Source organism: Thunnus maccoyii, chromosome 19, assembly GCF_910596095.1.
Source record: "Thunnus maccoyii chromosome 19, fThuMac1.1, whole genome shotgun sequence".
Taxonomy (NCBI): Eukaryota; Metazoa; Chordata; class Actinopteri; order Scombriformes; family Scombridae; genus Thunnus; species Thunnus maccoyii.
The window spans coordinates 3,663,087-3,866,389 of NC_056551.1; the positions used below are offsets into that span (position 1 = coordinate 3,663,087).

Consider the following 203,303-nt stretch of genomic DNA (forward strand, 5'->3'; position numbering starts at 1 on the left):
TACTGTTCCGTACTTAAAGCAGAGACATGAAATTGATATGATTTTCATCTCAATCTTGGAAAAAAAAGCAATTAAACTAATTTCACATGTTGAACATATCAGCCAGTTTTAGTGCATAAACCTTGAGCTTTGGTGACCAACAATTACTCATAACACCCTTAAGAACCCACAAAGCCAGTATATTTTTGCTGAAGTCTAATGTAATTCCAGCTTCAATCAACAGCTGCAGCATGTTGCTGAAGTTCTCTCGGGCAAATAAATATAACTGTAGAATTACATTGATTTCCATGTTAATCATGTGAGATAATAAAAATGTTTTTAGACAACCATGCATCTACTCTGGGTTTAAAGGATAGGTTCACATTTTTTCTAGTCTGTCTTAAAACAATAGTCAGATGCCTATATGTTCATTGACACAGTTTTTGCTTGCTGTAATCATTCCTCTTGTTCATTCTGGCCATGAAGAGATCACTTCCTAATGAGCCTCAAATGTAAGTGATACTAGCCCAAATCTACAGTCCTTGTTCTGTGCAAAAATGTGTTTCATCTGTTCATACTAGTTCATCTGAAGCTAGTATGAGGCTTCAGCAGTCTGAATTACATAAATCAAGGTAATATATTACAAAGTTACAGTCTTTTTAGTATGAAATTCCCTTAATTTTATGCTCAGTGAAGTCAAAGTGAACCAGACCAGAAAAGCATGTAGGATTTGGTTTGTGATACAGGCTCCTGAAAGTGAACCATGCTGGAAAGAAAACAAAACACGCCATGTCAGGTTTTCCATTAACAATAAAAATTATTAACATACATTTTTAAAACATACAAAAACAAATACAAGGCAGAAGGATGATAGAAGGCCCATGTCATTCCAACATCAACAACAATAATCTGTTATCATTATAATAGCAAAATGGACTGACTGAATTGGACATAACCTCGCTGCAAACCAAGTCTTTGTAAACAACACGTTATTTCGTTAACTAATTAAAATAGTGCCTGTTGAGATGATAACAATCATACTTCTCTTTAATGAAAACAAAACAGATACACAAGTGCAGAAGACCTACAGATCTCTGGGAGTCTGTTTTTCTTTTTTTTGTGCAGTTATAGTAAGAGCTGTAATCTGCCTCGGCAACTAACTACATCACAGGAAGAACACAGACTGAAGGTTTTACATACACAACTCTGTTCTGTACATGTACTCAGCCAAGCCATCTGATTGGTTGAAGTTATATGTCCCCCATAATGAACACCTCATTAACCTTTACTGGTTTCTTTTTCTGTTTTCTGTTCTCTATCGTCTGTGAGGAAAATCACCAGTAACTGTTGCATTAGTGCAATCCATCTTTTTTTTTTAACCCCCCAAAACTTGACATATACTGACATTCACAACTGAACAGTCTCAATTACAAACGAATATCTTTGTGCAATTGAAAATATTGTCCAGTTTTCCTGATTTGTTTACAGATGCAAACAAAGTTTTATCATCAGAAAAAAATAATCTCTCAAACTGTCGTCATTTTCAACATTCTTTTGCTCTGATAAAGGCTCTTTTTACTAATCTAAAAATGCAGCTGGCTGATGAAACACTTACAGAGGCAACTTCATTTGAGATATCAGTCACTGGCTAGTAAAAAAAAGCTTAATTCTAACCTGACAGTATATTCAAATTGCAAATTTCGCTAAAATACTGTACCTATAGTTATAAGTTCAAATCAAAACAGCCTTTATGGAAAACCTTCAGTCTCCAGTAAATCCAAATAAATTGAAACATACATTTGTGGAAAAGGAAATCTAAACCTTCACTGGTTGTTAATCTCTTCATATACTTAACACAACAGACTGTGTCCTCTCTTACTGCATACATGCTGTGGAACAGGCCGGATCCTCTCATGGGCGTCTGACGGAAACTTTTCTCATTCTTTAGACGGCCAGAAGGAAATCTGACCTACACCACGAGGAGTCTGTAATTTTTTTGTTTTGTGTGTTAATACAAACTGGGATACTTTTATTCAATAATAATTTAATCAGTCAAGTAAGTGAACTAGAATCAGGCTTTCAACACTTTACCTCTTGAAAAAGTGTCTCACTGGTGCCTTTGAAACTGAAAACCTCACTGTTACTTTATTGTAGTACAACAGCAGATTTGTTTATCTTGTCAACACACTCATGAACTGTCCAGGAAATGTTCTTCTTATCTCTTCTCCCGGAATTTAAGGTGCATTAAACCACATTTTCCACTCCTTAAAGACTTTCCAATTATTTCTGCGAATTGTGACATTTAAAAATGCATCACTGTTTTTCGAATGAGTCCAAACAAAGGAGGAACCGAAGAAATTGCAGATCCAGGTGTTTGTCCAACTGTAACAAACTATTTAACATTAAAAACAAACTGCCAAGGACAGAAAGAGCTTTGGCCAAGTTTTAGTTTCATTTCTCTGTCGCTTAACTCCTTCATTGACACTTTAGAAAAGACAACACGAGAGCAAATCCAAAGGCTTTAGTGAAATCACGAGAAAAAGCTGTCCAAAAGTCTTTAACATCAAACAACTTCACAACAGGAAGCGGTTTTGGCAATGATGAAAGCAAAAAGAAAAAAAAGCCCCCATTTTTTTTTGAGCGCAGTTTTTAACTGCAGATGATTCCAGAGGAGTCCTAGAACCTCTTCATGAATATTCAGTTGAAGGTGGAGCGAAATGGAGCCTGTGGAAGTAACACACTATAATGAAGAAATCGGTCTTGTTTTGTTCTGTACAACAATTGGAGGAACAGAAATCCCACTTCAATCAACCTCCAATTGGGTTTCTGGAATTCCTAAAGACAATTTTTATACTTTCAATGGATTAGGGTTTTATTTTTTATTATTGTTTTTCCCCCGCAAGTTTTATAAAGTCTCTTGAGTCCAACTTAGTGGTTTCTTTTGTTTCCTGTTTTATGGATCTCAGTTATATGGAAGCCCATTTCCACTAGGAAAAGAAAAAAATACATGTCATATTAGGAATGGCAAACATATTATACTCATAATGAGTCAAAATCAAAGTTAAGTTAATTTCTATGGTCAAAATTATGATATAAGTAAAGATTTTGCCTTGCTAAGTCAAAATTGTAAGATTTACTAAGTCAAAACTGTGAGATAGTGTGTATAATTTTTTAAAGCCAAAATTATGACAGGAGTTAACATTTTGACATACTAATGCAAAATTACGCATAAAGTATTTTAGAAGTCACATAAATATTTCAATATAAATAAAATTACTTTATTTTATAAATAAAATTAAATATTAAAAACAAAATTTGTATCATTTACCGAGTAAAATTAAAGGATTTTTAAAGGACCAGTGTGTAAGATTTATGGGGCTCTAGTGGCAGAAATGGAATATAATATTCATAAGTATGTTTTAATTAGTGTATAATCCCATGAAAATAAAAATCACTGTGTTTTCGTTTAGAATGAGCCCTTTATATCTACATAGGGAGTGGGTCCTTTTCCACGGAGCCCACCATGTTGCACTACCATGTTTCTACAGTAGCCCAGAACGGACAAACCAAACACTGGTTCTAGTTTTTTGGAAGTTTCATGGCCACCGTAGGTTCTCCTACACACTTGGAAGGGGAGGGTGAAGGGAGGGGTATTCAATTGATTGCAATCAGCAACCTCAACACTAGATGCCACAGCTGGTCCTTTAAGTCAAAATCACAATACGAAGTTACTTACAAAGACAAAATGATGAGATTTATTGTCAAAATTATAAAATATGATGTCAAAATGACAAGATAGTGCATTAAAATTTAGTACAAACTTTGACTTGCTAAATCATAATTATGACATCTAAGTCAAAATTATGAGATAATGAGTAAAATTATTTTGGACTTGGTATCTAACCATAATGACTTAGTGCTGTGTGCCGGAACTGTGCCAGAAATAAGTATTTTTGTTTTTAATCATTCCTAACTATCCATTCTTTCTTTTAGTGGCAAAAATGGGCTTCCATCAAGGTGAGGCCAGTCCGTACTGTATGTGAAAGATAAGAAGGATTAAAGAGATCATCAAGAACACTGTGCTGTGTTGTTTGTTCCTGTCTTTAAAAGTCCTGGAAACACAAGCTCATTTTCCATTGTGATTGCAATTGTTTGTTTTTACGGTCTGAAAATTCTGTTTCTAATAATCATCTTTTTTGACTCACAGATTTCAATTGGAGCCCCTTCCACCAACTAGCTCCAAACTACACCTCTTTGCTGGGAGTCTGTCCATTTTTCTGTGGCCAGAAGGGTTGGTTGACGTAGCATTAAATTTGCTGGCAGCTATCAGTGCAGTGTGCAGATCTTTTGTCTGACTTAGTTGACATAGAAAATATGACAAGAAATCTTTTGGCAAACTTTCAGTTTTCCCATGTTTCAACACTGCCAGCTAATCCAGAAATCCATCTATGGAAATCAATTAAGTTTTCTAGGAGTACAATGACCAGATTTCCTCATATTGTTTCCTTGTTTTTTAGCATAGAGGGGTTGTTGGTAATCTCTAATTAGCATTGCTGTATCCCACAAATCACCAAGACCAAAACTTTTCTCTGCAACAAGCACTCTGGATGAAATCAGACACTGAAAACCAGCATATGTATCTGATCACCAGAGTGAATTAATTTTGAAGAGTCTTTGAAGAGTTTGGTCTAAGGAGGTTTTGAGAAATCATGAAAGGATATTTAGGGGGCATTGTTCTGAATGTGAGATTGTCTGTCTCACTTCAACATAAAGTTGTATCCTTTCGAAATCCTTTTCTAGAGTTAAACAGAATTTCAGACGAATTTGTTGACTTGTGCTGTCCCTCGGGGTGTTTTCAGAAAAGTATTCAGGAGCTTCAGAAGGTTTTGGACCTTGTAAAACCAATGCCATTTTTTTCTATTGTAAGAGTTGGGTCAAAGAAGGTCATATATGAGGTTCTTCAACTTCACCAACCAGTTTTTTCCCATCTTTAACCTTTGCGGACCAAAAAACAAGCCCATCATCCAGAAGTATCGATCCTGTGTTTCTCTGTAGTGAGAATTTCTTTTTTTTAAGTCTTGATTCTTGTCTTTGATGGTCTGAGGAACAAGTGCTTCAGATGTTTCAACATGTGTTGCATTTTGTTTCTGTCCTGGGGGAGGGGCTCAGGATGTCAGCAAAATCTTACGAAGTTTTGACCAGATCGTAGACATAAATGAGGAAGTCATCGTCGAACTTGATGAAGTAGACGGAGGGCTTGGCCTCCACCTGGTGGATGACCATGCCTGTTCGCTTGCCCCCGTCCTCTTTGGCGTACTCGACCTGTTTCCCCACCAGACTGTCCACCACTTCGCCAGGCTCCCTCTCTGCCGGGACGCTGTCATCTACAGAAAGATGAAGTGAGAGATGTTTGCTCTTATTGGTATTAACATCCTCATGCTTACCTGTTTTTTTTTTCTTTTTGTCAAACACAGAAAAAAAATGTATCTGACAAATTAAAAAAAAGATATATAATATTTTGGAAAATACCTGTTTGATCTTATTCATCTCTGTGTAAGATAGCAATCACAAACAAAATGAGTAACCTAAAAAGTAATGTATTTGTAAATTTCCAACATGCAGTATAAGCACAGTAAGAAAAACTGTTAACTGTTGTCCTAGAGTGTCTGTCCTGCCAATCCAAATCAACACAAAATAAAAATAAAAAAATAAAAAATTAAAGTGAATATAAATGTAATCCCTACCCAGATATAATCTATATACTCAAGACACATAAAGGGACAAGGTGGTTTCAGGTAGGTTGCTCTTTAAAATCTCCACCTGTTTAAATAAAGGTTGAATAAAATAATTTCACTCACTGGAGTCAGGCATAATGCGAAGGTCTCCCTCTTTGTAGTCGTCCAGCAGCTGGTACATATATAGGACAGGGTCTTTCTCGTACGTAATGTAAAACCAGGTGGTCATGATGGGAGCCCGGGCCAGCACCATCCCCCTCCACTCCTCCTTCGGACCCTCCTCTGTCTCAAACATGTGCTCCACCGCTTTACCAATCATGGTGTCCGCCAGGTTGACATCTGTCAGACGGGATTTAGCTGCCGGGATAAAAATTCAAAATAAGACAAGAGTCACTTTCCAGACAGTTATTTATACATTTTAGAAAAAAAATACCACAGCCATATTTGCAGCCCTGTGATGCTGTGATTAATGTTTGTCCTGACGGTGGCGCCACAGGAAAATCTCAGACTCAGCTTGTCAGACAACTTTACACTGCCAAACACTGCTCAGTTTTAATCATTGTAACCTGGACTTAGTCAGCCTCAGCTGTACTTTGAGCTTAATGCTCATCTCAGCATGTTGGCATACTAATGCTAGCACATTAGTATGTCAACATGCCTACAGTTATCTATTAAATGTTATCATGCTGACTTTTAGCATGTAACATAGCATTTTAATATGCTAATATACTACCTATTAGCAGGACATTAATTAAAAACTGTTAGCATGTTATGTTATGATGCCAAAATTAACATACTACTATGCTAAATTAAATGTTAGCATATTACACTAACATGCTGAACGTTAGCATGGTATCACGTTTTGCCAACATTAACATGCAAATTTATTAAATACTAGCAATACTGCACTATAAGTTAGCATGTTTTGTTTGCAAAATGCAAAATTAACATGTTAATATACTAAACATTTCCATGTTAGACATGCTTAATGTGAGTATGTATCCTTTTATGCCAATATTATTATTAGTAGAAAACATTAGCATGTTACAATGACATGCTAGCATAAGTTCTGCTAACATTAACCGGCTACTGCAGTAAACATTAGTATCTTACACTATGCTAAATGCTAGCATGTTATGTTTTGCCTACAGCAGTGTAATGTGTTAAATAAATGCAATAACATTTACATTTTTGCTGGTAGGAAATGTTCAAAAATCTTTATTGTTTTGTTTTCAAGTTGCAAAACTGTAAGAATAAATACTTGCTTCCTAAAACTAGTAAACTAATTGTGCAGCCCTCTTCTTACCCAGTCTGTCAGGGAGCACCTCCAGCCCCTGAACCCTCTCGTCTTTATGGAGCTCCAGACCGTAAACACAGTCAAAACCATCATATTTTATCAGATAGAGAGACGGGTTCACTGGCACCTGGTGGACACACATAAGTTTGAAAAAGTTTTGGTTCTCCATCGTTTTTGTGCTTCTATCCACATATTGTCAGTCCACAGTAATCAACAGTAATACACATCTTGGTTTGCTGGAGGCAAGCAGCAGTGATGGTGTATGCAGACAGAATGAGCACTTTATTTTTAATATGCATTGACAAGTGTTAGGAATAGGTGATAGACATATGAATGGACTTTATATGGAACGACTTCTGTGCCTGCCGGAGCTGCCGCACAGCTCAATTAGATCCTAATTCAGTCAGTAACTACTCAACTCTCTAGTTACCTGGTCGAGCACAGTTCCTTTCCAGATCACGTGTCCTCCTCCTTCCTTCCACACATGTTGGATCCTGCAGCCGACGATGTTGCGTCGTGGCTGTGACAGAACTTTCGTGGTTGGACCCAGACTGCTCTTATGTTTTCTTTCAGGAGACATGAAACAACAAAGTCAACATTAACTGCTATGAGATAGTGTATAGTGTTTGTACTTTGAGTTGAATGTGTTGAATGCCCTACAGTGGAACATCTTTTTTAATGTCATGTTTCCTGCTCCAGGAAATTTGAGGACAATTATTTTTTCCATGACAAATATAAATGAGCTGCAAATGGTTTTAACTCACTTATGGGGATTCTTTTTCTTCATCATATTTGCAGAAACACCTGCCTGCCCTGAGTTGAAAAATAAATCACAGCACATTCATAAAACACTGCCATCCACAAATTACAAATTACGGTTTTATGTGTTTTAGCCCATTACATATATATCTTGGTAAAAAAAAATCTTCCAGAGAACTGAAACCTGCTCCTGATTCAATAACCCATCACAATCAATGTTGAGTCAACTTTATTTTTCTGTTATTATTGTGCAGTAATACAGTTATGAGTTGGGACTGTAATGAATGTGTTCATGGACGATCTAACATCCAAATTTTTGAGAGTCAGCTCCTGAAATTCATTGCATTGACAAGCTCTGTTGTGCGAAAAATCAATCTAGGAGACAAACAATAATCCTGCTGTATGCTGTATCCTTGAACTCATCAACAGGGTTTTCCAGGATTTTTCCAAAACAAAATAAAAGTTGACCCAACACAGACTGGGTTATCTCTTTGCAGCTTGTTTCAAATCTCTGCAAGCTGCAAGCTACTATTTTTTATAGTTATTTGTTCTTAATTAGGCATCTATAGGCTTGCTCCAAAGGTCATTTCATTATACTTGTACAGTGACTATTAAGTTATTTTATCTTATCTAACTAGCACCATGAAGTGTCTGCGTGTTTAATTTTAATAGCTGTGTGTTTCCTGGCAGAGAGAGTGACCTCTGACCTGTATCAGCTGTGTCTCTGTGTCCCGGAGGGCTCTTCATTCATCTGGAGGCAGGGAGGCAGCCAGGCTGCCCAGCCACACAGCTACAACACAAACCTGTCCAGGGCTGAAACAACAGGAGGAGAAAGACAAAAACACATTATCGCCAGTGAGGAATTACAGAATGACTACCAGTGACAACTTGCAGCCAAAATGTCCAAAGATCCATACACCATCCTGCTGGGCTCGGATCAGATCATCTATGAACTTTATTGACATCTACTGGTGACAAGCAGGAATTACAACAACAACAACAGACCTCATGTAGTGTCTGACAACTGTTGCCTAGGCTGACAAAGATCAACATGGCATATGATGTTGGCTGCTCTTCCCCAGTCATGACTAACTGGGTCACAAACATTCAGTGTGATGTTAAATATCATGACGTTGGTGACTGATGTTGATTTGTCTAAGTTGCATGCTGGAAATTTTACATTATCAAATCAGTTTGGTGACCAAAAAATCTACTCAGAGGAATATTTTGGGGAATTCTCTTGTTTGGTATACATCTAGGACGTGTTTAGCCTAGCTTAGCACAAAGACTGAAAGCCAGGGGAAACTGCTAGCCTACCTCCATCAAAAGTGACACCACTCCTGTCAGATTTATAATTCTTGTGTAGAAACCCTTTGCTACACACTTTTCAGTACGATTAGATATTGAACCTCAATTCTTCTTTGGTACCAACTGAAACGTATCCATAGCACTACTGAAAGCCAGGTCAAGGAGTGAAAGCTGGCATCAAATGTCTGGTCAGACTTTTTTTTTATTGTTTACTTATTCTTCATTCAGACAGTTTCCAATTTAAGTAATAATTTTGCCAATTTAACTGTATTTTATTTAGTCAATGTTCTTGTGTACAGCTGCTTGTGTTTAGACAACATGTAACATTTGAGAACTGGCAAGCTAACATGCCTTACAGTTAGCATGTTAACATACATGTAAAATACTGCTGAATGTTCTCATGCAGACTTTTGCCATGTAATATTAAGCATGTTAGCATACTAATATACTAACCATTAGCATGTTACACTACCATGCTAAATGTTGCATGTTATTATAGTCTGCCAACATTAACATGCCAATATACAAAACATTAGCATGTTACTATCATGCTAAATGTAAAAAAGTAAAGTTTGGTATTAGTACCAACCTGGTGAACATCAACAACAAATTACAATGGCAATGGGTTAATTAGTGATAAGTTAATTTAATATTTGATGATACTAAAAAGGCACTCAGTGTTGCTCAGTCTGGCTGTGACCGAAATCACTCCTTACTATATAGTGCACGACATTTACCCTTTGCCATTTCATTTGAGAGTCTGAATGCTGATATATCCACTATTCCACAATGGAACAAAAAAAGTAGTGTCCATGCTAACAATCCCACAATGCAATACTCCACATTTTTTAGACATGAAAATAGCCATCATGCAACTCTACAGCTGATGGTGATGACGCAAAATGATGATGATTAGAAAGTGTCCAAAGTCGTGATTTGCTGCTCACTATTTTGAGTGAACTATTTAGTGTCTGTTATATAGGGAGTAGTGAATAAGTGGATAAGGGAATGATTTCGGACACAGCCTCTGTGTCTATCCATTGCTAAATTTAAACTACAACAGATGACTGCAGGTTTGGTATTATTTACCCCGTCTCCAGTATATAGCAGTGTTGAGATGTTTAGCAGTTTTCTGGGTTTTCAGGCTTCAGGCTTCAAGGCTTTAAACACATAGTTATTACTTTAACAAAACTGCCAGACGATCACACAGTCATGGTTATGTTTTTATATGACGGTGTCTTTCAGTGACTGATAACAGGAGAATAACTTTAAAATTATAGATGCAACAATGACAACTGAGAGAACTCAATTCGCTGAGGAAGACCATGAGATGCAGTTGAAAGCCCTGGAAAAGCTAGTATTTAGAGCTTGGGTTAAGACGTTTTTTGGTCAAAGTAAATCTCTTATCAAACCATTCTGGTTGGTAATCTGGTTGTGAACAGCAGGGGGCAACATGATGCGTGTCAGCTACAGTCAGCCAGTCTGCTTATATATAGTCAATGGCTCTGACAGTGAGGGTCTCTGATGCATTTTGATTGTGTAGCCTCTGGTTGACATTTCTGCCCTGAACTCTGACTGCAGGCTGCATTAGTCGTCATTAGGAAAGAGACCCTCTGTGTATTATTAATCACAGCAGCGCTTTGGAATAAAGCTTCACTCAACACCTCAGCACTGTTTAAGCCAGCACATCCAGGAGGTGGGTGTTAAATGCCTACCTCATTGGTACTTCAGATTACTTACTGATTGAGGGAAATGTGTTACTGACTGTCTATCCCTGTTGGACTATGACTGGTTAGTGGATCGACTGAAAATAAAGCTGTATTATGGGACATGTAGTATCCAGTGTTTTTGCAGCTTAGCCCATAAAATAGTCAAAAAGTCAGGATGTCTTGGCCTCTGCTGCTTCCTTGATAGCCTACTACAAATCGTTGACAATAAAGGGCAGCCCTACTACTTGCTGTCACTTGTTATGGAGGAAACGATTCATCAGTTAAAAAAAAATAAAAAATCAACAGCCTACTCACATGAAAATGAAAATAATGTGAACTTTTACTGAATATAAAATGTGAAATCTACACCAGCTAGTAACAATTTTGTTAAAAAAAAAAAAAAAAACATAAAATGTGGATTGGTGGGGGAGGAAGATAGCAGTGTCAGATGAGCCTGAAGTGGATCAGCCTCCGAAAGGTTTCATGTCCTGAACATAAGACTTTAATTATTGATCAGTGGAGCTTGTGAGGAAGGCTTGCAGTGTATATTTATCTGCAGGCAGGCTGTCATGTAACACATTTGACCCTCTAACAGTTCACTGTAACCTTCAATGTCTGCTCTGCTCAAGACCTTTACCCCACCATAAAATCTTCAACTACACTTACTGAAGGAAAACTGAAAATAAAAAAATACTTTGTGGAAAAACTCAAACAGAGCTAGTTTTATTGACGGATCCACAGATGTTTGTTTGTTTGCCCAGTATCTGGTATCAGAGCAGCTGTGGTGGGTTTGTCTGACCTCTCAGTGATGATATGAAAGGTTATATCACATGAAAACAGACATAAGTTCATACTCTCTACACCAAACAGAAATAGAGTTCTGACCAGGCCTTAAACTGAGACCCAACCCCTGCATGTACCCACATCCTTAAGACCAAACCTGACTGAGCCGAGCTGGCATTAAGCCCAAATTAAACAACACAAATTTGGCTTTCTGCCCAACCTGAGGCCATATTTTCGCTTTAAGTCTTTCACTGCTGACTGTTAGCTCACCAACCAAATGCAACACATTGGTTAGTACAGTCAAAGGGTGAAAAGGGGAAATTTCTTAATGAAATGAATTTCAAAATAACCAAACATGAACCTGACCTGAGCACAAACTCTCATGCAACAAAACTGCTACCTGAAACTCAATACTTTGTTTGGACACGTCGGATTCAGTTCAAGTAGAAAAATTCTATATTGAAAAGATATTTTTAATCATTGTCCACATGGACCAATAAAACAATGTATTTGCCAACTCAGAGTTTTGACAAAACAGAATTATGCTGAAATGATTAGTCGATTGATCAATTAGTCTATCAAAAAAAAAAGAGAAAATCAACTGGCAACTATGTCAATTGGTGATTTATCATTGTTTTATGCTAAAAATGTATTGTTTCCACCTTCTTCAAAGGGAATATTTGCTGGTTTTCAATCTATCTAATATTTTGATTTATGACTGAAAACTTGCTTTAAGTTTAGCAGTAATTTGCACCAGTTAGTCATTAAACTAAGATGGTGGACATGGTAAACATTATCATATTATTATATATTATGCCATTATACAGCCTGACAGGGCCGCTAGCGAGGCTGTAGACTCTTCATCTTGCTTTCAATTCTCAAATACTGAGATCAGTATCGGCCTCTAAAAATTCAGAATCAGTCCAACTAGTAACAATCCCTTATTTCAGTTTATACAACAAATACTTTTGAGTAAAATCTGATGTAGTCTTACCTACAGAGGAAAGTAACTACCAGAAACATAAGAGACATTTAGCAGTGTTTGGCTACAGCTGGTGGTGATTTCCCTCCCGTTGCCCTGAGCAACGCATGATTAGTCATCTGTTGTCATGAGGGGCCAAGCAGTGCTGGACAGGAACGACTCAACGTCATTCTGCCCAGCACCTAACTTCAATATACTGAAACCAGAGAGGTTGAGCCCAGACACACACACACACACTGTACTGGAACTGTAAGGATCTCCTGAGTGAAAAACCTACTAAACACTGAACATTTCACTCTGTTCTCAGCCAAAACATCTGGATCACATCAAGTCCCAGTACTGCACAAACCAAGACATTCATTTCAGCTCCGTGATTCCACAAGTAAAAAGAAGCGGTCGAACGATTACTCGGGCTGACATCTGGCATTTTTAGATGATCAGCATCAGTTGGTGACTGCGCTCATGAGGCCAATAAACAAGACCGCTAGAGGGCTTTTAATTTGAAACAGATATAGGAAGTGGCGGCATTTGGCCAAGCAATGGTGTAACTTCATCACTCAGTCAGTCCCCATCAGTCAGTCAGTCAGTCCTGGACTTTGGTGTTTATAGGACTGGCCCTGCTGTTGCAGTCCAGCCAAAAAAATGTCTGCAGACACATCTGTTGGCAGCCTTACAGAGTTGCAAAGTTTACTTTTTTGATTACTTGTGGACATTTTTTAAATTTAAAATAACAAGTAGAGTGCAGATCTACATAAGCAAACAGAGACCAGGCAAATTTTTAATTTTCAAATATTTTTTTAAGTGAATATTACATTAGTGTTAAATAAATGTTCATTGGGACCAAAAAAAGAGATGCTACTGGGTTCTACTGTGTGCACCAGCATTGTTTATTTATTTTTTATTTATTTATTTATGTAGGTATGAAAATTTTCATTCTCTCTCAGAAGCAGGGAGATGCTATCTGCTGATAAATGTTGTTGTTAGGTGCACTGAAACTGTTTATTTTTCATTCATAAGTTGTTGTTTGTTTGTTTGGGTTTTTTTGTTTTTTTTACAAAGTTTAGTCTTTTGATTACCTGTGGACATTTATTTAGTTGACAGATGTTTTTTTAATTTAAAATAAGTGCACTGCAGACAGAGCGCAGATCTACTTCAGCAAACAGAGACAATGCAGTGTGAGAGAGATTTAAAGTGGTTATTTGATTTGTTTCTTATGTATATTATATATGTTTCATATGTTGTTTTCAAACTAAGGGCTCAATGTTTATTCTCAATTTGGATCATGAGGTACCTATTATTTTTGTATTTGGACATTTGTATAATTGTTATTGATTGTGTAATGTATTGTACAACTGCTTCTACAAGTAACAATGTTTGATGCTCTTTCATGTCTTTGTGTTCTTGAGTGAGAAACATTTCCACGTCAGCAGACAATTATATTAGTGTTAAATAAATGTTCATTTAAGTTCAGAAATTTGGTGTCTCATTTGTTATTATTATTAAATGGTTGTATTTCATCACATGCAAAAAAACCCAACATGATATTGGCTCTGCCATCGACTGCCCTGCTCTCTAAATATCTGCATCGGCCATCGATAAACCCATGATGGTCCACCACTAGTAAAAAGTTTTCACACACACACACACACACACACACACACACACACACACACACACACATCTTTAAAGTTATAATACTTAGTAATACTGTATTAAAAAAAGAAAACTTCAGTGTTTACATCCCAGCTTGTTTTCTCTGAGATAACAGTCAAGTAGAAACTTGATTAAAAAACACTTGCCTGAAGCATCGTTTCAGGGTTTAAATTCAGCCTGTTGAAAACAATCTTGCAGTAATGATTAGTTCACTGTACAACAGAGCTCATGTGCATGGCAGAAATTTAAATTATTTGACATAAAACTACAAGTAAACTGAAAGCTAGCAAACTGAAACAATAAGACAATCAACAAAATCTTAACATTTTCTATTGTCTTCTGTAGAATTTGAGGTGAGCCCGAGCAATAAAGTGCTACTAAGTGGCAAGAAATGTCAATACAGAGATATCCTTATTAGAAATATTTATGTTATCTGTGACCAATATATATCATTACCAGCTTTTTTCATCCTTTACGCAACTATTTCTATCACTTTTCATGTGTACGAGTGAGTCCAACACAATAAATGCCTTCTGAGAGAGATCGTCTGAAAATGTGCACTGGTATCCCCACACTGAAACAATTATCACCTCTCATCCTTTGCTATGACGACCTGCTTTTCACCTCGCCTTCAAGCATTGTTCGTTTGGAACAGCTACAAACACGTTGTGCAAACTAGTTCTTTTCAAGCATAATCCAGCCTGTTGACTCAAGGGACCGTTACAACCTCCAACCCTAGGGTCACATGACTGACAGAGACAAACGAAGAAATACGCAACTACTTTTTGTTAGCCTTACAAGGTAATAAAAAAGTAACATATCTGCACATTGTAGCAATCCCTCGAGAGACTCCAGAGAGGAGAGGACTGGTAACATATGTGTTGACGTCATCAAGAAGGGGGGGGTTTCAAGAATGGCAAGTCAAATGATCATCCAAACACTCTCAATTCGCTCAATTTCCTAACAACAAAAGTACAACCGCTGCATCTCTTATTGTAAAAATAATCTTAATTTTGAGTTATTCCCAATGTGTTTTTAATGCTCTGAGCACTCTAAATAAAACCCCATTAATTTCCATGTATTGGAGTAGTGGCGGATATGTGTAAATCTGGTTCAATGAAAAACAAAACTATGAGATGCCACTAATGCTGTTTTTCCATTACCAAGACTTAATGCACCATAGCCTGGATCATCCAGTCCTGAACCTTTGAGGACTTGCAGGGCAAAGGTGGTTGGCTCTGCATTTCCGTTGTATCTTAAAAACCAAGAAGGACTGGGACTACGTCATTGAAAAGGCGACCTCGCTTTGCACACATGTAATTGATAAGGTCATGAAAAGGACGTTGTCAATTGTCCAGAATGTGCTCTCCATTGTTCTTCGTTACGATAAATTTTAAATCTTCGCTAATATACACAGAAGCAGAATGGTGGTTACTGCTATGTTGTTGTGTTTGTTGAAGCTGAGATGTCGTGGCACATCTGCTTGACCAATCACAAGTAACAGCCATGAAAGCCAAGCCCGTTCCCCATCAGTACCTGGACTTTGATTTAGTTGCACCTCCTGAAGGGTGCCGACATTTAGCTCCCAGAATGTGGACGAAACAACAAAACAACAGGACAACAGCTAGAGGTTCTGTTACGGGTCCCTAAGTCCTGGTACTGGAAAAACACCATATGTGTAAGTGGGATAGCATGATTTTATTTGGGTGAACTGAGTCTTTAAATATAAATAACAACTGTGGTGGCAGATTGTCCTCTTAATGTGGGAAGACAGATGTGCTGCAGATGTGTTCAAAATACCTTTTTAGGTTTCCACAAACAGTCTAAAATGTCGAAAAAAATAGACCAAAACACACTACCATAATCTACCCACATCCTAATGTTCTTTGTTGTTCAGTGGGAGATGAGCATCAGCAGGTCAGCAGCTGGTTGCTGTTCAGAGTTCAGGTTGACCTTTGCTTTGATTTGGTTACAAGTTGGAAAAAGGGGCGTAGCTATCAGCAGACTGGAGCATTCAAATCAGCTTACAACAGCTTCAACAAAAAGTGTCAAATGGGCTGTAAATGCTTTCAATACTTTATTTACTGCATTAGATTTAGAAAATGCTGCAAATGCATCAGTGAAAGGCTGTGCCAAACCAGATTCTGTGTTAAAAATAAAGGTTTTTACAGCTTTCAGCCCACAGTTTGACAGTTGTTTCAGACCGTTTCCTTTTGTGTCTTTCCTTTTTTTTCAATCAAAGGTTGGTAGTTTGACCACCACATAGCTAACTGGCTTGGGAAATTAATAAATATACAGTCATCCTCTGCACTGACAAACGACCAAGCAGGTTCTGCAGGGCCAACGTCAGCCATGTTGCTCGCTTATTTCACTCATAATTATTTACATCCCCAGATCAGGAGAAAAGGGGGGCGGGCAGGGGCCCCAGACCAGGGTACTGTCGGGCGGTATTTCTGCAGAAAAGGCAGAAATCTCCCAGACAGAAAGAAAGCAGCAGACTGGGTCTCTGTCTGTCTGCTGCTGCTTCCCCCGCCCCTCCCCCGCCAGACCAACCGTCGGCGGGAGAACGCCACCGATAAAACGAGCGCTCAGTGTGTTGTTCGCGGCTGCTTACCTGCGGGCTGACTAGCTGGCTAACAGACAGGTGCGTGTTTGTTTCTGTCTTACCGTTATTAATTTTTACAAACGGAGGTCGAAGCGGACTGCGGTGGGTATTCTCGCCTTCTGCTGTCTGTCCACAGAGCCCGTTTCGACTTCACAGGAACCAGCAGAGACTCCACAGCCATCTCACCGCGGAGAGTTAAGCAACACGCGACAAAGCAACACACGTCCGGTCGAGCCTTTCACAATAAAAGTGTTACTGACTGAAACAGCTCAGAAAGGATAAAGTGACGAGAGGTGAGAGTACATGTGACAAAATATATTTTATTACATTTAAATAAGAGACCGCTGGGGCCATATGTAAACTAATGTTAGGTTTATGGAAAGGAGCATTTAGAAGCATTAATATTATATCATATCATCTCCTGTCTGCCTTCCCAGTCAGATTCCAATCATTGACATTTTAAATAATTTCAATATTTGAGTACTCTCATTAAATTATTATAGAGTACTCAAGTACTCCCCAAAAAAAACATAACATAAGAATAGGGTCCAAAATGAACACCCAAGCAAAAATATGGGTACGCAAGTTTAACGTTACACAGCTTGCACTGCACATTCATTTGGAAGTATTTCAACAATACTTCCAAACATATATGTTATGACATCCCAATCAAGTACTCAAGTACTCGAGTACTCATGCCCATCCCTATTGTATATAAATATGGATGACATGTCTCCACTACCTACTGCTCCTTTCCAGGTGCTGCCATCTTGCTTGTGTGGCGTCATTTGGAGCCAGAATCTGCGCAGTACAGACAATAAGGGTCTGTCTGCCTACACGACACACCCACTTTACTACATGACACACCCACTTTATTATATGACACACCCACTTTACTACACGACATGCCCACTTCACTACATGACATTGTAATAGCATGTTACATGACACACATCCCTGACCCCTAGAGCTGAAATTATACTTTCTGTGTCCGCAAGGGTCCATGTGACATAAATTTTGTCACCAGAGCGTGTACACGTAAGCTCTGTGCGGACATGCGCATCCCTAATTTGTTGTGACTGGTCTGCAGAGTTACAACGCTGTCTTCCTGTAGACACCAATCTACTGTGCATGTGTGGAACGCGTCCTCCAAGCAGACTCCAGAAAGTAGTATAAACAGAACTATAACGCGTCTGTGGTTTCCGCAGCTGTCCATGTACACATCTGCTCGGGTGTATATCTGTTGCTTAACCTTTACCCTAAACATCTCACTGCTCTTTCCTAAACCTAGTTTTTTAATTTTATTTGACTTTTGTTGTTGTTGTTGTTGTTGTTGTTGTTGTTTGGCTCATGCCCCATCCGCTAAGGGGGCGGGATTTATGACATATACTGCAGCCAGCCACTAGGGGGCAATCAAGATGTTTTGGCTTCACTTTTGGCAGCCCTTATGACGTCTGTCTTTATATACAGTAAATGCTTCCAATACAGTGTTAAGTTAATGTTTGTGCTAGCCTAGTTAAGCACAAAGACTGGAAGCAGGGGAAAACGGTGAACCAAACTCCATCAAAAGCAAATATTTAAACTTTCCAACAACTCCAAAACAGTCTGATTTAAATGTTATATATTGTGAACAGGTGTGTAGATGTGAAACAAGACATACTGTGGTTTTAGCAGCACTTAGCATTGGAGATATTTGTTCATATAACAACCTAATAACACACCAAGCACATAATCTATCATTAGCTAGGAGAAGCTGACACTGGCAATCCCATTAAGAAATGTTTTTCTTCTTTTTAGAGATGAGATCGGGAGAGGTAGTGCAGAGGCAAATATGAAAGGAGTGTAAGAAATGTCATTTTGAATATACAGATGATATCCTTTGAACATTAATGTATTTTCTGCTAAATAGACAAAAATCACATAATAACAAAGAAAGAAAAAGGCCTCTTGTAATTTACATTTTATTTATCTAACAATAAGTACATTTAAACTAATGTTTTATATGGAATTTGTATTTACTTGTATTTGTATAATCGGATTCTGAACTAGTTTGACCTCAATGACATACTAATAAAATCTAACGGCAGACTATACAGTAAATCAAAACCAAATACAAAAGAGGTAAAAAAAGAATTGGATTGTAACATAGTGTAAAAATTTCAGCTTTTATTTTACTTTAACGCCACACCTCCGGTCTCATTGCCGCAAACTTGACGTTCCTCACTTTCTCTCCCCGCCCCTGCCTCGCTCTGCCAAATAGTGCGACCGAGAAGAAATACAAGAACACTGACTGCTGCATTACGCTGTTTTTCCTTGCTTAATAGTGATCCGTCCTGCTGTTGAATGCGACAGTGGAGAAGACCGACAGAAAGAGATAAATACAGACAGACAGACAGATAAATAGATACAGACAGACAGAATAAGACGAGGAGACAAACAGGCAGACAAACAGAAGGAACAGTCAGACTGACATAGTTCAGACGGTTGATTAATTAATAAAATTAATTATTATAAGGTCTGTATCTTGACAGTTATGAAAGCTGAATGTTCTTATTTGTCCTGGCAGAGCTGTGATGTGGTTGAAAGCGAGCCCCTGAGTTTACAGTTGGTCAATGTTCACTTCTGAGTGAACAGACCTCACTTTCAAGTCTCCTCACACAACATTTTTATACTCGTTTCTTTACTTTGTTTCATTACAAATATTGAAAAAAGTGCTCCATCCTCAGTATATTAGTACTACAGTGGTAACCATAGCAACAACCATCTATGCTGTTTGCCATGGTACACTGCAAAACATCTTATCTTGACATTTAGTCAATTATGGAGTCTTAAAATATGATTGTCTTATTTTTTCATCACATTACCCGCGCTCAGTGGTGAACATGGTAACCATTATACCCAATAAAGATCAGGATGTTGGCACTGTCATTGTGAGCAGTAAGTGCAACATCACACAGTCTCTAGCATGGCTGCAGACTGTTAGTCTTGCTTTTTTGTTTTTGTTTTTTTTTCCTTTTTTAGCAGCTTATTTGCACCATGACAGCATTTATTATGCAGCGTTTATTCTGAGGTTCTCCCTCGCACACTCTCTCATCAATCAGTCAGCTGTCACACACTCAACTATACAAGATACACACTTTTAACTTTCTTTTTTGCAATACATTTTTATAGAAGAAAAGTTTAATACATAAAAAGCAAATCCTTTGAGGATTTTTCCCCCTTTATCTCTCATTTTCCCCCTTCAAGTAATCTCCTTATCACTCAGATTACTTTCTGATCTAAACATCAATGTCCAAATTAAACAAACATGAAAAAGAAAAAAAGAGTGGGGGACGGGAACAAAAGGAAAAAGATTAATATCAGTGACATCTCTTTACTGGCTTATGTAATGGGGTGTATCCCAGAACTGCAATTTTTTAACACATTTCTCTAACTCTATCTATCTACAGTATCTGTTTCACATTCCTTTAAACTGTTGCATGATGGACAGAAGATGTTCGCTGCGTTTCTGGATGCTGCTGTGTTCCTCCTTCAGCCTCTCCTGCTCCTGCAACACCTCCTCCTGAGAAGAGACCCATCAGACAGACAAACGGATAGAAGGGAGAGGTCATTTAAACATAATGCTCCCATATCACAAACAGTAAGTCTCTGATGACTGGTGCTAAGTCTCACTGTGCAATTCGTTTGGTGTGTTCAGTCTCAGCACACTTCAGTTCTGAGGGTTAAAAAGCCTTAAAAATGTACGTTTGTTTCCCGAAAACAAGTTCAGGAAAGAGGCAGCGCTCCAGTGAAAAGTTGAGGAATCACCTCATGTCTTAATACTTTTGAGCATAAAAAATGCTGGATGAGTTTTTCTTAACTGCAATAAGGTGACACAAAGTTGACAGAAGATGTTGATAAATTTCACATGAGTTCATGAGAAATTTGCCTCTGGAGAATTAGGGAGTAAAGAACATGGCAGGCCCGTCGTCTTGTGTTGAGATTTACAGTTCAAGTTGTTGGCCAGGCCTGATGCTCCAGATAGCCTGCTGAGGACTCCGTGAGTCATATTACTGCTTCAGGTGGCCTTCAGTAATAACATCTTCTTACAAACTATTGTGTGTGCCTGTAGAGCAACCAGACACATCATGTTTTCAACATGAAATGGAAGCTCATGTGAAGAAGTGTGGATGTGTTAACTGACTCTGAGTCTGCAGAGCTCCCTCCTCTCTCGGTCATTCTCCTCAGCTCTGGCTCGGAGCCACGCCTCATTCTGGGAGCGATGTCTGTCCAGCATCTCCTGCAGCTCCTGACACACACACACACATACACACACACACACACACACACACAGGTCAGATTTATCTCACAATACAACAAAACAACACAAAAAATATGTCCAGATGTTTTGCTTTCCTAATATAGTATGATAAAATGGTGAATTAGCACTGGCATGTTATCATGGTAACATGTTATTTTTTTTGCTAATGTTAGTGTTAAACAAGGAGATTAAATTAAACAAGATTTGACTACATAGATAAAAGAGACTAGATTATATTAGAATATCTTAGAATATACTATACTATATCAGATTAGATTAGATTAGATTAGATTAGATTAGATTAGATTAGATTAGACATAATGGATTTGGTTTGATAGATTATATTACATTAGTTGAGATAAATTAGTTGAGATTAGAATAGGTCAAATGATTATAGATTAGATTAGGTAGTTTTACATTAGATTAGATGAGATTAGACCAATAGAATGGATTGAATTAAATATATTTGACTCACTTAGAGTAGATTACATTAGATTAGAAAAATTTGATTGTTTGATGTTAGATTAGTTTAGTTAGGGTTTGAATAGATCTAATTAGGTTAGATTACATTACATTACATCTGTTTTGATTACATTTGATTTCATCAGTTGAGATTAGATTAGATTTGTCGAGATTAGTTGTGATTAGATTAGATTAGGTTAGATTGGGCTGGATTAAGGCAGTGATGAACCTGTTGCTGTTGTTGTCTGTGGGCATCATGAGCTTCTTTCTCTCTCTGCAGGGCAGCAGCAGCTTTAGACAACTCTGACTTTTCTCTGGAAAAAATAAATTCAGCTGTGAAAAGATCAATTCAAGTCTGGTAGTTCTAAGGATTTTACATGGAGAGAGTTAATCAATGAATCGGTCAAACAGATGATCTCTGCATCCGTTTTTCCACTTAACTGTGGGTACATCCATAAGAAACATTCTTGTTATTTGTATTAACATTTATATTCTAATGTAAAGATGTGACACAAACTAAATAAAGGTAAACAAACATGTTGGCTAAACGTACCGATCTAGTTTCTGGAACTCCTGGTCCAGCAGAGTGAAGGCTGTCTGGATCATTTTCATGGCCTGATCTCTGACTGTACTGAAGTCTCTGTGGACAAACACCTGCAGGAGGTTATCTGTGTTATTAGTAGTGTGAGCAGACAGCATGCTCCAACTGCTACAACTCCTGCTAGAACTACTGCATCTGTTATGGGCCGTTCACACATACACACTTAAAAGCTGGGACAGCAATGGCTGCTATACATTGTGAATGAGACCTGGCTAGAGATTCAGAAAGCGCAGAGCGACCCTACATGGGAAAGTTGTCGGGTCAGAGAGAGGTCAAAAAACTGACCTGTCAGAGCAGAAAATGTAAATTACGTACATATTGTTACACACACTATGTTACTGCTTCAACTAGTACTGCTACAACTACTACAACTCCTACTGCTACTGCTACAACTACTGCTAAATTCTGCTGCTACTATACCTCTAATGTTACTACAGTGACTACCACTGTTACTTTGCTAATGCTACAACTACTCCTGCCACTGCTGCTACTACTACTGCTAATGCTACAAGTACTACTACTCCTTCTAGCAACAACTACTGATATTGCTGCTGCTCAAGTACAGTATCTGTAGTTCTGTTTGTGTTGCATTGAGCATGCAATTTACATGCTCAGTTGTTTTGTGACATAGCCAGCATACTAATGAACCACCCATGTTGATTTGTTTCCGCACATTGTCGTTCTTTTAACAGCCTGTCTCAGGGGGATTTACAATCTGTACAACAATACAACGTCCTCTTTAGACCCCTAGACCCTTCAAGGTCTCTGCACTTTCTTAAATTGTTTTTATTTTGTTAATTATTTTATTGCATTTGTTCCTTTAATCTCATAAATTGAATTACCATCATACCTTACCTTAAAAATATTTTTATATTTTATCTGTTGGTTTCATGTCTTTTGAGAAGCACTTTGTGACTCTTGTTATTCAAAGGTGCGTGCATCTGTTGTCATCACCTGTGCATTAGCTGCTGGGTTCCTGGACTGGTTGGATGGTGAAGACTCGCTCAGCTCATAGCGTACATTGGGAACCTTTGTGGGTGTGAAGCTGTTAATAGTCAAAACCAGAATGAAACCAAAGTGTCAAAACTGAAAGATGAGACTCCAACAGAGCGTGTCATGAGTCTGAAACTACAGACACACACTAACACAGGGAACAGAAACACAGGTCTGTACAGCAGCTGCTGACCTGTGGCTGACTCCCTGAAGACCGAACTCAGTCAGAATCTCCTTCATCACTGTGGGGAAAAAAGTTCTCTTTTTATTCACATTTCTTCACACAACTACTTCTGTCTTTTTCATGAGTACAACTGAGTGCAACACCATAAATCACTTGAAGTGAGATTGTATGAAAATGTGCATCATTATCCACATTTGTACATTAATAAATCACTGAAGCCTCTAGACATTTATGTTAGTGTTATTTAATCAAATAAATATGAATAATTTACCTGGCTGTCTTTCTGAGGGGTTGATCAGTTTCATCACCTTCAGGTCATTAAACTCCTGCTCTTCATTCTTCCCTCCAAATACATACAGCTGTCCACCCCACAAACAGAAAAAGCATATTATACAATATGTATAATACATTATAAAATAGTAAATTATAAAATATAACAGTCATTAACATAAATTATTTAATGTTACACTACTCTGTGGTACACTGACGTGGCTGTGGAGGATGAAGGCAGTGTGTCCATGGCGACGGGCTGGGGGAATCCCAACATACAGAGGAACTTTCCACTTCATTTTAGCTGGAGAGACACATAGATTATGTGGATTATTTGACGAATATAAATCATTCATCTGACTTTCTCTAGAATAGTTTATTGATTTATGTGTAAGTCAACCCGCAGCGTCTCACTCACCAATACTGAGTTTATGAATGTCATTGGATGACATCCCTGAGCCGTCCTCGTTTGTACTTTTGCCACCAAACAGGTAGATGTCCTCCATGGGATTTAACATGGAGAACACACACACACACAATAGATATTTTTATGCTTCTGTCTGGATGTTTTTATTTTTTGTTGGTTTATACTCTGGTCCTGTGAGAAACAATATTTTATTCAACTTTATTTCTCATGGTTGAAATGACAAAATAAACTACAAAGTACAGTGATATACAACTCTATGGAGGCTTAAGGATGCCAATGGAATAATTATAGACCTTTTCAGTTGCTATATAAAATGGACTAAATAATTATTCCACTTTTTAAATTATGAATGAACTGCTTTCTGTGTTTACGAACATATTCAGCATAATCTAAATAAATCAACAAATGAAATAATAATAAATTAGTAATATCAATAAATAATTGTATTGCTCATGATTATAAATGTATTTTTCTGTAGATAACTGTTTATAACTATATATATATATATATATATATATTGTGTGTGCGTGTGTACTTTATCATGGTGTGCAGTCAGTGTTTGTCCACTGCTGGCTGTGGGCGATTCTCCCTTAACCTCCCATTTCTGCCACACCAAGTTCTCTAAAAGCCAGGACAGACACAAAGGTCAAAGGTCAGAGACTAAAGAAGAATCTGAGGAGATCAAAAATTGTTAAATGTTAGAGTTTGTTAAACTTTTAAAGAGCTAGACTTCTGTATGGAAGCCCAGGACTGACTATGTTAAACAGAAATTATTCCATAAAATATATATGTATCATATTTCATTTTAATTTCTATGTTTAAAGAATGATAACTAGATTTTAAAATTTAAATGAAGCTTCTGTTGATTCCCATTCCAAAGCATTTGTACTTCAGAGTAGACTGTGGCAAACTGTGTGCTATCTAAACACACTTTGTGTCATATAAAATCACTTCTCACACTTGATTTATTTTGCCTGTATGTGGATGATTGAACAAAGTTTGTTTAGTTGTATTGTTACATAGCAACGCAAGCACTGAGGTTACGTAAATAAATATTTCAAAGATAAGCTCAATCAGTGTTTACCTATGTTGAGGACATAGAGGTCTTTACATAAGTCTCCACTTGCTCCGTAACCTCCAAACATGAAGACCTGATCACCAACCAGAGCAAAACTCTGACCACACCTACTCACACACACACACACACACACACACACACACACACACACACACACATTAATATCAGTGTAAGATGCAACCAATGTCAGATTTTATAAGCTCATATTACACACTGAGTGACCAAAAAAACAGAGAGCCTGAAGTTTATGATATTCAGTTTGTTTCAACACTGTGTCAAGTGTCTCACAGGGCAGGAGGCAGTGATCCACTTGTTTTAACCGGTGTCCAGGTGAGAGACACTGAAACACAGCAGCAAGTAAGTCAGTGAGTTTGAGAGGAAAATACAGAAACTTGTTGACATACACAAACTTTTAACTGGCCAAAGTTTTAAATAGCAGAACGTTTTCAGTCTAGTTCATTATTGTAGAAAATAAGAAAGAAAAGATAACAATCAAGATAATGATGAAAATGTAAGTGTATTTTTATTTCTGGACCTGTGTTGAAGACCATGAGGTCATCAGTTGGATTTCCCTCCAGCATGCCTCCATACACATAGATGTTGTCTCCCACGGCGACAGAGCTGTGTCCGAGGGTTTTGAGGGTCACACCCCCAGTTGTTAAGCATTCCCAGGTCAGAGACACTGTTAGAAAATGGAAGTACTGTCACAGCCCCGTTTAACTTTATTTTCTCTTCACTCTTCCTTAATGAAAGACTAAAGCAACAACAAAGTGTAAACCAGGCTGGAGGTGTTTCTGTTTTCCTCCACCTGCTGTGTAACATCCTCACCTATATCAAAACTGTAGACTCCTGGGAGACATTCAGTGGCATCATGACGGGACACTCCTCCAAACAGATACAGCTTCCCTTTAACAACACTGAGAAGGAACAGGAGCTGTTACAGTAAAATTCATTAGTGTATTTTTTTAAATTATCATTGCCAGTACTGCTGATCTCATCGAGAATCAACAGCTCTACACAGCCTTTAGCTCACTAGTTTGCTTTTCTGAGCCAAGAAAAGCAAAACAGTGATGCTTAATATGAAACCAGGGGCAGTCTATTACAGGGGCAGTCTATTACAGGACCTAAAACAAGCTGTACTTGTAACTGTAACTGTAGGCTACTATTATGGACCAAAACTGTGACATAGCCTGCACATAAATACCCAACATGCAAAATCCTTCAAGAGACATGTTTATGCTTATGTTCTAATATTTCTTTCAAGTAGTCTGTTTGATATTTCAATTTTTGTAGCCTTGGCATTTTTATTGAATCTTACTGGAATGTCTTTCATGTTCTGCTATCTTCTACTGCTTTATTGTCGTTTTTTTCAATTGTTTGTTTGCGATATTTTAATGTGTTTAAAGGAGTTAACAATATAACTGGAAGTAATGGATGAAGAATAATAATGTAAAACTTTCTCCAAACTACTGTCAAATCCTAATTCATTCAAACAACTCATAGTATATAAAATATGAATGAATAATTGAAGTTGTAAGCCAGTGATGTGGTTTACCAGAGAGTGTGTCCTTCCCTGGCTGAGGGAACTTCTCCATTCTGAGGAATCTCCTCCCACATCACATCATCAGGAGAAACTACAAACAACAACACCTCTGATTACTGTTCATTCCTCTCAGCCACAGGAGTTCAGCTTCATAACAGTGTTTACAGCAGGAGCCTCTGAGCAGAGTTTCTCGTGTCAGTAAATCTGCTGATGTGAACTAGCTGTGATGGTCTGTGGAGAATCAGATCTGACTTACAGAGGAATTTGAAAATGAGTGACTGAATTCATTAAGAGATACACAAACAAACAAATTAGGTAAAAATCAATTTAGAAATAAAACAGATGCATTAATAGACGTGAAATATTACATAACTGAGAGAATAAATCTATAAGTTTGTGATAGATTCATTTCACCTCAGGATTTATTACATTTTTTTATATGTAAATTACACTGTGGCTATTTTAACTTCAAACTAGGTTTAGCTGACAGATTAGATTAGTTTACAGATTAACCCAGTGAAATAAGATGCTGTGACCAACAAGGAATCTGGGACAGTCCGTGGCGTTTTCTTTGGCAGCTATAACTTACATAAAAGTGGCAAAAAAAAATGACTCTGCCATTACCCATGAATTTGGTCATAATATTATCAACATGTAATGATTATTCCAAACACATTTTCTTAATTTCTTGGCATGAAACATATTTTACCATTATACCTGGTTTCCTCTACAAATATTACAGAGTACCCAGAGACCAGAAAAAAAGATTTTTGTAACTTTATGTGCATAAGTTGAAGGTGCCCTGTGGAGTTTTCTTGTAAACAAAGTTCTGTTTTGATTTAGTATTTTGTAGAGTATACTTGAGGTCTACAAGGTACAAGGTGACACAGACAATGAGGAAATGGAGCACCTGGCGAGCTGGTGCAAAGAGAACCACCTGGACCTGAACATCAACAAGGTCAAAGAACTATTTGTGCACTATATAAGGAATAAAGCCTGCACACATGCCCCCATCCACATCCATGTGTCCAAGGTGGAACGTGTTTCCAGCTTCAAGTTCCTTGGCGTCCACATCTCGGCAGACCTCTCTTGGTCCATCACCTCATCTAGACTCATCAAGAAAGCACAACACTGACTGTACTTTCTGAGAACACTTAACATATTTTGGTTAACTTCTATTGGTGCTCCATTGAGAGCATACTGACACACAGCATCACAGTTTGGTATGGGAACTGCTCTGTCACTGATAGAAAAGCCCTTCAGCGGGTGGTGAAACCCGCCCAACACATCACCACTTTGAGGACATCCATCGGAAATTATGTTTGCAGAGGTCAAAGGGCATCATTACAGACATTTCACACCCAAACCATGGCCTGTTTACTCCACTTCCATCAGGGAGTCAATACAGAAGCATCCACTCAGCTTTTTTCCTACTGTTGTGTCTCTGCTGAACTGTGATAAACCCTAACAAACTGAACTATTTACTCACCACTATGTCACTTTATGTAACATACTGCATCACTGCACAAGTGTATGTCTGTATATCTATATCTTGTACATCTTGCAAGCTGCTCATAATAATTTACATCCTGCACATCAGCACTTTATGCCTAAAATGCACTCTGGTTAGATGCCAACTGCATCTCGTTGTTAAATACTTTTATTGCTTCAATGGCAATAAAGTTGAATCTAATCTAATCTAAAATATGTTGAATGTATTTCCTTCCTCATAAAGTATTTGCAAAGCCAATTAAGCAATTTTAGCCAATTAAACTCTGCATTGTTTACATCCATGTTTGTGAGCAAGCAGTCTTCCTCTTCACTGCCTTTTGCTGACAAATTGCTACGTTTCTTGGCTGCCATCAAGTGTTAATCAATGGAATAGCATGAAGCCTTCAGCAGAAATTGCATTATGTTGTCAACAAACCAAACATACAAAACAAACTGGGACATGCTTGTAAAAACAGCACTTCTAGTGGTCAAAAAACTCAACAGGGTACCTTAAATACCTTCTGACTACAAGATGACACTGTTCTCCAAAGAAAAACAACAGCATCAGTCATGCCTGCAAATGCCCAAGAATGACATTCCTTTCTGATCAAGTGACAAAGCCGGCTAGAGTAATTATGACTCTTGTCCATCAGGAGCAAATGAGAAAGTTGGGAGACATCATTATAGAACCACAAAGTCTGCAGAGGAAGAACAGGGTAGATGGGTGGGTCAACAAACCTAAATCTAACCAAACAGCATTGTCAGATCATAAAACTGATTTATTTTCCAGAACTGATTTGTAACAGTTTTGGAATTCACTGACAAATGATGTGTCGTCTCTATGTGTCTTTCTTGAGAGCAGTTACAAACAATGTATATTTAAAGGGGACATATCATGCACATTTCCAGGTCTATATTTTTAATCTGGGGCTTTACTCTACATGATTTACAGTTCAAAAATCTCCTTATGTATTTTACACTGGCCCTTTATGCAGCCCCTCAGTTCAGCCTCTGTCTGAAACAGGTCATTTTAGCTCCTGTCTCTTTAAAACATATGTTAGATTTGACCATGTTTAGTAGGGGTGCAACGGATCATAGTTGATCTGTGATCCGTACGGATTGCCCCTCACGGTTCGGCATGTATGTGAACCGCGGATTAATTGCAAAATTTAATATCTCATTTAAAATAAAGTAAACAAACTGCTGTAAGTACAAGTCATAGACAGACAGCGTATTGCTAACAGGGATTTTGAAGAGCAACGACCAAACCAGCATTTAACGGGTCCGTAGTGACATCTGCAGGTATGCTGACATGCTGTTTAATGTGCTGCAGCTGAGCAGCTAATTAGTTACGTAGCTGCTAATTGACGTTAGCAGTGCACTTTTCCCTGGTTAATGTTTGTTTGGTGGCTCGTTAAACAAACTAAGCTGCAGGACAAGACTTATGTTCATGTTTCTAAGTTATGAAGTTTTGATGATGTGGACACAGGCTGTTGTTTCATTCACTACTATGTTTAAAGGAAGGAGGTATCATGCTTCATATTGCAATTTAATTTAACAATTGAGCTTTGAATATTTTATACATTTTAAGATTTTATTTAAACATTGGACAACTTGAATGTTGTTTTCACTTAAGACCATGGGTAAAAGTTCCATGCTGTAAGTGTTTTACAGAATATATGGAATACAAAGTTTTGTTCTGATCCGTGACTCAAATCTGTGATATGATACAAACCGTGAGTTTTGTGATCTGTTGCACCCCTAATGTTTAGCAGAAATATCCGACATCATAACAGTATATAATAACAAAAAAAAAACCAACATATGTCCCCTTACGGGCTTGTTGGACTATCAGGACTCCATGGTTTTACAGGTCTGCATCTGTAGCCTTGTACCTGTTAGCATGTAGAAGTCGTTGAAGTAAACAGGGTTGTCCTCCTAAATAAATCACAGGAGACAGATCAGCAGAAAAATATACTATCCAGATTCTTCCATGTAAATGTGAAGCAGTCTGCTATTTGTCATGTCACCCAGACTGAGAAAGCTTTTCAAAAGTTAAAGTCACCTCTGGGTTGATGCTGGAGGCTCCTCCAAACAGAAAGGCAACGTTTCCTGCCACAGCTAAAGCGTGACCATGTCTGTGACAAAAGATATAATGGAAAGATGTCTGTCAGTCAAACAATGAGCAACCACCACGCACAACATGAGACAGTTTCATCTCAGCATCACTCCACTTAAAACCCTGAATGAGTTTAAATCACCACATGGCTCTAAAGTATCCTGTAGAGGAGCTGATTTAGATTGTCACACACTTTGTTATGGTAGGAAAACTATGTGACCCACCTGGGACTCGGGGCTTCTCCCCTCATCTCTTTCTCCAGCCAATGACCGCTGGCTAATGCCATCTTCACATCTGCTTTCTCACACACACACAAGGTTCAGCCACTGATCAAGTAACAAGTGATTAGTTGTCTGTACCATATTAACAGAACTTCACATGGTTTGTTTCATAATGAAATAGAATAGAATCAAAATTTTTGTGAAACTTTTTTTACCTCTCTTCCTACAAATGTCAACCAATCTTTACCAAGTTGGTGCTTATTGTAATTTGATAATTTTTAAAAAATGTGTTCTTTTCTCATTGCTATTTCACACTGTGTTCTCTAACTGGTAGCCAGACTCTTGTAGATGTGGCCTGTTTGACATAAACAACCATAACTCTTACACACATTGTGCAGGTGAAGCTAAATGTAGACGACAGGTAGACAAATACCAACTCCTGAGTGTGAGTGAACCTCCAAATTTTAATGGCATTTCACCAATAGATGGCACTACAGCAACATGATGAATTTAAATGGCCATGTCCAAATGCAGATAAATAAATTCTCTACATTTTCTGTCATTAATAGAACACATTTAGAGGATTGTGTAGCCTTGTCAGAGGTGTTTGCTCTCTGAATGTTTTCTATTTACAAAAACAATATCAGCAGGGTGAAACCTACCTGTTCAGGTCAGTGTCTGTCAGGATGCTGACTTCTCCTTGGTCTTATAATTCTATCGTCGTTTCGTTAAAGCTGAACTAAGCCACAGATGAGTCATCTCACAGGTCCAACAACTGTCCTCTGCATCTCAGCTTACAGGTAAGATACACTTTCCTCTGCAGGTACACTGTTGCCTAGCAACGCCTCCAAACACACTGTGGGAGCAGGTCATCATTTAACAAGGCAGAGTGAGAACGTTGTGAGAAAAAAGGAAGATAAATCGTGGTTGCTGTTCTTGCTGCTTTAGCTCTTGCTGCTTAGTTACAACAATTAATATACAGTATATCACGAAGGAGGTGATGATGTAAAAACAGAACATTCATTAATATACAGGTATAAAGGGTCAATAAAACTTAAACTGTGACCTTGAAGCACTGGTCATGATGAAGAACAATTTTACAATTTACAATTACAATTTTACATTCTCTGATGCTGTTTTAGTTTCTTTGTCTGCCCGGCCATTATTTCTGCTGCTTATACCAGCTGTGTGAAGACAGTTAGTTCATAAAACCCCATACAGTTTATTTTATTTTATTTCATTGTAAAACCATGGTATATGTGTATTCTGAGCTGATATTTTAAGTAATAATGAATGTCTTGTTTCATTTTAAACTATTTTTTGTGCTCCAGGCTCCTGTACACAGGCATACTACACTTTAAGACAAGAGTTGAGAAAATGTTTTTACCAACTTTCACCACAAGAGGGAGTGTACTGCTATCCAGTGCCTCTAAGGAGGGTTACAGTGGGCATTAAAAGACTTAAAGGTTCACAATTTTTCAAGTCTGCTTTAAATCAACAGTTAGGTGTCAAATGAACATTGAAACATGTTTTTCTTGCTGTAATCATTCATACTGTTCATACTAACATTAGAAGATCCTTTCATAATGTACTTACAATGTGAGTGATGGGGGCCAAAATCCACAGTCCTCCTTCTGTGCAGACATGTATTTAAAAGTTTATCTGAAGCTAATATGAAGCTTCAGTCGTCCAAATAAGTCAATTCAAGTAGATATCTTTCAATGTTACAGTCCTTTTAGGGCCAAAGTCACTCTTTTTGTTACTTTACTTCCACCACAGCTCAACAGGGAAACACTGTCTGAGGAAACACAAGGAGGGAATTTGATGCTAAAAAGACTGTAAATGTGTCAGATATCCACTTGTTTGCAGTTTATCCTGCTTTAGTGGCTACGAGCTGAGATATTGTAGGAAAACAAATTAAACACATTGCCATGTTCTGCATCAATATCTTGCAACTTGCCAGACACTTTTATTAACAGATGTTTCCTCATTATGTCGATAAGAAACATAATCTGGGTGGCATTACGTTTCTCTCAAAAATGACTAGGAGGCAAGGTTGAAAATACACTGCATCAGTAATGTGCACATGTAAAAATCTTGTGTCTCCACAGAAACCTACCAAAACCAGTCAAAACCTCTATGGGCCCCCTGACTAAATAATGTAAATTCCCCAAAAAGTTGACAGGGCCTTTATTTATGCCACATGCAGGTAAATAAAGCCTTGCGAACAAAACAATTGGTCCACAAATATGTCTTTACAGGTGTTGCATCACTTATTCTTATTTGTGGATTTGAAATAACATTCTTACATTTATGTGCTGATGGAAGTGTCCAACATTTGGCTTTTGAGCGCTTATTTGTTCTGCTCATGTGGAATCTTTTTCCAGTTCATCTGACAGGATGCAGTGTTGGGTGAACACACCAGTAAGCACAGAATCACAGAGAAGAGCTGTGGACATGAACACTGTAATGCTCTCATCTCTGGTGACAGTGTCACATCTTGTTTGTTTATTCAAATATGATTGCAGCTCATTTATGCTATCGAAGCTACAAAAAAGTATGTGACTGCTTCCCTCCTCATAGCAACTGTTTATTTATTAATATTTATTCCCCACTATCGCCTTTGATAACAAAAAAATGACCTCTTGCTTTCCAGTTCATGCTTAATATTCAGACCCCAGCCTCCTCTTTTGATCCCAAAATTATTAAGAAGATGAAGACAATGACATCATCATTTTTATTATCAATGTACTGACAAAGAATAAAAAACTAGAGTCTGAAAGCTGAGCTTTAAATCGTCTCATTCTGGGTCAGATTCTCTGCTGATTGATGATGTAAGCGGGCAGGTCACGTTTCCCACCGTTCATCATGTTTTATTCACACACACACACACACACACACACACACACACACACACACACACACACACACACACACACACACACACACACACACACTACAGCCACCACCACAGACACTGACACGTGATCTATACGACTATTTACCTCCGTCTGCCACTGTCAAATTAACCGGAAGACAGCTTCAATTTAAAAATAAAAGATAAATGTTGACAAATGTATAAACACAATTTTTTAGAGTGAGGTTAAAATCTTTGATATGAATCAATCATATGGGGATAACTATAAAAGGAGAATAAAATAAATTCTGTTTGCCAGTGTCTGTGAAGATTCTCAGTCTAGGTCCTGATTATTCAAGGACGGTTGAATCGAGGGAAACTGGACTTGATTGTAGACATTGGGAAACGTTTCGCCTCTCATCCAAGGGGCTTCTTCAGTTCTAAGTGACTGGAGGGGATTTCCAGGTATTTAACCTTCTGTTTGCCAGTGTTTTGTGACATTGTTTTCTTATCAAGCGCTCATGTTGTTAAGGCCAGATCGTCCTATTTCCTGTCTGGTGCTAGATGTTTTTGACGAGCTTGATGGTGTTGCGTTATTTTACTTGCATTATTTTCATTTTCAGGGTTTACACATCAAAGGCACCCTGTCCGAGTCTGTTTCTGTACCCTTCTGGCCCGAGTGAACCAGGCCAAGACTCGGTCCAGGTCTTTAAAACCAGTAATGGACCGAACTGGACTGCTCTGACTCAGTCAAGGTGAATTGTTAAGACAGGAAGAAAAGTAAATTGGCTTTCAAAATAAATGTCAACTATGTTGCATAAGCAGTAGAAATGGATAGGGTTATGTATATTACAATCTTTTAAGGGGTATACCTTTTGCTCGGGATAAATTAAGGGCTCTGTAATAAATAAAAAAAATATGTTGGTCATATACTGAATTTATTGTTCAGACAAGATTGGCCTCTTGCTTATAAATTTTGATTTATGAATATGGAATTTAACAATTAATCACGTAAAACAGTTTCTGACATATTCGGCGGATACAAACAGTACATGTCCAAAGAAATGCAAATTGTGGTAAACCAAAACAAACTGAGTTCTTACTGAAGTAGCATTCACAGTGATATCTTTCTAAAGTTGCTGCAAATAACGGTCGGTTGAGTGAAAACAGTGAAGTATCCGGTTCTGAAAAGACGCTTAACCCGATCCGGAAGTCACGTCCTGTTTCTGTCTAACTTGACAGTGAGCAGCACAACACCTCCCGTGCAGCGGACTGACGGACTAACCTGACGGCGCATCCACCGGGAGACACTGTGGATATTACCTCAGCGCGGTTTATATCCTGACATTATCCCCTAGCACGGTTTAGCCTCTTCGGGGCTAAATAAGGAGGAATCCTGGAAGCACCCGGAGAACCGCGGATATCTACGCGGCAGGGATGCTTCGTGACCAGCGGCAGGTGTGAGGAGATGGCGGGGGAGCAGCCGGCGGGCACCGGCCGGGTGGTGTTGGTGAAGAAGATCATCATGAAGGACGGGGCAGCGGTGGGTTAATGACCCGCCATTTTACTTATATTTTATTATTAATTTATCAAGCTGATCGATTGTTTATCCTACATTAATTCGCGAGATTTTAAATTGTGAATCAAATTGTGTTGACTGTATATTAAACCCAGTGAAACTATGCACTGTACACCTCAAAAGCCCTCATAGACAGCTACAGTTAGCCTTTAATTTCAGTCCAAAATGGTCGGTATGTTTATGACATAACAGGTTGTTAAAGTACGCAGGGGGACATTTATGTTTTTACTGCAAAATAACCAACAATAGTATCACTGAGGATAGACAACACAGCTCAAATTTTCTCTACGTTTCATAATGGATTGAAATGTTTATGTGAATGCCACCGTACAAAAATAAGAGTTGATAAAAGACATCCGATTTAAAATGAATGAATGACTAAATCGAACATGAGCCCGAACAGAGATCTGGTCCAAAATGGCTGTTATAGTGGGATGAAGAGACTGTGTGTTGTAATGGAGACATGGCAGAGCAGGTTTAATGTGGCAGCATGGATCCATTATCTGTTACATAAGAGCTCTCCACTTGAAATACACTGCAGATTCAACACTGCTGTCTCTACCAGCGTCCATTTTAACATCCTTCATGTAAATAGTCTCACATTTACATTATCCGAAGAAGGGAAATAGGAGCTCGCTGTTAAAATTGCCTTTATCTCAAAAGACAGAATTTTGTGTTGTTACAGCATCAAACAAACATGTCAAACCAGTGTTAGGATTTGCTGCTTTTCTCTGCTTTCTCTCACTGTAAACTGAATATCTTTGTGTTTTGGACTGTTGGTTGGACATAAGACACTTGAAGACATCACCATGAGCTAATGCGAATTATCATGGACTTTTTTTTATATATTTTTTTTTACAATTTTCCCACACTTTATGAATTGAGCAATTAATGAATTCATTGAAAAAATAATCAACAGTATGGAGACGCTCGAGGTTTATGAGAAATCAAATAACAACAATATAAATAGTTCAAATAATAAACAAAACTTAAGTAAATTAAAATGGGACCATACCCTTAATTGATTGATTTTAAGCAAAATTCCAAACATTATCTGGTTCCAGCATCTGAAATGTGAAGATTTGCTGCTATTTTTGGTTTCCATGAGGGTACAATGAATAGATTTGGGTTTTGGCGTGTTGTTAGTACAAAATTAGCTATCTGAATATGTCAGTTTGCACTCTGGGAAACTGTGATGGACATTTTTCCATAATTTCCTGATATTTTATTGACCATATGATCAACCGATTAAACAAGAAAACAATCTGCAGATTAATCACTATTGGAAATAAATGTTGCAGCCTCTAATAGCAGGGTTTCAGATCCTGACGTGTCTCGTCTTGTGATTGGTTTTGTTAGTAGATTATGGTGTAATTGCCAAGCTCATTAATTTTAAAGCATTTTGCGTGTGATGTAGTGCCTCTGCTCTCTTTTCCCTGAAGGTTTATATTGTATTTGTTTTATTATTTTGTAAGTACAAGTTCTAATTAGTTTTTATGATGTTAGTGGATGTGGTCTTTGTTTCAGGCTTTAAAGCACTGAAGAAACTCTGTATACAGTGACTTGGTAACATGCTGCTCATTGGTAATGTAAATCTGGTAGGAACTGCACATTGATGTGTTCAGGGAACCTCACGCTATCGGCATCTTGACTGCGTCAACTCAACTGTCCTATTTGACAGATTTGAAGTGTGTCAACTCTCCAGGAAAGTAGCAATTTTATCAGCTTCTCTCCCAGGATCAACACATTTGACACAACGCTGTGGCTTCATGGCCAATTAGCACTTCATATTGGTGGGGTAAGATGCTTCATTTGACTTGAAAAGTGTTAAGAATTACTGAGAAATTACTGAGAAACTACAATTAATCTATAAATAGACTGGTATGTAATATACAGGTAGGTATATATGTGTAGACATAAACAGTATGTAATAAAATGGCAATATGAGGTAAACATATTGTCTATTACCATATTATACTTTCAACCAATATTATTTTGGTTTTGACCAAAATGTGTCCTTAACACAGAGGACAGAAACTGTCAAGTACCAAAGGTTGGCATCAAATGTCTGGCCAGATTCATGATCTTATTTACTTATTCTTTGCTCTAACATTAAATAAATCATAATTTTGCTGAGTATTAGTTGTATGAAAGGAATGCTATGAGTGCTGCTTTTGTGACCAGTACTGAAACTAATGTATTATAATTAGAGCTTCAACAATTTTATCAATCAGCTGCCAACTATTACATTTATCGGCATCTATTTTAATTGTTAGTTGCAGTCCTAATCATAACTGCACTGGTATGGAAATGTTTAAAGATCACCAGATTTTTGCCTGAGTAGCTGTGAGGGCCAATGATGTCATGTCTGTCCAACTATAGCTAGATTTCCATGAAGCTTGCTGTAGATAGTCCTGCTCCCCTGAGGATGAACCTTTTAAATTTTAATGAACCCATGACTTTCCCTCCAGCACCACTCTCATCAGCATGGGGTTTGTTCTGTCCACCACTTTCATATTGTGGCTGTAATCTTTTGTTGGAGTCAAAAAGCCTTTGACTAACAAGTTGTATTTAACGTTAGACTAAAATAATCAGAGGCATTAGAGACATGTCAGTATACATTAAATCATTCACAAGTCAGCAGTGAACATGTTCTCCAGTGGGAACCAAAGTAAGGCTGCAACTAATGGTTATATTTATTATTGATTAAGCTGATGATTATTTTTCAGTTGACTGATTCTTTGTTTAGTCTATAAATTGTAATGAAAATAACATGCTCACAGTGACAATACTAACATGCTGAGTTATGTTTTTACATGTTTGTACAAAATCTTATGGCAGTCCATCCAAATAGCTGTTGAGATAATTCAGTCTGAACCAAACAGACCAACAGTATCATTCATAGAACCACGCTGCATGACTGAATAACGTTCATCACAGTTTCCCAGGGTCCAAGATGACGTCTTCAGATGTCTTGTTGTGTCAGACCAAAGTTCCAAAACCCAAAGATACTCAGTTTACAATGATATAAAACAAAGACAGGCAGAAAATCTTCCCATAGGAGAAGCTGGAACCAGACAATGTTTGACATTTTTGCTTGAAAAATGAGTAAAGCGATTATTTCATAATCTTTCCGTTGTAGCAGTAAACCAAACACATCACTCATTTACTGTTTCTCCTCCCTTTGGATACGCAAGAAGCTGAGACACATAATTTAGTAAAGTTCCCTCAAAATCTGCTCAGCTCTGTTTCAAGTATCAAAGGAGACCGAATAAAATCAGAAGATAACGGAAATCATCACCCTGTAATAATTATCCTTACATATAGAGGATAATCTAAAATATATATATCACACAGACTCCCACTTGCTGACATGAAGGTTAATAGTACAGAGTGCAGAGAATTACTCATCATCTAAGAGTGTCAGTAGGCCGATAATCATTTCATGTGCAGTGCTCCAGTTTAATACTTGCTCTATTTTAATTTCAGTCAAAGTACTCGACAGTGTTAGAGAATTAGTTTACTTCCCAGCCCGCTCTTTAACAGACAAGTGCCTTTACACCATAAAATCATTATTTATTAAGTTTATAATTGGTAGGTTTCTTATGTGTGTGTGTATTAGTCTATAGTTCACATCATGCCCTTTTTGTTTGTTAATGCTATTAAATCGTGTTAACAAAAATTCTCTTTATCTTTGTCAATATCCATGATTAGTATTGCACTGGACTTGCAAGAGACAAAATCAGTGCAGAAGATATCCTGACATTTAGTCCCTAGAATGGGTCAGTCTCCATAAACGCTTGATCCTACAATGCCCACAATGCAATTTGATACCGTCTTTCATTAGACTCTTGCTGCATGGAAACATCTTTTAAGCTCCTCAACCCCAGTTTGTAACGTAGGTGTTCTGCTATGAATTTGTACTTTCCAATCCCAAGCCAAGAGAACCAATGATGTCCTACCTGTGATGTCATTTTCACAGACTTAAAAATATCTCCTTGAAAAGGCCACTGAAGACATCATATATAACTGTTTTCACAGACTGAGCACCACTAATCCTGACAGGTAAACTTGAATTGTAGTCACATTAAAATTTAATAGTGATTGTAAAATATATATGTGTGTGTGTGTTGTGTGTTTCAGCTCCAGCAGGGTATCGGCAGGCCCAGTGTGTATCATGCAGTGGTGGTAATCTTCTTGGAGTTCTTCGCCTGGGGTCTGCTCACCACGCCCATGCTCACCGTGAGTAACAGTGTGTGGTGGAGGGAAGATGGTGGTCACATGTTTGCATCAACATCGGAGCATCTGATTGCGTTCGCAAAGAGCGGGACCTGCTCCCATTTGGGGAAGGCCGCACACTAGACGACTAGAAGTTTTCAAGATTCGTCACATCATGTCGGCAGTGTCAGTATAGAGACTCATCAGCACCTCACTGCGACGGCATCACTGTCCCGTGTAATTAATATCCTGTTCACCCGATCAGCGTCTGGAACGCTCTGTCTACTTTTTGCTTAAAAGTAGGTCTTAGTATGAACCTCATTAATTGACTTTGTAAATTCTGACTGACCATTTTCTGTAGCAGTAAGGATGTAAATCTGTCATGTACTGAAAGCTTAAATTCTTCTTGACCACCTCAGATGGTGAAAATTCAAGTATTATACACTGTACTTGGTGGTCAGTCAGAATTCACAGGACTGTAGTTACATTTGTAACTTTAGTTTGAAACAAAATCGGAGATCAAAAGTGTGAGATGGACGATAGTTGGGTCGCAGTTACATGCAAGTGAAATACAAGCCGTTACGCTTCAGCTGTAGACAGGCACACTGATTAAAACTGAGATGGATGTCGGAAAAAAACATGGCTGAAACGTGTCCAGTGTAGACACTGGCTAAGACAGATTCAATCTTGTGGAACAAGATACATGATGTGAATTTTCTGGAGCAAGATACACAGTTTGAATGTTGTGGAGATTCAAACCTGACACGCCAGATGGTTTGTTACACAGAACCATCTGAGAAGTCAGCCTTGGAAACTGCTTGGAAAAGGGCAGGCAAAAAATACTTGGGAGGTGATTGGATGAACCATCTGTCAATCACCATATATCACTTTTTCACAGCTGCCTCACAGCTGGATTTGCAAGATCACGCATGAATAGGACACTGATTGGTCCAAACAACTGGAGGTTCGGACACAAGCACATAACTTGAAGTCAGACAGGATTCTTGCGTGATCTTGAAATGTTGCGATCTCGCCAATCCAGCTGCCTCGCAAGGTAGTGGAGCAAGATACATGTTTTAAATCTTGTGGAACAACATACACAGTCTGAATCTTGTTTAGCAAGATATGTGATTTGAATCTTATGGAACGAGATAAATAGATTGTATCTTGTGAAGCAAGAAACAAAGTTTTTATCTTTCTCCACAAACCATGAATCTTGGCACTATGTTCCTCCATAATGGTGAAAACCAGTGGTTGTTGGCAGTGTTTTGCTGAGACTGTGACGTTGTTTAGGTCTTAGTAATGTTTTTGTTGTATCTCTCCTTTTAGGTTTTACATGAAACGTTTCCCCAGCACACTTTCCTGATGAATGGACTCATTCAGGGTGTGAAGGTAAGAACTTCAATCACTGTTGCAGACACAAAGATTAGCATAAGCAAGGGTAGTGTTTGTTGTCACTAACCGACTCCATCTCTTCCTGTCAAGGGTCTACTGTCATTCATGTCTGCTCCTCTGATTGGTGCGCTGTCAGACGTGTGGGGCAGGCGGTCCTTCCTATTAGTCACCGTGTTTTTCACCTGCGCCCCAATCCCTCTGATGAGGCTCAGCCCCTGGTAGGACTCATTGTTTTCTTTTGGCACATAATATTAATGTAATACAAGTCCATCAAGCAAGTTCTACAAAGCTTGACAGAAACAGAATCTGAAGCTTCTGAAGAATTAGATAATAATGTATCAGCCTGTGACCAAATTGTTACCAAGATTTGTACTTAGCGGGACATTTTAACAGTTGAAAAATAAACTTGTCAGTGCCGTCTGGTGGACAAACTATGTAATGGTGAAACTGTTACATATCTTTGGTATTTCTGTAGTACAGTTTCTTGTCAGTTCACCGGCTTACATACACACCGATGCAGATATATCTGCGATAATAAGAGTTTTTCCTCACACCTGCTCATCCTCCAGGTGGTACTTCGCCATGATCTCCATGTCTGGAGCTTTCTCTGTCACCTTCTCGGTCATCTTCGCCTACGTTGCCGATGTGACGGATGAAAGAGAGAGGAGTACAGCCTACGGTCTGGTAAGGGCTCATGTTTGATGTGTTGTCCCTGAATTCAAACTACATATATACATCCAAAAATATATATACATATGTACAAGAGACAATTAGAATGATAAGATATGTTGTCATATGAATAGGTATACGTTTTTCTGTTAATCGTCTACTGTCTGTAAACTTGTGACAGTGAAGTAATTTAACAAAACTGAGCAGAAACAAATGTAGTTTGTGTTTGCAGGCACTGAAAAACACTGAAAGGTTGAACGTTCTTACAGAGGGCGTCTGTAAAGTATCTCAAAGGACTCATGAAGGCAATGACATAAACATAACAATGACCTCATACCATCAGACCGACGGGAGGGTAGACGATGGTGTTGAATAACTGACACTGAATCTGCCATCTCAGAGCAGAAACTGACACGCCAGCTTTATCAGAGTACAGACATCCCCCCCTGAAAAACAACCTTCATGTTTGTCTTTCTAAAATTAGTACACACAAGTGTTACCTGCTGATGTAAATGGGGGATGACGCTAAAGAAGGATCTCCAACATTGACTGATAGGGAAAAATTCTCCACGCTCAGGGTTCTCCATCCTCTAAAACTCATCCCTCCTGTCCTCTAAACCCTCCAGGTGTCGGCTACCTTCGCGGCCAGCCTGGTGACGAGTCCGGCCATCGGGGCTTACCTGTCGGCCTGGTATGGAGACAACCTGGTGGTTCTGGTGGCCACGCTGATCGCTCTGGCCGACATCTGCTTCATCCTGCTTGCCGTGCCCGAGTCTCTGCCGGACAAGATGAGGCTCAACACCTGGGGGGCGCCTATATCCTGGGAGCAGGCAGACCCTTTCGCTGTCAGTAACAAATAATAAACAGCACAGTATCTGATTGGTTGGTTGTATGATTATGAACTCATAGCAGATTGATCTGTTTTGTTTTGTAGTTGCATGAAGTCTTTTCTCAATGATTTGATTCTCTTCTCTGTTTTTGGACACAGTATGTAGAGTGGAGACCTGGGCGAAGGCATCTCAGTGTTCCTCAACACAGTAACATTATTTTGATAATTTAATGATGCATGGGGATTACAGTGTGTATGGAAGCCTGTTATTGCTAGCCTAAGCTAATAATAAAATACTATAAGGATACAGATCAGATGCATTGTAACATGCCCCTTTGAGTCTCAGGTGTTAATCGGAGACTAACTGATCGTCTGACCGCGCCGGTGTTGTATTTCCTGCCTCTCTGTCCCTCTCTCTGTCTGTCTCTCTCTCCTCCAGTCTCTGAGGAAGGTGGGTCAGGACTCGACGGTCTTGCTGATATGTATCACTGTGTTCCTGTCTTACCTGCCGGAGGCCGGACAGTACTCCAGCTTCTTCCTCTACCTGAGACAGGTGAGATAACGCTGCTGCTCCCCGCGGAGCTTCCATACAAATACTAGCATTTCTATCAATACTAACGTTATTACTGCTAATATTACTACGACTGCTGTTTAAAGCCACTGTGTGTAGAAATGTGTGATCTCACACAGGACATTAAAAAATAGTTGACATTTTTTTCATTAGGGCTGCAACTAAGGATTAGTTTCCTCAGCGATTCATCTTCAGATGATTTTGTCGATTCACTGTTTTGTCTGTATATTGTCAAAAATTGTAAATCCACAGTTTTTTAAAGCCCAATGAGACGTCTTCAAATTACTTGTTTTGTCTGATCAACAGTCCAAAACCCAAAGATAATAAGTTTACTATCATATATGACAAAGAAAAGCAGCAAATGCCAACAAGTGAGAAGCTGGAACTACAGAAAATCTCTTATGTCTAAGAGATTTCAAACATTTGATTTTTCCGAAGCTTTTAATAATCATTTTATTGCCTCATATGATCTGTTTAAAAACAACCCAACAGCACAAGACTGTAACCAGATCTCTTTTATTGAGTTAAAGCTTGTTGTAAACTCCAAAAATACAAATGTACGCATTTCACAAGACAACAAACCTTTGATGTTTCTACTCCACTCCCTACTCTTAATGGAAATCTAATAGATACACTACGTAGGAATCAGGACACAAAGTCCTCTGAGAGACTTAAAAGTTAATGTTTTGTTTTGATGTTGGACAGAGATACTTAAGAAGATTGTACCCGTTAAACAACATCATGTTGTCTTTGATATGCTTTAAATATACTGTATATTAAAATGACAAAAGTATGTTTAACGCTATGTTCTTTTAAGTTGTGCTCATGAAATGTGTCAATTTATCATTAACACCTGCAGTAATAATCATAATAATATCTCTTTCTGTCCCTCCAGGTGATAAATTTCTCCTCCACAACCATCGCTGTGTTTATTGGAGTGGTGGGCATTCTGTCCATTGTAGCACAGGTAACACACACCTACACATATATTTACACATAAGCACCATTTACACTTGTCATGTCGATTGTTTCATATTCAGATTAAATCAAGATGTGATTTAATACAGTTTAATTTGTTATTAGTCACATATACTGTGTATGTCTCAGTTAGCCGGATCACAAATCTGATCGTATGTGTCTTGGGTTTCCTGCACCACATGCTGGTCTGGGTCGGCTGCACTCCAGCTCACCTGAAGCTGTTGTGCGCTTCAGAAGTTTACTTATAATAACAGTTTAGCTAGCCAGCATACAGCTATTTAAATTTACACAAACACATGGATGACTTGTCTCCATTAGAGAAGAATATACAGAAAGTATATTAAATCACATCTGGATTTTATCTGGATATGACTAGTGTAAATGTGGCCAGAGACACCAATAATCAAATGTGTTCACACTAGCACAACTGCTACTATTACTACTTATTATAGAGATACATTGTAATGATTTTTTGTGGGAGTACAAGGTTATAACAATTTTTAAATTCCCTTCTTCTCTTTTGTTGTCTTCTCAGACCCTCTTCCTCACTCTGCTGATGAGGACTCTGGGTAATAAAAACACTGTTCTGTTGGGTTTGGGCTTCCAGATCCTTCAGCTGGCCTGGTATGGCTTCGGATCAGAGCCATGGTGAGATCTGTGTGTGTGTATGTGTGTGTGTGTGTGTGTTTTCTGTGACAGCAGCAGGGGGCACATCCTACACTCCTGCTACCAACTGCCTACAATCCAATCAGCGGCTTGTTACTGTATACTAGAGTGTGATGCTTTGCACCTATATCTCATCATGCAGCCAAGTAAAATGTGTTGTAGCTTAAAATAGAGGGAATGGTTAGCAATACGGCTCAATTAATATAGCTAACTAATATCATAAACATTGTTGATTCGTCCAGACCAGGTAATGAAACTTTGAAGCTGATGCTGGTGAAGAGCTATAATTCAGGGAAGTTCGTTTGCAATTTTTATTTGATAAGAGACTTCAGTTATTAATTGACCCTTCACCAACCCACACGCCAGTTCACACTAATAACGAGGGCAGATTTACCACTCAAAATTCAAGGTGAAACAATGGGTCAGAAGTAGACAGAAGCAGCTTCTCAATTCAAGCCAGCGATTCTGCCGGCTGAAATTTTGATATTTTTGTGCTGACTTAAAGGGGTGTCTAAAATATGTACTTGATGGGAACATACACAGTATTATGCTAAAAGACTGTGGCAAAACCTCTGTCCCATACAAAAATTCAGCATCCTTCCCAGTTGATGATCCATGTAGAAGACATGGAAATAAAGGTGCAGCACTGTTCTCATATCAGTCTAGAGCTAGTTAGTCCTTGTATGATAAGGAAAAATGTAAAATCAGATTATTTTGTTCTAATATAAGCTTGTTTAGCTGCTTAGCATCACATACTTCTTTATATTTTCAAACAGTGTTTTCACTTTTAATGTTACAAGAGAGAAGACTTTTACAATGAGGACTAACTGATGTGTTTGGAAAATGTAATGCTATCTCTGGTAAGGTTAGCAGGAGTTGCTGGAGTGTAAACAGCCCTGCATTAGCTACATTAGGTTAGCTTAAACTCTGATAGCATGTAGGACTAGATACCACACGGTGATGTACTAGTCGTGAACAGGGATTTTTTTAACATAACCTGTAACACCATAAATTAATATAGTTAGTTAATGATATACTGTATTTACTCTTGGCATTGGAACATTTGGTTACTACTGTTAGCTGGACATGCTAACAATTGTAGCTTATGTTAGAGCAGATAATTACACTATTTCATCCATTCCTCACACATTTGCTGTTGATTTTTTGGTTTGGAAAGGTTAAAAAAAAGACACTGCAAACTGTTAATACTTACTTACTTTTAAGTATCTCTCTTACTACAGCAAGCAGAGCTTGACAGGCCTCCTGTGCCTAGTTACAGTTGCTAAGCTATGATTGGACAGTTGCTGTTTGTGGGAGGGGTTTAGCGAATGGTTAATTGATTGGTTATTATCGAGGTCATAGTGGGTGTTGGTGGTATACTGGGTTGCATTATATTGAATGGTGTTCCTAATATTTTGTCCGCTCCATTAACATATATGAGGGGGGCAAAATATTAGGAACACTTTTCAATATAATGCATCCCACTACACCATCACCCACTATGACCTCAATAATAAACATAAAGTAGAATTATCACCTTTCTGACAATGTCAAAAACAAAAACTGAAAATGTATAAGCTTTATAAATGTAGAATTTATGGCAGAGCTGTTGTATTGGATTGTATTAGATTGCACAGGTGTATCTAATGAAGTGGCCGGTGAGTGTATGTTCCATTAATAAATACTTTAAGTGAATACAACTCTAGTCTACATCACTGGCAGCTGCTCATACCTCTGCATCTCTCTGCAGTAAACACTGCTTCACAGGAAGCTATTATTAAAATGGTCAGACCGATGTCAGATACTCAGCAAACTGAAAAACAGTATGGATGTTATCACAAAGAAGTCAGATGTACACACCTTTAACTGTGTGTGTGTGTGTGTGTGTGTGTGTGTGTGTGTGTGTGTGTGTGTGTGTGTTAACAGGATGATGTGGGCAGCCGGTGCTGTAGCAGCAATGTCCTCCATCACCTTCCCAGCAGTCTCTGCTCTGGTGTCACAGTCTGCTGATCCTGATAAACAAGGTGACAAAGAAAATCTCCCCCTCTCCTCTTTTGTCCTCTCCTCTCCTCTCCTCTCTTCTCCTCTCCTCTCCTCTCTTCTCCTCTCTTCTCTTCTCCTCTCCTCTCCTTTCCTCTATTCTTCTCACCTCTCCTCTCTCCTCTTCTGTCCCTCAGATCAATAGGTCATTGTGTTATTATTGATTTTTTTTCTGATGGAAGTTTGTTTTACTAAACCAGGCAGTGAAATCAATCCACTGCCAGCTCTGCCAGCTAAATATATGAGCAGATACAGTATTCACTGTGTCAGCAACAACATACAATGAGCCAACCACACTATACTCAACATACTGATGACCCCCCCCCTCCCCCCCACTAGATGAGTTGACCTTAGTGTCTCTTCCTCTGCAGGTGTGGTCCAGGGAATGATAACAGGAATCAGAGGTCTGTGTAACGGTCTGGGTCCAGCTCTGTACGGATTCGTCTTCTTCCTCTTCAACGTCGAGCTCAACACCATGGACCCCATCCAAGGAGACTTCAACATCGACCCCCTGCCTCTGCACAGTCCCACTGAGGTATGATATATGCTCAAATACACCTCATTCCTTTTTAGGAATTTATTACCCAACAAGTGGAGTAGTTGTTGAAAACCCTCAATCTCAGATTTTTTATCTTTGACCTGATGATGGCGCTAAATGAAAAGACAGTCACCAAAGTGATAATTCTTCATCTGTAATATTCAACATGAGAAACATTTACTCAGGAATGAAACAGGATCAGGTGTGAAACTGTCTGGATTGACAGCAAGGTTGGAACAAGCCAAAAAAAAATCTGGGAGAAAATTTCAGTTTCACGTCTCTCTCACTTCCTCTTCATAAACTGAACCTGCAGTTTAGTGCTGAAATGTTGAGTTGATCAATCGGTTAGTTGGTCAGAAAATGTATCTACAACATCTTTGATAACAACAATGTTTTATATCATTGTGAGTTGAATATCTTTGGGTTTAGGACTGTTATTTGAAGATGTTGGCGTCTGGGAATTTGTGATGAGCATTTTTCACAATATTGTTTAATTTTTCTATTTCTATTCTATATATTTCAGTTTCATTTCATTTTTAAATTGTGGACATGTTTTAGTTAGTTGAGCTCCAGATGAATAAAATGATCTCTTTTCTCTCTTTTAGCGAGCTCTCATCCCAGGCCCACCTTTCCTGTTGGGGGCGTGTACCGTGGTCGTCGCCTTCCTCGTCGCTCTCTTCATCCCCGAGAAACCCTCCCCTTCCTCCTCGTCCTCCCACCTGTCCCTCAGCGACAAGCCCCACCCAGACAGCAAAGAGTCGCTGTCCTCGCTGGCTGGCGTTCACATCAACACGCCGCTCCCCGGCAGCGACGAGGAGACGCCCCCCACCGCCAGCGACGAGGACTTTGAGCCGCTGCTGCAGGACAGTATCGTTTGATGGACAGGTGAAAGGACCACAGAGGGTGGGACTAACATTATGGTTTGATTGATTGACATTTTGTTACCAGCAAAAAGAACCAGTAACACATTTTCTTTGCCACAGGGCGGGACTTTTGATTGTCGGAAGATTGTGATTGACAGCGAGAAGCTCCAATAGTATTGTTTCTTTGCCTGAGGGCGGGACTAACATTACTTCACTGATGAGGAGCAGTGGCAGTAACATCTTCTGAATGACCAATAAAAATAATTCTTAAACAAGGTGGCGGGAGCAAAGAGCTGCACATAAGATGTCATCATTTGATTGGACAGAAGAGACAAAGAAGATTATTTTAGTGAGAGGACGAGGGCGGAGCCACAGGACACCACGGTTAAAATGGAAACCATCGTTTGATTGACAGGTGTTTTTTATGGAAAGAGGCCCGTTTTGGGAGACGCCCACTTAAAATGGGAAAGAGAAGTATTTTTGTGGTTTTAATGGAAGGATTATTGATTATCTTTTAAGCTTGAAGTTGTTGATTGTTTTTGTGATAAACAAGAAAAGGTGTTTTTACCTTCAGCTGTATCATTTTGAAGCCGTATTTTAATGCCGTGTTTTATTTTTTATCGGTTATTGTACAAAGGAAACATGTCTGCAACATATTTACAGCAGCCAAAAACATCAGTGTTGTTTTGTACACTTTTTTTGTTGATGAAGAACACATTTTTTGTTACAGTTTTTCTTTTTGGCAGGGTAACGGGATTTCTATTCTTTTTAAGTGTACAGTATCTTTACCTGCCATGAGCTATCGACGCTTACAAGGTATGAATGTGACGAGCTGAGAGATGAGTCAACTACCTAAAATCCAACATGTCAAAATATCACTTTTAATACTTATTTTCATCTCAAAGTAATTTTCTGTCCAAGTTTTCTCTTTAGTTTTAATTTCTTGAAATTTAATCCAGAACATGAGAGAGAGAGAGAATTGTTTTGGTTACAGGGCCAAAAATATGTTTATTTTAGATACCTCAGAAAATTATGAGAGACAAAAAAAAATCCTGAATGATACAGGATAAATAAAATAACAGAAAACCTCACGGTATTTCACCAGTCAGCGTCCCCGTTTGTCACTCTACCTCAGATCAGTGTGTTTTTGAATCACACTCAACCCAGATTTACTCATCTTCTATCGTGTTTGTTTTATTTTTATATCAAAGTCACTTTATAAGAGTGCTGCTGGATGCTGGCAGTGGGAAAACCTCAGAGCTGTAACTCGGTTGTCCGACAGTGTTCGCACCATATTGTTTATATTTCCACTCAATTTTTTATCTTTAATTTCAGTGAGAAGTGCTTCTGCAGTCCACACTGTCTATGGTACAATTGGGAAATTTGCAAGTCAGGTACTAGAAAAACTTTTTTTTTTCTCACAATAGATTCTTCAATTAGGTGCAAATCCAACCATAACTGACACTGTAACTTATTGTTTCCTATTGTATCTCTGAATTACATTCCTTAAATGTTACCAACTTGTTGTTTATATCTATTTCATGCATTTTTGAATATTTAATGATGATATTTTAGCAGCAGGTCACCAATGGATTGTCAGAATGACATCAAATTTGGTGTCACCATTGTGTATATGCTCCAGGTTATTCATACCAAATTTGGTGGCATTATGACACAACTGTGCTCTTAGATCACCAGTACATCTTTCAAATGTCACCAAATGTGGTTTGCACACCCAGTACATGCACCAGTGTTGTAATACCAATGAAAAACACATTTGATAAAGTGAATATGTAACATTACTCTGCTTTCCATGGCGCAGAAATGCCACTAATTGGCAGCATGACACCATGGACTTGTAAATGACATGGCTCCTCTGGTCGTTGGGCCTTCGATGTGCTTGGACCCCACTGTACCTTCTTGTAAGTCAAGTTTTTACTTGACGTGAGAGATCAGTTTGAAAATTGCGTGCAGAGTGTGTCTCATAACCCACAGTCCTTCACTGTGTCGTTTCACAAACATATATTGCAGATTTGAGGGTTTTTTTTACCTGACACCAGTGATATTCCTGTGAATTAACTTATACTTGAAGCAGACAGACAGATATTTTATGAAAGCTTTAGAGATTTAGGAACAAATGCTGAAGAGTTTTAACATTATATAAGTGGCACAGAGTGTACATAGTTATTTGCTTCATGACCTTAAAATGTAAATGTAGATGTGAATGACATTATAGTTATATAATGTAAGTGAAGTGTGAGATTGACCTGGTTATTGTGGTTGATGTGTAGCTCTATGGCACTAACAGTCTGGGTTGTGGGTTCAGTTCCCCTCTTGCAGCTGAGTGCTTATATAATCCACCCACAGGCTTCATTACAGCCTCAGTATGAACAAAAATCATCCTGTTGATGAATCTATTCTTAGAGCCTTACCAGTAGTGGGGTTAGAAACGTAAAGTTCGTGCTGAGCACGGCAATAGCGAAAAGGTCATGAGGTCTTTACAATCTAAATGCTTCATCCATGAAAATTTCATTACATTCTTATGGAAAATACTCATCATTTGTAACTTTGAATTGTAATAAACTGTCCTCAATTCAACCTGAAGTACAGAGGACATGACCTCAGTGTCTTCAGTGTCAGCTGCAGCCCTGATTTCCACCACATGTGACTCTTTTTGTAAGAATAATCCAAAAGATAAATGGATGCAAAATGAAAATATCTTTTGTTTTAATTACTGTGCATTCAAATTCATTAATTGATTCATGTAATCATTCTGCTTTTGATGTTTGTTCAGATTAGACTGTGAAACAAATGATTTCCACCATCTGTTACTTTCTCCTGAGTATGTTTACATGCACACTAGTATCCTGGTAATCAGTCTAAGTTTTATCGTCTTTGGTTATATTTGAAATTTGATGTTTACATGGAATAATTGGTAAACTGTTCATTCATATCCATGCATATCTTCTACTTTTTTGTAAAAATTTGAAAGGTGCTGGATCAGAGTGTGTTTAGTTTTATGTATTTATGCAGGAATTCTCCTGCAACTGATCAGCATTTCAATTATTTATCTCATCTAATCCAAACTAATATTTCAGTTCTTTCATCAGTGAAAGAGTATGTTTCCATTCATCACTATAATGACAAACATGTCTGATCACTGCCATCCATCTTTTGAGATTTTTGGCTCACGAATATCCCAGTTTCTTTTTAAATAACCAAAATCACATAATTCAGGCTTCTGAAAACCAGGATAAGTGATAATCCAGGTTTACTGTGAGTTGTTTTAAGTAGGATATTAGTGTGCATGTATACACTCAGTGTGATTTGACTGGCGTTGACACCTGCTCAGTTAGTTCAGCAGCAGAGTAACTGACTCAACAGTGTAAATATTGTACATGGATTGGATGTCTGTATATGTGAAGAAATGAAATGTACATGGGATTCACTGTAAATAACACTTTGTCTGTCTGTTTTGTCTGGAAATGTACAAGCCAGTTGTTTGTTATTGGAAATTAAAACAGAACAACACTTGGCATCTGCATCAGGTGTCTGTTTTTCCACAGTGGTATGTCGATTTTTTTGGATGTGTATGTCTTTTGTACAGAGATTTTTTTAATGGTGTACATTTGACTTATAATTGTAATTAACTATTGACTACTATTAACTATTATTTGTTTTTTATTATTTAATCTAATTAATAAAATATTCTATTATTCTAATGAATTAATTATACTTTTTTATTTATTAGTAAATAATAAAGTTTACTTATGACCTTCCTAACAGCAGTTGACAAAACAATCTTAACACAAGGTCCATTAGAAAGTGTTCTGGAGCTGTCAGTGGTATCACATGATCTTCCTCAGGCGATGGAGTTGCCCTGTTCTCGTGGAATCGTAAACGTCGAAATTTCCATCTTTCGGAGCACTTTGAGGACTTAAATGTTGGCTTAATAGCCCACAAATGTGTTTTTCTTCTTGTTACTTCAGTTGGATATTTGAGCTTCACCGTGCAGAATGATGTATGTTCAGTTTTCACATTCATCTACCGAAGGGGGAAAGTTTCTCTGTGCTCATAAAATCCAAGTTTAAGGCACGTGACTACGAGCATGATTTGTGACATCACAACTAGTTTGGAAGCCAATTCTGGTCCAATATTCAACTTACACAAGAGTGATGTGGAGACTTAAAGCCTCCGGTGCACAAACACTGAGAATGGACTTTTCAGACATCTTGTGTCCAGCAGTTAAACTTTTAAAATGAACAATACTTGCCCATAGATTCTGATTGTTTTTATGAAGGAGAGAGAGAATGTTGTTTAATGAGATAATTAAACTTTTTTGTGCAAAAACCCATACTAGACACAAATTATAATCCAAAGTAGAGTATTCTAAATACACCTTATGTCTTTTTATTATGTCTTGAGGGGATCTTTAAATTAATGTATCATTTTAAAATATCTTGATTTTTTTCTTTAAATAATTTAAACCATCATCTTGATTTAAATCGTCAACTGCATTAAACTGATTTGAAATAAAAATTTTGAAATGTGTGTAAAAGTGGAGGGAAGAAAATGAACACGAATCAACAGCGACCTCTACTGGGCAATGCGTCCATTTATGTACGTCCAGTCAGAGCCTGAATTGAGCGTCATGTGACCTAGGAGCCGAGTAGAAGAAGGACCAAACGGCAACAACAAATATGGAGATATCTCCGTTCAGCTTTACACCGGAGAGATACTGGACGGAAGAGAAAGAGAGGGCGCTCATAGCGTTCTTCTCCAGTAAGTCAATTACTCTACTACAGCAACTTTTGACTCCATGATAAAACTGTTTTGAAAGTTTGTGTTTTCATGTACGCGTTGACGGTAGCTGCAACATTTGTGGGCAACCGTTGCTTGACGAGACCGACGGCTGTTAGCAATGAGCGACACAGAAATAACAGCAATGGCGACTAGCAACTGAAGTGAAGTTAGCTGTCATTCCCCTGAAAAATGACTGAAACGCCTTCATAATTTCTGCTGATGTTTTATAAACTAGTCACCTGCTGCTCTGAATATAAATAGATGAAATAAACAAAGTCGGTCCTGTTGTCCGTTCTCATTTATTTTCTAAGGCTTTGGAAATTGAGTGAAGGTGACAAAATCCACGTAGGTTTTATAAACATTGTAGTAATCATATCCTACTCTGTACAGAGGTCTGATTTGTGGACGGATCAGAAATTTACAGCAAACATCAAACTGATATAAGTTACAGTGTTTGGTCTGGCAAATATAGTTTTTCAGATGTCACAAATTGATGTATGTTTTGTGTTGGCTGACAGGGTCTGTAAAACGGTTCTATTTATTCTATTGTTTATTTGATAGAAACAATAAGGCTCAATATTCATTCACCAGCCACTCTATTAGGTACACCTGTGCAATCTTATGCAACCCAGAACAACAGCTCGTAGTGGGTGGTGCAGGTGTACTGGGGTGCATTATATTGAATGGTGTTTCTAATATTTTGCCCACTCCATTAACATACATGAGAGGGGCAAAATATTAAGAACACTTTTCAATATAATGCACCCAGGTACACCACCACCACACACTATGAGCTCAGTAATAAATAGAAAGTAGAATTATCACCTTTCTGACAATGTCAACAAAAACTGAAAGCTAAACAAAAACTATAAGCTCCATAAATGTAGAGTTTATGACAGAGCTGTTGTATTGGATTGCATTAGATTGCACAGGTGTACCTACAGTAATGAAGTGGCCGATGAGTGTATATAATGTATGTATCAGGTATAGCTGAAAGCAGATTTTCACCTGCTGTCCCTGGTTGAGGGCACCAGTGACAAAAAGTTTATTGTAGTTAATGTTAATTTACTTATATCAAATCTGATCTGACATCCTGGATAGTTGTGTATTCTGCCCATCCCCTCCAGGACTAGAACACAGCAGTCCTATGTGAGCCCACTATAAAGATGACTCCCATAGACCATGCTTCCACAGATCCTCCACATATGAAGGTCCTAACAAACCTCCATCAGCATGTAAACAATATAGCTAGAAGTACGGATACAGTAGGAAGGAGTTTATACAATAAACCAACATCAGCCAAAAACAATAACAAATGTTAAACAATATTGCAGTCGTGATAAGCATGAGTCGATTCTCTTATTGTATGTTCTAATTTCTCAGAGCACAGCTGTCTGTGGAACCACAAGTCAGAGAGCTATAAGAACCGACAGCTGCGATGGAAAACCCTGGAACACCTGCGGATACTCCTGTCAGCTCACCCCCCACCTGTTCCTTTCACAGGTGAGCCCGCAGTCAACTCCATCAATTTTCAAAGCTGCGTTTTGTGTAGGAGAAAAAAATCAAATATTCCGGTTTGTTTCTCTCTCCAGTGGAAGACATTAAGAACAAGTTCAAGAACCTCCGTACCACCTTCCAGCGTCAGTACAAAATGGTGAAGGCGAGCAAGGGGTGTGGGTCAAATGACGTGTTCGTGCCGCAGTGGAAGCACTACCAGCAGCTGATGTTCCTGCAGGGCTGCTGGGACATGGAAGACGGCGTTGACGTCCCACCGCTGTCCCCGCTGATCGTTCCACAGGAGGAGAGCCAGCCTGTCCTAACCTCCCCAGGACTGATCATCTCCTTCCTCCCCACCCCATCCACCTCCTCCCCTTCCTGCACGTCTCCCTGCATCCCCTCCAACATGGTGGTTAAATGTTACTGGACTGATGAGAGGGAGCGTGCACTGATAGCTTTTTACTCCGGTAAGCAAAAAACTGATTCCAGCTTCAAAATAATTACAACAGAGGGACAGAGGGATACAAATACAAAGCTTAATGATAATCTGGATTCTTATGATGACAGCACAAGTGTTTCATAGCTGATGGGAGTTCCTGTTGTGTGTTGTTGCGCACAGAGCACAGCTGTCTGTGGAACAAGAAGTCTGAAAACCACAACAACCGTCAGCTCAGACTGAAGCTGCTAGAGACTCTGAGGAGCCAGCTGTCTGACCACACAGTGTCTTTCTCAGGTAAACATCACATGGTCCTGCTTGTTTTCAAGGCTACAGCACAACACCACCAACAAGGTCAGGGGCTCAAGTTCTGGGGATCAAAAGTTTCATGTATTGTAGGCCAGAAGGGTCAACATTATTTGGCTTATAATGCCTTGCATTGTGTGTGCGGTCTACATGCATGTACACATTAATCTAAAATGGTCTCATAAGGAAGTGAAAGTGAATGAAAACTCAAATGAGGAAAAATGTTGAAAGCTTGATTTTTATATCAGCTAAAAGAGATGTCAGAATGTCTTCTCCCTCTTATCAGACAGCTGTTTTAATAGATAGATTAATTAAATATCAGTCTCTCTTGAAACATTGTCAAAGATAATGGAAGTGTGTGGGAAATACACAAAGTCACTAAAGCTGCAGTAAGTGATTTTTAATACACTGCTTGAGAGAGACAGAAAAGTTGAGCAAAAAAGAGGGAAAAAACAGAAAAGCTGCAGAGTTGGCAAGAATATTGGGTTTATAGAAAATATGGCTTAATTTAAGTTGAATTGAATTTATGGATCAACAAAGACCCACCAGCTAAATTCTGATTGTGACTCCTTTGTTTTGCAGTTGAAGATATAAAGTGCAAGTTCAAGAACCTTCGGACAGTTTTTAACCGTGAATACAAGGCGGTCCAGGCCAGCAGGGCGTCTGACAAACTCTACGTGTCCAAATGGAAACACTACCAGCAGCTGCTCTTCCTCTGCGAGTGCTGCGATGAAGAAGACGGCCAGGACGACCTGCTGATACTGATGCCACAGGAAGACAAGGATCTGGAACATGGAAACCAAACGCCTTCATCCACTCTTAGCAGCTTCTCCTCCAACTCCACCCAAACCAACAGCCTGAAGTTCAGCAACACCTCCAATCCCTCCAGCGCCTGTCAGAGCGACGCCAAAACCAGCACCAACACCGCATACCAAATCTTCCTCGCTGCTTCTCCAGATAATCTCAAACTAGTGAGCCACACAGCTCCTTCCACACTCCCCGCCTCTCCGTCCGGTTCACCACTGGACGCCAAACCTTGTACGAACCCCTCCCCTCTAACTTTCTCTGTGCTCGGCCCGGTTCTGACAGAGAGCAGACTGATCAGTGACTCCCGCTGCCACTGGAATGAGGCCAAAGTTCAGCAGCTCATTTCATTTTACTCCGGTAGGCATCGTTATCTCTCCGTGCAGTTAATTTTGGTTTTATTTGTCCAAGTTTTGCAGTATTTGAACAAATGGAATGTAGTTTGTGGTGCTGACAGTGTTTAAAACCTTCACAAAATTTAACAGCCTATGTCATAACAGAAAAGAGGTTGTTAAAACATTTAAATGTAGGACCGTGTGGATGTGTACAGACCAGACTTGATTGACATCTCCTGTACTCTCCTTACTTAGTAGCATTTTGTGTCAGTGAATGTCAAGTAAAATATCTACAGAAGCATGAGGAACACATTCAATTATGTAGAGAGATAAAAAGGTTTAAATATTTAATAAACTGTATCACAGACTTCATACTAGACCTGAAAGGATTCCATGAAAAACCTACCCAAACCTGACGTGCATAAATACATTTTCAAAAAAGAGAGACTCGACCCGAGGGGGACCTGAACATAACAGACCCAATCCAAATGCAGTCAACTAGAACAGAGAACACAAACACCAGTAGCAGCCTGATGCGCTATCAATTAATTCCATCAATTAACAAGTGTACACTCTGGTCCCTTTGGATCCACTCAGGTATTGGACACTTTCACATACAGACCTGAGACCCATGGCAATATAAGGAGACCTGACCCTATTAGACTGAGGAGAATTTGGACCCAGTCCAACTCGGGTCCCAGATCCTGGGTCGGGTCTTGGTTCTTCAGAGCTGAGCATGAAGACCTCTACTTCATAAACTAAACAAAGTAAAATATTGACGTCAGGTATCTAACACCATCATGTTGATACTGGGACATTTTTTTCCTATTTGACCGGACAAATCTTCATCCTTTGATGGCACAATTCTACATATATTACTAATTATACCAGATAATCCAGTAGTAGCCATGAAATCAGCTTTATTCTTTTTTTTTTTTTACAGTTGTTGATTATTTAATGTGCACTTAATGAACTGTAAAAGTGGGGTCTGAAGACTGCATTTTTATTATGATGAATAATAAATGAATATTGTGATAACTGATGTTTTTCTTATATTCCAGAGCACAGTTGTCTGTGGAACCACAAGTCAGAGAGCTACAGGAACAGACTGTTGAGACAGAGTCTGTTGGAGACACTGAGCAGCCTGCTGTCCAGCAATGAGCCAGTCCCATTCACAGGTAAAGATGATGATGTTTGAATTATAGTGTTGTCCCGACAGGAAAACTTGATACCAAGAGAAATATTCCTTCAGTTTATCTGTCGAGGCCAACAGGTTCTGTTATTCTTCATTCTTTAGTGGAAGACATAAAGACAAAGTTCAGAAACCTGCGAACCATCTTCCAACGTGAACACAAGGCGGTGAGCGCCAACAAAACATGCGGCTCAGAGGACTTTTACCTTCCAAAGTGGAGACACTACCGTGAGCTGATGTTCCTCTGCGACTCCTGCGACGAGGACGACCAGCCTGACAACCTCCACTTCCACCAACCTCAGGAGTCCAACCTCCTCCACCTGGAGAGCCAAGCCCCTCCCTCCTCCCTACACTACCAAGCCTCCGCCGCCGCCGCCGCCACCTACCAAACTGCTACCATCACATCACACAGCCTCCAAGCCCCGCCCTCACCTACTCCCCCAGACTCCCAGCTATCCTCCCCCTCCTCCTCACCCTCCACATCATCCTCTCACACTGACAGCAGATTGTCGGGACGCAAGCGAGCGAGCCGCCGGCCGCCGCACACCACCAGCGAGGTGCTGGACTTCATGAGGACGTTCTGTCAAAGCCAGATGGTGTCGCCGCATGCCGGGTTCCTGAAATACGTGGAGGAGTGTCTGAATGAGACGCCGCCTGACAAAGTGAAGAAACTGAAGAAGAAGATAATTGAGACAATCCACAGCGTGTCAGAGGAGGCGTAGTGTTTCACAGTTTGTGGAGTGTGAGTCTTATTCTTTTAGCTTTGGCCATCATACACTACCAGACAAAAGTTTGAACTTCCTCATACCTTTGAGTGAGAAAGTGTGTCTAAACTTTTGTCAGGTACTGTATATTAACATGAACATATTCGCTGTCATCTCATTTGAAGCTACAGTTACAGGCTTGTTTATCATTTTGCTTGAAGAGTAACTTACAGTGACACCTGGCTGAAAAGCAGTGTCTTACTGTCCTCTTTAGTTGAAGGACTTGAGTGTGAAACGTTGTGGTCAGTGTTTCACCACTGAACACAACAACCGTCACTGATGGGTAGGGTTGGACGCATGCGTCATCGCACTTTCATCCACACCCAACAGTGACGTAAACAGGCAGGGTCCTTTGCTTAGGCGTTGCGCACTATATGGATTTTATGCGTCATCACTGAACTCAGTCAACTTCAACTGAGTCCGTGACCGATAAATTTTCAACTAATGAAATCATACCACAGCTTTTGCAGGAAGACTACAGCATGACGGATTGTTAACAGTCAGACGGGTCACCAGGTTTATGGATAGACAGATCAAAAGAGCAGCACTTTTCAGCTACCTGGTCCACATATGGTGACATAAATCTACGCCTTCACATCTGGGGGTGCTCACAGCTTGTGCTGCTGCTCATGTGTGGAGAGCCTAATTACTAGAAACGATGGATAATAAAACACAGGTTTAAACAAAACTAAAAGTCTGTAAAGGGCTGCACTGGTCATTACGCATCAGAAAATGACATTTTTGGAAAAATGGGCTCGGCTGTTCATTTATAGGATAACGTAGACTCAGTTAGTTAGGCTCAGCTCTACATTAAATATGTTTCCATCCACCAGTTTTTACTCGCATTTTCAATTTAAAAGAAAAAAACCTGAGTGGAATCTCTGCATATTCAAAAACAACTTGAAATATTGTTAAAAAGTGTAATGATTGGCCGAGGTGAAGAGATGAAAAACAGTGGCAGGTGAAAACATCAGATCAGTGCGGAGCAGTGAGTGCTCTCTTCTGCAGCACTACCAACTTTTTCTGGATGAACCAGTCACTAATAATCTCATAACAGCAGCAGATTTTCTGGAAATTCAATTAAACTTTTGGAAACGGCATCTTCAGTCTGAATTTTGTACTCTGTCAGCCTCTGCTGGACTTTCAGCTTAATGTAACATTGCAAGTTAGTAAGTTTTAAGTTTCGTCATGCATTAGTGATGCTAATGTAACTGCTCACTAATGCTACATAGCATGTGTGACATTCGCATTTACCATTATTTCACAAATTTAATTTTCAGATTTCACCAAGAAATCTAACATTAGCAGGTTAGCATGCTTCACTACATTCTAACACATCAACTTGCCAAATGTAGCACCTTAATGCTAACAATAGCATGCTAACATACATAAGGTTTGCATCTGTCATAAGATTTAGAGGCATCCTGTCATGAAGTGTTTGACAAATGGACATTTTGATCATGTCATTCTGGGCCATGTTGAGCTAACTGACATGGAGGTATTTTTTGTGTTGGTATTGTTGTTGCTAACACTTCATGAGCTTTCACAAAACAACAACAACCAAAACACATGAAAAAGATTTGAGAAAAAGAAGAAAATCAAACTTCATCTCACTCCCCTGTCCTCAGCATAGAGTTTTATCTGACTGTGCTGTTTTAACACCTGAATGATGAGATTCATCTCAAAATGACACATTCACCATTTCAAATAATTCAAATAAATTCATTTTTTTAGATGCTTTAATATCAAGGGTTACAGTTGCACTTTAGAATGAAACTGCTCGTGTTAACCTGGTTGTTGGGTTGGAAATTTTCATGTTTACTAATTTAATGTTCAGATTTCACCAAGAAATCTAAATATTGAGCACTTTGTGTTCTTTATAAGAAAGGTGTCTGTTCAGAGCCATTTAACCACAACACAAGTCAGCTGTCACTGTTTAAGAAAGGCACGAGACTGTGTCTGTTTACAGCTGCTGTCCAGCTCAGGACAATATGTTGTCTACCAGCCTTCACTTTAAGTCCTCAGTGTCCAGTTTACTGGTGAATTAGAGACTTAATTTTAATGCCAATGTGACAGTATGTTGTCCAAACTTAAAGAATTCATACGTATAAAAATATTTTGCCACTTTTGTTTTCTGAAGTGCTAAATGAAAAAGAAAGGACGGTCAAACAAATGTTCTTGTTGGTAATTTACCTCTACCATGTGTTTTTGCTTTAGTACTGCACTGTCAGCAAGAAGTGATGACAGTCAGATAATGTAAAAATGTGTCTACAGTTTATGAAATATCCCTTTAAATTATTCAACAGGTAATCAAATGTTTGTTTTCATTATTTAACATGTGATGCTGTTAAAGGGCAATTACAACATTTAAATACTAAATATCAGTCTGAAAATGTTACATTTAACCTTTTGTATGATTTCATAGTTGTCATCTTTTAAAAAATCTATGCATGTAAAGAGTTCTAAATTATGTTGTAAAATGTTAAACATTTAAGTTTTAAATTGAATCTTTTGAAGCAATAACGGTTCATTTGGAGCACCAGCTATGATTGACAGGGTTTTTAAAATGTTTTCAGAATTGCACATTTATATAAGAATGATTTATATCTTTTTGTTTGCACTTGTTTGTTTAAATTTGACTGGGTGCCTTATCAGAATCACAGTAACTGCATTTCCAGTAAATGTGCAGGAAGTTGTCTTCCCAACTTCAAACTTATATATTGTTAAATTGAATGTACATTGTGAACATAAAATATATGTAAAATGTACATATAAACATATGGACCGGCGTAAAGTGTGTGTTTTTGTTGTTTTATTCCACCATTTATATCTTAAAAGCATCTTAGAACAATCATTTTTGTTTTGTCATGAGATCATCTTCACAAATCAATACTGCTTTCACCTGATTGAGAGTGTACTGATATTGAAAATATTAAAAATATTTTTTTGACATGAGTAAAACCAGCTGAAGCACAGAAAGTTGGGAGGGGGAGGGGTCTTAAAGGAGTGTTTGAACAGTGGAGTGCATTTATACTGGAAGGAATGTGAGTACCACAGCTTCACTTCATCATCATTATCTCCACTATCCTCCATCTAGCAAATACATTACAAGATGAGTCTTTGGGAAAAGTTGAGTGTAATTCTCTCATGTTCCTCTAGATGGCGATGTCTAATCACATGCAGTACTGCATGTACTGTCTCTTTAGCAAAGGGAAAACTGGTTCACACAGCAATCAGATATCTCTGCTTCCCCTTCAGACACAAAAGGTCTGTGGTTGGCAAAATCCCAACTCAATGTCCGCTTGTTCTGGAGCTTTCAACCGCATCGCCCAGTTTAAATATTAGTCTTGTTTAGTCAGTGAGGGATATTTGACTGTGAGACAAAAAGAGCAACAGACGCAGTCATGAAGAAACCAGCTGACAGACAGACTGCTCTGTCTCACCGTCTGTTTGACCTACATCCATCAGACTGAGCTCCAGGCAGAAAACATCACTGTGCCTGAAGTCACTTGATGTTCAGTGACATGCCCCACGTGTCACCCGAACCCTTTTCATCCAGGAAACAGGCTCCTCTCACCTCTTCACTGCGACCTTTGACCTTCTGTTGGCTGATACATTTGATGACACTTCAATCAAACCACATTCCCAAATGCCAACACACCCAGCTCAAGCTGAAGGACTGTTGCTTCACTGGAATTTTACTTTGATACAAGACGGAGGTGATGCTGTGACTTCATTCTGGGAAATCAAGTCTAAGTTTATCACAGTAATTGTCCTTCTCAACCACCCATTGGTTCACTGACAAAACAAAGTACGGAACTAAAGGTCATGACTCAACACGACTTGCCATTTTGAAGCAAGATCAGACACAGTGGTTCAGATGTTACTGCGTCAGAATATTGAAACAAGCTTCGGAGCTCCAGTATCAGTATCAGACACATCACCGGTGAAACTCACCTTTTTTTTTCTTCTTCTGTCCACCACTGGACATTTGGCCTCATGCGATAATTTTTTTTTGTATTCTTACCCGAAACCTCTTACTGTTTCTCAAGAAACTTGCTTGTTCCACGTCTGATTTAACAACCCCCTTAACTGCATAAACTTGTAGTGAAATGCCCGTTTTAACTTGATGAATGCCACCTGTTCATGAGCAGGTGTGTGTTTGTGAGATTTTATCATTAGCAGAATCAATGCCCTTCATTTATGACAAAAAGGCACATGTTCTGCTCCATTGGTGGGAAAGATTTACTCACAATAACGTCCCTGAAGAGTAAAAAGAAGAACTGCACACTGCAGAGCTTGAAGTCCTGCTGTCAGAAATCAGCAAACCAAAGACAGTATTTTTTTAAAAAGAAAGAGAAAATGTTATCAGCGTCTCAAAACATCTTGCTAAAGCAAAGTGGTCCGGGACTAAAATGGGGGAGGAGGTCTATGGGAAGTGACAGTCATATAGATGGACGACTGAATAGATTTCCTTACAGCTAATGTTAGACTTGTCAGAGGATGTTCACCTGGGCAGCAACATTGTTTCCCTCATTTTTTTTCAAGAGAAGAGATTCAAGAGGTTTTATTGTTACAAGCACAGCAACACAGCAGATGGCAACACTGAAAGCAGTGAAATTTTGCTTCCTTGAGCTCTAGTTCTGATTAGAGTACATAATAAAATGAGACAGAAATATAATAAAATGACACAGAAATACACAAACATACATTGTATTGCACATTGGTGCACTGGTGCAGTATTGCACATAAGTGGTGAATAGCAGACTATCTGTACAGGGATGGCTTGTTTGACAGGCCAAGACCACCAAATTATGTTTGTACCAAATAGAAAATACCAAACATAAAATTTGTGAATGTGACAGGTTCTCTTGAATCACTTGTATGTGCCACGTAGTTTGTACAAGTAATTTCTTGTATGAGGCCTACTGTTTCATCATCAGATGTGTAATCCCAGCAGTGTGGTCTCTTCTCAGTCAGACATGCCAGGAAAACCTCTAAAGAGAGGCACCAGAGTGTGTAATGATCAAGTGCTGAAACACCTCAACTGGCTCCTTTCAATACAAATGATGCAATGCAATGGTTCTTCTCCGAGCTCCTTACAGATGTCTGTGTTCTAGAGGTGCTCAGAGCATGTATGAACAAAACTTAATATTGAATCCTCAGACTGAACTGGCTGTACTGAGTCACTATTGTCACTGGTGGTTTTTAGCAGTGCTGCTCCTCACTAGCGACTGAAAGCACAGTTGTCAGCTCAGCCATGACTACTTACTGGTTAAAAGCTCAACTTAAAGACCATGAAAGCCACAGAGACACTGTAGAAGTGAGAACTCTTGCAAACTAGTGGCCGCTGAGCTATTAATTTATAACAATGCTTGTACAGGCCTGGTTTTGTACTGAACTGAATGTAACTATTTGAACCAACAGACTGAGCTTACTACTTAACTGAAGACAGTCAGAATCAGTGCAGAACGTCACTGTGTTATGAAAGATGATGCTTGTGATAACAGTGAATGAATACAAATCTTTGAACTGAACAGAACAAAATTATTAAAATCAGATTTGTAAAATTCCCCCTCCTCAACTTGACTGGGTTGCACCAGCAAATTGTAAATCCATTACTATGTTTGTGTGTGAAGTCTTCCTTAAGTTCTTAGTGACAACTAACTATTTTCAAACGAGGGATTTACTAAATCAGATCGGACCATGAAAACTTAGGAAATATCTCATCTGGTAAACTCTTGAGCAATGTGTAAATCAATAACTAGGAAACATCTGAAGCGCCGTCCAATAATAAACTAATAAATCAGTTATGTAAACAGGAGGTCACTGTGGCATCACAAGCTGTAACATAACTTCCAAAAATAACAGTTTTAGAGACCAAAAGATAAAATAAACTTAAATGGCTTGTCTTTATGAATGTAGGTGTGATTTTGTTTTATTTATATCTGCATACCTGGGGAAATATGTGTGTTTTGGAATTAGTAGCATGCAATTTAGAGTGAGAGGGAAATATCTGATTATGCTAAGCTAACCAACCTTATTTGGTCATTTAGTCTAACGTTGCTGTCATGACATTTTGTAATTTGAGGTTTAGTGTGTTTTCTCTGTGAAATGTAAAATGTTAGGTCAAATATGTCGACCATATTCCATATTACCTATTTAACTTTTCAGTCTAAATTGGTAATTTATTAGCAAGCTACCATTAGTTTTGTCAGTTCATTCAGCTAGCTTACACAACAGTTCCACCTGGCAGTCACTAGGTGTAAATATTCAGTTGCAGCTAATCTCTACGCAAGAACTAGCTTGTGTGGTGAACCCAGTTTTAATTTAGTGATGCATAAATTTCCACTTACTAAACACTTAATTTACAAACAGCTGGTGCATCTGGTTTTGTCTCTAAAGGCTTCAGTATTCTTCAAAACAAGTGCTTGATAGATAATCTAAAAGCATCTGAAACCCCCTTTGCAATGTTGGAATTGGGCAGACTGACAATTTTTGTATTTTTTGGAAAAACACAATCAGACAATCAAGTGCACTTTACGCAGTGATTGGCCAGCTGTGTGGAGGTGTGACAGTAGGCAGGGTTTGACACAAGCACTGCCATCACTTTCCATGTGTAAATGAGGAGAAATAAGACAGAGACATCCATTTGTATGTTTAATTGTGTTGGGACTACAAAAGTATGCAAAAGACAGTGATCATGGAGAGAGACTGGGGATTGCCTTCCAGTGTGGCCATTCAGAACAGGTAGAAACACTTTCGCCTTTAGACATCAGATCAGATCAGAAATCATGTTATATGAACTAGTTAAATTGAAGCATACTGAGGCTTTAAGTTAGTGCTGCTGATGAGAGGTTTTCTGATATGCATGAACCTGATCATCAAACAGTTGATGTAAACTGTGGTTGTCGTAAATCAGTTTACTGTGAACCGTGTAAACGATTTGATCCAGCGGGCAGTTTAATCTGGTTCTCCACAATAATCTGGTTCCAGTGTGAATGGAATCAGTGTCCGACCTGCTGCAGCGGAGTTCAGCTCTGCTGTGGAGGATTGGATTACAGCTCATCAGCACACACACAGGAAACACTGCTTTCAGCCCTGTGTCCCTCTTTCTATTCACAGCTCCTCTTTTTCCTTTTTCTAATTCATCCCTTTCTCTAAGCGTTTCGCCCTTCTTTGTCTTTCCTTCCTTTCTGTTTCTTTTCCTCTTTCCTCCCTCCCACCTTCAATATCATTTTCATACCTTCCTTCTAACTTTTCTTTCTATCTTTCTGTCTTTTTTCTTCAATGTTTCCTTCCTCTCTTTCTTTTTTATTTCCCATTTTCCTTCCTTTTACATCCTTCTTTTCTTTATTTGATCTTTCCTCCTTTTTCCTTATTCCTTTCTGATTCTTTCCTTGCCTACATCTCCCTCTCCTGTCCCCCTGCTCTCCCTCTCGCCCTCTCTGTCTCACTCCACCTCTCTCTCTCTCTCTCTCTCTCTCTCTCTCTCTCTCTGTCTCTCTCCTTTCTCTTCGCTCAGTGAGTCGCAGTAAATCCTATTGTGATGCTAAACTGATTTTCGGAAGAGAGAGACAGACAGAGAGAGAGTGAGGGAGGGAGAGAGAGAGAGGGAGAGAGAGAGAGAGAGAGAGACAGAGAGAGAGACAGAGAGAGAGAGGGGAGGTTTGGAGGTTTGGATTCCTCTTTGAGCAGATCTGATTTGATCTGACCTTCGTTCATCTTTAAGTTTGATCACTTTCTCCCGTCGGTAAACTTTTTAACCTTGTACCCACAATCCAACTGGTGGTTTCGGGGTGTTGTTGGAGGCTGTCTGCCGGAGAATCAGCCGCTCTCTGCGCTTCGGGAATGCACTTTGCAGGAAACGCAGCTCGGTGCTCGGACACCTCCTGCTTTCTTTTTTCTTAACGAGGAGTTACAAATGAATGAAGGACATGCGCTCGTGAAGGAGAGAAAGTTTTCTTCTGTCCGGTTCTCCCCTCCTCAGTCCGCCGGGCTGCAGCCGGGCTGAGGACAGAGGAGCCCGGAGTGAGCGCTCCCTGGACGGGCATGGAGACCGGCGGTGCCGGCGGCCGGGCGGGGCTCCAGCAGCAGGCGGCGGACGGAGGAGGAGGAGGTGGAGGCAGCGGCTGGGTGCTAGTGGAGGCCCGGCTGCAGGGAGGAGCACCGTGGGGCTTCACCCTGCAGGGCGGCCTGGAGCACGGAGAGCCGCTCATCATCTCCAAGGTACGAGTCATAATAATATGTTAGACTGTGCTAATTTTTCACCTCTGATATCTCTTTCCCCTTATTCTGGCAGCGGTACAGTCAGAATTATTGACATTTTGGTCAATCGATCTATAGCCAATGTAAAAATACTCCCTTACAAGTGAAGGTCATGCTTTTAAAATGTACTTAGCCTAAGTAAAAATACATAAGTATAGTCAAGAAAGTTTGCCTACGTATCAAAAGTCATTTTGATAACCACCTGCATTGATTTTGCAATTTAAAGTCCTACCCCAGTGATTTTAGTTCTGCACTTTCAGAGAGATTGGGGCCTTTCAAGAAAAAAATGAAATAAAGAATGACCAAAATAAAAGCATCAGAGACCAAGATATCCTGATTTTTAGATCATTTCATGGGTGAAGTTTCAAAACACTGGATCCTACAGTTCCCATAATGCAACCAACAGCAATTTTGTTTGACCCTCCCTGCTTAATATGTCCATGACTTTGTCCCCAGTTTGTAAAGATTTTTGGTTATAAATTTGTTGTCTCCAAACTCAGGCGGAAATACTTTTGAAAGCTCCCCTTTGGAGCTTCAAAACATAATAAAAATCAGTTATACATTTGCGGCCATCAGTCACTCATTTTGTTCAATGGTTATAATGACAAACTACTGACTTTAATATCTGACAATCCCTTTTAATACAGTTCAGTTGACAGCTGTAGCTGCTTAGCTAGCATTAGCTTCTCAGACTTCACAGACTGAAAGCACAAGCAGCTTCACAACCTTGAATCCTGGAGGTCCTGATGCAGAGCTGTTACAGTGATATGCCTAAAAAGATGATATGATGTGTTTAAGAGTTTAACTGGAAGATTCTGACTACTGTTCACTATTTGCAAACTGTTGCTGAAGTCACACTCAACAACTACCGAAAATAATGTGATGTGATCAGCCAACACTAGATCGTTTATCTACGCAAAGACCCTCTTTCCGAACAGCACAAAGACATAGTCTACTTTCCATCTTTTCAAACCCCAATGTGATACAGAGAGCAATGTCCTTTCTCGATAAAACCACCTTTTGCTGAGTTTAAATAGTACAAACACTGTTTTCTGTTGAAGTGCTTGTAAGCGCGGTTTTGATTTTGAAATGCCCAAGCATTAGATATGACTGCAAGGTCTGGTACAGTGAGTATGATAGTTAATATTATTTTAGTGATTGATTTGTGATTTGTCTGTAATTAAGTACAGCTACTGTGCAGATATTAGCAGCGCTGTTGTATTTTCTCCTTTTGCGACTATAATAAGGAAAATGACCATTAATTATTCCCACTCTGTCCTTACAGCTGTCGTGGCCTCATTTTATTAAAATGCAAATCAGCAGGCTGGTGTGTGTGGGGGTTATTCTGGGATGAAGGCCAAACGGCTGTAAAATAGGACAAGAATGTGAATTATGTGTTTTCCTGGGTGCTTTCAAACACACGCATGCTTTTATTTTGTACTGTACTTAACAAGTTTGACCAACTGCCTGATTGCATTTCTCTTTCAGCGTCTGTATATTTCTCAATATTGATTCTGGTCATTCTTCATTTTTTGTTAATGGCTTCATTGTTCTGTTTCATGTTTAATTCCTCTCCCTTTTAGTCTCCTTCTTTTTTCTGTCTGCCTGTGTCTACATATCCAACTAGTGTCTGTCTTTGTTGTCTGTCTCTCTCTTTCTTTCTCACTCAGATTATGTCCACACTAAAATGGCTAAATGTGACACAGATTACATGTGAAAACAACCTTGTTGTTTTTGTAAAGATCACCATCCACAATGAAACACCTGAACAACAGAAAAATGGCATTCTTCTTCTTCTTCTTCTTCTTCTTCTTCTTCTTCTTCTTCTTCTTCTTCTTCTTCTTGTCAGCTGACAAACAACAAACAGTTGGTCTTCTCTGACATTTGTTGAGTAGTGGCACAGTCCCAGTTGGTTAAACCTTGGTTCTGTTATAATGTTATCCCTGATATGATAGGCTACAGGTAAAAAGGGTCAATGACAGATCTTTCTAATGAATGATGACATTTGTTCATGGTTCCATTCTTAATCAGTTAACACAGATCCACTATTTTTAATCAGATGGTCCATTAGAAACAAAATCTTAAAATTGGGAGTAACACGACACCTAAGGTGGTTGTTACTTGTTTGTCCATTTGTGGTAATGCGGTTTCAACGCAGCCCTATTAGCTGTAGCATCAAATCACTAACAGATCACCAATAAAGAGATGTGTTGATGCAGTAAAATACTTCTGTGGATGATCTTGTGTATCCTTGCTCATGCTTCCTCCAGGAAGCCTCTTCTCTCCTTTATCCTTGCACTTCCGAGCAGAAATAAGAGTACTGGAATGTCCTTCATGATGGCGGACACTATCAATTTTCATGATACGATCAAATAAGGAGATTGGAATGTAGCCTCTGTCTCAGAAGTGGTTAAATAGGTCAGCCATTTTTTTTCAACAATAGGAGAATAAAACAGCTTTAGTTTGCTCTTAATTTTCTTTTCCCTTCTGGCATCCTCAGCTTGCTTATCATCAGTGCAGTACAGTTCTTGTGGTTCTGAGCCAGGGTCAGAGATCACGGTGAAGGTTTCCCTTAATCCAGGCAGTTCAAATCAGGTTAAACAGTCTTAATGAATCTTAATCTGAAGGTCTCATGACTGGCATCAAACTGTGTGCCTTAACACTACCAGGTTTACACCTTCAAAATGTAGGTGAACGGTAAAGCTGTTACACAAACTCTCCTCTGTGAACATGTACAGCTACTTCCTGGTTCAACTTTGATCTACTCTGCTATTCGTTCCTCTCCATGTTAAAAAGTAACCAGTAACACCATAACTTGAAAACGATCCACGTCAATTTATCCTGACAGTCTATTTAAGCAAAACCAGAGCTGAACCCACATAGACCGATGGCAACTGGACTGGAGCCTGAATGGACCAGAGTCCTGAAAAAGCCTCTGACTGTTTTTCACCTTGTCCATGTCAAACTTCCATTGGATGCTTCACCTCAGCATTATTTCTCTGTTACTGCCTGATCATTAAGATCTCATTTGGTATAGCAACAGCTCTGGAGGGTCTATACTCATAGAATCTGACAACAATTTGTAACCAACATTATCTGTAGGAAACGTGCAGTATTCCAACAGACTGGAACTGCTTGGAGAAAAGCTCAGGAGCCAACACAACCAATCTGGGACAAACTGCAGCTTTCTTAAAGGAACCAACACAACCTGTAACATGATGAACACACATTCAAGTCAGTAATTTGCTGGATTTTGATTGGCTAACCAAGGTATTTACAAGTCCAGCACCCAATCCAAGACATACCTGTGGAAAACCTTTCCAAAACCATTCTGGGTTTTTGTTTTCAAAAACAACGACCAGATCTGAAAGGGAACCATGGATAATTAGACCTATATTAGACATATTAGACCTGAGACCCATGCCAATAGACCTACTCAGACCCAGTGAGACTGAATTTAAATTGGACCCAGCCTGACAGTTACTAGGAATCGAGTAGACCTGCAAAGACCAGTAGACTAACTCTCTAGTAGTAACTAACTCTTGTAGTAGATGTAACGTGTGTTGCTCATAGTATCAGACTTTTAGGGGCTCCCACCGGTTCCCAACCTATGGGTCGGGACCCCTCATAGGGACCCAAGATAAATCTGGGAGGTCACAGAATGATTTAAAAGGGCACTCCAACAATTGCATTTGATGCATGTCATACACCACCGGTATCTGTTGCTCATAAATACTACTCAGCTTGAAAACAATTATACAATGTCTTTGGTGGCTCTGAAGGAGCTCGATCAAGGCTGAGAAAATAACCTTAATGATGTCACAGCGGTGTCATCAGGGTTATCTAAGCTTGGACTATATGTTTGTATCAGAAATTCTGCATCACAAACTGGAGGTATGCTTAGAAAGATGGAGGTGTTTACCAGGCAGGGAGAGTCTAATATAAAGATACAACCAAGTAGCATTATGGGAAATGTAGAAACCAGTGTTTTTGGGGCTTGACCCATACTATGGGACTAAAAGTCAGGATATCTTGGCCTCTGCCGCTGGGGTTAGAGAAAAGGGTATGACATGTGAGAGTAGAGACAGGATGCTCCTGCTACTCTGATTTTGACTATTCCTTTTTCAGTTTGTCTGTCAATTTTATGGAAGTGCAATTCTAAACCACTGGGTAAAAAATAAGACATCGTAAGTTCTCTCTAGTTTTTTCTTCTTTTTGTGTGAAGCACTGGATACATCCATAATCCTTCAGATGAAACAGTCTGAGAGCAAGAAATTTGGTTGAACTGCAGACTTGTCCAAACTAAAGCCACAACTTGTGATGAGGAGTTGCAGGTACATATTGCTTCATTTTAAGGAGTAACAAAGCCAACAATGTTGGGCATCACTGCACTTCTCTGAAGAAATTCAGAAACAGACTACTTTTTCACGGCGGAGCCCCCCGCTTCTGTCTGAGGATATTTTCCCAAATCACACAGTCTTTATTGATTAGAGGAGGTATGTTGTTTTAGTCACGGTATGAACAGGCTGAGCTGCTCTGTTTGGATATCTCCGTCTGCAGGATAATGAATTTCAGCTGGAATACCAAAGTCAGTGACACACACACACACACACACACACACACACACACACACACACTCAGTAAGTAATTCTGCTGGCCTTATTTGGGTATATTTATTCCTGAAAAAGGCAAACAGTGCAGGGATGTGCACTGTTGTACAGAGCTGGGAATGGTTTACATTTAACACCGGTGTTCTTTCACATCTGAGAGGATGTTTAATTTCCTTCATGTGAGCACAGCTCATTAAACACAACTCACAGTTGTGTTACTCTTTTGTGTATCACTACTACATGTCAACACTAATGTAGATAAATTTGAAAACTAAACCTTGTCTGTCAGTGGCCTTGGCCTCAAGCTAAGCTGCCAGTCATTGATGTGTTTCCTGAAATATCATCATGTTTTCTGTTATGTTTGCCTTCTCAGGGCCACCGTTCACAGTTGATAAAAGTCACCTGTGCACAATGCATATAGTACGTGATAGTGAAACCTTTGTGAGTGAGGATGCTTCAAGTGTTGGAGCTGCAGTGTGTGGGCCAAAACACATGACGCTTTTGTTGAAAAGTAACACATGTTGTAATTCAGAAGAGGGTCAGACACACCCTATGAGAAATTCTTGGCAGTTGTTTTAACATCCGAAGATTACCAGATGGGCGGGGTTTATTGTTTCAGAGCCGTGCTAGATACCATTGTCAATCACAGGGAAGTATGTGAAAACAAATAAGATCATTTTCTAGTGTTTGTTACGGTATCTCACCCCTCATGGTGAACATGACTTTTCCCAGGTTATATAAGTTGATCTTTGGAGTTATCGAAGGGACATTTCATACCTGGAGTTGGAGTTTCCTGGTCAGATTCAGTAATGCCAATTACTGGTACCAAAAAATCTTAATTGAAAAAACAGGGTGGATATTGGTGGGATAGTCCAGCGGCAACCAGTGTGTTAAGGTGAGACACCTCTCCATCAAGCCAAACATGTCCAAACACACCTCTAAACACACCTCTCCTATGGCTTGAAATATCCTTCACAGACCAATTACTCTTAAAAAATCTGTAATCAGACTGTATTGACTGTAGAGAGAAGTCTGGGGTTTTTCCATCCACTTCAATACAGTGCGAGTTTTCTTGGAGCAGCCATTAGTGGCCATTACAGGGACTGTATCTTTATAATCTTAAGCACTGGATTCAACATTTAACTTGTAGTAGGCTCAGCAGGTTCCAATTAGTAGCTTGGGGGGACTTTTTGTCCCAAATTGAGCTTTCCAGGCAGACCTTCCTCTCAAGCTCAGTGCAATTCCTGCTCTCTTCACTAAAATTTACACTCATGCATGCAGCATTAGATACCTGTTCCACCTGGTAGCATATGATCCATATTTTGATACGGTATATGAATAATGACATCTGATAATGGGCCTTTGCATTTACTTCTCATAAATTAGCTATTCAATTCAATAAATCTTTATTTATCCCTGCACGGGGTATTGTACGCAGCAGCTTGCTACCCAGGTCAACAAATATGCAAATAATAAATAGGAGAAAATAAGTCATTCTTGCTATCTCGATTCAGTCAGCATTGTAATTTGCTCTCAATATGAGGTGAGTTAGGTGAACTAGTGGACTTTTCAACAAACATGGGCCATCTCAGGTCAAGGGGAAGCAATGTGGGATACCCTTAAAGGCATCTGTAGTCTTCTCAGTATTCATGATGATCATGTCCATGTTCTGACAAACAACAGCATTGCGTCCAAAAACACAGGCTCTTCCTTTATTGGTGTGTGACTCTGGATAAGTTTTGCACTGTGCTGTGTGTTGGCCAGTTAAATCTGCACAAGAACACAAACCAGGAAGAATGTCTTGGTCACTGTGCTAATCTTTTGCATGGTAGCGTAGAGATGGAAAAGACAGAAAGAGAGATGGAAAGATAGGCTACTACTGCTAGTATGATCAACTTTCAAGAGTTGAACAAAACGGCTTCACAGTTCAAGATCCTAAAGAAAATAAAGGCTAGTAGCTTCCTCACATCCATTCCAAAAGGAAAAAAAAATCAAGGTTCAGGGTACCAGTGGAGCACCTTGTGCTTTATTGGTCTGAACGCAGTCTTATGATGACTGAAAGTCGCCTCTACATCAACTCACTTCATGGTCAGAGTATAACGAGACTCAACTACTTTTTATGCCCTGTTCACACATACAGACTCAAAGTTTTTGGCTTTCTCTTGCTTCTCACCAGCCTGAAGCTTGTTGGTGTGTTTAGCGCTTAAATTATAGCTGTGTTCACACAGCTAATTCTCCTGTTGCTGCGCAACAAAGTAGGTCCTCTCCCAAGCAGTGTTTTTATGCTTTTTCAAGTGTTTTGTTAAAGTTATGTTATGAATGGGGAAGCTGTTTAATGCAATAGTCAGCTTTTTCCACATTTGTGTGAAGTCCTTTAACATTGTTGAATTGGTGCTAACAGTTTAGCTGCTAAGAGCTTGTGTCCAGGTTTTCACTTCTCCACAACGAGTCTTGATTTTCAGGGGGAGTCGCCAGGTTGCTATTTGGATGGCACCCAGACTGAGTCTGCCCCATTAAGGCCTTTTCATACTTTCCACGTTCTGTGTCCATGGACAGCTGCGGATTTGCACACGGACACGCAGGCGGTGCCATTCATACTGTTTTTGGAGGTCTGCAGACACAGACGCGTTCAGCACGTTAGCACTAGTAAACAGGGTTGCAGCATGATAACTTTCCAGAGTTTTAAAATCCAGTCCGTGAATATTACAAATCACTGTGCATTGTTTTTTTGATCAGCCTTTAGATGCGATTATCTGTTACTCCAACCAGGATTTGCTGGATCATATTTCATTGTCTCACCGGCTACTTAAACAACATGCTCACACCAACACAGCCCCTTGTATTGTTTCACACAAGACTGTTTTCAGTCTGAGTGCAGCTGAGGAGTTCCAACAAGAAAAAGTTGAAAAAAGAAAAGTGTAGCTTAATGATAACAGGAATACAGTACATACATACAGTAGACGACACATTCCTATTCTCTTCCCTCATGCTACCCCAGAGAACCGGGCTTATGCAAGTAACCAAAAGTTTGCTTTTCTAGCATATGCGCACTTGACGCACTTGCTATGCATACAGTCCATATGGTCATAAATTTGGGCTGCACACAGACGTCCGCAGAGGAGTCACACGGAACCTTGCGGACATGGGCGGAGGACAATATTTATATCACACGGACGGATGTGGACCCTCACAGCTACACAGACGTGGAAAGTATGAATTGACCTTTAGTCCTGTTAGTCCCAACTGAACTATCTGACTTAACTGTGGACCATCAGAGCCACAACACACAACATGTTTTATTTTGCAATAAATTCATCCACCAAACACAGCATGTGTCCAGGAATCCAGTCTGATCTGATGATGTTTGTACAGAGACATTTTGCTTATCTCAAAGGCAACAACACAATGTGACCTTAAAGAGGACAGACACACACACACACACACATGCTGATAAACAGAGAGACGCAGACGTTCTGATAGAGTTGCACGCACACTGACAGGCTGCTAAGAGGCATCACTGGCAGTGCTGATAAAGCATTGGGTCATGCTGATACATGCAGTATGTGTCCGTGTGTGTGTGCGTGTGTGTGTCAGAGTGGGAGTTTCAGTTGAATCATGAACATGATTGAGTGATGAGAGCCATGGGACATTGTGTTTGTGTGTGTCATAAGGATTTTTACTGAAATGTAAAGTTTTGAATTATCACAAAGTAAAAGAAACACATTAAACTGACCCTTCGCTAAGCCCTTTTCCCCTTAGTTATTGTTGTAAGCTTTCAGTTCTTGCACAGCACACGTGCAGTTTACAATAATAACACATTGCAGATTCATCACTCGAAAGTTTTGGCAATTTTTGAGACAGTGGCTTCAGATGTAGACAGATGCAGACAAAACCCAGCCGTTGACTATGTGGGCTGATTACAACAGTCACTTATAGATTTTATTAGCTTCAGCTATCCAGCTAATTAATGTCAGCTCCATGAGTTAGTTGGAAACTCTGTCTCTCTCTGACTTGCTAAAAAACAGAAACTCTCAAATATGCATGTGACGGCTACAATTTAAGTGTGTTTACTTATGTCTAATGTTTTATCTTGTACACTGTCCACATAGTTTTTGTGGCTGCAACTTCCGTGGTAGTTCACGCTCTGTGAAGCACATTGTGCTTCCACCTGGAACGAAATGTGCTATATAAATAAAGTTTTGCTTGCTTGCTCGCTTACATACATGATGTCATGCTAAAAGACTGAGGCTAAAGCTAACGGATCCCAGGCAAAGTCAGCATCCTCACCATATATCTATATGTAGAGGACATGGAAATAGAGAAGCAGCATCTTTTATTCCAGTGTAGAGCTAGTTAGTCCTTTTCTTACAGTACAGTATAGAAAAATGTGATTTCAGATAATGAAAAATGTAGCGTAACACTGTTCAGATTAAAGAAAAACATACTTACTACAACATAAGTGTCTTTCACCTTTCCAAGAGAAAAGGCTTTTATTATGAGGACTGACTTGCTTTTTCTAACACAAAATGTGACCCCATAAAATGATTTGCTACTTCTTGGAAGTGAGAGATCACTACCATAGGAAAAAGGCTAGTTAGTCAGGCATTATGTTAAAGTGTACAATAAAGTTTTAGAGAGGTGCACACAGCATGAGGAGAAATCCAAAGGTTAACAGATCTGCTCTGCCTAATTGTATCTGCTAAGCAATGATTGGACAATCACAGTCCCCACGCGGTCAATTAAATTAGAAAAGGCAGGTGAAGATGCTGTGAACTCCTACCATGGACTGTGGACAATCCAAGTTATGAAATTAAATAGAAAGAAAACTGGGTGTTTAGCTAAAAACCCCCACAGAATAATAGAGACAGAGAAGATGTAAGAATGTCAAAGCAGGCAAACAGCCAACACCTCCTACTTTTCCAAATGTTGACCCTGAGCATAACACACACACACGCGCGCGCACACCACAAGTGTTTCCTATCTACCAAAAAATAGAAACTCTGATAAAGTTAAGGGCTACCACAACAAGTGTGACTCAACAAGGCAGCTGTAGCACCTCTTGTTAAAGAAACAGTCTTCTCCAGAGTCAGATGAGAGGATGGAAATCACTTTCATCACTGTGGATCCAGTGCAGGATGTGTTTAACCTAGCTTAACACAGAGACTGCAGGCAAGGTAGAACTATAGTATCATACACGCACACTGCAGCAGCAAAATCATTGACATCCAAAGGGCACATTTGCGCTTTGCCATTTTCTTAATAAATCTTGCTTAACTGTTTTTATTTGTGTATCTGTGCAGGTAGAGGAGGGCGGTAAGGCGGACAGTTTGGCGCGCCCTCTGCTGGTGGGGGATGAAATTGTCATCATTAATGACATTGAGCTGACTGGATACAGACAGGAGGCCATTGCTCTTGTCAAAGGATCGTACAAGACTCTGCAGCTCACCGTCCGCAGGTACAAAACACTGTGTGCAAGTGTGCATGTGTTAGACTTCTGCATGGGCCTAAAACTGAGACTGTTTGTTTGTGTGTGTGTGTGTGTGTGTGTGTGTCTGTGTGTGTGTGTGTGTGTGTGTGTGTGTGAAAGAGAGAGAGAGCAGGAAAACCTCTCTGGTTGAAGTATAATGAGCGGGAAGAAAAGTTAATCATTACATTAGATGAGACTCAAAAAGAATGACTTGATTAAATTATATATGAAAAGATAAAGGTAAGGTAAATATTAAAAGTACCAAAATACTATTTTGACTCAATAATACAAATTAATATCAAAAATAGAATAATTTACTGACTTCTAAATTAACTAGGATTACTCTAATAATAATTAATCACAGTTGGCTTTTATCAGGCTATAAACAGCTATATAGTGCCAATGTTGAATTAAGAGTGTATAAAGTTAGGTCTTCCGGGTTGTTGGGATGTTCATAATCTTTGTGTAAACAGTCTTTATGAATGACTGACTGTTGTGATATTCACAACCTTATAAATTCCCTCCCACCTTTCTTTCTTCTTGCTTACCTCCGGTCAGCCAGTGTAATCTGTGCTGTCCAGGATTCTGCTGTATATCCTGGTTCATAGTCCAAATCTGATCTAGTTGCCTGCCTACCTGCAGTTAGTTGTTAGGTAAAAGTGAACTCAAATGTGTTGAATTTCCCCTCAAAAATTCACCATTGTCTTTACATACAAGCAAGGAGATAAATAGAGAGCTAGCTTAAGTAGTAGTAATGTTCTTTCTCCAAAGAAACTGTCAGATGAGTTAGATTTATTTCCAAACTGTGAGACAGTTACTGTCTTAGCTCTGGTTCCTACTCCAAAACACTCTAGGCTGCAGCTCCGTCAGCTCTGCTAACCTGAACTAACTGCCTCATTATAAAACACTCATGTTAGCTTCTGCAACATACTGCCACTCATTCCTCATTGTTCCTTGACACAACACATCTACCACACTGTAGGCCCGCTTCACATGCAAAAAGTACAATTGTCAAGCTGCAGAGCCATATGTACCCAGTTAACGTTCCACAGAATTGCTGAGCTAATGCTAGCTATAACAAAGTGCTAGCAAATGTCAGCTAACAAACATAAGCTTGGAAGCTACAAATTTTTAACTAATTAGTAATAGTTCTGGGATTTCCTGAATGAATTCAAAAAGATTTTAATCACCACAATACACTTTGTAAATCATTTAAATGCTAGCGTAGTGTTAGCACAACCTGCCCCTGTTTGTAATAGTGCACCAACTTAATTTGATAGCAGATTGTCTCCCTGCCTTTTATTAAGCCATTAACTGTCTCTTCAGTTTGGCTTATTGCTCTTCAGTTTGAGCACTCAGTTTAAGTTATTATTCATGTGCGTTACACTCACGTTTAACAAAAAAATTCTGATGTTAGCTAGGCTTAAGTAAGATCTGTTGAGCCAAGCTTTTCATTAACTCCCCCTTTTTTTCTTTTTGTGTCTTTTTTGTGTGTATGTAAAGTGTCCTTGGGTCACGAGAAAGGTGCTTATAATTGAATATATTATTATTATTATTACTAAGCTTCTCAAGCAGACATTGAATAAATCAGTCAGATTGATCAGTAATGAAATGATGAGCTACCAGACAGAAATGGATGGAAATTAATCATGTCTGTTGCTGTCTGACGGTGGATACATTTGGTGTTTGGAAACACAATGAACAGTTTAAGAGTGAGCAGAAGAGTGGATGACCTGGGATATGACTGCCAGAGGGTGTGTTATGTTGCGTAGCATCCCTTTTAGTATTCAGGTTGATGCCTTGCCAGGTACAAAGCCAGGTGTGTATTTGGGTTTGGGGTGTGACTGCCAGCAATTGGCTGCTGTTGCTACTGCAGCTTTTATTTACTGGAAGACGCATGAGAGGCATAACACAATACAGGACTTTAGACTTCAGACACAAACACACACATACACAGTAGGTCAAGTGTTGAAGCACACATGGCATTGCGGGAAGGCGTGGCGTGGAGGGAAGGCGTGAGAATTCTTCCTCCAGATGATCAGTGTGTGTTTTGGTCTGGTTGGCTTACTGCAGGGATATGATGGAGAACCAGAAGATGTGGACTGCTCATAGGTCTGTTTTTTTATGAAAGTACATATATATATTCTATTGAATTCTACTTTGCTGATATGCATATTGAGCTTGCTCTGAGGCAGACTGGGAGATTTGTATCCTGAACTTGCTTTGCATGTTATGGCCGTGTGCAGTGCAGCAGACTGTGAAGCAGGTCAAACTCTGCAGCTGCATACCTGAGCTGCTTTTACCTTTGAACTACAGTGTCTTACTAGTTGACTCATTTGAATTGGTGGCCAGAAAAGTCAGAGGATTGTCAAAAGCTCTACTCATTATTCTTTTTGCCGATATCCTGAAAACAGAAAGACCGTATAGTGTACCTTTGTTTCTGAGAAATCATGTTTGTTCTGTCAGTTTGGTATGATGCATGTCTAAACACTACAATACTCATGAGCTTCAGCTGCTCTTACTATGGAGAAGACAGGTTTGAATAGAGTTGCGAAGTGAGGGGAGCTATTTCCAGGCACTGCAGGTTCTGGAAGTAAAAATCCCATTCATTTTTCCCATAGACGTCATGTGACAATTTGAGTGCTTCTACGGCTTGGATCGGCATGAAATTCTCCCACATAAATCATCAGTACAAAAGATGAACAACTGTGTGAGAGAATATTTGGTTCTTTAAAAAAAGGTTGAAGGAACAAGATTGTGTTCATAAGAATTTCGAGGTAGAAGTCTCCCAAGGTGCATTTCAGCAAGAAATAGCCGATTACAAAGCTTAAAATTCAGTCTCGTGCGTCTCTAAAGGAGGGCAGTAGCTAAAGATTGCAATGTTCAGAAAACTGATTTTACAATCAGTTTACAATTCATGACACTCTGATTCGAGCCAATGGCTTCTTCGCCATAGCAACGGCGGCCAAGGCTCATGGGTGTTGTTGTATTCTTAACTGTCCACCAAAACACAGACAAAACGTGATTTCTCAGAAACGAAACTGGTGCTCATAATATAATCCTATAGAGTATACTCTATATATAGAGTCTTGAGTTTCTATGTTCAGTAATATTGAGGAGATTGTTTAAAGAAATATTTGAAATGGAAATACAGAATGGAGAAAAACACTTCCCGAATCAGTGGACTCTCCCACTTTGCAACTCTATTAGAGCTGTAGAAAATTCAGAACGCTTTGTCGTTCCAGTTGGGAACACAACACGTCGCTATAGTTACTGAATTTATCCCAAACTGATCCAGAACTCCAAAATATAAAAGTGAACTAATTTAAACTGCTGAATGTTTTATCAGGTTTATACAAAGTGAAATGTTTCCCTTCAGCTCCATGATGTTAACAGAGCAAGCAACAGAATTTTAAGCTCTGTGTTTGGATGTTTGTTACTGAAATGCACCTTGGGAGTCGTAGTTGACTTCTGTCCTTCAGTTTTTATGTCCACAGGTTTGCATCTTTAATTTTTTCTTTTATTCAAAATAACATAGTTCTGGATGATTCAACCAGGACAGTTTTATGTCCATCCATATGCTCCAACTGTTGCTTTACATTGTCTATAGGAAAATAAACCAGACGTTTATTTCTGAAACCCTGGACGCTTGAAACAAGATACAATATGTAAATCAGTCAGTCTTGGAGGTGTTGGAAGTTGTATCTTTTCTATTTTGATGGAGCGAGGCAGTAGTTTCCTATCTCCGTCTTCTGTGTAATCACTTCCTACTCACACACCTGCGTCAGCTCTCTTCCTGCACCTGCAAAGTAGCAGCCTCTCAAGGACAATAAAGATTTATTGAATTGAACTAATGTTTATTGCCGCAAAAGACCAGTATCTGTGTCTCTGTGTGAGTGTGTGTGTGTGAGTGTGTGTGTGTGTGTGTGTGTGTTTGTGTGTGTGCACTCCATTCAGCAAGAGTTATAAAGGTGTGTGTGTCTGTCCTCCATCCTCTGTGTCAGTTAAGATAAAAGGTGTGTGATGTCGTCACTGAACACACCTGTGAAACACCGCCTCACTCACCACACCGGTCTGCCTGTCCATCTGTCTCTCTCTCTCTTTCTCTCTCTCTATCTCCCTCTCTTTCTACTGCACACCCTCTGATTGGTGCATTCAGGTGAGACCTGATTGGCTGAAAACAGAGAAGTAAAGAGACACAAACACACACACAAAGCCACAGATACTCAGAGAAAGACAACCATGCCGTTAGTGTCCTCAAAACAAACTGAAAACAAACCGGAGTGTTTTCTGAGGAGCTGCCCATCGGAGCTGTAAGTGTGTGTGTGTGTGTGTGTGTGTGTGTGTGTGTGTGTGTGTGTGTGTGTGTGTGTGTGAGTGTGTGTATGTGCGTTTAGAGTCTCTGGATATTTTCAGTGGTGTTTGTATGTGTTTGTAATATGGACAAAGAACAAATTAAACACATGTTTGAATCGGTCCTCAGGTGTGAAGTTAGAAACTTTACCATATCACGCTAAATATTATGACATAATTTCATCTTCTGTCTTTCCTTTTATTATTATTGTTGTTGTTGACATGTTGTCTGGCCCATCAGACTTCTTAGTTCTTACTGACCTCTAACTAGTTTCAAACTCGGGATTTACTAAATCAATTTAGGCTTCTTAAGAAATGTGTTATCTAGTAAACACTTAAGTAATATGTAAATTGGTTGTGAGGAAACATTTGTAGCACTGTTCAATCATAAGCAACCAATACCAATTGTGTAAACAGGAAATCACTGTAGCATAATCAGGAACTGTTTACTGCGAGAGGGAAATATTAGATTATGCAAAGCTAACAAACATTATTTGGTCATATAGTCTAATGTTACTAGCATAACATTTTGTAATTTGAGTTATATGAAATATAAAGTGTCATGTCAGATATGTAGACCATATTCCTTGTCCCTCAAATCTTAACAGGTAATTTATTAGCAAGCTAACATTAATTTTGTCAGTTCATTCAGCTAGCTTACACAACAGTTCCACCTGGCAGTTTGTAGGTGTAAATATTTTGTGGTGAAATTTGTTTTAACAAAGCAATGTGTAAATCTCCACTTAGTAAGCATTTACTGTATGTTATATATAAGTTTGAACTGACAAACAGCTGGTAGAACCGGCTCCTTATCTCAACTATTATCTAGGTACAGTGTTATCCATCAAGTACACTGTTGTAGAAATTATAGACAAAACTGCAAAAACAAGACATAAATTGTTATAATCTGGAATTATCCTTTAATGATTCCTGAAAATGCAACTGTCCAGTTGACCAAAACAAAAAACAAACAATATTTATAACCAATAACAATAATAGTTTTAAAGATCAATGTCCTGATACAGATTTCTGAGATCAGGACAAGTTTTGAAAGTAAACTACTGATTTTGTTCGGTTGTAAATCTTTGTTTCCTCAAGCTGATTCTGAGCTCTGGAGATTGTCAGACAACACTTAAAAACAATTTTCAGTGAGCAGGCTTCAGCATGTGACGCCCATTTCAAGCTGCTGGGAGTGGCTGAACTAAAACCCCCAATGACCCAGTGGTGTTAAATATGAAAAGACACCAACCTTAAGGAATGCATTTACTGGTAATGAGTATTTTATGGCTCTGCTCAGTGGACATGTACAAATATTTTTTCCTTAATAACCTTCATCACCTTTAAAACCTCTGTGTGCATATTACTGACATAGGGATCCAGATATTGACCTTTGACCTGCATAAAATAGCCATGTCTGAAAGTGACAAAATGTATGAAGAGTTATCAGACAAGTCAATAATATAACTGATATAACATCAATAACCCTGGACCAATCACTGGCCTGGACATGCATAGACACGCCCATCTCATTATCATATAATCATTAGCAACATTGGAAATGTAGTGAGGAAAATGGGAAATGTTGCTTGAGGAAAATACGGAATAGATGAATGTTTGAATGTGTGCCAAGACCAAAAAACATGGAGAACAAAGAAACATGCAAGAGATGAAAAATAAAATGAGCCAGTAAAAGATAAAGAGAAGAGTATTGTGTGTTGTGTAAATTGTTCATTTTGTCAACTGATTGGCAGCAAAGGAAAAAATTGAAAGCTTTTTGCTTTTTTGGTACCAATTGATTGGAGGTTGAAGGTATAAAGTATAAAGTATAAAGTATAAAGCTTTACATTTCTTTTAACACTGCATTTAAATAAATTAACTCATATTTATTGATGTATTCAATTACATGTTTTTGACTTTTGTCAGTTTTGGGGATCCACACAGTTCTGGTGTGTTGAGTGTACACACCCAGACCAAAAGTGAGGCACTCCAGCCTGTACATAGCTGCCAGATCTGGACAGTTGTGATTTTAGGGGGAGTTAAGTGCTGTAACTATTTCTTGGCAAACAAAAGATGGGAGCAGTGACTTCCAGGAAGTCTTGCCATCAACGCAAGTTTGCCAGGCAACCGCAAAGTGTCTTAAGGATTAAGCAAAGGAGATACTGTGTGTTCATTAGTGAGCTTTAGAGGTGTATGCTTGAACTTTGGACAGAGCCAGGCTAGCTGTTTCCCTCTGCTTCCAGTCTAAATGCTATGCTAAGGTAATATCCTGACTCCAGCACTGTACTTAACATACAGACATGAGATTGAAACAATCTTCTCATTTCACTCTCATTAAGAAAGAGAATATGTATTTCCCAAAATGTCATCCTGCTCTCTGATGGAGTTTATAAACTGGTAAAACTCAGAGCAGCTTTGACAATGGTGAGCAAAAAAAGTGTGACTGCCCGCTCAACGTTTTTGCATTAATGAACTTCCTTATTGTGTGTGGGGTGGGGGAAGGTTGGTGTGTGTGTGTGTGTGTGTGTGTGTGTGTGTGTGTGTGTGTGTGTGTGTGTGTGTGTGTGTGTGTGTTCCCCAGAGGAGCATGTGTGTAGCGAGTGCCTTCTTTTAATCGATACCTGACACTAGTGGCTTTCCTCATGAGTGAGGTAAGATTATCACCGTTCACCTGTGCTCTGATGTGCTCTGAGTGTGTGTGTGTGTGTGTGGGGGGGGGTGTATGTGTGTGTGTGTGTTTATTGGAGTGATTAATTTGGATTGTGTGGAAGTGTGGGTCATGATTTCAGAAGAACTTGGTTAATTGTGTATCTGCAAAAGACGCCCACAAAGAATTTAGTGTTTATTTAGTGTTTGCAATGCTCCTTTTGTTGTGTGTGTGTGTGTGTGTGTGTGTGTGTGTGTGTGTGTGTGTGTGTGTGTGTGTGTGTGTGTGTGTGTTCATTACCTGTATTAGTCCTTGCCCTGCACCTTGCAGCTGTTTTTGCAATGTTTTGTCTTCTAATCTCCAGTAAGTAGCAGTCTACTCTTCACTGGTGTTACATTACACATGAAGAGTTTTTGTTTTCCTGGAGGCAACAACAAAAACTAAAAAACTACAGACAGGAGGCACCTGCTGGTCAAAAGTCTACCAACAATTTGTTTTTCATAATGGCAGTATTGTGTGTAAGTACAGAAAGCTGTTGGGTCAAGATGTACATTACAGAACAAACAACATAGTGATGATTTTGCTTTGGGTCTTAAGGGTTTTGTGTTCTGAGGATTGTGCTGATGTACAGGAAAGGTCATGAGGTTATTAAAATGTAAAGGGTTCAACTTCTGGGGACTATGAATGTCTGTACAAAATTTCAAGGTGATCCATCCAACAGTTACTGTGATATTTCAGTCTGGACCAAAGTGGTGGAACAACCAACCGACCAATTAATTGACTGACAGACAGACATTGCCATTCTTAATGAAATTACTAATACAAAGAGTAATAATTGTCCTGGTTTGCTGTAGGAGTCGTCCTGTCAACAGTGCACAACTGTCACAGACATCTCTCTGATAATGGTGATCTATGGGTGTAATGCTTTTTGTGCTGCAGGGGGTTTTTTAGTTGCTGTGTTGCAGTTGGCCACTGGGACTATGGTTTAGCATTAGGGCCACTGTGAGGGGAAAGGAGAAAGGAAGAAAAGGAAAGGAGACTTTAAGAATAGAGAGAGAATAAATTCATAATTTCAAGAAAAAGTCAGAATATTACGAGATAAAGTCATAATTTTAAGAGAACCCTCACCCTAACCCTAACCCTAAAATCTAATTTCATAAAAGTATCTCAGTAGTAAAGTCATAACATTAGCCCACTGTTATACTATTATTACATTTAGTTTAATGCTCAGTTGTAGTAATCAGGTGATGTAAAAGTTTTATTCTTATAATAGTCCTTTTTCACAACAGACATTTAGACTCGTCATAGTAGGGAAAGTACAGGTGTTGCTGATCACATTAACGATGGCTCTGTTCTATTCAAGTGTGCCAGTAAGTCCCGAGAGTGTGACAGTGATCCAGCATGAACAATACCAGGACCCTGAAACTGAAGCAGCTAAATGGAATTCAGCCATCATTCATTTTATTATTTACACCTGAGCTTTTCCTGCTGTGACTGCCAAAAAAAAGACCTGTATTATGACTTTCTTAAAATTTTCACTTCCATCCTGTAATTCTGACTTTTAAATATTGTGATTTTATGCTCAAAACCTCCACCGATTTTGTTGATATATGACAAATAGGTTCAGTTAATGATTTGTTATGAATCTTTAGAAGTTGTAAACACAGACACCACAAGTAAAGTCATCCATATATGCTACCATAGACAGAGAAAAAGTCACAGAACTCCCTTCAAATGTCAAGCAGTTTAAATTTTACTTTCTCAGCTTGAACATTATAAGCCTTATAAATCACTGTAGACAATCAGTTAATCATTTCAGTGTCTTTTTAGCTTAAGTATTTCTTTATTCAATGATAAAAGTAATATATTAGTTTGAAGTTATTTCAAGAAACATCCATCATCAGAACTTGATTCCTGCAGTTTCCTGCTGTCCCTTTGTCTTCCCACTTCATGCTGTTTCTTGCCAGTGGTGTGATCTCCTTTTGGATCATTCACTGGACGTTTTTCAGACAAAACCATCTGTAGCATCTGCTCCACATGACAATAAACACCAGGATTCAGCAGCTGTGGTTAATGTGGTTAATGGGCAGTGGCTAAACCCATGTGTGCTTACACTGTATCGTCAGTTATGAATCAGCAGACTGACGGGCAGCATCTGGATGTTTCACAGTGAAAGTCGACTCATCCATATTAATGACAGCACCATAATGCAGTCGTGTATATTTCCCAGGCAGGTAGTGTTTGTCCTGTCAGTGTCCTCAGTGTGAAAACACTCTGCAGTAACTCAGTCACTCAGTATTTTGTGGAGCAGGTTTGGCGGCTGTGTCCTCCTGCTCCTCGCTGGTCTCAGTATTTTACATGTGCTTTGTTTTGTTTTATGTGTGTGACTCGGACCGAATGCAAAACTGACCACAAAAAACAACACCCATCTGTCCTTATTCAGTCCCTCTGTTGCGGCAAAGATTTGGCTATAACCACAAAGATGAATCACGGCACAAGATAGTAATATCCGCATCAACTCTTCACCCCTCTGCGTCCAGCACGAACTGCACAACCCTTAAATGATATTTTTTCTGTTTATCATTATTCAAGTAGATCTTTGATCTTTGTAATGGTAAGAACTATGCTATTTAAATTCAGTAAAGGCAGAGTCTCAGTCCTTTAACAAGAGAGCTGTGGTGCGTTAACTACAGGAAATGACAACTAAATGCAGGGGATTAGGAGGGAATGGATGCATTGTAATAACTGAATGCTACTGTAGCTTTATAGAAGGATTGTATTATTATAGATTAGTATAATTATTTGAGTTTATTAGAATCCATTGCACAATATTAAGGTAAAATAAATAATAAAATAATTTAAAATGTATTTACTGGTATATTTTAAAGCCACTATGTGGGTGGGATGCTGAGATAAAATCAGCACATAGACTGCACCGTCTCGCCAGGATTGTGTCATTTTTCTAACAAAACATTTACCATCATAATTTGAAAGATGCTAAAATCAGAAAAATTTAATTCATAGTAGCTTTAATATACACTACGTGGCCAAAGATATGTGGACGCCAGAGTATTCCAACTATGTGTGATTATTGAACATGTCATTCCAATACCACGGGCTTTAATCTGCTGCTACAACTCATCTAGTTTCAGGCTTCCCACAAGATGTTGGAACCCGGCCGCAGGGAGTTGCTCCCATTCAGCCACCAGAGCCCGTACATACTAGACTTGATGTCTAATTAACTGGGATTTTGCTGATTTAAGTGTATTTCTGTATCTTTGCTGTGTTTTAAGAGATGCTACGCAAATGTTTATTATTAATTCCATTTTTAAATGTGAATGAAAACAGTGAGTCAGACCGCAGGGAGGTAATAGAGTTTAAGAGCTGAAGAGAGACGAGGAGGTCATGCAGCATACCAGCACAGTTATCAGCAGTGTGTGACTGTGATGATGAGCGTGGCTTATAATAACATAACAGTGATCTTTGTGATAGCAGAAATATTTGTTCCAGCTGTTGGCAATGTGCCGTGACCTTTGACCTCCTTAGATTTGGTTGATGATGAAAGGACTGAAGCTCATTCTACTGACTGTAACTGTATTGTAGATTATAATACTTTCCATTTATGCGTTTCTCTCGGTTTAAGAGAATTTTCAAAAAAAAAAAATTGGCAAAAGAAAATGTACGTCAGTGTTTGCTTCCATCAGCAGTAACTTTAATGGTGGGATTAGCGTCAGTTCTTTGTGTTGGTATTTCATGTGTTTTTTCATATATTTAACATTTCTATTCAGCTTTGTAACAGACAAATTTGAAATGTAAATACACGTAGGTGGATTGAAATTTGGAAACGTCCTTAGTGACAAATGGGGGGCCAAGAGGAATTTGACCACTTTGTGTTCTAGCAGGTTTTAATCACAGTTGCGTAGCTGCCTGTAGGTGTTCCCTCCCTCAGTCTGTCTCTCTTTGTCTTCTCCATTCATCTCCAGTGACTCTCTGTCTTTGTGCTCTTTTGTCGTCGGTTGACGTAATCGAGCTGAATGAATGTTTGAGTTTCTCTGCTTATAAAAAGAAGAGGAAGAAGTCATTACAGGGACGAACCGCCACAAAACAGTTTCCCGGGCAACCACTGTGTGTGTGTGTGTGTGTGTGTGCGCGTCAGTTTGTGTGCATTAACGACATTGTGGAGACACAGAACTGTTCACACAGTGATGACACCATGAACCTTGATATTGGACCATTCTGCAAAACTCCAGATTACATTTAATAATGTTTTTTTAAATATATATATTTTTAAATTACTTCTTTCTAAAATATCTGCACCTAACAACAAGTAAGTAAATGTAAGTGATCCCAAAATACATCTCTTATCACATCTTTCACCCCTAACCTGTTCAGTGCGGTTCAATCAAATAGACCAATCACAGTAGATATGTGAATTTAGGATAAACTGCTGTTTGACAACTGTCAAGAAAGTAACCTTGCAATCTGTAAGTAAAGTATATTATAATGCTGATCATCAATCTGCTGATTCAGTTCATTGTGTAACCATAGTAACATATACGCGTCATGGGTGACTGTGGGGATTTTCCCTGATCAATCGGAAAGTGAAAAGCAGTTAAAACAGAGTTGTGTGTTGTGTCTTCTAAGCAGTACCTTATTCAAAAGTAGTATAACCGTAATATTATAGCACAAGACATCTTATCAGTCTTCTGTTTGACAGCAGATAAGCTAAATAAACTCAGAAGTAAAGTTTCATCAGTGTTATCTCCTCACATGAGTCTATGTAGCGCTGATAACGCAGGATAACATCATCAAAACTGAGTGAGCTCCTAGTCAGTTCATATGACTTCATGATTACTCCTATTGGTTCATTTGTAATTAGTCAGTGTGAATACAAAGTGGACCAGAACTAAAAGGAAACAATGTCTTTGGTCCAGACCAACTGAACCGAACTACAGCAGTAAAAGAGACCTTACAGTAGACGAAGAGCCAGCGGTGATAAATCCTGAAAAGGAATCTTGAGGAACTGTGCTGTTTTAAATATGTTTTATGATCATATTATGCCCCTTTCACAGTTTAATATATTCTATTTACAAGCATTTGTGCGTTTTAATGGTCAAAAAGCACCTAGTTACAGCTTTACATGCCATGGATGCAGCTCCTCTGTCTCAATCAGCCTGAAACAGGCTGTTTTGTGTCCTCTCAATGCCTCTCTCTTCCGATTGGCGGACTGTTTTCTGCATGACACATGCCCAGGCCAACCACAGGTAACGGATTGTAGCACACAGAGAGCAGAGGAGAGGAGAGGAGGGGCAGGGGTCCCATTAGAGGTGGACTGCCCCTCTTAGGCAATGGTAGAGGAAACACTGAGCGCATAGTTGTGACATCATAACCTTATGGAAGTCCAAATGGCTTGTCTAAAGGCACAGTTTCTGAATGTGCGTTTCTCTGTGGACCGAGAGTTTTGATACTTTCACGGTATTTATATAGCACCTAATCTAGACCTGCTTATAACCAAGAAAGAAATGTAAATCTCCCTTTCTACAATATGTCCCTTTTACCAAAAGATTGTTGGTGGTGTTATTTACAGCAGGGTTGGGTGATAGACAGTGAGACGATAGAGATTTGCCTACCATCTGTCCCTTCAGTATCTCTGGTTGTATGAGATCAATGCAGGAATTGTTGTAACTCAATGAGCAAGACTGGATTGCAGGATTGCATCAATGTGATCAAGTCCCTTAAGTTGTCAGGTATTTAGTTTTAAGGCTGTGCAAAGTGGATGAGTGTCCTGGGGTTTCAGGTCTCCAGGGGTCCTGAAGACTCCAGACTTACTGTGAGGTAGTTTTGTTTGGAATATTCTCCACTGAAGCACAGTATCACCTGACATGATGAGAGCCTTAAGGCTGGTCCTGCTTTACCTCATCTTGAGGACCTGTCTTGAAGAGGGTCCCTGTATCAACATCTAGTTTAAAACACTTTGTGCTTTTGTGATGCATATTCCTAAATGAATTTGTGTTTAATCAAATCCCCACACAGCAAACCTGGGACCAGGTAGTAGTCCAGCTCAGAGAGACTGCACAGAGAGAATTAGGAATGGGGGGTTAAGAGGGGCCCAGCAGGTCATTTTTGCCATGGGGCCCCCCTAGCAGGTTAATCCAGCCATGGATAATTAACTGGATTAACCAAAAACAGTAAACAATGAGCTTGAAGGTTCATTCTTGGCTGTGGAAACAGCAAGTTAACATTCAAATTCTAAAGACTTATTTGATGTTTCCTAAGCTTTCAACCAAATCTTTCGGCCTTCCTCAGCAGATGGAGTTGCACAGTTGTCATGGAGATGGTTTAGTTGCTATCACATGACTTAAGATTGGAATTTTGGTGAAATAACATGGGAATTGGTGGTAACCACTGTGAGTTGCTTCACTATATATATATATATATATATACACTAGATTTACTATGTCATAATATACAGTATATCAGCAACCACAGGTTAATTTATCTAAAGGGACCTAACTGGTACAATACATCACATGGTAAAATGAATGTTATGAACATTTATTTAATATTGTAGATCGTCCCTTACAAATACAGTAAATAAAGCAATGCAACTATGGGTTCCTGTGGTGTTTTGTAGTCTCCATGAATACTGTTTTGTGTCGTAGTGTTTCCTGGTTCTATGCATGTGGGACTCTGGACTCACTGTGGGCTTTATCTTTTTTTCCTCTGTTTTCCCTTCACAATACAAGTAACAGACCTTATTCAGGTTGTGATGTTCAGAGAACCAGACTTTTATTTTTGTATATTAACCTCCACCGTTTTATTTTCAGTGCTGTTTGTGGATAGCAGGTTTAAAATCCATTTACTTGTTACCAGATTTGGATTAAGCCTGGTGGAAGGTTCTGTCAGGGAAGAACTGATTCCTTTTTGGTGCAGATCCGGGAATGTTTGCAAGGATTTTCTAAAACTGCCAGATAGGGCATCGCTGAACATTTTCTCATGAACTATTGAACTGAATGGAATGAAAAAAAGTCTGCCACATGTGTCCCATGATTGTCTGTCACTCTGTTTAATTTGTGGGAATTTATCATTTCCCTACACCAAATTCAGCCTGGCAAATCCTCAAGAATTTAAAATGACGTTTGCACAGACAGCATGAGGCTAAACTGAAGGTTAGAAGGGAACGCTTTCAGACTTTCCTCTGGGTGAGCGCTGCTTTAAACCTCTGGATGTCAAACTACTGAACTCAGGTGAGCTCAGCAGGTAGAAGGTGCAGGGAGAGCAGTGTGTGTGGGTGTGTGTGATGAGATGGAAAGTGGAATGTGACAACATGGTCCCTCCTGTTCAGGTGATTTCAGGGTGTCGTGGCTGCCGCGCATTCCTCTGACCAGCTCAACAGGTTCCACTTAAATGGGCCTTTCTCTGTGCACCTGCAAGTGCGTGTGGTACAGATTAGTGTTTAGATGTCTGGTGTATGAAGTCCTGAATACGCAGCAGTGGAATGTCCTCAGTTAGTAATATACGGTGAGTCTGGGTGTGTTTCTGGTGTGTGTGTTTGAAAGTGTATTGTGTTCTTTATTCATCTCTGTGTTTAAAAGGATTGTAGGTTTAAATGGCTCTGCAGGGTGGAGGGAGAAAACCGCTCTGACTTTAAGGACTGAGGCTTTTGTTATCTGATGACAACAGTATTTTTTTTTTTCAGATCTGATATGAAAAGTTTCTTTTTAACAGTAACCTGAACTGTTCCTGAACCACAGTGACGTTGTGCATCTCAGAGACCCAAAACATAATAAACCAAAATAATACCTATGTACAACAGCCTACAGTCAATAAAGGTCAAAGCATTCATTAAAATACTAAAATGCATAGAACTTAAATCATCTCTCATGTAGTTTTAATAGCACAGTGTTTTATTTTATTGATTTTGCAGGTACCATTACTTACAAAGAGAAATGGGAAAAGGGTTCACTTACTGGTGTCAAGGAGGATGAATGTATATCTCCATCCATTCCTATTTGAATTATCTGTTGTCTCTATCAGTTTGTCTTTTGCTTCTTGTAATTGGAGTGGCTAGCGGGAATTATCATGCAAGATCTTCGTATGTTTACATGCCAAGTTATTATGATTTTACAAGTTAAACTATGGTATTAAGAGCATGTTTAAACGCAGAATTTTCAGCCAGGAAAACAGACTGCAACCAGATGTGTGATCTGGCCAGCAGAGGACAGCAGTGATTTTTTTGGCATCTAGGCTCTGACTTAGATTGGGGGAGAGCGGGGAGAGACGATGATAAGGGGAAGGTAGCCTCGGAGCCTACAGGTGGATGCTGAGGTGGAGGTGGCGCTTATGAAATGCTGTATGAACAGCAGCAGCAGCCATAGCAACAAGCAACAGCATAGCTTTAAGATGAGCAATGTGGCAGCAAAAAGTGAGCAGAGCACTGGCAGCTGAAGGACACCTCCATAATTCAAAGGGTGCGTTGGATATATGTTGCAGTGAGTAGGGAGTGAACTAGCTGGCAGGTTTGCTTCATTCATCACTGAAGTGCATAATGTCGAACTATAAACCAAAGTTTATCAGCTGCAGGTTCATCAACCCTCAGTGGTGAACCTGGCATGGACCATCCACAGCAAGAGCTCACATCTAAGCAAGTCATGTGACACACATGTAACTCAACGTAGCCTGACCCCTGAACAGTCAGTGGGCGTCCAGACCGAAAACAGATTGAAAGTCCAGTTTGAGCAACAGAGCAACATCAGCCAACGTAAACAGAAATACAGCATTCATGTTACAAACTACTATGTGCATTTGCATATATTTCATTGGTCAATGCAGCCTTGTCGGATGATTTTATGTTGTGGTCAGGCAATAAGTTGAGCCAGGTTTCATGTTTTTTTGCCTCTGCATTGGCACGCTGCGTCAGCAGAGTGGCCTCATCTAAAGGAATGAAGCTGGAACTAGACCTCTCCAAGGCTGCACCTAGGCAAACATGCACTGGGGTCTCTCAAAATATGTTTGCTTGGCTGTTTATTTTATAGCTGTATGTAGTATGTTTACAGTTGTTTTTTTCTCAGTTTTTATCTTGTCTTGCTTGACACACAGGTTGGTATGACACATTGAGATGAAACTGATAACAAACACTGAATGTTGGACTGTTGCTTTAAATACATGTACAAAATGTACAAATAAACAGTCAGCAAAGAGTCATCTGAATGAACCTGTTTATCCAATGTCAGTGTGTGTGTGTGTGTGTGTGTGTGTGTGTGTGTGTGTGTGTGTGTGTGTGTTTGTACCAGGTATTCCTCATGTTGTGGGGACATAAACCTGTTTACACAGTCATGTTGTGGGGATTTGCCTCCCTTATGGGGACAAAAAGCAAGTCCCCTTAATGTAAATCATTAATTTTACAGTGAAGACTTGGTTTAAAGTTAAGGTTAGTTTAGGGTTATGTTAAGGTTAGGGTAAAGGTTAGGCATGTGGTGGTTATGGTTTAAGTTAGAAAAAGAAGAGAAACAAGAAATGAATGTAAGTCAATGTAATGTCCTCTGAAGTGATGGAAACATGACTGTATGTGTGTATATGTGTGTGTGTGTGTGTGTGTGTGTGTGTGTGTGTATGTGTGTGTGTGTATTGTTGAGTGGACAGGTGATTGACTGGACCCCATACTTAAACATGAAGTCTTTTTTTCTCTCTTTTTTGAGTAAACAAAGGATTCCCAGTAGTATTTCTGCTTGCAGCATCCTTTGACAGCTGAACTCTGACCTTCTCACTATTGTCAATTCAATAGCTGACATTTGAATTGTAGTTCACTGAGCATGCTCTGTGGTGATAAATGACTGAAATATGAAGGTGATGTTATAGGAAAAGAAAACAGACAAGCAGACGGTCCAGTTTGAACTGCAGGCCTGGTTTATTTTGGCAGCCATGTGGTGAATCTGGGGGTGTGATGGTTGTAGATTAGCTAATCTGATGTAGGCCAGAAAATCTGGTTTGATCATTTGGTTTATTTGAAAGACAGTCAGGAAGAGAACAATATTCTATCGAGATAAGTTTTGAAATCCATCTTGAGGCTTTGTCTTTCTGTCTCTCGTTGTTAAACTACCATCAGTGAAACTCCATACTTAGTGCAGATATTTCACATTAAAAGCCCTATGTGTCTCAAAAGTCATAAACCCTCCTGTTCCTGGCAGGCTTTTAATGTGAAACATCTGCACAAAGTATTAAATTTAATTGACAGTAACTTAACAGATCACAAAAGCAGCAAAGTAGAAGTGATTGAAAGAATTAGTGAGCTTTATTTGTTCTTATTGGCAACAGCATTCTCATTAATTGAATGTCTTTTATTTGAGAATCTACATTGTTCACATATGGAAGTAATTCTCTACATTCATTACGATATAGATAAGTGTAAAAAATACCAAACATCATGCAGCGCAAGCAGGAAAAACATTTTTATTTTCTGTCTCCTTCTTTAGGGAGTTTGATCCAGGATACATTGAGGAGTTTGGTACCTCACCTCCCTCCCTCCCTGCTCTTCCTCCTCCGTCTCCTCCCCCTCTTTCTTCTCCATCGCCCCCACTACCACATCATCAACAACAACAACAACAAACACTGCACTCGTCCCACCGCAGCAGAACATGTTCAGCAGGAGGAGTCCAACTACGCATCAAGAACAGGTAGGAAAGCGCTGAGACCCCCCATCAATGTGCAAAAGACTAAACTCCTCAGAGTTGTGCTCACAGCCATAATGTCACTGACCTGGACTTCCTGTCTAGTTGAGGACTAGGTTCCTTCCAGTGTCGATAAATCCTCTTTATTTTTCTGAACATGTTTGTCGGTTGCACACCCTGCGGGTCAAAACAGGAAATGATGTCAAATCAGTGACAAGTTTACCGCTGTCAACTGAGGAGGTCATGACCCCTAGTGTTAGGATGTCCTGTGTGCGCTTCCTTTCTGTGTGTGTGTGTGTGTGTTTTACGGTCAGAGGATTTATTAGTGTCCCGTTGTATGTTTGTGATTCAGGGTTCAAACTTAGCTCAACAGGAAAACAAACAGCTCACATTGCCACGGTAACCACCTCACAGTGTTTCCTGTGTCTTCATCAGCTGCATCATCACAAATCAGTCCAGCTGTTTGTTTATCATTAAAATGAGGTGTCACACTGTGTGAGAAATCAAATGATATTGATAGCTCTTAAACCCACTCACATTGTGCAGCTGAAACTAATCATAAGACTTCACATTTTTACATGTTTACGTGTCCCGTGCATCAATTTGAACACATTTCCCCAAACCAACATGAGTCAGTTGCCAGTTTATTATTATCCACCTAACAAAAAAACACTAATCCTTTTTCAAGGCTGTAGTTTGTACCACTGTTGAATTGTATTGTGTTATACTGAGAGGTGTTAATATTAGTTAACTGTCTAATTTAGTGTATACCACATTTATATCTACCTCTCAGTCTACTCTCATTGATGGTGGTGGAAAAAGTCAGTGTTGACTTTTTCAGTATTTTACATTAAACCTGCATTCATTATTTTTTGCCACTTGGAGGAAGTGGAAACAAGCTGTAAACACAACACTGACATAGTAGCACCATTTAGGTTGATACAAATATATACGTAGTTGTTACAAGCAGTCGCCTATTAACAAAGCACCAACTACCACGGCTTGAGGCTGAAGTCAATGAGGAAGAACCTTAAAGTGCCAACTAGGGCCGCTAGATGCTCCAGTTGACTCCCATTCAAAAAGCCTCAACTTCTATCTAGGAATACTAGGTCAGTCCTTTTTTCAACGAGTCATTATGGTCTCAATCTCTAAATTCAGGCCCTCTAATAAGTGTACTGGTGGTCATTTTCGAAATTAGTTAATAAGATTTGAAGATTTACAGTAGCTTTAATGTCTGCCGTGTGGGAGTTGATTGACAGCTGTGATTGACAGTTGGCTCATCTGCTAATCTCCCTGGCTCCAGGACTCCAGCACTGAGTCAGACTATTGTCGCAATATTTCACTAGGTTTAATGTTACTTGATTATGATACCTGTCCTGTTAGCACAGTTTGTCTGACTCATCCGCTGCTAAAGCACTAGCTAGTTGCTAACTTTGTCTGTCTGCTGTTTGGTGCTGGGCATGTAGTGTATACTTGATTTCTCAGAGCTTTTTTGTCGAAAACGGCTGCATGACGTTAGCTAAAATTAGGCTGATGAGAGCTGTGAGAGTGAACAGTAAAGTTGTGGGCCAGAAGGATGCTACACATCAAAGTGTGTTTACAGCTATTGGGGAATACAGCTACATATGTGAATAAATAAAATAAATAAATTGCCTCAATTGATGTCACTAGAGTCAGCATTGGTTGAAAATGAAAGAAATGTATGGATGTAGCCCACTCCTCATCTCTGCTTGAAGCTAGCAGCTCGAGGCTACAATAGCCACCACAAGCATAACACAACAGAATCGCCAACTGAACTGTTGATGGTTGCATTATGGGTAATGTAGGCACCAGGTTTTGACAAGGAAGAAGAGTCTACGGAATAAAAAAAGACAATATCTATATTCTAGTCAGTATGAACAGGAGGAATGATTACAGTGAGGAAAACCTCTTTCACTGTTCATATGGACACCTGACTGTTGTTTTAAGACAGACTTGAAAAATTGTGAACCTGTCCTTTAATCATTCTTTGGTTGCACAAGAGAATATTGTAAGGAAAACAAATGAAATATGCTATCAGTAACCAGTTTGCACATAGATTTGTTATAAACGTTTTCTTGTCGTATTGATTATAAAAAACGTAATCAGGGTTCAGGGTTGTATTAGTAATGAATGTATTTGCTAATGCAAAGTAGTTGTATTTGAAGGAGAGGGTTGACATTTGCTGTGTTTTGCATTTAGCAGAGTGCACTCAGGTGTACTGGTCCCCCATCAGCTGGTCTAGGTCACTATGACAAGATATGTTCTGTGTGAATAACATGTTATGTTGATGTGTGTGAACGTATGAGGCATATACATCTAATCTACAGTAGTTTCCTGGTTCAACACTAATGTCACTTTACCACCCCTCTCTCTCCCTCTCTCTACCTCTCTCTCTAACAGTGTTGTGTGTCTAAACTCAGTCTGTACAGACAAACAGTCTATAAATACTGACACTCTGCTACAGCCAGTTTCATCCTAATATGGAGGTCAGGTTCTGAAAATACAGTGTGTGTGTGTGTGTGTGTGTGTGTGTGTGTGTGTGTGTGTGTGTGTGTGTGCATTTGTGTGTAGTGAACATCCCAGCCTCAGGGCGGTGCTAGTGTGACTACAGACATTTACCCTTGTTGATTTTGTGTGCCCTGTCGTCTAGTTCCCGGCAGTTATCATTATATCATGTTAGATTTGAAGAAAGTTGAAGCCTGTACCCAATACTTCATTCCAAATCTACGACTGTTGGTCCTTGAAACTTCTTGAAAATCCACTGTAGAGTTTGAAAACAAGGTTCTCAATTTCTGGAAAGCTTGCAGCTTCAGGATATATATATATATATATATATATATATATATATATATATATATATATATATATATATATATATATATATATATATATGTGTGTGTGTGTGTGTGTGTGTGTGTGTGTGTGTGTGTGTATGTGTGTATATATATATATATATATATGTATATATATATGTATATATGGTGTCAGTTTGGAGGGGTGACTGAGCAGTTGCAGCGCACATCCTGCAGGCTTCAAGTTAGATATCAGCTGCTGTCCTGCTGCAGTGCCTTTGAGCAACATGTTTGCAGTGATTGTAACAACAGAGTCATTAAAATGTACTCTACTGTTGGTCTCACAGAGTCAGATAAACAGCCAGAATGACTCTATTCTCCCACAATCCCCTGGGCTCAGGGTGGTTATCAGATAACACTGAGGAGAGACGAGGGGGGAGTTGGGGTATTGCAATGCTTGTATCTGATTGGTCCAAAAACAGGAAGTGGGCCAGAGCCCCATGAGGCTGGGTGTTAATCTGGAAAGGACAATGATTTATAAACAGTCGTCCTCTCTCCTTTCTCCGATTCCTTCTTTCCTTTTCTTTTATTTCTCCCTCTCCTCTCTTCCCTCTCCTCTTCTCCCTTTCATTCCCTTTTGCCTCTTCCTCTCCTTCTTTCTTTCCTTTCATTTCCTTACCTTTCCTCCCCCATCTTCACCTCTCCTTTCCTCCCCCATCTCCTCTCACCTTGTTTCTTTTCCTTTCATTTTCTTTCTTCTTTCCTCCTCAGATGCTTCTTTGGTTGAATCACCGCATTTTTCTAAGACGACATCATCACATCATTGCACAACACACACACTCCAGTGTAACACCAGCTCCCTTATATACACACACACACACACACACACGCACGCCCACACACACACAGCTACTGTCCCCAATTGGACAAGCCATCCCCAATTAATTGGTCTGTAGTCCGAAATTTGTCCCCGAAAGTAGCCTATGACAGACACACACACACACACACACACACACACACACAGTTCAAAGGCAAACAGTGCAGTCTAGTGTTAGTCAATCAATTTGGGAATCACAGCAGCATCTAATCCTGTGTTTTGGTGGTGGGTGGGAACATACTTTGGTTTACATTTAATGCAGACTGTCATGATTAGGTTTGTTAACATGGTGTGAAGCATGCTGTTGCTATGGTTACCTGCAGTTTAATATACCTTTAGAACGGTGGTTAAACTTCTGACCAGAACTATGTAGACACCAAGTGTCCTGTTATAAGGTATAAACAGAAACCTTCCAGCCAGTCAGAGAAGCAACCTTTTGTGTGGTTGCGGTTCATTTAGTCTGCATATTGTAGTCCTTGATGAGATTTGAGAGGTCCTTGAGGATGTTCCAGGACTATTTTCGGAGGTACCAGAAATCCCTGAGGATGATCTGGAAGTCTTTGAGGAGGCAGAAGTAGTACCAGTACCATCCATAACTCCATATAAAGTACACAAGCACATACACAGTTTTGACACATGCATACTTTTGATGCAATTTTGGCACACCCCAAACACACACATACAAGCTATTAACATAGTTTCACAACCATATTTGATACACTTACGCATACACACACACACACACTTTAAAAATGTGTCCTCTGGATTCACTTTTGCCCACCTCTCAATCTCTCTCTCTCTCTCTCTCTCTCTCTCTCTATCCAATTTTGGTTTCCGGGCAGATCAGAGAGATTATTATTATGGGCTGGTGGAACAGTTTCCCACGGCAACAGATAAGGTCTCTGTTCAGAGAGACACACCCTGCACACACACACACACACACACACACACACACACACACACACAGGGCAATAAAGACAGTTTGAATCAAACTGTGTCAGCACAAACATTTCTTTTCTCTTAGTGGTTCATTATAAAAGTTTGTATCAGCTCACTTTATATTTTCCTCATGGCTCTTACCTCAACCAATCACGTTCTGTTTTGAATTCTGTTTGTCAGTGTTTTCCATCCTGTAGTCAAGTCAAGTCAATTGTATATAAGCCAATATCACAAATCACAAATTTGCCCCTAGAGGCTTTACAACATACAACACTCTCTACCTTAGACTCTCGATTCAGATAAAGAGAAACTCAAACCAGGCAACCCCACTGAGGACAGGACTTATAAGATGATATATGCTGTCAATGTATCCAGCTGTGGTTGGTCAGAAAATAGTTCCAGTGATAACTTCTGCTATGTCTCATTTTTTCATTTCTGTTTCTAATCCTGCTCAACAAACAAGATAGGCAGTAAATCAGAAAGCTCTAAAATTGTTGGAATGTGGATATTTTTTCTCTTAAGATAGAGCAAGGAAAGCACTTTCCCCTCTGCTCCCAGTGTTTGTGTCAAGCTAGGCTATACACCTGTGTGTGTATGTGTGTGTGTGTGTGTGTGTGTGTGTATGTGTGTTCTGATGAAACTAGGGCACACACATATAGCTCTGCACCTTAAGGCAGAAAGTTGCAGCCTTGACACCTGATTTGAACACTACAAAGGGAGAGGATTTCCACACCGTCCCGTCATCCATTTCTTTCTGTGATCTCAGACACGTCTTACGACATTCTCATGACACATAATTCCCAGTAATCCAGCCGCTGGAGTGCTGGGAATCATCTGTTATTGTACTGGGAGGGGCTACACCTGCATAGGTACCAACACCTGTATATTTAACCTGCAGACGCTTCTTCTTCTTCTTCTGTTTCTGATGCGACAACACACAGTCGGTCACAGAGCTGCAGTCATACCTGTGTTTTCAGGAACAATACCCAAATACTTTAATGTGTATTAACTGATATGAGTTTGGATCTGTTGCACATTTACAAGTATTGACTGATTATAAACAATAGTGAGTAGAGTACAGTGGTCCTTGAGGAAGCATGGAGTCCTTGAGTTAGTTCCAGGAGGGCCCTAGAAAAGCTTTCAGTGGCCCTCGTGTGGATTCTAGAGGAGATTACAGTGACCCTTGATCACTGTAATCAAGCATGAAGTCCTTGAGAGGCTAACAGATGTCTTAATGAGGCTCAAATTGTTGTTGAGGAGAATTCAGGGGTACTGGAAGAGGTCACAGTACACTTTAAAAAGAAATCGTAAAAAAAACGCTCAAAACGGCCGAACAAAAACCATAAAATTAAAATAAAATAATTCAAATAAAGTGTAAAAACAATAAATTTACAGAAATTTTCATCAAAGGTTTTGCAGAGAAACACTGTTATTTTACAGATATTTCCTAAATTATTACACATCTGTTAACACATGCTCAAGATTGCAAAATGACAAATGACAAAATAAAAAGTATAAAAATACTGTATAAAATATTAAAATCATCTCAAACTTTAACTTGCAGTGTTTGTGTTTAGATTTAATGTTTAGATATGTAAAATAATGTTAAAAAACTCTAGAAGTGCCAATTGGTACACCAAAATCAAACCAACTATCTAATAATTTTATTAACTGCAGCTGTGTTTATCCCGTTATGACATGTCTGAGGGTCATGAGGGTCTTTCTCTCAATGTTCTCCTGAGAATTAAATAAAGGATCGATGATGATGATGACAATGATGATGATGACATGTCTTTGAAAAGGGTCTATTCCCCTTTCAGTATGGCAACTCACAAGTAGGAAGATAAAAGTAAGTTACTTAGTTTTTCTATCGCCAGTGGGGGAAATGTCTTACAAATGTACTCTGATGAGATCATTAAAGTACTTAAGAAATCATACTTCATATTACATATATTAATTACAATGTAAGGTTTAGAAATAGTGGTTAACATTGACTAATATCTCATCTTAAATACTGCAGTTGTTACTTACTAGTGATGGACTCTGTCGGGTTCCTCTTCTCCCCCGTAAACCTTGTTCCAATGTTTGATCTAAAAAATGTAAGCAACTTTCTTATCATTACCAGTTATCAGTGTTGGAAAAGGGAATGTAGAAATTACTCAGAAAGAAACAAGCAGCTACACATACAGGTTCGGGCCAAACATCTCTCTAATATCAAATAAGACAAGCACAAGCTGTGTTATATTTCTGTGTAGTTAAAGGAAAAATTTGTAAAACAGACAAAAAAAGTTCATTTTTTATAACCTAGTTCTTATTCGCATTGATGGACATGACAATGACTTGTCCGGATCATATTTTACTCGCATGACTACCAGCCTGATAGTTTTATCATCCATCAGTGCCATGTCAACTGTTTTATCAAGTGCGTTTTAACTCAGCTATGCATATTTTAAAGTTTCAAAGGGTTTTTAAAGGTTTTTACCCAGAATTCATATTACAATGGCCATCGGATTGCAGAGCTACTTCCTGGATAATTTTGTGCATTACTGAATACCCCCATTGTGATACAAATCCTACCAGCCAGCATGATGGGAAAGTCATAGAAAATAGGGGTTCATGTTCATGGTGTGTTTGAGGCACTAAGTGCATTTTTGTATTTGACAGGAGAGGTCAAACACTTGTTTTGATTTGGCACCATTGTACAGCTGTGTCAGGATGAGTGACTATGCCCTTAAACTCAAGAACAACATAGATGAGTAAAATACTGCCTGACAGGTATGAGCCAGACTGGTGCTTCTGTGCAGAGTTTGCATGTTCTGCCTCTGTGTTCACATGGGTTTCCTCCCACAAACAGGTAATTTTCAATTCTTGGGATAACAAATAAAAATTAACATGTGCCAACGAACAGGCAATAATATGGCCACTAGTGTGCATGGCATCCATTCACTGTCTTTATGTCAGGATGAAATGAATACTCACTGCCTCTGAAGATCTTGTGGCAGGAAACTTTTCATTCCCAAAACGTCTGGATCATGAGGGGAAAACACACACAGACACACACAGACCAATCTCTGCATGCCATGCCTCTGTTTGCCTGCCTGTCCCTGGGTTTAATTCTGTACCGCTAGTCACTCCTGGTTCTTTTTTCTGGTCCAATAAATACAACAGTATTCCTCAACAGTCAAATGTGTATGCCCATTGTAGTTGCAGGTGCAAGTAGTATGATTTGTATCACAATAAACAGGTGTTAATGTGAAATAGGTCATATCTGACCACATCAAGCTAACAAGGGTGGGATAGGCAGGGGACAGATAAACACAGATTTAGAGCATACCAGTGGTCTCTCTCTCTCTCTCTCTCCCACACACACACACACACACACACAGACACACACACACACATATGCGCGATGCAATCATAATGAATATTTTCAGATTTGCTTCATTACGTTATAACATTATAACACAATCAAGTAAACATTAATGTTACTTTACCTCTCAAATTCGCCTACACCAGTGCTGAATGTTATGATTATGTTATAACAATGTTATATTATAGCTAAGCCGTGAATTAGGTTAACTCAGCAACAACCATTAATGTCAAAGACAAAGGTTTGCTGTAAACAGAACAAGCAAAACTTCCAACTAAACCACATTCAATACTATGTTTTGCTGGCCAGGAGACACGAATCATGCCAACAAGCTAACGTTACCTGTAGCTAATTTACTTAATGAGCTGACCTAACTGTAAGACAACGTTACAGCCAAAGTTAAGGACATGAACACAAAACATAATGTTATGTAAGGTTGTTACAGAAAATAACGGAAAATATTTTCTTACCTGATATCACCAATATTGTTGCAGGATATAAATTCACTTAACTTTAACTTACTTAGGTGACCAAACAGACAGTCTGACCCTCTGTGTTGTTTGTTCTCCATCGACATCCCACAACTCAAATTTACTCAAAATAAGAATTCGGCAAGCAGATGTAAAATAATCCAGGTAATAATCCAGGTAACAGCCATAAATAATAATATAGTATTTTTATTAGTATTTTAATATTGTATTTTTTCTGTACAAAAATGAGAAATAAATGTAATTTGTCATTATAGGCATAATACTTAAAATAACATTTGGGTTGTTAATTTACAGATAATGTCCATAATTTTACAGAGTTTTGTATACAATTTTTAAAAAACATTATTTTCCATAAAATTGGGATTTTTTTACAGTGAAGAAGAGGTTCCAGGCATCTTTGAAGAGGTTCTAGAGGTCCATAGGAAGTTAAAACGTGACATGATATGATAAAGGGATAAGTAAGTTTAAAAGAAGTTCAACAAGCTCAGTTTGTACACACCCACACTGTACACTGTGTCTTATTTGGCAAAAGAAGTGAAAACATCTGTGTGTGTGTACCAAGGGTATGTGCATTCTCATATTAAAAATGCATTTAAATCCAGAGTGTACTCCGGTTTTGTTCAGAGTTGTAGGTTTGTGAACCTCACAGCTTCACAATTAAACAGGATTTCTGGAGTACTGTGTGCAGTCACTGGGGCTAAGCTAGCTGTTGATGGTCAAATCTTTCAAAACCGAAGGCTTGCTTGTTAAATCACAATTTCTTGTTTTCCGTTTGTATAGGAGTTAAATACAGGAGATGCAGGCTTTGGAACTGTTGGAAAGCACCTCGAGCTGTTCTAAATAATGGACATGGTTTTTGTTTTTCCTTCCAAGAACTGCTAACACGAGATACTGGTAAAGACATAACGTAGTTAAAATGCAAGATGCTTTCACCAGTCAGGAGCATAATTACTGTGATTCCACAGCTGGATGCAAGTCACTGAATAAAGGTGTGTTCAGACAGAAAGCAAGAATAATTCACACATTTGTGTTTATATACCCCAAACAGCGAATGTGCCAACTGTGCAGACATTGGCTGTAAGCTAGCTAGCAACAGACACACCCACCGTGTGTGGTAGTTTGTCAGTTTTCAGCTTCTGACTGAACTCAGAACTCACCAGAAATTCTTTGTTATTTCCCTCCAGTCTCTCTTCTTTTTCCTCTCATGTCTCAGCGCTTCTGAAGTCAAATCATAAATCACCAGAATATGAGCAAATTTTTCATTCAAGTAGAAACATTTTCAACTGGCATGCAGGGCAAATTCACATTGAATTGTAACTTGCTCTTGACTTTGTTATTGCTGCCTCTTAAATTTGCTTTGTGTAAGACTTTGCATTAAAAGAATAATTACTTAATTTGTCCAATCCCCCATCTTCGATGTTATATTTTAGTTCTTATTAGTGAATGAAGACTGACACACCACTCTAGCTGCGGTGCTAACATTCAGGACAAGCAGGACTCCAATTACACAATGGTCCAACGAAATCAACACAAATGTGATGAACTGTATAAGTGATACTCTCCTGCTTTGAGTATAAATGCATTTCAGCAGTGACAATACATTTTGAAATATTTGTGTGTCCCTGAGACATCTGTTCCAGCTGAGCAGCTGTTTCCAGCAGCTGGAGTAACGTTAGCTACAGTCAACAATGCACATCCCTCATGTAGGGTATGCGTAACAGGTTATTTAATACTGTTGGCTATAGTACTTTTGATTAAATAAAAATGGGTCATATGTTTTAATTGATGGACAACACATCTAGTCTGGTCTAATTTATGTCTTCTATTGAAGTTGAAGTTGAAGAATGGGAGCTCTGTAATTTTAAATTAAGTCATTATTTTTTTGTTATTTAATTTATAATTCAAGGAACTTGATGTTTACTTGATCTGTCTTTTGAATTCCTTATTTACTCTGATTTGCGTCAAACATAGGTCACAGTTTATAAAATGGCTTTATTATGGAAAAACGTCCACCGTAAATAATGAATTATTAATGATTAATCAATTATTGATTGTTAACACGGCTGACTATCAGTTAAGAAAATTGCTTAAAATGCACTAATGGTATGGGAATGGCATCAGTTTTGCAGGTATCTGGTCATAAACCAAAGTATTGGACAACTTGAAATTTTGGTACAAGATGAAATGTTGAAGGACCGCCAAAGTCATCAGAATTGATTCTATATGGACCTTGAATATCTGTAGCTATTTTTTCCGGCAATCCATCCAGTAATTGTCAAAATACTCTGAACCTAAAATGACAACCTCATGGTACCACTACAGGACAAGTCAGAGGATCACTGAAATCAGTATGAATTGTCCTGTAGTAAACATGATTGTCTGTACCAAATTTCATGGCCACCACTAGGTGTCGAGAAGGGTCACTGAGGTCAGTAGAATTTGTTTTCTGGGGAACATGTACAGTACCAGTCAAATGTTTGGACACACCTTCCCAATCACTTGAATGAGAAAGCTTGTTGAAACGTTTGACTCGGTACCGTAGGTCTGTACAAAATTTCATACCAATCCATCCAATAGTTGTTGAGGTATTTCAGTCTGGACCAAAGTGGTGGACTGACCAACAGACTGACTGACAGTGCCATCCATAACTGTATAACAATAACAATAACTGTAACTCATAAGTAATGAGTAATTTATTACATTTTTCATGGAACTTGTCCAATGCTGATCATCAGTGGTTTCTAACCTCTGTCAATATGTCTCACATTGCTTTTGGAGTCCAGTCCACAGTGATAATCTAACATTCAATAATAGTTCATTGTTCACTGTAGAACCACATGCTGCATCATGAGACGTTCTCCCCGCGGCTTCAAAATCCATGTCTGCTGCAATGAGCTCAATAATCCACTGTTTATCTGTCCTCCTTCTTCTTCCTCCTCCATGATCCTCTTCCTTGCTGCTCTGCTCCTCCTCCCTTTGTCACTCACCTTTGTGCTCGTTATTACTTTTTCTTCACTCCTTTCCCTCTCCTAAAGTAATTCTCAATTTTATTTTCATTCCATGACTGAAATCTAGAGAGATAATTTTGTGAAGCTCACTCTCTCCCATCCTTCTGCCTTTTTTAATCCTCCCTTCGCTTTATCTCCCGCACTATTTCCTCTCTTTCTACCAGCTCTCTATCAGTCTCTTAGTTGCTTCATTCCTCAGTATCTTCTCCCTAACGGCTCTTATCTCCCTCCATCCTCCCTCCTTTTCTTGCTACTCATTCTCTCTCATTATCTCTCACCCTGCCTCCCTCTTTTCCTCCCTCCTCTCTCTCTCTCTTAAGACTCTCAGTGTCTCTCACTTGCACACCACATCAACAACTACCATCCAGCAGCCCCAGACCGAGGATGTTTACTTCATACTTTTATCGTACGGTGGCCTAATGACGCTTAATTGCTTCATTTGCTTAACGAGCTTGGGGCCGGGGGCCAACGCAGCACCACTCGATCCAACCTGCCAGCACCAGACTGGAACTGGAGCAAAGCGTTAGATCAGAGGGCAGTAGAGACGGGATTGGTCAACGTGAGTCTTTTCGATGGAGTTTTGTTGGAACAGAGAAGCAGATGAAAAACGAAAATGCAGGGCCTGAGTCCTTTTGTGTAATTTGTGTTAGTTTTCAGTAGAAATAGAGAAGATACAGGTAGGAGAGGAAAGGAAGGTTCTTAGGTTAGAGGTTAAAAAAACAACACATACAGGAAAAGTTTTGAAAAGATATGGCAGAAGAAGATGGCTGAAGATCCAAGTGGTGACCTTGGGTAGAGCAAAATACTTTCAAACAGAAACATAGATTTCAGTAAGTAGCAAGTGCTTTTGGAAGTTTTCAGTACAGGAAAGGATGTAAGGGAGTGGTTGGGGAGGGTAGAGTTTGAAAACAGATTTTCTTGAAGCTTTCTAGAAGGAAACGCGCCAAACAGCGATAAAGACTGAAGAGTAGTCAGTGTGAAGCGCAAAGAGGGTGTTGAGACTGAACCTTCTATGACTTACTAAGAGAAGACAAAACAACTCGAGAAGTAAACTAAAGCAGAGCTGAAAGCAGTAGAAAGAAACTTTGATAAAGTGGACTTTGGATCGAGGCCATGGAGCTGTTGGAGGTGTTCTATCGCAGGAAGCTCCGTAAGAAACAGAAGAAAGCGGAGCTGGGCCGGTCAGAAGGGGCACTGTGTCGGTCGCCATCCGAGGCCAGCGTCAACAGCCTGGCAACCGGTCTCATCTCCAAAGTCCTCAGGTTCACCTCCAGGTAAAACAGGTCACATGTTCAATTTAGAGACAAGAGGCATTTAAGAAAAGAGGTCTGATTTAAGTTTGCTGGGGTCAATTATGCAAAAAGAAACTTGTGACTGTTTGCTTAAAGATTTTTCATTAAAGTTTGCATGTGGTTACCGGTGAAACAGGAATATTGAAGTCACAAACATGACTGACTCTTTTTAGCAAAGAAAGCCGTTTGACATGCTTACTTTAATCAAAAATCACTGGTTTTGATCGAACTGAATGTGATAATCGTTGGAGTAATGGAGTCGCCTTTCAGTCCCAATTTTTTCACCATGGCTTGAGACATGACGACCTTGGACTTGAACAGGGCAACTTTAAATTTGCATCTGGCAAACAGCACCACCATTTTCTTGTTCTATTTCAAAACGAAAGCAAAAAAACAAAACAATGACTGAAATAATGGCGTGATGAGTAATAAATCGAAGTCATAAACTTGCTTTTGGTGTTCATTTTAATTCCTTCCTTTCGATTTCACAAAGGTTACTGAAACTAATACTGGTGACCAAGATTTGTTTATTGCGGACTTTAGACCAAATTTGTGAAATTTTTAACTTAGACATGACCCAGGGACCTGGACATGACTTTTATGACTTACACATGGCCTCGGTAACTTGGACATAAAACATATGACTTGATCAAGACATTTATGACCTGGACATGAGACTCAGACATGACAAATGTTATTCGGACATGGCATTATGACATGCGTGTTGACGTGATGACATGATGTTTATTACTTGGATGTGAAATTTACAACTCGGACATCATATTTATAACTTGAACATGACATCTATGACTTGATAATGCTATAGTGACTCCGCTGTAACAAACTTATGACTCTGGCATGTAGTTTATAACTTGTACGTAAAATTCAAGACTTGAACTTGACATCTATGACTTGGCTATGGCTATGGCTTGGACATTACATTAATTATTTGGATATGACTTTGGTGACTTGGACATGACGTTTGTGACTTAGTATTTACATTTAAGACTGGGACATGACATCTATGTCTTGAACTCGGACATGGCATTTTTGATTCAGATGTGACATTTGCATTTTTAAAACATTGACAATGAATCCAGGGCCAAATGGTGACAAAAAGATTTTTTGATCTTTTGGTTTCAGAGTAAGACTTGGATTTGAAACACAATCCAAATCAAACAGAGAGGGGAGATATCTGTGTAAAGTGTAAAGTGATGATAAGGTGTTGAGGTATTCTAGTCACGTCCTGTCATTACCCAGGTCCCTGTGGTTCGGAGACATGCAGGCTTTCATGTCTCTGTCTTCTACTTACTCAGATAAAATCTTTTCCTGTTTATCTGTGTGGATAAATACAGAGCAGCAGAACATGTCAAATATGACGAGGATGAGGGGAGATTATTGAAACCACCATACTAGGCAACATCTCTTTCATCATAACTGGTTAGATAACACGTTCAAAATATAATGATAGTGATGTCAAAAAGATTATCACTACAAACAGAAACACATTATTTTGTCCTTGAAATAATATCACCATGAAATTAAGATTTTTTCCAACCAATTTACAGTATTTATTTATTTAGTATTTTTTGTATGTTCAACATCAGATGTACAAGACACAATGAAGAGAAAAATAAAAATCAATACAAGTCATGTCATACCACTGACTCTCAGTTTCTCTTTTTAATATATACTGTGTTCATTTACTAATTATTTCACCTTTACTTTGCCTTTTTTTATTGCTGGTAAGTTACAATCAGTGGTATTCAACACTCCCAGCAGATGTTTCACATTAAAAGCCTACCAGATGAAGGACAGATTATGCCCTTTGAGCCACTTGATTGTTCTTAATGTGACATGTCTGCATAGGAAGTGCTAACTTTCATTTAGGGCAGCTCAACATTGATCAAAAAAATGGCAAAGTTGAATTGACTGGAATTGCAGTACATAATGAATAAAGACAGTGTTTATGTTAAAAATAGAACCTGACAGCAGCAGAGTGGTGAGTATGACGTGAATCTGTTGCACTGATGGTGTTAGTGGGAATGTACATTATACTGAATTTATCAAGACAACATGAACATGGAGGTAGTGTGGCATAATAGAAAACACTATCAACAGCAAGTTGATGGTGTTTTCAGATGCAGGTCAGAAAACACAGACGTTTTCTATAAAAGTATGATTTGATATACTTATAAAACATGAAAAATCATAAATAAAGGCCCGACTTATTAATATAAAAAAGAGTCCAATAAATGACACCATACAGATTAGCTTAAGACGGCTGTAAGACATTTGTAGCTTTTTCTTTCACGATGAACGGAGGTTGTGGTCAGTTTCGGTGTTAGTTTCAAAGTAATAAAAAACACTATTAATACATCCATAGAAATGTTCTCCACTTTTCTGGTGTCCATATGTAATGAATGATTTGTTTCAAATACATATTTCTGCAAAAAATTTGCTAAATAAAACGTAATGTTGCATGAAAGTTGTGTATGTCTTAAGGAAGTTTTTACTCACGATTTGTTTTGAGAGATTTCTATTTTTTTAACTAAGGCCATCAGTTATGTTTTTGGGTGCTTGAAGTTAAAAGTATGTCAGTTTTTCCTGGATTGGAAGGAAAGGGAGAGGCAGAGACATGCAGAAGGTGAGTCAAATCTCTGTGGAATAACATCATGCAGCTGTGCATGTGTGTATGTTGTGTTATCGTGGGAGGACACAGTGGGATAATAATGTTGAAATGATCAGTTTTCCAGCTCTGATAATAAACTCTGTTCAGTTGTTGATTCCCTGCAGCAGTGTGAGACCACTAATAGCTCTGTGAATGAATGGTTCTGTGCAGGATGAAAGGGGACAAACATGGTATTGAAAGTAAAAATCATGACTGGGGTGTGAGTGTTGGATCTTGTGCAGCTTTCTGTTAAACAGTCTTAAGCATCTTAGTATCAGCTATTCACTTGTATATTTGAGAAAAGAGTCACAAAGATAAAAGTTGCTTCTTCAGAGTTTTGTTTTTTCAGATTATATCGTAGCATCCAGTCCATTCAAACTTCCTAAGAACAAGTCATAATTGTGCATCCCTCAAACACAAACAACTAAAAGTGTTTTCTGAGAACTACGGTTCAAGTGATTTGGTTTTGCCAAATTCCAAGAAACATGACCTCATTGTCCTCAATGCAGCTTTGTGTACAGAGGAGAAACCCTTTTGATTTAGGTAACAACACAACCTTTTTACTGGCGCCATACTCAGGTCAAACATTACAGTTTGTACCCCACTAGGGGTAGGGATCTAGGATTTATCACCCATCCAAGCATTTTATATTTCTAGTGTATATCATTAGGGCTATTGTGGCTACAGATGTTCTGACCATTACTGTGAGGTGATAGTGTCAACTGGAGAGCTGTTTCTGGTGGCTGACCCAAAGTGTTCAACTTTACTTCTTTTACAGATAATGACTCATCCCTTTATGTCAGAATGTATTGTTGCGCTGCAAACCCATAAGTCCAATATTGTTCGTACACTAACTTTCTTTTTGTATATTAACCCTACAGACGCAGTGAGACGGCATCTCGTCCTCACTCATGGCACTCAACAAAGCTCGGTGAGGTTCAGCAGGAGTCAAACAAAGGAAGGATGGACACAGTGAGCAGTGCCTGGCACCCCAGCTACCACGCCAGGTCAGTGTATGTCATCAAGAGGTGCTCATAGCCAGTACCACAGCTCCGACAATAAACAAACAATATGTTCTAGGGCCCTTGTTTAGCTCTACCATTAATTTTTATTCTTTGGATAATTTCTTGCGCTAACATGCTGACTATAGCTGTGTAGTCAGCATGCCTCTACCAGAGGGAAATTATGTGAATATAAAAGTATTGTAAAATACACAAAAACCTATCAGGAAGATTCAGAGTCCACCCAAGGGAAGTTCTTGATCACCGCTATGACCTGCAAGAAGAGGATCATGTGACTAACGGACACAACCCAAGGCGTCAGTAGGATACTTTTCCATAGCATTGCTAGCTTGCCCACTTGTAGGGAAAAAGTATAACGCAATTGCCCTTAAAAAATTAGTACAATTCTCCTATCACAGAATTTTTCCTAAAACTGAAAAAAGACTTCCAGAAGCTCTGTTCAGAATATCTAGAAAAATATCAGATAATGAAGAGGACACTGTAATTTTAAACAACAAACATTGTTTTCAATAACCAGGTCCTACTGAAATGTGTCCATTGTACCATTTTTTCAAATATAAACTCAGCAGTAAACATGCTAGCAGATTAGCTTGCTAGCCGTAGTGCTAGCATGGCTATCCCCACTGGTCCTGTGGCACTCGTCTTGCAGGTCATAGCTGGTTTGTCAAAAGTCTACTGTCCACCCAAACATATCCTTCTTTCTTTATTGTCGTGATTTCTGTGTTTTTACTGCATATCTACGGTGGTAATCAGGTGTAAAAGAAAGTGTAGTTACTGGATTTTTTGCCAACAGAGGGCGCTCAAAGTGTAAAATGAACTACGATCAATGGGAGATTCACAACAGGGCTTTATGAATACAGAATATGCAAAGTCCGAGGTTGTGTTCTTGGGACATAATTACAGGAGAAACATGTACATTTGGCTGATTTTTAACCACAAAAAGAACTTATTCCAAGTGGTGAAAAGGATATGTGTATGTATCATGTGTTTTAGCAGAACTGAATACAAGTCGAGCTGGTAAATAATTCAGGTAATATTCTGAATTATTTTCTGATCAGGTGAAATGACAGAGGTGTATTTGTACATGTTTGTTGTAGCTTTTGGTGGATGTGTAACATTAAACAGCTTGTCTGCATCTTAAAGTAGCTCAGGCATCTCTCTCTCTTTGTTACAAATGTTTGTTTTTCACTTGTTTGGTCATTCATGCAGGTGATGAGATGATGTAAGATGTAAGCAGGTGTAGTCCTTAGGTTTATTGATAATCCGTCAGTGCTCAGCACAAACAAACAAATCCCATTTAGTTTCTTGTTGGGTTGAACATGGTGCAGCTGCTTGTTACTATTTTTGGTTCTCATTGTTGGGGACACATTGCAGTCAAATTAACAGTTTACAACTGTGACTTTCCTTTATTACCTTTACACTGTGTGCTATGTTTTGTATTTCCATAGTAACCTATGCCTCAGGCCTTTTTTGTTTCCGTGGATTCCCTGATTTTATTTGCATCTAATCATAATGCCCATGTCATCCTGGCATTTGGACCTCTGAGAGAGAGGACAGAATAAAAAACGGGATAAGACTTCAAATGCTTTGCACAGTACGTCAGATGCAACGTCATATGAAAGAAATGCGATTCTTAATCAGATTTCCAGTACCTTTAGATCTCAGCTACAGTAGCTACCGTTCAGGACATAAATCACTGGAGTGATAAGCAGGTTCATTTATAACCTGACATCTTCCTTGTAGAATCAGTGGACACTTGTTTGAGATACGATAACAGTAACTGTATAGTAAGGAATGAAATGACTCAAGATAAGAAACACAATGATATCTTTTATTATACTACTCTTTACATTGTTTTAGGTTAAATGTTGTTTTAGTGTTAAAGCTGTGCTCTGTTCCGGATCAAGATCATATCTTATGAATTTGTCTGTGTGGTCCTCCACAACTGTCTAAAAAGTTGTTTTGAAGCCTGGATTTTGGGTTTACTGCTCTGAGAGTCAGTCCCTCAGAGGGTCAAAGTTCATGTCTTCAGACAGTCAGATCATGTCTTATCTTATCCTGGACTAACAAACACCAGTCTTCTCTCTAAACAGCTCCCAGATCGAAATCCTGTGAATTTAATTCAGTAGTTTTCAGAACAGTTTCCATTTTGTCCATTAATGTGTTTTCAATGTCCAGCCACCAGACGGCCGCAAATAACAGTCCTGCTCTGCACGAGGAAATAACCTCTGGAGAAAAGATGAGAAGCAGAGTAATTTATAGCCTGACAGCTGTCTTGTAGATTAGATGATTAATAGACGGATGTGGTTTATGATAACCATAATGACAACAGCACCAATTACAAGTCAACTGGGGAGGCCGTTTGTGGTCAGATACTTTAATTTTTTGTGAACTGTTTTAGATATTAAAAAAATATAATATTAATATTATTTTTTTTTAAAAACTAATATAAAAAGAGCTGAAGTGTGTTCAGCTGCAGATATTCTAATGTTGAATGAATTCTGCTCCAGTAAAACTCTGAAATGAATAGGAAACCTCCCAGATTATTCTTCCATATAGAAAATGCTAAGATTTCAGTAGGGCTACATTTGGGTATACAAACCAGCTGACTTCATTTTAATGTAAACTTAAGTTTGAATAATTTCTTTATTTTTGCCATAACCAATTTGAAATGTTTCTATAACACTCTTATATAACCCAGTGTTTGTGTTATTATAAGGCAGGGATTTGTTAAAGTGACAGAGGTGCACAGACAGATCAATATGAGCAACTGTTAGCTGCTATCTGTCTGTTATATGTTGTGATCTTTGACCGTCTGCGTGGTGTGCTTTGATTCTCAAGTGTCAAAATCTGGTTGTTACATCAGTAAGTTCACACCACCAGTGACCTCAGACTTCGAATTTTTGCGAGTGCATACTGACTTCTAGTACGCCAATTTTCATTATTATTTTATTGAAATATAATAATTATTAGTTACTGAAAGTAAAGTATAACCTTCATGGTCCCAGTTGAAGTGCTTTTAAGTGCTTTTTGACAGCTAAAACGTGGTTTTAGTGTTAAAATTAGGTTTAAGTTAAGGGTATCATTAGGATTAGGTGCTAGGGAATACAGTATATTATGTCGATGAGGGTCCTCACAAGTGTAGAGTACAAATGTGCATGTCAGATGTGTGTGTGTTCATGGAGATCATCATGGAGAGCTCTTTCCATGTTGTCCATGCGTGAAGAGTTTTACGATTCAGGTCTGTCGTCTCACACCAGTAAGAGCTGTGCTGGATGACAAGGCTGCAGACATTATTAGTTTACATGTCACACAATAACGTGTTCCAAAGTTTCTGCAGTGATACATTTAGCAGTTTACATCATCAGAGGAAGTTACATCATTCTTTCTCTCTAACAGCAGTGAAGGGCAAATGAAAGCCTCTGACGTGTTTCTGTGCATGCATGTGTGTGTGTGTGTGTGTGTGTGCGTGTGTGTGTGTGTGTGTGGATGGGGCACTGACGTTGATGCCCACAGACAGTGGCATTCCTGATGCCCTTCTCCCAAGGAAACAACTCTCACCCCCCGGACACACACATGCTCTCTCTGGACAGTCATGTTAATAAAGTGACGGTCTGAATAAAAAGTTTCACTAAACATTTCTGCAGCTCTGCTTTAATAGATCTGGAACTGAGAAACAGAGGAGAGAGACAGGAAGTCAGAGACAGACAGTACAGCTGACCGGAGACTGAAACAAAAGTTACAGAGGCAGAGAAAGTTACTGACACAGAAAAGGAGAAAGACAGACAGAGACTGTCCTCTTTTCAGGAGCAGTAATTGCATTATGTTCAGTTGAAAGACTTGGTGAGTCAAACGGTGACGTAGATACAAGCGCACGCACACACACACACACACATATTTGCATTCCAGCCAGTTATCTAGAGTGAGGTAACAGCAGATTGAGCTGCAGATCACCAACTTTATGACCAATAGACAGAACATATAAAGCCTCTTTCAGACATACACCTTGTTGTGTAAATGTTCTGGCAATTTTACAATGTAGTCCTCATGTTTAAATAAGCACCAGAGTCACTTTTATGTCAAAGTCATGATGGCAATTTGACAAGGTTGGACCTGTAACTTGCTTGTGATCTTCATTAAACTGTATCATTAGCTCCTGATCTGTGGATAGACAGTATTTCTGGCATTGATGATTTTGAACTTTTGGTGCTTCCTCTCAACCTGCTTTTTAGCCTACAGCACGAATCAAGACTTTATTAATCACTTTTACTTTCATGAAAGTGATCGTTGGAGGATAAAGTCATGATTAATGATGCGCAACCTTCATTGTTAAGACCAGCAGTTTGTAACCTTTTTCATGGCATACTTTTTTCATGTTTTCATACTTTTAGTTATGCTGGCAGGGTGGCTGTAGGGATGGCAGTGTTGGTTGGTTGGTTGGTCCACCACTGGCAGACAGGACACAAGGGAGAGACAGAGATGGGTATGACATGCAACAAAGGTCACTGGCTGGAATTGAACCAGGGACATTGTTTGACTGGAGGGGGACTTTAAATTGACCAAAACATCTGACAAGACTTTGGTTACAATAAAATACCTACAAAACTAAGTTAGCAAATGTTAAACTAAGATGGTGAACATGGTAAATATTATACCTGTTTAACGCCAGCATGTTAGCATCGTCATTGTGAGCATGTTAGCATGCTAACGTTCATTGTAGCCTAATTCTAATTGGGCCACATTTCCTTTACCAAAGCTTTAAATATGTGTCCCTGATGAAAATTTAAATTTCCTTCTGTCTCTCTCTCAGCGCCTCGACCACTGACCTCTCAGGCGGGTTTGACTCTGGCGGCAGCTACCTTAGGAAAAGTCCAGACCAGTACAGCTCTAGGGGTAGTATGGAGAGCCTGGATCCTCCTCAGTCCTCCCACCTTCACCACGGAGCCCAGCAACACCACTCACTGGGCCACCACGCCCACAGCGGACCTCACCCCGCCTACTCCTCCTGCCATCAGCTGTCCTCTGCCAGGTTCATACAAACAAACGCACCTCAGTCTTTAATGTCCAGGGTGTGTTTAGCCTAGCATTAAGACTGGAAGCAGGGGGAAACTTCTAGCACTAACAACTCCAATAACTCCAAAACTCTGACTTACATGTTGTATCTTTCTTTATTGAAAAACTATAGAAATAGAAATGTAAAAAGGAGATGTGTTTTTTTAGCCGCAGTTATTGTTGGAGCTATGGGTGCAGTGAATGCACAGAACATCTTAGTAACTTTAGTGTGTGAATGCACTAGTCAAACCTGAAGAGTGTCGCCTATTTCTGCTAGTATACCGCCAAGAAACTAAAGGAGACAGAACAGAAGGAGCATAGAAGCCTTATTTTGCACTATGAAAATCCAGGGAATTTTAGCCTCCCCTTGTATGATGCCCTGGATCCCCCTTTCTGTTACCCCTTTGAAAGTACGGTTCACAACAGCTTGATTCAACATTTGATAATCTGACATTTGTCTTTCAAGGTCAAGGTCTCTGTATAACTGTTATTGGGAAAATAAAAAACTAAAATTGAAGACTACAGGTGTGTCATATCTCAAATTACATATCTCGTTGTGTTCTAGGTCCTCCAACAGCATTGACCACCTCCACAGCAAACGAGACTCCGCCTACTCCTCCTTCTCCACCAGCTCCAGTATCCCAGAGTACCTTGCCTCCGCCCCCTCCTTCAGCCCTGAGCGCTCCTATTCGCTGGAGACCGTCCCTCAGAGAGGAGGAGGAAGTGGAGAGATGCAGCAGGCCGACATACGTTACATTCGGACTGTTTACGACACCCAGCAGGGACTCTCTCAAGAGCACGAACTGAGCTCCACCTCTGCCGCGTTGCTACGCAACAACGATTCCAGGGGTGCGAGGGGAGGGCAAAGCCGAGATCTGCAAGGTAACGTTTCTGTTTCAAGAATGTGGTCATGTCATTTTGATGTGATGACATCATTGTTTTTGCTTGTACCATTGGTTCCAGGTTCAGTGAGTGGAGTCTGTTACCGGGGCAGCAGCAGCAGTAGTGGCAGCAGCAGTGGTGGCGTACCGGCTTCAAACAGACACAGTGTGGGTCCAATATGGGGCCCGGCAAACAGTCGCAGCTCTTACGAGAGCCTGAAGGGAGCCCCAGCTCCACCTAGGCGCAGTGACAGCTACGCAGCCATCAGGAACCATGAGAGACCAAACTCCTGGTCCAGTCTTGAGCACGCCCGGTCACTACGGTGAGCATGTTTGTCAAATCACAGTGAATAGTGATTGCAATCCACAAATAGACCATGATGCCATACTGATAATGAAGATTTTGTTGTTGTGAAATATCATGTCCTTGTCAATGTCATTTAATCTGATTTAATTGTATCTATTCCAATCTAACATATTTTATTCAGGTCTCTGCAGAAAGGTTCCTGGCATCACTCCAGTGGCCCTGTGGCCTCAGGCTCAGGTATATTTAGACCTGTCTCCATGGTTTTACTCATTTTAAGAACAGAACAAGATCCACATATACCATTTAATTCTGCTTTACCAATAAAATATGTAGAAAGAGGTTTCAAAAGGCTCAAAATTAGCTTATAGGAATGTAACATATAGAAAACAATGGCTAAATGGCCTGCCACCTTTAGTTTTTCAGATTTTTTTATTGCCGTACATGAGACTAACAGAATCCAGTCTGAACATGGTGACTGCAGTTTTAAGGACAGTTAGTACAAGCTATGTTATCATCATCCTCTTTATTACTCTTGCTAACACATTTCTGTGGTTCCAGCTAAAGGCTCGTACGGCACCGAGGGTCAGCTTCACACAGTGATAGAGAAGAGCCCGGAGAGCAGCCCCACTACAAAGCCCCGACAGGGCGGAGGCTTTCCCCAGCCCCCTTCGCCACCTGGACCTTCCTCCAGCCCTGCCCCCCAGTCTGGACGCCTCATTCTGCCCACGGGTGTGTACCCTGTCCCCCAACCTGAGCCCCACTACGCACAGATGCCCAGCTCCAGCCCCGTGCCATCCTCCTCTGGAGTCTACCCTGCTCTGGCCAAGGAGAGCAGCCGACAGCAGCAGCAGGGGCTGCAAGGTGTTGGAGGGTGGGATGAAGAAGCCACAGAAGGGTGGAGGGATATAAGGATGTCAACCACAGAAAACGGATACCAAAATAACATTTGTTCTTCACCTTACCCCCACTCAGCTTCTTCAGCACATGCTTCTGCACAGCTCAGGACTCAAGCACACGAGATAGACAGGTGATGGTTTGATTTTTTTCACATTTTCATCTTTTATACCGATATTTCAACTTCAATTTGAGTGTCAAATACTCACCATCTGTAAACTTGTAAAATGTTTCAAATGTGGTCAGTTGAGTTAGCTCAGAGAAAAGCAGCTTATATCAGTTTGAATTTATGTTGGTTACTATGATTTCCTACTAGTATCACAGTGAAAAATGCGTCCACAGAACCTTTTCAAATCACTCATAAAGCATAATTCATTTCTCCTCTGTCCATTGGTATGATCAGTATGGTCCAGACAGTCATATATTTGCTAAAAAATGGCTAAATGCACAATCTTCTATCACGACCCTCACACACAAACATTTAGACATTTTTTTAGAGTTTGATTGTAAATTTCAGGAGATGTTGAGTTAGAGAGGAAAGGAATGGAATAAGGGCATCCAGTAAACTGGGGATGTTGCTGTTGTGTGGATTGCATTTTAATATGCTCAGTTTAATGAAATGTTGTAGCAACATTAGCTTCAAAGTTGGATTATCAGAGTTGGATTATCAGATATTAGTTAGCTAAAATGGCCATATTAAGTATTTAATGTTGCTAACCATTTCCTCTACTTAAAGCTGGACTTTTGTCTCCCCTTTCTGAGAGTAAAGGGGAGCACTCAGCTGTGATTGCCTGACAGAGGCATGCAGGACACTGTCATGCGCACCCCGAACGACAGGCACATAGAGAGGGCCGGTACAAGCGGATATGTTGTGACAGTCCATCGGCCCAAAAACATATTTTTTGACGGTCTACCGGCCTACCGGGGTTTGTCCCAGTATGCCAGTACACCACTGGTCACAACCTACTGTTGCAGCTGTAAAAGGGTGGATAAATTGTTTTGAGCGTCGCACAACCCCGCAAAATGACTTGTTTAACAATCAGAATTTGATCCATTCGGTCCTATAACATTTGGAAAGTCTAGAAGAGCCGCACGATTAACGGCCAAATGGCCAGCGCAGGAATGTCGCCCCCGAGATTTCAAAAACTCCGTATACTGTGAAATTATTAGAGAGATTTATCTGGTGGTGACAGGCTTAATCAGCATTGTGTGAACTCGTTTGGCAAGGGCTTGAATGTAACGGACATTCATTTATATATAAGAGTTCTGCACTGCAGGTTTAAAGTTACAACTTGCTCTATTTAGCTACATGATGAGATTGGATTATGTGCAAAGCAGTTATCTGTGGGGTATTGTACAGGTTGTAAGGAGGATTGGATGTAGCTTGTAGCCACAGGGGTGGAGTTGTGCCCTGCTGCTGCCCAATCAAAATACAGAGCACCAACATTCCTGGGTGGCAGATACAGCAGTAGTAGCTCACTGCCTGAAAGTGCTTGTAGACAATTTGTAGGGTAGATTCTAAAAAATGGAATTTGGAAAATCTTAAGTGACCAATGGATAGGAATAAGGATCCTAAAGGTTTAGTTCTGGCACCAACCAGAACACTACCTCCAGTTGCATAAAACATGATAGTCATCAAGCAAGGACATCCTTCTTCTTGCACGAGGAAAATCCCATGATTTAAATAATAATTATATAATAATTAAAAAATTATAATTATATTATAATATATACTAATAATTAATAACTAATAACTAATCTACAGACCCCACCTGAAAGCTGCTGGAGGAGGATCAGAGAGCCAGGCAGGGGCCCAAAGGCCTCAAAGCCACCAGGGGCCTCACCGTCAGAGCCCCCAGAGGGCCCATATTCATTCAAATCAGGGACCCCACAGCCAAATGTTCCAGGAACAGAACCAAGATTTCCACAGTCACCAAATCCAGTCGACCTCTGGCCACAGGCCCCCATCCTCACAAGAGTGGAGGGACCCCTACACACCTGACCAATCCAGGAGAGACAAAAGCAGGTATGGAAGGGTGACTGTTGTGTAATCTTCACATGTTGGCATAATTTCTGATAATGGTATTGATGTCCTCTGTTTCTCCATGTTATCCTTCTCCTCTCACACATCTTCTCCTACTTGTCCTCCATTTTCTCCTCCTCCCTCCCCTCCTTCAGATCAGTGGATCAGCCCAGTATTCATAGAGAGTCAGTGACATCATCCAGGGTCGCCCAGGGACAGGTGCCACCTACCCATTTACCTGGTTACTCACAGCCTCAGGCTCTGCTCTCCTCTGCCTCCCAGTCTTCTCCCCGTCACCACAACGACTCAGCAGCTCTGCAGCACCAGCACTGGGACCAGAGAGAGCAGGACAAAGACAGAGAACATCCGCTGACCCGTCTGGAGATTGCCCTCGCAGAGGTCCAACGATGTGCCAGCCCTGAAAGTGTTGCCTCTGGCAGTGGCCATAGTAACAGTAGTTTCAGTGAAGGCAACCAGGGACCTGCCCGCAACCTCTCTGTCCTGGAGAAGGTCAGTCGGTTTGAGCGTCGTGAACGCGCCGGAAAGCAGCACAGTCACAGCAACAGCCATGGGCACAACAAGGCCACTCATCACCGGGTAATTCAAACACACATTTGTATGTAACTTACCAGACAAGATTTGCTTTCCTTCCATTACTTACCTCCTAAATCTAAAAATCTTGCTCCTTGTTGGCTCTGAGGCTGCTTCATTGCTATATGTTTTTGAATAATTTAGAATCAGATGACTGAGAAAGGCCGCACTGCCCCCTGTGGAGCAGAGGACCTCAGAAACATGCTGGAGAGAAGCACCAACGGGCCCAAAGCCCATAGAACTCTGAGCTACAGAGGAGGCAGCAATGACTACATGAAATACAGGTACATATATACATATATATATATATATATAATTATGTGTGAATGGTTTTTACACACACTACACACACTGTATCATCTATATTAACCCAATAAAGGTCTTTATCCCAGTAACTGAACTCATCACAATTCTCTCCTTTGGCCACATTTCATTTGTGTCCACTTTTATTTATGTTCCAAATTATTACCCAGCAGCAAAAATAAAATGTATTGGAACATCTGATTAGGTGTTCTTTGTGAAGTCCTTTCAGATCAGCTCTTTTCAAATTGAGTCACATTTAATGGACTTTACTCCCTGACAAATGGCAGTTACATTTCTGTATGATGTTCAGGACCCCTGCAGATCCCAGCTCAGCCCTCCAGAGGAGCCGCAGTAGCTTCCAGCTGGATGAATCCAGGGAAGGAGACAGGAGCAAGGACTTTCCCTGGAGACAGGATATCCAGGAGATGCTGGGTTCAATGCAGGACACCTCCTTCAACAGGTCAGAGTCCTTCAACAGGTCAGAGTCCTTCAACAAGACAGAGTCCTTTAACAGGTCAGAGTCCTTCATCAAGTCAGAGTCCTTCAACAGGTCAGAGTCCTTCAACAGGTCAGAGTCCCTCAACAGGTCAGAGTCCCTCAACAGGTCAGAGTCCTTCAACAGGTCAGAGTCCTTTAACAGGTCAGAGTCCTTCAACAAGACAGAGTCCTTTAACAGGTCAGAGTCCTTCATCAAGTCAGAGTCCTTCAACAGGTCAGAGTCCTTCAACAGGTCAGAGTCCCTCAACAGGTCAGAGTCCCTCAACAGGTCAGAGTCCTTCAACAGGTCAGAGTCCTTTAACAGGTCAGAGTCCTTCAGCAGGTCATGGTCATTCAGCAGGTTAGAGCCCTTTAGCAAGTCAGAGTCCTTCAGCAGGTCAAAGTTGGATCACAATACATAACAGGTCACAGTCCTGAGTCTTTCTCATCCATTCTAACATTTGTCTCTAATCAGAACTTACAGGGACTCCTTGAAAGATGCCCAATCTAAGGTCCTGCGGTCCACCTCCTTCAGACGAAAAGACCTCAACTCCTCAATCAGCCCTCCACCTCTTGCAGCCTCTCCTCCCGCCTCCTCCTCCTCCAGCAGCCATCAACCTCCGCCCATCCCCACCAAGCACCACTCCTTGGAGAAGAAAGGCCCAAAAACCATGCCGAAACCACAGGGTGTTGTTATCACACCACAGTCTCCAACACTAGTCACTTCCCCTCACACCCCAAAAGAGCGGCATGTAGTTGGCCCGGAGTTTCGAGGCCCAAGCCCCCCGGCCCTCCCCAGCATCCCGCCAGTTGGACCTCCTGCTCTGATGCGGATCTGTGGCCGGAAGCGTCTGACTGCAGACCAGAAGAAACGCTCATACTCGGAGCCAGAGAACATGAACGAGGTCGGGGTTTCGGATGCTGAGACTACTGCCCTCTTCAGGCGCGGAGGAGGTAAATAAAAAAACTTAACAAAACCCCTATTCCCATCTCCACTGCCTCACTGATGACCTGCCACAAGATCACAAATTAAGTCAATATTGTAAATGTCGCACTGACACAGTGATCAGATTTACTTAGGGCATATTGCACTTCTTGAATGCACAGAAGTAATATAAAAATATAAAGACCACAGACACCACCAAGGCGATTAAAAAAACAGCAGGAAAAGGCGGGTCAACCTAAATGACAGCTCGTTGATAAAATGGGATAAATTTGTAATGCTAACAGGCATTGTTAGCCTCTTAGCTAGAATCTTACATGCACCTGCTATGGTGTTTGTTTAATTTTAAACATGTTTCATCTCATATATAGTGGCTGTATCACATGAAAACAGTTCTGAAAAAAAAAAAAAACTCATATTGTTTATTTGTGCAAAAAGAACCCTAGCTAGCTCCAGCTAGCTTGCTGTTGACATCAAACAGAATCGGCCTTTTAGAATAATATCCCTCTGCATTTAGCAAAGCACAGGAAAGGCAGACTCTTGTGTCCAGAAATTATTTTGAAAGGCAGATTCTGCTATGCACACCTGAGAGCTGTCATCAATAGTAAGCTATCTTTGTTTACTTTTGGGAGAACCAGGTCTGGGTGTTGAACACGTTTTTGTGTACTGACGCTAAATGCCTCTGTCGTCCCAATAGTTGCAAAATGTCATATGTATCTAGTATGGCACAGTAGAAACAATGCCAGGGTCCACTTGCAGCTAACTATGTGCTATGACTCTGATCTCCCTCTCTGTTAGAGACCAGTGTGGCAGACCGCCGGAAGATGTTTGAACTTGTGGCAAATCGTATGGCGGCTTCACAGAACGCCACATCAAGGCCCGACCTACGGCAGCTTCAGCACGATGCTCTGGCTGAGTACGTGGAGAGGAAGAGAGGTGTGAAGAGAGACGACGGAGGACAGAGGAGTGGGCTGAGGCCTCGCAGTGCTTATGTACAGCCTGAAAACAACAACCATACAGGTTGGTGGAGGGATGGAGTAATATATGGATAGTGAGAAGAAAACCAAAGAATGCTTTAGGGTTGATGGTTTGCTGGGTGGATAAAGGCTAGATGGCAGGGAAACCAAAGATTTAACTTTAACTTGACAGACTGAAATTAAAAAAGACTTCTTCTCTCCCTGCTTCCTCCTTTCCTTCTCCATCACTTCTCTCTAGTCTCCTACTGTCACTCAGACACCCTCAGCCTCTCCTCCACCTCCAGCCTTCTCTCCCTTCAGGACTCTGGCCCAGATCGGAGCTTCTCCTCTGTGGAGAGGCGTCAGTGCTCCACCCTCCCTCCTGGAGGTGACCTACGGAACCACCAGTCTAACCTATTCTACCCAGGCAGGGTGACTACTCCGAGGCCTCCGGCACACCCACAGCCCAGGTAACCAAAACCAGACAAAATTTATGACTCACTAAATTGAATTTGGTGACAGTTTTTGAATACCTTCAAATTTGCAAATATCAGTAAACTCACTGATTCAATTCACACCAGAGGAGGGTTCAGATCACATTAAGCAAAAACATTGCCTGCAAGTCCTTCAAAAGAAGAAGGGAGTAATGGTGTAACCAATTCTCATAAAACAAGTATAAATATAAAACTACAATGCAACCAATCACATGAAACTGTTGACCAGTTAAGGATGACATGTTGAGGGGAATGCTGAGTGATGTACTGCATTCATGTTACAAAGTAAGTCACCAGGAGTGTGCCTTTGCACTTATGTGATTCTGAATGCGGCCTTAGTGCCAGATACTTTCCTCAGGAGTTGAAGGAGACCAAGCCAGAGTTAAAAGGAGAATGAATACTTGACTTATCTTTATTATTAACACAACTCCAATGGGATGATAATGTTTCTCTGTGTCTACTGGTGTGGAAGTAGGTAAATGTTTGTGTACACATTAGCCACAGCAACTTAATAAGGTGATAATATATCTGGGCTGTAAACCTGTCAGTTTGTTATGGAACTCTTCTTCCCACAGTTGCCAAAATAAAAATCAATTCATCCAATGTTAAAGCTTTATTTGAATTAACTTGGTTGAATCTCTGTAAAAGCAACTGGCAAAAGAGTGAAGAAAAATTTCTTTCACATATTAATGTGAATTGGAATTATTACATTATTATTACAGTTTCATAACTCCTCTTCTTGTTCTGTCCTCCCAGTGCTCCTTCTGGCTCAACATTTGAACTCCAGCCCCACTTCTCCAGCACCCAGCTCCTCCAGGATCTCACCCCTGAAGCAGAGCTCAGCAGACAGAGTCAGTCTTTGAGCAGAGATTCAGGCCTGGGCCACCAGCAGCACGGCGGAGTGTCCAAGCAGCACAATGTGGCTCTGCAGAGGGTCGGGTCAGTTCGGGGCTCAGGGAAGTCAGCCTCTGCTGAGGATCTTTTGGAGCGATCAGAGGAGAGACCTACAACTCCTCATCACTACCGCTCCCGCTCCTCCCCCACAGTGGAGAGACTGAACCAGGTAACAGAGGACATCCAAATAAAGTTGAACCTTTCTCAAGTTCCCCATGTAGCTCTGTTAGGTGCTTTTTATGTCAGCATTGATGTCTACAATGGTCCACAGAGAACTATCTCAACAACTTTAACAGTCATGGCCCTTTGGCATTACCATTTATTTGACAACATTTAGCCATTTAGGGACATTTAGTCGTGAGTCACACAGGAAATATCCCGAATCCTCAAAGTTTCCTGTGAGGTGCCAGAGAGCCTGAGACGGTGGCTGGGCGCTGTCTGATGTGGATGATAGCAAAGATAACACACACACACACACACGTATACATGCGACACACACACACACACACACACACACACACACACACACAAGTTCTTAAAGGAATGCAGTAAAGGATGAATTTGTCTTTTATCTCCTTCAGTGATCAGGGCAGCCTGTGTCACATAAACATCATTACAGTTGAGTCAGACAGACAGACACTCTGTCCTCTCGTACTTCAACGATAGATTTCACTGCAGGGGGGTGACAGTCCTGCCTTTACAGTGATTAATTTTTAATTTAGTGGAAAAATCTACATAAAGCAACATACTGGCATTTTTACACATTTTTGCTCAATAACTGTATTTTTTGTTTGCATCTCTTCTCCAATTTTTTATTCCATTTTTTGATTGATGATTTTTATGAAAATCAGTTTGCAGAGACCTGAAGCTTGGTGCAGAGGGATTATCCAGTTTTGGGGGGATATCAGATGGATAACAGTAGAAAGATGACAGGAAATGAGGGAAAGGAGGGAGAAATTGAAAATCACATGCAACAAAGGTCCCCAGCTGGCACACAAACAAGTTTTCAAACCTGCATAAAATAGCCGTTCTCTTGTTTTTTTATGCACTTGATTGAAGTCATATGATGTGAGGCCTGTGATGCAGGAACTGAATTGTACAGCTCACTGTGAAGTTCTGTTTCTTTTAAATGTAAATTTTAATGCTGAGTTTGATCAGTAGCTCCCACACAGACATGTTAAGGTTTGTGGTGGAGAGCTGAAGCAGTTAACAGCTCAAACCCAGGTCACTGGAGACACAACAGACTACAGACCTGTTTGTGTTGTGTTTTCAATGTGTGATAAAGTCTGTGGTCAGACATGTGACGGTTGATACCACAGTCTGGATGTATTTTTTTTTTTAAATGGGTCAGAGATAAAGAAACCAGGATACTGAGTATTAATAGATAGTCAAGTTAAGTTTTGTTTTTAATGGCCAAAATCCCAAATTTATCTCTTCACAAAGGGCTTAACAATCTGTATAAAATACAGAACAGAACCCACTATCCTTAAACCCTTGATTCAGATAAGGATAAGGTTACTGTACACACCCTGTGATTTTTAGGAACAGAATCATTTTACTGCAATTTTGCTTTTGTGAGGTTTATCAAGATCCAAACTGTCTTTTGGAAACATCTTTGTGAGCTCTGAATGAAGCAAAAGTCTCCTTGTAGCTACTATTGCGCAGATCTTAACTGTAAAAACTGAAATAGACTGCTGGGTCATCTCACTGACTGTGAGATGATTATATAAGATTAACAGGTGGTTAGTGTAGCAGCTAAGCAACAAACTGATATGTTATCAGTCTGAAATCTGTAATTTCAAATCCTAGTGTCTACATTACCCACAATGCTGCAAAAGTGGAGACAGTTTGGCAGCTAATATAGCCTAGAGCCACTAAATAATTGATCAGATTTCACATTATTTCAAGTAACTGTCTTAGGACATTATTAAGAAATTATTGCACCCATAAAATAAAGCGTTACCATGACACCCCTACTATTGTACCTTTAAAGGGACAACCCACATATTGTACACACAAAGTTCAGTTTACTCATCATGAGAAGTACAATTCAGCCTGTGAAGAGAGTTGTGTAATGTTTTCTTTATCACTGATGGAGCTTTTAAAAGGTCTGAGGAAATAACCCTGATGATGTCACAGCGATGTAATCGGCGTTATCTCAGTTTCTGCTCAAGACTTTTTAACTGAAAGTCTGTGGTAAGAATTGAGGGTGTGAAGTTGAAAGATACTTTGCCTGTGTGTGTTTCAGGACTTCCCCCCAGGTGACGTCAGGATGTTTGGTGTCTTCGTCTCTGAACCTGGACGCCATTCTGTGGCTGAGGACAGGTAGGTCACACCTCCACTCTGACCATGAGAACATGTGACGCAAATCCGTCTGTCACCTTAATCTTAATCTGTCTGCTCATCAGTCTCATGTATCATGTCTCTCAAACTTTATTAGCATGAATGTAACAAGACACTCCTGTCCAAACCCATGAATGAAAAATCAAATAGAAGATAGATTTAAAAACAAAAAGCTAAATAAGGTTATCAAATTATTCACCAACATTAAAAATCTTTAGACCTATGAGTGTTTGGTCTAGCGGAGGTTCAGCTGCATATAATTTTTTCTCACAGATGTTTTCTGTCTGACGATTGTTTCGTGTCGTTATGTTTACAAAATGAAACACGACTCATTATTTTAACCAGTTTGAGCAAAATGTCAGACTGCAGAACTGAAGGATGATGGGAATTCAGATCATTACTGTGCCAACATTTTAGCTCTCTTCCATAATAGGCTGTTAAAAGTCAGCCAGTCTGTATGTGCGTGTGTGTGTGTGTGTGTGTGTGTGTGTGTGTGCTCCAGGCTTTTTCTTCTTATTAAAACCAACTCTGGCCTTATGAGTCCATGTGCCCTGCTGCTGGCACTACAGAGAAACAGAAAAGTAGAGGGAGAGCTTGAGAGAAGAAAGAGAAGGAAGATAGGAAGCAGAGGATGAAAGGATGGAGAAAGGAGGTGAGACATATGAGAAGTGAAGAGGAGGGATTAAGTTGGGGGGGGGGGGGGGGGGTAGTAAGTAGGGAGGGGTAAGAAGGAGGAAGAAGAAGGGAAGAGGTAAAAAGATGAGATACGAGGGAAAGCGAGGGGGAGTGAAATGAGAAAGGGAAGAGAGAACAGAGAGGAAGGACAGAAGGCATCAAAGTAGAGGGCAAGGGGAGGAATGAGATGAAAGGAAGCCTCCTTGAAAGGATAGGATGTAAAGAGGGAACAGAGGGAGAGAAAGGAGAGATAAAAAGATGGACAATGGAGGAGAGGTAGAGGGAATGGAGGGTCAGATGAGATGTAAGGATGGCGGTGAAGGAGTGATGAGGGAGGAGAAGAAGATGGAGAGGAAATGGAATGAGAGAGGGAGGAGGGACAGAGACAGTGGAAAGAAAGAGAAGTGGTAGAGGGAAAATAGGTGATGAGAGGAGACAGGAGAGGAGGAAGGTGAGATGAGGTGAAAGGAGAGAAAGGATAAAGGATGGAGTTGACAGAAAGGAGGAGATTGAAGGAGACAAGGAAGTAAAATCATCCTGATTTTCTCTCTTATTTCAGTCATTCGGTGTAAAATCTCATTGTTGAGCTTTTATTGATTCACTTCAGTTTTAGTTTTCACAGATTTACTTCTTTATTTTTGTTTTTCAAAAGGTCTTAAATTAAATTCCAGGCAGCTTTAGAGCAGGGTTTTCTGAAAGCTCCTGGAGAGGAAGGAGGTAGGGAGTATCCTGTGGTATGAAAGGAGGAGAAGAGGGAAGAGGAGACCTGGCAGTTAAAGATAGATGAGAGGTTCAGAGGTTTAGATGGAAGGAAAGAAAGAAGGAGGGAAAGGGTTAAGAGGAGTAAAAGAGTTCAGAAAAGGTTAAAGAGAGGAGTAAAGAAAGAGAAAATTACAAGAGAAGAGGAGTGAAGGAGAGGAGGGAAGAAGGAGTTAAAGGAGGGAGGTACTGAGGAATTTAAGTAAGCAGAAAAAAACTTCCTGGCACAGATACAGAACAATAAACAAAATACCAACTTTAGTCCACAGGGACTTATTAAGTTAAAACTCTTAAATATGTTTGCTCTCAAAATGTGAAGGTCAGAGGTCACTTCAGGAATTCTGTGTGTGTGTGTGTGTGTGTGTGTGTGTGTGTGTGTGTGTGTGTGTGTGTGTGTGTGTGTGTGTGTGTGTGTATGTGTGTATGTGTGTGTGTGTTTACCCAGATCTGTCTGGTGTCTGAATATAACCAGGAACATGAAGGCACCGCTGCTTGTTACTGAGCACTGACCTTTAAACATCAGCTGATAGGATCAGAAATTTTGATGATTGTTGAGGGGGAAACCGGACAGTAGAAATAAGTAAATGACAACTCTAATATAGAACACATCAGAAGGATTAAACAGTACACAGTGTTTTTAACATGTTGACTACAAATTACATGTACATTATATCCCCCAGAGGGTCCAGCCACAATATGACAAACATACTGAGGATTATATTTAGAGCCTTACCAGTTGTGGAGCTAAAATGTAAAGTTTGTCTTGAGGATGGCTCTGGGAAAAAAAGACATTAAAATCTAAAGGTTTTGTCCTCTGGGAAGCAGGAACCAGGATATTTCCTGAACATATTAGATTATGAGATATCTTGCTGCAGGCTTAAGTGTTGTACAGACCCACACAGCTGTTCCACCAAGAGAATAAAATAATTTCTATGTCGTCATTGCCAAATAAGATTATATGCCTATCAAGCAAGTTGGGCCAGCCACTGTAGTTTGGCCTGAGCAGATACAATGTAGCCATAAGGTCGGGTCAACCCACTGAGTATCTGCTCTTTGCTTGATGAGGATAGGATTCAAGTATGTTTTAAAGGTGCGTTAGGCTAGAGAAATATGTGAAGTTTTCTGATATAAGTAGTAACTCTCACTGAGCAGACCATGACATTCAGATGAAACTGCCTATCAAGCCAGTGAGGCCAGCTACAGCAGTTCAGCTTAAAGCTAGATCAGATATAAGACCACAGAGTATCTGATCTTTGCTTGGGTGAGAGTTGGATTGAAAGGAAGCTTAAAGGTGAGTTTATTCAAGGCAAGAAAATGGTGTTGCCCGTCATGAGGCCCACTAGATTTATAACAACACAGCCTGATACCTACTGCAGGGCTGAATGATGGGTCAAAACATCATTTACCATGAAGACTGGACTTCCATAGGAATGTTTACCCAACTGTTGGCACATTTTACTGTGTACTGATAACAAGTATCTGTTAACATGTTCTTCCCTTTCTTTAATTCTTTATCTGTCTTTCTTTCAGACCTGCAGACCTCCAGGTATCAGGGGGCCTTGTCTCCCCTCAACCATCCCAGAACAGTCCGAACACCGTCCAGCCTGAAGGACCTTCTCAAAGTGAGCAAAATAGAACAAGATGTTCGCAACACCACGTAGTTATCAAACTTGTGGCCTCTTCTCAACTCCTTGAAATAAAGCATGTACAGACTGGTTAACACTTCAACCAAAGAATAATTTTCCCATTTCATTCCCATCGTTTTTGTATGATTCATCATCAGCTGAGGATGAGGGTGCAGCCAGTCAAGGGCAAAAATTAAATAAATAGATGAATGCCAAGTCACCAACGTAATTGCTTACAGGAATTTTCTGCTAAGAGAAAAGCCTAAAAAAGCTAAAAGCTGCTAGCAGTGTGGAACATTGAGGTTAAAAGTAAAAGCCTTAGTTTTAAGTATGAATATCAACATGGTTTGAAAAAGCCAGCATTGTCTTCAAGAACATTTCAGATCTATACTGTATAGTAATTCTGTCTTGGTTACCATCAATTAAGTGACATGTCTGTGAGGTATTAGTCATGTTCAAAGTATCAGTTTCTGTGTTCTTTCTCAATCAGTCTTCTCCATTCCTCTCCTCCCAGCAGCTAGTGCATAAATGTCTGCATTAGGCCATTGATAAAAGTTCTGGAAAAAGTTTCTCTGGGTTGACGTCAAACTGTCATTATCTGGGATTGATCTCAGGTCACTTGGCCTAGTTTGCGATTTTGGACCCATTGAATCATTCTTTTATTCTTGAATAATGGGCACATGATAAATGCTTTCTCCTTGCACTATGACTCCTCTTTGAATTATCTCTCTGATCCTTCCTTGTGTTCTGATCCTAGACCCAGCCTCCTCCCACACTCCTGTCACTCGTAGGGAGCGTCAGAGGAACAGTGAGCGGCAGCGAGCCCACAGCACCTCCACTTTGGCAGCCTCTGTTGGTTTGCCCTGCCCTTTCTCCCCACCTGGGACTCAGGGCGGAAGTGGCGCCGAGTGGCACGCTAGCGGGAGGCTAAGCCAGGCCAACCTGGATGCCATCACTTTCCCAGGCCTCCCACAAACCAGCACAAATGGTGACGCTGATAGCAACAGTGAAAACCTGGTGACAGACAGACAGACAAAACAATGTTTGAGTGACGCCAGCATATTAGAAGACACTGCAAAGGACATGTATAGAGGGAAAGCCCTCAGTTTTGAGATGAAAGAAACGCATTCTGCAGAAAACACCAAACTTTCATCAGTGACTCAAACACCACCCGTGCCCCATTTCCAGCTTGCAGAGTCATCCAACAGGAAGAATAGTGGGAGCGCCTTGTCGTCTCTATCCTCCCATGTGTCCGTCCACCAGCACCTGTCCTCGCTGCGAATCTCAGAGTCTAGCCTCTTTGGCTCCATGGACCAGCAGGAACCACTTGAAACCACTAAAGGACTATCGCAGGAGGACTTTGACGAGGTCTTTCTCCAAAATCCTGCCCCTCCATCACCTCCTCTGCCAATCAAAGAGACAAACATCGTGGAGGACTTCCCTCCTCCTCCTTCTCCTCTCGAGTTGGACCAGAATGCCCAAGAGCAGACCATGGAAAGGTTTGTTTTCCAATATTTTTATATACAAACCTAAATTAAAACATTATCATTATAGACCTTTTTGATTTTTCTACTGCCTCTTTTTCCATTTCTCTGTTCTCTACCTGTCTTAAGTCCTAGTACAGAGTTCTTAAACAGTTTCATCATTCCCACCACAAAGTTATCCCTCCACTCCCCTCTAATGTCCCCTTCCTCATCTGTCTTTCCCCCGTATGTGCCCAGCCTCCTGCCTTCCCTGAAGCCACAGCCTTCCGCTACCATGTCCATCCCCACACCCTGTTTTTCTGGCTCGGACACCCAGGAGTCCGAGGACACCCTGGGGCTCGGGTACCAGCCCCTGCCCAAGAGGGAAAAGACATCTGAGGAGCTGCGAGTGGAGGCATTGGCCCGGCAGCTGGTGAGTACCTGGAGTTTGCAGTTACTCTAAATAAATGCAGCTGTACCTAGTTCCTAGTTCTGACTCTATCTTTGTCGTATCGACCTCCAACAATTCCTTTGCCATCTTTTCTACTGCACCTCTGAAGTTAGCTTAGTCATTGCACGTAGTTCCAACTATATCTACAAAGTTCTGACTCTACATTCGTCGTATCTACTTCTGACTTTCCCTTTATCATCTTATGTACCTCTAACACTACCTTCTTCTGACACTACCTTTCTCATCATATCTAGCCTACTTCTGAAGCTACTTTTGTCATTGTATCTACTTCTGATGCTACCTTTGTCATAGTATGTAGTTCCAACTCTACCTGGTTGTTGTACCTACAAAGTTCTGACTCTACCTTTGTCGTTCCCTTGCTCCCTTTGTCGCCTCATCTTCCTCTGACTTTACTTTTGTTGGAACCTAGTTCTGACTCTATCTTTGTTCAACTTCTGACGCTCCCTTTATTTTCTTCCCTACGTCTGACTCTACTTTTTTGGAACCTCGTTCTGACTATCTTTGTTAACATAACTATTTCTCACTAGTACCTTTGTAATGATACCTAATAACTTATCTTTGATGTTGTCATCATAATATTCCTTAGTCTACCTTAGTCAGTATACCTAGTTCCAACTATACCTTTGTGGTCATGCATTGTTGTGATTCCTCCTTTTTCATTGCATGCAGTTGTTGCAGGACCGCTCTCTGGCACCCCTCCTGGACACATGGGGGGGTAAATCCACTCTAGAGCTTGTGGAGGAGATCTTTCCAAACAGCAGATTGGGTGGTAAATTGCCATGGCAACGCAGGGGCAGCAGCCAGTTGGAAGAAAGGTAATTCTGACATCATGTGTTTTGCCTTTGAATATTCTGAAACAATTTCAGTAATATTTTAAATGTACTAACACATATAACACATATTATCAACAAAACACTAGAACAATAATCATGCACTAATCTAATAGACCACATTTAGCTAAAGAAATTGTTTTAATATTTTCTGTCTTAGTACAGTTTATATTACAGTTTTGGGTTTTAAAGGCACATAATCCTATACCATTAAATACTGACTATAAATACTGAGGACCATTAGACTTCCTTAGGCTTTTTAGGTCCATTTACTTGCTGTACTTTTTTCTGGTGGATAAATATAGATAGTGTTCCATCATGTCCACGTATTTCCAGCAGCTACAGTGAAATCGGACAGTAGAAAATATTCCAACAATTTAAAATACCAACAATAAACAAATTTCTTTTTTGTGATTTTTTTTTTAGAATTTATTTCCCCCTGAACTTAAAAGATAAACAACCTTTTAAATAAAATTCTCCATGTGCTCCTTTTTTAACTATCATTACTGCATTCTACTCCATTCAACAAGTTAGGAAGAACAACAGGAAAATGCAGGAAATCGTGGGTTAGTGGGTTACAAACAATGGAATGTGCTGAAAATCACAGTCATGATGTAGTTTAGCACTGATGGAGAGTCAGAGTTACATTTCGTTTGAAGTGCTTTATGTAACACAAGGATAAAGACATTCTGTTGAGTGTGTTTATTTAGCCATGAGGCCAAAATTGCAGAAAGTAAGTTTTATGTAACAGAAGGATAAGACGACTGTTGGGGGGGGAAAGGACTTCCTGTAAACCAACATTTGTCATCCTTGTGTTTGCTGACAGCTTCCTTCTCTTATCTGCTGCTGACGCAAAAAAGAAACATCACAGTTTTAGAACCTCTGCTGTCTCTGACTGTTGTGGCTTTTAAAGTCAGTGACATCTTAAGCGTGTTTTGGTTTGTTGATGAACATAATGTTCAGGGAAGGAATTTGTCCTCCTCCTCAGAAGAGGAAAAACAACAATCCGCTAATGATTTTGAAGAATCATTTTAAGTCATGCATGGTCAGTCAAAAGTCATAGGAGGGTTGTGTTTTCACTTCAACCTTTAACCTCATTGAAACTCACTGTTCTTTGTAATGTTGTGTTCTTGTGCAAGTTTGATGTTGGATGCAAGTTGTTTTCTTTTGTTATTGTTGCTGTTTTTCAAAACGAGTGTATATTTTTTGGTTCAGAGGCTAAAAGCAGACATGGAGGTGATGAAGCTAAATATAATTAGTTTTGATTCTTTGTTGCCAACTCCTGGCAGCACGTTCTTCATGTTCAACCTTGGATGTAGCTAGCTAGCTGTGTAGGATAATTTCATCCCCACTCTTGATTCCACCAACAAAGCTCTGATTCTGCTTCTCCAACTGACGAAAGAGTCGTCAACGAGCACAACACCACACCTATTTGAGTCACTGCAGGTCTGGAACCAGGCTAGAGCAATGATGTAACATGAAGCTGAAAATATGATTTCTATTGTAGCCAGTACAGGAGATACCAGACAAACCTGATCAATGTTTCTCAACAGCAGAGTGTGGTAACATTGTCCGACCACAGTGAGTGTTTCATTAAACTCCACTAGACAGATGGATCATGTAAGAACTGTGGATTAATTAAAAAAAAAAAATAGCAAGATAGATTTCTGCTGTTAGACATGTCTGAAAACCTGAAGTGTCAGTTCAGAGGACAGATGTGACTCCTTCCTTGTTGTCTTGGTCGATGAATGTTTTGTCTGGATGCTGAGATCAAAACAGTCTGAACAGCTGAACAATACTGACACCTAGTGGCCACAGTTGGTATAACAGATGGGATTTCAATATATCAAATAATAACTCACAAAATAATGTTCACATTTTTTCAAATCTATATTAAAACAATACTCAAAGGCCCATATGTATGTTGAAAAAGTTATTGGTCATGTGACTTGAAAAAATATGAACCTTTAGAGTCTTTACTTGACAAGAAGTAAACTCTGGAGGATAAATAGTATAGTCAAGATGTTTGCATAAAACATCTACATGACAGGATAAAACAGCTATAAATTAGTCAGCGTCAGTTAGTTGTAAGTCAGCATAGTGATTATTTTATTACCTTTTTTGCTTCCTGTATTTTTCTTTTTTTTATTAATTTGTTGATTTTGTTGTCTAATTTTCACTTGTTTCTTCTTCTGTCTTTTCCTTTCACTCTTCTGTATTTATTTTGTTTATTATATTTTCATTATGTTGCTTGCTATCTCTTTATGTCTTTCTTTCCTTTTGCTCTCTTTACTGAGCTTTTCTGAAATGTCTCCACTTGGACATCAACAACAGCTGTGTAACATTCAAAAGAATAAAATACAAAAATTACAGATTTTTATCTATTTTTTTATTTTTTTTTAAAAAAGGCAAATAAATTGGAAATGTAGGTTTTTAAATAGTGTTGATTCGACCTAGGGTCCAAGATGGCATCTGTGATCCTGCTCAGAGCACAGCGACGGATCAAGGAACGGAGATCGATCTGGACGAGGACGAGAAGGACCTCGACAGCAAGAAGGTAGAAACAGATTCTTTAAATTTAACTCTTTATTATCAATGTAAACTTTTAACATTGTGTTAAATATAGACATGGAAAAAATCCTTCATTTCTTCCCACCTTTACATGAAAATACAAAATACGCAGGAACAAAGATGGAGAGGAACAAATAAACATCACATACATCATGTAATCAGTCATTCTAATAGTAATACTGAGTGGATTATCCTGATGACAGTAGACTAAACTAAACTAATTATTACTCGCTGTTTCTCTAACCAGTGTAACCACAGAGTATTCTTGCATTTCTTGTCCTGTCCACCAGGTTGAGCTGTGTGAGGCCCTGAAGTGCAGTGTGGCGGCTCTGCGAAAGGAGAAGGAGGCGCTGAGTGAGGAGCAGAGGCAACACCAGGCGCTGGGGGCGAGCATCGACTCGCTGGTGCAGGAACACTGCAAGACCAACGAGAGGGAAAAGTTCAGCATGTTCATCGGTACGACATCTGTCTGTTACTGTATAGGAGCAATACAACAACAATTTATTAAGGTTCAATATCTAAATTTTCCATGAGGTTTTTCTAGAGTGTGTCAGAGATGTTGACCCTGTTGTGTTTGCAGGAGATCTGGAAAAGATCGTGAACCTGCTGCTGTCTCTGTGCAGCCGACTGTCGAGGATCGACAGATCTCTGCTCGCTCTGGAGAGAGAAGAGCTGACACAAGAGGACATAGCAGAGGAGAAGGTGAGACAGCATCTACCTGTCTGTCTGTTTACCTGTTTGACACTTTTCCTGTGTTTGTTTACCTGTTTGTCAGTTTGGGTTAGTATAAATATTGACCACCAAGGTTTCACCATATACAGAAGTCTGGTATATTAGTCCCATGTGAATCACTGTCTCAGTACTTTAGTGTTGTTGTTTCTTGTTGTTTCGTCTTCTTGTGGGTGGAGGTTTCTGTGAAATTGTCAACAAAAGAAAATAGACAAAAGAGTATTTTGTATTAGTAGTATTGTCTTATATCTTCATTTCAACAGTACTGCTGTCATATGTGATAAATGAATCAGTGTTGAAGCTTTTTAGTAAACTCATTGATTAAATACTAACTCTAACTTTTCATTTACTGTATGTGCTGCTCTGTCCTGACTGATGATGTCAGACGGTCACATCATATGCTGTTAAATGTATCTGAAAATGTTAGAAGACCTGTTAATGAAATAAAACACATCATACAATATAGTATTCATAATGCTGTCAGTCATACTTGTGACTGATGACATAATGCAAATCACTATATTTTTGTATAGAAATCGATACTTTATCATATTAATGAAGTTAAATATCAAAATATTTACAATATTCATTAGTTGTGGTTATTGCAGTCACACACAAAAACATTTTTAAAAAGAGTTTTAAAATGATTCTCATCCTGTCTCACCTGGTAAAGTAATATGTGTTGAGGTACAGTTTTATGGTAGCGGGTTCATGATCAAAATGACTATAATGATTTACTATAGTTACCCTGAATGATGGACTTTGACAGAGACAAGTCACCCATGTTTATCTTATTTATTGTCTGACAAATAACATATCAGAGCTTTCAGAGCAAGACTGCTAACTAGTGACCCCCTTGCTACTCTTTCATCAGTACCACTAGTGGGGCATATCATTTAAAGTTATGACATACAAAGTCATTGGATCGTAGGCAATCTACTTAGCAACCTATTAGGTGGGGATAAAATGACGTCAGGAAGGTGTTAAGCAACGATAAACATGGTTTACTCCAACCAAGAAACATCTCTTCCATTACAGTCATACAAATCATGTAAAAGCACAAAAATGGACAAAAAAACAAAGATGTTGCAGGACTGGAGTGCTCAGTGCTCTGCAGCTGTGTGATGCAGTGCTGCCCCGGGTGGCCAGAAGATATATTACAGCAATACTACTTAATAGAACTAGTCTCCTTTAAATATCTTCTGTCCACCATTAGTGCAAATTGTATGCGTCACTGAGTGATTGTGTCTGAGTTAGGGTAGATAATAGCTCATTAGCATGTTAACAGCAGCATAACATCATGCTTACAGCCAGAATGTTAACAAACTTATGTTAAGCATGTTGACATGTGTATAGCAACTATGGTGACATGTAACATGCTACTATTAAGTTTGTTGGTATAGTAACATGCTATGTTAGCATTAGGCTCAAACTACTGAGGAATTCAGTCATTAGACATGCAGTCAAAGTGTAATTTTGACCCGTTAGTGTCACTTGTAAGATTATTACCAAATATCTGAACTGACACCCTAAAACTACACTAAATTCCCACTTTTAGTTTCCATTTGGATGTTGAAGTAAACAGTTTACAAGTATTTGCCGACTAATGAGCAAGATCATATTTTGTCTTCTCCTCCTCAGGAGTCCCTCAATCACAAACGCTCTCAGCTTCTCCGTCAAACTGAAGACGCCCGGGAGCTGAAGGAGAACTTGGACCGGCGTCAGCGTGCGGTCCACGCCATCCTGTCTGGCTACCTCACCAAACCACAGCTCCAGGACTACCGCCGCTTTGTCAGCACCAAACCCTCCCTTTTAATTCACCAGCGGAACCTTGATGACCTCATACGGCAGGGGGAGGAGCAGCTGATGCAGCTGGCTGAAAGCCTGCCACCAGAGCTGGCGGCGGCTCACGATTGGTCTTCATTCTCATCATTGAGCCCCTCCAGCTGCTCTTCTCCGTTTCCGTCGCTGCTTCTTCCCTCTCTGATTCCAGCCCCCACCCACTCAGTCAGGTCCACCACTGTGACATCACTGTGATGTCACAGACAAGCTGCTGTTACAAGTGGCAGTACAGGACAGGAAATAAAGACGAGCCGATTGGCTCCCTAAAAACTCACTTGGAGCGTGAGTGATGCTCTGAACTGAAGGAGCTTAACATGAAGGAAGACTGGGCCTGAAGCAGGCTGCGTTCACACTGAAACTACTATGCAGACTTCACACATGAAGAAGAAAAAGCCTTTATTGTGCCTCATTCTATTCACACCTGACTGTACGTTTCACCTGAGGAATAATCAAAACCTCAGCTCACCTCAGCATTAACAACCAGCACTGTGTGTGGAGTCAAAGCGACTGTGGCCAACGTTTCTAATTATCCTTTGCTCTGAAAAGTGATTTTTAAGGTCCTCCAGGTGTTTTCAGGTTGGAAGTTCCCAAGAAAGTTCATTGTCAAATAGCTGAAAGGACAATTCCAGGATTACGGATCATTTCCTGTATTTTCTTAATGTTTTCCAGCTCTTATCATGTTAAGAAATACTTGATATTTTCAGTGTCCTCTCAGTAAAGACAAGATCTGTAAAGTTGGAAATGTTAATCTCAGCTTTAATTTCTGTTCAATTTGCTAGATAGATTCTAAACACTGTAGAGCTGAATAAAATTGGCTTTACTCCCGGTGCAGGCAGGTTAGAAAGGACCAAGAATTTATAGTAAAAGGATAAAAAATGTTTTTTAAAAAGCTCCGATCACACTGGAATTGTCCTTTTACAAAGCAGACGGTGCTTTCAGGAACCTCAAACATTCACATGTTCCTCCAAGACGTTTTATTTCTAATGAAAAGACAAAGTGAGCAGGTGTGTTGTCTCCCAAAGACAATTAATATACCAGTATTTAAAATATTTTCATCAATTATTTTCACAAGACATGCTCAGCTTTCACACATGTACAGTTCACTTACTAAAATAAATGACCACCAAAATTGGAGGGACAATGTTTTTATTTCACTACAGCGAAAAGAATCAAAAGTCAGAATCATCTGAAGCTGAGTGCACAGAACCTGAAGGGTTGAGAAAATGTTATCATCACTGTCGTATCATACTGTAACACTACTACTGCTGTCTGTATGTCTGGAGCTTGTAGCACTTTTAGCAATTTGACTACTGTTTGCAGCAGAATTTACACTGAATGATAAAACAAAGTTCTGCTTCTGCCTCTTTAACAGTTTCCTGTGATGAAATGTTTGATGTCAGAAGGTCAGATTCCAAAGATTCTTACGGGATGAAGTGTTTTCATCAACTTGGTTTCATTTTGGATTTGAGGTTTTTTGTTCCTGTTGTTTAAAGGTTTAAGATGAGATTTTTGCAAGAGCCACAACTGCAAATAAATATCACAATTAATATGTCAGTAATTTTTTAATTAACAGATTAGTTATTAAGTTAAGAGAATAACAAAAAAATGTCACGATTTACCAAACCCAAAGATATTTAATTTATAAAGATATGAAACAGCAAAGACGTCAATCTTCACATTTGAGAAACTTTTTTAAAATTCATATTTAATTTAATTTAAACAATTATCCAAGCCTAGCAAATTCTGATCAATGTCCTGTTGATCATGTACTTAATTCAACCGACGAGCTGTTTTATTGTGGTTAAATGTCTCACTTAGTTTGGGTGCAGATTAAGTTTTATAAGTCTCGAAAAACGTCCAAGCTGCCTCACACATTCATTTTTGATCCAAACTGGACTGTGATGGTTGTAAACAGCTGCTCAAAACATCATTCTGACTGATTAGTCATAAAACAATCAGAGCCACATGGAAACTTTATTTGAAACCTACGACAGACGAAGGATAAAAGACACATTTTAGTTTTATTTAAATGATCCTCCTTGTGTATTCTTGTGAAACAAAACTTTTCATTTTATAGACACAGAAAGTCTCCGTTAAGTCCAGTTCTGATCAAACTGTCAGAGAAATGAAGCCTGCATGTTTGTTACATTGAGAGAAATCAAACACTGCTTTTATAAAAACTCACCTGCCTATTGTATCTGTTTTAGACAAATACTAAGCACCTAGAATTCTTGATTTAATCTCTGCCTGGAGCTTTTGTTCAGTAAAAGAACCAGCACTCTGTCAGCTCTGCCTGTCATTGTTTCAGTTACTGATATCAGTTGAAGACCCACATGTGCTTATGTGATTATTCCTCTGATGTTTGATTTACTCCTGATCAAAAGTTATGATTCCTGTGGAAACATGATGTTTAAAACCAACACAAGATGAAGGCTAAAACACATTTTAAAGGGGTGCTCCAGTGATTTAGTATTGCAGTTTCATACAGTTGGAGGGCTTGAGAGAAACAGATTTAAAAAAGAAAGGTCAAAATCGGTGCAGCAGAGGCAGAGATATCCTGACTTTTAGTCTCTAGAATGAGTCAAACTCCCAAAACTCTGGATCCTACACTTCCCATAATGCAACTTGATAACATCTTTCATTAGACCCTTTTGGCCTTTAGCCCACATCTTTTAAACCCCACACCTCTAGTTGGTAACAAAGACATTTGGTTAAAAATGTAAAGTCTCAATCATAGATAACCTTGATGACATCACTATGACATCATCAGGGTTATTTTCTCAGGCTTACCTCACAGCACACGTTATACAGCTGTCTTCAGAGGCTGAGTAGGAGTCCTCAATAAGAGTAAACTAAAAGTTGTGTAAAATCAGTGGAGTGCCCCTTTCCCATATTCCCTTATTTCAATTGTCCTCCTCATGAATTATTAATTACTGTCATAGAAAGTTAACATTAACAAAAAATATTTGCTAGTGCAAACACAAGTATTTATCTCCAGATCATAAATGTTGCCAAGTAATACTCAAAGATGAGGTGGAGGGAAAGATAAAACTCTCAACAGTCAAGAAAATACAAACATTTAAAATGTTGCACCACCTTGTTCCTCCTTGTATCATTTCTCACGATCACAACATAAGTATTATGTTACATCCTGTTTTTTTTCTTTTCTTTTCTTGGCATTTTTACATTAATTTGATAGAAATGAAGAAATACACTTTATAATTTACATTTTTATAACTTATTTGGTGGTTTTATTTGTTTGGGAGTTTTTTGTCCTTTTATTCTCCCATCAAATGTCAGGTGGCTTTCAAACAGTTAAAAGTTATAATCAACCCAGAAGAAAACATTTCATTTTCTGTCTGAGTATACTGTTGTCCTCTCTGGACTCCCGTATTTGTCCACAGAACACAGTAAACACTTTTGATCAATTCTTCCATCTGCCAGTGAAAGATCAACTTTACATTTGACTCACTTGTTTTTATAAATGTCAAATGTCATTTTACAAATTTTTATCAGTGTCACCAATTTTCTTCCCTCTTAATTTATCTGGGGAGTCTAAATAGTATAAAGAGCATCACAAGCATCATCAACAGAATTAGTATTTATTGTTGAGGCAGCAGTGTGTGGAATCTAAAATACAGAGGAGGTTTTCAAAAAGTTGAAGTACTGATCAGTGGAGGTTTTGTTCCTAGTTTTCACTCTGAACTGTTTATTGATGGACAATGTTTTATTCTGCACCTACGAGTTTTACTTTTCTGTTTTAGTTTTGAGAGCACCTTTCAGCTATTCTCAATCTGTCGTATTCTCCAAACATTACAGCAGTTTGTGTGTTTTGTTCTCGTTAGGCACAGCAGAATATCTCAGATGTATTTTGACGGTTGACTTTGTGAAAGGATGATTGGAAAACAGCTCCTGTTTTTTACTAAATAAATGTATTTTGTAAATGCTGTCAGACTTCAAGTTGTCTGTTTGTTCAAGCTGTTCAACACACACACACACACACACACACACACACACACACACCCACACCCACACCCACACAAATGAAAATTTGTCTTCCATTATGACACATAACATGGGAGATAATGAGCAATTGTTGGGCAGTTATTGCACAGATACGGTGTAGTCTGATCCCGCTTTTAAACTATTTGAAACATTTGAAAAAACAAGAGTTAAAGAGGCTTTTTCATCTTATTGTTTATTATTTTCAATTGCTCAAATAAGTTTGCAAAAAATATATTACAAATGTAGCTGCAGGGACAAAACAGACACAAGCAGAAAAAATAAAACAGATATTTGTTATTAAAAAAAAGATCAAATGTGAGTAAAAATGAGTGAGAATGGATGCAATCACAACAGCTTACATTATGTTTTAACATAAACATATTTCATTGGCCTGTGAAATGATTTATTGGTGTATTCCATTTTTTTTCTGTAATTTCACTCCATATGTAATTGTTTTCATTTCATAACTTTGTTGTCCCTGCTGTAGCCAAAAGAATATCAGCAAGTATTTATTGAGTGTCTACAATCTTCAGGGATCACTCTCAATATTGCAGTTTTGGGATTTATTTGCAAGGAAACCTATAAAACATTAAAACATAGTTAAACACCAAAAGAGCACAATATAGCCTACATAATTAGCATGTATGTAAAAGCTTCCTGTTGTTTCACAGTGAGTGTGTGGAATTCAATCTGAAAATTAGTTTTTAAGGGAACTAGGGACTATTTTCTGAATATGCTGATTTACCACTGACTTGTGATGCTCATTACATTTTCAACTGTCCATCTTTAAATTCCAGATGAGAAAAAAGCCCAAACTGTTACCATGTGTTAGCTGTTACATTCCATCTATGGTTGATTCATGTACTTGTAAAATATTATACAAGTCAACAAGTTTCGATCAAACTGCAGCAATTATTTACTAGTATTCACATCATGAGTCAGGCGGCTCACCTGCCGGAAGGAATGCAGCAGGTGAGGGTTAAATACCTGAGGAGGGCGGAGCTTCACTCCAGTCTGTCAGAAACTCCTCGACCTTTGAGACCTGCAGAGCGGGAGAGAAAGACATAAACCAGGTAAAATAGAGACCAGAATGGCCACAGATTTCACTCAGGACGCGGTGTTACATTTTCTCCAGAGCAGCGGAGGCTCGGTGAAGAACTCGGATCTGCTTCTGCACTTCAGGTACTTCCTCCGGGACCATGCGGACCGGAGCCGGAACCGTGATCTCTTCAAAAAGTTTGTCAACTCCGTGGCTACCGTCAAACAGGAGCAAGGCGTATCTTACGTCATTCTCAAGAAGAAATTCAAAGGACATGTACCCGGAGGAGGTGGAGTGGGTTCCTCCGGACCGCGACGGCTCCCCGCCGGGAGGAGCACCGAGTCCTCCCCAGAGAGCGGCTGCCCGAACAAGGCTGGGAGCAGAGAGCAGCCCCGGCTGAAACAACAGCTCAGGGAGGAGACAACACCCGCCCCGCTGGGAGACACCGCTAAGAAAACAATCCTACCTGCGGCTGGGATCATGCTCAACAACAACAACAATTTGGAAACAAATTTGAACCTGAAACAGCAGCAACAGGTGATCAGCACACCTAAGTCTGCTAGACCAGCAGCTGCTCAGGTGGTGAGTCACTCTCAGATCCCAGAGAAGACAGAGACAAAGACCCCCAGTCTGCCAGAACCTCCAACCCGGGACCAGCGCCCTAAGGCGGGACAGAACAGGGTGGGGTTTGCCCTGCCTCCTGGGATCACACCTGCAGTCAGACATCATGGAGCAACCAGCAAGCAGGTCCCAGTCCCAGAGACCCCCAGAGGAAGGGAGGCCATTCAACAGCCTGAGGGAGGTCTTCATCAGGACCCTGCTCTTCATCATATCAGTCTTCAGTCTCAGGTCACCCCACGCCGCGCCAGATGCAGGAAGAGCTACAAAAGTGCAGTCTCTCATGATGAATATGAGGAGGAAGAGGAGGAGGTCCCAATGAGGCGGGGCTCAGCAGGAGCATTGTGGCCCCTGAGCACTCCACTTGGGCACTCAGAGAGGGTCCTCTCTGCCTCCTCACCATGCATCATAGACCCGCCTGCGCCTCCCTCCGTTGTCTCCTCCTCCTCTTCATCAGAAAGGAAACCCCCGAAAATTTACATCCAGGATGTGGAAGGGGAAACGTTGCCCCCTCGTGGCCCAGGGTGGAGCTTAGAGTCAGGGGCGGAGCTAAGAGGACAGTGTGCAGGGCCAGGGCGGGAACCTGCGTCTGTCCCGGGTGACACAATGTCCACCCGATGCAGCCTGCCTTTAGAGGCAGAGCGCCACATGCCGTCTCTAGACCAAGCTGAGGAGGTGGCGCTGCACGGCAGTATGCGCCCGGATCACCGATACACGCAGCCTGCAGGTGTGCAGCTGGAGGCCAGGCAGGGATTGAGTCAAAGTCAAACAGGTCGCCTGTCATCTAGTCAGGGCAGCATCTTGTCCCCCCCATCTGACGCCAGCTTCAGCAGTGACTGGCAGTCCTCTGACTCCCCCAGAGGTTCAGAGTGGAACAGCAGCTACGAGGATCTGCAGGCCAGAGCAGGTACAGCAGCAATTTGTAAGATAAGATTAAAGGATAAGTCTGGTGATCAAGTCTGTTTTTTTCTTACTGTCAACAAATCTCATGAAAAGACCAAAACGAATTGATTGAATTACCAACAAATATTGTCAGTGAATCCAAAGCCTGATATCGTCTTTCTCTGTGCCATAGAGCTCGCTTGTTGTCGAACAACAATTAATAACACCTCAATGAGTCACACTGTTGCACTGGGTGACATGCTCCTTCATTACCATGGACACAAACACTGTAGTTTATGACTCAATCCCACACACACCGTCCTGCTGCCAGAAATACTCACTATAGCACAAAACGTGTATTAATCCGCAGCTAAAAGTAGTCCCCGATAAATGTGCTATTTCCTTGCAGACGCACAATAATGTCAAAACAAAATTTTGATTTAAATCAGGAACCGCCTGATCAAAGAATAAGTGAATGAGATTATGAATCTGACCAGACATTCAGTGTCAACCTTTCTTGACAAATTGCTACAAGGTATTGAGTATCTGCATGAGCCCTCCCCTCACCTGTCAATCAAACACTGTGGACGGGGCAAGGACATCTACTGCGTCTAATTTGCATTTTGTGGCAAATCACTGTTGTTGTCGTTGTAGAGAGCGGAAAACAGACATTATGAGAAATTAAATAAAATGTAAATTGTGTTTTTAACTCTGCCGTGTCAACAGGTGAGACTGTGGGCGTGCCTAAAATCCAGGAAGTACTCCAGCGAGCCCAAGCACCTAAACCTGAGTCTGTGATGCATCGTGCTGATAGTAAAACCACAACACCATGGCATCCCTCTACAGGCCATCTTCATAATGACCAGAAGCCTACAGTCTGTGTGTCGCCATTGCGTCATTCCACCGACAATCTCCATGACAACCAGCAGTCTACACCCTACGGACTGCCATGGGACGGCTCCACAGGTTAGTGCTAAAGTTTCTGTCGACCAAGAGTTCAACCAAGAACATTGACAATCTTTCTTTATGCTGAGGCGGCTGTACACCATAAAAGTTGTCTGAAAGTGTCCGACGTTTACTCCACCCCACAGGTGATCTCCACCACGACGCCGAGGGAGCAGAGTCAAGCGAGGGCTCTACCTGTTCCCCGCCAGTGCGACTGCGCCCGGCGGTAGCCAAGCGGCTCAGTAGCAAGCTGAGGAGCCGGATGTGTCGCAGCCTGGGCGCCAACCTCGACCACCTGCTCGAGGAGGAGGAGAGGAGAGGAGGAGGAAGAGGAGGAAGTGAAGCAGCTCGGCTGAACCGTCTCCACCTGATCTCGTCCTCACTCAGCCTTCATTGCAACCTGTCGTCCTCCTCGCTGTCGTCCTGTTCCACTCCGCCTCGCTGCCACAGCCTTGCCGACCTGGTCGAGGATGGGGAGAGGAAGGGAGGGAGGAGGAGCCTCCCAGCCGGCACCTCCTCCACCGGTGCTCCACATGTTAGGCAGGTGAGACTTACAGACTGCACAGTTTGTTTCTTTTTAAATGTCTCATTCAAACCTACTGTACACTCTCTAATGTAATTTGGCTGATAAACTAACACTTTCCACTCGGAAATGATTTATGTTTCTTACCCTTTTGTGTCTGTATCACTACATCGGGCATTTGAATTATAGTGTATTCAGTGAGCCCTCGTGTCCTGTATGGAAGCATTGTTATGTTATTCATAGTTTTTTTTTAATTTTCTGAAACAAAATAATTTGCTGTTTTGTTGGTGAGTCAGAAACATGAACTCTTATTTTAAAGCATACAATACAATATGATACAATAACACTTAATTGATTCCCAGGAGAGAATTTAAATTAAATTATGTTTGTTCCTGTCGTCAGTCGCTGGTTCCTCTGGAGCCCAAGGAGCACGTCTGGCTGGTGAAGGGGGCAGAAGGCGTTTGGCCCGACATCTACTCCCTGTTCAGAGAGGACTCATCCCTGCTCAACAGAAGAGATTTCATCTCTGGATTTACTGTGCTGCACTGGATTGCCAAACATGGTGACCACAGAGTCCTCAATACCTTATGGTATGTAGCTAGCAGTTAGATTCTTCAGCTTTACAATCTGTAAAACAGGAAGGTCTGGTCTACAGAGCATTCTGGTTTCACATCATAAAAACATAGTTTGAATAGTAGAGTTTTGTGGGCCTGTAGTGATATCTGAACTGCTTACGTGTATCATCAATATGTCTGGAGGTTTCTGATGTCCAGAGTGAAATATGCTGTATATCACTGTTAGTCAGATTTTCATGAAATATGCTGTGTATATTTATGGTCCCTGTAGCATGATCTTCAGTGGCTTTTCTAACCAACTGACATTTTCTCTAGTGCAGCTGTCAGGCCAAAATGTCCTCATGTGCTGAAAAAATATCAAAATCAAACAGGCAGATTGTGATGAAATTTTCTGATCACATTCCTGCTCCCCAAACTACCCTTTGGATTTTAATGCTACCCTCAGGGTAGACTTAACATTTTCAGTGGAGCAAAGGCACATCTGTGCAACTTGAAAATATTTAAACTAAAGCGAAAAACTGCACTTCAGTGGGGGCTTTATGTATCTACTTCATAAACGTAAAGATGATGAGATGAAAAAGGAGAGAGACTGAGGGACATGACAGAAAGAACTGGTGTTCCACACCTGGAGCTCCTGGTGTGTTCAGTCAGAGGCTGAGCTGAGCACAAACACACCATCACACACAGTTGGTGTATATTTTACTAGCTACAGCTAACATCTGAATAGTCAGTACATTGCCCCAGTGGTCAATTCAGTGACAAGGAGAAATTGCTTTGGTTTCTGTCTGAACACACCTCAAGAATAGCTAAAATCATCAGTATGTTGTTTGTTCCGTCCACTTTTGAATTGTAAATCCAAAGAGTTTATCCTCAGTATGATGGCCTGTCAGGCTAAGCTCTACATTGTCAGACTTTCAACAGTCTAACATTGAAGACCCACCAGAAGTGAACTAATCATGCAACACCACCTCAACCACATCTCACTCTATGCTGGGGGCGTGTCAACACTTGTAAGCTAGTGAGTAGCTTGCTTGTAGGCGAACATTGTATAAATAGGCAACTTACTGTGTTCTCCAAACTAACATTGTGTCAAGCCCCACTTTTTTTGGTTTTAATCTTAAAGGAATAGTGTGACTTTTTCCAAAATAAACGTATTCACTTTCTGGCGAAAAGTTACATGAGAAGATCGATACCACCATAGCTGTTACAGCCAACTGCTTGTTAGCTTAGCTTAGCATAAAGACTGGAAACAGGGGGGAAACAGCAAGACTGGCTCTTCCCATAAATAACAAAATCAGCCCACCAGCACCTCTAAGCTCACTGATTAGCAGGTTATATCTTGTTTGTTTAATCTGTACAAAAACCAAAGTGCAAAAACAATTCACCATTTTATTGGGGGTTATGTACCAGACTGTTTCTTGGCTGGGAGCCTAGCAACTGCTGTGGGACATGTAGAAATGTTGACCTACAAGTGGTGCTAGAGGTCAAGTCGCTCAATTTGTCCTCTGGGGACCACGAATGTGAGATATTTCACTCGGGGCCAAAGAGTTGGTCCAACATGCTAACATGATTAAAAAACAACTGCCACCACTTTAACTTACTTTAGATCACTTGCACTTAATTGTTTTCTCATTTTCATTGCTAAATAATTTCATTGTGTGGAAAACTGACCTGAAGGAATTTCTAGAGTTTCAAAATGCAATTTTTACTAAATAGCATTGTGTAACTAATTTATTTCTAAGGATATCAGATGTATTTATGTCATAAGATACTTTATGCAACCAGGCACTCATTTGCTTTTGTTGGTTTTGGTTTCAGGTATGGAGTTCAAAAGGCCGGTTTGACCTTCGACATAAATGCCAGGTCATCAGGTGGCTACACACCTCTCCACATCGCTGCTATCCACGGCAACAAGAACATCATGCGGTTGCTGGTTAAAAAGTTCAGTGCTGACGTGAAGCTGAGGGACACAGCGGGAAAAAGGCCGTGGCAGTACCTGAGCCGCACTGCACCGCCGGACATCTTCCAGCTGCTGGGGGCGCCAGCGCGGGCCAGTCTAGGAGAGGGGGCAGGAGCTGGGAACAGTAGCTTGGAACAGCAGCAGCATCGCCGTCGTCGGCGCCACCACCTCTCCTCTGCTTCCTCAGGAGAGAGGCCACTGACCATTGCAGGCTTGACAAAGGTCAAAAGATCTTCGTCATTTGCTGCGTTCCTCAAACACAAAACGCTGCGTCATCTTCATGGACATCAGTCTGACTCCTCTGTTTAAAAAATCTCAACTGACGGACAACATTACTGTGGTTTCTGTAGAGTTCTGCAACCTGATTGGACCAGCTAGTCAACTGAACAGCTGTTAGCCATCCAGCAGGTTTCACAAACATAAAAGAGGTTTGAAACTTGAATTGGGTCAAACCACAGCACGACCATGATCAAAAAGTGGCCAATAATCTGCCTCTCGTGTTCCACTGTCAGATACTCTTCACAGATGGATTCCTGACAGTGACTGTCTTATGCCAAAGTCGTTAATGGCATGTCGCTGCTGTACTACAGATACCACGTCTCACTGGCTTTAAAAACAAGACTAAGAATCTACAGGTGGTCAAAACACACCAAATAAAATGCAGTGTAACAGTTGTAGTTTTGTGATTAAAACTTTGATACATTCCAACATGCTAATCAGCAAGGGCTAATATTCAGCTACAGCTAGTCCCACTAGTTTAGCTATGCATTAGCATATTGTCTACCTAAAAGGAGTCTCCCATAAGGGCCCAGTCAGACCAGCAATTATACCTGCAAAAATGAATTCATTTCTGTGGAATCACTGCAATTCCATTGAAATTATTGCAGATACGAGTCAATCTGCATGACTTGTTCCCTATCATTAAAACTTGGGGAATCTGGATACAAATTAGTGGTTAGCGTTAAAACGTCCAAGCTTGCTAGCATGTCACCAGTTAGTTCGGCAGCTACAGTAGCTCATAGCTAGCCCCCAGGGTAGCCGGCTATGTCACCAAGCTACCAGCACCACGTTTTTTAAATTTTGCTTTGCCACTTTCAGTTTGAATGCTACCAGTCTCAAACGGGACCTGCTAGCAAGGAATAGTTGACTGTTTAACTCACCAAACACCCAGGATTACATTTCAGGAGTTACAGTCATCAGTTTAAAAAGAACATGTTTCTGAAAGTTGATGTTGCCTTTTTGACAGTAGTTATATACACTCTCTTTCTTGGTACTTTCTCATTTATGGATAAATGTTCTTCAAACTGTCCAAAGCCACTCAAACTGTGTGTGTGGTTTCTCTGACTTAATATTTAAAAAGGTATTCATCCTTTTCAGCCAAAAACCTTGAGCGCAGTCCAAATAACTGCGGGGAGCATTAGTTTCTGCGACTGAGAAAAGATTTCATCACAAAGTCTGCTGGATCTGAGACATGTGATGGCTTAAAGCGAGAGGTGAATTGCAAGCACTTGGCAGAGCGGAACGGTTTTCAAACTGATTGTCTGATGTCATTGTTACATAAAAAAACAGAAACAGGGGGAAGTTTACGAGCCCTGGGGACACGTGAGCTCCAGTTTCAGTCTGAAGCTGTGATTCACTCACAGGAGATACAATTAGAGTTCAAGCACAGTCAGCGACAGAGACGATACCACAGCGTCACTCACATCTGATCTCTGTTCATTTACTTTACATTCCATCACTTTTTAGACTGATTTCCTTTCTTCCATTTCTATGAAAATCAACTTGTAAACAATCTAAACCTGGGTAGGTAGTGGACAAAATAACATGAACACCTGGGCAGTAGTTTTTGTAAAATTTTCAGTTTTTGTTATTGGCACAGAGTCAAAGGTGTTTTTCAGTTGGTGAGGTGATTTAAAGGATATTTCTGGTTTATTACAACGTGGGTCATGTTTTCCGAGTTTTGTCAATCATTTCTATCAGTAAAAATGTTGCATTTACCAGCTGATATCTGGGAACACGGTGATCTCGCCAAAAAGAAATCTGACAGGTCAAGAAACATGATCAGACATGTTAGCAACAATGTAAACAGGTTAGCCAAACATATTTAAAGGTGAATCGGGGAATAGTCATCCTAGCTGCTTGTTGTAAACACCCATGACAGATTAAAGAACGACTTCCTTCTACAACTTTGATTTATTGTACTTTCCATAGTTGTGCGACAGTTTTCCTGTGTTCTCCAATGGTATTTACTGATATTTCAGGTGCTTTCACATTCAGTGAAAGCACCTACTTTCAGGTGCTTTCACTGAATGTGAAAGCACCTGAAAGTACCTCCAAATTAAGTGTTTTAGGTAATCTGGATAAACTGTTGGGTGAAACTGTGTTGTCACCATGTTCACAATGTTATTGTTACTGATAGGACTGATGAACAAAACTAAGAAAATGAGATCTGAGTGTGTGATGGTGTTGTATTCAGTTGCACTTTTTTGTCAGGTGTTTGTGTACTACGTTCAAGTGCTCTGGTGATGATTTAACAGATTTGCTTTTTAATTCGATTTTTCAACATAGCTTATTGATGCAACGCTTGCTGCAAATTCTCAGATCCTATAACCTCTCACTAACACTTGAACACATTACATGACTATAACATAACTCTCACAAAAACCAGACCGGACAGGATGTTGACTGTGGTGGGTTATCTGTTGGAGATCAGTCTAAAAACTGATGGAGAATGTGGAAAATGATCAGCAGGGATGAGGAAGGATTCACAATTAACGGGGTAAAATGTATAAAAACACAAGTATTGTCCTTTAATATTCATTACCAGGATAAATCTGGTCTGTTTTAAATTGTAAATTATTCTAGTAAGTTGACTGTATTTTGTTTTTCTATATAGTATTTTTGACACCACTGGACAAAGTTTATTCACTGAATATTAAATATGTTTCACAGCTGGAGGTGTTGGCTTTTTATCAAAGCTGTGTTCAGGTTTCATAGATGTGAATTTTTATTAATTTATTAAAAGTCTGACACAGTAATCTCTCTAATTTGGTCACTTGGTAACAGTATGTTGGGTGAAGGTGGTATCTACTGTCTGTTCAGTGGGTAATATACTAAGTATATGGACAGTAAACTTATATTATCATCAGATGATCCTGTATTATCACATAAACTGCGGAGGGGAGAGTTTTGCAGAGGGGCTCTGTGACAAAATCTATTTCTAAGACCTTAATCTTTTTATTCATTATGTTGAGCTCACATCATGCATATTCGTAACTGCTGTAGGACTGTATAGGAGTACTGGTTGTTTTCTGGGTAATAATAAACCTCCATGTATTACTGTAATAGTCTGTGTTACTGCGAAGATGTCCAAACACATATGAACACCACCTCACTGTGTTGTTGATCTCCCTTCTAAATCTTAACGGTGGTTTAGAAACTGGTAACAACATGTTGAATCTGTCAGGGGAAACACTGGAGGAGCTGGAGGACGTGTTTGCTCATGACTCTGCATGTGTGTGTTTGTGCTCGTGTACTTTTGTCTTTGTACAGACTAGTTTTAGACTTTAGAATGACGACATTTTTGTAGGGTGGTGACATATTGTCTGGTCCTCACTTCAAGGGGCAGTTGAGGGTGAAGGTTAGTATTAGGTTTAGGTTAAGTTTAGGAGCTAGGGAAAGGATTATGTTAGTGAGGTTTCTCACAAATGTCAAAGTGCACATTGAGTTCAAGTGTGTGTGTGTGTGTGTGTGTGTGTGTGTGTGTAGAGTTTTTGTTTGAACAAGCTTGGCAGATCTGGTGTGTACATTCTGAACCAGCCGGTTAGACCTGTAGTGTATAAGAGTTACATAATACTGTAGAGTTTTTCATATCACATAATAAGATTGGCATGAATGCTGATGTTACAACATTCCAACAGCAAAATTACTGCTATGTTGTTTTTAAGAAAACAAAATAAACAAAACAAAAACAAAATAAAATACAGAATCATAATACAACCAATATCTCATACAGTAATATTAGTAGACTACAACAAAGAAGGGAGACCCACAGAAACATTTACAAAAATGAACTGAGATTTCTTAAAGTTCTAATGATAAATGCAAACAGTGTTGAGGTCAATATCAGTAGTGTATGAAAGTGTGAGTGTAGTGGCTGACGTCAATGTGAAACAAAACCAAAAGGATGGTACAAAATATGCACTGCTTCATGTGTAATGCAGAGATCTGCACACTGGCATTTAGGCAGACAGGCTTAAAATGCTTCCAGGAAAACTGGCCAGGTGTTCCAGGTACACTGATGGTACCTTAGCTCCACGTCAAGGACCTGCAAAACACACACATCCTCAATAATCAGATCCTGGAAGCTGGTTTATGAGGAAAGAGAGAGAACAAGGAAGACAGGAACATGACAGAGGGTAAGTAAATATACAAAGGAGGCATTCCTGGTAGAGAGCCGGAGACAAGTAAAGTGTCACCACCACATGATCTCGCTGCTTGATGTGTCAAATGTCTCGGCTGTAGGACTGGAGCAACAGAGCCCAGCACATCAGCCTCTGTTAAGAACACTGCAGAGAACTAAGGAAGGTTTACCAGTTGTGGTCTGTAAAAGCCACCACAGCCTCACATTCAAGCTAGTGTTTGCTTTTCAACAGAATAATAGCTCAGCTGATATCTGACTTATCAACACCCAAATTGTCAGACTGAAACAACACAGTACCTGCACTCATAACTTGCATCACTTGCATTACGCATGTACGCAGTATATAACACTCTCAAAGCTTTTTGGCACTATGGAGACCATAAATGCATTTGTCTTCAGCCTTCAACAGGTCTATGATGGCCGCAACAACTGTAGGAAAAGTCTATCCTTCATGCACCAGATAAACTCTGCCTTGCCCAACCTAATGACTCATGTGAATAATATAAATGTCTATAAAATTTGGGGCTAATCCTTCCAGAAGATGTTAAGATTTTTAACTGAACAGGCGAAAACTTTGACCTGCTGATGGTGCTAGATGAAAAATTCACAGAAGTCAGCAGGATTTAGGACATCAAATATTCAGTGTGGATCAAAGTGGTTGATCAACACTGCCATCCATAAAGCCACATCATAAGCATGGCCAAAAAAACCCTAATATGACACTTTTACATGTAGCAGTCACCCTTTTGTGGAACTTGCTATCATTTCCCTGTCTCCCTGTTCCGAATTCGGACAGTTGCATGTCTGGGTTGATTGGACGGTTATGCAGATCACCTGTGTGCAGAGTGTGGGGACTGGCTCCCAGGTGGTGATTTAGAGCAGCTGGGTGCATTCCCCTCTCGGCCAATCGGGTGTGACAACACCCTTTTTCTGGGGTTTAAGAGAGGAGAGAAACTGCACACCGTGGTCACTCTGTTCTTTCCTCCACTGGTTGCAGACTTCATTTGAAAAGATTGTCAGACAGAAACTCTGGCCTGTTCAGGCCCTTTTGTGTCCTCTTTCTGGTCTTTTTCTTTCTGATGTGAGGGTACCTTTTGAGGGAGTACCATAACATAAACCAAGTGTCCTGCATTGGTTTCCTAGTGCCCATCGTACAAGAAGTTGTGCTTGCCCCACGATAGCCTAAATACCCGCAGGCTTTAATTTTTATACACATTAAAGAGGCATTTGTTTATCCTTATCAAAGAGGCATTTTTTCGTTAGTATTATTGAAGAGGCATTATTTCATTATAATTATTGAAGAGGCATTATTTCATTAAGGGGATGTTTCACATTGTGCGACACCTTGTGAGGTTTCTCCAAGTGAATATTATTTGTTTTTTTTTATTTCTTTATGTGACTGGGAGCTGGTTTTCCGACTTCTTACAGAACATCTATGTTCAAGGGGAATCAGTACCGCCACATACATACCTGGGGTCTCTTAAAACCATATAAACTGTCCAGAGAAAAACAATGACAAGCCTTTTTCACAGCAGACATTTAAACTTGTCATAGTATGAAAAGCACAGGTATTACTAGTAACATTAACAATGTCTCTGTTCTATTCAAGTGTCCCAGTAAGCCATGACAGTGATCCAACATGAACAATACAAGGACCCTGAAACTTAAGCAGCTAAATGGAATTCAGCCATTATTCATTTTATTATTTACACCTGAGCTTTTCCTGCTGTCAAATGTCAAAATTTGTTCAGTGAAACAGTCTTATTGCCAATGAAGAAAATTCTTATCTTAATTAATCAAAATGGACTAGACAGGGTGTAATGTGGTCCCTGGTCTCTTAAGAATAATACACTGTGCCCTGCACCAGAGTAATCCTCACTGACTGCATGCTTTGACAGTAACTTTACAGTCAGTGTACACATAAGAAATGATCAAAATGATGAAAATGGGTAAAACCTTTAACAGTTTATGCCTTCTACAGGGGGACACTTCTGCTGTTTATCTGTATGTATTTAACACTCTGAAACCTTCAGTGATCAGTGATCACTGATGTTTCTTCTGTGTTGTATTGTGAGTGAGCTACAAGGAGCCCTGATGTGTTTGTCTGCCATCAAGCTGAACAGATTGCTTGATCTGAAAGCCACCAGTATCTAACACCACCAGCAAAAATGTTTCTCAGACACAGAAAAGCTCCAGTCACAATATATAGGCAAGTGTAATAATATACTATTTAGTCAGTCAGGTTGATGGCAAACCATACTCCACAACTGATCATTCTGTTGACAAGAAATCTGCATGAGTTTTAGCCATAGTAGCAGCATGACTCTGTCTGTCCACCGCTTTGGTCCAGACTGAAATATCTCAACAACTAGCCAACTAGATGGATTGCCATGGAATTTGGTGCATATTCATGTTGTCCAGAGGTTTAATTCTTATAATTTTATTGGTCCCTTGACTTTTCCTCTAGCACCACCAACAGGTCAAAGCTTTCACTTATTCTTTGAATCATCTCAGCACCTACGAGATAGATTGGTAGAGAGGAAGGTAATAAAAAAGTAACTTTGCATTACCTCACAATACCTTTTTTAAGTTGCCTAGCAACAGGTTTTGCATTTCCCCCTAAAGGCCATCTCACCTCTGGATAAACCTCGCAATAAAACTCACACCAAATAAAAGGAAACCACTGCTATATGAAAAATATAGCACACAGGACACAGAACACTACATTGTGTTCACATGTCAGCACTGACATTGATCCATAAACATTAAAGCGGCTTTCATTGGCAGAGACATGTACACGCACACACACACACATACACTAGTCCTCTCCAAAATCACAAAGCTTTGATAAAAGTTGAATTTCGCTGAATTTTTTTCACCTTCCCCCACAATTTCCCATAAAACACAGCTGTTAACATGATGAAGACAGAGTGTAACAGCTTGATGAGTCTTAGCAATTATGTTCACGTCACTGAATGTTGAATCAGCACTGATGTTCTGGTTGTTGTCCACAGCTGCTGTATGCACGATTCTTTCCTTTGAGTTGAATAAATATATGCAGCATCACACAGCAGCAGAAACAATATGTGCACAGCAGTGGTAACTTCATTATTTAATCATTAATTATCCCGACACAGTGACAGGATCACTCAGTGTTTCTACATTTGCATATATTTATTTTTTTCAGCTCCACCCCAAGTGTGTGGTTCTAAAGCAGAACTGGTCAGTAGAGCAAAGATCTTAATTCACTGCACTTACAGGATGTGAATATGAATGAGTAGCTGTACTTGAATAGCTGTATATAATAATTACTATACTTTAAATAAATATCCAAGTATTTCCAACCGAGTGGAAATAATGTCTGTAGTGTGAGCAAGTAAAGGTCATAGTCAAGGTCCAGAGCTGCAACTAACCGTCATTACCATTGTCAATTAAACTACTATTTTTTCCCTTTGATTCATTGTTTAGTCTATGAAATGTCAAAAAATAAAAAAAACTGCTCATCACAAATTCTTAGAGCTTCAGGTTTTTTCCGAGGGAAAATCCCAAAAGTTTTCAGTTTACATATATAACAAAGAAAAGCAGCAAATTCACACATTTGAGAAGCTAGTTTGGCATTTTGCTTGGAAAATGACTACAATTATTAATCAATTATCATATTTTTCTGTTGATCGACTAATTGTTTGATTGTTTTAACTAATATAATCAGGCATTTTAATCTTAATTATAAACGGGCAACTGCTCACTTTAAATAAATGAAAAATATATCATGTAGCCAAATATTGAGTCTACACATCAGTGGACGTCATGGTGATGAGGAGGCGTGTTGAGCTGCCTCGATAAAAGCAGAGAACACAAGTCTAGTTACATTTTGCACCTGAGCTGCTGACAGGAGCTGAACTCTTACTTGTGAAACAGAGTGTTGAAAACACAAAACAAGCTGTTGAACTGTGGAAGTCTTGAACTGAGTAAGCAGCTGTTGAAGATCCTGCCAGTGTGTCTTTCACAGAGTCAGACAGACACTCTTGATGTCTGGAAAAAAAGAAAATATTTGTCTGGACATGAAAAAAGAAGAGAAGAGGCAAGAAGATGCAGTATTATTACTAGTAATCTACCCAGAGTATCTAAAATTGGCTCCACATTGATGGACTATGTGTATTTGTTAGTGATAAAGACAAACAATATACTATAATAACTTTTGATACTTTAAGTACATTTTGCTGCTAATACTTTTACTTAAGAAACATTTTGAATTAAGGCTTTTACTTGTAATGGAGTATTCTTAGACTAGAGTATTTATACTTAAGAAATGAAATAATCAAATGAATAATAATCTCTATATGCAACACTGCAGTATGTCTACTGCAGTCAGTCATTTACAGAATTCAGTGTTTTTCCCCCCAAAGTTATGCAATAAAGGACAGGTTTTTACCTTTTGTTTTTACATTTTTCTCTTCAAAAAGAAGACAAGCCTGTAGAGCCAACTGCACCATCTGGTGGAGTTTACAATCCTCCCACAAACAGGTCATTCACTGCAAATCCTCCAGTATCTGTTTGTGATAAACAGGTTTGCATGCTGGCTAAAAGACAGAACACAAGAGCCTCCAAGAGCCACAGGTCCTTAAAGATCCCCTCCAGATATGCTTAAGACTGCAAGAAATACTCTGCTTTGAATAATAACTTGTATCTGATATGGTTTTTCTACAAAAAAATATCAATTATCTCATTAAAATCTTTAAAATGACATCTATTCCTTCTCCCTCATTGAAAACTCCAGAATCTCTGGATCTATTTTTCATTTCAAAAGTTTAACTGCTTGACACAAGATGCCTTCTGCTTCACTATTACCGGTAAGTTAATTCTCAGTGTCTGTGCTGGAGGCTTCAAGTTTCCACATCACACTAGTGAGTTGCATACTGAAACCCTGATTCTAAACTAGTTGAGATTTAAGATGAGCAGAGAGAGACTCTCAGCAGATGAATGTGAAAACAAACTCTGCACATAAATCATTCTGCACAGAGAAGAAAATAACATCCAACTGAAGATAGAAAAACACACTTGTGAGTGGAGGTGGAGGTAGATAGCATGTAACAGGTGTACCATCAGATTCTGTAACCTGATTGGCAATACAGCTGAAATTCTTGATGATTTTATCATGCTTTATTGCACGTTTTATTTTGATAGGTGATAGTACATAGACAGGACCACACACTGACAGCTTGGATGCATTTCAGATGCATGAGCTGACAGTTAGCAGCTCCTTGAATCAACAAAGCCTCTTGCTGCAGGTCAGTGTGCTTTCTGCCTGAACGAGGAAGATACCTGCAATGTTAACATGTTGTGTTCAGGCACAGCAGCAGTGACTAAGAATCTGCTGTATTGTCATTTTGATGGAAATGTATCCATATAATGGACACAAACATAGTTAAAAGTAGCTTAAATAACAACATAATGTGGCATCAAATGAACACAATTTGTTGTACCTTTACTTTACGTAAGTTACTGTAATAACTGTCTTATTGAACATCAGGTTGATCGTTATGTAGGGATGTCAGTTTTGCAAAAAAGTACATTCAAATAGGAAATATCTTATATTAACTTAACTGTCTGCCACTGACAGCATATTTGAGACATTATATACTAATATGTGTGTGTTGTATGATTGTATTAAATCCATGCAGATAGTTTTAGATTTATTTGTTGGGTTTTGATATACCACCTGTTTATTCATCCATCTTGTTCCATCTACAGACTTTGAATGTTGTGACCTTTCACCCCTGACTTCCTCTCTGCAGGTCGCCACTGTTTATCCACGACGTAAACGTGAATGTATATGAACAGGCAAATGAAGACAAAGAGCCGTTTGTCAGTTTTCATATTCTTTTCTCTTTATTTATTGGTGCCGCGGTGCGTTCAGGGACCTGGAGCAGCCACCAGCAGCTCCCACAGCAGGAACAACAGAGCTTTTTCTAAGAATAATAGATTAAACAGATCTTCCAGAGATAAAAACAGAGCGCGTTGGGAAGATTGTCACTAGTCTCATTTTCCAACTCCAAAAGCACATTTCTGTCTCTTAGCTTACTATTAAAATGCTTTTTAATTCTTTCTTTAATTTCCTTCTGGCTGCTTCAACACAGAAACCACATGCAGTCTGATTTTTACCAGGGTTGTCATAGCAACAAGTCTTTATTCAGTTAGCTGGGTCAAGACTTCTTGAGGTTATTAAAAAAAAAACAAGTCTTGGTGTGTCTGCATTCAAATAATCTAGTAAATTGGATCATAATCAGCAGGATAACATCATGTTAGTTTGGATTAGTTAAACCAGGTTTAAAGGACGGGACCCTGATTAGACAACAAGTACTGTAAGCCCTTCAGAGTTTTAGGCAGCATTTGTTTGAAACTCAGGAGTGCCAGATGGGTGGGGTTTATGGCAACAGACTGTGGTTAAGACCACCCATCAAGAGCGGCTGTGGTTACTAATTTGTCCGTTATCTCTTTTTTTTTACCCTGAAAGAATAATCTCAAGTTTAACCCAAAGAGATGAACTACAGAAGCCTGTTATCCCGAGAGTTTTAGCTACAGACTGTGTATACTTTACTTTTCTGTTGACCATTTTCAAATGCTGACTGTACAGGTTTTGGTTATTTTTTCAGTGTCAGGTATCCATTGGTTTCCATTTGGCATTTGTACGGTCACACTCTTTGAAACTTGCGTGAGGTTTGTAATCATCACAGTGAACATCAGGTCTACAGACATTTTAGTCAAAGTTATGTTATTGTTGCACTTGATGATTCCACAGCTCAAGAAGGTTTCAAGACTGCAACTTTACGTTCATACTATTTAGAAATGAATGGAAACCAATGGCTGCCTGTAACAGCAGGAAAAATAATTAAAACCACAATCAGCATGGTTAGCTGTGATGTAAAGGTCAGGTGATTTGTTGTAAAAAAAAAAACAAAAACAAAAACCACAGCTGCTCTTGGGCTCCAAAACAAACAGTAAAATTATCATTTGGCAGCCAAGACGCCTGCACGAGGAAACCAGATTTAAGCAGCAACTTCAAACTCTTTTTTTTTCGTTTGTGGGTGAATAAAGCAACCTGAGAAACTTTCATTCAGTCAAGCCGTCACAACAAGCTGAGAGCGAAAAGAGAAACATAGGGATTAATAGGAGGGATGTTTATATTAGCATCTTATTAACAATCAAATTGCACTTCACTAAAAAAAAAAAAAAAAAACTACCTTTTTTTTTTTATCTGGGCGAGTAACAGTTAATCATCTATACAGAAACATTCATACATTTGATTTAGACTCTTTAGGAATAAGTTATAAATAGAGATGAAAACATGCAGGGATGAAAAAGTGGACAGAATAAAAACATAAATATACGAAATCAAAGTAAAGAATTTAAGATGTGAACAACAAATATAAGTTGACAAACTATGACATTTCCAAGAATATTCCATAACAGGACAGAGAGCGAGACACTGGGGGGAGAGAAGTCAATTCTAGGTTTTTTTGAAGGAAACTTTTTATATTTATAGTTTTTTTTAAACCTTTTGTATTTGTGTTCAACAAATATATAATTAATAAGATAGTAGCAGCAGCAGGTTTTTTATTTTTTGAATGTTTAAATTTTTTTGGGCTCTGTTTTCCAGCTGCAGGGGATGATGGGAACTGACCGCAGGGCAGCTGAACAGATCGGGGGGCACTGGGGTCGTTTGCACCGAAAACCAAAACCGTCTTACCACACTGACATCATGCGTGTCACATCAATATCCTCCTCTTTTGCTGTACGTTTCATTAAAAGCAGTGACGTAAAAGACGTTTTGCCCTGGCAACCGTAATGTGTGACGTTTCCAGAGGAGCTGCCTCAATATTGCTTTTTTTTAATGCAAATGGAAACATTGAATAAAACGTTTCTCTTGACTGTGTTGCTGAGGGAGTTGCCCACTGACGTTGCAAAAACAACAGCCTGAACGTCACTATCCGATCAAACGGTGGTGATCGGTTTTAAGTTTGAGGAGGAGGTTTTAATCTGAAAGTGAAATATGAAGATGATGTCGGTGTTTAAGGTGGTTTTGGTGAACAGGTTTGGTCTCTAGGAGGCACTGACTGGCTGCAGAGGCGGGCAGGGGGAGGAGCTGCCTTCCTGTCGGGACAACAGGACACTGCAGACACCCAGACCTCCTCCTCCTCCTCCTCCACCTCCTCCACTTGTTGTTATCGCCCCCATCACAGGTGTTGCCCCCTCCTGGACGGCGGTGGTGGTGGTGGTGGTGACGTCTTCGTTGTAGAGGCGCTTGATACCGTCATAGAAGTCGTCCACCTCCATCTCCTCCACCTGAACACACACACACACAGACACAGTTCATTGTTTGCTCTATAAAAAGGTCAGAAAATAGAGAAAAATGCCGGTCGACAACTATTCTCATCGAAGAGGCTGGAACCTGAAAGTTTAAACGATTCTCAAACATGTAGTTGATTTAAGAGAGATAGGTGGTGTTACCTTGCGCTTGGCGGAGGCCTTGCTGCGCAGCGTGACCCTCTGCAGGTGGTTAAGATGGCGGGGGTGTTTGGGTGGAGAGAGTAGAGCTGGGATACTGCTGTTCGTGGAGGAGGGCTGCCAGGACTGCTGGCTCCCCTCTTCCCCACCAGCAGGTGTCTGTGGCTGGGCAGGGGGGGCAGTGATGTGGGCGTGGTCCCTGGCAGACTCAGTGGTGGAGGTGATGGTCCCTGGGAAGAGGAAAGTTACAGGAAATACTTGAATGCCTTTTTTTGTATTTAACTCAAGTTTATTTGCTGGTATTCAAACAGCCGGCACAAACATATAAAGGCTGAGTAAAAAAAACATTACTTACTTTACTTACTTAGTCAGATAGTTCACATTGTAAATTCAGTGTGATGTACATTTCCACATCACTAACATCCTTCAGCACAACAACAGTCATGTCATCCTCACCACTGTCTTCCTTTTATCCCAAATACTGTTTTCATTCTTTAAAAATATATGTAATTGTTTACTTTGCTGTTTTTCTGATTGCTGTTAAGTTAATGTAAAAAAAAAAAAACAACCTCAACACTTCCTGCACACATATTTCAAATTAAAGGCCTTCCAGCAGCACAAACCTTCCCTTCCTGTTCAGCTTTTAATGTAAAGATTTGTGGAAATGTTAATTATACTGGATGGATCAAAACAACAGGCAAACATGGAGGAAGACGAGAGATTTCTTATCAAAATACAATGAATATACAGTAGATACTGGAAACAGAAATAAACAGCCCAGTTCTAGTTCTAAATGATTTGTATTTGAATTATTTGAAAATGTATCAATTTCACATAAATACTTTGATTGTGTTACCATTCCCCACTTAATCTTACAGCACCAGTGAAAAGCTACAAATATACAGGCCTATAAAAAGGTTAAAAGGTTTTTCATTCTTTACTGAACCTTTCAGGGGAAAAAAAGATACATTTTTTACTGCTTACTGTCTTACTGCTTTGATTTTTAGAGAAAGCACAACTTGCTTTTACTTTTAATGGTTGAGTAGACATCATACCACATATGTTCATGTATGTATGAATGCATGGAAATACCTGAAAATCATACTTAACTAAATAGAACCTTGCTGGATAATTAATTGAGGTTATATTAATTCCTTATATATTAATATAATATTATCATATTAATTACTTTTCACACTGGTGGTTTAGTCCTGAATAATACCAGATAGAAGTTTTTACTTTGTGTAAATGTGGTATAAATGAAACATACCCAGTGTGCAGCAGGGGAGTGAGGGGTCCTGGACCGGAGGCTGCAGGGTGGTTTGGCTCTGCAGGGGTTGGTAGATGTAGACAGTGTTTGGAGGCAGGGAAGCTCTCAGTGTGGACAGACTACGAGCCACGAGCTCTCGACTCCGAATCAACTCAGAGCTGTCGATCTAAGAGACAGAGGAAGAGGAGGACAGAGGGATGAAGGAGAGGTAGCCAAGGAAGGAGGGAGCGAGACAAAGAACTCCCCTGAATAATGATTAATTACAACGACAATAATAATAATAATAATAATAATAATCTTATTTTAGCAAGATAGAAGGAACAAACCAAAATCAAAAGATTCACATTCAAGACACACATTCAATATTCAAGACAGGCTGCAGACATTTCTCTGCTTCACACAGCAGGATTAAAACAACACAGACAAAACTAAACATCAATCAAATCAATAAAATAAAAGCAAAATAAAACAAAGTGTTGAAAATAGACAAATAAAGGCCAATAAAATAAAATAAACACCAAGGATAAAATGATATAAAAACCAATGATTAAAGCTTAAAAACTAAAGCTATAACACTACTGAAAATTAAAATTGAAAGCCAGATTAAAAAGATAGCTCCTTAATTTCCTTTTCTTGCCATTCTTATATCCAGAGGCAGTGTGCGCCGTGAAAACAGAAGGCTGTCTCATCAGTACTTTTATGGGACACATTAGGAACATTTATAAGAGAAGCAGCGGAGGACCTTAATGATCTGGCTGGAACATAAGATGAAAGAAAATCTCTAATGTAGTGAGGAGTAAGGTCATTTAAAGCTCTATAAACAAGTAAAAGAACTTCAAAGTTCAGAGAAATCAATTCTGAAAGATACAGGTAGCCATTGTCTGAAGCAGTGTGGTGATGTGATCCATTTTCTTTGTTTTAGTTAAGACTCTGGCCGCAGTATTCTGGACTAGCTGTAGTTTTCTAATAGACTTTTTAGGTAATTCAGTAAAAAGGGAATTACAATAGTTTAACAGGTAGTAATGAAAACATGAACATTTCAGCATCTCTCTGACTTAAAAAAGATCTGACTTTGGCAATATTTCTGAGATGAAAAAGGATGTTTTAATTGCCTTGTTAAAAAGAGAATTAATATTTAAATCAGAATCTAAACTCATTCGCAAGTTTGTGATGTGTGTTTTAATCTGTTTGCTAAGAGAACCAAGTGTTGAGCGCAGTTTTTCTCCTCATTTAATTTTAAAAAGTTTTTATGCATCCATACTTTAATGTCAATGAGAACATGTGGTGCATTGGGGTCATTTGGCGAGACAGATGTACAATTGTGTATCATCAGCATAGAAATGGTAATTGACATGGTTGATATGATGGTTAATAATGTTTCCAAATGGCAGTCTAGAAAACAAAACTGGGCCGAGAATACTTCTTTGAGGAATACCATATTCAATATGGTGGTACATAAGCACCCAGGCTGACCAAAAACTGTCTTCCAGTTAAATAAGACTGAAACCAAGCTAAAACACAGCCAGACAGACTCACCCATTTCTCAAGTATGTCAATTAAAATTTCATGGTCGATTGTATCGAATGCTGTACTGAGGTCTAAGAGAAGAAGGACAGCCACATTGTTTGCATCCACATTAATTCTCAGTAGGGCTGTGGAGAGGAAGAAGAAGTGCTGTGGTTTGCCTGATAACTAGATTGGAGTTTTTCTAAAATGCCGCTGTTGGTTAGATGAACAAGAAGTTGATTAAAAACAATTTTCTCTAAAAGTTTACCAAAGAAAGGTAGATTAGAAATGGGCTTGTGATTGTTTAGCTCCCAGTACTCTAGATTGGATTTCTTGAGGAGAGGTTTTACCATTGAAGGTGCACCTGCGGGGAAGATGCCTAAATTAAGAGTTAATTATACTTTGTTGCTCGGGAGACTCCATGGAAACAGGATTTAAACAGCTTGGTTGGGATGGTGTCTAGAGTACAAGTGGAAGACTTTATCCTGCTAACCTGCCTCATAGTGCAAATCAAACTGTAGCAATTAAATTATATGACAAATCCAGCAAACTGGGTTATTACTCTATATTACTTATATAATGTACCCATACCTTTGCCTATAATTTACCCACAGAGAGCATGAATGTGATCAGTAAATTTAGTGGCAAATAAATTCCATTAAGTGTTTTCAGAAAAGCATAAAAACAAGAACAGTAAAATATGAAGAAACAAAACAAGGAGCATTCAAAAGGATAATGTTTAACTGTGTTTAACCGCCACCTGGGGGGTCCACACACTCACTGCCTTGCTGAGGGACAGAGTCAGTGACAATCTGCTCAAGGACAAATGTGTCAACGAGACTTATTGACTTTTGGTTGCATATTAAACAGCTGTGTTGGCCAACAGAGAGGGGGAGGGGTTAAACCAGGAGCCAGCAGAAACTCATACAGTTACTGTGTTTTTGCTCTCTGATATAAAAAAACTTATCTTATCCCATGTCTCTCCTCTTCTGCACTGAAGCTGCATGTTCACTGTTCATGTGTCTTTTTGTTGATGTCAGTGTTGTTCTGTTTTCAAAGTGTCTACGTCTCTATGACAGATGTTGATCCATTTCGAGGAACTAAATCAAATTTCCTGTGTTCGTCACCCTGGTTCTCCACAGAAGCTCAATATAAGCTTTCTGCTGTTTCTCCATTTATACTTCTGTTTCTTTGCTCCTGTCACATGATCCACCCTGAGCATTTACAAATTCTGATTGGCCACGAGTTGTACCTAATTATGAAATCGAGATGTATAGACCGTACCTGTGCCTTTTTTAGCAGGTCTATGGTGAGAGCCAGCCAGTCAGGACAACAGGTCTCCAGCTCTAGGGTGATGAGGGCCAAGGCCAGCATGGATCCTCTGAGCTACAGGAGCACACAAGGGACAAACCTGTTCAGTGCTCATGAACAAGAGAGAACAAGAGAGAACATCGAGCCTTCACGCTCGATGCGAAAGCCGCAATGACATCATTTTTGGCACACGCACCCTCGCACCAGGGACACTGCATCAAGCATAAATCTAGCTTTAGCCTCCAGATCTAAAACAGAGTATCCCTTAGATTTATCACTGTGACATCACTATATGTGTACCTGTATGAGTGTGTGGTCAGCCAGACAGTGGTATAGTCGCTGTGTGAGCAGGGCGAGGTGCTGAGAACGGTTCAGTCCCAACATGGAGTCCAAATACCCAGAACGACACGACAACACCATTGCATGGAACTGTGGGAGAGGAAGAAGAAGAAGTAGAGAAAAACAGTCATCATTACAAGACTTATTTAACTGTAAACCTTTAGTTGACTGGTAAAGAAATTAATTTAAGTACGTTTAGAGTAACTTGAACACATGTAGAATGTCACACTTGGGTCTGTGGACACCCTGTAAATGTTTTTTTCAGTGTTAAGTTAAAATTAATCCAGAGAACAATTCTTCACTGAATTCAATTATTTCAGAATTGAAAGCAGCTGATCAAATGCAGACCAGGCAGTAACTTCTTTTGCCACCAGGTGTCACTAGCTGAACCGCTTAAAAAGCTGTCAACATGAAACACTTTTGATTTATTGATTGGGACAGTGTGCAGTTTTAAACATTAAAGATGCACTGCACCGGAGTTAGCTCAAAGCTAATTTGCATCCGTAGTCCCCCAAGGGTTAGGGTTAAGGTTTTTTTTTAGGTTTTCTCTCTTCGAAGGCCCTTAAATGTAGCTCAGATCATGTCAGATGCAGTGAGGGTGTGTTAATGCGTGTGTGTGTGTGCGAGAGAGACATACGATATGCAGGAAGTCCAGCGGCGTGGCGGTGTGCAGATCCCAGTTCAGTTTGTCCAGGATGATCCTCTCCATCCTCAGGATCTCTGATGGAGAACAGCCACAGCTGCTGGAGGCAGCCAGCTCCCTCAGAGAGGGCACACACTAGGAGAGACAAACACATACACATTTGTACTTCTATCTTAGTGAGGACACATATTAACATAACACATCTCCTAACCCCTTACCCCACACTGAACCTAAACCCTTGATGCAATAAACTCCAACTACCTGCATTTTAACATATGTAAAAAGTCAACTTTTCATATTATTTTGTTGCATCTTAGTTGTTGTCTGTGTGTGTGTGAGTCTATGTTGTGTGTATTGTGTTGTTTGTGTTCACCTCGTCCTCCTCACAGGTCTTGGCAGCCAGGAAGAAGCAGGCGATGGCGATGCAGCGCAGGTACTTTGGACGGGCCTGAGGACACACAATTCAATTAATCAATAAAATGTTTATACCAGTGTTCTGGAATCAAGCTGACATTTGCTGGAAGACATAATTTTATTGCCTATAATTGCCTATAATTTCAATGACTCTATTATTATGTGTAGTATAAAGATGAGCAATAAACCAGTTTGTTGCTTTCCTTTTTAAAGTCTTGATTGTGGAGAAGCTCTGAGCCTTTGCTCAAGTTTTATTAAGATCTTGCAGCTGATGTCGAAGCCACAACTGTCTCCATACTGGCAGCCAGAAAACTATTCTTGGTCTTGCTATCATGTAAATGTAGTACCGACTGCTCAAGACAGCTGTTTCACGTGACAGAGTGTGATCAAAGGAAAATACTTTTCCACTGCGCCAGACTGACTAGAAGCACCAAAACCCAGAGTTAAATTTACTCATATTCCTTTCAACAAACATTGCAGAGTTTTATGCATATCAATTAAAAGCACTGTGGTGGTAAAAATAAAATGTAAAAAGGGACCATTGTTGTGGTTCAACTTGGAGCTCACATGTTCTAAATGATGGTCTTCATAGTGTTAGAAGCTGTCATGTTAGTAGACATTGTGTGGACTCATGAACCATCATAACTTTAGTTCATGTATGATAAATAGAATCTGTTATGGTTTATTTGACAAAAGATGATCCATATCATCAAAAATCCTTCAAATACAACCATGTTAAAGAGCACATTTGGCTGCTGTCTCATGTCTTCAGCTGGCACATACACAGATGTGCATGGAGAATGAAGAAATTAAAGCCGCAAAAAGTCATTCTAGTTCATTTTTCCACTTTAGTTTGTTTGTAACAAAGCAGCATCGATCAATATCTACTTCAACAGCACTGCACTGGTTATTAATGCCTACATCGCAATTTCTTTCAGACTGTTCAAAACATGAATCAGCGTTTCTGTACAGGCCTGAGGGGAGAAAGCCTGAGTCAGCAGTCTGCTGTCTACTTCAACAGTTACTGTATTTATTGATCAGGTTGTAGCTTACTGTCACACAAAGAAAGTAAGGTATGAAACTCAAACACACACACACACAGTCACAGTGTTTCTTAGTGAAAACATCTTATCAGACACACACTGAGTCCAGCTCCCGATAATCCTGGAACATTTCATTCCACAGCTAAAAACACTCGAGGGACATCCTGGCCCGTCAGGACACACAGAACTGACACTTCCTGTTCCTATGTGAACACAGAGTGTCAGCTGTGAGGGGAGCTGTGAGAAAAGCCTCTTCATCATCCAGTCGGCTGGCATTACAGAGAGCTGCTCTGTAGTAACACAGCGATGGGACTCAAAGACAGAAATATCAAGAACCTCCCACTGACCCACTGACATTAACGTGACTGTCTAGTCTGAGGGTTGTTTTCCTTTTGTTTCTCTTCGGATATTAATCTTGAAGCTGGAATATCAACTACCACCATGCATCCAAGCCCTGCACAATTAAAATCTGAAATTTTAGGGGCGCCCTTGTGGCTAAGAGGTTAAGAAGCCGACCATGAACTGCAATGTCCCTGGTTCAAATCTTGATGGGGACCTTTGTTGAATCTCCCTTGCCTTCAATTTCTGTCATCTCTTTACTCGCTGTCTAAAGGCATTAAATGCCCCTAAAATTATAAAAACAAATTCTAATTTTGGAATAGGGCCTGTCTGAGCATATTTAAACAGATGACTTGTGTACATAACAAACAAAGGTTTAAATAATTTACCGTACATACTGGTATTTACTTACCTTGATGGGAGCGAGGAAACGGTCCAGGATGCTAACCGCTAACACCAGGGTCTCTGGGTACAGCTTCAGTTTGCTGTGGAGCTCCGTCAGCCAGCGCACGGCCTCGTCCCGCTGGGCGGGGGAGATGTCTGTATCCTACAACAAACGACAACAGTATCAACAGCCTCATCCTGCTGGACCGAGAGGGTGTCTGTATTGACCATCTGTTCTCTTGAGGACAATCAAATATGCAATCATACTTATTTATCCTAGCAAGGCATCATAGTGTTTGCTGAAAATAATTGTGTTTTCATTATAACTAAACTAGAGCAGATTTACCCAATAATGCCTGATTTATTAATTATTACAAATGCTACTTCCAAGAGTAAAAAAGTTGATAATTATATATAATATTAAACCACCTATAGACAATTTATTTTACACTAGTAGTTGATCTTTCCACAGGTCCTTGTTGCTTTTGATAAAGATGTTTTGTGATCTCAACATATACATTTTATTTTCCTGTGATCATGTGTGATCAGTTGACAGTTTGCTGTGGTCACAGAGACAGAAGGTTTTTTCATGATGAAGAAAAAAATGTTTTGTTGTTTCAAGAAAACAAGTTTGTTGAGACAGCTAGATATGATCAATCAGATCAAAAATCATTTTTAACAATTTCTTCTCTAGGCTAGGCCTAAGAGAGCAAGTCTGGAAACAAGTAAGTCAAAAACAAAATCTAACTACTAAAAACAACTACCTTCTGCCATTTCTATCTATACCTAACCATCCCACAGCAAAACTCCGGTTTACAGTAAAGACAAGGGGAATTATTTCTGGACAGAGATCAGAGAGAACCTCCAAACAAACAAATCAACCCTGAGTCCAGAGAAGTGTCTCTTCTGTCTTTAACACAGCAACGCTATTTCAGGAAAACGCTTGGCCTGGTTTCCACTGCAGGGCCAAACAGGATTTACTAATCCAGCTGAATCACCTAGTTTTGGATATTTAGTGATCAAGGATGCCTTTGTGACTGACATACTTCCACTAAAGAGAAAAACAGGATCTTCCTAAACCAGCTGGACGACCAGACCAAACCTACCACAGAATCTGCTCAGAAACATTCCGGGAATTCCATTTGTTCACCGTCTGACAGCTGAAATAATTAAGCAACTGACATTTCTTTTACATAGGTTTTCACGCAATTAAAATATGATATATGATACTGTGTGGTTAAGTTTTATGACAATTACAGCCTTTTAGTTTGCACACTCAGTATGCTGAGCTGGGTTTTAAAACAGTGACCTGCGGATAACCTGCGTCTGACACTAGTTTCATTATGACATTTTATCTGACCTGGGTTTAATAGGTTGTAGATATAATTCACCTTTGCTACCAAAGCTGGAGCACAGCTTTCAATCTATCTAATCTATGAGGTAACACCACTCAGTCTGCAATTGGACTGGGTGAAAAAAATCATGATGATCTTACATATTCGTCTCAGCAAATCTGCATTATACAGTATAACCTGTTGAAAATTATGTTATTCCAAATCCAAACAGTAAAAATGTTAGAATTAGCACTCATTATGCTGCATCCTTCTTCATTTTAAATGCTATAAAATATAAATGATATGGAATGAAGGGGAAAAAAAGTTTCTGAATGGCAAATGGGTGTTTGAGAGAGAAATATTTGACCAAAAAATACCCCCAAGAACTACATGAGGTCAGGTGGTGACTCCTTATGTTGGTGTCAGTAAATTACAACAGTCTAGTATGAATGGGTCAATCATGGCTTGAATACATGTTCATTTGTTTGTGAAAGAGGTTTTAGATAAATGATAGTTGGTCATGCCCAAAGTGGCTCCCAACACCAAATTACCAAACACTTACTCCTCTACCAACCAAATGTAGGTTTACAAAACCTCAGAGCTCCCATATGATAGCTGGTTACATGTCAGAATTAATGCTGAGGTAGAAAAACTTCAAATCCACTGATAAATGGTCACAGCATTTGGATAGTCATGGGGTTTTGATTTTCTGGACCACACAGCAAGACCACACTGAACAAAGGTTAAAGGTTAGGCTATACGTAATCACTTTTGTATGTGTAGTCACTGATATGGTAACACATTTTTTTGAAATATTCAACATTCAAATAAATAATTTTGTATTCCTGATTTGTTACAGAGTTGAAATCGCTGGTTGAGGGAGTAGAATGTGTAACAGTGGACTAGCAGCAGGGGTCAAAGGTCAGAATGCAACTGACCCTGACTAATCTGCAACTTGACACTGTTCAGCCTCTCTGCTCGAAACTCCAAACTAAAAACAACTGGCCCACTTTGAGTCCATTTCTGCTGCTGGACAATAGACAAAATCGAAGTGGCATCCACCAATTTTCCACCACTTTCCATGTCACTGTGGCAGCAAGCCAAGCAAGGTAGTCTAGCTGTGTAGCTCTGGCTGGGGGATCCTGAAGCATTCACATGTGCTGTGACTACATATCCCCTCTGGCATGTGAATGCTAGAGGGGATATGTAGTCCCTCCAGTGTCTTGTACAAGTTTAGGGGAACCGGAGCCTAGTCTACATTTCCCTTTTTTAAAAATGGGCACCACCGTCCATGTCTACCAGTCTCCAGTCACTGTCCCTGACCTCCACATGACATTGAGGAGGTGTGTCAAACAAGCTTGCTTAACAACAAGCACTGAGCATTTAATCTCATTCCTTCCTGGTGCCCTGTCATTGTAGAGCTTTATGACGCTGTCAGAGTTTTGTGAGTCTGCCTCCTCTATAGAGGGTGTGTTAGTCAAGTTAAAAAGATCTACAAAGTGTTCGTTCTACAGCCCGACAAGGTTGACATTTCAGGTCCGCAGCTTCCTCCGGCCTCCTTCACTGCTAATGTCTATCAATCATGTCCTCAACCTCCCCAAGAATGCAAGAAAACTTCAAAGACCTAGCGGACAAGGTCCTCAGCCAGAATGTTCTAGTTTACCATCACTACATGTTTGGTTTTACCAGGTTTGTCTGGCAGCCTTCCCCACCACATAATCAAACCAGGTCATGGTCATTTGACAGCTCTTCATCAGATCTGATGATACAAAGTGGTGTCGATTTGTTATGGACAGTCCGTAACTAGTAAAGGAGTCCATTAACAAAGCACCACTCAAGTTCAGAACAGGCAGGGTGTTCTTCCCAATCAACCCCTTCCAGGTTTCTCTTTGCTGAGGTCGCTCAGCAAAAAATAGAGTCCCCACACGACGCCATCCACAGGACAATATCCAGAGACTTCAAGAAGGTCATCTAGATACTGTGGATTTACTCATATATGTCAAAAAGTTGTTTGCTGTTATCTAGTCTATCAAAATTACTCCAATCTAGCGGATCTTTCAGTAGGCAAACAACCATCTTCTGGAGCCCTAAACTAGAACCAAGTCAACAGGTAACCAGACATCATTTGAAGTCAGTGTCTTTTCTAAAATGATTATTTCTTGGACTAAAGATGGTCTATGGTGCAGATGTACAGACATAATTGATCAATGATATATTGGATGCCAGCTCAGCTTTCCAACTCTCAAGCTGACCAGCTGCCTTCATGTCCTGTCTGTATGATGGAGAATGCAGTGACATTGAGCAAATGACCACTTTTAAACTTTCAATTCAACTATAAAAAACATCACACTGCTGATGTTTATATGGCTTTGTGGAGACCTATTGCGTCCTTGACCTCTTACTTCAGTTTACATGCCTGCTAAGTCAGCAAAAGGCACTAATGGGCGTCATAACTGCCTCAGTGCTGTCATTTAAAGCCTTATAATGGCCTCTTCATTATCAGCAAAAACCTATGAATGATTTTGGCAGGTCCAAGGCCAAGATAAAGAGAGGTTGGTCTTGGTTAATAATGTTCAGCAAAACATCCCCCTTTTATTATTTTTTTTTACATGTTCAGACCCAATGAATACATCAGCACTGGAAAATAACAAAAAGTAGTGCTTGGATAGAGAAAACCTTGGTTGGCCTGTTGAGCCAAGCTGGCTGCACTCTGGGATCCAACATGTATCCAACAACAACAGATCAACAAGAGGAGGTCGATTGTGTTGCATTAGCCAAATTAAACTGGCAGAAACATGAACGTACTGCAGTGACTCAGCAGCAGACAATCTGGATTAACAGTCAGAGATTACCGTTGTCTTAATTCCATTTAACTTAAATAGCTACATCTTTACATCAGCTGTGAATATGAAAAAGTGCAGGTAGCTACAACAGTGTCAGGCACAGAAATAGAACAGAAGAGGGTAAAAAACAAGAGATGCACAGTGAGCACAGATCTGAGAAATTTTAAAGACATGACTGCAGAAAGTAAAGAGAACTAACTAAAGCACAAACCCCCCATCGTCAACATTTAAAACACATCTCTTGATTCTCCACCAGCGTTGTGATGAGAATCTTTCACAGCTGAAGCAGCAAAAATCATGTTGATTTTCTAGATAAACTGTCCAGAGACTACAAAATATAATAGCACTACAGGTTTCTCATGTACAGATTAGTGACCAAGTGTCAATCCTATTAGCTCAATTAGCATGATTAGCTTGATGAGATAGGGCTCCCTTGGCTACTTCATGGGAAGTTGAGGAAGCAACCACAACAAGTCTCATGCAGGAAATGATCCAGCAAAAAAATATTCCAGTACTAATGCAGGGTGTATGCACGATGAATACAAAAACACCAACTTCCATATTGTCCTGCACTGTAAACAGTACTAATGGAGGATAGTGGGAAATTTCTTAAAGCATTTCTTGGGAATGCACCAAGTAGTTTTTCAATCTACTTTCACCAACAAAACATGACAAAAGTAACACTAAAAATGTAGATTAAGATTATAAAATGTATTATAAACTTTTGTAAACATATGAAAACTAATTGATAATGTGAAAGATGGACTAATGGACAAATAAACCAACAATCAGACAGACCAGACCAGCGTGCTGACAGTTATAAAAATGGTAAGCTAATGTTAAAGTAACAATACTATAAGGTGGTAAATGTGGATCCAATGCTACGACATAGTGTTTCACAGAAGACATTTCGACACATTATTTGTTATTAGTAACACCTGTGATTTTCCTACTGTGACGAGTCAAAACGCCTGCTGTGAAAAAGGCCTCTTAATGCAGCCAGTAAACCATTTAAATCTTCACCTAGATGTCCACTATAGTAATATTATTGCGTTTGTTAACTGAAAGAAAGTCCTGTTGTTGGACGCTACAGTTAAACATGGGCAGGTTCATTTTAAGACTTAAGACATTTAGTGTACCTGCTATACTGCACGACAACATAGACCACAAAACTACCACCACAGTGCCCTTTAGGTGTATTTGGACACCAGTATTAGCATTCAGCAGACATTAGACTCTTTTTGCTTATGTATTTACCAGAGAGGGGAACAGGGGTTGAGGGTGAAACCATGAAACCAGAGAGAACACCTCCACCAGCAGGCAAAAAGAAATCCTTTAACATGTTACTGGATAAAGGCTGTGTTGTAAAAAAAAAAAAAAAAAAAAGACTGCAGAAACAAAATCTGTCACAGCTACACAGAGAGGGCTGACCTGACCTAACACAGAGGAACAAGCTCTACTGAACCTGGTGACCAAGCTAATAGCTTTATTAAAGGCACACACTCCTAATTCTTATCATATTATTTTAAATGTAATGTACTACATGTCAATTATTGTTTGTTTCATTAATAACTTTTATCAATCATTTGGATTTGATAAGTAATAATAATGAATGATACATTTAATCATTATTAGAGGTAATTTACAACTAAATTACATCTTACTAAAATTGAATTGAACCAGAAGCTGACCTGCAACTAAAGCTACTTAACAGAGGACAAAATGAATTAGTGGAACTAAAATAACTCACGTGATAAAGAAGTACTGAATGATTCAAAGTAAAATTGAAGGTTTACTGTAATTTCACAGGTATCTGACATCATGTGAGGGTGTGCCCGAGGGGTGTGATGAGACAAAATGTTTGTGACATCATGTGAGGACGTGTCCTGAGGAGCGTAAACTGGGTGAGACCAGCTGAGCTCAGTGTATGAAACACAAAACACTTGTGTCAGTGGAGTCTTTGCTTAGTGACTCACTGTGTGTCTGCTACACTGCTGCTTCATGATTATACATTATTAACTGCTGTGTCTCAGACACAGCAGTCTAATAACTGACAAAAAAGTCTAATAACTGACAAAAAGAAATCCAGTTTCACCAAAAACCTCACGGATTTAGCAGATTACTGTTCTGTAGCACCTTCAAATAAATCTTCAATTTTCTATGTCTTACCATCTTTGAAATTTGGCCTGAAACAAGATGGGAAGAAGAACTTTGAAGTTCTGAAAGGACACTTCATTTCCTTTTATTGCTTCCACTTCCACTAATATTTCAGACTCCAGTGATATTTAAACGTGATTTCTGTGCTTAGACCTCAGCCAGCACTTCAACTGTCACCGACTCCTGTCAGGACGTACATTTCAACTGAAACATTGTCCTGCTTTAATCACTTACACTTCAATTCATGTCCTCTCGGCACTTGGACTTCAACTTCATTCAGCACTTAAAGTGTGGATATAGTCCAAAAGCTGACGCGGTTCTGTCTATAGTACACTTATTGTCTGCATATTCTGACGTCTTCGCTGGTTTGTCGAGGTACACGGTCATAAATTTTGGGCTGCATGTGGATGTTAGACGTAAGTTAGCTTCAACTAACACGTCAACTTCACTCAGAACTTACACTTAAACTGATTCTTTAATTTTATTCAGGGCTTCAACTAAAACTTTAGCTCCTGTCGACATTTCCTATGTGTTTTTTGTGATCTTGGTGTTGTTGAGGATGAATTTCATTTTGTATTCCATTGTTCTTTGTACAGTGACTTCAGGAATTAGTTGTTTAAAAAGATTCAATTGATAAATCCTGATTTGTTTTGATTGTCTGAAGCTGATATGTCGAGTCGCCTTTTTAATGTGGACAATTTTGTTTTGGTGAGATTTATAGAAAACGCACATCAGCTGAAACAGAGACAACTGTATCCATCATAACACTAACATAACATTTCTGTCATGTAAACTGAAGGTTTTGAAATGTACTCCTTTTGAATTTGTGGAACTGTACATTATGATTTGTCATGTGGCCATCCTGGTTATTGCTTAGTGTCTTGTAAGCCCATATGGGCTGGGCACCACAAAAGATGCCTGACACTTGAATAAACAAATCAATTAATAAATCAATCACTCTTAACTGCCATTTCATCTTCTTTCAGTAATTCTGTTTCAGCTACTACTTTAACCTTCAGTGTCTCAACTTGACAGACTACTGCCATACAAACACATTTGTACTGCAAATTTTCTTCTAGAGATTGACAATAAACAATCATTCTGCTACTACTGATAATGATAAAGTAATCAATAGTAGCAGCCCTAGTGGAATTCTCTGACTGATTTGGACAACGTGTTATATCAAGTTCTCAGAATAATAAGACAAAGTGACCAATTGTTTTCACCCAGCAGTGATGTAATTACTTTGTGATCATAACAAAGAAAACAAGCTTGCCATGTTGAGAGCATGATGTAACTTTAGAGATTAAAAGAAAACAGAAAAAAACTAATCTACGGTTTTTGGTCACTGAAACCTTTTCTGCTGTCAGACTTGGTTGAACTTAATTGAAAAATCTGGTTGTGTGTGACATACACCAAACTACTAAATGAAGTCAGCGCCTTAGTCAAACAGTGTGGTTGCAGCTGATCAAAGGTACAATTACAGTCCCAAACTGCCACTCCTGAACGAATTTCTGTTTAGATGTGTTTTGCCAGTGAATCCGTCCAACGGTTTAATGAATAGAAGCACCCAGATGTGAATCCTCACCTGTGAGGAGGGCTTCTTTGGCACGTAGACCTTCCACATCTTGGCTTCCCTAGAGGCGGCCTTTTCCAGAAGAAAAGACAGCCTCTGGCGTTCCCAGGGTTCGGTGAACTTCATTCTTCCCTCCCCTGGTTGAGCCTACCTCCCCACTGGATACAGCTACCTGCACAGTGACACAGCACGTCAGAACAGCACATACTCCAACTCACCACATCCATCCAGAACAGGTGGGCTTGATTTACACAGACAAATAATGCTCTGTGACAGTGCTGGCTGACATTATGTAATGACACAACATTTTTTTATTAATAGTTGGGATTTAAGATTCTCTTTAATCTTAATGTTTTGTACTTAAGTTATAGTTCAGTGACCAAGAGACAAATGAGATTTCATATTTACTAAAAATTAAGAAAACGTTTGTTAAAGGGGTGTTTTTTACATCATTACATCATGTTATGTAGCTTCACAAATAGATGAAACTGTTGCATGATGATGCATGAAAATGTTCCTTCCACTAGCGAGGGATTGAGAAGACAAAGAGAAAAAAAAGCAAACAGAACAAAGCAGCAGAGGGCAACATGACAGGGTATACAGTATACTGTGACTAAACAAATGTTCTTCAACTGTCAGAGTTTGGTATTCTGTTTATACTGTGGTAACTATCCCTTTAATATCTCTGGGATGTATTTGGTCATTTTGGGCAACCAAAACCAAAACAGACATTTCTGTCTATGATATAGGGATTAATTGTTATTGTGATGAAACAAACATCGGTGCATGCAAAGCTGAATGAGGACCTTGTCAGAGGAAAGCTGGTTTTAAACGGCCTTTATTCAGGGATTGAAGATGCTGAGGGTTTTATATGTGCAGTCAAACAGATCCCAAGCAGACAGGAGCTTAGTATAAGAAACCCCATATGACCCCATATCTGTGCTTAACTTACTTAGCATAAACTTAGCCTACATTATAGCTGGTGTTTCGGTTTAACGAGTGACCGTGTTATCTGGTGACTCTCAGCAGCATGCGTCCTTGGTTGTCGTAGTGACGGCACGAGCAGAACACGTAGATGTTCTCCTAAAATATTAAATTATTTTAAAATGAATTCAGTATATATTCGTCTGGTCCTTTCTGACTTACAACAAGGAGCGTTCTTAAAGTTACTTTTTATGTGGGGACAAATACAGACTAGAAGAGCAGCTAGCGTCTTATGAGGAATGTGACACTTGACACAGTTTAATTGGTTGAATATGGGCTATGAGAATAACAGTATAGAATCACATGATATGGTAAAGGTATGTTTTCCACATAATAAGAAACGTTATGGGGTGAATGCGTCTTGCTGAGGACAGTTTAACTTACGTAAACGGTTAGCGTTGATAATACAGACAGATGAGTATGTATTTAAAATTAATTAAAGTAAAATTAAAGGCTTTTCTCCTCGCTTTTTTTCAACAGCTACCGTCACTCCGACAACCACGACTCATTCGGCTGAGAGTCACCAGTTAACACGGTCACTTGTTAAACCGAAACACTGGCTAACTATATAGCTTTAAATCTACGTTAGCTAACTGCAACCACATCAGTCGCCGTCTGAAGGGTGACGGGGTGAAATTTACCTTCACCCCTCACATATTCGGGAATCACCGAGCCCCGTGTAGCAGGTGCATTAATCAAGTGTTTCCATTATTGTACCGAATACGACTATTCCCTGGAACAGAGCTAATTTCACAGCCTGGCGTCGTAAACTGCTACGTTTCTGTGTGAGCAATAATACATATTATGTGATAATATTCTTTAAATACTGAAAACGTTGGTTCACCACTCTCAGTTGGTGTTACATTAAAGGAGTTGGAGTGTGTTGGGACATTTAAATGGCTGCCTCAGATCCAGTAAGTAGACGGAGCCCCAAGCCTTACCTCCCCTGCGAAGCGGAGAAAACCACAGTTGGATTTCATCCGGTCCACTCAGTTCCGAGGATAAATAACGGGCTGAAATCGGGGACCCGTTCTTCGGTTTAGTCGTCCATCTTGGCGTCCATTGGGCTGGTTGTTGGGGAAAAGGGGTTGTTGCAAAAATATAAAAATAAAAGGGGAATATAGACAGATACGTCTACTTCCGAGGAAGGGACTGGGAGGGGAAGAGAGAAAGAAACAGTCTCCGCCCACCTCTAGGGTGAACGGGAGCATAAAACAATCATACCTTCTGTGGAATATTCCCATTATATTGATATGAGCATACTGTATGATGTACTTTTTATTTTATTATTAGAGACCGCAGACAGGAGATATAATGAGCTGATAACACACCTCAAATGCTTTTACTTACGATGTTAACTCAGGTTTGAAGTGCATCTGCACACCCACCTACCAACATCTACCCTCATTTGCTGTACGCACGCACGCGCACGCACGCACGCACGCACTCTCTCTCTCTCTCTCTCTCTCTCTCTCTCTCTCTCACACACACACACACACACACACACACACACACACACACACACACACACACGTTCTCTTTTGGGGGACTTTTGGGGACATTATATAGACTTGGGGACTTACCCTAACCCTAACCATAACCACTGCTTGTCTAACCCCAACCCTAACCCTAACCTTACCCACTGACCCAAGAATCAGCTGGAGACTTTTGTCCCTATCTGGACAAGCCCTTATCAGTTAATTGGTCTTTGATGAGTTGAGATTGCAAATTGTTAAGTTTATGGTGGGTTTATTCGTAACTTTAACTATGATATAACCCAGGGTTTATGGTTTGTGTGCATAGTTCATGGATGTGGTGGTTCGTCAATGCAGCAGAACGCCAAAGTAAATGTTGCCGTATTTGCTTACTTCTTGGCGACTAATGCAAGACAGTTACTGCCTGAAGAAATGATTTCACTTCAAGGGGTTATGACAACAGCAGCTACACATAATTATATGTGTTTATTGTGTATTTATTTAGTTATTTGCTATACATCGTAATTTATTGTTCCATGGACCTCTCATGAGCTGTGCCCTTAATAAAGTCTGAATTGAATTAAATTGAATTGAATTGATTATACAAGGTATAACTGATGGTTTTCTTTAATTGCGCATTATTATTATTGGTGGGTCGTTGCCTTACAAAGACTACTGAATACAGATTGTTGTCTACTCACCTTTGTATTTATCATTTATTTTACTATATCTATGTCCTTACATGTTGTTAACACAACAAGCTCACAGCCAGACTAAGAACCATCTATTCACAGACGCTATTTATCACATTTATCATACAGTTTGTTGAAGACAATTCATAAAAGACACTGTCAAAAAAGCACTACGTAATGCTGAGGTTGCGTCAGGATTCAATACAGTCATGAGCCAATGAAAACATCCTATTTTGGGCGGACTATTTGAACGTTCCAAACTGTGGCTCTCTGATTGGCTAGTAGAAACGTCAATCAGAGGAAGATCGTCTCATGTAATAGATGCGCTGCATTTCGATTCCAGTGGCACTTATCAGTGGACTGAAGATGTATTATCAATCTTAAGTACAAACTTCTTGACGATAGTGTTAGAAATTATGTTAAAACGATAACAAAATTCTAGGCATATGCTTAATTTGTACCGTTAAACCCGAACGGAGGAGATTTCCATTCTTGAACCCAAGCCATGGATTGGTTGTTGCCGTGTGACGTCACGTGTGGGCGTGAGCGTTATCAACATCAACAAAAGAGAGAAGAGAGAAAGGAAAAAGACGAGAGAAGACGAGAAGGAAAACAGCAGATTACCACAGATATGTGGATTTAACTCGCAATAACAGGTAGAGAACACCTTTAATAATATATTGAAATTATACTTATATTACACAGACTACAGCGTATTTCCTGAACTATATTTGCTTTTTCTGCCAGTCCTTAACTCGAAAGAGAAGGAGAAAAAAACTAGATTGAAAGTGAACGGTTGACAATGGGACGTTAATTTAGGTAGACTGATTGCCGAAAATTAATTAACGTGCCTCTTTTGCATTTGCAAATATTATTCTATTACACAATTATGGTAGAAGTCATAGGAGTGTTTTGAATGGTATTGAAGCATATTTTTTTAGTCTCTGCAAGGAAATAGTGACATTTACTAAGTGTTTCCTGTTCCTTGTCATGGTTTTAAGATGACAAATATTGTATTTTACATCAGTTTGCATAAATGATTTCCTTCTTACAGCCGAGGCAGTTTTTCCTTCTTGTCTGTTGTTGTATGTTATCTCTTGGGTCCGTCTCCTGTCCGAGGCTGAGCTTTTAATCACGGTTATATTCTCGAGGAGATAACACCACAAGCACATTTTATTACATTAATAAGCTATAATTTGTAAAACACTTGTTATTTTGTATCGATAATCATGTATTACAGTATAATTTGATAGACATTTAACGTTTGTGGAATGAAAAAAAAAAAAAAACCCAGCCCCTCCCCCGCTCCGACCACAGAGGATTTAAAACGTTAGCTAGCTGCTGTTAACGTTAGCTTCCTCCGTTACCATCAACCAAAACGATAAAATTGTGGGTTTCCGACCGTGTGGTTTATGTTTTTGTATGTTTTAGGTTGTTTATTAACGAGTAGAACCTTGGAAAAGCAGTTGTTTTTCGGTCAGGGACAGACAGAGAAGGCGTTTACCAGAGGAAATCTGACACCAGAGCCCAGCTGAGGGAAGTGGGCTGAGCTTTGAGCTGTGACCCCTGTAAGGGCTGAGAGCAAATTTAGGCCATCAATATACAGTCATAATAAAACAAGACATCATTTACACATCAAGTTTTTACCAAACATGGATGAATAATGAAATTTTACATACGATATGTTTTTCCGTATACAGTTTTTTTTAATAATATATACATATATATTTCTAAAAGAAAGGAAAGGAATATGCTGTTGTGTTTGATGTTACCTCCAAAGGTTTTATATGATTTTCATATATGGCTGCAACTAAAAATAATTTTCATCATAGCTTTTTGTTACTTTTTTCGAGTAGTTGAAACGCAAAGATATGATATAAAACAGAGAAAAATAGCAAATATTCACATTGGAGAAGCTGCATTAAGAGAATGTTTTTGCTCTATAAATACATCGAAGAGTAATCGATTCAGCCACTCCTAATGCTTTGAAGAAATGATGAAGTGACAGGCCTTTTTATTGATTTAAGCGAATTTCTCAATAATAGATTTTTTTCGAGGGCATTGTAAAGGAAAAATATAAAGATAGACTTATCAGCGACAAATTCCAAATCATTTTTTTTCCCATTATCAAAGTATTTCAGTCTGTTCACTGTATTTCAAGCAAGTGTCATATTGGAGACGTATGTAGAATGTATCCAGTGAAAAATGTATTTGAAAGATTGAAACCTGAGGGTATTCTGCACTGATGAGAGAACTTTTTGATGCACCTGGTTACATTGTGGAGCTAAACTATGGTTATTTCCTGTTTTGCAGTAAATATACTGTAGTGAAAACAAAAGGTCACTTCCTCCTGTGCCAGCTGAGACATGGACGCCTTCAAGCTGATGAAGGAGCTGAAGGTGAATTATGAGCAGGAGGTTTATTATCTGCCTAGAGAAGCGGGGTTGAGCCTCATCGAAACCACGACACAGGTGAGAATTTTTGACACCAAGTATACGCTCAGAATGGACTATTAACACCTTTTTTATTTTTTTGATTGATCTTCTGGTTAATGTCAAGTCTATAAAATGTAAAAAAAAAAAAATGCCAGTCATGCTTCTCTTGTGTAACTAACTGTCCTCTTCAATACTTTTCTGCCAGTATGTAAATTTGTCATCGGCGTTGTGACAAATAAAGCAGGTCAATCAACCCGCCGTCTCTTTTTTTACAGGACGACAGTCGGATCTCGGCCAAGTGCAGAGATGCCAAAGTGGAGGACCTGTGGAGTCTGACCAGCTTCTTCGGTTACAGCACGCAGACATTCGTCCTGGCTGTTAACCTGCTGGACAGATTCCTGGCCATGATCAGGGTACGAGACGCTTACACCCATCAGGATCAGACATAGGACTCTTTAGCTTTCGTTTTTAACTTTGTTCACTTGCATAGTGGCTGCTGGTGGAAACAGTGTTTAAAGAAAACGAGTACAGCGTTTATATGAAACCATATACCTCATTTTTACAGTGGATAGTCTGGTTTTATGTTTTTATTACAGTCATTTTTATTATTCACTTACTTCCTATTTCTTCAATCCGTTCCCTTTCTGAATAATAAAATTCAAACAGTAAAATGATTTTGTTGCTGATCTGTTGATTTAATCGGGAATCGGATCACACCTTCTCTGACATAAAAAAAATGACGTAAAAGTCTTTCTCAACAAGCCGTTTTCAAACCGCTTCTGACTCGCGTGTCGTCCCCTTTTCCCCTCAGATCCAGCAGAAGCACCTGTCCTGCGTCAGCCTCAGCTGCCTCCACCTGGCCGCCAAAGTGACGGAGGAGGAGTGCAACGTCACGCCCACCGACGAGCTCATCCGCATCGGACAGTGCAGGTTCACCGTGTCCGACCTCAGCCGCATGGAGAACATCGTCACCGAGAAGCTCCACTTCAAGTCCAAAGCCATCACTGCCTTAACCTTTCTCCACTTGTACCACCAGATCATACTTTCAGAATACACAGAAGGGTAAGACCGACATGTACAGACATTCCAGCAAAGATATCATCACAAAAAACGTGCAAACTTGACATTCCTGTCGATCATTTTCCAAATTCAATTTATTAGTTTCATTTCTATGAAAACTCTCTATTGAAACTGGCTGCAGACAGATAATAATTCAACATTTAGTCAACTTTATTTTTTCTTCTGCATCAGCTACAAACACATCCTTTTCTTCTGTTTACAACATATCTGCAGCCCTTGTTTAAGCAGATTGTGGATTTGTTTCACGTCTCTGAATGTCCACATAAAATACCAGAGTTCAGAACAGTGTGTGTGAACACAAAGATTTTCCCATGATTTGATTGGCGGTGGTTCTTCACACCACTGTTTGTTTGTCGGAGCAGCTCCGCTCGATGTAGGGCAGCGGCCGCCTATCAGCCAACTCCAACGTCTAACTGAAGTGCACTGATAAGATTTTTTTTTTTGTCTGCAGCTGCTGGCACCAATACCTCACACTTACATAATCCTGGAACAGTATATTGTTTTCAGTCTACCGAGCTGCACTTGAGCTCAAAACTCTGTTTTTTTCTCCTTTTAAATTCTGTAGTTTTTAGCAGCGTCTTTAAAGGTCTTTTAAAAAGTCTTTCAAAACTTTTCCACTCTGGCCGTCTTAAGTCAGATTTAGATTGTGAGTTGATGAAACTTGAGATTGTGTGTCTGGGAGACACACCTGAATGTGATTTATGTGTCTGTGTGAACAGGAAGGAGACTCTGAGCCTGGAGAAGCTGGAGGCTCAGCTCAAAGCCTGCCTGTGCAGAATCTCTTTCTCTAAAGCTAAGGTAAGAATTCACCGCAGGGGTCAAAGGTCACACTGGATTACACAGCAGCTCAGCAGTCTGAGATGCTCGCAAATTAGTTTTGTTAGTTGAACAACAATACTGAAGTCGTCATAAAATATAAATCATAATACGTGTCTTTTTTTTTCCCCATTTCCCACCTTTCTGTCTCTTCCTCCCTACTACTCCTTCACTTCCTGTCTCTCCCTCTATCACCGTTTGTCCATCCAGTCGTCCGTCCTGGCGTTGTCTCTCCTGAGGCAGGAGATCGAAGCCGTTCAGTCGGAGGACATGTTGGAAATAGCCTTTCACATTCAGAGACACCTGAAGGTAAAAAAAAACACACTGCATGATGTAATTACACAACAGCTAATCAGGGAGGGAAAGTAACAGCAGTGGGTACCTGAAAATGTGATGGAAAACAAATAAATGCAGTTTGCTTTTCTACAAATATACCAGCAACACTTAATTTTTGAGGAGTTTTGAGAGTCTAATGAGAGGGGGGAAGGTGGGGTGGGGTGGGGGTGGGGTGGAGGTAATATTTATTCTTGGCCGGGCGCTGGTCCAAAACATTTTTTTTCTGTAGACGTCTGAGGTTATATAACCTGGTGTCTTGTGTTGTGATGCTCCACTGAACACACTGAAGGAGGAGACGTTTTGAAATGCTTGCAGTTAATGGTTGGAATATTACCAGTTCACAACTGAACTGGTAAGATTTTCCATCCAGTACAGCCGTTCTAACCCTCTGACAGTGTGATGTTTTATAAATTATTTTAAAGAAAAAGTGCCTTCTGCAATGTGTGTCTATTCTAAGAGAGAAACATTTCTGTCTTACCTTCTGTATTTATGTGGTCATTTAAGACCAGTTAGCATATTTTTATATTTCACTTGAGTTATTTTGCTTTTCCAAATGTTCCATTGTGGAAATTTTACTTTTTATTTCAAATTAGACAAAATAAATGGCCTTAAGTGCGTACTTAGACCTTTGTATGTTGTGACTCCTGTAGATGTTTGTCTTACCAACACTCCCACTAACAAGCCTTGAAGCTTCAGGTGTTAAATGACCAGCTGATCAGGTTTCACACCTACAGAAGTTTCATACTTTTAACCTGTTTTCTCTTAACCTGCTGACCTGGAAAAAGCAACTAGGTTTCAGTTTACAGTAACACTTTTCAAAGCAACATACTGTAAAGTGTGCAGTAATTTTAAACACACTTATGTCAGCCAGCGACCAGGGCAGAGGGCCAAACCGCTAAACTGAGCCGCTGTTTGGTTTCAGATTGCAGATGGCGATCTGCTGCTCTGGAGCGAGCGCGTCGCTCGGTGTCTGTCGGACTACGCCTCCCCTGAATGCAGTAAACCCAACCACAGGAGGCTGCAGTGGATCGTGTCACGGCGGACCGCCCAGAACCTGCACAGCAGCTACCGCAGCGTCCCAGAGCTGCCCACCATCCCAGAGGGCTGCTGGGATGAGAGTGAGAGGTGAGAACTCCAAACACACCTGAACAACATACTGATCATTCAACAGCAACACACACACACAACTGGAAATATGCTGCTGATGCTAAAATAATGTTTTTCAGTACTTTAAGTTGAGGAATGTAAATACATTTTACCATTTAATTACTTATTTTTCCTCCAAAGTTCTCAAATTTAAAGTATGCAGCCTCAGATTAAATATTAACTGACAACATATCTGGTTTGTGGGTCAGAACAAGTCAAACATTCACTGCCAGCGTGTTTGGTGCTCTGACTCTCACAGTTCTGAACTTCAAGTCTTAATGTAAGCAATCAGACTCAGAATCAGAGTTGTTAATTTGAACAGTGAACTATCAGTTTCACTCTGAAACAGACGTCATGTCACAGTAGGTGAAGCGAGCTGGAAAATACCCAACACTCCCATCGACAACAGAGGCATTTAAAAAGAAAAGGAACCAGGCACTCCCTGTGTGTCACCACACACACACACACACAAACACAGTTCAGTTTGTGTAGCAACGTAACACTGGTGAACACTCATGTCATGTCATAACACTCTTATGAAATGCAGAGACACTTCATGTTTCAGCATGTTTTTTTTTTTTTAGTAAGTCTTTAAAAGTTAATTTTCATGATTTTTCTTAAAACAAGGACTGAAGTAAAGTTTCCTCACAGATGAAGTGAGTGTAAGTTTAAAGATGGACATTTTTTACAGTGTGCTGTAACACTCAAGTTTCTGTTGTGTTGTAACAACACGTCACGCAGTCAGACCGGCCCCTCTGACTGTCTCAGCCTGTCGGGGCCTCTCATATCTCCCAGCACTGCACTATGGGATGCGTGTGAGTCACTGGTCACGTCCCACTTAGGCAGACGTTTCCATGACGTCACACAAGGCCACAGTGCCTCAAGTTTATGCAACACTGTGCTTCTGGAGAACTTTTTCTACTGTAGTAGGAAATGATAACGCTAATGAGGAAACAGGAACTTGAATTAGTAACAAAAAAAAAAAAGCCTTGATCCCAGTTGACTCCTGTAAACTGATCATTAACCCACAGAGCAGCTCAGTCAAACTGAAAATAGAAAACTGCTGATGTTCAATTTCACACTTGAATATTCAGCAGACGTTAAGGCTGACAGTCAGCTGACTCACACTTCACACATCACAAGTCCGAACATGAGATCAGCTGATGAGAGATTGCATCACATAGAGTAGTAAGGCGTGGATATAGAAGCTTCTTGAAATGGAGGAAGTGTTTTTGTTTTTTTGCTAAGTCATATTAACGTCCTGTCTTCTTATTCTCTTCCTGTGTGACATCACTGTTAAGCTCGGGAATGAAAAAAATCCTTCATTGCTTATTTTAACTTTATTAGTTTACTCATATCTCTTGTTTAGTCCTCCAGAAAGTACGACCAACTTTAATTTCTCCCTTTAGAAGAAGGATTAGAAGAATTTTTTAATTATGTTATGAAACAAAGAAAAATAAATATGGCAGCTTTTTAAAGCAATTACAAGAAAACAGCATGTTTTCATCAATAGTTACACAATCTATGATTAAAATGACTTCCAGCCACTTGGACAATAACTTCATCTAAGATAAAAGATGATGTTAATAACAGTGAAGCAGAGTATCAGCTGTATCCTGACCCGTCTGTCTCTCTCTCTGTGTGTTTCAGTGAGGATTCGTGCGAGGACGTGATGAGTTCAGGCGAGGAATCTCTCAGCAGCTCTCTGGGCAGTGACGCCGGAGGACGCTACTTCCCTCTGCACCTCTGCCGCCAAAAACACCGCCAACACCTCGACGCCTGAAGCCTCCGCCGCCCCGTGCCTCATCATCTCCACCCCCCTCCCCCCCTCCCTTTTTTCTTACTTCTATACCCGAAGTCTTTTAATTTATTATTTAATAAGCTCCGGTGCTGGTGGAGAATCGCACAACAACTGGCAGCTGAGCAGACTCTTCCTGGTAGATTTAGTAGATTTTTTTTTTTTTTTTTTTTAGTTCGTAGACGTGTTGGTGCATGTTTGAGACGTCACATTCCAGGATACACGAAGTTCACGTTTGGCAGATAAAACTCGGGTTAACGTCTGGTCGTTTAAAGGTGCTGAGCTAGCTGACGCCGCCGTCGGCTTAAAAAGTTCTCAAAGCTCGGATGTCAGATGTGACCAGAAACATCTCTTGATGTCAACAAGATAATTTGCCAAAACATGTGGTGTTTATTTAGTAGAATGTTGTTTTGACTGTTATTAATCTAAGACTGTTTCTATTGAGGATGAGGAGTTCTATACTGTTGTATGGAAGGTGAGAGCCGCCACGGTCGTAAAACTTTTAGGCTCATGATTCAAGACTCGATCATATTTTCTCATAATGAACTTGTAGTGCTTGTATTTTAGTTTTATTTATGCAGAAACACATTAACGTGATGTGGAAGTGTTTGTCATCATCTGATGAGCGCAGAACAAACAAACTCATTTTACAGATCACAGCTTCCATGATGCTGTTTTGGCAGCAGAGCTTCTTAATGTAGTTCTCAATGTTTAAACCTGAACAGATTTGACAAGGGATTAGCTATCGAACCTCAACCTTCGTCATGTTATGCCTTCATATCGCCTGTCTCGAGACAAATGACTTCAACGTAAAGTAAAAGTCTTCATGAGTCCATTTTTTTTTTTGTAATGGAGACCCAACTCGGGTCCAGTAGCCATGTTTCATTGTGACAGGTTTCATGTCTGTGTGTTTCTGTTACATACATTCATCATAACGTGGATATAACAGTCTTGAAAACTAAGTATGAGCATTGTTTGTCATGTGATATATTTGCAACGTGGTCTCAAAATCTGAGCGCAAACCGTCAGCGACCGCGGCTGCTCTCGCCTTCCGTACTAAAGTTTCATTTGCACACTTTATTTTTTGCATTGCAAGTGTTAGACGGTTGGACTGGAGGTTTGAGTTTGTATCTGAAGGGAAACTCTGATGTGTCAATTCGTTAGCATTCAGAGTTCATGTTCATACAGTCCCGAGGTGCCTTGCTCAAAGGCAGCAGAGAGCGAGACATGAATCAGCTCTCCGGAAGTTTCCCTTCAGAGTCGAACACTGCGACATCACACAGTGTCCTGTTAGAAACATTTAGTGAGTGTGTGTTTGTGGATGTGTGTATGTATGACCCTGGTTTCAATTTAAAAGTTGCCAATTTTAGGATGTAGCTTGAAAAAAGAAAAAAAAACTTGTGGTGTTTTGAAACTGTTAAGAGAGAGAATGTTGTATGGAACAAAATAATGCTGAGTGTCAAAAAAAAAAGTCTAAAAAATGTTAAAAATGTAAACAAAATGTTAATACAAAAACATGTAAAACTGTAAATGATGTACAAAAAAAAAAATCTGTTAATAGTTCTTTGTAGATATTAAGTTATTTATTCTCTTTTTGTCACCTGTACTGAAAAAAGAAAATCTTATAAAAATATTATTTTTAAATCTGTTGTCTGTCTTTTATATCATGTCTGAGTTTTTCTTGGATCCGTTTACTACATCAGACTGAAGCAGATGATGCAGATAAGTCACATAAACAAGTGATTTACTCAGTTTGATGTTACTCTCACAGAGCAGAGAGACCAACACACATCAAACCCTCCTGCAAATATTCACTTTACTACCACAGTATTAGAGCTGATGTTCAGATTCAGGTCATATTTTGAGAAAATTGTAACATGAATATAAAGATAGTTAGATAACATCATAATTCTACAATTGCCAGTATTATGAGTTATGTTATTCAGCCTCTGCTTCACAACAGGTTAGTTTATGGACTCATAACATGTTATGTAATTGGTTTCATTTCATTATCCTGAACTCTAATGTGTGTATCAGTGAAACAGCCTCAGGTCATCCACTCAACTCTGTAATAGGAACACTGAGTACCAAAGGAAATATCACCTAATAACTCAACTGATTCTCAGAATATTAACAATTTTATTCTTACAGTTATGACTATTTCTTTTAAGTATTACTTCTTCTTATTAGGTTATGATTTTATTCTGGAAATATGACTTTTTCCTCAATGAATTACAACGTAATTCTCCAATGTGCCTTTTTCCCCCAAAATATATTGACTTTGTTCTCTGAATCTGGTTTTTTTCCACCTCACAGCAGCTGTAATACTCCGGCGTATTTTAGAGAAACAAGGGCGAACTGAGCCTTCCAAAATAAATGTCAGAATTTGGGAGAAATAATATGTTATAATTCTGCCAACATTTTGTTTTTAGCCTGTGATTCATACTTCGAAGTGTTTTTCTCATGGCCTTCACTGTCTTTCAGAATACTGACTGAAAAGCTTCATGTAGTTTATCAATGACAACTCAAGCTTCCTCTGAGCAGACTGCTTCACTTTTATTTAGAAAAGCAGATGTAGAAAAGTTTCATAAAATATTTTATCATTGGCACATTTTCTTTAATTTAACAAAGTAAAAAAAAACATCTGAGAAGAACTGGAAAAGGCAAATGTCACCAAATATATCCAGACTTTCATTACAAACTAAATATTTAACAGCTTATAACAAGATAGAAATAACATACATTCATAGTCATACAGTGTCTCCAGTAAACCAGCCAATCAGAGCAGAGATGCTGCTCCAGAAGATGAAATGCATTGTCACACTGCCAGGAACAGCATCAATATGTCCTTTTATTCCTAACAAAACAGCTGTTTTTTTTTATTTCTAATCATTTAGTATCGTATTGTTTAACGTCACTGCTGTTGACTCAAGATTTATTTTGGAGTCTAAGATTTTATTTGACTCATTTCCTTTCAGCTTTTATCTCAGATTCAACCAATAAAAAGTCTCAAAAGTCTCCTGATGAACTGCTGCATCCTCTGGAGTCCATGCAAAACTATGTCAACATTGACATAGTTGTAACATTAATAGTGAACCAGTAAAACACAAATTGGTCAAAACAGCGTGAAACATCAGTTGAGTCACTTTGCTGAGTCAGCGCCTTCTGAAAAGCAAAACAACGAGTCCAGCAGCATCACAACGGCAGACGAAACACACAACCACAAAACAAAGATAAGAAATTCCACTCAGTCCTACCAAATGAGTCAGTCATCTTCAGCCTCCAGACGACTTCAGGGATCACAAACACTGACGGATCCTTTTCCAACATGAAGTCCTCCATTACATCCAGTTTACATGTCCTGTTCATATTTTTGTAATCACAATCCTGATAAATATCACCATCATAGATCTGTTTTACAATCCTGAAGCAGATCAAGACGCTGAAGAACTTTCATTTAATTCGAGGCTGGTCGGCTCCAGGTCCGGCTGTTTTTCAAGTTTGAAGATGATGGCATCGAAGAGGAGGCACAACTTCCATCCAAGTCAAATAGAAGTCAATCATTTGACTGGTTGGATGTCCTCATGACAGGATGCCTTCAAACTCTGGTAATCCTTCAAGACTTGTTTATTCGTGTCACTGAAGATAAAAAAAAAGAAAAGAAAAAAGAAAGCTGCGTCTGCACTTTCAAACCCAAACGAACACTGAAAGTTGTAAGAAAACCAAAGAAAAAATCCTCAAAGTCCTGCTTCTGCATTTTGAATTTTAGGATTTCCAAAACAATACACTCCCCCTCCGTAGACGGACAGACTGACCGACGAATCAAAACCCCATCCGAGACTTCTTCTTCTTTGTTTGGGATGCCTGCGACAGCCCCGTGCGACCCTGTGAACTCTGGGAGAAGGACAGAGGCTGGGAGAAACTCAACCAGGTGTCCTGAGACAGACTCGCCCCGAGGTTCCTCTGAGAGAGAGACTGAGAGCTGCGGAGCTGAGATGAGGAGGCCGTAGGTGGAGGTGTGGGCTGCACGGCGCTCCCTTCTTCCAGGAAATAACCGTCATGCTGCGAGGGCTCGTCCTGGAAAGGGACGGAAACAGCTTCATCAGTACAGTATGAAAAGCATCTCGTTTACGTCTGTGTGTCAACAAACAATGTTCTGAGTATGAAGATAAAATTATATGTTTGTGTTTTAAAGGCTCTTTCATCCTTGTTCGTCTAATGGTTCCTCTCCCTCCCTTCATTTCCTGTCAAATCTATTGTTTCCCTGTTCACTGTCAAAATAAAGGAAGAAAAGCCATCAATGGGCACGACAGAACTGCAGGATATGTGGGCGACACTGTAATCAGTCTGGTCTAATCTGGAATTTGTTAGGCTTGACTGGATTTAGGCTGTTAAACAGTAATATCTAACCTTTAGCTTGTTATTGTGCTAATGTTCATTGTGTACCAGTTGAAGGGGCTTGTATACTCCTCCAGACGTGCCTGTCAGATGGTCAAATAGCTTTGGAAGCCCCCTCCCCCCCTCCCCCACAACTTCCTGACAGCAGATTAGGGAGACTGTGCCTCTGTAAAGGTCCAGCCCTGACATTCAAACTCACTTCACACAGTGATTGGTCAGCTGTGCAGACGTGAGAAAGGAATCAGGGTTTCTCTCTCTCTCTCTTGCTCTCCTTTTTCATTCTTGACACAACTATTCATGTCACTTTTTATGTGACAGAAATAATGCGATACTATGAATGTCTCCAGCAGCATCTTAACAGTTAGAATAAGATGCTGCTGTTTAGTAGCCGAGGCTAACAGGAAGTCAGTCTTTGTGTTGTCTTATTCAGAGGTAGCCTGTCATGAACTAGCCTGGTTCTAGGTCTCTGTATCACTGCCCACATCTCCATTCTTTACTATGACCTATATAAATCTGCTGCTGTGCTCGTGGATGGAGAAACAATCAGCCAATCAGAGATTTGTGGGCGGGATTAAACATGGGGATGTCATCTTTCTGAGGCAGCAAACAGATGGACATAGCTGTAAACATTCATCTTACAGAAATAACTCTTCAATTGACATATTTAATCTATCGTCATGACAAATGTTGTGTTAACTGCTCCTAGCAACGTGTACCACAGCTCCTGTGTCTACTGGATGGATATGTTGTAATCATTAGTCGCAGGCCTACATGACACGTTAGTGAACACACCATGTCTCTCTTACCTGTGGTGCGAACAGAGAGCTGAGGTAGTCCTCTGCTGGACGTTTGTTCCTCCTCTGACTGACCGGTGTGGCTTCAGGTTTGAGTGTCTGGGACAGGGAGGGGGTGCGGGAGCCGCTGGGAGTCTGCTGATCGTGTTGTTTATCTTTGGTTTTCTGAGGTGTGGCGGTTGGCGTGGGAACTGGAGTGTCAGATTGCACGGTGGTGGGTGTGTCGGCTCTTGGCGTCCCTTCCTCCATAAAGGCCCGCAGCTGGGACAGCGGCCCCGTCCCTTCTGTGTCCGAACTCGCCCTCTGGCTCGCTGCGGAAGACCAGCCGGTGGAATCGGAGAAGTCGTCCAGCTCCGACTGGTAGCTGAGAGACGAGGTGAAGCTCCCGGACAGAACCAGGCGTCGGCCGGCGGCTCTCTTCGCTTCCTTCTCCCTCCTCCTCTTCTTCTTTAGAGCTTGCACCTTCTGCTCCCTGTTCAGGCCCAGCTTGTCCTCCCACCACGCCCGCCACGCCTCCTCCCCCTGCCAGGAGATGGTCAGGCGGTGGCTGAGCTGGTCGGTCCAGTCTTCTGTGTCCACCAGGTTTGGAAGCGGCACCGTATCCGCGGGCCCGGCGGAGATGGCGCGATTAAGCAGCAGCGAGCGGTTAGACATGCACGCTCTCAGATCACGCCTCAGGCTCTGCACACGCTCCTCCTCTGTCACATCTCTCATTTTGTCATCGGACGGGTGGAGGACGTCTTCGGTCGTGATTGTGAAATGCGGCAGGCGGTGCGGGCGGGGCTTCTTCTCGCGGCTCTTGTGCATCAGTTTCTGGAGCCAGTGTTTCCATGTGACGAGAGTGCCGTCGCTGAGCTTTACTGAAGTCTGCTGCTCGGGGGGATCGACGTGACTCGAACTGCCGGAGCCGCCGACCGTTTCCTCCACACTGCCGGGTTCCCCAGCATCATCAGCTTCATCTTTACTCACCTGTCCATCTTTCGCACCTGCATCCGATCCATTCACCTCATCCAGCTCTGGATCATCGTTGACGACGACCTGCAGCATTAATTTCTTCAGTTTTCGTCTTTTCCTTTCTGATTCTGAATCCTCGGAGGAAGCGTCAGAGTACACGTTCTCTCTCTCTGGTGTTTCAGGCACAAACCTCTGCATAGTCACACCCTGAGTCGGCCCGATTATGTCCTCGTCGCTCGATGTGTCCGTTACCACCGGCTGAGAATCTGGCAGCGTCACCTGTGACGTCGGAGGTTTTTCTGCTGTTATCTTGCCTGATGTTGTGGCATTTTTCAGTGTTGGTTGTGGCAGTTTTTTGGCTTCTTGTTGAGACAGGGGTTCATCCTCAGCTGGAGGTTGAGAGGTATCCGGCTGGTCGGGTTCAAGGACCTGATAGAAAATATCTCCTGCCTCTGTGAGCTGCAGGATGCAGATACACTCCTCACCACTTCCTTCTCTTCCTCCTCTCTTCTGGATACAAGTCAGACCTGACGACAAACAAGAAAGTTGAGCCACATCACGTGTGTAAAAGGATTTTTTAACAGTCGGGTATATTTTGTCAATTATGAAGAAAAAAAAAAGCCTTTGAACTCCACAGCTATCTGATCTATGTGTTGTACATGACAAGCTAGTGCTTCATATAGTCTGAGTAAAATCTAATGAAATCTAAATTTACTATAATTGAATACCAATCTGAGTTTCAGACCTTCAAACACAGGAACACACACACCCACACACACACACACACACCCACCCAAACACCCACCCACACACACACACACCCACACACACACACACCCACCCACACACACACCCACACACACACACACACACACACACACACACACAGAGCCCCGCGGCCCCTCCGTACCTGCGGCAGGTGTTGACAGTCTGTTGGTTGCTGTGTCCAGGCGGTGAGGGATCTGGACAGGAAGGTGTTTCAAACTGTCTTTGGGTCTGAGCAGAGCCTGAGGAGGACCTCGACTGAAACAGGCCTCCGCTCTGCCTCCTGAACACACACAGACCCACACACACACACACACAGTGTTACACACAGACATGAAGCTGAAAAGCTCTTTTACAAATGATCCAATATGCTGCAACATTTAGGACATTTAACACTAACTGGTAGAAAATTGTAAGTTTAAAACTGACTCTAAATGAATTAAAAATGAACAACAGGATTCCAATGTTCATTTGACTTTTTACGCCGCCCCCTGTGGACTGACCTGAGTACTGCAGCATTGTAATTTCCTGGGAACTCTGGGAGCCAAGCAGGACCTTAGTGGTTCCGGACCCGCCCGCCGCTGAGCCAGAGGAGGCGGAGCCAGGGAGGACGTGACAAAACATTGGCGGGGACTGCATCATGTGGTCCCACTTGAGCATGGGCATGCAGGGAAAACGCTCATCCATGATGTAGGCTGAGTGCTGACATAAAGAGAGAGAGAGGTGTGAGCTTTTCGTGCGACACCCGGCAGGATGTGTTAGCTGGACAGGTGTTTAGGTGGGACGGTGGTTCGACAAAACTTTGTGAGATCACGGGAATCAAATCTGATGTCATTTTGACCGACACTACCTCAGGTTAAAATGAAAATAACACCTGGTGGCAGATTGTATCAGCTGTAGCTATCTGATGTTAATGCTATGAAACCAAAATGAAACTGTTGTCTGGTTCATGTGGCATCTGTACTCAACAAAATATTGTTTTGTAAATGAAACTGTGTTTTAGTAGCTAACAGGTCACGTTAGTTTCAGGAGTCAGAATCTACTGGATTATATTTCATTCATATCATACAAACAATTGAAGCTGATCAACTTAAAGCAGCAGTGTGGGACTTTTGTCTCCCCCTTCTAGCAGTGAGAGTGATTACAACAACACTGTGGACATGTGCTTACTGTACGTCATCACCTACTCGCTACTGTTGCTACTGTAAAACGGTAGATGAACTATTTTGAGCGTCACACAACCCCTGTGAAACCACTCTGTTCACTATCAGAATTTGATCCATTCGGTCTGATGACATTTGGAAAGTCTAGAAGCCGTACGATTCAATTAAATTACGATTAAAGTATTTTTATCACCATTCAAGTTAGCAGAGAGCTAACTGGAAGTTAGCCAGCTTGGCTGCTGCAAGTCTCTAGTGCACATGCTCTGCCCACACAGCATGCACAGTATGTATCCATCCAATCACTGCAGGAATGTCAAACCCAACATCAGATTAAAAACTCTGTACATTATGGAATACAGAGAGGTTTATCTGGCAGTGATAGGCTTAATCAGCATTGTGTGAACTCATTTGGCGTGGGCTTGAATGTAATGGACGTTCATATGTTTAAGTTCTGCACTGCAGGTTTAACAGTTCTGAATCGGGACCTCCAATATCGGAGCAAGTGGCTCTTGAGAAATAAGGTGTAAAAGTCAACAGGCTGTTTCTGAGAGTCACATACATATTTAATCAACATTAATTAGGCTCCCACTCAAATCAGTTTCTGCCTCAATCAATCAATCAATCAATCAATCAATCAGAGGTATTGTCAGTAATTCAGAGGACTGACACCAGGCTGGATTTGAACGGATGCAAATTCAATAAGTGGATTTGCTAAAATGTTATGAAATCCCCGTTCTAACCGCAAAACCTCCAAAGACTTGGCAGACTCTATGAGGGCGGGAATCCAAACCTAAAAATGGATGCAGGAGTGAAGCACAATGTAACCCTGTCTGTGGCCCAGAGTGCATCCCATCATTCAAAATGTCTTGTTGTCTCGTCTAGTTTCTAAATGAAGCCCTGACACATCGTTAACTAGCCCATTTATATGATAATTTTAGTTCATGAAACAAAAAAAACCTTTATGTTCTATGAGTTGTTTGTTTTCCTCCCACAGAGTAAACTAACTCCAGACATATACTGGTGATACTGGTGTCTTCTAGTGTTGACATGCAGCTACTGAACTGAAAACTGGCTGAGAGGAATATTCAAACCCAAGACTTGTTTTTCATGGCTTCATCATTCCATCCACTGGAAATATTCTAGTTGTCTTCACTCATCATTGCATCAATTTAGACATAATTTGTATCTGTGGAAATTTCGAGATCTCTACTAGAATTTAAAATGAAATTTTACGGGTCTGAACTAAATATGGACAAATGCTGTTTGTGTGTAACGTGATGTTGATATTAACGTACCTGAGTGGTGATGAGGTGGTGGAAGGAGTGGACATCTCCCAGGTATCTGGTCAGGATGAGTCTCTCTCCACTCCGACACTCGGAGGTGTTGCTTATACGAAACAGAGTGTGATTGGAGGCAGGGCTCACCTGGAGGAACGGACGAGGAGGAAGAGGAGGGACAGGGAGGTGAGATAGAATAAAGAAAAAGGAGGACAGAAAGAGGAGAGGAAAAAGTAAAGGGGGAGAGGGCAGAGTGAGAAATATATCAACCTGGTGGTGGTGATAGAAGTCAGAGAATGACTGATGTCAGATGGATTCATTCTCTAAGCTGGACAGAGTTTCATCTGCTCTGTCTTGTGTTGTCTGCACTGAAGTAGGAACTAAATTTGACACAACACATTAGCTTCAACCTTTTGTCTCACCCTGATGTCAGAGAGCTCCACCCCTGTCCTGTCAGCGTACAGCATCACCCTCGGGTGGGCGGAAAACTCGCACCATCGCCAAGATGACTTGGCGTTGAAATACAGGTTGCTGTCCTCCTCCCGAATCTTCTGTATCCTGACGGGGCAGAGTTAGTTTCAGCTTGACTTATGACGACAGACTTTCAGCAGATAAAACCTGTTCAAATAAAATCTGTGAGGTCAGTTAACACCTTTTCCTCTCTAAAACAATCGACAGAACGTCCTCACCCTTTGCCCACGGTCCACAGGTTTGCTGTTCCGCTCTCACTCACCACCAGAACTTCACCTAAAACATGAGGACTGACAACACACAGCAGAGAAGACGTTCATTTAAAACCTTAACTTCCTTTCTGTGACCCTTCCTCATGGCTGCAGAGGGGGCTTGAACCCTCGCTCCGTCCTGGTGATCACTAACCTGACGCTGACGCAGGTTGCCACCTCTTTGGTGTTGACCACCTGCAGCAGACGAGGTTCGTTGCTTTCACTGAATCTCCAAACTCCACACAGATGATCCGACCGCACGGCAACACAACCTGCAAACATACAAACATGTTTCAATGTCTAGAAAACCACAATGGGCTCCTGATGTTTTTAAATGTTCTCTTGTTCTTACAGTCGTTGAGGAGCGAGGCCGAGCTGATCTGTCTGACGGGGCCTTTCAGTTTGAAGCTGAGCGGCTCGCTGCTGCTGGCGTCCACGCAGGAAGAACCTCCTCTGTGGTGCTGCAGCTCCACTGTGTGGAAGTCTGAGGTACTGTGTTAAGAACCAGAAACAGCAGGGACAACAGCACTCAGGGACAACAGCACCTCCACCTCCCTCATTATTATAAACCATAACGTGTTGTCAAGGAACCGCTTCACAAGATGTGTCTGAATCTTATTGGCCTTGCCTGCATCAGAGGATTTTAGAAAGACTGACATTCAGCTCTATTTGATTATTTGATGTCAATAAAGTAATAAAATAAATGAACTGGGTCAGCACTAGTTTTCTGTTCATTAAACCTTTGTCTCAATACTCCGATATGTTGTCTACTCCAGCTGCAGGATACTGAGGCGGTCCAGTCCTTGGTTTCCAGGGTAGAGGAGGCAGCCACGCTGAGAGCTGCTGCTGCTGCTGCTGCTGCTGCTCTGGGAGAAAGGGATGAAGGCCAGAGCGCCTCCTGTGGCTCCTTCAGAGAACAGCAGGCGGTCTCTCTGCTCCGTCAGCTCCTCGTGCAGCAGAGCTCCAAGCAGCTCCGGAGGGATGTCGTGCACGGTGTCTGACAGCAGGACGCCGTACGCCGCCATTGATCTGGAGGAATACGTCTGCTGGCATCTGGGGGAAAAAGACACACGATGACATAAAATCACCGATCACACGACCAAAGATATTTATTGATTTCATGTCAAATCTTCCCACATTTACAGACGATCACTTTCACACTGACCAATCGGGTCCACTCACATTTTAAGATTTAGCAAGTCCAGGAACTTTCTCACCTTCCACATGTTGATTGAATCTCTGCGATATTTCTGCAACACACACACACACACACACACACACACACACACACACACACACACACACACACACACACACACAAAGCTATCCTTGTTAGAACATTGTTTTTTTTTCTTTAGGGTTTTTATTTCTATTTATCTTGCTTAATACTTCATACTTAATAAAATTCAGTTACAAATGATGAAGCTTCCAGAGCTGAAAGCGTCTAAATTCTTATCTGACCAGCGTTCAAACAAACTATTAACTCACCTCTTTTTCTCCTTTTTTGAAGTTGAAATGTTCACCCAGAATTTCACTCATGCACCCGAAGGCGTCCTGGCAGTGATCCATGAAGAAGTTCTGCATCTGAGTACAATACAAATACGTTTTTTTTTAATAAACCTGATGTGAGGCTGCACAGCTCAGCTACATTCACACTGGTTCTATTATTTCAAAAGGTCAGAGAGTCCTGCGTTGTCTCATCTTCAGGAGGAATAAACAACCAATTCTGCTCTGATTCAGAGCAATTTACCAGCAAGAGGAGTTTATTTTTTAAACTTTTGGGATTAAGTGGATTTATCTTCAAACTAGCTGGAGATAAGTAAACACTGGAGTCACACACCATCTCAGCTGCTGTCATCAATAATAAACATCTTAAATGCCGGTGAGTTTATATCATTTTAAAGTAGATCTCTATGTGTATAAACAGTAACATCGCTGCCATATTTATGCCTTTAAATGACCTGACAAATGATGAATTCAGACTTTTTACAAATTGGCATCATTATGTAGATATTTCAGCATCCTTTTGATCTGTTTATTGCAATTAAATCACGGCAAAATCTAAGTTTATTTTGGGTTCATTCAGGCTGAGCTTCAGTAACATCACCACTAGTCAGTGCCTGCTGTTGCTCTCTGGCTGTTTGAGGCAAATAAACACAAATCATCCTGCGGTCAGACTTGTGCGAGTAATGCAAGGCGTTTGGTGTGTTTGCTGCACTGCTATGTTTTCTCCAGCAGCCATATTTCACACTCAACAGTTGCCATGGTAGCCAGCACACCCTGCAGAAGAGGGGAGAGTGAGGTGGGTGGGATGGGTACTCAAACCAGCCCTCAGCCCTTTAGACAGGACGACAAGGCTGCTGTGGTGCTTGATGCTTGTGGTGTTTTGATCAAAGCATGTCAGATGTCTCTAAGTACGATTTAAAGAGATAAATTCTACCTGGATCAGGTTTTACTTTAAAGTCCCAGTAAGGAAATGAGTCTTGTATTTGCACAGTTCCAAATACAATGAACACAATATACACATTTTTTATGTGTTGAACTGTTGTACTCACATGTTCTGTGAAGTCCAGCGGATCTGGAGGCTTCGAGGACCAAAGGAAAGCTGGAAAAAATGTATATGGTGTGACAAACAAAAGAAAAGACACATAAAGATGAATTCAATAATATAAATGTCCGACTGGATTCAGGATGTTTATATGAAACAAATATGGTGAATTTTCTTCAGGATGATTTGATGAATATAGAGGAAAAAAATCTCAATTTTGTGCCCTTTATTTCTAAACTCATTTTCAAAATGTACTCTCTAATTCTTCTATGGATTGATAGATATTGAAACATTTTTGGGGAAATCTAGGTTTTATCAGAACATCCTACTGCATATTTGGGAGTTTATTTTGTCTCTATTTTTATACCAAATACAGTGAAAGTTTTTCATCTTTATTTATAACGTGGGAGTCGGTCCTGCTTCAGTGCTCCTGATCTGAAGTGCAGGGTAAACAGAGACTAATCTCTGAGACCTGAATAACCTTGGGTGAGGCAAAGGCATCTGTCTGGAACTCACAGTTTTTGGGAGACAGGAGGGGAATCGGCACCGGCTCGGTGTATCGCCATGTCTCCCCTCTGACCTGATGTCTGGATGTAAACGTCCAGCTGGAGAGAGGACCAGAGCTGCCCTGAAACCACAATCACACCAATGACTCCAGTGTATTAAGACACTACTGAACACAAAAACTAACAATGAACCTGAATTATCTTTAAACATTTTAGAAAAAGCTAAAACTATCTGAGCATAAACTTAACCAAAAAAAAAAATCAAGTTTGCAAATTGTGTAACAAAAAATAAAATAGAAAAGTTAAAATTGTATCTCACAAATTTTTATTTACTAGTCATAAATTATATTTTCATTATACATAACTTTCAATCAAACACACACACACAATGTATAATCTTTGTTGCTACTGTCGTTGTCCTGGCTGTGTTTTTGTTAACTCATGTTAATGACTGTCCATTGATAAAGATGGTACTTCTGAATTTTAGCAATACAATACTTTTTTGGTAAATATATTGCAATTAATTGCAATATATTTTCTGTTTAAACAATTAAAATCTGGGTCTGCTATTTAAGTCCTTGTCCTTGTGAAAAATACAATATAGTTAGTAATTTCACATTAAGTCTGGAAGCTATTATAAATCGTCCAATACATTTATAAATACACAGTTCACATATAAATACTACCATAGGTTTACAGTAATAGTTGTTCCCTTCTCATTAATGTGATCAGCAGCGTGCTCAGCTGACAGCTGACCCACCTGAGGTCTGACTCGGTCGTAGCAACCCCAATTTCCTGCACAGTGTTTCAGGACCGTATCCGGCGGTCCACAGTTGTAAAACGAAGGAAAAAGCTGCTGTGGGAACTGGTAATCCATTTTGTTTCTTATTAGCGAATTAAAATAGCCGTTTTCTGATGCTGTGTGTCGTTGTTCCCTCGCTCGTGTGTCTGGGAACAAGTCTGAACATGCTGTTCTCCGGCTCGGCTAATGCTAACTTAGCTCCCCAGCCCTCCGCCGTTAGCGAGGACAAATAAACGCGTTTCTCTTGTTATAATCATCATGACACACGTTCAGCACGTCACACAACAACTTGTCCACGTCAAAGCGACTAAGGTGATCCGAAAAGTCGCCGAAACGGTGGCAAATTTGTCCAAATTCCTCACTGCATCGTTTGACACGTGTGTGCATAGTCGCGACCTGAAGACGACAGTGAAGTTTGATACATTGAGTAGCTCAAACAAAACAATAAGACTTCCGGTCTGCCTTTATTATTGTTATTATTATGTACTTAATTTGTACCGCAGTTTTCATTTGTAGTGAATCTCAAAGCGCTAAAAATATTTATTTTACCGTTCCTTCTTTTTTTCTTAATCTTTAAAAGGATGAAAACAACAAAATATTACAGAAAAATGTAAATAAACTCATATGGGAAACAACAAAATTACTAGATAACGTAATATGAGTCGATGTTGCAATGAAAAATGAGAATTAAAAGTGTGAGACTATTATTGTCATCCATACTTCACATAGGATAGGGACATTTTTTCAAGAGATTCTGGCTGCAACAAACAAACAAAACAAACAAACAACTTTCAAAACGTAGTCGTCTTCGGTTTTATTTTGAAGGCAAAAAGCGCATATCGGATGTCTTGTTTCAGTTTAGGACAAAAAACCCCTCCACCTGCTGTGATGGATGGATGGATGGATAGATAGATAGATCTTTATTAGCAGGGGAAACCAATTGAGAGTAAGGCTGCATTCACACCTAATCAGGCGGTGCGGCCAAAACGCCAGTCGTTCCATTCATTTGAATGGGGGTAGTGCGGCTCGGCTGCGGCCGTTTTGGCCGCTGCGGCGCCGCACCGGACTGCGGCCGGAAAGTTGAGCCAGAGTCAACTTTTGGAGAAACGCAACCCGACGTCACTGCGGCTGAAGGCTGAGGTAGCCAATCACAGCGGGAGACCAGACTGACAAGAGTTGTAAACTCTGCCATGAGGGAGAACAAAGACGTTACTAGGACGTGGGGAAGACATTTCTCTTCGCTTGATAACGTTAGTAAAGTTAGACTTTGCTGTCGGCTTCCCGACTCATTTTAAAAAAAGACGAGGGAAAAAGAGAGAGAGAGCAGCTGTGGTCGAGCGAGCTAGAGAGTGAATGAAGTGAGGGAGCGCTGGTACCCACACACCTCCGCTCGACCCTGCGGCTGAACACCGCACCGCCTGATTTGGTGTGAATGCAACCTAAGGCTCTCGCTTCCAATGGTGCCCTGCAAATACACAACCAAAACAACCATATAACAAGAATCGTAAAAAGTGTAAAATCAACAATCTTTTACAAAGCATAAATACAATACAAACAAGGCAAATGACTAACAAAATACAGAAAACACAAAGAAAAAGACAGTAAAATGAGTACATTACACAGGGACAAAGCAGTCACAATTAAGAAAAACAAGAAAATTCATTATCATCGTTCAACATAATCTTAACATGTTCTAAGGATAAAAAATGGTCCAATTTAAAGAATCCTAAAGCTTATTCCACTTATGAGGAGTATAGTAGGTGAAAGCAGTTTTTCCCAATTCTGTGTTCATAAATGGAATATCCAAGGTAATCCAAGGTCTTGTGAAAGAGAGTGGTATCCTATATTTCTAAGACTTAAATGTGATGATAAATAAAATAGTAGTTTGTTTAGGATGGCTTTATAAATAAAAAAGAGACAGTGATGTTCCCTTCACGTGCTAAGTGATGTCCACCTGACCTTCTCATAGAGGATACAATGATGGGTTTTAAAACTGTCAGCTGTGATAAATCTAAGACAACTGTGATACACAGCATCAAGGGGTTTGAGCGTATGGGCAGTGGGGTTCATGTAAATTACATCTGTATAGTCAAGCACTGATAAAAATGTTCCCTGTACAATCTGCAATCTACTGCTAAAAGAGAGGCACAACTTATTTCTAAAAAAGAAACCCACTTAAAATGTAAGCTTTTTAGTCAGTTCCTCAACATGAGTTCTAAAAAAATCATTTTCATCTAACCAGAGACCCAGGTATTTATAACATGGGACTTTTTAAATTTGAGCCTCAGATATTGTATTAATACTAAAACAGAGGATTTTTCTTTTGGGATCTGGTGAAGAGCATGCAATAAGTTTTATCTGGATATAGTGAATTGCCAAAAAATCTGCCTTTAAATTAGACGAAACCTTGTCAATAGAGGGCACAGATGAGTGAATGACTGTGTCGTCAGAATAAAAATGAATAGAGCTATTACCAATCAATGAGCAAAGGGTCATTTATGTATAATGTGAACAGAGTAGGAC

The 203,303-nt window shown here is 40.0% G+C and overlaps 8 protein-coding genes and 2 long non-coding RNA genes across 20 annotated transcripts; 5 read left to right on the top strand and 5 right to left on the bottom strand.

Moving 5' to 3' along the window:
* Positions 1–3,546: 3,546 nt before the first annotated feature.
* Positions 3,547–17,074, bottom strand: LOC121885934 (spindlin-1). The gene is made up of 7 exons (XM_042395768.1): positions 16,873–17,074; positions 8,478–8,583; positions 7,776–7,824; positions 7,442–7,577; positions 7,021–7,138; positions 5,838–6,071; positions 3,547–5,363 (listed from the first exon to the last, which is right to left on the bottom strand). The coding sequence occupies exons 2-7, from the start codon at positions 8,515–8,517 to the stop codon at positions 5,164–5,166; spliced, it is 777 nt and encodes a 258-aa protein (XP_042251702.1). The 5' UTR covers positions 8,518–8,583; positions 16,873–17,074; the 3' UTR covers positions 3,547–5,163.
* A 1,856-nt stretch (positions 17,075–18,930) lies between these two features.
* LOC121885935 lies at positions 18,931–21,844 on the bottom strand. The gene is made up of 3 exons (XR_006092641.1): positions 21,802–21,844; positions 20,994–21,098; positions 18,931–20,372 (listed from the first exon to the last, which is right to left on the bottom strand). It is a non-coding gene; the product is annotated as an uncharacterized LOC121885935 (long non-coding RNA).
* Positions 21,845–34,578: 12,734 nt separating this feature from the next.
* Positions 34,579–48,689, top strand: mfsd14ba (major facilitator superfamily domain containing 14Ba). Of its 2 annotated transcripts, XM_042395653.1 has the most exons (13): positions 34,579–34,899; positions 39,079–39,177; positions 40,483–40,545; positions 40,639–40,766; positions 41,118–41,232; positions 41,844–42,062; positions 42,486–42,599; positions 43,513–43,584; positions 44,131–44,243; positions 46,188–46,285; positions 46,673–46,836; positions 47,445–47,724; positions 47,823–48,689. In XM_042395653.1, the coding sequence occupies exons 1-12, from the start codon at positions 34,825–34,827 to the stop codon at positions 47,715–47,717; spliced, it is 1,533 nt and encodes a 510-aa protein (XP_042251587.1). In that variant the 5' UTR covers positions 34,579–34,824; the 3' UTR covers positions 47,718–47,724; positions 47,823–48,689. The 2 variants fall into 2 exon arrangements, with proteins under 2 accessions (XP_042251587.1, XP_042251586.1); XM_042395652.1 differs by having other exon boundaries at positions 34,580–34,899; positions 47,445–48,689.
* Positions 48,690–52,337: 3,648 nt separating this feature from the next.
* LOC121886205 lies at positions 52,338–60,633 on the top strand. Its single transcript, XM_042396149.1, has 7 exons — positions 52,338–52,484; positions 53,889–54,008; positions 54,098–54,469; positions 54,622–54,735; positions 55,327–55,908; positions 56,945–57,061; positions 57,181–60,633. The coding sequence occupies exons 1-7, from the start codon at positions 52,403–52,405 to the stop codon at positions 57,795–57,797; spliced, it is 2,004 nt and encodes a 667-aa protein (XP_042252083.1). The 5' UTR covers positions 52,338–52,402; the 3' UTR covers positions 57,798–60,633.
* A 4,817-nt stretch (positions 60,634–65,450) lies between these two features.
* shroom3 (shroom family member 3) lies at positions 65,451–141,403 on the top strand. 7 transcript variants are annotated; one of them, XM_042396231.1, is made up of 27 exons: positions 65,451–66,068; positions 76,018–76,172; positions 93,654–93,854; positions 110,191–110,316; positions 115,142–115,360; positions 115,949–116,265; positions 116,347–116,587; positions 116,753–116,808; positions 117,130–117,598; positions 119,231–119,491; positions 119,644–120,085; positions 120,224–120,363; positions 120,693–121,022; positions 121,185–121,220; positions 121,335–121,813; positions 122,601–122,822; positions 123,018–123,228; positions 124,009–124,315; positions 126,395–126,471; positions 129,454–129,545; positions 130,306–131,047; positions 131,270–131,444; positions 132,153–132,298; positions 134,771–134,870; positions 135,175–135,340; positions 135,465–135,586; positions 137,255–141,403. In XM_042396231.1, exons 1-27 carry the CDS (start codon positions 65,892–65,894, stop codon positions 137,648–137,650), a joined length of 6,405 nt encoding a protein of 2,134 aa, XP_042252165.1. In that variant the 5' UTR covers positions 65,451–65,891; the 3' UTR covers positions 137,651–141,403. The 7 variants fall into 7 exon arrangements, with proteins under 7 accessions (XP_042252165.1, XP_042252166.1, XP_042252162.1 ...); XM_042396232.1 differs by having other exon boundaries at positions 120,693–120,860; positions 121,023–121,220; XM_042396228.1 differs by having other exon boundaries at positions 120,693–121,220.
* A 316-nt stretch (positions 141,404–141,719) lies between these two features.
* LOC121886259 lies at positions 141,720–142,866 on the bottom strand. 2 transcript variants are annotated; one of them, XR_006092702.1, is made up of 3 exons: positions 142,780–142,866; positions 142,448–142,502; positions 141,720–142,039 (listed from the first exon to the last, which is right to left on the bottom strand). It is a non-coding gene; the product is annotated as an uncharacterized LOC121886259 (long non-coding RNA). The 2 variants fall into 2 exon arrangements; XR_006092703.1 differs by lacking the exon at positions 142,780–142,866 and adding an exon at positions 142,585–142,676.
* Positions 142,467–150,959, top strand: LOC121886258 (ankyrin repeat domain-containing protein SOWAHA-like). Its single transcript, XM_042396237.1, has 5 exons — positions 142,467–144,024; positions 144,726–144,965; positions 145,091–145,488; positions 145,870–146,057; positions 147,861–150,959. Exons 1-5 carry the CDS (start codon positions 142,551–142,553, stop codon positions 148,309–148,311), a joined length of 2,751 nt encoding a protein of 916 aa, XP_042252171.1. The 5' UTR covers positions 142,467–142,550; the 3' UTR covers positions 148,312–150,959.
* Positions 150,960–158,287: 7,328 nt separating this feature from the next.
* ccni (cyclin I) lies at positions 158,288–178,265 on the bottom strand. Its single transcript, XM_042395726.1, has 10 exons — positions 178,015–178,265; positions 176,102–176,261; positions 168,208–168,342; positions 166,373–166,447; positions 165,994–166,134; positions 165,318–165,446; positions 164,991–165,092; positions 162,201–162,366; positions 160,934–161,160; positions 158,288–160,768 (listed from the first exon to the last, which is right to left on the bottom strand). Exons 2-10 carry the CDS (start codon positions 176,213–176,215, stop codon positions 160,526–160,528), a joined length of 1,332 nt encoding a protein of 443 aa, XP_042251660.1. The 5' UTR covers positions 176,216–176,261; positions 178,015–178,265; the 3' UTR covers positions 158,288–160,525.
* A 1,414-nt stretch (positions 178,266–179,679) lies between these two features.
* Positions 179,680–188,480, top strand: ccng2 (cyclin G2). Its single transcript, XM_042396048.1, has 8 exons — positions 179,680–179,896; positions 181,554–181,711; positions 181,951–182,088; positions 182,487–182,737; positions 183,475–183,553; positions 183,782–183,880; positions 184,830–185,032; positions 186,704–188,480. The coding sequence occupies exons 2-8, from the start codon at positions 181,607–181,609 to the stop codon at positions 186,834–186,836; spliced, it is 1,008 nt and encodes a 335-aa protein (XP_042251982.1). The 5' UTR covers positions 179,680–179,896; positions 181,554–181,606; the 3' UTR covers positions 186,837–188,480.
* Positions 188,481–189,382: 902 nt separating this feature from the next.
* Positions 189,383–201,188, bottom strand: taf1c (TATA-box binding protein associated factor, RNA polymerase I subunit C). Of its 3 annotated transcripts, XM_042395763.1 has the most exons (15): positions 200,739–201,188; positions 199,989–200,100; positions 199,480–199,529; positions 198,413–198,508; positions 198,107–198,174; positions 197,712–197,977; positions 197,277–197,408; positions 197,079–197,196; positions 196,892–196,963; positions 196,625–196,760; positions 196,221–196,349; positions 194,266–194,464; positions 193,908–194,045; positions 192,056–193,524; positions 189,383–190,928 (listed from the first exon to the last, which is right to left on the bottom strand). In XM_042395763.1, the coding sequence occupies exons 1-15, from the start codon at positions 200,853–200,855 to the stop codon at positions 190,674–190,676; spliced, it is 3,357 nt and encodes a 1,118-aa protein (XP_042251697.1). In that variant the 5' UTR covers positions 200,856–201,188; the 3' UTR covers positions 189,383–190,673. The 3 variants fall into 3 exon arrangements, with proteins under 3 accessions (XP_042251697.1, XP_042251698.1, XP_042251699.1); XM_042395764.1 differs by lacking the exons at positions 199,480–199,529; positions 199,989–200,100; positions 200,739–201,188 and having other exon boundaries at positions 198,142–198,174; positions 198,413–198,470; XM_042395765.1 differs by lacking the exons at positions 198,107–198,174; positions 199,480–199,529; positions 199,989–200,100; positions 200,739–201,188 and having other exon boundaries at positions 198,413–198,497.
* Positions 201,189–203,303: the final 2,115 nt, after the last annotated feature.

Excerpts from the sequence above, each read along its gene's own strand:
- LOC121886258 (XM_042396237.1), top strand. The coding sequence starts at position 142,551 with ATGGCCACAGATTTCACTCAGGACGCGGTGTTACATTTTCTCCAGAGC. Across the intron at positions 145,489-145,869 it reads GTGCTCCACATGTTAGGCAG|TCGCTGGTTCCTCTGGAGCC; the intron begins GTGAGACTTACA and ends TCCTGTCGTCAG. Across the intron at positions 146,058-147,860 it reads AGAGTCCTCAATACCTTATG|GTATGGAGTTCAAAAGGCCG; the intron begins GTATGTAGCTAG and ends TTTTGGTTTCAG.
- LOC121886205 (XM_042396149.1), top strand. The coding sequence starts at position 52,403 with ATGGAGATATCTCCGTTCAGCTTTACACCGGAGAGATACTGGACGGAA. Across the intron at positions 54,009-54,097 it reads CCCACCTGTTCCTTTCACAG|TGGAAGACATTAAGAACAAG; the intron begins GTGAGCCCGCAG and ends TTCTCTCTCCAG. Across the intron at positions 54,470-54,621 it reads ACTGATAGCTTTTTACTCCG|AGCACAGCTGTCTGTGGAAC; the intron begins GTAAGCAAAAAA and ends TGTTGCGCACAG.
- taf1c (XM_042395763.1), bottom strand. The coding sequence starts at position 200,855 with ATGGATTACCAGTTCCCACAGCAGCTTTTTCCTTCGTTTTACAACTGT. Across the intron at positions 200,101-200,738 it reads ACGACCGAGTCAGACCTCAG|GGCAGCTCTGGTCCTCTCTC; the intron begins GTGGGTCAGCTG and ends TTGTGGTTTCAG. Across the intron at positions 198,509-199,479 it reads CGCTGGACTTCACAGAACAT|ATGCAGAACTTCTTCATGGA; the intron begins GTGAGTACAACA and ends TATTGTACTCAG.
- ccng2 (XM_042396048.1), top strand. The coding sequence starts at position 181,607 with ATGGACGCCTTCAAGCTGATGAAGGAGCTGAAGGTGAATTATGAGCAG. Across the intron at positions 182,089-182,486 it reads GATTCCTGGCCATGATCAGG|ATCCAGCAGAAGCACCTGTC; the intron begins GTACGAGACGCT and ends TTTTCCCCTCAG. Across the intron at positions 183,554-183,781 it reads TCTCTTTCTCTAAAGCTAAG|TCGTCCGTCCTGGCGTTGTC; the intron begins GTAAGAATTCAC and ends TTGTCCATCCAG.
- shroom3 (XM_042396228.1), top strand. The coding sequence starts at position 65,892 with ATGGAGACCGGCGGTGCCGGCGGCCGGGCGGGGCTCCAGCAGCAGGCG. Across the intron at positions 119,492-119,643 it reads TCCAGGAGAGACAAAAGCAG|ATCAGTGGATCAGCCCAGTA; the intron begins GTATGGAAGGGT and ends CCCCTCCTTCAG. Across the intron at positions 135,587-137,254 it reads AGGACATAGCAGAGGAGAAG|GAGTCCCTCAATCACAAACG; the intron begins GTGAGACAGCAT and ends TCTCCTCCTCAG.
- ccni (XM_042395726.1), bottom strand. The coding sequence starts at position 176,215 with ATGAAGTTCACCGAACCCTGGGAACGCCAGAGGCTGTCTTTTCTTCTG. Across the intron at positions 161,161-162,200 it reads ACTCCCCTGCTGCACACTGG|GGACCATCACCTCCACCACT; the intron begins GTATGTTTCATT and ends TCCTCTTCCCAG. Across the intron at positions 160,769-160,933 it reads AGGCCTCCGCCAAGCGCAAG|GTGGAGGAGATGGAGGTGGA; the intron begins GTAACACCACCT and ends GTGTGTGTTCAG.
- LOC121885934 (XM_042395768.1), bottom strand. The coding sequence starts at position 8,517 with ATGAAGAGCCCTCCGGGACACAGAGACACAGCTGATACAG. Across the intron at positions 7,825-8,477 it reads CAGAGACACAGCTGATACAG|GGCAGGCAGGTGTTTCTGCA; the intron begins GTCAGAGGTCAC and ends TTTTCAACTCAG. Across the intron at positions 5,364-5,837 it reads TCGCATTATGCCTGACTCCA|ATGACAGCGTCCCGGCAGAG; the intron begins GTGAGTGAAATT and ends ATCTTTCTGTAG.
- mfsd14ba (XM_042395653.1), top strand. The coding sequence starts at position 34,825 with ATGGCGGGGGAGCAGCCGGCGGGCACCGGCCGGGTGGTGTTGGTGAAG. Across the intron at positions 39,178-40,482 it reads TCACCACGCCCATGCTCACC|GTTTTACATGAAACGTTTCC; the intron begins GTGAGTAACAGT and ends CTCTCCTTTTAG. Across the intron at positions 46,837-47,444 it reads CTCTGCACAGTCCCACTGAG|CGAGCTCTCATCCCAGGCCC; the intron begins GTATGATATATG and ends TCTCTCTTTTAG.